Source organism: Podarcis liolepis, assembly GCF_965112155.1.
Source record: "Podarcis liolepis genome assembly, chromosome: 11".
Lineage (NCBI taxonomy): Eukaryota > Metazoa > Chordata > Lepidosauria > Squamata > Lacertidae > Podarcis > Podarcis liolepis.
This window is the reverse complement of record NC_139565.1, coordinates 47,394,219-47,682,576: the sequence shown is the minus strand read 5'-3', so window position 1 is coordinate 47,682,576 and position 288,358 is coordinate 47,394,219. Positions and strand designations below refer to the sequence as shown.

At 44.2% G+C, this 288,358-nt stretch overlaps 2 protein-coding genes and 1 long non-coding RNA gene across 16 annotated transcripts; 2 read left to right on the top strand and 1 right to left on the bottom strand.

Annotated features, from left to right (window-relative positions):
* The first annotated feature begins 61,434 nt into the window (after window positions 1-61,434).
* EGFLAM (EGF like, fibronectin type III and laminin G domains) lies at window positions 61,435-165,274 on the top strand. 2 transcript variants are annotated; one of them, XM_083465794.1, is made up of 23 exons: window positions 61,435-62,295; window positions 95,836-95,945; window positions 97,888-97,971; window positions 101,760-101,786; window positions 104,139-104,256; window positions 104,925-105,060; window positions 113,090-113,256; window positions 121,295-121,410; window positions 124,788-125,130; window positions 125,503-125,603; window positions 129,556-129,656; window positions 131,303-131,447; window positions 133,706-133,895; window positions 141,367-141,492; window positions 142,424-142,667; window positions 147,194-147,305; window positions 147,596-147,712; window positions 149,718-149,898; window positions 158,028-158,106; window positions 159,129-159,272; window positions 161,702-161,785; window positions 163,519-163,622; window positions 164,275-165,274. In XM_083465794.1, exons 1-23 carry the CDS (start codon window positions 62,184-62,186, stop codon window positions 164,427-164,429), a joined length of 3,096 nt encoding a protein of 1,031 aa, XP_083321920.1. In that variant the 5' UTR covers window positions 61,435-62,183; the 3' UTR covers window positions 164,430-165,274. The 2 variants fall into 2 exon arrangements, with proteins under 2 accessions (XP_083321920.1, XP_083321921.1); XM_083465795.1 differs by lacking the exons at window positions 61,435-62,295; window positions 95,836-95,945 and adding an exon at window positions 96,738-96,978.
* Window positions 165,275-166,974: 1,700 nt separating this feature from the next.
* On the bottom strand, window positions 166,975-261,584 carry LIFR (LIF receptor subunit alpha). 13 transcript variants are annotated; one of them, XR_014517228.1, is made up of 21 exons: window positions 261,331-261,584; window positions 218,272-218,434; window positions 211,383-211,506; window positions 207,153-207,298; window positions 204,987-205,150; window positions 204,206-204,380; window positions 203,370-203,633; window positions 201,500-201,632; window positions 199,259-199,422; window positions 196,853-196,989; window positions 195,686-195,866; window positions 190,981-191,051; window positions 188,791-189,004; window positions 184,786-184,962; window positions 182,639-182,740; window positions 180,898-181,065; window positions 177,316-177,474; window positions 176,148-176,241; window positions 174,991-175,066; window positions 169,683-173,945; window positions 166,975-169,645 (listed from the first exon to the last, which is right to left on the bottom strand). XR_014517228.1 is itself a non-coding variant. In XM_083465775.1 (20 exons), the coding sequence occupies exons 2-20, from the start codon at window positions 218,354-218,356 to the stop codon at window positions 173,307-173,309; spliced, it is 3,273 nt and encodes a 1,090-aa protein (XP_083321901.1). In that variant the 5' UTR covers window positions 218,357-218,434; window positions 261,331-261,475; the 3' UTR covers window positions 166,975-173,306. The 13 variants fall into 13 exon arrangements, 6 of the variants coding, with proteins under 6 accessions (XP_083321901.1, XP_083321898.1, XP_083321899.1 ...); XR_014517229.1 differs by lacking the exon at window positions 261,331-261,584 and adding an exon at window positions 253,681-254,132; XR_014517230.1 differs by lacking the exon at window positions 261,331-261,584 and adding an exon at window positions 253,681-254,120 and having other exon boundaries at window positions 166,975-169,659; window positions 169,691-173,945.
* Window positions 261,585-263,107: 1,523 nt separating this feature from the next.
* Window positions 263,108-273,016, top strand: LOC310689136. Its single transcript, XR_014517356.1, has 2 exons — window positions 263,108-263,217; window positions 272,549-273,016. It is a non-coding gene; the product is annotated as an uncharacterized lncRNA (long non-coding RNA).
* Window positions 273,017-288,358: the final 15,342 nt, after the last annotated feature.

Below are 288,358 nucleotides of genomic sequence, written 5' to 3'. Positions count from 1 at the left end.
TCCCAGGACAGGTTACAACAATTATAACCCAATGCTAATATCAATGTTAACAGACTTACAACCCCAGAAATAAGGTAGATTTAGTGCTTTTCTTCTGGCAGTACTCAATGGTACACAGTACTGGCACCTTCCCCCCATCCCCCCAAATCTTGCGGCAGTGGACAAGGCCCAGAGCTTTTGGTGTGTGTGGAAAGAGGGGGAAAGAAGAAAACTGGGATGCAGGGGTGGATGTAGCCTAGCTGCTGTGAGGGGACGGGACAGGGCGTCTGTCTTTCTGGTTTGTCAGGCAGCGGACATTTTTTTGTAGGGGGAGTGTCCTTCTATGTGCCTCCTGTAAATAGCGCAGCAGAAGGCAAATCACCACGAACCTGGTGAGTATAGGCATAGTTTTTTCTAGAAAAAAGTTACATCCTAAAAAATCACATCATGGCTAAGGGTAGGGTGGGTGCGTGGGGGTATATAATGTGAGGTTTAATGTGAGGTCAAGGTGGCACAAACCAGAAGGGCAGCACACATGTCCCCATATCCCCTACATGTGTCTTCCCCCCCCTCACAGCCCCCATGGTGTGCCTGAGGGCCTGGAGAGAGCTATAGATTGTTTTAGGTAAAGGTAAAGGGACCCCTGACCATTAGGTCCAGTTGTGGCCGACTCTGGGGTTGCGGCGCTCATCTCACTTTATTGGCCGAGGGAGCCGGCATACAGCTTCCGGGTCATGTGGCCAGCATGACTAAGCCGCTTCTGGCAAACCAGAGCAGTGCACAGAAACACCATTTAGCTTCCCACCGGAGCAATACCTATTTATCTACTTGCACTTTGACGTGCTTTTGAACTACTAGGTTTGCAGGAGCAGGGACTGAGCAACGGGAGCTCACCCCGTTGCAGGGATTCGAACCACCGACCTTCTGATTGGCAAGTCCTAGGCTCTGTGGTTTAACCCACAGCGCCACCCGCGTCCCCCATGGATGGTTTTAAAAGGGGATTAAATGGCTACCAATGGCCAGGGTCAAAGGTTAGCATGGGTGGATCTGTTGAGAGGTCAGAAATGGTGCAGGGTAAAAGGATTCACCTCAGGCCACCAATACTGACTCTCTCACGCCTTTTATTTTAATGTGTGCATTTTAAAGCTCACACTATCCAATTCTATACAAGCGGTTGGTGTTAATTTTTGGCCCTGCATTTTGGCAGGGCAATTTGTACTCGGGCTTTGCGCAGCTAGGCCTGACTTTGTTTTTGTTTTGTTTTTTGCCCTGCCCATGGGTTTGCTCCACGCTGCACCAGTGGAAACCTATCTGCAGCTGAAGTTTTGTTTCTGCAGAAAGGAGGGAGGTGGGGTTACCCATGTCCTCCTGGCCATAGATTGGGTGAGCTGCTGATGCTGTAAGTGGAGGACAAGCCGTGGGGCTGGCCTTCAAGTAAAGGCATGTTAGTCTCTGGGCCTCCTTGAGTTACAGCTTGCTGAGCAACAGAGGCTGAATAGGTCTGCAGGAAAGTCAGGTAAGCTTATGGGTCTAGCAGGCTGTTAACCTGACCATTTGGATGGAACAATGCAAGAATCCTTAAGGGATGGGTTATTAAAAAAACAAAACCCACAGCAATTCTACATAGGTGGGGGAGTGAAGATTGATTTCACAAACTGGAAGTTGAGGGAGGGCAGATGTGGAGTAGAGCAGAGCAGCTTACTGGGGGGGGGGGAGAGAAGATTGGGATGTTGGCTGGTAGGTCTTAGCCGAATAATTAAAAAAAAGTTGCAGATGTGACTAGGAATGGTGGGACTAACAAAGCAGAAACCATTCAGCAAAGCAACCTGTTTTTGGTGGCATCGTGAGGTGGTGGTGGTGGGAAGGAAAAGATGGACAAGATTTAGTATCTGTATGGCACAAGGTAACTTGCTAAAATGTTGACCCCAGCAAGGGGTGCGGAACAGAGAAATACATTTGACTAGCATTGTATTAAAGGGAATCTTTCTCAAGCCTTAGTTTAGGAACATTGACTTTCACATTTCCTATTGCTGTTGCCCCTCCCTGTTTTCTATCACCTGGGTGTTAAGGCTCCCCATTCACTAGCGTGCTGTGAACTATGAAGCCATTTTAAACCGAGGCAGACCACAAGCACATCAACTGCACCTGGATACAATTCTCCAGGGTCTCAGAAAGAGGCCTTTCACATCTCCCTGAGATTCGGTGGCCATCAAATTTGATCAGCATGCAGGTCAGGGGTTTTACTTCTCAGTTCTGGCCCCTCCTTAAGTTCTTGTGAAGTCCCACGTGCAGCGAGTGTGTATTTACCTCTACCTAAAAGCTAGCAGGTGGCGACCAAGTTAAAATACACTTTGTGGTATAATGTAGCATGCAAAGTTAGTGTTTCCCTATCCCTTGGGGAGTTAGGGAGGAAAAGGGGAAAAAGACAAAATGGACATTTAAAGGAGTAGAAAACAAGCAGAAAAAAAGACAAACTGAGTGTCCCTTTTTGGCTTATGTGGAATAGGCTAAATAATTCTCCAAACTGCATCAATAGTCCAGGTTGACAAGGAAATCATTGCAACTTCAGTTGTCAGAATCAACTGTTGGAATGAGCCGTGCATTTGGCCTCTCGTAAGAGATCCTGTTTCAGGCTGTGTGCAAACTTTGGAAAGCTTTCCCGCGCTGGTTTCCCATCGGCTCAAATTTTCTGGGTACGCAAAAGACTAAATATATTCTTTTGAAATGAAAGCTAGGAATTTGGAGCATGGATTTGGAACCGTCGTTCTGCAGCTAGGATAAAAACCCCAACATCTGAATGTATGTACCACCAGCACTACTACTACTACCACTACTACAATTACACTTAACCCCACTTAGGAAAAATCAACCCAGATTCATTGAACTGATGCGCCTCTCACTACAGTGGAATTGCACTCTTGAAAAACCTGTTTGAGTGACAACGAGATGCAGAGCCTAAGTATAGTTGGGCCTCAAGCCATCTTCTCAGTCATCTAATCTCATAAAATGCATCCAAAGTATGTCTTACTATGAAAACCATCTTGTAACTTTGATCACTGAAAAACAGCTACGTGGAAGTCCCCGAGACTCCTGAAATAAATCTACCCTGTCCCAGATTTTTTTCTGGCTCAGAGTAGGAGCATGAAACCTTTGAACAGGGAGAGTGCTATTTCTTAAAGTTACACCTGCAAACACAGTCCTATCCCAGTTATGTCCGCTCAGCAATATTGAGACTGTATTTGTGCTTTCCTTTACTTCTGAAAACAAGATGCTTCACTCAAGATGCTACCAGTATGTTCTCATGTTAAATTAAGGTAAAGGTAAAGGGACCCCTGACCATTAGGTCCAGTCGTGACCCACTCTGGGGTTGCGGCGCTCATCTTTATTGGCCGAAGGAGCCAGCCTACAGCTTCCGGGTCATGTAGCCAGCATGACTAAGCCGCTTCTGGCGAACCAGAGCAGCGCACGGAAACGCCATTTACCTTCCCACTGGAGCGGTACCTATTTATCTACTTGCACTTTGAAGCGCTTTCAAACTGCTAGGTTGGCAGGAGCAGGGACCGAGCAACGGGAGCTCACCCTGTCACGGGGATTTGAACCGCTGACCTTCTGACTGGCAAGCCCTAGGCTCTGTGGTTTAACCCACAGCGCCACCCACGTTAAAATCCTAAGCATATATAATTGGAAGACGTTTGCACTGTACTCTCAACTATTAAGTTATAAATTTGCATTTATACCCCACTTCTCCAAGTAACTCAAGTGGCAAGCATTTGTTTTTCTCTCCACCCCCCTCCAATAATACAAACTTTCCCCTCACAATAATCCTTTGAGGTGTATCAGACTGAGAGAGAAAACAACTGGCCCAGTGTCACTCTGTGAGCTCAATACAATCAAAGGAAAACATTAGAGGGCAAGTGCCCTCCCTTCCGCACTTAACCAAGAACTGCAAGTAGACACGGTTTTTGTACTAATAATTGCAAACATTAGTAGAATCATTACTGTCTTGCTGGGTTTGAGCTATTAAACCTTGCGGACATGGAAATAACTGATTCTTCTTCTGTGTTGCACTGTTGAGTGACCTCCCTTATCAACCAACAGTAACCTCTGAGCTTTCTAAGGCTAAAGTCACTCAATGCACCTTCTGAGAAAACGTATATAAGATTCCACTGTTGGGCTTTGATCCTGGCACACTTACCTGAGCCGAGTAAGTCCTATTAAGCACACTGGGATTTACAGCTAAGTGCAGATACAGATAGGGTTGCACCCAAAGTTAAGATATTTTATGTATTTTAATTTATGTAGTTTTATTTGAGCACATTAAAAATGGTTTTTGTTAGGTTCATTAATAAGATTTCTGAAGCATTACAAGATTTGCCTGTTTCTGTTCCTCTGAGGAAAAGTTCTCACCTTGATTTGAAATCACCTGTCAAATCTTGAACAGTGGGCTGAAAGAGTACCTTCACTGCCTAAATAACTTCATGCAGATGTAGAATACAAAACTTGTGTCTTTGACTCAAGAATCCTTCAACACTTGCGTGAGAGTCTCCATAAGTTCTGAAGGCACAAACATGCTATTTCCAAAGGGAATAAACATTTCAGACCCGTTGTTGTTGTTTTATTAAAATTTGTATACTGCCCACATCTGAAGATCCCAGGGTGGTTCACAACAAAAAAATACAGAGTGAGAATTCAAAATACCTTTGTCTTTCCCTGGGGGGGGGGGGAGGATTTTTGTAACTTGTAACTTTAAGTGCAATATAGATATATCTAATCAACTAATTAGACAACTTCCAGCTTCAATGTGATTTACGAGACAGCACACACATGGCTTGTCAGAATACAATGGGTTCCCCCCCCCCTTTATCTTGGTCTTAAATTTTGCTTGAACCTGTAAGCATAATAGACACATTTATTTCCAGCTGTTCAGTCGCTGGTTGAACCAATGCTTATCATCTCATCGGATCAGTGACCATGAAAAGAACACACTCCTCATTCAGGGTTTAAGAATAGACAAGCAGGTGCGGGAAAGAACCACACAAACAACCAGAGCTTCGACTGCTCTTTTTCTTTCCAGCAATTTCCACTACCAAAGAGACTAGCCACCTTTGAAGAACATCCCTTATCTCTTCAACACAGGGAACCCAAGCGGCAAGTAGAGTAAGCAAAAGCCCCGGTGTATTTCTGTCGGTTTGGAAGAGGAGTTTAACTCATTCTCTCACACTGCTTTCAGTGTGGATTCCTACAAAATACAGACGAGACAATTTTTGGAGAGGCAAGTTTTGATGGAGTCATGACAAGGAGAGAAAGAGAGAGGGGGACTTAACTATTGACTCCTCAGTCCCCACATTTACAAGGCACGCGGGTGGCGCTGTGGGTTAAACCACAGAGCCTAGGGCTTGCCAATCAGAAGGTCGGCGGTTCGAATCCCTGTGATGGGGTGAGCTCCTGTTGCTTGGTCCCAGCTCCTGCCAACCTAGCAGTTCGAAAGCACGTCAAAGTGCAAGTAGATAAATAGGTACCGCTCTGGCGGGAAGGTAAACAACGTTTCCGTGCACTGCTCTGGTTCTCTAGAAGCGGCTTAGTCATGCTGGCCACATGACCTGGAAGCTGTATGCCGGCTCCCTCGGCCAATAAAGCGAGATGAGAGCCGCAACCCCAGAGTCTGTCACGGCTGGACCTAATGGTCAGCGGTCCGTTTACCATTACCTTATACATTACAAACCAAACATGTTAATTGTGTCCACACAATTAATGTTGTGCCTAGTTTGAACCCATCTCTCAGCTTTTAATCGTGGCCTATCAACATTAGTACCTGGGGCTAGATGGTGGATGGAGAAGACTTTGGTGGTCAGCAACCCAACTTGCACATAACCCCACAGCTAGGTATGAATGCTCCTGCCAATCTAGCAGTTCAAAAGCATGCCCAAAGCTGCAAGTAGATAAACAGGTACCGCTCCGGCGGGAAGGTAAACGGCATTTCCATGCGCTGCTCTGGTTTCGGTATTCCATTGCGCCAGAAGCGGCTTGGTCATGCTGGCCACTTGACACGGAAAAACTGTCTGCCGACAAACACCGGCTTCCTTGGCCTGTAAAGCGAGATGAGCGCCACAACCCCAGAGTCATCCGCGACTGGACCTAACTGTCAGGGGTCACCTTTACCTTTTTAAGTATGAATGAGGAGGTGCACAGGGTGAAAAATCATAGCCCCTTTCCTCCTCCCGTGAACCTGCTGCTGTCACACTACCCAGATTTAAGCCATGGTTTGACTTGGCATTAGATGCTAGCCCAGACTCATTGTCCCTTTTGCTCCTTACAAACCACGAGTCATAAGCCAAGAGCAAAGCTTGGCTATAGCTTATGGTTTGTTTGTTTGTTTGTTTGTTTGTTTGTTTGCTTGCTTGCTTGCTTGCTTGCTTGCTTGCTTGGAGCGAGACAAACCATGAGTCTAGGTTCACATGTAACGGCTTGGCTGTGACATGGCAGTGGCAGGACAAAAGAAAGGGCGAGGCAGTTCCATGGTGCTCAGTGAATAAGGAGTGCCCCTAGGGGGTGGCCAATGAAACCTCTGGCACACAATGGCTTAGCTAACTAATATATGGCAGCTGTTGAGTGCTTGTTTATCATATGTTTGATCCCTTCACCTGTTTCTGTGCCTTCTATGTGAATCCTACTGTGGGAGCAAAAGCTGTGGTGCTGTGGGAAAGAATGGGCTTCTGAATCCACAGAGGCTTAAAACCATTCCCATGCGCTGCTCATGTTTACTGTGGATAATCAGTGCCCTCTAGTGAGCTGGAACAGCAAAGGCAGCATCACCTTTCAAGCGCTGTTGCTTGTTTTATCAAAGTGGCTTAGTTTCACATGGGAAAGGTTTGCAGTTCAGTGGTAGAGTATCTGCTTTGAATACAGCAGGTCTCTTTGCCCTTTGGGGAATGATAACAAGCTTAAGAAAATGTTCAAATGTTTCTTCCCTGAAAAACCTGAAGCCTTCCTGCTAGGAATTATGGGTAATGAAATCCCAAAAAAGTCCAGGAGAGTCTTTATGTATGTTACAGTCGCTGCCAGAATCCTAATCACAAAAGACTGGAAGGGAGAGGATATCCCATCTAAATTAGACTGGCAAAATAAAGTAAGAGAGTACGCTGAACTGGTGAGATTATCAGCAAGGCTAAGAGATGTTACAGATGAAAAATTTACCAGAGAGTGGGAAATATACAGAGTCTATGTAAAAAAACATTGTCAAAAGATCAATCCGTTGGCAGATTTCTATTGAGCTTTGGTGTGTAAATAGGCTAATTTTATAAAATAAAATCTATAGTAAGTTAAATAACATGGAGAAAGTAAAGTTTAAGTGCGTATTTAAGGAATTTAATTTGGGAACACAAGGGGAAGACTGGAGGTCTTGTCAAATCTAATCACAAATGGATGTACAAAGCAAGTATTAGTTAAAGAATGAATAATTTTTTATTTTTTATTTCTCATTTTGCTTTTAACATCTATGATACATTTCTGTTATAAAGTTTTCAACCAATATTCTAAATGTGAAAAAAGAAAAAAAGAATGCAGCAGGTCTCAGGTTCAAAACCCAGTATTCCTGTGTTCCTAATACCAATCCTGTCTCTGCCTGTGCCATGGAAACTTGTGCCAGTTTGCAATTGCCTTTCACCCTCCACTGTTCCCCTCCCGATAATCCCAATAGCTTTATTATTATTATCAATACATATTATAATCATTACATTTTGCAGTAGTCACAGAAATAAATTCAGTTCAAGTTCATAGATGTTGTTACAGATCGATTTTTATTCAAGGGAGGGGTGACATGGGGCCCTCCAGATGTTGTTGGACTCCAACTTTCATCAGCTTTGACCATTGGTCATGCTGGCTGGTCTGCCCCATTTGGAAAGCAGCTCTGCGCACTCACCTTTGCACTAACTAATTCTCTGCATCATGCTTCCGCCAAGAAGAGAGTGTGCAAAGTGTGATCACACGCTTTGTTCACAATCACATTTCTATCTTTACTGGTGTTGATAATATACAGAATAAGCTGCATGTACGTTGTCACAAATTGCTTTCCATTCATGCCCTTCTGTCTTTCAGTTAATTTCACTTTGAGATAACTGTATCTCACTGGCCATTGCTTTCTGCCAAACCATTCCGAAGAAAGCCAGAAGGGCTTTCTCTCAAACCGGGAGACAGCTTGAGTCTCAACACTCCTGGTGTCAGATCATGCCCTGAGCCTTTGCTGTGTCCTGAATCCTGCCCGATCTTGTGGTTTGGGCGCTCTCTGCCCTGCGTTTCTCTGTTCCTCATCCGGTCCAAACTTACATCCCTGGCTCTTGGTCCAGCTATTCGGCTTATGTCCCCATGAGCCCCTGGCACATACATATGTGCTTCCGCAGGATGACGATGGAGGGCGAAATTAATCAGCCTGATTTAGCCTATCATTAAGTTTCTCTGCTGTTTTTCTCTGCTGGCTCCTGTTTGAATCATCTCACTTGATGTACTCTGTGTCGTCCTGTGGAGATTTTCAGGTGCTTTCCCCTTAGGGAACCTTCCTCTGTGAAGGAACCCCCACAGCACATTGTACTGATTCTGGGACATAGTTTAAGGTGTGTGCTCACTTTACACGACACAGCATTAAACAAAAGAGTTGCACACATGCAAGGATTACCACTCTCGCAACAGGACTTTCCTCATCCTGTACGTGCCCTTTCCCATCCCCAAATATGCTCTGGAGCGTTGGCAGAAAACCCCAGAACAGATTTAGAGAGGAAGGGGAGAGAATGTTTTGTTTCGTAAAGATAATTCCTTTCCCTGACAGAACCAGCAACATAGAGTTAATGTTGAATGCAGGTTCTGGCAAGACATGCTTAGACAACACCATTTCTCTTCATGAACTGAGACAGCCTCCACAGAAAACACCCAACATGCTTCTCTATTCCTACTTACTGCAGGGTAGGAACTTTTAGATTCTAAGCCTCTCAGAAGCCAAAGCCCTGTGTTTTTCTACTTAGTAAAGTGCCATGCATGTTGATGGTCCAGTTCATCTGTAAGATCCTGTAGTCAGGCAGCTGCAGTCAGACAGCTTTTCAGAGATTCTCATCTGCTATTGCTGAAAAGCTTCCAAGGAACCCATGTTTCCTTGAACCACACTTGGGGAGCCCCTGTCATACAAGAAATCACATTTTAATTTTGTGTGATACTCCATTACCCTGTTATTGATTTTTCTGTAAGGAATGAACTTGCACGTTCTTGCTGCCTCATTCAAAATTGGTGGATTAGATTACTTGAGGTCTTATGATTCTCCAGGGCTTCCTCCTGATTACCTGTTTATTGAACATTCGTCCAGTTTTTGTTTTTTTTTGCCCAAACTTACCCAGAGGTCATCCAATGTCGGCACTTTACTGAGCATCCATTTTGATTTGTTGATGGGGATTCTACAGCAGTAAGCACTCACCTTGATTTGTTTGCCCATTGGTTATGCATCTTCCCAGTACGTTTCCGAGCACAATTCAAAGTGTTGGTGCTGACCTTTAAAGCCCTAAATGGCCTTGGTCCAGTATACCTGAAGGAGCATCTCCACCCCCATCGTTCTACCCGGACACTGAGGTCCAGCGCCGAGGGCCTTCTGGTGGTTCCCTCACTGCGAGAAGCCAAGTTACAGGGAACCAGGCAGAGGGCCTTCTTGGTAGTGGCGCCTTCCCTGTGGAACGCCCTCCCACCAGATGTCAAAGAGAACAACAACTACCAGACTTTTAGAAGACATCTGAAGGCAGCCCTGTTTAAGGAAGCTTTTAATGTTTGATGTATTATAGTATTTTAATATTTTTTGGGAAGCCACCCAGAATGGCTGGGGAAGCCCAGCCAGATGGGTGGAGTATAAATAAATTATTATTATTATTATTATTATTATTATTATTATTATTATTATTACCATCAATCATCCATTTATTCCACACTTTTTAGTGAACTGAATTTTCCTATCACTGACAACAAAAAGCCTGTGCCCCCCACAAAAGTTGCACCCAATCTCTTTAATTTATTTTAATTGCACAAATCTAAATTTCCAGTATGCAACAGAATCCCTCCCATAAAATACTGACAGTCTGGAGGTGACCCAGGACTGAAAAGGGAACAGGATCCAATTAGTTTTGCATATATGCTACTAGCAGTCCTGAAGGACATGGTTTGTAACTTGAAATGAACATCCTTGAGACCTTTGTACCGAAAGACTCATTTGTATTTAGCAATAGAAATGGTCAGATTGTAAATAAAACCTTAGAAGGTTGTGAAGAGAGGAAGAGGCTGTGTAGTTCAATTCCTCACTGCAAGATGGGACCTTTGACCACAGACTGAGCAGTGTGATCCAGAACACAGCCTTTGGAACTAAATGTGTATCATGCTTGAAGGCTGTGCTTCTCCAGATCTCTCGTGCAAATGAGCCACCTCTCATCCTACAGCAGAAGGTGGGGGGGGGGGAATCATTTTTAAAAGCCTAAGATTATTAGCTAATTTGTGTTGGGCAACAAGAGTCATGCCCAGTCCTAAATATGGCAGTAAGCCTGAACTTGAGCAGAACTCATCCAAGATATTTTATAGGTGTGCTTGTCCAAACCAACTAGCATTATGTAGCTGTGGCTGTTTCTGAAGCCCCAGAGGAAGTAAGCACACATATACTGCAAAAGATAAGTGACATATAATGCAAGGCTAAATCTCAGTTTAATATACCAAGATACGAATGAGCATTTTGCCTGTACATTAAGCTCCTTCATTCCTGGCACAAAACAAGTGCACCAGGAAGTCTCTAATTAACCATAGGTTCTCATTTTGTTGAAGCAAGAAACAATGGTCTAACCAACTTCAAAATGTGGTTTAATATCCTGGCTAGTCTGACGCTAGAATAATAGTTTCTTGGTTTGGATGAAACAGGAAACAGTGGTTAATTAGAGGCTTCCTGGTGTGATTGTTTGTGTTGCAAATGGGCTGCCTCTGCAGCCAAAAGTCCTGTTCATATCTCAGCATCTTAAGCTGAGATGCGATTGTCCGAACTGGGCCAATGACATCGCTTTAACTCAGGAAGTTCAAGATTATCCTCCCATGGCATTTAAGGAACCTAGGCAGGCATTCCTGATTCCAGTTGCCGCATACACGAGATACTTCCAGCAGCTGGCCCTCATACCTTTTATAGGATCGGATTCAGCCTTCCTTGCATGGTGCACAGAATGAAAGTCCGGTCTAGGATTTAACTGTACCTGGTAGGGATCCAGTCTGCAAACAATAACGTCTGTGTGAAGCTCGGCCAGCCTTGCTGGAGCTTGCTGAACACGGTCTGGGTTGCCATTTCTGCAAGCTGTTCACTCTGCACATTGCTCTGCAAATCCCTATCCCTGATCTCAGATTGCATCCCCTAAATAACATAGTGGGGGGTGGGGGCTGAGATCTAGTGGCATGTCCTGAATGCTGTTTTGCTAGAAGAAAGATGACTATCTTATCGGGTAAAGTTTCTTTTTCTCTCTGCATCCTACACTGGGCTGCTTTAAGTGCCTGGATAAATCACTCAGCCAAGCCATTAGTTCCTGGGTGGCAAGAAGACAGATATCATGTGCTTAGCTGTCAGTCTGGAGGTGAGAACATCGGACAACTGTGCGGGCAGGACATCCTCGGCTAAGGACCTTACACTGTGGAACTCACTTCCTCTGGCAGAAGATCAAAGGCAGATCTTTATCCCTCAGGGCATGGCACCGGGTTTATCTTTTGGGCCAAGTCTTTGAATTATTTTAATGTGTTGTTTATTGGTGGCTTGCAATATGTTGCAAGCCCAAAAAAGGTTTCAGATACATCTAACACATTGGGATTATAGCTGAGCCTGGGGTGGAGTTAGGATTTCGCTGAGATAATTTCTGAAAAGATTCCAAGAATGTTAGAAATTGGCCGGGGCGGGCGGGGTGTTTGGTGCATTAGAATGAGCGGTTATTTCATACCGATTTTGGAGGGGAGGGGGCGGAAGGAAGGCGGAGAGTGGAGGAACGTGCTAAAGTAAATACGGTGGGACCTCAGGCACCGGCTGCGTCGACACAAGTAGTTTTCTTCTTCAAAGTATACAGTCTTCTGTGCTCCTTAACTCATTTTTCTGTTCTTACTGGGAAATCACCCAAGAAACACTAATAGCATGCTGAACATTGTGACTTGATGTTATGTAGTTCTGAGTCCTGTGCACAGGGCCACGCGCCTGCCCACATTGTTGTTTCACTACACTCCTCAAAGCGTATTATGGACTAGTACCCCACCATGACAGCAACTTAAAAAGCAGAGACATCACCTTGCCAACAAAGGTCCGTATAGTTAAAGCTATGGTTTTCCCAGTAGTGATGTATGGAAGTGAGAGCTGGACCATAAAGAAGGCTGATCACCAAAGAATTGATGCTTTTGAATTATGGTGCTGGAGGAGACTCTTGAGAGTCCCATGGACTGCAAGAAGATCAAACCTATCCATTCTTAAGGAAATCAGGACTGAGTGCTCACTGGAAGGACAGATCCTGAAGCTGAGGCTCCAATACTTTGGCCACCTCATGAGAAGAGAAGACTCCCTGGAAAAGACCCTGATGTTGGGAAAGATGGAGGGCACAAGGAGAAGGGGATGACAGAGGACGAGATGGTTTGACAGTGTTCTCGAAGCTACCAGCATGAGTTTGACCAAACTGCGGGAGGCAGTGGAAGACAGGAGTGCATGGCATGCTCTGGTCCATGGGGTCATGGAGAGTCGGACATGACGAAACGACTAAACAACAACACCTCACCATGGCTGAGTACTGTGCACGCTTTGCACCTCCAGATGTTGACTAGGGCTAATGGGATGTAGAGTCCAACCATGCATGGGGATCCGTAGTCTAGCCACCCCTGCCGTATGGTGTCTGCATTCATTGCAGGGGCAAAGAAAATTGAACTTTGTTGGCCACGTGGAACAATCACACAGTCTCCTCATTACGTATCCACACTTCTGCCTTGTTGACATTAAGCCATGTTTGAAGATGCTTCTATGATCATGTGTTTCTTTCGTTAGAGAAGAGAGAAGGGGACTGCCAGCACATTAAAGCATCCTGACACACAGAAGGTGTTGCATATGCAGGCTCCTACTGCTTGTTTAAATCCGTCTTGTTAGTTGCTAAAAAGACGGGGCAATTGGGCTATAAAGGCAACTGCTTGTGAATGACTGCTGACTGTCATTGAAAAGCCAGGTCCTTTGCTGTTTTATGAATGGGCAACTGCGTTTGAGGCTGTGAACAGTAGCAAACCAGTGAGGGAAAAGATGAGACTGTAGCTAATCCATGAGACTTGTTTCTCCATTAATCTGCATTTTTTATTTATTTTAAAAATCCACATTTTAATGCTTTTTTCTAAACACTCACCCTCAAAAATACACATCCCTAAATGTATTTTCCACTGATATATTCACAGTCACAAGTTTTTAAGGCTTATAGTTAAATTTTCTTATTCTTTAAATTATTAAATGGAGTTCTTATTACCTTGGATACACATTTTAAGTCTATTTAATTAATATATTGATTGTTAAATTCCACTCTGATCATTTCTATCATTTTTGTAAAGAGCTATGCAGAAATTCTGGTTTTAGTATGCTGGCTGTTTGGCCGTAATAATAAACATTCATTCGCTTCTGAATTTATTTTGTCTTGAAATACACTTTTAAAAATATGGTTTGATAATTTCCTTTTCAGTCAAAAAGTGTCTTGCTGCATTTGGGAGTTGTAAAACCTGGGGGGTAAGTTCCAGTTTGCACATTAAGTCCTGGAGGTGTGGAATGGGTCAGTTCATGTTGCAATTTTTATCTTTTAAGCAGCTCTAGGAAAATATGAAATTTTGGGGAGCTCTTAAAGGAACTTCTTTGGCTCTCAAAAGCATTTTTGGTATATTGTAAACAAAAGTACAGACAATAAAAATGTGCACTAATTAATTACGTAAATGACAATGAATAGCTAAGTATAATATAGTATTGTACACACACTGTATTTTTCCGTGTATAAGACTATATTCCCCCCAAATTTTCAAAGTTTAAAATTGGGGGGCGTCTTATACACAAAATGTTTAAAATATTTATTAATTAATTTGGGGCTCAAAAAATAGGGGTTGTCTTATACATGGGGGCATCTTATACACAGAAGAATACAGTATATCTATATATATCTATAATATATGAATAATATAGTATATAGAATATATAGTATATCAGTCTATATATAGTCTATATATAGTATACTATATATATAGTATATAGTATATAGTATATAGTATATAGTATATAGTATATAGTATATAGTATATAGTATATAGTATATAGGTTTTGGTGTCCTCGGGTGTCTTCCCGTGTAAAAGTTGGGGTGTCTAGGCGACGTTTCGACGAGGTCTCACTCGTCATCTTCAGGCTGGTGCTTTCGGCTTCTTGTTACTGGAACAGAGCGGGATCTCAGTGTTTGAGTTCCTATAAATACTGTAGAGGGGTGTGGTGTATTGCCTCAAAAGTTCTGGGCAGAGGGGAAGTTCCCAGGCTAGTGTTCTTTTCTTCTTTTGTTCCTTAATTACTTGAGGGATATCTTGAGTGATTTCTTGAGTGATATTCTGAGTACCACTTAGGTGGGTCATTAGGTGTGGATTAGTTGCTAAAGCCTTCGTGTCTTGACATCTTGAATTTGTGAAGAGTTTTTCAAAACAAATACAATCCCCCCGAATACATCCTGGACCTGACCAACCACTGCCTAACCAACACGTACTTCATCCACAATGGACAAAGATACAAACAGATAGAAGGAGCACCTATGGGATCACCCCTCTCACCGGTCATCGCAAATCTGTACATGGAACACTTTGAAACCAATGCTTTAGACAAGTCAGAACACAAACCCAAACTTTGGCTCAGATATGTTGACGACACCTTTGTAATTTGGCCACACGGGAAAGAAAAACTAGATAGCTTCCTCACACATCTCAACAGCCTACACCCCAAAATACAATTCACTATGGAAATAGAAACCAACAACCAGCTTCCCTTCCTTGACGTCCTAATCTACAAAAAACCTGATGGCTCCCTAGGACACACTATCTACCGGAAAAAAACACACACCAACCGCTACTTACATGCTCAATCACACCACCACCCTGCACAAATAAACTCCGTAGCCAAGACCCTCATCTCCAGAACCAAACGCCTGGCTGACAAAGACCACTTGACAACTGAGTTACAGAATCTCTCAAATGTGTTAATCGCCAATGGATACCAGCAAAACAGGGTTAAGAAGCTAATCCAAAAAGAAACACCCCCCAAAAACCAAGACACGGAAGAAAACAATGGCATGGCCCTCCTTCCTTATATCAAGGGCACTACAGATAAAATTAGCAAAATCCTCCATAAACACAATATCAAAACAGCCTTTTGCACCAACCAAAAAATAGCCAATATCCTCAGAAACCCCAAAGATAAAATCCAGTTGGAAAACCAAGGGGTCTATGAAATACCCTGCAAAGTCTGCCCAGCCACGTACATTGGACAAACAAACAGACGAATAAATGCACGTATCGCAGAACACAAGAATGCCGTCAAAAAAGAAGAAAAATCTTCCTCTCTTTTCCAACACATGAAAGAAACAGGACACGAAATTAATTTTGCAGATTCCAAATTGCTCTTTAACATGGAACATCACCACAAGAGAATAATCATGGAAGCCATCGAGATAGAGAAACACCCTCACAACATGAACAAGCGTGACGACACGTCCCGCCTGCCAGACATCTGGAAATTAGCCCTCCCCACAAAAACCGACACCAGATCCAGAGGCACACAGAACGCCACCACCAATCAACCACACCAGACCCAAACCCAGACCCTCTCCACAGATAAATTACAGACACCATCCAGTAACCAAACCATAGTGGCACCTCCGGATGCTGCACCCCCCTGCAATCCCTACACAGATCTGGCTGGCACAGGGCACAAAACCACAGCTCGCCCCTATACACGAAGCCAAGCCAAAGCACAACTAAGTGCAGTACAGCCATCTTCCCAGAAAAACTCTTCACAAATTCAAGATGTCAAGACACGAAGGCTTTAGCAACTAATCCACACCTAATGACCCACCTAAGTGGTACTCAGAATATCACTCAAGAAATCACTCAAGATATCCCTCAAGTAATTAAGGAACAAAAGAAGAAAAGAACACTAGCCTGGGAACTTCCCCTCTGCCCAGAACTTTTGAGGCAATACACCACACCCCTCTACAGTATTTATAGGAACTCAAACACTGAGATCCCGCTCTGTTCCAGTAACAAGAAGCCGAAAGCACCAGCCTGAAGATGACGAGTGAGACCTCGTCGAAACGTCGCCTAGACACCCCAACTTTTACACGGGAAGACACCCGAGGACACCAAAACCTGCATTCCTGTACCCGTGAAAATCTACGAAAACAAATATCTCACCTCTACGGGGAGGAAACCTTCCAGCTGACAAGAACCTACGAGAAACTAGAAATCCGAAGAGCCACCATCTTATGTGATCTCTTGTTCCTACGCAACTGCCGAGACAACAACTTAATTCCCACATGCTTCCAACTTAAATTCCACTCTAAAACCCCAGCTACCGAAAGGATCCTGAAACGAACTGAACTATCCCTAATCAGAAACGAACTACATAAGAAAAGATACCTACTAAACCAAACCAACAAAGATCTGCTCACTCTTCACCTCAAACTCTGTAACAAAATCCACCCTGCACTCTGGGACAAATGCAAACAACTAGCCGTCTGGAGAGCTGAAACTGAGACCTCACATAAGACAGACACACACACCAACAAACTCCACAAACTAGAGAGACGCCAGAAGCCCAGCCACCCTCCACAACAACCCATGAAACAAACAGTACATAACATATCAGACAGGATCCTCACCTCAACTGAAACCAAAGTACTCTCCAAAGGTTTCAACTTTGCAGTTACCCCGAGACGCATCCCCACGGAAAACATCATATGCGGAGTCGAAGCTAGCCTAACCAAAATCAACCCAGATGAAGCCAATAAAATCAGACTTGAAGTCACCAACATCCTCTGCTCCAGCAAACCACCCAGAAGCAATTTACACAAAGAAGAACAGAAAGCACTCACCAACCTGAGGAAAGACAACAACATAATCATTCTCCCAGCAGACAAAGGTAATGCCACTGTTGTGATGAACACATCGGACTACCAAGCAAAACTATCAAATCTACTCCAAGACCCTACCTACCAACCTATAAAAACAGATCCCACCACCTATCTGGAAAAAACCACCAAATCCAAAATAAAAGCCTCTCCTATCAGTGAAGAAATCCAGCTAAGAATCATCCCCAGAGAAAAATCATCCAGATGCCCCAAACTCTACGGCCTCCCCAAGATACACAAAGAAGGAACACCACTCAGACCAATAGTCAGCTCCATAGGCTCACCTCTACAAAATCTCGCTAAATTTCTCGCTAAGCAACTTCAGCCCTATGCAGAATCCATCTCTTCACACGTTACAAACTCCTTCCAGTTCATAGAAACAATAAAGAAGCAAAACCTACATCCCGATGACCTACTTGTGAGCTTCGATGTTGTATCTCTCTTCACACAAGTGCCCATTAATGAAGCCTTGACAGCCATTCAAAACAAATACAATCCCCCCGAATACATCCTGGACCTGACCAACCACTGCCTAACCAACACGTACTTCATCCACAATGGACAAAGATACAAACAGATAGAAGGAGCACCTATGGGATCACCCCTCTCACCGGTCATCGCAAATCTGTACATGGAACACTTTGAAACCAATGCTTTAGACAAGTCAGAACACAAACCCAAACTTTGGCTCAGATATGTTGACGACACCTTTGTAATTTGGCCACACGGGAAAGAAAAACTAGATAGCTTCCTCACACATCTCAACAGCCTACACCCCAAAATACAATTCACTATGGAAATAGAAACCAACAACCAGCTTCCCTTCCTTGACGTCCTAATCTACAAAAAACCTGATGGCTCCCTAGGACACACTATCTACCGGAAAAAAACACACACCAACCGCTACTTACATGCTCAATCACACCACCACCCTGCACAAATAAACTCCGTAGCCAAGACCCTCATCTCCAGAACCAAACGCCTGGCTGACAAAGACCACTTGACAACTGAGTTACAGAATCTCTCAAATGTGTTAATCGCCAATGGATACCAGCAAAACAGGGTTAAGAAGCTAATCCAAAAAGAAACACCCCCCAAAAACCAAGACACGGAAGAAAACAATGGCATGGCCCTCCTTCCTTATATCAAGGGCACTACAGATAAAATTAGCAAAATCCTCCATAAACACAATATCAAAACAGCCTTTTGCACCAACCAAAAAATAGCCAATATCCTCAGAAACCCCAAAGATAAAATCCAGTTGGAAAACCAAGGGGTCTATGAAATACCCTGCAAAGTCTGCCCAGCCACGTACATTGGACAAACAAACAGACGAATAAATGCACGTATCGCAGAACACAAGAATGCCGTCAAAAAAGAAGAAAAATCTTCCTCTCTTTTCCAACACATGAAAGAAACAGGACACGAAATTAATTTTGCAGATTCCAAATTGCTCTTTAACATGGAACATCACCACAAGAGAATAATCATGGAAGCCATCGAGATAGAGAAACACCCTCACAACATGAACAAGCGTGACGACACATCCCGCCTGCCAGACATCTGGAAATTAGCCCTCCCCACAAAAACCGACACCAGATCCAGAGGCACACAGAACGCCACCACCAATCAACCACACCAGACCCAAACCCAGACCCTCTCCACAGATAAATTACAGACACCATCCAGTAACCAAACCATAGTGGCACCTCCGGATGCTGCACCCCCCTGCAATCCCTACACAGATCTGGCTGGCACAGGGCACAAAACCACAGCTCGCCCCTATACACGAAGCCAAGCCAAAGCACAACTAAGTGCAGTACAGCCATCTTCCCAGAAAAACTCTTCACAAATTCAAGATGTCAAGACACGAAGGCTTTAGCAACTAATCCACACCTAATGACCCACCTAAGTGGTACTCAGAATATCACTCAAGAAATCACTCAAGATATCCCTCAAGTAATTAAGGAACAAAAGAAGAAAAGAACACTAGCCTGGGAACTTCCCCTCTGCCCAGAACTTTTGAGGCAATACACCACACCCCTCTACAGTATTTATAGGAACTCAAACACTGAGATCCCGCTCTGTTCCAGTAACAAGAAGCCGAAAGCACCAGCCTGAAGATGACGAGTGAGACCTCGTCGAAACGTCGCCTAGACACCCCAACTTTTACACGGGAAGACACCCGAGGACACCAAAACCTGCATTCCTGTACCCGTGAAAATCTACGAAAACATATATAGTATATAGTATATATATACACAGCTCGCCCCTATACACGAAGCCAAGCCAAAGCACAACTAAGTGCAGTACAGCCATCTTCCCAGAAAAACTCTTCACAAATTCAAGAGGTCAAGACACGAAGGCTTTAGCAACTAATCCACACCTAATGACCCACCTAAGTGGTACTCAGAATATCACTCAAGAAATCACTCAAGATATCCCTCAAGTAATTAAGGAACAAAAGAAGAAAAGAACACTAGCCTGGGAACTTCCCCTCTGCCCAGAACTTTTGAGGCAATACACCACACCCCTCTACAGTATTTATAGGAACTCAAACACTGAGATCCCGCTCTGTTCCAGTAACAAGAAGCCGAAAGCACCAGCCTGAAGATGACGAGTGAGACCTCGTCGAAACGTCGCCTAGACACCCCAACTTTTACACGGGAAGACACCCGAGGACACCAAAACCTGCATTCCTATACCCGTGAAAATCTACGAAAACAAATATCTCACCTCTACGGGGAGGAAACCTTCCAGCTGACAAGAACCTACGAGAAACTAGAAATCCGAAGAGCCACCATCTTATGTGATCTCTTGTTCCTACGCAACTGCCGAGACAACAACTTAATTCCCACATGCTTCCAACTTAAATTCCACTCTAAAACCCCAGCTACCGAAAGGATCCTGAAACGAACTGAACTATCCCTAATCAGAAACGAACTACATAAGAAAAGATACCTACTAAACCAAACCAACAAAGATCTGCTCACTCTTCACCTCAAACTCTGTAACAAAATCCACCCTGCACTCTGGGACAAATGCAAACAACTAGCCGTCTGGAGAGCTGAAACTGAGACCTCACATAAGACAGACACACACACCAACAAACTCCACAAACTAGAGAGACGCCAGAAGCCCAGCCACCCTCCACAACAACCCATGAAACAAACAGTACATAACATATCAGACAGGATCCTCACCTCAACTGAAACCAAAGTACTCTCCAAAGGTTTCAACTTTGCAGTTACCCCGAGACGCATCCCCACGGAAAACATCATATGCGGAGTCGAAGCTAGCCTAACCAAAATCAACCCAGATGAAGCCAATAAAATCAGACTTGAAGTCACCAACATCCTCTGCTCCAGCAAACCACCCAGAAGCAATTTACACAAAGAAGAACAGAAAGCACTCACCAACCTGAGGAAAGACAACAACATAATCATTCTCCCAGCAGACAAAGGTAATGCCACTGTTGTGATGAACACATCGGACTACCAAGCAAAACTATCAAATCTACTCCAAGACCCTACCTACCAACCTATAAAAACAGATCCCACCACCTATCTGGAAAAAACCACCAAATCCAAAATAAAAGCCTCGCCTATCAGTGAAGAAATCCAGCTAAGAATCATCCCCAGAGAAAAATCATCCAGATGCCCCAAACTCTACGGCCTCCCCAAGATACACAAAGAAGGAACACCACTCAGACCAATAGTCAGCTCCATAGGCTCACCTCTACAAAATCTCGCTAAATTTCTCGCTAAGCAACTTCAGCCCTATGCAGAATCCATCTCTTCACACGTTACAAACTCCTTCCAGTTCATAGAAACAATAAAGAAGCAAAACCTACATCCCGATGACCTACTTGTGAGCTTCGATGTTGTATCTCTCTTCACACAAGTGCCCATTAATGAAGCCTTGACAGCCATTCAAAACAAATACAATCCCCCCGAATACATCCTGGACCTGACCAACCACTGCCTAACCAACACGTACTTCATCCACAATGGACAAAGATACAAACAGATAGAAGGAGCACCTATGGGATCACCCCTCTCACCGGTCATCGCAAATCTGTACATGGAACACTTTGAAACCAATGCTTTAGACAAGTCAGAACACAAACCCAAACTTTGGCTCAGATATGTTGACGACACCTTTGTAATTTGGCCACACGGGAAAGAAAAACTAGATAGCTTCCTCACACATCTCAACAGCCTACACCCCAAAATACAATTCACTATGGAAATAGAAGCCAACAACCAGCTTCCCTTCCTTGACGTCCTAATCTACAAAAAACCTGATGGCTCCCTAGGACACACTATCTACCGGAAAAAAACACACACCAACCGCTACTTACATGCTCAATCACACCACCACCCTGCACAAATAAACTCCGTAGCCAAGACCCTCATCTCCAGAACCAAACGCCTGGCTGACAAAGACCACTTGACAACTGAGTTACAGAATCTCTCAAATGTGTTAATCGCCAATGGATACCAGCAAAACAGGGTTACGAAGCTAATCCAAAAAGAAACACCCCCCAAAAACCAAGACACAGAAGAAAACAATGGCATGGCCCTCCTTCCTTATATCAAGGGCACTACAGATAAAATTAGCAAAATCCTCCATAAACACAATATCAAAACAGCCTTTTGCACCAACCAAAAAATAGCCAATATCCTCAGAAACCCCAAAGATAAAATCCAGTTGGAAAACCAAGGGGTCTATGAAATACCCTGCAAAGTCTGCCCAGCCACGTACATTGGACAAACAAACAGACGAATAAATGCACGTATCACAGAACACAAGAATGCCGTCAAAAAAGAAGAAAAATCTTCCTCTCTTTTCCAACACATGAAAGAAACAGGACACGAAATTAATTTTGCAGATTCCAAATTGCTCTTTAACATGGAACATCACCACAAGAGAATAATCATGGAAGCCATCGAGATAGAGAAACACCCTCACAACATGAACAAGCGTGACGACACGTCCCGCCTGCCAGACATCTGGAAATTAGCCCTCCCCACAAAAACCGACACCAGATCCAGAGGCACACAGAACGCCACCACCAATCAACCACACCAGACCCAAACCCAGACCCTCTCCACAGATAAATTACAGACACCATCCAGTAACCAAACCATAGTGGCACCTCCGGATGCTGCACCCCCCTGCAATCCCTACACAGATCTGGCTGGCACAGGGCACAAAACCACAGCTCGCCCCTATACACGAAGCCAAGCCAAAGCACAACTAAGTGCAGTACAGCCATCTTCCCAGAAAAACTCTTCACAAATTCAAGAGGTCAAGACACGAAGGCTTTAGCAACTAATCCACACCTAATGACCCACCTAAGTGGTACTCAGAATATCACTCAAGAAATCACTCAAGATATCCCTCAAGTAATTAAGGAACAAAAGAAGAAAAGAACACTAGCCTGGGAACTTCCCCTCTGCCCAGAACTTTTGAGGCAATACACCACACCCCTCTACAGTATTTATAGGAACTCAAACACTGAGATCCCGCTCTGTTCCAGTAACAAGAAGCCGAAAGCACCAGCCTGAAGATGACGAGTGAGACCTCGTCGAAACGTCGCCTAGACACCCCAACTTTTACACGGGAAGACACCCGAGGACACCAAAACCTGCATTCCTATACCCGTGAAAATCTACGAAAACATATATAGTATATAGTATATAGTATGGTATAGTATAGTATAGTATAGTATAGTATAGTATAGTATAGTATAGTATAGTATAGTATAGTATATAGAATATATAGGGTATTCAGTCAATGGGTATAAATATTTATATAATGCTAGACTATTTTTATAATCCAAATAAAGTAAAAAATCACTGGCACTGAATAGGCATTTGCTAATCCTTGTACTTTCTTTTTCCAGTTAGAACTAAACTCCTTTCTTCTATGCAATTGTTATCTTTGTCTGCCTTCTGCCAAAAGCTTGTCAGAAACTTTTGCCATCCAAGAGTCTATGGTTAACATCCAAGATGATGTTAAAGAGCTTTTCCATTATATATTTTTTTACATATCAACACAGCAGGAAAGGCCCATTCTCGTGTTGCCACCCTCCAGACCTCTCGCGGGGGAATCGCATGAAGAAGAGCCTCTGGATGGTTCATATGGGGAGAGGTGGTCCTTGAGGTATTGCGGGCCTGAGCTGGCTTAATCACTCAAAACCAGCAATTTGAATTGAGACCAGAAGCTGTCATCTAGCGATCTCTGATGCCAGTGGTATAAAAGGGATTGTGTTGCATATTTCTGCAGCTGTTGCTACCCTTGGTTATGAAGATGCGAAAAAGAAATAGGATGAGAACAACGTGATATTGATAGCATTGATCACTGCCTCAAGAATGGGGAAACCCAGCCAGATGGGCGGGGTATAAATAATAAAATTATTATTATTATTACTATTATTCCTTCCCTAATATACAGTATGGTTTTTAAAAATAAAAAATAAAAAATCTCATTGTTGGCTAGCTTAGGCTTTTTTTTCTAACTTTATGTATCACGTCCCACAAGAAGTCTCAAAGTAATTTACAACATGATTAAAATACAATAACAAAAATACATAAACATGTTTTTAAAATGCTTTCTCTCTCTTTCTGTTTACAATGTACAATGCATATTCATTACGGCTGTTTCAAATGCAGCAACACAGTACTAATATTGTGTATTAATCTTCGATGAGGCATGGAAGATGTTGGCTTGTGGGAGTGTGAAGTTGGTGGGGAGGCAACAAAATTTTGCAGGAGGAATTTGGTGTTGGTGTTTGGCTTGGGCATGTACACAAACACTGCTGAAGGCCTCTGAGGGCTGGACTCAGTCCACACCTTGCAGGTTACCCACAAGCGATTTAGGATATAGCTATTCCACAGGCATTTAATCTGTTTTCCTTCTTGGGGGACACTGTGAATTGCTTGTCCTGGAAGGAAGCTGGTGATTACTCATTAAAAATTCTCATTAGTTTTCCCAAACTACAGTTCCCAGGTCAGATTCTTTCAGAGAAGCCACGGCTATTAAATTGGTATAAAGCCAAATACAGTGGTACCTCGGGCTAAGAACTTAATTTGTTCCAGAGGTCCATTGTTAACCTGAAACTGTTCTTAACCTGAAATACCACTTTAGCTAATGGGACCGCCACCGTGTGATTTTTGTTCTCATCCTGAAGCAAAGTTCTTAACCCGAGGTATTATTTCTGGGTTAGCAGAGTCTGTAACCTGAAGCGTCTGTAATCTGGAGAGTCTGTAACCCGAGGTACCACTGTATATGTTTATAGAATGGCTCCCCCCTTATTCTCTCTCTCTCTCTCTCTCCCCCTCCCCCCCACACTTCCAGCTATATTTCTCTTACAGTGGTACCTCGGGTTATGAACTTAATTCATTCCAGAGGTCTGTTCTTAACCCGAAGCCGTTCTTAACTTGAGGTGTGCCTTCTCTAATGGGGCCTATCGCTGCTGCTGTGCCGCTGGCGTGCGATTTCTGTTCTCATTCTGGGGCAAAGTTCTCAACCCGAGGTACCACTTCCGGGTTAGTGGAGTTTGTAACCCGAAGTGTTTGTAACCTGAAGCGTTTGTAACCCGAGGTACCACTGTAATGTGATTCTAAAAAGGGGTCAATATTGCAAATGGCTCTAGGGCTACATTTCCATTTATTTATTAAATCTATCAGATTTTCCTTGGAAAGGGAAAACCTGGATAGATGGGACAAAATGTGGGCTGGCATTGTGTGGATGTGGCAAAACACACACACAAAAAAAACACCACACCTGCACATGCGTGAGGAGCATCCATGCCAAAACTGACATTCTTCAGGAAGCACCCTTAGTAGCAGATCCTGCAGGTGATATTTTTTCATTTCTGTCCACTAGATGTCAGACAAAGGCAGCAGATCTCTGCCATTCCCTTGCTTAGACTCTCATTTCATTCATTAGGTCTGTTGATGAATCTTTTTTTAGAAAAATGTTTTTTATTAAGTTTTGCAATTTTATATTCATCACAATAACATTAGATCAAGAAAAAAGAAAACTACAATTCCCAATCTCCCCCACCCCTCTCATGACTTCCCTCAACTTCCTCTTCTGGTTCTTTGCACAATAACTTCTACTGCCTGATTGTGTGTGTGTGTGTGTGTGTGTGTATAAAAATATCGTAATTATTTTCACACTGTCTCTTACACTTAAATTCATATTATTCCATCTTAATCTCTAAGTTTGTTTTGTTAATTCTAAGTGTTTACTCAAACCCTGCTAGTGAGTCCACTTCTTTACAATGCTTTTGAAAGTACAACATAAATGGTTCCCAGTCTTTAAAAAAATCTCTATTGTCCTTATCTCTAAGTTTTCCAGTTAACTTTGCCATTTCAGCATACTCCATCAGTTTTTCTTGCCATTCTTCTTTAGTTGGTATCTTGTGATTTTTCCATTTTTGTGCTATTAATATGCTAGCCACTGTTGTAGCATACATGAATAGTTTCTTCTGCTCTTTTGGCAAGTCTTAACCTGTAATGCCTAACAAAAACACACAAAAGTTATCTTAAACATTCTTTTCATTTCATTATAAATCATTTCCCTTATTTTATTATATTTTACCATTCCACCACATATGAAAAACGTGGCTTCTTTTTCTTTTTCTTTACACTTCCAACACTTATTGGAGCCTGTTTTGTACATTTTTTGCCATTTTTACAGGCGTCATATACCATCGATACATCATTTTCATATAATTCTCTTTCAACAATATGCAGTCAGTAAATTTTAGATTCACTTACCATAATTTCCCCCAGTCCTCCATTAGTATGTTATGTCCTAAGTCTTGTGCCAGGTCTGTTGATACATCTTGCCCAGTGCGATGAGCACGAGTTTCCATCCATCCATATGTAGGCACAACAAACCTGGCATGAAAAAGATGGCAACACCTTTGAATCTGCTTTTTGCAACTGATGTGGTAGAGTTTGTGAACAACTTTGACGAAGGAAAAGAAGCCCCTCCCAATTCTACAATGGCAGAAAGTAGTGTCTATAATAATCAATTCACATGTACAGCAAACAAGTTACTGGTCTTTTTTTGTAGGAACTTGCTAGATAAAGTTTTGCACCAAATCACTCTTGCCCTTGCGACTGAAATAAAACATTGCATTTTTTACTGAAATGATGGAGAGTGGGGGGAAGCTCTGTCAATAGCAATTAACACCTGTGTTCAAAATCGCTTCTTCCTGGTGTGGATTTCGGTTTGTGTTCTTAGCATTTCCATTGACAGAGCTTTCTTCCATTGATAGACTAAACCATTTTACAGTGGTGCCCCGCAAGACGAATGCCTCGCAAGACGAAAAACACGCTAGACGAAAGGGTTTTCCGTTTTTGCGTTGCTTCGCTAGACGAATTTCCCTATGGGCTTGCTTCGCAAGACGAAAATGTCTTGCACTTTTTTTTTAAAGCCGCTTGAAGAGGCGCAGTTGTGACGGACCGTGCTTTGCAAGACGAAAAACATCGCAAGACGAAAAGACCCGCGGAACGAATTCTTTTCGTCTTGCGAGGCACCACTGTATTAAAAAGCCATCTTGCAGTACAATCTTAACCAGCTGTATTCAAAAGTAAGTCCTATTGAATTTAATAGTGCTTACTCCTAGGTAATCAGGATCAGGATTCCAGCCCCTGTTACCTGCTTCTGAGCAGTAGTGCAGTAGGGTGAGTATGGATTCTATGCATTACATGGTTTTATGGTAATGTGCTTGCACTTTGCTTATTCCAAAATGTAGTAAGCCAGTCTTGTTCATGCTTCTGAGAGGGGACCCTGCACTTCTGTCCTGAAGTCCTGCCTCGATGGCACCACTGTCTCTGAATATTCAGATGCCAAGGAGACCTAGCAGGGGTTGGCAGTATCTCATATTCTGCTCGCGAGCTTGAATAGGCACCTAGCTGAATGCTGCTCTGATCCATCAAGTTATTTTGTTTGCTTGCCGTAAGTTAGAATAGGTGATGTTAGAAAGCCATTTTTTGAGAGACGCAACTGTAGCAAGTAACCTTTGACAGATAAACTTCGATATAACCCCGTTGGCATTTTCCAGCCAAAGATGAGGATTTCAGTTTTCCATTGCAGCTATAGGTGTTTCATCAGGCATATGGATAATTATATAATTACATGTTTTTCTCTGTACTCGCTGAGCTGCAAATTGTGACAAAATGTCAGCTTGCTCTATGCCGCATAGCTGGCACTTACAGTAATTGGAACTATCTTGGCTGTGGTGTTGTGGTACGGCCATTTTATCTGTTGGTATTTTTCAGTAATAGGGATGTGGGTGGCGCTGTGGGTAAAATCTCAGTGCCTAGGACTTGTCGATCACATGGCCGGCGGTTCGAATCCCCGCAGCGGGGTGAGCTCCCATCATTCAGTCCCAGCTCCTGCCCACCTAGCAGTTCGAAAGCACTCTTAAGTGCAAGTAGATAAATAGGGACCGCTTTATAGCGGGAAGGTGAACGGCGTTTCCGTGTGCTGCGCTGGTGCTGGCTCGCCAGAGCAGCTTCGTCATGCTGGCCACGTGACCTGGAAGTGTCTTCGTCATGCTGGCTCCCGGCCTCTTGAGCGAGATGAGCGCGCAACCCTAGAGTCAGTCACGACTGGCCCGTACGGGCAGGGGTACCTTTACCTTTTTATTTTTCAGTATTTTCATTTTTTTAGTTCATAGATTCCCCACCCCTTTTGGATCAATTGCCATTTTTCTAGGTTCAAAGTCATGTTGTTGTAGTTTAGTCGTTTAGTCGTGTCCAACTCTTCATGACCCCATGGACCAGAGCACGCCAGGCAATCCTACTGCCTCCCGCAGTTTGGTCAAACCCATGCTTCGAGAACACTGTCCAACCATCTCGTCCTCTGTCATCCCCTTCTCCTTGTGCCCTCCATCTTTCCCAACATCAGGGTCTTTTCCAGGGAGTCTTCTCTTCTCATGAGGTGGCCAAAGTATTGGAGATCTGTCCTTCCAGTGAGCACTCAGGCCTGATTTCCTTCAGAATGGATAGGTTTGATCTTCTTGCAGTCCACGGGACTCTCAAGAGTCTCCTCCAGCACCATAATTCAAAAGCATCAATTCTTCGGTGATCAGCCTTCTTTATTCAAAAGTCATTACACCTCTAAATACCAGCTGCTGGAGAACAACTGAGCGAAAGCTGTTGCCCTTGTGTCCTGCTTGTGGTCTTTCCAAATGCATCCATTTCACCTTTATCAGAAGTAGGAGCTGTGGGCTAGATGTGCAGGAATCTGAACAGGCAGGGATCATCTTATCACTTTTCCAAAAGAAAAGTATAATCTTTACTGGTTTTCAACAAAATAAAACGTAACAACTTTAATAACAACCTCACAGAGTATTTGAACATTTCCTATACAGCTTTATTAACTTTTCTCCCTCCTCTCCAGAACTGTAGCACCAAAGATTTGCCAGAAGCAGCGTCCAATGATGAGATATCAAATCAATAATAATGTTTCCAAAAGGATTTCTGTATGCTCAGAGGCCATCCAGAAATCTGGATCCCCTTTATGATTAAATTCAGAGAATGGAAACCATGTCTTTATAAAGTCATCTTTTTGTTGCTGTTTTTGCAGCCCCTCTGATTGTGGTGCATATTAACCTCTCAAATAGAACTAATTTCCAAACCCACACAACCCCTTCATTGATCGTAGGGCCCAGCTGAGACGCCCAGTGTTGTGAAATTGTAATTCTTGCTGTCAGCACAAGGAACTGCATTACCTCCCTAGTTCTTGTGGTTTTATTAAGTTGCTCCCTGGTAGCTATTTGCATGAACTTTGGCGTCCTTGAGCTCGGTCACAAGTTTTCTCACTCGATAGTTAACGCTGGCCATCTGCCTTTGTCATTTTATCTTTTTTACTTCCATCACAGAACGCATCCTTGCTTATTTGCACTTGACTTGTTTATTTGCAATAAAGCCTGCTGGTTTTCTAATTTTAACACAACTTGCTTTACATGTTGGTAGGCCAAGCTTCTTCTGCTGTTGATGAGATCTATGCATGATTAATACTGAATGTGTTGCTACGTTTGTCCTCAATTCTTGGAGCAGATTTGAATTTTGCTGAGGTTTACTTCAAATGGGAAAGCGCCAAGTTTGCGGAACTCCAATATGTATTGGGAAATATATTCATAACTGGCACCCTCAGTCGGATCACTCTGTTTTTTGATCTCGCTGGGCTTTGAAGTTTTTCATTCCTTTTACACTGGCAAATCTCACTCTCTGTCCACAAAAATGAAATGCTATTATCACTGCATGGTTGATCTGCTGTAAGACAAACGAGCCTTATTTTCTTTTCTGCAGATGTCACGTTGATTTGAGAACATTACCTGCTCATTAAAACTACTGGTTTAATTGCAAACTTGATATTGTTCAGAAATTAACAGAATTAATCAACACACGCTTGGAAACCAAGTTCTTAAGCATCACTAGTGCATAACCCATGATTAGCATGCAGTTCGAAAATAGAATTGGCTCCATTTTAATAGGTTAGCTGCAGGCAAAATACTATGTTTGAGCAATCATCTCCAGACGGACCATTTTGGAAAATGGCAGCTGTTGCCAAATGAAGTCCACTGCAATTTGGTCCTATTTTGACCAGCGTAACAAACATGACATTTCACCCAAAAGGAGCATTTTCCCATAAGCTTAGCTATATGGCACACTTGTTTTGCAGCCACTAGAGTTTAAAGCATATTTCGACAGTAAGGATCCTTCCATAATGTCACAATTTTTGGTTGGGATTCAATTACATACCGGCAATTTCTGATTGCACAATTTGGAGCTTTTGTGCAGCAAATATGCTTCCCCTACCCCCAGGATTATTATTTTTTTTGTATTAAGGAAATCCCCTGGAAAGTATGGGAAGCCACTTGCTTGATGCAACGTAGCTTCCCTGCACATGAATCAGAATGAATGCACAATAAATATCCAGCATTGTCTAACATCCCATTAATCTTTGTGCAAACAAATCAGGGTGAATACTCAATAAGCAGGTTATGTTGAAGCACCCCGATCTAACTTGATTATCTGTGACCCCTAAAAACTCAACCTGTTCAGACTGTAGGCTTTTTGCATAGGTCCTATTAGCAGGTGCAAATATTTTAATATCAAAAAGCTTTCTCTGGCTATCAGTTGTACTTGCTGACCTGCAGAAATGCTGCTTTTAGTTGGCTTTGGGATTCTGTCTCCCTTTTAACTGTGCCAATTCTGTTGTGTTTAGTCAATGAACATATTTTAATATTTTTATTTTCTGCGTGTCCATGAGCGTACTATATGTAGTGTGTGTTTTTGCCATCTTTGTGTATATCCAAAAATTGCTACCTGTCTGGATCTCATTCAGCCCAGGTACAGAAGTTTATTTTGGAGGGCTGGGTTTCAAAACCTTTGCATCTGGCGATCTGCTGCCTGTAGACATAATCTTTTCCATTTCATGACTAGTAAGCCGATGAAGGATATTCTTATCTTCTTCTCATGGGTGGTTATAAATTACTTTTTGTCAGGATTTTTTTCCTTTGTTTTGAAAATTTACACATCTTCCAATCAAGCGATTCTCAAGCCTGCTTGCAAGTGATAGGTCATAAAACAGAATCTGCAAAACTCATTCATACGCACACAACACTCAGCAACCATTAGTCTCTTGATTGATTGATGGATGGTTTGGGTGTCCTTCCCACCTCTCTCTGGTCCTTGAATTCTCTGGTCATTGAGCAACTGGAGGTTGTAGTGAGCATCTTTCTGGCAAGCCTGAGGGAACCAATTTCCTTGGAGCTGCTCCTTCTCTGGCCAACGAATTCCCCTTGCCATGGCATTCATTCTGGGGGAAGCAGAGGCCACGTTTCTAGTGGTGGTGGGGCGCCAGACTCCAGAGGCAAAATGGGCAGAGCAATAAATGCAAATGTTAACTTTGTACAGTAGGCTAGTTTCTGTCAGGAGTAGGACCCTGGCAGAGAGACATGCCTGACTGGCATGTTCTCTCCCTCCTGGTCGATCATTTGGGAGTTTCATAAGTTTTCTTCTGCCCAAACATCACAGCGACCGATGCCAACAGACATTGGCACACTTAGGCCTTCTGTCCCACAGGAAAGGGAGAGGGGAGAGCCAGCATCCCTGCTCTCTTTCCCAAAGTGACTGGAAGGAAGAGATCCCCTCCCCATCTTCTAGCCAGACATCCATCATCCACTCCCTCTCCTCCTCCTCCATCTCCTTCTCCTGCTTTGGAGCCCCTGTTGAGAGCTAGTGTGGTATATGTCAGGAGTTCAGCCTACACTCGAGTAGGACTCTGGCAGACTGGCATGTTCCCTTCCTCCTGGTCAATCGTTCGGGAGCTTCATAAGCTTTCTTCAGCCCAAACATCACAGCGACCGATGCCAACCGACACAGGCACACTTAGGGATCTGCAGAGTCTTCACAGCTTTGCGTAACAGACCGCAGCAACTCAGCATTTTGGCTAATCTATTTTATTTACATATAAATACACACGGAGCACTGCAACATGGCTCCCTCTCTCTCTAGCATCAGACAGCAAAGAGAATGAACAAAGGACAATAGTTCCAGTTCATGGAACACAGTAACACAAACATCCTGTCTCCGTCACTTCCCACTTTGTCGAGTCAAAACATACACCGTCATGTGATACACAACGGTCCTATGACTGTAATCACGGAGCAGGAATTCTAACAGTTTCTTCACATGCTCAAATGTCCGTTTCTTTTCTCCATTCAAGATGAGCAGGAGACACCAGCGTTCACGAATTCATTTGAGCCAGGCAAAAACACCCAATGAGGGCGTGAAGCTGCATCAACTAGGGGTGTGTCTTGGGGAAAGTCCTAAAGGGTGGACAGAGAGACCTTCAGCCACCAGGTTTATTGTACCCCGGAGGCTGCATAGCTGGGTGATTGGGAGGAACCCCCCAAAATCCTGTCTCCTAGGAGGAGGGGACCTGTTGCAGGATTTTGTAGCCCTGCTACTTAAGAAAGGCACATTTTGAAGCTAGTTTATATACTTTGCACTTCAGGGGTAGCAAAATAATGTTGGGGGCATGAAGTACAAATATGTGTTCAGTCGCTCTGCATTGTTACAATGTGAGGTGCTCAATACTACATAGAAAGTTAGCTGAATGTTATTGTCTAGCCAGATGGAACCCTTTGGAATAAAGAAAATAATAAAACGAGGAAAACTGTGGCAGGGGGACAATTACACCACAATATCTTGTATCTCTGGTGGACAGAAGCTTTGCAATGTATAATGTACATCAATTGCTGCAGGATTCTACCAACCTGTAATCACTATAGATGATTATCTTGGCTGCAATATTGCATATTAGAGGGATGGTTGGCAGTATATATGTTGCTTTCCTCCGACTGCTGCATCCTTTTAATTTCCCTTTCCTTTTATTTATCTATGCTTAAATCGTTGTCCCTTTTTGTGCGCTGAAAAGCCCATTGAGATTTGGTTCGCAGGGAAAACGCTAGAAGAAATAAACGTTTTTATCAAATAAAAAAAAAGTGTTGTTTTTAAATGTTAGTCATATTGCCCATTGATTTGATTTTTATTGCTCTCCAAACTCACAAGCCACTTTAATAGCAAATTCTTATATCCTTAACACCAAATAAACAAGAAAGGAATGAATAATATATTTTATTTATGTTGCTTTCCACAAGTTCAGTCTGAGCCCACCGGGCACTGATTTAATTTTCATTGCGCTGTGTTGCTAGCAGTTATACATCTATAATCTCCCACGCAGTGAGATGTTTGTATTGATGCTGGTTCCCTGTCTGCCCCACAGTTCCGTTCTCCCATCATATTCACAGATGTTGATCTGAGTTCGCCCTGACAATAAACTTCTGAAACAATGCCATATTATACACCCATCGCTGTATTTTCACCCGCAGCTCTTGAAATACCTATACATAAATGTGGGAATGGGGTGGAGAGGCTATCCACAGGCCCCCTCAGCTCGTGTGTATATGAGAGGGAATAAATGCCCTGTTGTTCGGCTCCAGCACCTGATCGCCAGAAGCAAGACTCAGCAGACTAGCCACTCAATTCTACAGCCACTGAGCATTCTCGGTTCTTATTGGGCTGCTTTTGTTTGAGGTTCCTCTCTCTGGTTGAGGAAGGGTCTTGGCTTTTTAGCAGAACATCTTCTTTGAATGAGGAGCATGTCAGGAGTTCAGCCTACACTCGAGTAGGACCCTGGCAGAGACACATACGCAATTGGCATGTTGCCTCCCTCCTGGTCGATCGTTCGGGAGCTTCATAAGCTTTCTTCTGCCCGAACATCACAGCGACCGATGCCAACCGACACCGGCATACTTAGGGATCCGCAGAGTTTGCGCAACTTGTGTGACAGACCTCAGCAACTTAGCATTTTGGCTAATCTACTTTATTTACATATACATAGACACGGAGCTCTGCAACATGGCTCCCTCTCTCTCTAGCATCAGACAGCAAAGAGAAAAAGAACAAAGGACAATAGTCCCACTTCACAGAACACAGTAACACAAACATCCTGTCTCCGTCACTTCCCACTCTGTGGAGTCAAAACATATACCATCATGTGATAGACAACAATCCCATGACTGCAATCATGGAGCAGGAATTCTAACAGAGCATTCCTGGTTCAACCACTGGCATCTCCAGGTAAGGCGGTGAGGAACCCTGGGCTGAAATCCCAGGGACCCACTGTCAGCCAGTGTAGACCGTGCTGAGACTAATGGATCAAGAGCTTTGTTATAAGGCAGCTTCCTATGCTCCTGTGTGATTTTTGTTTCTAAAGCCTTGTACTTCAGCAATCCCAGACAGCTGACAGTGTTGAGAGGTGGATGGAATAGAATTGGCTGTATCTTTGAACAGGAGCTCTCTGTAGCACAATGCATGGTTCAGATCCCACTTCTGACTTCCACCCCACCAACACGACAGCTATGGTGGTTTTAGCTGGCTTTTCTACACGGCATCCCATTCGGAGGGGAAGTTGAGTGACAATTTTGTACTTAAGGCAATGGCTCAGTTACTCCCCACCTCCCTCGCTCCCCGTAGCCTTTTATCATATTTTCGGACAAGTTTCAGAGAAGCTGCTGCTGTAAAAGGTTTCATTTCAAATGCCTGCCGCTGATCAGCATAGCTGAGGGGGCTACAATTTATGAGGAGAGCTAATTGCCTTTCACACTGTGCGGGGACGATGTTAATTTAGGAGATGCTGCTGAGACAAAAAGCTGGCTGATCAAGGAGTGAAACTGATCAAGATACTTTAGATCCATACGGTTGGGATTTTAGTCTATCGCTGGGAAGTTTAAAGTTCATCTTTGATAACATTCCGTCTCAGTCACAAGCTGTAGATTATTTTTTTTAAAAAAAGAAAATTAAACTAAACTCGCCATATGATTGCATTATTTAAGCAGGTTAGTTTCTACATAGAAGTCTGTTCAGATTTTGCTTGCATATTTTGCCCCCGTGTGAAACTCCCTTTTGGAGAACGAATGATGGTTAGGACTGAAGCTGAATTTTGCAGTGAGTGGTTCTAGAATGCTACTCCTCTCAGCCTATTGATGGGGTGTCATCCTGCTGGTTCCAGCATCCCACATTTCCTCCTCCAATAATTCCCTGCCCCTGTTTGAGACAAAAACATCAGCCTCTTATATTTCAGTGCAGTCCTAGCCCAAATGAAGCCAATGAATCCCATTAATTTTAATGGACCAGAATGGTATCCTGGCTGCACTAGTATCTCCTTTTTCCGGTTTCTGCCATGTTGTTTTGGGAGTTGCCAAGGTGGTGTTTGTGGGTGCCAAAATGCCTGCCAGGGCCTCCAATGACACCTGTGAAACGGTCTCAGTAAAAAATCCACTCAAAGGTCTACAGTACATAAGATAATGTTTGCTTTTCCTGCTCAGTTTTTGTTTGCACTGGCTCAGCCTATCCTACATTCAACACACAGAGATAATAATAATAATAATAATAATAATAATAATAATAATAATAATAATAATTTATACCCTGCCCATCTGGCTGGGTTACCCCAGCCACTCTGGGCGGCTTCCAACAAAGTATTAAAATACAGTAGTCTGTTAAACATTAAAAGCTTCCCTAAAGAGGGCTGCCTTCAGATGTCTTCTAAAAGTCTGGTAGTTGTTTTTCTCTTTGACATCTGGTGGGAGGGCATTCCACAGAGCAGGTGCCACTACCAATAAGGCCCTCTGCCTGGTTCCCTGTAACTTGGCTTCTCGCAATGAGGGAACCGCCAGAAGGCCCTTGGCGCTAGACCTCAGTGTCTGGGCAGAATGATGGGAGTGGAGACTCTCCTTCAGGTATACTGGACCAAGGCCGTTTAGGGCTTTGAACACACAGAGACTTAAACATGCCAAATTTCATTCGATGTCAGGATTGGACACCCACCTTCCCCTCCATTTTGAACTGAGGAGAGATGCAAAGAACTTCTGTGAGCAAGTGTGGCGTGGGAGCGGGTGTCATTCATTCGGGGATCCTTTTGTGTTCTGCATGCCGCCATGGTGGGCCATTTTTTGACTGATGCCCACGGCACAATCTTAAAATTCCAGATGTTCCCAACTTGCTCCAAAAGCTCAGCAACCCTCTATCTTGATATTATCTCTGTTCTTGACGGGTTGCTATCATTGTTGCCTGTCATGGTGGGCACCCAGATCAGGGCTTTTTCTGTGGTGGCACCCCAGTAGTAGAACACCCTTCATTTGGAGGCACAGCTATCCCAGGCTGGGATAGCTGGGATAGCAGGCTTGTTGGTTTTTGAATGTCTGATGTAGATTTTTTCAATTTTGTTGTTTTGTATGGGACAATGACAATAAAGATTATCGTATCATATTGTATCATAGATGACCATGTCACCGATGGTCATCCATCACATGACTCACTGATTTCCTCAATTCTTTGGAGGTATATTATTATTATTATTATTATTATTATTATTATTATTATTATTATTATTATTTGCTGATTGTTAGCATACCTTAACAAATGTGTTATTCCCATCTGTATTTTATTAGATATTAGGAATATGGAAGCTGTTTTAGACAACCAATGAGTATACCAATCAACAGTTCTACTATACATTATATTCTCCAGTGAAACAGTTTTTTTGCAAAACAATGACTCCTCTCACCACACCAAGCATGTACAGATGCAGAATACAATGTGGGATTGTATTGAAGGGATGCTTAATAGTGCAGTTCTATGTATTTCATCAGCTATATGTGGAAAAGGAGGAGGGGAATGAACTATGAAATTTATACCAAGAACAAGACACGTTTCTCAAATTCAGAAGCTGTTATTAAATAGGGATCAGGGTGCAAAATCCTATTTTATTCAAGGAAATGAGCTCTTGTTGGAAGGAAATAATACAGAAAATACAGCACTATTGTGCAAAATAAAGAGTTACTAAGATGAACATATGGGAATAGCTAGCCAGCTCCTTAACTCTTTAATGGGTAGGCCTTCCGTAAGCCATGCAATGTGATATTGTGGTGTGTTCAGACCTGCCTTTCTGTAATCTGCTAAAATAAAGCATATGAGATCTCTCATTTGCTGCTACTCCTCACTGCTGCACTTCTCAGCTTTAATTTAACGAAATATCTTTTTATTCTCTCAAGAACCCTGTGCATTTTTTTCTTGCTTTTACATTGAGCCGTAGACTTTTACTCTGTTTTTATTGAGATATGATTAGATTACCAAGCCCAGTCAAGCCCTGTTCAGGAGGATAGGAGGCTGTTCCTATAATGTTCATCTGTCTAGGGTACCGATGGAGAACCTGTGACCTTCCAGCATCCTGACTGGGATTGAGGAAAGTTGAGAGACTAACAACATCTGGAAGGCTGTGGGTTCTTCATCCCTGGTGTAGTGGCATGTTTCCTACTTTGGGTGCAAGAGGGCCTGGATTCAAATTCTGAGCGTGCTCATGTGCACTGTGGAAAAGAGAGTCAAATCAGAGTATACAACACTGTTCTTGATGTGCTTCAGAATACATGATATGGAGAAATTGGGGGAAGCTGTGGGTGAAGTCAAGTATTGCTGCACATCCAGTGTAATGCTGCTACTTCATGGTTATTTTTTTTTAAAAAATATATTTTTATTTAATTTTCCAAAAACAGGTACATATATGTATTTGTAACAATAAATAAATAAAAATTTCAAAATAATAGAAAGAAAAAGGGCAATCAATGGCTACCTGTCTCCGAGAAACAATACAGTGGTGCCTCGCAAGACGAAATTAATTCGTTCCGCAAGTTTTTTCTTCTTGCGAGTTTTTCGTCTTGCGAAGCACGGTTTCCCATAGGAATGCATTGAAAATCAATCAATGCGTTCCTATGGAAACTGCCTTCAGACCAGGTCCGGGGACAGTCTGTCCCCCGACCTCTTCTGAAGGCTGGGGGGGGGGACAAGGGCTTTTCTTCCCACCCCCAGAATTTTAAAAAACCCCGGGACAGCGGAGGACGTCTCCGCTGTCTGGGGCGATTTAAAAGCCTCTGGGAAGGCAGGCGGGGGGACAAAGACTTTCGCCCCCCGCCAGCCTTCAGAAGAGGTCCTGGACCTCTTCTGAAGGCGGGCGGGGGGCGAAAGTCTTTGCTCCCCCCCGCCTGCCTTCAAAAGCCGTCCGGGATAGCGGGAAGTGCTTCCCTGCTATCCCTGACTGCTTTTAAAATGCTGGCGGTGGGGAGCAAAGCCTTTCGGCCCCCGCCGGCCTTCCTGGACCTCTTCTGAAGGCCGGAGGGGAGGGGAGGCTTTGCTCCCCACCGCCAGCATTTAAAAGAGGTCCCCGGAGATTTCCCTATGGGCTTTCTTCTTGCGAAGCAAGCCCATAGGGAAATTCGTCTTGCGAAGCAACTCGCAAACGGAAAACCCTTTCGTCTTGCGGGTTTTCCGTCTTGCGAGGCATTCGTCTTGCGGGGCACCACTGTATGCTGTTGCCATGAACTTTTATTCTATTCATCATCAATCATAGAATCACAGAATTGTAGAGTTGGAAGGGACCCTGTGGGTCATCTAGTCCAACCCCCTGCAATGTAGGAGTCTCAGCGAAAGCATCCATGACAGATGGCCATCCAGCCTCTGCTTAAAAATCTGTCACCGCTTGTCCTGAACTGGCAGGATGACAGGGAGGAGGAAGAGGAACCCAGCGAGAGGTGTAGCCATGACTGGGACACACTGGGGTAAGCAGAGGATGGGGAAGGAAATACAGGATGACAGAGGATGGCGATGGGATCAGTGCCCAGGAACTAGAGCAGCAGGACCCAGAGCCAGGGGATCCCTGAGCCCACAACAGGCTCTGAGGCATAGGGGAGGAGTGCTCTAGGGGGCTGAGGCAGGTAAGGGCCCACAGCCAAGCTCATTACCTGGCCAGGTGGGACTCGCTAGCTCTGTGAAATATACTCACAGAGTCGAGAGTGGATTTCATGCTCTTTATTGAGCTCATAGTGGTGAGGAGGAATGGAAGTTCCCCCAGGATGTAGAATCATAGAATAGAATCATAGAATCATAGAGTTGGAAGAGACCACAAGGGCCATCGAGTCCAACCCCCTGCCAAGCAGGAAACACCATCAGAGCACTCCTGACATATGGTTGTCAAGCCTCTGCTTAAAGACCTCCAAAGAAGGAGACTCCACCACACTCCTTGGCAGCAAATTCCACTGTCAAACAGCTCTTACTGTCAGGAAATTCTTCCTAATGTTTAGGTGGAATCTTCTTTCTTCTTCTTTTCTGCTTTACATACATTATTTACACAATGGGCCCGACATGACTGGCTAATTCCGGGATTCTCCTGTAGGCCAATCAGGTTGCGGATTCACTTCCACCTGGAGCTGGATTGGGTGGCTTGTGTGGACCAATCAGACTGCTGCATTCTGAATCCTACTGTTCTAGGACCAATCAGACTGCTGCATTCTGAATCCTATTGTTCTAGGACCAATCAGACTGCTGCATTTTGGGTCCTATTCAACCCAGTACATAACACTCTGGGAAGTGGGTTGTGATTCCTCAGCTAGAGGAGGCTTGGAACAGGTGACGGTCACATACCTCATCAAGCCCAGATGCTGCAATCAGCAGGCAAAGTATAAAGGAAAGCAGAGCTGAGGTGAGGTGCCTGCTCAACTGTTGATGGACCTTGGCTTGGGTGTTCCTGGACCTTTCCGGGACTGTGTTTGGGGTTTGACTCTCGACTGTATCCTGACTGCGAGACTTCAGACTTGGCTACTTGGATTGACCCTGGTCTGTGTTTCCTGTACCTTGGACTGGCCTTTGCTTGGGTGGATTGGCCCCTGGTTTTTGAACTTTGGACTTGGCATACAGACTTGCCACCAGGTAGGCTGGGGTTTCAGGACATTGCTACTCATTGGCAGATATCAAGTGTTCTAAATACTGGCAGATCTTGCTGGGAGAGTTTCTTGTGCCGTCCTTGGAGATGCTGTGGGTTGACCTTGGGTCCTTCTACATGCAAAGGAAGTTGCCACCGAGCTGCAGCCCTTTCCTGACACAACATGCCATGCTCTAGTCTCTCCCATCTCTGGTGTGGCAGCAACAGGAGAAGGGGAGCAGTGGGAACTTTTAAGCACAGCTCTTGCCGCTTTAAGCTGCATCGAACCACGGTTAGTTCTAAACAATGGTTTCGTTTACAGGAGTGAGACATCACCTAAAAACTGCAGCTGCTTGTAGTCAGGCAGAGTTTGAGCGTAATGAGGCACTGGGTTAAGCTTCATTTGCAAATCATCTTCCCATGGCAACTGCAAAGCAGTCCAATTGCCAGTGTCCAGTGCCATTAAGACTGTATACATCTGTGACACTTGACCTCTGCTATTGTGGCCGTAAGAAGTAATCATATGTTCAGAAGCAGTTGGACTTCAAGCAGCTTGCTTCTTAATAACTTACTTGGCTATAAAGGATACCACTTGCTGAAGCTGTAGCCAGCTGCCCTCTGTCCCTCCAGGATTTATTATTTCATCATTTGTGTTGCATTGTTGAGTTTCTGCTGCGGAGGAAACATTATAAAGGGTAGGCTATTACCATCCATGATACGAGGCAAGCAGCTACTACAGCACCTTGCTGGTACCATAGCATCAGACTGACCGTGTTTCTAACTACAGTGTCTTTCAGAGCTTACTTCCATGGGCGTGCCCCAAAATATTCTTTTCAGACCATTCACCGGGGACACAAGTGGAAGTATGACTTCCTTCATGCTTTTTCAGTGATGGCTCCAACCTGGTGGAATGCTCTGTCCCATGAGACTAGGGCCCTGCAGGATTTAACCTCCTTCTGTCGGGCCTGTAAGACAGAGCTATTCTGCCTGGCCTTTAATTTGAATTCAGCCTGATCTTTTATTTCCCTTCAATTCCCTCCCCCTCTCCTTTTATGAAGCTCACCCACTCTGAGACCCCACAGCTAATTCTCCCCTGGCCTCCTCGCTGGCCCAAGTAGGACCAATTCAGCCAGCTGGCCCTGGGGATTATCTAATTGATTTTTGAATTTTATTGTTATTCATGTTTTTATACTGTATTTTATGCTGCTTTTATAATTAAGTGTTTTAAAGTGTTTTAAATTTGTTGTTAGCCGCCCTGAGCCCAGTTTTTGAACTGGGAAGGGTGGGGTATAAATAAAAAATTAATAATAATAATGTTATTAGTGCCAACATGAATGTGTAAACCCCACTTAAATCAGCTCTTTCACTGAGAGCAGCAGTATTAGCTTCAAACAAACACAATTAGTGGATGGTTCTGTGTCAGAATGTATTCATGAAACAGGAGGATCCTGTTCATAATCTGCTCACATTGCTCAAGTTGTGTACTACCTGAAGCAGGGGCAATGCTGATTAAGGGGTGGGGGAAGGGATTGTCATCAATGGGATTCTTTGAAGCCACGGGGGGGACGGGATACCTCCAGCCTGATGTTTCTGACGCTCATGGTGTGAGTGACGTCGCATATGCAGCTAAAACAGCACCAACGATGCAGCTATACCAATTTCAGTTTCTCATTTTTCCAATCGAAATTGGTTCTTCAGATTTTTTCATCATTTTGCGTTATTTCTTAAGCTTTCATGAAAATTCATCAGCCATTGAGCATGAATTTGTATTGTTTTGGAAAGTCTGAATTGGGCAAGTCCACATTTCAATGCAAACTGAATTGAATATCATCCCTCTCACATAACTGAGGCACAAGGAGTTATCAACTGGCTTGGGGAAACCCAAAGGTTTGCAGAAGTTCCAAAAATCCTTTGGGAGAGCTGAAGGACTCTCCCAAACATCCCAGTGAGGACTTAAGTGTGCTCATTGGCCGTGAAATGCTGACAGTTTTTGGGGGGCAGGGTGCTGGCTTAGGGAACAAGCTTGAATTATTCAGGGTCTTCTACTCCCAAGGCACTTTGGTAAGTTCTACTTAACTAGCTTTCTGGATTTAGCAATAGATTGGATAAACTGTGGGAACATCCTTTAGGAAAGAGATGCCTTTGGCTTCCATCACTGTAATCCATTTATTCTTCACACAAATACACAGCTCTATTCTTCTCTCTACATACATGTTACATTTGGGAGCCGAATTCCATATGTCTAAGTTCCAGTGAGAGCTGGACCATCAAGAAGGCTGATCACTGAAGAATTGATGCTTTTGAATTATGGTGCTGGAGGAGACTCTTGAGAGTCCCATGGACTGCAAGAAGATCAAACCTATCCATTCTGAAGGAAATCAGCCCTGAGTGCTCACTGGAAGGACAGATCGTGAAGTTGAAGCTCCAATACTTTGGCCACCTCATGAGAAGAGAAGACTCCCTGGAAAAGACCCTGATGTTGGGAAAGATGGAGGGCACAAGGAGAAGGGGACGACGAGGATGAGATGGTTGGACAGTGTTTTCGAAGCTACCAGCATGAGTTTGACCAAACTGTGGGAGGCAGTGGAAGACAGGCGTGCCTGGTGTGTTCTGGTCCACGGGGTCATGAAGAGTAGGACACGACTAAACAACAACAACAACAAGTTCCTACCTAAAAATTACTGATATGGCTGCACCACTTAGCCACTCAGAGCTCTCTGGCCTTTCGCAGTCCATAAGTCTATTCAGTGCAGATCCTATCTTTTCTTCCTCATTCCATATTTCAGATTCGCTGTGGAATCTGGTATATCAGATGCATCTCAGTAACTATAAAGTAAATACAGGGGAAAGAATGTGGCTCAGTGGGAGAGCATCTGCTTTGCATGCAGAAGGTCTCAGGTTCAATCCCCGGTAATGACCCCTGCTTGAAACCCTGGAGAGCTGCTGCCAGTCAGTGTCGACAAAATTCTGACCTAGATTGATCAATGGCTTGTCTCAGTACAAAGCAGCTTTGAGAGAGGGAGAGGAGATGATTGTTGTATGTGCATCCTCCCTAAAGCAGAAAAAAGGGGTTTCTTACACAGAGAAGCAAAGGAGTGGGGTTGGGAGACAGTAAACAATTACTATTATAACTTGATTTGGCAGTATGTACCACTGAGAAGTTATGACCCTCAGTGACCCCCTTATGGGAAAATGAGAGTGATTTGTTTGCTTGCTTGCTTGCTTACGTTCCTTACAAGGGCTCCCGCAGTGGAGCGCAACATTGCTAACATTAAAAGAATAGAAAACAATTTAAAACCATAGATTAAATGCCTATAGCATAATCAACCGAACCAGCATGTTTTAAATCAAACAGCAACAACAAACCGCCAGGAAACTGTGTGGCTCTCTAACAAGGTCTGACTCTAAATCTAGGATCGGGGAGGCGAGAGGTTCAAATCCCCACTCAGCCATAAAGCACACTGGCAGAACTTGAGCCAATCACAGCCTTCCCCAAAGGTGTTACAATGCTACAATAAAAATAAAAACAACTGACTGAAATTTGTAAGACATTCAGCCATGATTACTTCTCTGGGACTGAGTTTCAAAGGGAGGCTTCTTGGTGTACCACATAGGTTTCTAGTTTAAAGTTCAGGTCTCTACTATTCCATAACAGTTGGCAGTTTGTCTGTTGTTGTTTTTTTTAAAGTTGTTATGAAAATTCACCTGCATTTTAGTGAACATCTCTCTGGGTATACATCTTTTAAAAAGCAATTTTTCCTAATATAATATTTTTTTCTATTATATTTTCACTAAAATGCCCATTGTGAGGCTGGGACAAGGGATAAGATCTACGTTTGATAGATGGCTTTGTATTATTTTTTTTTTATTCCCTTCCACTTTCTCTCTTCGTTTTTTCCCTATTTCCTTTCTTTTTATTTAGATTAGTTTGGTTTTTATTGTACGTCGAAAAGTTTCGAGGCAAACATTATTTTTTTTTAAAAAAGTCCATATGCTTGTGGACATGCCTGGAAAAAATAAGGCCTCAGTCGTAAACAGATTTTTAAAGGAATGATTCCCATTGAACTGGCTGCGAATGACCTCTCAGTTTTAAGATGCATCCGAATATTGTGTACTTCTCCAGGTTAAAAGCCAATGAAGATTTAGGCTGCTGACACAAAGGGGAAAGGGAAAGAGCATCCCACCCTAATAATGACCCTCTGGAAAAGGTAAGCAAGCAAGACACTCTTTTATGTTGCATTTTCGGCTGTAAATGGTGTGTTGGCCATTTCCAGTCTCCAGCAGGGAAGTGTGTTAGAACTCCCTCTGGCTTAACCTCCAGATGATCATATATCTGCACTGACTCTGACCTTCCACAAATCCCCTTGGGATGAAAGGGGATTAATTCTCCCTGCTAACTTCAGTCTCTGAGGCAGTTGCTAGAACGCTAGCGAGCTGTACGAGATGAGGGGCTCCACTCTGACACCAGATACCACTTCTCATCTGTTCTGACACCAGATCACTCTATATATTTGAAATAGCTTTGGGGGATATGACCCCAGCTTATGTGGCTTAGCAATCTGTCTCTGTGAATAATGGATTTCTTTCAAATTATAGTCCTTTAAAAGAAATTAATTGAATGTGCTTTAAGGAAGTTTGGGTGCTTGTGCGGTATGCATGTGTGTTCGAAATCCTGCTGTGCAAAGTTGGGAAAAGTCACTGTGCGAAGCCTACATCGCCCAGTTAATTTCCCCCTACCTGCCTGGGAGCACCCTTATTTATCTTTGAATGTAGGAATACTGGTTTACCTGGTCCAATGAGAAATGGGTTACACAAGAGCACATCAGTTCTGTTCCAAAATGTAAATATCAGCCCACAATAGCCTAACAGGAGACCAGAATGATTGGTGACAGTATTCGCCAGGGTTAGAATAAAGAGTATGGGGGCATTAAAAGGTAAAGGTAAAGGGATTCCTGACCATTAGGTCCAGTTGTGACCAACTCTGGGGTTGCGGCGCTCATCTCACTTTACTGGCCGAGGGAGCCGGTGTACAGATTCCAGGTCATGTGGCCAGCATGGCTAAGCAACTTCTGGTGAACCAGAGCAGCACACGGAAACGCCGTTTACCTTCCCGCCGGAGCGCTACCTATTTATCTACTTGCACTTTGACGTGCTTTTGAACTGCTAGGTTGGCAGGAGCAGGGACCGAGCAACGGGAGCTCACCCCGTCTCGGGGATTCAAACCACCGACCTTCTGATCAGCAAGTCCTAGGCTCTGTGGTTTAACCCACAGCGCCACCCGCGTCCCTATGGGGACATTAGCAGAACTGTAATTTGACGCTCATTTCTCTACACACTGCGCTCAGAAATGTGGCTAGAAAACTATTCTCCTATTCCTGCCTCTTAAGTGCTGCCTTCAATCCAGGGGCGGAGCAAGGTGCGGGCGGCTTGCCCCGGGTGTCATCTCCAAGGGGGGTGACATTCGGTGTGCCAATCCGTGTGGGGAGGGGGGAAGCTGTGGCGTTCCCCCCTTCGTTTTGACAGCCCCGTGCTCCTGGGCTCCTGGAGGCGGCAGGGAGAGGACGCGATGGATGGAGGCAGGAAAGCAAACAAGCGGAGGGAACTCTGGACCCAAACCCTGCAATCGCAAAAAAAAGCACAACAACTTTGGCCAACCTTCCCCTAAAAGAAGCTCAACAACTACTGGCAATGGCAATGTGTAGATCACAGGCAGTCTTTTTATATTGTGAGTAGATTGCAGTCTCTTGGGAATCCAACTAGATTTCAGTGTGTGTGTGTGGGGGGGGGGTGACAAGAAATTTCCCGTACCGGGTACCACCTGACCTTGCTACGCCACTGCTTCAATCCCACCTCACTTGAGTGGCAATGGAAGGGATGTTTCTTATTCCACTTTATGAATCCCATATCCCCCACCACAAACACACTTTTGTTCCTGTTTTGGCTGCTCTTTTTCTCCCCCTGTGCCCTCATTTGCCTGCAGGTTGTTTTGGGAAATGAATTTTTTTTGGAAAGAGTTTTATCATAGTTTATCATTTGCAGCGATCACTTTTATTAGTTATTATGCTAAAATGTACCGTGCGCATATTGAGCTCTCTATAAAACCTCAAGGTCCTAAAATTGTTGTTGTTAACAAACCAACACACACAGTGTATAAGACCTTGAAAGTGAGAAGGCGTTTATATACGTTATATGACAACAATACTTACGGCGTAGTCCTGCAGCACAGCCTGCAAATCTATTCCTTAGAGGGCACGAGGGAGGTTTATAATATGTGTGCTCATTTATGTTTTAGTGTTTTCAACAACAGGACGGCCAAATCGAATTTTAGAATGTTTGTTATTGAGTGGGCCCCTGCAAAAGAACAAGACCATTTTAAGCATTTCTTCCTGTCCCTCTAAAGTTTATTGCCCAAACAAGAAGTTTCAACTCTGTCCATATGTTAGGTCTGTGAAGGGGTAAAGGGTAAAGGGACCCCTGACCATTAGGTCCAGTCGTGACTGACTCTGGGGTTGCAGCACTCATCTTGCTTTATTGGCCAAGGGAGCCAGCGTACAGCTTCCGGGTCATGTGGCCAGCATGATTGAGCCGCTTCTGGCGAACCAGAGCAGTGCACAGAAACATCATTTACCTTCCCGCCGGAGCGGTACCTGTTTATCTACTTGCACTTTGACGTGCTTTCGAACTGCTAGGTTGGCAGGAGCAGGGACCGAGCAGCAGGAGCTCACCCCGTCGCGGGGTTTCGAACTGCCAACCTTCTGATTGGCAAGTCCTAGGCTCTGTGGTTTAACTCACAGCGCCACCCGTGTCCCTTGGCCCATCCAAACAAGAAGTTGCAACTCTGTCCATTTGTTAGGTCTGTGAAGGGGCAACATCCAAGTAAATGGGCTTCAGGTCTCCACTTTCATGATGCCTGGCTTCCCATGGAAACCCACATTTTAGCATGGACTTCTGGGTTGAGAAACCCTATGCTGGCCCAGCCTTCCAGGATCTGGGGATTCCTATGTGCATAGGCTTGTTCTACCTCCACTTTCCACCTGTTAAGTATAATTCACTGACACTGAAATGGAAAATGCCTGTATGTTGCTTTGGTGGGTGCACAGTTCATTAATGCACAAGCAGCATCACTGCAATGGTACCTTTAATAGTTTAAGCATGGGAAGGGGCTACAGCTCAATGGCAGAGCACCTCCTTTGCATTCAGAAGGTCCCAGGTTCAGTCCTTGGCATCGCCTCTTAAAATACAGGTGATGGGAATGACATCTTCCTCAAACTCTGGAGAGCCACTGCTAATCAGAGTAGATAATGCTGGTCTAGATGGATTAATAGTCTGATTCAGCATTACAGGGCAATTTCCTATGTTCCATCTCCCTGTATTTTACAATCCGCAGAGCTTTTCCCATGTCCTTCAGAAATCAATAGTTTCACTAGTTAGTTCACTCTGCAAAACAGCACTTCTTGCATCTCAACAGCATCTAAATGTGTTGCCCTGAGTGCTTGATTATTAGAAACGTGGCTGCATTTGTCAATGCAAAATTCTGCCAGTGGAAACTTGCACCTTGCAAGAGGTAGTACGGCACACACTTCACTTTCTCCCTCTGAGAATGGACAATCGGTTTCAAAAATACACCAGGACATTTTTAACATATGCCCAGCCCCACCATGAACTGTACAAAGACAAAAAAAATTGAGATCATGTCATCTTCTTTATGTTTAATTATAGGTGCCTTCAAGTAACTGTTGTACATCTGTGACATACCACTGTGGTCCTCTCCACCTTAGCACTGGGAGCTTCTCCTGTCCAAGATTAATTTGCCCTCTCTGAAACATAAAATGAATACTGTAGAGTTAATTCCGCCTGTCCCTGGAACTCGATAAAGCCTCCAAGAAGCTTTTGAAATATCATAAAACTGAAAAAGGACCTTTTTTTATTTATAAAAAAGTAGTTTTTCATGTTTGCCTCAAAAGAGTAATAATGCCTTTTTAAAAAGAAATAGTTGGTTGCAAGATCTAATCAATACACCATTAAGTTACTGACAGAACTGAGATAAGATTACATGGTGAAGAAATTGTGAAACCTTTTACTTTTCCCATTTTCAGAAAGGAGAACCTAGGAAAGCATTTACTTTTTTTGCAAAAACTTCATATCAGCAACCCAAGGTAATCTCGCTTCTTTACTCGCATCAGAAGAGTCCATCTGGGGTTCAGGTGGTACAAAAGGACAAGGATTGTAATAGTTTCAGTATATCTGATTTCCCCAACCTGGTGCCCCCCCCCCCAGATAATTTGGACCACAACTCCCATCCACCCCACTGGCCACTGCTATTTGGGATAGGTAAAATCATTTTTTGAGTTTCCCAACTGGCTATGAATTGGTACTTTCAATAAATAAAAGCCAGTCTCAGCCAGTTTACAATTAATTCAAATATTTTAGCAGAGTATTTTGTTTGTTTTCATTTATATCCAACCTTTCCTCCCACCCTGAAACCAAAGGCTGGTTCCCTGGTGGTCACCCATCTTGACACTGGCCAGATGCAGACCTGCTTAGCTTTAACTTAGTGATGTTTGCATGTGCCTTCACACCCAATTGTGGGATGTTTTATGCGTTAGTTCCTTGGCATAACAGAATGAGATGAAGATTTCATTGGGTAATCTAATACTCAAAATGCTAGAAAGAAAACCTTCTGCTTTCACATGCATGCACCTTCAGTTGTGGGCATGGAAAATAGGAAAGGAGAGATTTAATTGGCCACTGTGGGTGTTGGCAGAATGTGGCTCTATTTTCAGAAGAAGAGAAAGGCATACCCACCTTACTCCTCCCCCCCCCAAACTCTGCTGTGGCTTTTTGCAATCTCACCCACAAAGAGGAGCAGAAAGATTACTCAGGAGCATCTCAATTTAGGTTGCTTACTTAGGGACAGATCTGCTGGGAGAACATGCATATGCAGTGTTCACATGGTGTAGGGACAGGGGAGAAATTTGAATGTGTCCACATTTAAAGTCAAATCTACCCAATGCTTTTTTTCTGGGGGTACACATACCCCTAAACATTTTGTGAATCTTTGTACTTTTCTCCATTTACTATACAGTGGTACCTCTGGTTACGTACTTAATTCATTCCGGAGGTCCGTTCTTAACCTGAAACTGTTCTTAACCTGAAGAACCACTTTAGCTAATGGGGCCTCCTCCTGCTGCTGCGTCAATGCCGCACGATTTCTGTTCTCATCCTGAAGCAAAGTTCTTAACCCGAGGTAATATTTCTGGGTTAGGGGAGTCTGTAACCTGAAGCGTATGTAACCTGAAGCATATGTAACCTGACGTACCACTGTATTATTGTTTCCCAATTTGAAGTATAAAATGGTGATTTTCTTGAGTCAAAATGAGAGTACCCCTAAACACATTTTTTTTTTAGAAAAAAGCACTGTACCCACCTAAATCAGTTTCTGAAACAATATAAGAACCAAAACACAACCGTCTTTCAAAATTTGCTTTTCTCTGAATTTTGTAATGCATTCTCACCTCCTGCCAAGTAATATGTTAAAAAAATGCATATGCTAGGGTAAAGTGTGCATAAAAATGCATATGGTATTGAATATGACATACAAAAATTCATTATATGAGGAGAAATTGCTTTGCAAAAAGTTGTATATTAGGCTAAAGTGCATACAAAAAATGTGCATGTTAGAAATTCGCACTAAAATGATGATGAATGTTCAAGAGGACCATTTCTTGGTGGTGGTGGGGAAGAGGACATATCTCAGGAAAATACCTGCAGCATTTGCATGGGCTATGATTATGAATGTCAGCAGACAGTGATTTAGGTTCTGGTTGATATTTGTCACCGACATTTCCATTCTGCTGCAGTTTGGCTTCCTCCCAAAGCCCCATTATTTGCCTTGCTGCCTTCTGTGATGTCATTAATTACATAATTCCACACCATTCATTTCATTGCAAAGGAGATTTCAGAAAAGATGGGGGAGTGGAGTCAATACTTGCATATAATTCACAGATTATTATTATTAAAAAACCAACAGCTAATACAGATCGTGTTTGCTTGACTGACTTCTGTTATTGACTGCCAATCAACAAGCAAACTACAGCTTGTTTCTGCTCCTAAGTCCATTTAGAATGGAGTTTTCTGTCATCCTGAGCTGTGATATTTGTCTTACAAATTGCCTGGCCTTTTTAGAGGAATTGGGTTTCGGGACCCTCCAACTTTTTTTTTACAACCTGCAACCATCACATATAAACTCCAGCACTACTGTGTCTACAGACTGTCATACTGTTATAGTTTTAAGAGTTTTAAGCTACTTTGAGGGTGGAACTGCATTATACCCTAGTAAAAATGTATTTCCAAATTTCATAGCTGCAAAGGTAACATGAATACAGTGCATTTGGTAAATTACAGGGGAGGATTGGCTCTAAGAAACTGTGCCTAACTCTCTTCCATCCACTAGCAATGGTAGGCGATTAGCAGCCATGATGGGTGATGAACAGATGACTGACAGAGGCTATCAGACATGTTAAGTCTTGTGGCAGAAATAGAATACAACTGGTATAAAACCTTCAGGTTATGCTGTGATGTAGGCTGTACAATGGTGGGAACAATCTTCTGAACTGAATTTGCTGTCAACTCTTAGAGCAACGGAGCCAGGAACTCTTGCTGGTACACTAGCCTATTTCTTCAGTTTGAGGAGGGCCAGGAAGAGAATGGAGAGAGAGGAAAGAGGGCTGACCCTTGTCGTCTGTTCAGCATGGGAGAACAGAGCTCTTTCACCAAGCATTCTGGACGTAAGTGACTCCTTACACAGAGACATTTATTTCGGCTTTGCTTAGTGTGAACTCTGGGAAATGGAAATTGGTTTCCAAAGCAAGAAAAGTAAATAACAAAGTTAAAGGTAAAGGGACCCCTGACCATTAGGTCCAGTTGCGGATGACTCTGGGGTTGCGGCGCTCATCTCGCTTTATTGGCCGAGGGAGCCGGCATACAGCTTCCGGGTCATGTGGCCAGCATGACTAAGCCGCTTCTGGCGAACCAGAGCAGCACACAGAAACGCCGTTCACCTTCCCGCTGGAGTGGTACCTATTTATCTACTTGCACTCTGATGTGCTTTCGAACTGCTAGGTTGGCAGGAGAAGGGACCGAGCAACGGGAGCTCACCCCGTCGCAGGAATTCGAACCGCCGACCTTCTGATTGGCAAGCCCTAGGCTCTGTGGTTTAGACCACAGCGCCACCCACGTCCCTAAGTTAAGCTCATCTAAAAAAACAAAACAAAAACCCAAACCCTCAACAACAACAACAAACACTTTGTCAGTTCTTTACAGGTTTCCAAATACAGCTTGAGAAGAAGAAATAACAGACAGAAGCTTGCTTTTTGAGTCACATATCTGAGATACCATGCTGTGCTTTGGATGAAACTAATTTGAAGCTTATTGAACCTTCCTTTTTTCATTGCTGTTGGCATATCCAAGTTCAGGTCCTACAGACACAATATTCTGCATCTACCTAGGAATCGTCATTCTTTGATTTTATTTCTCGCCTTGCCTGGTCCCAGAGCTAAATAGTGGACTTGTACCAGCAGATTTTTTAAAAAATAAATAAAGACAACCTTTTAATGTATGACAGTAGAACTCTAAAGCTTCTCAAGAGACTTACTATTATTAGGGACCTTAAGTTCTGCAAAGACCTCAGTTGCATCTTTTGCTTTCTGCTGAGAGCATTCTCCTACCCCCACCCCATTCTCACATTACACTGGTATGTAAGAAATGCTGCATTGCTGATCACTTGGGTAACATTAGGTGTCCTGGGACACAGGGGAGGGCCTATTTTGCTGCATCTCCCTACACCAACATCTCTCCTCCAGGGTAATGTTGGCATGTGATGGATCTGCAGCTTAGGTTCTACCTACAGAGCCTGGGACTTCTGGCAGAGCAAGGATCAGCCCTGCCATTGTAACATGAGCCCAGTTTGTGTTGTCCTCTCTGTATACCAAGCAACAGCAGCAAGGGAATACAGGAAGGGCTTATCTGTGATAGCTCCCGAGATTGTCTAAGGAAACCTGGGTGTTTTCCAGAAGCACTAAAAGGTTGCTCAGTTTGGCCAAGCATTTAGGTGCAGGAGATTGGCAAGGGATTCCTTTTGATGCAGTGTATTAGAATCTTAGAAATTTATGAAGCTGCTTTCTGCTGAATCAGACCACAGGTCCATCTAGCTCAGTAGTCTGCTCTGGCTGGCAGTAGTTCTCCAGGGTTTCAGGCAACCCTACCTGGAAAAGCCACGGATTGAACCTCAGATCTTGTGCGTACAAGGCTATGCTCTAACACTAAGCTACAGTCCTTCCACTGAAACATCTTGTAATGTTTTCTCTCTATATACAATGTTCTGGTCTTCTATTATTTTTAAGTTGTTACATGCTCTGAACCTTTGAGTTGATTCTTTTTTTAAAAAACAAACAAACAAACTAAATTGTGTGCAGGGGAAATATTATTGCAGAGAGGTGGAGCAACTTGGTATTACTGCAGATCTCTGGAATCAAGTAATTTGTAGGACTCCCTTGTTCTGTCTCTTTGCCCTAGCCCTCTGCAGTGGTGATGGAGGCTGGCTCACATTGCAGGTTTCCCTGTATTAGTCACATTGACGTAATCTTCACCATCATGAGTCCAAGGTTTGTGACAACCCAATGAAAGATGTTCATGCAATGTGCAAGTACACACATATATTGTATTAACACAGACCATAACAGAAGAATAGGGAATAGGAATACGGAATAGGGAGAAGCAGTTAATGAGCCTTCAACCAAACCTCTCGGTTGTGCGTGTCCACCATTCCACTCCACTGTATGCTAAAGTTGTTGCCTGCTAGGGATGCAGACTGTGTCCTGGAGAATACTGGACTTCCTCAGTAAGTAACGTTATAGTGACTTATCTGAAAGACAGCTTGCATTGATGTGTAGAACACATGGTGGGGTTTCTTTTTTGCACTTCAGGCTGACAGAGGCTCTGTCAGGGCAGGGCTCAGGCTGATGTCCAGAGCCCCACTCAGCAGGAGAGCTTTCTGGATCACAACATTATGAGGAAGTGAAGAAATACATGATCATCTGCCCTGCCTCCCCACACAGCTAGTAAGACCATTATCAGCAGACCCTAAAATCACTTAGCTCCACCACTGCACGTGATAAGCAACAGTGGAAGCCAAGCCTAGCCAGGGCAAACCTAAGGCATTTTGGCACCTGAGGCGAACCACTAAATGGCAACTGCTGGGGAAGAAGATGTACATCAGGAGCAAAGAGACTAGCAGCACCTCCCATTTGCCAAGAGGCCACTGTAGAGATGGCATTGGGGCAGCTACCAAAGAACAGCAGGCAGTGTATTTGTGGGATGCCGGATCTGCTGCCCCTGTGGATCTTGCCACCTGAGGCAGTTGCCTCACCTTGCCTCATGGGTGGACTGGCCCTGGGCCTAGCCTACAGTCTGCGTAAACTTTGTGGGATGTGAAACACAAGAGCAGTCAAGTACAACATTCCTAGAGTGAACATGTTTACACATGGGGAGGAATGTTTGTCCAGCCAGCAGGTAAACTTCCTGATTCCTTCTGGGCTGGGACAGACTTCCTCTGCATGTGACTAGAGGTGGGCATGGTCTCACCTGTGCAGGTAATGACAAAAGCACAGGGCAGGGCAGCCATCTCTCTCTCTTTGACTACATGAATAGAAGAAGCAACATCTGCTTAGCCAAAGATGCTCTCTTGGTTTCCAGCCAAGAGAGGACAAAGGGATTGTCTTCTTATGAGATAGTTTCCAGGTTTATGTTACTTTTCTAAGCTAAGTCTGCCTTCTGGGATCTGATTATGAACAGAATGTGAGTAAACTCTTTTTATACTTTTATAGAAGACTGTGTTGTGTCTTATCTTTTATGAGGGAATAAAGGGAAAATACCAGAACAGTTATTATAGAGGCTTTAGCGAGCCTGAGCAAACACTGCCGTTGCAAACTTAAAATAAAGGGGAATGTTTTACTCTGCTGAAATTGGGAAACTTGTTAACACAAGTTGGAAAGGCTTTAATCAAACAATATATCCTCTCCTACATCCCTGAACATTCCCACAAACTTTGTGTGTGATCTCAGGCCTTTTTTGTGGGAATGTTCAGGGATGCAGGAGAGGATATATTGTCTGATTATATCCTTATCCGACTTGTGTTAACAAGTTTCCCAATTTCAGCAGAGTAAAACATTCCCCTTTATTTTAAGTTTGCAACGGCAGTGTTTGCTCAGGCTCGCTAAAGCCTCTATAATAACTATTCTGGTAATTTCCCCTTATTCCCTCATAAAATAGAAGAGACGACATAGTCTTTTACAAAAGTATAAAAAGAGTTTACTCACATTCTGTTCACAATCAGATCCCAGAAGGCAGACTTAAGCTTAATGAAGTAACATACATTTGGAATCTATCTTATAAGAAGGCAGTCCCTTTGTCCTCTCTTGGCTGGGAGCCAAGGGGGCATCTTTCACTCAGTAGATGTTGCTTCTTTGATGCATGTGGTGAAAGAGAGAAGGAAGAGAAATGGAAGAGAGAGATGGCTGCCCTACCCTGTGCTTTTATCATTACCTGCACAGGTGAGGCCACACCCACCTCTAGTCACATGTAGAGGAAGTCTGTCCCAGCCCAGAGGGAAACAGGAAGTTTACCTGCTGGCTGGACAAACATCCCTCCCCATGTCTAAACATGTACACTCTAGGAATGTTGTACTTGACTGCTCTTGTGTTTCACATCCCACATATTTATCTGGCTCCTGGGGCTCTCTCCAGGAGTCTAAACTCAAGCATCCATGACAGGTGGCTACCCAACCTCTGCTTAAAAACCTTCAAGGAAGGAGAGCCCACCACCTCCCAATGAAATCCTTTCCACTGTCAAACGGCTCTTACCACCATAAAGCTCTTCCTGAAGTTTAGCTTTCCTGATGTTTACATGAATCAAATGTGCCTTTGAACCCTGATAATACCTCTTATCTGCATGGATGGAGGATAGAGATGTGTCGGTACAAACTACCATATAAAAGGGGGGGGGCTACATTCGGTGCTCCACCCCCTTTTTTCTGTGGGCCCACCCATCACTGGGTGACACACCTAGCTCTGAAGATTGCCCAGAAGTAAATGCAACCCATGAGCTGAAAAGTGCTCTCCATTCCTTCTCTAGAGCATTCCCCAGAATCCTTTTCAAAATATAGGATATCCATGACAGATACGCAGAGGTTGACAAGTTGGATGTGGAAAGGATTCCCTGAAGCTAGGAAGTTTGAAAACCACTTCCCCATTTTTGTGCCTGAGCACAAGAGTGACTAATTCATTTCATCTAATAGTTTTCTTTACTCTCAGTGCTTTAGTGCAATGAATAGCGTAAGATAAACTCCACCTGTGTTTATAGCACTGACTCAGACGGTTCTTTCACAGAGCTCTTTCCCAAGACAGAGATGTGCCTGTTTTTCCATCCATCACAAAATGAAATTTCTTGTAAGCCTGCTGGACACACTGCTATTCCTTTTAAGCCACAGGCTGCCCACTTAGCCACCCACAGGATAAGACTTCCTGATTTTGCCGGACTGTTTTCAACGAAATATCCTGTTGTGTGGGATTAAAAGCAAGCCCTTCCAGAGCAAACAGTTTCCAAAACGTTGAAGGATAAAACCAGGTGTACAGCGCTGAAATAAAGCAATTAATATGCAGCCGGATAACAGCTCGAGCATTTTTTGTTTTTTTAAAAAATTGCTTTATGAAAAAACATTATTGAACTCTGCAGAATGAAATGGAAATTAGGGGGTTTGGTAATTGGTATCACTCCTCCCCAAACATACAGATCTGGCTTCTTTCTTTCTTTTTCTTTTTAAATATATTTTTGCTGTTTGCTTCTACAAATGCTGGTATTTTAATTGGCACTGTGGAAACGCACTGACTTTTGGAATGGCACTAGCATTTCCTGTGCAATGATTATTGCAGGCCTAATGTAGCCAGACAGAAGGTCGTGCATGCATCAACTTCAGAGGCTATGAGTCAGGTCTGTGAGGCAGGGAGCCTATACCAGTAAGGCTTGGAGAAGCCTATTAACATACATTTTGAGCTGCTGTTTTGCTGTGACTCAGTGGCAGAACACATGCTCTGAATGCAGAAGGTTCCAGGTTCAATCCCTAGCATTTTCAGGGAGCACCAGGAAAGATTTCTGCCTGAAACCCTGCCAGTCAGTGCTGACTAATGCTGTGATTTTTTTCTCCCTGCATTCCCCGCTGCTCCTTCTCCCATCAATTAATAAGGAAATAAATCACATTCAAAAATTATCAAAGGGGGGCAGTCCTCACAGGTGGGGAACAGGGGTTTTGTCATATTTCTGTTGCTTTTGGGGGTGGTTGTGGCTGTCCTTTCTCTCATTCTACAGACATCTCACCAGGCCTGTGGCTCAGTGATAGAGCGTCCATTTTGCAGGCCTAAGGTGCCAGATTCAGTCCCAGGCTAGAAATATGTCACCTGAAACTGCCCCTTGCCCGCTACAGCCTGCAAGAAGGGACTAGCTTTTTAACCATAAATTGATTTACCTGCTTTTGTATTTCCTTTTAGCCTGAATCAGTTTTGTGTACCGAAATGTCTGTCCTACAGTTTAACCTGCTTTTGGAGGTTCCACTCTATGATGTGTAGGGTAGCTTAATGTTTCCCCCATAAATTGTTTATGCAGTAATTTTCTTTATGACGACAACAAAAAGGGGAAACTTTTTAAAAGTTGTGATTAAGGAGCTGTGGTGGTGATGGGTTAGTGACATTACAGGTAGCAGCCAATGGGTACCCGCTTTAACAGTTTCCCCCCAAGCTGTTGGAAACAGGCCAAATCAGGTTTGTTTCTTTGTTTTTGCATTCAACTTGGAGCAGGAAAATATATATCCATTTGCAGAGCAGTAAAATTATCACCCCGTTTACAGCTATACATCTTAAAAGTGAGAGGGGAAGATGGTTAGCTGTTTACTTTGTGGAAAGGGAGTAGCAGGAGACTTCCGCTCCGACACAGCTTTCTGTGCAGTGCAATCACTTCTGCGCTTGCATCTGGCTGCCAGCTGGATTCCCTGCTGGAGCAATGCTGTGAAGATTCCCTAGGAGCCTTGCAAAGTGGCTCCGTGTGCAGCCACCTAGGGAATTGGTGCTTTTCAAACACTGGGAGTGTATTACCACAGGAACCTCAGCAGTAAAATATTTCACCTCTTGTACCATTTGAAAATTGCCACTACGGTAGCGATCAGATGGCTGCTGTCCGTTTCAGCATTTTGCCTACATGCTGAGATGAAAGGCAGCTTTTGTCCTATTGTCAGTGTTGACTGGTGCCCACAGGACCTGGTAGAACCTGCTAGACTGTAATGGTGTGTTTTTGGCCAATGAGGTCATGGACTATGCTCAGGTTGTTCAGTCCTGTCCCCCCCAACATCCTTCCTTGCAAAGATACTGTGGGCACTCAATTTTTACTGGCTTGCAGGCGTGTTTTTAAGAAATGGTTTGGAGGCCCAGACCCTAGCTCTTTCATACCAGACCCCAGATCTCTTGCTCCTCATTCCCTCTTCAAATTTATTTTTACAACTGGGCTTAGAACAATGAACTTGACTATTCCCCATCTCCCTTCCTTTCTGCTACATACATCTGAAATTTGAGCAGGATTATGATGGCATAATTCCACTGGTAGCTTACATTAATTAGCAGAAGGTTAGGGACTGAAGATCCAAAGGTCTTGTCTACTTGATCATCACTTCTGAGGGATGTCAATTTACCGGCATGAAATGTAATGCATCTTCTTAAGGCATTGGATTGAGGTAAGCTTTCTCCTTAAAGAGACATCCCCCCACTCATGTTTTGACAGCACAAACAGCAGATGAGGTGGTTCTTGAGCTGACTGACCACTTCAGAAGGCCCTTGGGAGATCATATTATTGAATTCTGCTCTCATTGTGCTGTCTAAGGGGGATTAACAAATGGCACCTGCTACCTCAAATCAAGGTCAATTTATCTTGGCACCTGAGACACAAAATCCTACAAGCACCTCCCTCTCTCTGGCAATAGAAATATAGCAATAATACAATAAAAACAACAACAATTTGTTCCCTTTTCCTGACACTCCAAATCTGCAACCACTTCACTTTACCTAATAGCAGGGCTGGTCTAAGGGACGCGGGTGGTGCTGTGGTCTAAACTACTGAGCCTAGGGCTTGCCAATTGGAAGGTTGGCAGTTCAAATCCCTGTGATGGGGTGAGCTCCCATTGTTTGGTCCCAGCTCCTGCCAACCTAGCAGTTGGAAAGCAAGTGCAAGTAGATAAATAGGTACCACTCTGGCGGGAAGGTAAATAGTGTTTCTGTGTGCTGCTCTGGTTTCGCCAGAAGTGGCTTAGTCATGCTGGCCACATGACCCAGAAAAACTGTCTGCGGACAAACGTCGGCTCCCTCGGCCAGTAAACCAAGATGAGCGATGCAACCCCAAAGTCGTCTACAACTGGACTTAACGGTCAGGGGTCCCTTTCCCTTTACTTTTAGGGCTGGTCTAGTCTCCTTTTGATACAAACACTCCCCATATAGAAAATTAAATGTCAGGAATGAGTATGCTAATTTTGTATAAACAAAATAAACTTGCAGTTTCAAATCATCCCGCTCATGTACAGCTCTACCACATCTCCAGTTGCACATGTGAGCTTGGTTTGTCTTGCCAACTTTCATTTCCCCCTCTCGCCTTCCCCATCTTGTTCATGCAGCATTGGGGGTCTATTCCTGAACGGCATTCAATTAGGTTTTAGTCGTAGTAAAGGTAAAGGGACCCCTGACCATGAGGTCCAGTCGACGACTCTGGGGTTGTGGCGCTCATCTCGCTTTACTGGCCAAGGGAGCTGGCGTACAGCTTCCGGGTCATGTGGCCAGCATGACTAAGCCACTTCTGGCGAACCAGAGCAGTGCACGGAAATGCCGTTTACCCTCCCACCGGAGCGGTACCTATTTATCTACTTGCACTTTGACGTGCTTTCGAACTGCTAGTTTGGCAGGAGCAGGGACCAAGCAATGGGAGCTCACCCCGTCGCGGGGATTCGAACCGCCAACCTTCTGATCAGCAAGTCCTAGGCTCTGTGGTTTAACCCACAGCGCCACCTGCATCCCCTTTAGTCATAGTAGACCTACTGAAATTAATGGACATAACTTATCGTATTTTGCACCCCATAGGACGCTCCGCCCCATAGGACACACCTAGTTTTTTGGGGGGGAAATAAAGAAAAAAATTTTTATTTCCCCCCCAGGTGCGGGGCTGGAAGAACCAGGTCGGGGAACAGCGGGAAGGCGCGCTCTGCCTCCCCGCTGTCCCCCTAGCTTGTGGGGCTGGCTATGGGGAGAAGTGCGCTGATCCCGGGACTGCAGGCAGCTCTGCGCAGCCATCCGGAGCTGGGCGGGACTTCGCGCCCGGCTCTCGGTGACCGCGCAGAGCTGCGCTGATCCTGGGACTGCAGGCAGCTCTGCGCAGCCATCCGGAGCGGGGCGGGACTTCGCACCCGGCTCCCGGTGGCCGCGCAGAGCTGCCCTGATCCCAGGACTGCAGGCAGCTCTGCGCAACCCTCGGAGCCGGTCTCCCGAGGGTTGCGCAGAGCTTCCTGAAGCCTGGAGAGCGAGAGGGGTCGGTGCGCACCGACCCCCCTCGCTCTCCAGGCTTCAGCGAAAGCCTGCATTCGCCCCATAAGACGCAGGCACATTTCCCCTTCATTTTTGGAGGGGAAAAAGTGTGTCCTATAGGGCAAAAAATACGGGAAGCTGTGTACACACTCCTGCTTATTCTGCATCCAGTGTGCTCTTACCACTGGATTGCAAAGTGGTGTATGCATATGGCTAGCCACAATCCATATCTATTCTGTATCTATCCTGTTGTTTCCCATACTGTATTTTGATGTCTCTCCCCACCCTGCCCCAGGAAACCAGCTTCAAACCGAACTGAAGAACAATCCATCTGTGTTTTAAGCTGGTAATGTGTACGCAACCATAGTCAATGGGTCCGCTCTGAGTTAAAGCTTAACTGAATATCACTCCTGGTTCCCTATGGATTCAGGTTACCTTCCCCCATTCCTATTCTCCAGCTTGTCGTCTTCGTCCTCCTTGCTACTAATCTGTATGGAAGTTACTATATTAGTCTGAGTGGCCAAAGTGGATTCAGCTTCCATCTGGAAAGATTAAACCTCGTTTATCTGCTTAACTCCGCTAGGACACTTAACAACTCAATTCCCTAACCATATTTACTTGGACATCAGACCCATTAATTTCAATGGGACTTATTTGCAAGTATTTGAGCTTACAGTTGCAACCCTAGCCTTCTGTCGCTCATATCCCTGTGCCAAAAGTTAGCAGAATCTCAAATCCAAGATAAACTCAAGTGGTCAAAATTCACTATTAAAAATCCCAGTGGGTTCAGGTCTGGAGCAGAGGTGAGGAACGTCTGCGTCATGGGCTGGATGCAACCCTTGGGGAATTCGCACCTGACCCACAGGACCACTCCTGCTTTACCCTGTTCCTCATCCTCAGCATCCATTTCTTCTCATTCAGCCGGAAAACAACAAATTACAGGTTCCTGGAAAGGATCGGAGAAACAGAAGAACGCTTGAGACAACTTAAAAAATGTAATCCCTTCCTCTCCCATGTGAAGTGATATAGCCCACTCTACTACCACAAGACTCTACCACGTTCTTCAGCTGCAAGCTCAGAACAGGCTTCAAATTAAGCCCAGGAGAGATGGGAGCTGATTGTGCATTCTCTATTTTGCAGGAAGTATTTTATAGCAGATCTTCTGCAGAGAAAGTGGGGGAGGGCGGTGGAACCCAGAGTATGTTACGGATTGAGTGGCAGGTTCACAATTCTAATAATGCCCTTTGGGAAGTGATCTGAGCTTTTCTGAAGGAGTGGCATTGCAGAGCTTCTGGGCAGGAAAAAAAATAGGTAATTTCATTTCAAACAGTGACGGGCTGATACTTCCACAACTAGTAAGTGTCCCTTATTGTGTGGGGCAGTTTCTAATGTGCAATATGGCTCATTGTCCACAAGATTTAGAGTATAAACCTATACATGTCTACTTACAAGTAGGTCCCACTGAGTTCAACAGGGCATATTCCCATATAAATGGGTAATGGACTGCAACCTTGAAAGTGCTATAATTTCAGCTTGTTTAATTCAGCACAATATTTTTCACTTAGGAAGTTTATTTTGTGTTGCCTGCAGCATGAATACTTTATTTTTTTTTATTATTTTAGGCTCGTTTCTGCTTTGTCCCATGCTTGCAGTTATGTAGAAATAGTGCAAGAGAAACTCAAAAACATGTTTTAATATCATGTGTGATGTAGAAAATGCCTACAATTTCCCCTAGGGGGTAGACTATTATGAAAGCCTCTCTGAGAAGTTTGGTTTGGCTCTGGGAGACTGTGGTTTTAAAAAGCCAGGCGCATAAATCCACTTCTGCCACTGGATTCCACAAGTAGCCTTGGGCAAGTCTCATTACCTTTCCGAGTTGCGAGCTGGAAAGAGAGACTAAAAAAAAATATATATTCTGAAGGTAAATGTCATATGGTCCTGAAAATCATTAGCCACCTTGGATTTATTTGTTTATTTTCCTAAGGGGGGGATACATATTTAAATAAAAATAATGAATTAAAATACCCCATGGGCGTAGCCAAGGGGGGCAAGGAGGGGCAGCTCTCCCCCAATCACTAAAAACACGTATCAAACTGAGGTTCTGTCCCCCAGCAAAAAGCCTGCCCCCCACAAAAATCCTGGCTACGCCCATGAACAACCCTTTGAAACTGGAACGTTTCAAATGAAGAGTAGGGAGGGGGTATTAATTTGGCAACTGTTCTAGGGAGCCGACTCCCCAGTTGGAGGAGCGGAGGAGAAATATAAGGGAACGTTTGAGGAGAGGCAGCGTGTTTTTGGAGAAGGGACCCTGCCACGGAAAGGTTGTGGGGGGCTCGGGGAAAGAGCCGGGTGTGGTGGTGGGAAGGGCAGCCAACGGCTCTGGGGTCTGCTCTTACTGCGAGAGGGAACCGGCCGTTTTGCGCGGTGAGCGTTTGGAAATGCGCGCTGCGCTGCGGCGCGCAGTGAGCGACGGATCATCTTCCGCAGGGGGGCGTCGCTGGATCGCTCCTCAGAGGGAGGTGGGCGTCTTGTTGGATCCATCCTCTCAGAGACGATCCCGGGGGCGTAGTGGGGCGCAAGTGTGTGCGGAGAGGCCGTTAAGAGGCGCCTCATCCATTCGTTATAGTCGCTGTGCGCCCTCGCATTACTGGGGATTCTTCTAATCCCATCAAAGGGCAGGTCCCCGCCCTGTTGCGTGCGTAAAAACCGTGCTTCTTGCTTCGTGCCAGACCCACTTAAACCCGTCTGGTTTCTACAGACGCCGGACTCGCGACTGGTCGTCCTCGCCCCCGCTTGCAACCCAGCACAAAACTCCTCCCCGATTACCATAATCTCTAGGATCTTTTGGAGCGTCGTTACCACGGATTGCGAAGCCAGCTCTTCAGCGCGCTCTGTTTAACTTGCTCAAACTTTGCTTAAAATCATAATCATTCCCCCCCACATTGCAGCCGGTGTGTTTTGTTGGAAACAGACCAATCCGATTTGAGCCAAAATGGATTTACACTGCCGGTCTCGCTGCAGCTCCCGCCGCCTGCTTTGGGTCCTGCTGGCTTGTTGCATCGGACCCTTAACCGCAAACAGAAGAAACATCCCAAGGAGGCAAGGTAAGAAAGAAAGAAAAGGAAGAAAGAAGGAGGGGCGCGCCAAACTCTCGCCGACTCCAGTGCCCTCTCTCGTTGCTGAGTCCCTGGGCATCTTTTGGGAAGATCAAAAAAGTGCGAAGGAATCGCAGGCACGCGCCCGCTTGCCCGGCTGCGTGGTGCGCATAGGTGGTGGGTGGACGGGGAAGAGTTAAAAATAAAAACAAATTAAAAATAAAGGGCTCCCCCGCCTTCCCAAAGTAACGCGCGCGCTCTTAAGAGACGCACTTAAGCTCCTTCTATCCCGTATCCTCGCACACCTACTCGCCACCACCAGCTCCCGCTGCGTAAATCTTAGCGGTCTGGGGAAGCCACTGTTTTGGGTTTCGTTTTCATTTTAGCCCCCCGAAGAACGGCTGAGAGTTCAGACAGAGTCCATGTGATCTCAATTACTAGGCACTGGCGAGGGAAGAGAGCAAAGGGTGGGGTGGGGGGTTCCATGCCTTTAAAAGAACCATTATTTAATCCATATTGTCAAAACAGCTTCTCCATTTCCTGTTGGGAAAAGAACAATCGGACGAGTCATCTCTTTCTCCCCACCCACCCCACAAATTCCACCCCCCCCCCGGTTTATTACGCGTAAAACAAATGAAAAAGGAGCCGAGGCAAATTGCAGGAAAGAACATCCATTTGTTTTAGGTCATTCCCCCCCCCCCAAAAAAAAATAAAAAATTCCTGAGTTCATCAGCGACTCCCGGGGGAAGAGTATGTTTATGGTTTTAACTAAAATTCATTAAAAAGAAAAGGCATTAGCAGATGTGTCTTATGGTATTAATGATCTGTGCGAACACTGGGAAAATATGTTGTTAGTTCAGAGTTTACATCGAGCTTTGAGACAGACAGACAGACAAGTCAGGCTTACTCCAATGTGATGTTTTACTAGAAAGAAAAGTTGAAGGGATTTGTAATCTTCCGGTCCTCTGTCTCCCAGTGGTGCTCCTTTGCCTTTTAAAAACAACAACAGCTGAGTCTTTGTAAGGCAGAAATTCAACCAGGTAAGTTTCTCTCCATCAACACCCCTCTTGTGGAAAAAGCTGAACCTGTTGGATTTCTGCCTGACATCAGTTGCTAAAGGAGCAGAAACCCCACTCTGTGGTCTGGTCCGTTTTACTCCAGCTGATTTCTTTCTAGCTAACAAGTTCTGCTTTAAAAGTAAGTGGCTTTTTTGTCAAAAGTTATTTGTCATTTTCTCCTTAATTGGAAGTGAGGATGCTCTGGGTGTTAGAAGCATTAGTACATGGCTGATTAATATTTTAGTGGTTCATGATACTCCATTTAAAAATTAACTTTTCCTCCTGCCCTCTCATTAAAGACAGGCTCATTATACCACCTGCTTTTCCTCTTACTTGTTTCCCTGCTAAACGGAGTCTGTGTAACACAAGCTCTTGGGAGAGATGCCCCTTATTCTGTTTCATTCATTTCAAAAGTGATAGCTGATGTGAATGCCTGCCTGCCTAGTATTAGGTTCTCTGTCATCTTATTGTACAAAATGTCAATGTGTTAATTGGATAGGGCTTCTGTACCCGCCTTCCGTACAATCAGTGTTTCCTTTTGCAGATAGCAACAGAAAGTCTGGGACGATTAGGCAAATAGAAATATTAACAGAAATAGTAGGATTTCGGAAATGTAGATTGTTCCGCTAGAAAGTAAGGTATCTCATGGACGTTGCCTAGCCCAACTCTTTGGAGTTATGCCTCAGTGGTAGAGCAATGCTCTACATAGAAGTTTCAGGTTCAACCCCTGAAATCTGCAGGTAGGTCTAGGAACCAAGCATGGAGAGCTACTGCCAGTCACTGAAACCCCTTTTGGACTTGGCATTGCCAAACCACCCCTATGGTTCAACTTCGACAGGTGTGTGGGGCAACCTTCCTGCCAATCACCAGGTGCCATTCTTGTTCTGTCAGCTGGGTTTTCCCATCCACCTGCCTGTGTGACTTGTGCAACACATCCCAAGCACCTTATAGCCAGCAAGTTGCCAGGTGCTTGAGAACACAAGGGGCTTTGCCAGCCCTATGGAAGCTGCGAATATAGGGTCACACAACTAATCCAGCAGGGTTAACTGTCCGGCAGTTGATGGGTGGTTACCTCAATGCTGCTTTTTGCAGGGATGGGCTGTGCAGTCAAATATCCCATGGCAAGAGTGGTTGCTCAGCCTGTCAGATGTAATTTCAGATGTAGGGCAGATGGGCATTGTTTGGAGTAAACAGCTTTGTGGGCCAAATCGTGCAGTCCCAAATTTGGTCCATGGGCCAGATATTCCACACCCTAGGTGTACACCATGGCTAGCCAACCTAGTGCCTTCTAGATGTTGTTGGCCAACTCTCCCTTCACCCCTCACCATTGGCATGGGAGCTGTAGATTTGTTGAACAACATCTGGAGCCCAGCCATATTGTGCTGAATGGACCAGTGGTCTGACTTAAACTATACCTGGGAAATGTTGAGCTCAGATGAGCTCACAAAGCAGTCTTGCAGATGGCACCAGTATATGCTTATTCTGAAGTGCAGTATTGTTGATGCACCTGTTACTTATTCAGACAGCATCTCCACTTTGGACTCAAATGTGGAGAATTAGGACATCCGTGCTTATAGACCTCCCCCATATGAGGGAGGACCCATACTGGGTCAGGAGCTCAATGCATTCGTGTTGGCATGCAGATAGACACCCTTCTCACATGTGCAAAATGGATGGGGTGTTTATTTGGCCGTTAGGTACATTGTTGGGTGATTGGGACGCGGGTGGCGCTGTGGGTTAAACCACAGAGCCTAGGACTTGCTGATCAGAAGGTCAGCGGTTTGAATCCCCGCGACGGGGTGAGCTCCCATTCCTCGGTCCCAGCTCCTGCCAACCTAGCAGTTCGAAACCATGTCAAAGTGCAAGTAGATAAATAGGTACCTTCTCTGGCGGGAAGGTAAACGGCATTTCCGTGCGCTGCTCTGGTTCACCAGAAGCGACTTGGTCATGCTGGCCACATGACCCGGAAGCTGTACGCCTGCTCCCTTGGCCAATAAAGCGAGATGAGCACCGCAATCCCAGTCAGCCACGACTGGACCTAATGGTCAGGGTTCCCTTTACCTTTACCTTACATTGTTCCCATTACCTTTACCTTACAAAGTTAAGCTGCATGACCTTCATGCATCCTTTAAACACCTGAGGGATAGTCTGAAATCCCTTCACTATGGACAGGAATTCTACCACTTGGTCCATTGCTTACCTGTTACTCTTTCCTGTTATGCAACTTAAAAGCATGCTATGTTGCAACTCGAGATTCACACATTCTTGCTTTTCCATCAGCTTCTTTCAGTAAATATAATGCAAGTTTTCCGTTTTCTTTATGGAGACATTTGAAAACTACTTGTTTGGATACTTTGTAAGCAGCTGCGAAGGGAGGGACACATAATAACTTCTCCACATTTGTTAAGTGATTCAGTACCCCGCTTTCAAAAAATGGTAGTTGATTCCTGCTGCATTCATGGAGTTGGACTTATCGATGACCTTTGGGGTCCCTTCCAGCACTACAGTTCTGTGATTCTATGGAGCCAAACTCTTGTTTGGGGAGGGGGGTCATACTTAACCAAGGATAGCTCAGTTGGTAGAGCACGAGGCTCTGGACCTCAGGGTCGTAGGTTCCAGCCCCACGTTGGGCAGAAGATTCCTGTGTTGGACTATAGATAACCCTTGTGGTCCCTTTCAACACTACAATTCTATGATTCAGTGGTAGAGCACATGTTTTGCATGTAGAAGGTCCTATGCTCAATCTTGAGCATTTCCTGTTAAAAGGATCAAGTAGCCAATGATGGGAAAGTCTTCTTCCTGAGACCCTGGAAGGCTGTTCAACTAATGGTTTGACTCAGTACAGTGGTACCTCCGGTTGCGCATGGGAACCGTTCTGGAGCTCTGGTCAGATCCTGAGGCATTTGCAACTGGAGGTGCCTGTTCCGTGCATGTGCGCGGCATGGTGTGGTAGAGCGCTTCTGGTGAAACTCGGAAAAATACTTCCGGGTTTGCTGAGTATGTAACCCAAAGGATACACAATCAGAGGTGTGCGTATCCAGAGGTACCACTGTATAATTCTTTCCTTACTGTATGTGCTCACATTACAGCCTACGAGGCTTCTAGGCTTTTGCGTCTAGTCCAAACTTTACTGTAATTTCCCTAGAGACCATCAGTTAGCACATCCCATCATGCAGCTGCAATATTAGTATTATTGCTGGTGAAACGCCCACCAGATAACATAAGGCAAGTTTATGTTTTAAAGCTGGAGAATGTCTCTTGACTAACAAGTAGACTTTGCTGTTTGTGCAAAACCTTGGACAATTAATAAGCCTACACACTTAACCCCTTCTCAGGGAATCAGTACTGTACTTATCTACCCTGATTGTTGCCCATTTCCGAAGGACTATGTTCAATCTTAGCCATTTGATTACAGGCCTGTTCAGCGGGGCAGTCATTTCCCCCACTTTTTTAAAGAGTGAACTGTTTTGACATGCAAATAGGTACAGTGGTACCTTGGTTTACAACCACAATCCGTTCCGGAGGTCCGTTTGTAAACCAAAACAGGTTGTAACGCAAGGCGCGCTTTCGCCAATGGGGCCTCCCAAAATTTTTTGTTCGTAATTCCCCCCTCCCAAAGGGTTGTAGTCCCCCCCCCCCAAAAAGTTTGCAAACGGGACACGCACTTCCGGGTTTGACGTGTTTGTAATCCAAAGCGTATGCAAACCAAGACGTATGCAAACCAAGATACCACTGTACTGAGAAGAGGACAAAGATTGGGATAATGGCTGTTGATGCCCTGATGGTTGCCCTAAATCGACTACTTGCTGTAGTGCTTTCATATAAAGTTCCTAAAAAGGGCGTAGGGTTTCAAATGACTCTCATGTGTTGACAAATAGAGAGAGGACTCATGCCTGCTGACCATGCTCCTTGCTGGCTGCTTGTTTGACAGAAGTGTGAAGGCGCCATATGCGCTTCTCCACCTGAGGAGAACCTTGGACCACTTAAGCTCTTTCCCTTTCTTACTGTTTCACAGCTGGTCTTCAGTAGCTTGCTGGATTTGCAATCCATTTAGGAAGACTTGAGGGGGACCACTTGCATGGGATTTATTCAGATGTGCTTAATTTCTTTTCTTTTTAAGTGCTTGGCTTGGAAGTCAGGTCGTACCCCCTGATCCCAGACGTGTGCAGTCTAGCAACAGCCACCTATTGGGATGGAAGAAAGTGTACATTTGTATATATTCAGAAACACTTTATTTTGCCTTGCTGCTTCACACAAATAACGTCTTTTTGAACCCAAGTCCCACGGGACTGAGCTGTGTTGATCCCTGGCACAAATCAAGCCCCGCTTTTAAGCCTCAATACTTGCACATAACACACACATAATCGTATTGATCATCTGAGGGTCCAGACTGGATGACATGATGTGTACACTCTGGTTTAAGTGGCCTGTGCTTTGGTGACTGCAGGATTGAACCCTGGAGCATCTGGGATGCTAAACAATGAGGATTTTCATGTCCATGTACAGCAGCTCCTTTAAAGCATAAAGATGGGGCTTTCATGGACGGGCAGTTTTTGTAAACTTCGTTGGGGCTCTTGAAAGAGACTCTTAAGGATACATAAAAGGCCTTCAGAATCTAATGCTACTTTTGATCTGTAGCAGAATCCCTACTGACGTCAGTGAGTCTTTTGCATAGGGATCAAGGGCACGGGGTTTGGTCCTTGATGTTGAAATAGTAGAGAGCCAGATTAAAATGATCTTTGCACTCGGAATGAATAGATTTGGAGGCAAAATGCAGGCTCTGATCTGAGGAGGATGTTCACTGCATTAGGTCACGGCCAAATTGGGGCCCCACTGCACTGGGCACATCTTTGCAAGCTCAAGTTAAATGCATGAGAGCTGCATAAGAGCACGGTGGTTTAAAGAAATATATACATTAGTTAGTTAGGAAGTATAGGGAAGTTTTAAAAAAATGTTTTATTGTGTTTTTATATATGTTGGAAGCCGCCCAGAGTGTCTGGGGAAACCACCCAGTCAGATGGGTCTCTATTTTTACAAATAATAAAATGATGATGACGATGAACATTTAAAGCTTTGCTTCATGCAGGGATGTCACAGGCTCAGTACAGTGGTACCTCAGGTTACATACGCTTCAGGTTGCAGACTCCGCTAACCCAGAAATAGTACCTTGTGTTAAGAACTTTGCTTCAGGATGAGAACAGAAATTGTGCGGCGGTGGCGTGGTGGCAGCGGGAGGCCCCATTAGCTAAAGTGGTGTCTCAGGTTAAGAACAGTTTCAGAGTAAGAACGGACCTCTGGAATGAATTAAGTTCTGTACACACAAACTGTGGCTTAGTGTGACTGCACAAGCTCTTATATAAAAGATTGAGGCTGCTTCACTCATCCAGTTCTTCCGCTGTGCTGCTGTGAGATAAGCCATGGCTTAGCATGTTGTCTGAACCCAGCCTCCTGTTTCCTCTAGACAGACCATGCTAACCCAAACCGTGGTTTAGTTTATAGCAGCAGCAGGACTAGAAGGGGAGTATAGTGGCTTCTACCTGCTTTTCCGTGAGCCCACATACTCACATGTACATGCTAAGCCTTGGGTTTCCCCCCTTTATACATACATGCTTCCTTCCAGATGAGGTTACATTTCACGCAGAGGGCTTTAGTCCACAAAGGCAGATGCTGCAATAAATTGGTTTGTCTTTAAGGTGCTGCAAGATGATTATTTTTCTGTTACACCATCCCTCTGAAATGTAAAAATTATGGCATTCCGGTCAGTGTGCTGTTTGCTTGTGACTTCTGCTAGTTTCAAATCCTAGGCTCCGTGAAGTGAGCCAAAAGTATTAATGGATCAGTCAGTGTAATTAACTGGGTCATTCGTTAATTTGCAGGATAAAATATGCATTTCAGTTGGATTCTATTTGGGGATTCCTCTGTTGTGAAGGGGTGCTGAGATAACCTATATTCATATTCCTGAATCGAGTGAAGGGATAGAGTGGGCCATGTTCAAATCAACGATACTATGAATTGAAAGATTATAACTTAATGTCTTTAGGATGATTTTCTACATACTAAGCAGTTTGTTTGGGATATTAAGAGAAACTTTGCGGATTTTAAAAAAACATATACTTGACTTTCCTTGAAATAGTTTAATTTTTACTTGGAATAACTAAGTGGTTGATTAAAAAGAAGACAGTTAATCAGTCAGTCATCAGTAGCTGTGATAGCATTGCAATGAGAAAGGAAAGACTCACCTGTTGCATGAAAACAGCATTTTTTTTTAATAGGCTGATGTAACCCAGTGATTAGTTTGTGCAAATTCTACACAAGAACTCTGCAGAAAAGACAGCAATCTCCTGTAATATATTACTATCACACATTATGCTTTTATACATATGCCTGAAACTTTAATATGAAAAAGTGTGAATTAAACAAACACATATTTGCAAACAGGCATATTAAACAGGATTTCTCGGCAGAGAGCCAGGATTCATGGCAGCTCATTGTTGATACACAGCATTGTACTTTTCCCCTTATCTTCAATGCACCAGAGGATTAATCAAAACTTCTACTTCCACTTTTAAATAAGCCACAGTTCCTTGTGATGTGTGAACTCAGAGAACTGTGTTTTGCTTAAATAATGAGTGCCAAAAGCCAAGGGTTTAAGCCGCAGCAAACCAAAGCTCTCTAAGTTGTGAAACCACAGTTTAGTTTAAAACCAGAGGTGGATTCTTCCAGTGCTCTCGTTTGGTGCATCAAAGAGGTGAAGGAAGGAGGGTTTGCTGTGGAAACCATAGAATCTCATAAACATCTAAACTGTGGCAACATGTAAAATGGCCCCAAGTTAACATGGAATGCTGGTGCAAGGACTTAAGGGCTCGGGTGCAGGGAAGTTTTATTGGTAAAGGTAAAAAGGCAAAGGACCCCTGGATGGTTAAGTCCAGTCATAGGCAACTATGGGGTTGTGGTGCTCATCTCGCTTTCAGGCCAAGGGAGCTGGCGTTTGTCCACAGACTTCTTTCCGGGTTATGTGGCCAGCATGACTAAACTGCTTCTGGGGCAGCGGAACACTGTGACAGAAACCAGAGCATATGGAAACGCTGTTTACCTCCCCGCTACAGCAGTACCTATTTATGCCATAGCATGCTTTCGAACTGCTAAGTTGGCAGGAGCTGGGACAGAGCAATGGGAGCTCACTCCGTCGTGGGGATTCAAACTGCCGACCTTCTGATCGGTAAGCCCAAGAGGCTCATGGTTTAGACCACAGCGCCTCCCACACCACGAATTGTATTACCAGGCAAGGATCCATGCAAGGAGATTGGAGTTAGGGTATTAATGATGCAGAGGAACAACACCTCCTAATTGCTGGAGAGCAAAGTTGCTCCATTATGCATTGTCTGTGAGTTTCTCATAGTTGAGTTTCTATAGTTCTCATAGTGAGTTTCTCATAGTTGGCGATTGCTGAATGCCCCAGAGGGGTCCTTGGTCTGATGTTGAAATGCATGGTTTCTGAATTAGAGGTTTCTTCTTCAACCCAGCCACAATGCTTTGCAAAATGTGTACACCTTTTTCAGAGGTCTCAGAATGGGATTAGCTCCATAATGACAGGTCCTTCTCAGTTGTTTTCCCAACAACCTCCTCTCCTCCCGACTGCCACACACCTTGCCCAATGTGAGGTTGTAAAGAGCTGCTACTTACAGTAGTACCTCGGGTTACAGACACTTCAGGTTACAGACACTTAAGGTTACAGACTCCGCTAACCCAGAAATAGTACCTTGGGTTAAGAACTTTGCTTCAGGATGAGAACAGAAATTGTGCGGCAGTGGCAGTGGGAGGCCCCATTAGCTAAAGTGGTACCTCTGGTTAAGAACAGTTTCAGGTTAAGAATGGACCTCCAGAACAAATTAAGTTCTTAACCCGAGGTACCACTGTATTCTTTTTTTCTGACACCTCACAGACTGCACCAAGGAAAATAATGGCAGTTAAAATTGCTTATCGCAAGCTTGAGTAGTCACTCTGAATTCCAGTATTGTGAGATTACGCCAGAGTAAGAGGTTTACAGATTGACAGTTGTATTTCAGTGGAAGTTTGTATTAGTTGAGCTCATCATAATTTGTCTTATCCAGAGTACCAAGCCTTATTCCCAGTCTGGTAAATTTGGCCTATTTTGCTCATTAGGGCATAACTTGCTTGCAAAGTTCAGGTCCTTTAAAAAAAATGTTTTGGTCAAACAACAGTGTAAAGGAAGAAACAAAATTATAAGCTGAGTCATATTGTTGGTCATTTGCTGTTGTGCAAACAGCACAGTTGGAGGCATAATACTTAAGAGCAGGCTGAGCTTAAAGCTTTTATTGGACAGATGGCTAATTTTACTGGCCTGACCTCAAGGATCTAGCTCTGTGATCCCTGGTTAGCTCAATAGATGCCAGTAAATACTAGCATAATTGAGATGGACAGTGTTTGTGAATTAAATGGCCATCAGCTGCAGAGACAGGCAGGAAAATAAAAGGACAAATGAGAAACTGCTTTTAACGTTTCTCTAGCTTCTAATATATTAAAAATATACTTCTTTGGGGAGGAGGGGAAAGGCCCATATTTGAGCATTATCCATTAAAAAAAGATAGGTTAGTTGGTTGATGCCAAAGTGTTGCTGTAGTCAGAGGGATAGTTTGGGGCTGTAATGCAGGCTTGCCTACGGCCACCTGTCAGTTTAAGATGCCCCTGTATCTCTTTTTTTCCTCCATCCTATCTTAGCAGTGAAGTCATTTTGCTGTCAATCACAAGAATGGGTCCCATCTGGCAGGGAGGTGTTGGAATCCAATGGTACTTAGCACTATGATAACCCATCTCCCAACTTCCCAAAGGTGTCAGACCATCAAAACTGCTGTATTACACATGAGGAGACCAATACCCTGTTTGTAGGTCACTGAAATTCATAGAATCATATAGTTGGAAGGGAAGGGACAACTAGCCCAGGCATTTTGCAATGCAGGAATTCTTCCTATAGCTGTCCGTGTATGGGCTTGAACCACTAACCTTCTGGTTAGACCCACTGCACCACAGTAGGATTAAACTGAATGTGTGTGTCTTAAAGTACCATTCTGGTTTTGCATTTCTCCTGCCTTTTGTATTCTAAATAATATTCACACCAAGGGATACTGCCAGACTCATGTGCCTAGATAGTCACGATTCCTGCTATTTCATGGGCATATGAGTGGGATTGGGCAAATAAAATTCAGCCACCTTGGTCTCTGGAGAAAGGTAAGCTGGATGCTCTCTCTGTTTCCCCTTTTAAGATTCCTGGAAAGTTCTCCTGTCCAGGGACAGAGGGAACGTAAAAGGGAGTGGCAACCTATTTGAAAGCACACAACTGGCCTATGCAGACTGGCTGCCATGGAAAGAAGTGAGGAGAAAAGGTCTTCCCCGCTCTGCCACCACTAGAAGGTGGACATCCAGCGTGACCTGACCTAGGGCAGCATCCTTTGTTCTTGGGGTGGTCTGATATTTAAGAGAAGGGGCTTGTGTTGATGTGGACTTATCTGTCTATCTGCTTTATCTGTTCATCATGAATGGGCCACAAAAAGGATGTCTGGAAACACCTTTCCAGACGTCCTTTTTGTGGCATATTCATGATGATTTGTGCCCGCAGTGCTGTCAGGGCTGTCAGACGCAATCCCACTGTCAACACTGTGGGTTATATTCAACTAAGTCATAAGAAGATCCTACTGGATCAGGCCAGTGACCCACTTAGTCCAACGTTCTGTTCTCACAGCGGCCATCCAGATGTCTGTGGAAACGCCTGCAAGCTGCCATGAGTGCGACAACACTTTGCTCACCTCCGATTCCTAGCAACATTGGCTCTGACAGTGGATGCAGAACATAGCTGCCATGGTTAGTAGCCATTGACAGTCTTGTCCACCATGAATTTGTCCAATCCTCTTTTAAAATCATCCAGGTTGGTGGCCATCCTTAGTTTAACTGTGTTTCAGCCCTACTCAGAGTAGACCCATTGCAACTACAGTCATACCTCGGGTTAAATATGCTTCAGGTTGAGCGTTTTCAGGTTACGCTCCGTGGTGACCCGGAAGTAACAGAACGTGTTACTTCCGGGTTTCGTCGCTTGCGCAGATGCTCAAAATGACATCACGTGCATGTGCAGAAGTGGCGAATCGTGGCCTGCGCAGACGCGGGTTGCGTTCGGTTCAGGATGCGAACGGAGCTCCGGAACGGATCCCGTTCGCATCCAGAGGTACCACTGTAATGGACTAAAGTTAGGCTCTACTCTGAGAAGTGTTCACATTGGATGCAACCCTGTTTGTGCCTACAGATGTTTGGGGAGCAGTCTAACTGCTTCATTTCCAATTAGTGTGTGTCCCATAAGATCCTGCTGGAATCCCATAACTTTTCCTACTAGAAATGTTCTGCTTTCATTGCACTGTAGTCCCTCTGGACAACCATAACATGACAGCCCTGGGGAAGCATTGCAGCGCAAACTAAAGCGGAATAAATCCACCACTATGGCACTATTCTGGTGTCAAAAACACGTAGCAGAAAACACCTGCAATAAAACACTAGTCTGGAGGAGCCCATAAAGCAGCTTCTTATAAAAGATTCCTTCCTTGGAGGGGGTTGACTAGATAACCCCCATGGTCTCTTCCAACTGTACAATTGTATGGTTCTGCTATCCATTTCTCCTCAGGCCAGCTTCAATCCAAATTTAGGAAAAGCTGAAGTTTAAACTGGTAATGTGTGCAGACCCAAAGTGTGTGTGTGTTCCTTCTTTGCAGAGGTTTGCTTCATTGCATACTCTGTATATAATACGACAGCACTTATCTACTGGAGCCATTATCCCTTAAGACACCTGTTTTCTCCTATTTGTCTTTAATTTTGTTTCTGCTTTGTTTACCTTCTTGGCTCCGCTTCCAGCGAAGTCCTTATGAGTGGCAGAAAAACATTTAGAAGACTCTTTGCAGATGGGGGCTGCAACCTGCCCTCGTCTCCCCCACTTGCAGCTCAATTTAGGGAAGGCTAAACCCCAGGAGAGAAACTGCAGTCGTGTGCAATTTAAATCCCACCTACACTATTCCAAAGGCTATTGGAACTGTGGGGTTTTCTGAGAAGGCTTCGATTGAGTCCCTGCTGTGAAATATCGTTTTCAATAAGCTGAGTACAGAGATCGTTCAGGTAGCTACGCAGCTCTGTTTCAGTCCTGCTGTTTATCATATGTTGAATGGTTAAAAAAAAAATGAAAGGCACCTATCATTTACCTGGCAGCCCCAGAAAACAGGGGAAAGCAGCAACAAGTGAAGAGGTAGTACCTAATTCTGAAAAATAATAATTGTTGAATGTAAATTGCCCAATGCATTTTATTTCTTCCTCACAAATAACAAATAGGAAGGCGAAAGAGATGTTGAAATGAGTGCAGGTAATTGCTTTTGGGTGTTTTTTTCTTTTTGCATTAGTTTTAAAATCTGCATGTTATTTGTGAGCCTCGGTTTGAGGTTCTGCTTCTACTTTCTTTTAAACAACAACAACAAAAATCTCATGTACAGAGACATCAAAAGGAAGTGGGCGGACGACAGACAAGACAGCAAGGACTGCTTCTTCCCTGGTTTGCTCTTTTAATACTGATAGACAAAGTGAGTTAATGCAGGAATTGCATCTGGAAAAGGTCAAATTGAGAGTGGCAATAAAACTAGTCCCTTTTCAGTAATGAGATTTGACCTTGAAAGGGCGTGATGGAGTAAAAGGAGTAGCCAAGCTCACCTTGTAGTTTTTCTCTCGCTCACCCCCCCCCAAATAAGTTCTTCTGCTCAGAATCTTGCTGGCGTACACAGATCAATTTTGTAACCCCCAAGAAACAAGCGACTGAGAGAGAAATCTATTTCTGAAGGTGGGGGGAGGGGGGAAATCAGCTGTAAAAATAAATGCCACAAATGCAGCTTGCTAAAATTAAACTCCAAGATCAAAAACCCTTGTGGGTCCGATTCGAAACCTCTTGATGACTGCTGGACTCATTCTGAACATTTATTTATAGTCATATTTGAAATGCATTATGGATGAGGAAAAAGGAAGTCAAGCACAATTTTAAAAAGGGCAAAATGAAACTGTAGCTGTCAGGAATCTGGCTATATCAATAAGTGAAATAGACTTTAAGTTCCCCAAAGACTTGAATATTTCTATCCTTATTTCCACCGTGTTTCTATATAATTGCCAGTGGTGTTCATTGCTTAATATTCATGCTGTTCCTTCACTTTAGCTTTGCGCTCGGCTGCCGTTTTGCACATTCTTTCCAAGTCTCATTGGATTGTTTGTTGAAGTAGTTGAAAAACACAGCATTCACCATGTGTAATAATAATCACAATAATCATAATAATGAGGCTTAATAGTGCTGTAATTGTGTGCAGGCAGTAAGAGAACAGTTCCCTTAGGATAACTTAAACTGTACACTGTTCACTTTCTAGCTCATTGCAGTTTTCCCCATAACAAAATATTCTAATGTTAAAACCACAACAGGGCAAGGTAAAGAAAATGCAAACCATATTAAGGCACTCAAGAGCAACTTTGTATTAGAGATAATGGACACACAGCAAAGCCTCAAAATTAACTTCCAAGCTTCTCAGGAATGAATCTCAGTAGCTAAGAAGGAATTGCAACACACCAGGGGAGGATGCTTGCAATCCAGATATGCCCTGATTGTATGTTCACCCCTTTATTTGGGGTGATTGGTACCCAAATCAACAACTAGGTTTGTCTGTGCAGGTACAGTGTGATTCCATGGGGCTATTTTAGCCCCTGTGCAACTTAACTGTTGCTCCTGTCAACACACAGTAGTTGCTTCTTTTCCAGTGATGCTTGAGGAATTCAAGTTCTGTGAATTTCATTGTGAATTGACCTGATATGCACTTCCCAGACTGGTAGGCAGATTGTAAGATACCAACCCTTCAGTTCTCACTTTTTTCTGAATTCTTGTGGTGGAAAAGAAAAAAGTACCAAAATGTCTTTTAAAAACGTGCAATTCAGGACAAACCATGTTTAGAAACGTGTGCATTGGTATTTAAATGTACATTTCCTGATATTTAAGTATGACTTTTTATGCAGATTTCTTTGGGGTTTTTTTTATAATCACGGTTAAACAGGACAGAACAGGCTTAGGAATGAACACTTGTGAAATTGACAGGGCCAGGAAATAGATGGATGAGTCAGTCCCTACTCCTTACTGCAGTTCCATAGGCTAGTTCTCTCCTCTTGTGGGAGTGCGGGTGGTGCTGTAGTCTAAACCACCGAGCCCCTTGGGCTTGCCGATCGGAAGGTCGGCAGTTCAAATCCCCGTAATGGAGTGAGCTCCCGTTTCTCTGTCCCAGCTCCTACCAACCTAGCTGTTCGAAAGCACACCAGTGCAAGTAGATAAATGGCAGGAAGGTAAATGGTGTTTCTGTGCATTCTGGTTGCCGTCACAGTGTCCCATTGTGCCAGAAGCATTTTAGTCATGTTGGCCACATGACCCGGAAAGCTGTCTGTGGACAAAACACCGGCTCCCTCGACCTGAAAGCAAGATGAACGCTGCAACCCCAGTCGCCTTTGACTGGACTTAACCATCTAGGGGTCCTTTACCTCTCCCCTCTTGTGGTTTCCAGCAACTGGTATTCAGAAGCAGCGTTGCCTCTGCCATGGGTACCAACTTGAATAAAATAGCACGGGCAGGTAAGCCCTCCCCCACAAAATCAATCAGAAGAATGCATACCATTTGAATGGCAATGCCCATCAATGTTGGAGGCCCCAGTCCCCTCGGGGGGGGGCGGGTTGCAGGGACCTCAACCCCTAGGAATTAGCTCCTGTGCCTCTGACTGTGGAGGCAGAGCCCGACCATCATGGTTAGTAGCCACTGATAGTCTCACCCTCTGCTGCTTTGCTGTGTCAGGTGGGTTATTAGGTGTTGTAATCCAAGATTCCCGGAGGATAACCCAGTTGGGGAAGGATCCTGTAAGCCCTATTTCAAACTGTTCCTGTACTGCAGGGATGTCCAACCAGTCTATCAGTTGATCGCGGGTTATCCCTGGTCAATCTCGTGATCCTGATTGATATCCCAAAAACAACAACAACAAAACAACTCTGACCAATGCTCCGCAAAAAAGCTCAACAACTTTGGTCCATACATCACTACTGGGAAAACCATAGCATCACCTTTGTCGGTAAGGTGATGTCTCTGCTTTTTAAGATGCTGTCTAGGTTTGCCAGGTTGGTTTTTTTTTTCCAGTGGGAGCAGTTTTCCCAATAGTAATGTATGGAAGTGAGAGCTGGACCATAAAGAAGGCTGATCACTGAAGAATTGATGCTTTTGAATTATGGTGCTGGAGGAGACTCTTGAGAGTCCCATGGACTGCAAGAAGATCAAACCTATCCATTCTGAAGGAAATCAGCCCTGAGTGCTCACTGGAAGGACAGATCCTGAAGCTGAGGCTCCAATACTTTGGCCACCTCATGAGAAGAGACGACTCCCTGGAAAAGACCCTGATGTTGGGAAAGATGGAGGGCACAAGGAGAAGGGGACGACAGAAGACAAGATGGTTGGACAGTGTTCTCGAAGCTACCAGCATGAGTTTGACCAAACTGCGGGAGGCAGTGGAAGACAGAAGTGCCTGGCGTGCTCTGGTCCATGGGGTCACGAAGAGTCAGACACAACTAAATGACTAAACAACAACAGATTACAGTCTCTTGGAAGTTGGACATCCCTGCTTTACTGTATCACTTCATACTACAGGTGAAGGGAGGATGATATGATTTCACGCTCCTCCACATAAAAATACCTTGCACACCCACAAAAAGCAGCTAGGACAAGGGTTATAGCCCTTTTGTCCACCTGGCACACCAGTATTCTATGGCCAATGATTTGCTTTAATGGGGAAGTCTTCCAGTTTAATGGGAGAATGGCTCCACCACCTGCAATTCAAAGCTGTGCTACCAAGGAGTAGTTCACGTACATCAGTCCACAAGCGGGGAGGAGACTTTTAGCAAACTTTGCCGACACGCTGAAGTCACAGCTTCTTCTCTTAAAAATTACATTCGCTTTCTATTCCTTAGGTTTGTAAGTTTCCACCAGCTGTCCTAGTTGACATCTTGAGAGATCTTGGGTAGCAGAGCTGGGAAAGGCCTCTATGCCTGATTCCCCAGAGAGAGAATAAGTTTCACGATGTGCTGCCAATTAGGGCTGACAGTCGTGTCCTAGCTGGAGTCTTGGTCTAACTTTGCTTATGTCACAAATGGCCTTTGTTCCAAAGGGAGTGGGTGACGGGTGGAAGCCACAGGGTTTGGACTGTAAAGCAGCACCTAGTAATACTTCATGGTTAGAACCGTTCTCCGTTCTCAGACGAGTGGCAGGAAATGTGCGCTCATTACGTGGTGAGTGTGAAAAAATGCCACATCAGAGGTGGGCGAGAAAATGGCCTCTGCTGCAGAAATGCTGAAGAACAGCTGGTAGTGGCTGATGTTTGCTTGGGAGTGTCACTCCTTTGTGTCAGCTCAGACTTTGGGTCTGAGGCGAATGCCTGTTAAAAAACAAACAAGACAGACAACTGTCATTCCAGCATTGACTTTGGCATTCAGGTCTGATCCTTTTGGAGTTCTACAACTTATTCTAGTGAGGTTGCAGATTGATTCTTGTTGCTATGTTTGTGTATTCTGCATGCTGACTTTGCTTCCTATCATGTCGATGTTAGAATTCCTGCTCTATGAATGCAGTCATGGGATTTTTGTCTATCACATGACGGTGTATGTTTTGATTCCACAGAGTGGGAAGTGACTATTGTCCTTTGTTCATTCTCTTTGCTGTCTGATGCTAGAGAGAGAGGGAGCCATGTTGCAGTGCTCCGTGTCTGTTTATATGTAAACAGATTAGCCAAAATGCTGAGTTGCTGAGGTCTGTTACCTCAAGCTGCAAAGACTCTGCAGATCCCTAAGTGTGCCAATGTCTGTTGGCATTGGTTGCTGTGATGTTTGGGCAGAAGAAAGCTTTTGAAGCTCCTGAACGATCGACCAGGAGGGAGAGAACATGTCAGTCGGGCATGTGTCTCTACCAGGGTCTTACTCGAGAGTAGGACGAGCTCCTGATAGTCACATGCATGCTACTTATCTGTATACAGTTTGTGGAAAAATAATTTCTTTGTTTTTTATATATAATTTTCACTGTTACAAATTTTTCATGTTTACACTCACCTGAGGCGAAACAGGAATGTGTGCCCCCCCCCGCCGGGGCCCCCTGCAGCCTGAAATTGGTGAGAGGAGGGTGTTTCAGTGGAAGCAGCGGAGCAGGTGGGGCTCCGCCTAAGGGAGCCACTTAACCCCACCTCATGGGTGGGCTGGTGCTGTTCTACACACACACACACACACCCTACACACCCCTCTGCCTCTAGGCAAGCAAGAAGAATGTCCAGAGTTCATGGAAATGGCCCATCCAGATAAAAACACTCAAGGAGGATGCCAACCAGGTGTGTGACTTGGGGAGAGTCCTGAGGTTCATGTAGAGAAGCCAGTGTGGTGTAGTGCTTAAGAGCGGTAGTCTCGTAATCTGGTGAACCGGGTTCGCGTCTCCGCTCCTCCACATGCAGCTGCTGGGTGACCTTGGGCTAGTCACACTTCTCTGAAGTCTCTCAGCCTCACTCACCTCACAGAGTGTTTGTTGTGGAGGAGGAAGGGAAAGGAGAATGTTAGCCGCTTTGAGACTCCTTAAAGGGAGTGAAAGGCGGGTTATCAAATCCAAACTCTTCTTCTTCTTCTTCTTCTGGGTGAGCTGCGCTTGGTTCCTGAGCCTCAGCTTCCCCATCTCAGATTGAGAGGAAGATGAAGAGAAAAGCCCATAAACTTGATAGCCAATGTCAACGTGTGAGGAACTTAATAAGAACGTTTATGAAATGACTTACAGGTTCATCCTTAACCCAAGATAGCTGATTTCTGTATTTACTTATGGGTAGTGCTGAGCTTCAGTCCATGTTCAGGAAGCCGTAATTACGTTTCACAGCGCAACCTCCCTCCCTCATAGCAAGTCGGGCTTTGTAATAAAATCGGCACCTCTAGCAGTGAGGGCTTGGGGGCTGTGGAGTTTTGGCACGGCAGGCAGCATTTTCCAAAAAGAGATGTAACATTTTTAAAGCATGGACTTTCTATATCTCTCATCTTTTTTTTAAAAAAAGTAATTTTCTTTTCATATAGTGAAACCGTGGGCAATATATTTTATGACAACTTAATTAGAGTTTGGCTGAGCCTCTGAGACTAGATGAAATTGCTTTGTAGGCCAGATTTGGCCTTTGGACTGCAAATTAACCATCCCTAGTGTAAAGATTTATTATTATTATTATTATATAGGAAATTACTGAAATCTATTATTTCTTATGTATTGTAGCGGATTAATTATTTAGCACTTCAGTATATAATATGGCATGCTTTACATCCCTTTTCTCAGTCAGGCTGCAATGTTATGTCCACCTATCCAGGAATAGGCACCATTGAACTCAATAGGGCTTACTTTTGAGTATATACACATATGACTGGAAAGGGCTGTTGCTCAGTGGTAGAAATTTGCAGAAGGTTGCAGGTTCAATCCCTGGCAGCTCCCAGGTAGGGCTGAGAATGTTCCCTGAACTAGGCAGATCTGTTTCAGACAGCTTTCTAGGTTGCCTGTGACTGCACTACAAGTATCTTTCTTTGTTTAAGGTTAGGAGTCTAATTCACCAACAGTTAAATCATACCAGTTGTTTGCTGATTGGCTATTTGGAAATATTTGACCATGGTCAAATATTCCATGGAACTAAGACAGGGCTTGCAAGTGATGCAAGTATGTTTTGTTACTATTAGAAACACGTGGATTACACTTGTTGGCTACTTTTCTGCTTTAGAAATGTACGATTCTGAAGGAAATGGCAGCAAGAAAGCCTGGGATTTGTAAACTACTCTGCCTCCTTATTCAGGTTGGGAAACAGTTTTCGTTTTATAGTGGTACCTCGGGTTAAGTACTTAATTCGTTCCGGAGGTCCATTCTTAACCTGAAATGGTTCTTAACCTGAAGCACCACTTTAGCTAATGGGGCCTCCTGCTGCCACCGCACCACCGGAGCACGATTTCTGTTCTCATCCTGAAGCAAAGTTCTTAACCCGAGGTACTATTTCTGGGTTAGCAGAGTCTGTAACCTGAAGCATATGTAACCTGAAGTGTATGTAACCCGAGGTACCACTGTATTTTCATTTCGCTTTTAGTTTGCATACCACCTTTCTATATTACTTGACACAAGGCGATTTACAAGCTGAAGAAACAACGAAGATCACACACCTTATAACAATCTGATGCAATACAAAAAAGGTCATAGTAAAAACATTACTTTGAAATAAACAACTTACATCAAATAAAGTATTATTGAATAATTCATTAGAATAAAACAGTACACAATAAAATTAAATATCAGGAAATAATTAAACAACTTCACTCTCAGCAGTTACAATAAATAATTACGAAACTATAATCAACAAAAACAGCAGCAAGCCGCAATGCATAAAATACCACAATGCATACAAAACCATGTAGAAGGATCAGATTGAGAAACAAAGACACACACATTTATCAAAACAGGAAATTACAGGTGGCTCATTAACAAATGACTCTGGGCAGAGCTTTCCAAACTTTTCCTGCTGGTGGTACACTTCTTAGACATGTATCATTTCACAACACAGTAATTCAGTTTTACTAGCAAACCAGAGGTTAAACTAACCCCTTTCCAGCACCGGGAGGAGTGCAGGGAGTAGTCGCACAACACACCTACACACTGCAGCCGACACACTAACGTGTTGCGATACACAGTTTAGAAAGCTCTGCTCTAGTGAGTAAAGGAGTAAGAAGACACCAATTTCCTTTCTGCCAGGCATTTGTTGAATGCAGTGCTGTTTCCATTTTGCTGCAGTTTGGCTTCTTCTGACAAGAACTGCGTTATTCATCCTGCTTTCCGCAATGGCGACATTTTACGTAATTGATTGCACAGTTAATTTTGTTGTCATTACATTATTCCACACTACTCATTTTAATGTGAAGGAAATGCAGTGCAAATTGGTAATAATAATAATAACAATAATCAGTCACATATTGTTATGTATTGCTTGCAGACTGAAAACAGCAGCAGCGATTACTGATCCTATTTGCTAGATTAGTTTCCATTCTGAACATGAGAGGAACAAGCAAATGCTAGCAATTTGCACAGCTGTTTTCATCAGAATTCCCCAGCATCGCTATTAGTGACCATCCCTTATTATTATTATTATTATTATTATTATTATTATTATTATTAATTATTTGCAAAGGGGTTGAGACTAGAAGGAAGAGCCTTTTAAACCTAGAACTGATTCTAGGGTGGTTTGGTTCCAGTTTGCAATGGGTATGTTCAAATTTTAATTGCAAAGCATTGCATTTGAGGTGAGAGACTGCATCTTCCATTAGGACCGCTTCCTATGCGCAATTAACCACTTGATATTGCAGTAGCCAAGGGAAGAACAGTCATGTGTGAACCAGTCCTAAGAAGCCAGGTCACTCTTTTACCACCAAAGCAGCTCCTTAGCTGCTGCTTCCTCTGTTGAGCTCCCTGTAGCTGCACTCATGTGGAAAAGGGTTTACAGAACTGGAGGCACTGAATGAAGAAATACGTTTTCTGTGATGAATTCATTTCAGTAAAATACTGCTCCGTGGAGCACTGCATCGCTTCTTGCCATGCCTGTGAAGAACTGTTTCTGTCAGCTGGTAATCTTATCTGAGCCCTTTCAGAAACGGGGAGCTTAAAAGATGCATGCACACCGCAGACTCCAATGTTATTATTGCCAGAGGCAACTCTTTCTAGATTTGAAAATCCAGTACCAACTAAGTCAGATATGTACCTCAGAAACATAGTTTACCATGGTCTCCCCAACCCTTCCCATAAAAACAGTTTAAGAGATTAGCCTTTCTGAGGAGCAATGGGCAGTTAAAGGGATAGACATTGGTGTTGTTCCTCTCCTCCATGTTGTTTTGTTTTAGCACTACCCTGTAGTGGCTAGAGGGTTAAATTTGGCTTTGGGACTGAATTCGAATCCCTCTTCAACCACAAAAGCTTGTTTGTTGACCTTGGACAGAGAGGATTGCCAATGCAACACCTACGGGTGCCCGGGTCCCCACCGCTACTTCCTATGGCATGCACAAAGGAGCTTAGCAAATGCCCCCTCAGAAATTCACAATGCATGACAGACGGTTGGCTCTTCCTGTTCCTTTCCTGTTTGCACTGGTTTGGCATCTCTTACACTGAAATCAGCACCTGCTTCCATATGCCCACATTCAGTCTAGCAGAGGGTGGCCGAGTAGTTGAGTTCAGTGCATTGATATATATATTAAATCAAGCCCATTACAACTGGGGGGGGGGGAGTTTACTTGTGAGAGCACCTTACCCCATATATGCCCACTTGACCACTTTGATCCACAAAACTGGCACTGTTGCAGGTGCCACATAATACCCCATCCATGTTTGTAAGAAATCACTTGTTTAGTGGGGTAGCAACTACATGTTTGTAAGAAATCACTTGTTTGTAAGAAATCACTTGTTTAGTGGGGTAGGAACTCCCTTGCCTACAGACATCCTGCTAAAAACCTGTTTCCATCTAAGTCTACTCAGACATGTGGAGAGTGTTTTTTGTTTATTGCTGATCTTAATCTTTTGTATGTTCTAAATAGTTGTTTTGAACTGTTTTTACCCGCAATTTTATTGCTTCACTCATTTGTAAACTGCTTGGAGGGTTGTTGCTTTTTTGTTTGTTTTTACAGTCAAGCAGTGTATAAATTTTGTGAAATGAATACATAAATAATTTTGCTGGATGCCAGGATTGGATGCCAACCCTCCCATCTTTGTTCTAAACAGAGGAGGGACACAAAGAGCTTCACTCTGCCTTCCCAACCCATCCAAGTGATGGCGTGGCTAGTGGAGAGGTGCATGCCCTCACCATTTTTCAGTCCTCTCTCTCTCTCTGCTTCTTTAGGTGCAGTTGTAGTAATAATAATGATGATAGTATAATTTATTTATACCCTATCCATCTGGCTGGGTTTCCCCAGCCACTCTGGGTGGCTTCCAACAAAATATTAACAATACAATAAAACATCAGACATTAAAAACTTCCCTAAACAGGGCTGCCTTCAGATGTCTTCTAAAAGTCAGATAGTTGTTTATTTCCTTGACATTTGATGGGAGGGCATTCCACAGGGTAGGTGCCACTACTGAGAAGGCCCTCTGCCCGGTTCCCTGCAACCTCACTTCATGCAGTGAGGGAACCACCAGAAGGCCCTTGGCGCTGGACCTCAGTGTCTGGGCTGAACAATGGGGGGTGGAGATGCTCCTTCAGGTATACTGGTAGGCTTCTTGTGTAGCCATTTTGTATCATGGACCATCCGTCTGACTTGGCATAAGGCACCTTCCTATATTCCTGCTGGTACTACAAAGAGTAGGCATTCTTCCAAGGGAAAAAAAAGCTCAGCTTATCATAGAATCATAGAGTTGGAAAGGACCGTGAGGGTCATTTAGTCCAACCCCCTGCAATGCAGGAATCTTTTGCCCAACGTGGGACTTGAACCCACAACCTTGCGATCCAGAGCTCTACCAATTGAGCTAGCCAAAAAACAACAGCAACAAAACACCTAGACAAACTTGTGGAAACTGCAAACTTTACATATCTCATGAAGATACACAACTTCTGAAATGAGTTTCAAGTTTTAATTATACCCTATGCTGTTTGAACAAGAAAAATAGGCACTTAAAATTGCTAGCACCTGTTTGTGTGAAATCTCCTGCTACCTAATGTGCATTAGGAACATTAGGGAATTCTGTAGATTGGTGAATATTTTCTCAAAATAGAAGAGGCACTGCGAGTGTACGCAGTGTGTTGTTTTCAAATTCACGAGACGATGGCATGCCAAAAACATTAGTCTAAGTATCTTTTGGTAAAAAAACAGAGCTAGCTTCAACCTCCCAAAACACACTGGAGATGTTCTTAGAACTTACACAGCTAAATATGATCATTAACTGGAAAAGGTTTCAAGTATAGCAGAACTCTGAACTTTACTAGTGCAACAGAGATCATTTCAAGCCATGGAGTTTAGATATTTGAAGAGATTCTCTGTTGCTGGTTGACTGACCAAACCCAAAGAGACCCACTAACCCAAACTCACTCATGGTTCCTCATCATCCTAGGAAATATGAAAAGTGAGGTGCCACAGGGTTCTGTCCGGTTCTTGTTGTTGGTCAACATCTTTATAAACGACTTGGATATTAAGGTATTAAGGAGATGCTCATCCAATTTGCAGGTGACACCAAACCGGGAGGGGTAGCTAATGTCACTGTAGACAGAGTCAGGATTCAAGATGACCTTAACAGATTGGAGAACTGGACCACAGCTAATGAAATAAATTTCAGTAGGGGGGAAATGTTACATTCTGCTCTTAGGCAGGAAGAACCAGCTGCACAAATAGAAGATGGGGGACACCTGACTTGGCAGTAGTACATGTGAAAAGGATCTGGGGGCTTAGTAGACCACAAGCTTTGCATGAGTCAACTGTGTAATGCAGCAGCAAAAAAAAAAGCTAATGCTATTCTAGGATGCATCATCAGAAGTATAGTATTCAGATCAAGAAAAGTCATAATACTGCTCTATTCTGTCTCGGTCAGACCACACTTGAAGTACACTGTGTCCAGGTTCTGGGTGCCACAATTTAAGAAGGACACCAACAAGCTGGAAAGTGTGTAGAGGAAGGCTACCAAGATGGTGAAGGATCTGGAAGCCAAGTGTTATGAGGAACGGTTGAGGGAGTTGGGTATGTTTAGCCTGGACAAGAAGATACCAAGAAGTGATATGATAGCCATCTTCAAATACCTAAAGGGCTGTCACATGGAAGATGGAGCAAGCTGGTTAGATCCTGCTCCAAACCAATGGATTCAAGTTACAAGAAAGGAGAGTCCAACTGAACATCAGGTAGAACTTTATGACGGTAACTGCTGTTCGACAGTGGAATGGTCTCCCTTGGGAGGTTGTGGACTCTACTTCATTGAAGGTTTTCAAGCAGAGGTTGGATGACCATCTGTCATGGATGCTTTAGTTGATATTCCTGCTTTGCAGGGGGTTGGACTAGATGCTCCTTGGGGTCCCTTCCAACTCTGTGATTCTAATAATTTGAAGGTTTGACGCGGCTTCATTCGTTAAGCACTCAACCTCCCTACTGCAACCATTAAAACTAGTCACTGTCTGGATTTAACATGGAGGTTGCCCAGCCTTGCGACATTTCAAGTCTTCCATTAAACAGGCTTTCAAATTATAACAATATGATTAAAGGGGATGGCAGTCATGTAAAAGGTTAAAGCATGTGCTGCCTGTTTTCAAATTGCTCATTTCCTAGCTAAGAATGGAATGATGCAATCATGTTTTTTAAGCTGGTCTATTACAGCTGTCTGGCTGCCATCAACTTACTTTACAGCAGCAGTGTGAGAAATCTTTGAGATTTTATTCTTACTCATTACGGCTGAGCTGTGGTCATTCAAAGACATGCAGGAGAAGAGAACATTTCACATCCCCTGCTCCATATTGGATTTCTTGACCTTAATTTCTGTCCCACCCCTCTATTTTACCTTGGAATCTCCATTTTTGTTTCTTTAACCCAGCCTGATGTGTTTTTACTTTTACATTTTATTGAAATGCTTTCGTCTCCTCTCCATCTCCCTTCCCTCTTTACTTCTATTTTCTACTGTTATTGTTGAAAACTGCTGTGCTGCAGCAGAAGGGTGAGGTGGAAGTTTAACAAGCACAATAAAGAAATCAAACTGTTGTAGCTGTTCATAGTTTTAGGAAGCCACTTTCTATACAGATCAAGCAGATTCCACGGAGACACGTTGTACCAAACTTACCCACTGCCAGAAGTGACTGACTCTAGGGTTGCGGCGCTCATCTTGCTTTACTGGCCAAGGTAGCCGGCATACAACTTCTGAATCATGTGGCCAGCATGACTAAGCCGCTTCTGGCGAACCAGAGCAGCACACGGAAACACCGTTTAGCTTCCCACCTGAGTGGTACCTATTTATCTACTTGCACTTTGAGGTGCTTTCGAACTGCTAGGTTGGCAGGAGCATGGACCGAACAACGGGAGCTCAGCCCATCGCGGGGATTCGAACCACTGACCTTCTGGTCGGCAAGTCCTAGGCTCTGTGGTTTAACCCACAGCGCCACCCGTGTCCCGCTTTAAATGTACACACCTCATTAATCGAGAATATTATTGAGAATATTCTCCAAAAGATTAGTCTCAGGAATTTAACATCACTACCCATGGGGGAGTCTCAAGGGCCAGACAGAGAGGTATGGGGGATCGCATTTGTGCTTGGGCTGTGAGGTTTCCAGCCTCTAAATTGAAGGACCCCCCCCCCCCGGCCCTATTGGCCTGTGAACAAATTTGGGAAAGTTTGAGAAAGCTCGTACTACATTGGTAGCTTGGATTAAGAACTTAATTCGTTCCGGAGGTCTGTTCTTAACCTGAAACTGTCCTTAACCTGAAGCACCACTTTAGCTAATGGGGCCTCCCGCTGCCACCGCGCCGCCGGAGCATGATTTCTGTTCTCATCCTGAAGCAAAGTTCTTAACCTGAGGTAATATTTCTGGGTTAGTGGAGTCTGTAACCTGAAGCGTATGTAACCCGAGGTACCACTGTACGTTTGAGACAGGCACAGCAATCATGTTTTTCCTTGATCCCCTGCTGGAGATCACTTCCATCCCTCTAAGCTCCCTTCCCACAAATTCTCCCATAGCAGTAAACAATCAGATAAATTATTTAAAAGTCCCAAATGTCATCTCTCTGCTTGCTTTCCCTCCCCGTCTCCGAACATCTTGTTGCTGATCAATACCGGTGAGTATTTGTATGGTGTTAAGTTTTGTGTTTAGCTGAAGATCAAATGTTTGTGGAAATGACAAGAGCAAACCTGATGGAAGCCTCATCTCACGTTTTCCAAAGTGACCTTTAAGATAACTTCATTTCACCTGGCATTTTTGTTAGAATTGGTTGAAAAGCCCTCTCTTCGCAGCTTTCCACCTCTGTCACAACAGATAAGGTCGGCAATATCATTAGCTTGCAGAAAATAAAAGTGGTGCTTGTGTACTTATAAAGACCTTTTGCCAAGAAAATTGTTATCTAAGAGGTCTCTATAGAATGTGCTTTTGATTCTGAGACCATATTCTTTGATCACTTTAAGTCCTTTTAAAGAAATTTTGGTTTCAGTTCCTATTAAATCAAAACCTCCAATTCTAAGGGTAAATATTGAAATATTTAAGGAACAGAGAAGACTAGCCTTGACTCTTTAGTTACTTGGTATCCATATCAAGATGCTCATGCTCTAAGATCAGCATATGAGGTGGTGGTCAATATGAGGAAGGTCGGGTAGTAGGGCCTTTTCAGTGGTGCTCCTTGCATGGCAGGCATTTGAAGGCAAAGAGACCTGACTGCCACTGCTGTTCTCAATAATTGTTCTTTACTGACGTGTTATACGTTTTTAAGGATTGTGAATTTTCTATAATCTGTATTCCTGCTGTAAACTGCCCTTATGCAAATGGCAGAATATATATTATGCAATTACATAAAAATCGTATATGAGGGGTGGGAAATCTCAGGGCTTGGGGCCAAAGGTGGCCCTCCAAACTTCTTTATCTGGCCCTCGGGACTCACCCCAGGGACCTCCTCTCACTGCCCTTGGGATGATAAAGTTTTTGGCCCAGTATACCTGAAGGAGTGTCTCCACCCCCATCGTTCAGCCGGGACACTGAGGTCCAGCTCCGATGGCCTTCTGGTGGATCCCTCCCTGCAAGAAGTGGAGCTACAGGGAACCAGGCAGAGGGCCTTCTCAGTGTTGGCGCCCGCCCTGTGGAATGCCCTCCCATCAGATGTCAAGGAAATAAACAACTATCTGACTTTTAGAAGACATCTGAAGGCAGCCCTGTTTAGGGAAGTTTTTAATGTTTGATCTTTTATTGTGTTTTTAATATCCTGTTGGAAGCCGCCCAGAGTGGCTGGGGAGGCCTGGCTGGATGGGTGGGGTATAAGTAATAAATTATTATTATTCCCACCTCAGTAGTAAACAGTAACATGTTGGCCTGAGACCAGTTTTGCTGCTCCAGACATTCTGCTTGCACATTCTAGATCACTTGCAAACTTGCAGAGGCCACATTTGACAATGTGCTGCACCCCTTTTCCTCCCATGAAAAAGAGTGGTTTTTCTTCTTTAGTCTCATGCTATATGTTTGGCTTTCTGAAAATGTTGCCATCCAAGCTTCTTCCATTGCTTTTGCCAGTCTATGCTTGTCCCATGGAAAAAATTAAAAATAAAATCCCCACCCTCTACTACAGCCACCATTCCCACTGCGTATGAGTGACTTCCGTGATCCGTGTGCTCCTGTGCTGATTTTCATAAAAGGAACAATAATGGTTTTTTGTTTTTGCTTTTGTTTTAAAAAGACACTCATAAAACATACAGGAGGAAACGCTAACGTAACCAAAAAAGTGTGCAAGTTCCGTAACAGAAATAATAATGAGCTGGGAAGTAGGGAAAATAGTTCAGGTTATACTGAAGTACTGGAATAGCTGTATGAGTGGCTGGGGCAAGCCAGCCAGATGGGCAGGGAATAATTAAAAAAAAATACTATTATCATTTATAGGAGGTTAGAACATCCAGCCAGAGCCACACATGAAGTCTTGCAATATGACAACAGGTTAAGTGTTTGTTTGCATATGCTATATAAGGATATGGTGAAATTGTCACTATGCAATTACCAGGTGAAGACTTTGAATTTGTGTTTCATTAACAAAGCTAGCATCTGCCAGCCCTGCCCAATATTTGCAGTTGACATCCATTCATTGTTCCTAATAAACTGGTGCAATAGAAGATTTTCCACCCAAAAAATTACGCACTGGAATTTTTTCCACTTTACATCACTGGGGAGGGCTACTGATGATTGCTGTACTATTAAGCTTGATGGGATGATGGTCTTAATTGGTATAAGGCAGCTTCCTCTGTCTTGGAACATTAGCTTCCAGTATTTTAACTTGGTATGAAAGGTAAAGGTAAAGGGACCCCTGACCATTAGGTCCAGTCGTGGCCGACTCTGGGGTTGCGGCACTCATCTCGCTTTATTGGCCGAGGGAGCCGGCATACAGCTTCTGAGTCATGTGGCCAGCATGACTAAGCCGCTTCTGGCGAACCAGAGCAGTGCACGGAAACGCCGTTTACCTTCCTGCCGGAGCGGTACCTATTTATCTACTTGCACTTTGACGTGCTTTCGATTTTCACCCAACAAATTCACAAGGACATTTCTCCTAACCCTGCCATGTTGTTCCTATGTTGAAAGAAGAGGCTGTTGATAGCACTGTTGTAAATAGCACCATTTGTATTCTCAGATTGGTCCAAGATAAATACATTTTAAAATAAAGTATGTAAAACTTGCCTGTACCTGTGACCTACTAGTCACAGGTGGCAAGTAAGAATTGTGCCCTGGCAATCAGGCAGGGAACCATTTGTGTATTGGAAAACAGCTATCAAATAATGGGGATTAGTTTGAGGTCTGATCAATTTACTCCATTGCTGAAGTTATTTTGATGAGAACTGTCCATGTGCTGGATAGATTCTCTACCTTAAACTTTTTAAAAAAACATATTAGCTGCTAAAATCGGACTAATCCAGCACAGCAGTAATTCCAGCAATCATGGAGGGGGCAAAATGGTCAAATTGATAGATGAGGTTTACCACAGAAGCAGATCTAATCTCTTGCTGAAGCGAGAGAACATTGGACTCATTCATTTTATACCAGAAGCACACATTGGATTGGATACCTGCCCCCTGATCCTGCTTGTTCTGTGAAGGGAAGTAGGCGTCACACACTTCTGTGCAGGGGTGTTGTTGTTGTTTAGTCGTTTAGTCACGTTTGACTCTTCGTGACCCCATGGACCAGAGCACGCCAGGCACTCCTGTCTTCCGCTGTCTCCCGCAGTTTGGTCAAACTCATGCTGGTAGCTTTGAGAACACTGTCCAACCATCTCATCCTCTGTCGTCCCCTTCTCCTTGTGCCCTCCATCTTTCCCAACATCAGGGTCTTCTCCAGGGAGTCTTCTCTTCTCATGAGGTGGCCAAAGTACTGGAGCCTCACCTTCAGGATCTGTCTTTCCAGTGAGCACTCAGGGCTGATTTCCTTCAGAATGGAGAGGTTTGATCTTCTTACAGTCCATGGGACTCTCAAGAGTCTCCTCCAGCACCATAATTCAAAAGCATCAATTCTTCGGCGATCAGCCTTCTTTATGGTCCAGCTCTCACTTCCATACACCTCTAATGGGAAAACCATGGCTTTTACTATACGGACCTTTTACTATAGGGCAGGGGTGGAAAGTCTGAATAGAGCCTACACAGGTAGACTGAGCTCCTGCAATTGACCTGAAAAGTTAGGGTGGAACACCCATTAAAAAGCCACCCAGTTTTCTCCATGCATTTCGGATGCTATATGCACGCTATATACCATGCATAGGTATATCAAATGGGTGAGCAGGACAGGCATATTATAATAATAATATTAATATATAGTGCTCTCTCTATATATGTATACACACAAAATAATATTTTCTTAATAATAATTGATATACAGCTTAATACCATGTCTTAGTTCCTAAGCAGTGTACAATATCGATAGAGCACACATCATAAAAGCAGTTCAAATGAACCGTAACATCACAAAAAGATTCCAGTGTGATGGGCAGGATCATCCAATCCAACCTATGATTATATAAAGATCGGAATCTCTCTTGATAATATAAATCTTTTTGATTGATTTTTTAAAAAAGAATTGGTATCTTTTCTCCTTTTGCTCACCTAATATAAACATGTGTGTTGACTAGCAATGCTTTTGATGGGCTACTAATGTTTGAGCGTTTTATTTCCAAGACAGGAAAATAAATAAATACGCAAGTAGATGGAACTTGTGATATGAACAGCTTTAAGCTTTCTTCTAGCCGGAAAATAACTGGACAAGCTCTGCTGATTCTTTAATAGCTGAGGATGTGTGTGTGTGTTGCATAATCTCTCCCTCACCCCTAATATTCATTATTTCTTTGATGGTCTTGCCAAGGATAACCAGCAATTAACCAGGAAGGTCTGTTAGCTTCAGCAACAAAGAGGTCCTATGATAAAAATCATAAAAGATCCATGGCAATGATGAAATGAACACCCATGGCAAACCTTTCAGACTGAAAAAAAGCTGAAGAGTAACTTGAAACACTGGGCAAGCTGCTCCTATAATTGCAGTTGATGTGCATCAGGGATAGCCAACCTGGTGCCCTCCAGATGTTAAAATTACAGCTCCCAAGGCTGCTGACCATTGGTTAAGTTGGCAGTGGCCCCCACCTCTGTGCAGTTGAACTTTATTTATTTTGTTGTTGTTTTTTTAAAAAAATATTTATTAAGCAATCAAAAGCTTCAAAATTTAAACATAAAATACAAAAAGCAGAAAAAAGCTACAAAAATGGGAAAATACAAAACAAAACACATAGAAGTACACAATAAAAAACAGTTAACAGAATAGAAAAGAAGAAAAAACACCAAAAAAGAAAACAGAAAAAAGATTAATATTTTCATATCTTACACCTCATTCACTAGTTTCTTGACCTCCTCACACCTCCCTTTTTTGCATTCCAGTTCAGATATTTAGTTCAGCAAGTCCTTGCCCTCTATCATTCATCCTTACTCAACATCTTAACCTATAATAAATATATATTTTCCACCATTGTCATCCATATTTACATATTCTTATTAATCTTTTAACTAACACCACTTATTTTCAATCCAACATCCCTTTAACATTCATTAATTTTACAGTATTTCTGTAGGTAGTCTTTAATTTTTTTCCATTCTTCTTCCACCGCCTCTTCTCCCTGGTCTCAGATTCTGCCAGTCATTTCTGCCAATTCCATGTACTCTATCACCTTCATCTGCCATTCTTCCAGAGTGGGTAAATCTTGTGTCTTCCTGAACTTTATTTATTTTGGGAATGGGTGGAGCCTGCCCCCTCTCCTTACAAATAATAAGTTTTAAATTATTATTTATTTTATTTTATTGCTTCTCCATGGATCTCTGTGCACAGGGCAAGAAGTAATGTTTTCTGCTTTCCTGGCCAATCTCTGCATCTTGAGAAGGGGAAGGAGGAAGGTCTGTCAGCCCAAGATAGTCCATATGAGTCCACAGAATTCTTACACTGCATGTGTCCCAGCACCAGGTTTGTTTGTGTGCCTGGTGTCCTTGGAGACTTTGAATCCAGTACTCCCTATTTATCTGGATAAGACACTTTCACACTGCTCCCTACCCCCTTTCCCATTCTCTCTCTATCTCTCTCTCACACAAATCTGCTACCAAGACAGGCATTCCTCTCTCCCTGTGACACACAGCAAAAAGAACAAACTTTCTAATGCCTCTTTAAAGGAACACTCTACATTACAAATTGGCAAACCGGTTGCACACACACCGGTTGCAGGTTCTCCCCCCGCGTTTCAGGGTTCATAGTTGTGGCAGGAAATGAAGTGCTTCAGTAGTAAATGGTTGCACCCTGCCAAGGACCTTCAGTTCCAGAGAATGTTGACCCAAGAAATATATATATTTTTTTTAAAAAAGGTGACAGGAGCTTATGGGATCTGGAGTTCAACAAAATCTGAAGGGCACCATGTTGGTTAAGCCTGATGTACAGGGTAGAGTGGCTACATTCTGGAAACATGATGGGCTTTGTGGATGTCTGAGTATGAACAATCTATCTCTCTTCCCAGGGATTTGTAGCTCTGTTAGAGTTGTAGCTCTGTGAAAGGAAAAGGAGCCTCCTAACATCTCTCAGTATCCTTGACAAAACTGCAGCTTGGAGGAAGCTGTGGCTGTTTAAAGTGGTATCATAGGGCTTTAAATGTATGGTGTGAACATGGTCTTCGGCTGTGTACAGATTATTGGCTTGAAACGCAGTGAGGTCACTTTTCCACACAGCATTTCAAGTTGAATTTGCTTGTCACCGTGTGCATCGGAGTGGTATTCAGTGCAGCCTGAACGAGGCTATCATGCTCAAGTTGGATTGGACTGCATCGAAACACAGCATTTCTCCAGAGACTACAGGATAGCTCTGTGTCCCTGGGTAACGCCATGTGTTCACAGATTCAAAAACAAACAGTGGGATCTAAGTACAGTTAGCAGAATAACTCAAATATGGCTCGGGGATATTGGATGGATTCGGTTCATATGATCACTTTGCATCCACTGTGAGATAATTATTACTCAATCACATCTCAAAACTTCATGTAAGCTAAATAGATATCACAGCAAGTGTGTTATGTCTTCAGGCTTCTGTGCATAAGAAAAGGTAATATGTACCTACCCACAGAGTGAGTCCAATATGGTCCTTAGGCAAGGACGATTATTAAATGTAGGGGCCAGATTGAAACTACCAGCCCAGCTGTCCAAGACGCATGGTTCTGCTCTGCTTGTCTTTTTCCATTGACATGCCTCACATGGTGGTTTGGGGTGTGCACGAAAATAAAGCTCAGTTCAGGGTTTTGTCTACTGCACCTCTTGGGTAAGCTGTTAAAATCTGAAACTTCCAGTGTAAAGAAGCAGCACCACTGTACAAGTCTAGGAACACAGGAAGCAACCTTATGCTAAGTCTCAGACTATTGGTCCATCTAGTTCAGTATTGTCTACATGGAGTGGCAGGGTCTCTCTCGAGTTTAAGACAGGACATTCCCAGCCCTTTCCTGGAGATGCTTTGGGTTGAGCCTGGGACTTTCTACATGCAGAGCAGATGATCTGCCACCAAGCTTTGACCTAGTTTGAAAGCTGCTGCTCTACCCCTGAGCTACAGTCTAGTCTATCCCATTGATTTTAGTGGTCCTCCAAGGTAGGTTTAAGGATGCAGTCTGCTGTATCTGCAGCTCCACAGCTTGCAACACGAAGGATGGAGTGGAGTGGAGTGGTTCTTCTTGGGTTGTTGTTGTTTTGCTACAGTAGCTCTCAGACTGGTGCAACAACAGGCCTAGATCAGGCTGCTTGCTGACACTTGCCAGAACCCAGCAACTTTAACCAACCCCCCCAAATTCCCCCTTTGGGTGGTTTACACTAGCTTTCACCCATCCACAGTTTGGGCAGGTGTACCAAGGAGTTCTAGGGTGGCAAAGGCCTTACACTGCCACAGCAGGGCAAGGCTGGATGAAACAGTATTGCCACCTTGTCGACATGCCCCCCAGTCCAGCAGTTCTGGGGTCTGGGTTGCTCTGCCTGCATCTTTAAAAAAAAGTTTCAGGAGGGCTTTCCTAAAAATAGAGGAGATTCAGCTGTTTTCCCCCCACATGCACATTTTGTCCTCAGTATACAAACAACATTTTTATACCCTACAGCTTCTTGTGCTTTGCCATTTCTTTGCCACAGATAGGCTGGGGCCGCCTCTGGATATAACCCTGGATTCACTCAACTGCACGGCATTTAGTATACAATGGAGAATGCCTCGGCAGCATGCAAGTTCCATCACCGGGTATACTGTGAGTACCTTTCTGTTTTGGCTATGCAAGGAGGTATTCCTGTGTCCAGTGTCTCCAGGGCCGGGTTTAGGTTTGATGAGGCCCTAAGCTACTGAAGGTAATGGGGCCCTTTACACGTCCAGCTGTCCTTTGTCAACAACAAATTGTCACTGTTTTTAGTGTTGAATATATGCTATATGGCAATTTATGGACCTAATAGGTATCTAAAGCCATTTGCACATAACAAAATATGTACATCATCAGAGCCTACACAACACAAAACACTGTTGCTGCATGTAGGTTTTATTTTATTTGTTCTTTATCTTATATTTTGGAAATGTACATTCAGTTTTTTTGCCCTTTAAATTTTTTGGGGGCCCCCAAGAGAGTGGGGCCCTAAGCTATAGCTTGTTTAGCTTATACATAAATGTGGCACTGAGTGTCTCAATAGCTCGTGGTGTCACGTTTATGTGACTACAAAATTCTAAGTACCAGTGATACACATTCAGGGAGGAATTCAGCGTCATGTTCTTGTAATCATTCTTTTGGCACAAGTTGCATATACCCTGAACCCTGAGCTTGTTGTGGATGTGCAGCCAGCTTTTTTTAGCTGAATGAGCCCAGGAGCAACCCCATCTTCTCTTTCCAGTAAAAGCTGGCTGTGCCGAATTCTGATTGGCTGGACCTTGTGACCAATCAGAATACCTCTTCTGTGCAGACTGCAGATTGGCTGGCACTCAGAGGAATCACAAAACTGCTTTCCTCACCAGAGCAATGTTTCCAGTTTGGCCAGTGATCAAGGACAGTAGGAACTGTATTCCAACAACATCTGGAAGGCTGCAGGCTCTCCACCCCTAATTTAAACTATTAAATGAAAAAGAGTCCTGTTCCTTGCAGAATTTGGTACTTCAACTGAAGAACTGTGCTTACTTTTAAATAATTATGGTATCATGGGCACAATGTTACTCCTAAAGTGCTCTCCAATAAATAAGAAACAAGACAAACCCTGCCCTCGAGGCTTGCAATAAACATAGGGAAAGGACACACAGGCAAGGTCATGCGAGATTTTGTGTAGGGCTGCCACCTCCAGTTCTGCCTAAAGATCCTGTCACTTTAAAATCTGTAGCGCTAAGAAAAAGCCCAGCAGGTCTGAGTTTCTTTGCTGCTGTATATGCAGCCGAAGTCTTTGGTGGTCCAGCTGTCCAAACTCTCCTGTGCCTGTTTAAGCTGGGTTGGATTTCAAGCAGATGGGATGTAGCACACAGCAGGCAGCATTAATCTGAAAATCTAAGGGCAGGGGAATCCAAAACTACCATACATTTTGCCTTTCAAAGGATGATGGTGCAGTAGTCTAGTAAAGGGTGTGAGAACCCTGATCTTGTTTTGTTAAGTATGGTTTGGTTTCCTGTTCGCTTTCATATTTTATCTGTCTAATAGTTCTTACAGAGCCAGGCAACCACACTCCTCAGTATCTTTAGGCTTAGGTATCCCCCTTTCCCCTCTGACCCTTTCAAAACTAGCACCTCCCCTATATTTTGATGAAATGAGAGAGTTAACTGTTCCCTCTCCCAACTGCAAGTTTTCCTCCGGAAAGGGCCCTCCAGGATCACAATTTGGCTTGAAAAAATGTTGCTGTGATATAAACCCAAATCAGTGTTATTTTTTTAGAAAAACGGTGTTGGAGCTCACCATGAACGTCTCGCCTCCTCTCTTAGAATCTGGAAACCTAAAAGCAACACACTCCTCCACTCCTTTTGCGCCAAGAAGACTATCCCACCACAATTGGACGTGTGTGTGTGTGTGGAGGGGTACTCCTCCTGTCAGAGCCAATAAAAGGCTCCTTTCAAGCCTAATTGCCTTGGGGGTAAAAGCTGAGTTGAACGTCAATATTGCTTATACTCGCAATGCTTCATTTCACTGTCATTCTTACTAGTTTACCTAACCTAACCAATTTATTTTAAAGGTCTATTACACCGAGTTCAAGGCAGATAAACCAATTAAACAGCAGTCCCATGATGTGCCTCTTAGCCTGGACATGCTCAGTATGGTGAGTATTTGATATTAAGCATATGCTGTTCTTGTAGGTCAGTTTATCTGATCAATGGAATTTTATCAACACAGGGGCTCTGCTTAGATCAATAAAGTCTGGAGCAGTGTTTCTCAAACTTGGGTCCCCAGCAGTTTCTGGACTACAACACCCATCATCCCTAGCCAGCAGGAGCAGTAGTGAGGGATGATGGGAGTTGTAGTCCAAAACATATGGAACAACGCCATTTTGTTCCCGTACACTTGAGTATTGAGTATGGCTAAATGACAGCTTTGCATTTGCCCATGGCCTGGCTCACCCATCAAATTAAACCATAGTTTAAAATAAACTGTGCAGCATGCTAGTGCATTCTTTTGAAAAGTTCCTGCTCCTCCACTCCTGCTGCTACCGCTCCACAAGGAAACAAGCCAATGTTTGGCCCTGCTGCGATATCAAAAACTTCCGGAGGAAGAGAGGGGAACCTGCCCCGTTGTATATCGGGGGGGGGGGCTGTGTGGAGAGAGTCTCCTTCTTTAAATTCCTGGGAGTTTACCTTAGTGAGGACCTCACTTCGAAAATCAACATAACTCAGGTGGTCAGAAAGGCCCAACAGAGATTCCATTTCCTCAGGGTCTTGCGAAAGAATAATGTTAAACAACAACTGATGAACTCCTTTTACCGGTCCACAATAGAAAGTGTGCTTTCATATTGTATCACAGTGTGGTATGCTGGCCTGACAGCCACGGACAGAAAGTCTCTACAGTGGGTGGTGAATACAGCACATAATATCATGGGCTGTCCCTTGAGTCCGCTAGATGACATCGCCTGGGATCGTTGCCTTAGGAGAGCGAGAAAAATTCTCAGGGATGACTCACACCCCGGCCATCACCTCTTTAATCTTCTGCCCTCGGGAAGGAGATATAGAAGTATAATCAGCTGTACCAACAGGCTAAAAAATAGCTTCTATCCATGGGCTGTTAGGCTGTTGAACAAAAAATAACAGCAAAATTGACTTGCGAGGTGGTGTGTTGTTTGATAAGAGATTGAGGGTTGGGGGAGGAGTAAGGCTCATTTAATTTCATTGTACACAGATTGTACAATGACAATAAAGGTATTATTAATTATTATTATCATTAGGTCCTGGCTTGTTTCTCTCCAAACAAACCAAGAGTAGTGACCAAGTTTTCTTCTTGGCTTAGTACTTTTGATTTTTTCAGGGAAATGAAATCACAAGCCCAGGTATGTCACAGCAAGAGCGATGTCTCCGTGACACTATGCAGCAGGGCTGCATAGAGAACTTTTAAACAGCATACACAAACACTCCACTTGTTCACTTAAACCATGGTTTAATGTGCCAGGTAAAGTGGGTTTGTTTGCCACTCTAGCCTGTTTCTGTCTCTGTGACAGTGCCTGCAAAGTTAGGGTGACCAAGTGCAAAACAATACCGCCTTTTACATAAAATTGGACTCAGACCCCACACAAGGATACAAAAAAGAACTGAACAAGATTGTTAAGGAGCTACCCCCACACATCCAAGAACAGATCCTCACCAACACACCAACAGAACTTCGACCAGGAACTTTCTATCTTCTACATTGAGCCACAAGTGCAAAACAGGATGCCTGCATCTTTTAATAGATGTGCAAAACAGCATACAGTGGTACCTTGGGTTACATACGCTTCAGGTTAACCTAGAAATAGTGCTTCAGGTTAAGAACTTTGCTTCAAGATGAGAACAGAAATCGTGCTCTGGCTGCGCAGCGGCAGCAGGAGGCCCCATTAGCTAAAGTGGTGCTTCAGGGTAAGAACAGTTTCAGGTTAAGTACAGACCTCTGGAACGAATTAAGTACTTAACCTGAGGTACCACTGTATTCTAGCTTGCATGACAAGCAATACTTGCTGAATTTCCCTTCCATGCACAACTCTCAGAGGTACTGGTGTCTTGTCCTGTTTTGCAGCTGTCCACCCTGTTCAAGGAAGAGTTGCCATCTGCATCTACTCCACTTTTATGACATTCGTTGTTGCATAATATGCAGAAATCCAACAGGTTTCTCTCTCTGTATCCCTCTCTGTTTTGGGAGGAGCTGCGCCTATTGCATCTCTCGGTGCCATGCAACTGTAAAAAAGTCCCAGCAGCCTTTCAGAAAACAGACTTGACGTTACTAGGCCTAATTGTGTGTTCTATAAGAAAACCAATGTCTGACTTTACCATTACCTTCCATTTTTTTTCTATTTTCTAAAAAATATATATATAGTTTCAGAAATTGTAATCTGGGGAACATGGCTGTCTAAATTAAAAACATGTGGTAGCCTTGTTACAATTTGACTTTAAGTATGGCATTTTAATTATGGAGACATCTGCATGTGTGTGGAAAAATATACGAGTAAGTGAACAGCTCTGTTGGTCATTCCCAGTGAACTGTGCCATGTGGGACCGATCAGAGCTCTTCCATGCACAAAAGTCTTTCTAGGGTGTGCTCAGGCCCGTTTTTATGCAGCAGGAATGGAAAAGTAAGTGGGTGAACAAAAGCAAGCTATGAACTGCAATCCTGCTTGCTTTGTGTGCTAACAGGGCTTTGATCCTTGTGGGTGGAATTTTAAAATAGCAGACACCGATGCTCCCGTTTGCTAGTGTATAATTCCTGGCTTATAAGTTTATTATTTGAAGAGAAATTCTCACACCCCTAAAAGTAGTGAGGCCTTTAAAAGAGGATTAGACAAATTCATTCAGGGTAAGTTTGCACTCTGCCTCAGCTGTCAGAGGCAGTATATATCCCTGAATAACAGTTGCTGAGAACCACAAGTGAGAAGAAGAAGAAGAAGAAGAAGAGGAGGAGGAGGAGGAGGAGTTTGGATTTGATATCCCGCCTTATCACTACCCAAAGGAGTCTCAAAGTGGCTAACAATCTCCTTTCCCTTCTTCCTCCCTCACAACAAACACTCTGTGAGGTGAGTGGATCTGAGAGACCAGAGAAGTGTGACTAGCCCAAGGCCACCCAGCAGCTGCATGTGGAGGAGCGGGGAAGCGAACCCGGTTCACCAGATTATGAGTCTACTGCTCTTAACCACTACACCAGTTGTGTTGTTGCAGTTAGGTATTGTTTTGAGGCTTCCCATAGGCACCTGGTTGGCCACACTGAGAACAGGATTCTGGGCTAGATGCCTTATTCTTAGAGACGCCAAGCCTTGCATGAGCATATGTTGCAAAATGCCAAGTGATGGAAATACCCCAGGGAAGACCAGGGCCCAAATTTCTGCATTTCCGCCTCTTGGCACCTTCTTTTCTTTCCACTGTGTTTGCTTGTGTCTTCTTTGGCATCCTGCTCCCTTCTCAGGGTCCCACTTCAGAAGGAAAGGGGGTTTGCTTCACTCTTTTCTGCTGCCTCCTCTTGTTCTGACCTAGGGTTGCCAGCTGGTTGGCTCCTGTGCATTTGCTATGCAGAAATCAGTGGCTGACACTTCAATGGCATGGAGTTAAATATTGCCACTTGCCTGGGAGTTTGGTTCAGCTCACATTTAAAAGTGAGCATATCTAATATTCACTTTCAGGAACCATTCGTGAGCCATCCTTCAATCTTCATTCTTTTCCAACTTTTGCGATACAGTTCTCCAGCCAAGTAATGTGTACAAAAATGCAATTTCTAGGGTAAATATAAATGCATATATTTTTGAAAATAGCATATAACATGTATTATATATGGGAATATTGCTTTGCAAAATGTGCATATTGCACCCAATATGTTTTATCCGATATGTTTATTTAATTATGGTGCTTCATTAAGAAGTTCTTCTTCTTTTCCTTCTACCAGGGTCAAATGGATGGGCAAGCCATTTTTGTAAGTATTATATTTCTGGAGATTGTTTTTTTGCATTTCTGGGCAAAGTGGCCAATTTCCACTTACCTTTTCCAAACACAGGCACAGCATTTATGGCCAGTATTCTCCAGCTCTGGTAAATGACTAGCAGGCAAGATAAAGCGCCTCTGTTATTCTTCCTTCTTCCTCCCTCAAGAGAGATGGATTGTTGTTGCTGGTGGAAAAAAACAAGTGATCTTTCAGTAGCCAGAACATGTGTGCCCGAGAGCTTGGACTCTGGTGTCCAAATCCCAACTTTAGTAGAGAAAGCCATTTTCTTTTCTCCCTACCCTTCATTGACCTGGTGGTGAAAATGAAGAAGCCATGGCAAGGTCTTCATGTGAATCTTTCTGACAAATGCAAAGAGAGAGAGAGTTAAAAGAAGGGGTGTGGAGAGAAGAACACAATGAGATTTGGCAGACAAATCATTAGTTTTCTGCACCTGGAAATAGAATTTCAAGCTGTTCCGAAGTTTTCTGTAATTTTCCATGTACTGTGAGTAAGATTTTAGGTATCTGCAAACAAGAGGGGCAGGGAAGGAGGAGCACTGACAAAGTTTGCAGAAATGATTCTGATGTGTCATAACTGAATTTTCCAAGTGCTCTTACTTCAAGTCATTTTGGCCATCAATATGCACCCGTTAGACTAGTCCTAGACTGTGATTTACCACTGACAGAGACTGGGACACCGGGACTCTCCCTGGCAAGTAGGGGCAGTCGGAGCGTATGACATTCACCTCAGACTTAGCAGTGCTGAGCTCTGTTATCCAAAGGACAGACTAAAACGTACAACTTGGGTTCTGTTTGGTAAAAATGTCAGCACATCTGTTTCCATTGTGTCCTTGTGGGCGTCAGTGAGGTTAGAATTTCTCTTCGCACTGCTGTGGGTTTAAAATTAAACTAGATCGTGTACTTAGTTGCCTTTGATGCTGGAGGAGGATGTGGCGTAACTTTGCTTTGGACAGCAAACCTCTGTCAGCGGCAAATTTACTTCCAGCACAGACGTCTGAACTGTGCTGAGAGATGGGTGTAGGTCAAACAGATACGACTCCCTCAGGAGAGCTTTTCAGGGGAAATCCTTGACCTTACTTGTAGTTGTTTACATGTTCAAAAAGAAAAGAAAAGGCGCACTCTAATTGGAACCCGGAACTGGATGAAGTGCTGATCATGGGATTGCTACCAACAACACCAGTCCTGTGTTGAGTTTCTCTTTCCTTCCTTAATTGGTATCCTCCTGATGTTTTGGATTACAACTCTCATCATCCCTGACTGGGGCTTATGGGAGTTGTAGTTGAAAACAGCAAGAAGGTGCCATATTGGGGAAGGTTGCACTAGCCATCACATAGTTAAGGAAATAATAATGATAACAACAACAACAATTTATTATTTATACCCCGCCCATCTGGCTGGGTTTCCCCAGCTACTCTGGGCGGCTCCCAACAGAATATTAAAAACACGATAAAAGATCAGATATTAAAAACTTCCCTAAACAGGGCTGTCTTCAGGTGTCTTCTAAAAGTCTGGTAGTTGTTTATTTCCTTGATATCGGATGGGAGGGCATTCACAAGGTGGGAGCCACTACCAAGAAGGCCCTCTGCCTGAAATCTAGGATGTGACCTCATCATACACATTTTGGCACTCTGGTCCATATTATTGGCTGCTGCTTGCATTGGGAAGGGAACTGCAGAAACTCACAATGTGATGATATCATGTCTTGCATTTCCTCTACTACCCATTATGGGGAGAAGGTGACTACCTAAAGGACTTGGGGCCTGGTGATCTAAAGGACTGCCTTCTTCCACATGAGCCTTCTTGAACTTTGCAATGGATATTTAAGTCCTACTTCCAGGCCCACTGCCATTTGAGAGAGGCCTTCTTGGTTGTGGCTCTTTACATTTTGGAATGCCCTTTCCTGAGAAGCTGAGATTTTTTTAAAAAGCTTTGCCAGACATTTCCTCAAGTCAGATAGTTACAATTTTTATTGCTGTTTTCGCCTGGGTTTATTCATGGTTGGTGCCGCTACTGTACTTTAATGTTGTTTTATAGTAGAAGACTTCTTATTGGGTAGTTTTATTCTTTTAAGTGTGGAAGTTTTAATTGCTTAGTGTTATTCTTTTAACTGTGTGCTGCCTTGGTTGCTGAAGGATGGCTTAAACATCCCCTTAATAAGAAAATGAACAAATTCAGCCTGAAGTTGCCTTTCTAGCAGAAAGAGGATTTGTCTAACTCTGCTGAACCACATTTTACTTATAATTAAACAGTTATTTGTATTTTTTTAAAAATATATACATACATATATATATATATCTATTTCCCCAATTTATATTTCAAACAGGAAGTTGTCATTGGAGATTTGAAGCCAGGCACTTTCCACCGTGTAAGTGTAGGAGCTTACGGCTGGGCAGGAAAAGGCAGACCCAGCATGCCCAGAAATGTAATGACTCTATCGCAAGGTAAAAGCTGTGCGAATAGCTTGCTATTGTGGATGCCGGTTGGGGCAGAGATAATCCCAGGCATTGTGTTTTGCTGGCAGGCGAATGCATGCTGACAGCGAGAGGGTACAGCGTGCAAATTGCAGCTGGGGATGGAGGGGGATGAAGATTTCAGAAGTACTGCTGGTGAGAGGGCAAGATGTAGATGTATTGGCAAAACAGCCAGGAGTGCTATTAAAGATTTAAAAGGAGAAATGCAGCCTGATGTGGTTTCTTGGCACCTTCGTAAACTTCCTTGAAATGTCTCCACAAGGGCATCGAAGCATTTGCTTTGCTTCATAAAGTTTCTGGTCTGCAAGGCTGCCTCCTTGTCACAGCCAGGCACTTCGTTGACCTGGAGATGCCAGGAGTTGGATCTGGGATCTTTGGAATGAAAAAAACATGCGCTCTATCACTGTCCTGTGGCACTAACTACAGCCACTAGGTCTAGGGGAAAGAAAGTGGGTTGCAGGAGCTGGAGGTAACAGCGAACTAAGGAAGCCAACAAAATATTCTGATGAGATGTCCAGTTCCTTTCAAAATATAGTTGTATAGATGCATTTGCCACAGCAAGAAGTACTTTCTGGGATTCTCCAAAGTGACCGATGAGATGGTATGATTGGCAGACACATACTCTTCTTTCGTTTTAGATAAATGCATGCCTCCAGATCCACCATACCAGCCTCAAGTGCTGGTCGTTTCTGACTCAGAAGTTGCTCTCTCGTGGAAACCAGGACCCAGTGAAGGAAGTTCCCCAATTCAGTACTACACAGTGGAATTCATAAGGTGATTTTGCTTATAGGATTCGCATTTGTGTACACTCTTGGCTCACATGGGTTGAAATCTATTTCAGACTGGTATCTTTATTCTAGGTGGAAGTTGGTTCTCATTTATTCATTCATTCAAATGGCTTGGTCCCAAAGAAAGCTCCTTCCCTTCTTATGTCCTATTGATGCTTTTCATGTGCTCCTCTTTGGACAGCGAGAACATACAGAGGACATAATCAGAGTCCTGCTGGATCACACCAAAGGCTCATCTAGTCCAGCCTTCTGGACTGACCAGCCAGGGGCCTATGGTAAGCCTGCAAGCAAGACCAGAGGCATATTGCCTCTGATAATGGAGGTAATTTATAGCCATCAGGACCAGCAGCCATTTCTGTTGCTCTCTACAACTCCTTTTCCTCTGGAGACTCCTGGAAAACTCAGCATCCTTCCATAGCTTTGCAAAAACCATTTTATTTCTCCCAACTTTCAGTGGCTGTGAGTTTAGGGATATATAACGCCATGTTCTAGTTGTTTGAAATAGGTTTTTCATATTATTGCATTCACCTGTGAGCATCAGCAAGCTCACCTGTTTAGATGTCATGCTGGAAATGAGCAGGAAGTGGAGTCACAGCCCCTTGGCTGCCAAATCTTCTGAGGTCTCAGTTGTCCTTGGCAGCCTTATGCCAGGCAGGTGAGTGGGAACTTAGAAAAGAGTGAATGGGTTCATTTTGTTAAGTTCAATATACAGATGATTGCCTTGACACCTTGTTTATGCAAGTCGGTTGAGCAGGTGTGGAGCCTTTTGGTGAACACAGATGGACAACAGCTGTGCTCTTCATGAATGTGATTTATTTTGTGTATCGTTAACCACCTTCAGGATAGCCATTTTATGTTTGTTTGCAAAGCGTTGTCTGGGTCACGGTGATCTTGCATTTCCAGGAAAATGTGAAATGCTCAAAGCCATCATAATAACGTTTTGCTTAGAAATGCGACTTACGCATTTCATTACATGATTTACCTGAATGCATATGGTGCTAAATACTAGTCAAAGCAGCTTGCCTTCTGCAAGACATATATTTGTGGTCACTGCTGGAGATGTTTCTTCTCCCATTGTGATGATTGTTAAAGGTGTCATGGCCATTGGCTATGAAAAGTAAAAATCTGTTAGACCGATTCTTGAAGGTGTTTGCTGGAAAGGCGCTCCTACGCACTTCCATTATATCTTAGGTGAGACTATCTTGTTTCCAACTCATGTTCCTGGCTGCCACTGCAGATCACCTCCCAGTCTAAGCATCAATCAGCTGTGTGGAACAGGGAACTCCTCCACATATACACCTGTATTCCATTGTATATCTATATTGTCTTGTTCCCTACCAAAGTGCTGGCTGTTATTGTGCATTTGACTATTAGATGCAAAAATATCCAAGGTTCAGACTTACATAGTAATTAGGCAACCTTGGACAAATTTCAGCTTTCTATTCATTTTGGAAATGTCCTAGGCATTTTGCTATATCCATGAGCCACTCATGGTGAAGATAACTATCTATATCTCTCTCTGTGTATTTTATTCTTGGTTTATTTGTGTAAGACAGTGTCACCTTAAAGCAAGTTAAATATTTTCCATTTGAATTAAGATATTTTGTTCTGACTTGTTTTTATTTTTTTAAAATTATGTTTATTATGTGTAACACCCAGAACGCTAGTAAATCTCTTCTAAATGCCAGTCCCCGTTGTGTTCATAAGAGGAGTTTTGGTGCTTTTGCGCAGTTTTCTCTACTATCAACTCAGATATATTCAAGTCAGCTTAATACATTTTAGTTCTGCAAATGACTTTATCTAAGTGATTTCCAAATTCTCCCTGTGTGTATGTAACCCCATTCTGAAACTTGCGTTTTCCCATGACCCAAGATTGCATCCTGATTTGGAAGCCAAGAAACTGTAAATTAAACGTGTTTTACTGCACTAACATTATTCTGTTGTGCAACTCATGGCTCTTGGTGGTCTGTAGGGATTAGACTGGATTTCATGTGGATCCTGTATCTTTGACCCCCCAAATTGTTACCCTGCCATCCAGAAATTCATTGTGTGCTGTAACATTAAATCAGTTTTCCTGAACCCCCCCCCTTTTAAAAACACAAGGCACATAATGGCTGAGACAAAGAAACAGTTAAGTAGCCATAGAATGGGATATGGACAGGATGATGGGAGATGAAGGGTTGTGTGTGTGTGTGTGTGTGTGTGTGTGTGTGAGAGAGAGAGAGAGAGAGGTTCTGAAATTTTCTCTATTAGAATAAGGTCTGGAAACACTTGCATCTTCTGCAGTTTCATGTCCATTCTGAGGTACATATGAAACTCCTAAGCATGCAAGTGCTTCATGTCCATTGATAGGGAGCATATGCAAACAGATCCTTATGCAGAACTGCATGATTTGTAATTTATTTTTATTTCACAAGATTTATATACAGCTTGGTTGTAATGTAGACACATGTTTGAGGATTGGGACATTCGCAGGGAAACCAAAATGCTTGTTTACAAAGCTATTGTACTACCAACCTTACTGTACGCTTGTGAAACATGGACCACTTCTAAATGCCATCTCCAACTCCTTGAAAGATTCCATCAACAGTGTCTCTGAAAATTTTTACACATCACTTGGGAGGACAGGCGAACTAATGCCAGTGTACTGGAAGAAGCAAAGATCACCAGTGTCGAAGCAATGATTCTTCAACATCAACTTCGTTGGACTGGTCATGATGCGCGGATGCCTGATTATCGTCTTCCAAAACAACTCCTCTATTCTGAACTTTAAAATGGAAAGCGTAATGTTGGTGGTCAACAAAAGAGGTTTAAGGACTCTCTCAATGCAAAAAAAAAGTAAAAAAAGAAGTAGCATAAACACCGACAACTGGGAAACACTGGCCTGCGAGCGCTCCAGTTGGAGAACAGCCTTTACCAAAGGTGTCATGGGCTTTGAAGACGCTTGAACTCAGGACGAAAAGGAGAAACATGCTAAGAGGAAGGCATGCTTGGCAAAACTTCACCGTGATGAACTCCCGCCCAGAAACCTATGACCCCACTGTGGAAGGACGTGTGGTTCCAGAATTGGCCTCCACAGTCACTTATGGACTCACTTTCAAAACCGTGTTTATGAAAGACAATTTTACCCAGCTACTAGTGATCGCCAAAGAAGACGACGTAGTAGACATATGCGTATTCATGACCATGATAGTATAGGTGCTTTTTTGCTACATATGAATTTTAGATTTCTTTTATGTGTAGTGCAACCTTATACATGTCTATTGAAGCAAGTCCTGCTGAACTTAATTGGACTTGTAGGTTTAGAACTGTACCCTAGTAAAGCAGCAGAGACAGGATATCATAATTAGGCTTTGGAAGTTTGGGATCACACCCTGTAAAGCCATGATTTTTTCCACTTTTGGTCTTTGTTCAGAAAATACTATACCCTACTGACTGTCTGGGAAGACAAATAAGACGAGGGCTAAAGTGTACATATGTACTCTAAGCTATATGAAGATTGATGAAAACGAAAGGAAACTATAAGATGAGATGGATGCTGACATTGTTAGCATAATTTCCATCTTCTTTGCCCAGCTTTGGAGAAACAGGTCTAATAAAATATGGAAATGTGTAATTTGTAACATTCTGTGAATTACACCATAGGCAGAGTATTTTTCATAATTGTGAATTCACCGTTACTGGCATTCAACTAATTACTAGTATTCATAGAAGTGCAAGAACAGGGCTCTCCCCAAGCTGGGCTTGTTGGTTCAGCTAAGCGTAAGCCCTGCTTTATGGGCTTGAGAATTATATATTTCAGATTGCTAGCAGATGTTTTTACAGGAAAATCATTCCCCCACATTTCCAAAAGGAAGAAGAAAGAAGTCTAAACATTGCACTTTTGCATCAGGGGAAAAAAAGAACCTCTTTCCAAATTCGGTTGGACATTAATCAGAAGGAATAGTTGTAAAGGGAAAAAGCAGATGGTACGTGTAAGATAAAATGGTACGAGATAAAATTCTCCTCCCAGATACACCTGCAGGAGCTTGGTAGGTAGTAGTTCATATATTTGTAGTTGGCGCTTCAACACTGTTACAGAATTTCTATCAAGGCCATTTGAGAACCAAAATTGTTCCTCAAAGCCTTCTGGATGATTTGTTCACTGGGGCGTCTTAAGATGCTATATTATAGTATTTTGGCCTTAAAGCTTTATAGGATGTTTGGTGCATATATATATATATATAGCAAGAGAGAGATCAAACAGCAGCTTAAAATGAGGCTGCATGCACACATTTTATTCTAGAATCAAAGTAAACCACATACAGTGGTACCTTGGTTTACGAACTTAATCCATTCTGGAAGTCCATTCTTAAACCAAAGCATTCTTAAACCAAAGCATGCTTTCCCATAGCAGTGGGGGACTCAATTTAAAAATGGAACACACTCAACAGGAAGAGGAACATGTTCCGCTTCCAAGGCAAAGTTTACAAACCAAAACACCTACTTCCAGGTTTGCAGCGTTCTTAATCCAAGTTGTTCATAAACTAAGCTGTTCTTAAACCAAGGTACCACTGGACTTGTATTTTCCATGTAGTCCGCAGACAATCTAGATCAACTGCATAGTTTTTGCCCCCGAAAAGCACCTTATGAGAAACTGGCTTCATTCCGAAAGCAGAAGCTGGTGGGAGATTGATTTGCAGTACTTCACAGTGTGCCCATTTGAGAACAGATGAAAAATGATATAGGTGTTCCTGGCAATGGGAGTTGTATCCACAGCAGCCCAATGACATGGGTGGCCATATGCCACCATCACTGCTTCCTCTTTCGTGCAGCTGGGGCATTTTCAAGGAGAAATAGGCATGGCTAACCTAATCAAGGGGAGAGTGTTCAAACATGTATCAAGTAACCAGGCCTACTCTTGTGGACAGCTGGATCTAGATTGTAATCAGAAGAAGAAGAGTTTGGATTTGATATCCCGTTTTATCACTACCCGAAGGAGTCTCAAAGCGGCTAACACTCTCCTTTCCCTTCTTCCCCCACAACAAACACTCTGTGAGGTGAGTGGGGCTGAGAGACTTCAAGAAGTGTGACTAGCCCAAGGTCACCCAGCAGCTGCATGTGGAGGAGCGGGGACGCGAACCCGGTTCACCGGATTACAAGTCTGCCGCTCTTAACCACTACACCACACTGGCTCTCAGCACATTGAGGATAAATGTGAATGATTCTGGATTGAGAAAAACTACATTTTTGTGCCCCCAATAGTTTAGTGTGTAAATGACCACAGATTACCTTCAGTTATCTGTTTCCTTCCTGCCCCATGAGCAGTTGGCATTGTATGTAGAATGCCATTTTAAGAAGAATCTGTATTAAAGAGTGGGGGGAAACCATCCACCTATAAAAACGAAGACTGCTGTTAAACAAAGAAAAGTGAACAGATGCTCTTAATTAGTAGAAATGGTGGAGGCCATCACTTTGTATAAAAATTAAAACTTGAGTGTTCAGGTAGGTGCACATCATTAGGCCATCTTTTTCTTCTTAGCATGGGGGAAGCAACATGTCTGGAGAAAATTTATTTTCTTAGAACCGGCGCAGAAGTTTAAGACAAGACAATATTTTAGAGGTGAGTCATCCTTCCTTGGGCTGTTGTGTAGAGGTTTTTCCTTTGGTCTCCTGTGACCAGAGAATTTGGTTTCTCCAGTTCACAGAGTACTGACCAAGCTGAAACAGAACGGTTCCAAATTGTGTCCACCCTTCTTGCTCAACTGAAGTGACCCTCGAGTGATACTGGCCGATAAAAGAATTTTGGCAGCCCTTGCTAGGCTCCAAATAAATAAGGAATACACAGCCTGCCTGCCTTAGACTGTTGTTTTCATTAGAATACTGCCAGAGTTGTTTGCAACTAGTTCTGCATATAAACAATAGTAGATCTGAACCTTGGAGGTTATTTCCTGCCATAAATATTACAAGGATATGGGGTGGACATCAACTTTATTTTTCCTTTAGATGTCATTTCAGTCCTTGTTATTTTCAGGCACTTCAACTGGAAAGACTTCAGTGGGATGATGTGGGGTGTTCTCCTGCTTGCCTCCCTGCCCCATAAAAGTGTGGGAGATGCCCCATAGAAGACAGTATAGCCCCTCCAGCATTGCAGCTGGGTTCCTGACATGCCAGTCCTCCTTCATTTCTCCCATTAACATCTCCCAGCTGCTGCTGCTGCTTTTTTAAATAAAATTTTATTAAAGCTTTTTCACGATACAATAAAAGAAAAGGAACCGATCTAAATGAAAGCAAAAGCAAGGAGAGAAAGAGAAAATAGGCCACCAAAGGAAAATAAAAATACTCAAATCAAAAAGGAAAGTGAAGATCAGAAGAAAAACAAAAAGGGACTTCCAGTTTTCCACCTGGTTGTCACATAAAAGAAATGATTCAAAATATTCACTCTAGAACAGGGGTTGGCAAGGTTTACCTCGCTTGGGCTGGTTCACTCCTGCGGAGATCGCTCAGTGGGCTGGATCATGTCTGTGCAGATACGATTTCCGGTGTCCCGGAAGCGAGTCCCTGCTCTGTGCTGCGTCGGTTTAGCACAGTGCGCGGGGACTCACCGAATGGGAGGCTTGGTTCAGGGACGGCTCGCAGGCCGTTTAAACAACCCCTGTTGGCCACTTGTGGCCCAAGGGCCGCAGGTTGCTGAACCCTGCTCTAGAATGACACCTAGCTGATCTACTTTCTGTTAGGCAATATTTCCCCAGTCTTCAACCTAAATTGATTAATTCATTTTCCTTTTTAAACAAAAAGTCCAAGAGGGCTTCTCTACTTATTATTAATAAATGTCAGCAGTAATTTTCTCTAATCAATCAACTTTGTCTCCAATAACTTCAACAATCATTCCTCCAAGTCTTTCCATCTTTGTCTCTCTGCTGTGATCCTATATTAAAATAATGTTCCACCGTTCTTTACTTAGTATGTATTCATTAGTTCACACCCAGTTCTCTATGTTCCATTCCCATTTCTAATTACACAATTTCTCTGTGTGGTTTCGCTTCTGTTTCTTCCTGGGAATATCCCACATACTGTAGCCTGGTTGGTATTGACCTAGGGCAGGGCCTTCTTAGTGTTGGCTCCCCATTAGTGGCATGCCCTCCCTGGCAAGGTGTGTGCATTCCTCTTTTGCGCACTATTGACATTCAGGAGAAAGTTAAAAGCGTTCCTGTTCACCCAGGCATGTGATGGATGAAAGAGACTCTTCCTGGCACCTCAGCATTCTTAGTTCTAAGGTTATGTGACTGTGAGCTGCACAACTTTGCAATGGCATCCCTTGGAGGTTGTTCTTAATCTTTTTGCCTCCATGGTAGGAATGTGTTCATTTTTAGAGTTCTCTTATTTTGACACTTCTCGTTGGAATGAAGGGTCTGGGAGTTGAGAGAGGTCCCCCTCCTCTGTACACAGCAGCTGGAGGCTGTTTCCAAGTCCCAAGGACCCTAATCCCCATGCTAGCTATCCTCCTTTCTTTGAGAAGAACAGACATTCACTGGCAAGTACAACATTTCTGTTCTGGTAGGCAGAATAGATCAAAGTATATTTCTGTAGATACAGTCATAGCTAAATCAATACTGTACACGCCTGTATCATAAGTCACAGCGGATCATTTTTACATTTTGAACCTGGGTACAAAAAATATCCAATGTTTGATTTCCGTATTTCATATTTGGCATAGGTGGCATGCAATGGTATGCAGTATTTTACCATCATATTTGGTAGCTTATAGGAAATGTTCACTGCTGTCTGGGGTTTTTTTCCTTTTTTGACATGAAATGGCAATGGAATTGCTTGTGGGATTTAATGTGTGATGGTTACTTAAAATCAGAACATCCAGGAGACACCAGCACATTTACGGCAGTCAAATTTCATAGCCGTAATTCCAGATAGAATGACAAGTTCAGTAAATCTCTTAACACTTGCAAATATTTGGCTTCAGCTGATTGACATGGCCGATTTGAATTATACCTTGTGTCTTCTTTGCTCATCCTAATCAGACCTGATCTCGACGCCAATTGGACAGTAATTAGAGAGCAGATCCAAATGGACTCCATGGTTCTGAAGGGTCTCACTCCGAACAACAAGTACCAGTTTGCAGTCCGAGCGGCAAATTCATATGGATCCAGCCTGCCTAGTGCTCCCAGTGATGCTATCAGAATGTTCAGTGAGTAGAATATCCTTCTTTGATTGTTTGGCACTTAAAATATTCACGGTGGCCGAGAACTCTCTTTAGCCACTGATGGTATTTTTTAAACACTCCCTTCTTCCCTGTTCCTTTGCTCCCTGAATCTGGCCTTGCTGACTACCTGGATGTTGGCAGCTTCCAGAATTCTGTAAAAGTCAAGCCATGGGTGCAATTAAAGGAAGCCCCAGGCTAAAAAACAGCCTCGTGCTGCTCCCTTGCAACCACAGAATTCTCATTTTTTTGTTTTATAGCAGCTACATACGGAATTGATAAGCAAGCATCTTAGGGAGAAGAAACACAGACAGCCCTGTTATTCACTTTCTCCTGCAGTTCTTTAAAACGGAATTGTATATATTGCATGCACAATTTAAAAACGACTACAGAAAAAGACCAAAGTAAATCTGTGATGCTGCGATAGAAGGTTGGAGGTGCTTGCACAACTTGGAGCACTGACTGAGGGGCGGGCAATGGGATGAGCCGGTTTGCGTCCGTTTTTGGATCAGATGTTGTGGAGTAAACATTGGACTCTTTTATTGTTGTTGTTGTTGTTGTGTGTGCGTGTGCGAGGGTTGTTGTCTCTTCAGCCTTTGGCTATCCTGCCTGCGTGCCTTGAATTTTGAAAACCCCCACACTCTTTGAGGATGCAAGAGCAGAAATGAAAGCTATGTGAAGTATAACTAACTACCTGCTACCAAAATCAGCAGTCCATTCTTGTACAGCTTACCCCGGGTCCCCCGGATGACTCTATTCTGGTTGTTTCCCTACCCCACTTCACGTCACTGGCTGTCTTTGTTTGGTGTGAGGAAAGTCGACTGTAGTCAGTGGCGTAGCGTGGGGGGTGCAGGGGGGGCTGGCCGCACCGGGCGCAACATCTGGGGGTTAGGGTTAGGGGGCGCAAATCCACGGTTTAGGGGGCACAAATCCATGGGTTAGGGGGCGCAAATTACTTGCCTTGCCCCGGGTGCTGACAACCCACGCTACGCCACTGACTGTAGTGCATGGCCAGCCCTGCCATTAGACAGAGGGACCCAGGCTCTTCAAGTGGCAGATTCTGCAGGCAGGGAGAAGGGTTGGAGAACAGAACGGCGTGTGTCATGTGACTCACCCTGTGCACCGTTAGCTGGTATGCAGTGAAAGATGTTGTCCCATCACCTGTGTAGGAAGTGAGGTCACATCTGCTTCCCGTCTGGCTTCCGAAACGTTCAAAAACCGAGGCGTGGCTTCCCATTGGTTGTAAGAGCTTCTTGCACTCAGAGGAAGCCATGTTGCACGTTTGGGTTCTGAAAAACGTTTGAAAACGGAAGCATTTACTTCCAGGTTTTCGGCGTTCGAGAACTGAAATGTATGACAACAAACCGAGATTCCACTGTACATTTAAAGCACTCTTATACCACTTTAACAGCCATGAAGAAACCTGGGAACTGCAATTTGTTGAGGGTGCCGAGAACTACAGATCTGTGAGGTCATCACCCTTAGCTCCCAGGACTCTTTGGGGGAAGCCATGGCTGTTAACGTGGTGTCAGAGTCCTTTAAATAGTTTACAAATATGGAACCAGGGGAGCCGCCATCTTGTCCTTCATTGTGGGCGGGAAATAGCTAGGGCCAGCCCTGATGTAATGGCATCAAAACACAGAGAAGTTCATGGAGGAGTGGGGAGTTTTGACGGGGGTGCCATTTCTTGTTGAGTTCCATCCTCTGTGTGGGCAAAAATGAAAACTGGCAGCAGGTTAAGGATGAAACTGAGCAGAAGGATTCATTAAAAAACCATGGTGGGTTTGGGAAGGGGAGCAGTATTCTGAATTATCAGTTAAACCTGAATTCTGTTGGGGTGGGTTTTGTTAGCAGTGCTATTTTTTAATCCAAGCTTCCTTTTCATGCCAGCCTCTTTCATCTCCTGTGGTCTTGGCCTTCATTCCTTGGTCCCAGTGGGACAACTTCATTGCAAGTTGTGCAGAATCTTTAGAATTATGATCCTCATTGAAGTTTCTTGGGTTTAAATTTAACTTCTGAACAGAATGTTTATGGAAACCTCTTCCAGGTACAATCTGCTCCATGGAATTTGTAGTCTGGAATTCCTCATGGAAGGTCATCTGTCTTTGTTGCTGGACACACACTCTTCCCACATCCTGTTTATCTTTAGACATAAATTTTCCAAATCCTTCTGTATCCAAAGATAGACATCTTTTCCTCTGCTGCTCTGGGTATGATTGGCTCCTCTTAACACAGAAGCTCAATTATAGCTTATCACAATAACAATAATAATGCTATCTGGATCTGGATGGATCTGGCAACTTCTGTTTCAGTGTATCTGAAGAAGTGTGCATGCACACGAAAGCTCATACCAAGAACTAACTTAGTTGGTCTTTAAGGTGCTACTGGAAGGAATTTTTTTATTTTTAATAATAATGCTGTATAACAGGAATAATATTGATATGTATGATATATAAAAAGCCACTTTCTGTTAGGTGCTCGTATAGTGGTGGCCCATGAACTAGAGCAGGCATCCCCAAACTCAGCCCTCCAGATGTTTTGGGACAACAATTCCGACCATCCCAGACCACTGGTCCTGTTAGCTAGGGATGATGGGAGTTGTAGTTCCCAAACATCTGGAGGGCCGAGTTTGGAGGTGCCTGAACTAGAGGGAACCTGCCAGATCTCTCCCATAAATCTGCAATCTGGGCCCAGAGCTATCTTGAACCATGCAATCCGACTATGCAAGAATATCTAGATTGCTTTGTTGTGTGTGTGGTGGGGGAGAGAATGGAGTGTTGTGGTGTTCTTCACAGGACCACAACCTCTGAGTATTCTCAGTTAAGAAACAGGGTTTGTAGCCACTCTTGGTCTCTGCTCTTGGATCTAAGCCCCCTGATTCATCATGGAGGAAGATTGAGGACAACCTATCGTTCCCTGTCCTTTTCTAAAAGCCAACTAACAATTATTACAATCTTGTTTTTCCAATATATATATATATATATATATATATATATATATATATATATATATATATGTAGGTTTTGGTGTCTTCGGGTGTCTTCCCGTGTAAGAGTTGGGGTGTCTAGGCGACGTTTCGACGAGGTCTCACTCGTCATCTTCAGGCTGGTGCTTTCGGCTTCTTGTTACTGGAACAGAGCAGGATCTCAGTGTTTGAGTTCCTATAAATACTGTTGAGGGGGTGTGGTGTATAGCCTCCAACGTTCTGGGCAGAGAGGAAGTTCCCAGGTTAGTGTGCCTTTTCTTCTTTTGTTCCTTAATTACTTGAGGGATATCTTGAGTGATTTCTTGAGTGATATTCTGAGTACCACTTAGGTGGGTCATTAAGTGTGGATTAGTTGCTAAAGCTTTCGTGTCTTGACCTCTTGAGCTTGTGAAGAGTTTTTCTGAGAAGATGGCTGTACTGCACTTAGTTGTGCTCTGGCTTGGCTTCGTGTATAGGGGCGAGCTGTGGTTTTGTGCCCTGTGCCAGCCAGATCTGTGTAGGGATTGCAGGGGGGTGCAGCATCCGGAGGTGCCACTATGGTTTGGCTACTGGATGGTGTCTGTAATTTATCTGTGGAGAGGGTCTGGGTTTGGGTCTGGTGTGGTTGATTGGTGATGGCGTTCTGTGTGCCTCTGGTTCTGGTGTCGGTTTTTGTGGGGAGGGCTAATTTCCAGATGTCTGGCAGGCGGGACGTGTCGTCACGCTTGTTCATGTTGTGAGGGTGTTTCTCTATCTCGATGGCTTCCATGATTATTCTCTTGTGGTGATGTTCCATGTTAAAGAGCAATTTGGAATCTGCAAAATTAATTTCGTGTCCTGTTTCTTTCATGTCCTGTTTCTTCCAACACATGAAAGAAACAGGACACGAAATTAATTTTGCAGATTCCAAATTGCTCTTTAACATGGAACATCACCACAAGAGAATAATCATGGAAGCCATCGAGATAGAGAAACACCCTCACAACATGAACAAGCGTGACGACACGTCCCGCCTGCCAGACATCTGGAAATTAGCCCTCCCCACAAAAACCGACACCAGAACCAGAGGCACACAGAACGCCATCACCAATCAACCACACCAGACCCAAACCCAGACCCTCTCCACAGATAAATTACAGACACCATCCAGTAGCCAAACCATAGTGGCACCTCCGGATGCTGCACCCCCCTGCAATCCCTACACAGATCTGGCTGGCACAGGGCACAAAACCACAGCTCGCCCCTATACACGAAGCCAAGCCAGAGCACAACTAAGTGCAGTACAGCCATCTTCTCAGAAAAACTCTTCACAAGCTCAAGAGGTCAAGACACGAAAGCTTTAGCAACTAATCCACACTTAATGACCCACCTAAGTGGTACTCAGAATATCACTCAAGAAATCACTCAAGATATCCCTCAAGTAATTAAGGAACAAAAGAAGAAAAGGCACACTAACCTGGGAACTTCCTCTCTGCCCAGAACGTTGGAGGCTATACACCACACCCCCTCAACAGTATTTATAGGAACTCAAACACTGAGATCCTGCTCTGTTCCAGTAACAAGAAGCCGAAAGCACCAGCCTGAAGATGACGAGTGAGACCTCGTCGAAACGTCGCCTAGACACCCCAACTCTTACACGGGAAGACACCCGAAGACACCAAAACCTACATTCCTGTACCCGTGAAAATCTACGAAAGCATATATATATATATATATATAGCTCCTCCTGTTGCACCCAGGCTGTTTCTCTTTGTTTGGCCCTTCCTCAGCTTCTTTTGTTGCTTATGAAGCAGAATCAGCCCGTCATTCCCCTGCTTCTCTAGACTCACATTCCTTCATCACACCTGAGCTTAATTTTAGGCAGCTGCTGTCGGTGGGGAGCCAAAATGCACTGGCATCTCTTGGACGTATCACAGGCATATTTATTCATATATTTATTTCTTCTGTTAGGTATTTATTATTTTCTTCCCAGTTGGGATTCAGGGTGGCTTCCAACATTTAAAAATAGCATTCGAAAACACAAAGTAAGGAAAGCAAACTAGCTTAGAACAATAGCTAAAATACACCAAAACCTGCAAGTAAAATACTTTTTTGTCCTGACAGCAGCCCAGTGATCAACATTGTCTGCTCCTTAGTTTTCAAAGACCTGAACAGGATAGTGAAAGGATAGCAAAAAGGGAGCCAATCTTATTTCTCCTGGGAGAGAATTCCATAATATGAAAGCATCCCCGTTCTCAACTGAGGATCCTAGCACCCGGGCAGGTTTGAACAGGGAGAGGCAGTCTCTCAGGTAGCCTGGACCCAAGTGTTTGAGTGTGTCTTGTGTGTATGTGTTTTGCTACTTTGTATATGCAACCTTCTGACCATTTTACCCTTGCTTGTGTAACTTAGAGATAAGCCACTTGGGGCTAGGGAGAAACAGGTTTTGTTCTCAAAGGCTGGAATCACAAAGTCACGATGTGCAGGAGGGGCATTTAACTCATTCTGAGTCGTATCTCCATGTTCATCCATACATTTCCTTTTTAGAGAGAGGCATAGTTGCCATTCACTCCTATAGGGAATAGTAACAAGCAGCTCATGGAAACTTGCTTATAAGGAAGGAAGAAGCTGCCTTTGGTCGCTGATTCTAGATAGCTTGGCCTTCAGGGACTTTGTGTGTTTGTGCAACATATCTCTGTCCATTGCATTTGCCCAGAGGTCTTTGCAGTGTACAAGCCCCTAGCCTCTGCTTTTGTTTTGGTGGGGTAAGCAGTATTTGGCGGTGGTTGCTTGGTTTTTTGACATTTAAGTTAATCATTACCAGATAGCTCAGTTGCTTCGAGCATGGTGCTGATAATGCCATGGTTGCAGGATTGATCCCCATATGGGACAGCTGCATTGCAGTGAGTTGGACTAGCTGGTCCCTTCCAACAATTCTGTGATTCTATGTCCTCTGAGCAGTTCACATAGAAAGCAAAGCAGGACACCTGGCTTCTTCCCCCCGTCAAGGCCAGTAAATTACCCATCAATTGGAGTAGAAGAGGCTGGTCTTTCTGCTTAAAGGTAAAGGTAAAGGGACCCCTGACCATTAGGTCCAGTCGCGGACGACTCTGGGGTTGCTGTGCTCATCTCACTTTATTGGCCGAGGAAGGCGGTGTACAGCTTCCGGGTCGTGTGGCCAGCAGGTCTAAGCCGCTTCTGGCGAACCAGAGCAGCGCACAGAAACACCGTTTACCTTCCCACCAGAGTGGTACCTATTTATCTACTTGCACTGCGTACTTTTGAACTGCCAGGTTGGCAGGAGCAGGAACCAAGCAATGGGAGCTCACCCCATTGCGGGGATTGGAACCGCCGACCTTCTGATCAGCAAGCCCTAGGCTCAGTGGTTTAACCCACAGCGCCACCCGCGTCCTGGTCTTTCTGCTTAGTTTTAGCCATTAAGCAAAGCTACCTTGTATAGACTTAAAATGCAGTGATTTCCCAGTGGTGTAAGCTTGTGACATTGGCCTCTTCATGAAAAGGCATTGTAAGCTGTTGATCAATACTTAGTTGCCACCTAATTAGCATCAGCACGAGGTTTTTACAGCTCCCTATTTATTTTAACAGGGTTGATTTGCTATAACCTAATCCTTGATTATTTGGAGAGAGGCTTCCTTTCTCAATGTCTCCCCTGCAGGGCTTTCAATTAATTACGGGCGCAGGATTACAAGGATGGTAGAACATCTTAAGTTGGTGTCGGGTCATTGCAAGATCAAGACTTTGTAAATGAAGTACTGCATGCCCTTAACAGCTGTCGCCCACTTTTTTGGGATTTCTGGAATCACCATTACTTTAACAGTTAACCGATCAGTTACCCATTATGATCTAGTGAGCTCTTCCATCAGTTGCATAAAACTTCATCTCATTCTCACTCCAGGAATAATAGTAGAGCCTTTTACCAGTATCCCTGCTTTCTTACAGAGACAGTGCTATTTTGTGGCACTGTTGCGTTGCATGACATGATCCGACAGAGGAAATGAGAGAACACAAAGAGCTGAAAACACTGCGGGGGGTTAGATAGCTTCATCTTCATGTGTGAAGACACCAAAATAGGAGGAGACTGTAAAAACACATGGCCATGACACTTACCAGCTGGATCATTGCTTGCCTTTAAAAAAATATCTCTTCAGCTAACAACATAAAGAGTTGATGTATTCTTTGCAGCTGAAACTTTTTCCGCAGGCTTGGAGAAGTAAGATGAAAACTATTTCTGACTGTGGGTCCATGTTTTCCAACTTACATTGGTCTAAAACAGTATTATTATCATCATTATAATAAAACTGAGTACAGTGGTACCTCTGGTTATGAACTTAATTCGTTCCAGAGGTCCGTTTCTCGTTGTTGTTTTTTAATGTACCGCTTTTCTTAAATGTAATCGAAAGCCCACAAGTAAAAACACAACTGAAAATATAACAGTAAAATAAAGGATCAAAAGGCGGCTAAAGAGATAAAAGTTGTAAAAAGCAGAATTAATGCAGCCATGTGTAAGAGAGAGAAATGTTAACATCTAGAAATGCTTTGTGCACAGGTACTTGGCTATCAAAAAAATGAATGAAAGGAATAAATTTCCTGCTCCTGAAAAAATCATCAGGATTTTGGCTTGCGGAAAGAAATAAGACATTTTAGGCTGTTCTAATGCTCTGTCAATATCCAAAAGTGAAATATTCCCCTGTGAGCTAAGGCTGTCTTGCTGGGCTCTACCCTCACTTGATGTTCTCTTCAAGGAGCAAAGGCCTGATATTTAAGGACATTTGAGTAGAAATTAGGCAGCCTTCAGCAGAGCTGCAACAACTGGGGAGGGGGGTTGTTTGCCCTGAGTGAAACCTCCAGAGGGCGCTATTGAGGCTCCCAGCCTGTGTTTGCGTGTATGCAAATGCAAGGGGTGTGTGTGTGTGTGTGTGCCAAACTGGGTCTTTGACCCGGGTGAAATAAAGCCTAGTTTTGCCCTGTCTTCAGGACCCTTTAACCACACTGTTCTATTTTACGTATACCATGTGACTGACACAATATGTGTATGTGGCTATACCAACTTTATCTTCGCAGACCTTGAAGAGTTAGGGAGTGGAAGCTACGGTCATCGTTACATTACAGAATCTGGACTTGGAGACGACGAAGGAGCTGACCTCGATGATTCAGACTACGATATTTACATCGACGAGGTAAAGCTAAAAGTGCCACTCTGGTGTTTAGGTCCCTCAAAATATTTTTAGGGGAGGTTACAGTGTTTAGGTCTGAAAAATATAGGGTAAAAATGTATAAGCTCATGCACATTCCGATGACGTAATACGTCTTTCTCTGTATGTTGGGGGTGAGGAACCTTTTTCGTCCCGAGGTCCGCATTCTCCCAAGGGACAACCTTCTGTGGGCCACATGCTACAGGTGGGCATGGCCAGAGGCAAAAGTGAGTGGGCCAAAGATTCTTATCTTTGTTCATCGGTTGCTGCATGCTGGCCATGCAAAAGCCAGAGGTTTATAACACACACATAACGGCCTCCATTCTCTATCCAGGCAACAAAATGCATTACAGTGGTACCCCGGCTTACATACGCTTCAGGTTACAGACTCCGCTAACCCAGAAATAGTACCTCGGGTTAAGAACTTTACTTCAGGATGAGAACACAAATCGTGCTCCAGCGGCGTGGCAGCAGCAGGAGGCCCCCATTAGCTAAAGTGGTGCTTCAGGTTAAGAACAGTTTCAGGTTAAGAATGGACCTCCGGAATGAATTAAGTACTTAACCTGAGGTACCACTGTATTACAATGTAGAGGCACATTCCTTCCATGCAAAAGCACTCGAGAAGGGTGCTGTTCAGGGCTGTTAAGGGATTGGGCAGCAGTTCCAAGAGACAGATAAGAGAGACGGTTGTCTCCTGGCCTGAGTTTTCCCACCCCACTGTATGTCTTCATTTGCTTTGGTCTCATTGACTCCTTTTGCTTCCTCGTGTGATCACATGAAGCCATAACCTTTTTCAGACACAATGTGTGTTCACTGGGTGTGTGGAGGAGAGCGTGTTTGAGTGCAGCAGAAGGACTGTGAAGAGCCTACTCTGGAGTTGGGGAGCCTGCTTTTTGCAGGACATATAGAGCTGCCTGGCCATGGATCTTTGTCACAAAATGTAGAGAAAGGGGGAAGTCTGAGGAAGATGCATGGAGGATCCAGTATATAGGATCTGGAGTGGCCCAATTAGTTCTGGTGAAAACATAGGGGAAACATTTTTAAAACTGGAATAGTGAAGTCTTAGCCTTGCAAGGGAATACGGAAAACAAAGAGGAAAGGATTTTTAAAGATAATAAAAGCCTGTATAACTGTATCTAGCCAAAACTGTTCATGGGACCAGTCTTCTGGCTCAAAACAGCAGGCTCAAAATGAAAGAGAGAGAGAGAGAGAGAGAGAGAGAGAGAGAGAGAGAGAGAGAGAGAGAAAGGAAAGCCAGGAACAGCTTCAAAAACTGGAGGTGAAGCATGCTCAAAGCAAGACATCACTTCTTCTCGCAAAGAGAAGGCAAACAGCCAAGCTGAGCTCTAGGAATCCCCAGCACAAACAGAAACCTGCCAGCAAAATCAGAGTGAAGCAATAATAAGTGGAAGAAGAAGAAGAAGAGCTCAAATGCTGAAGGGTAGCCTCATTTTGATCCCCCCAACATATCCAAATGTTATACTGGTTTGCTTCTTCTTGCCCCTTCTTTTTCTCACAGTTCAGTTTTTCTCTGTTAGATTCAGGAGGAAGACACCTGCAGAAACAGTTTTCCATTATTTTGGGGTATCAGGGTATTCTTGAGGCTAATCAGGGTACATGGAGACTCATGAAACTGGCTGAGAGCCGCTAGCCATAATTCTTGTATCTTCTTCACACGGGTAAATGATCTCAGCTCAACCAAGGCTGGGCCAGACTTTCTGCTTCCCACGCTCTAGAACGGCCACCCCAGCACAGCCAGCCATACAACTTAAATAATCTTCACACTGGCACATGATCTCAGTTTCAGATCCTGGCCAGCTTTTCTGCTTCTCATGTATCAATGGGGCAGCAGATGCAATTCTACCCTTAAAGGTAAAGGGACTCCCATCCATTAGGTCCAGTCGCGGACGACTCTGGGGTTGCGGCGCTCATCTCGCTTTATTGGCCGAGGGAGCCGGAATACAGCTTCCGGGTCATGTGGCCAGCATGACTGAGCCGCTTCTGGCGAACCAGAGCAGCGCAGAAAAACGCTGTTTACCTCCCTGCTGGAGTGGTACCTATTTATCTACTTGGACTTTGACATGCTTTCGAACTGCTAGGTTTGCAGGAGCAGGGACCGAGCAACGGGAGCTCGCCCCATCATGAGGATTTGAACCGCCGACCTTCTTATCAGCAAGCTCTAGGCTCTGTGGTTTAGACCACAGTGCCACCCACATCCCAATTCTGCCCTTAAACTTGCTTAAACAAGGGTTTGTGAGCAAACACTGCTCCCATTCCACTCTATGGCTTCCTGGGGCTCTCAACTTCATCTTGCATGCAAACAACAACAAGGTTTTTCAAAGGGATCCTTCTATTCCGGATGGTCAATGTGGTTCTGTGTCAGTCAGTGCAAAGTGATGTGCTCTGGGGCAAAATGTTTTAATTTCACATGTAAACAAATGAGGTCTCAACTGGGCTTGACAAACCAGGAACAAGATGGTGTTGTGGTGGATAGCTCAGTGAAATCATTGTCCATTTTCGAGAGATCCCTTTGGCACTTCCCCTGATCCCTCTTTGTTTATATCAACTGGAATCATTTTGTGTTTTTTGCCTGCTGTACGGCAGCTGTGGTGGTGGGGAAACAACAGATTTCATGCCAGGTATCATTAGGCAAGAGATCAAAATAAAGATGCCAGTATCACAAGGCCTGTGCACAAGTGCAGAAAAGAGATACTAAAGTAATCAAGTCTCTGGAGCAACTTCCCCTCCAAGGAAAGGTTATGACATTTGGAGTTATTTAGTTTAGAAGAAGGTGAGTAAGGAAGGACATTATAATGCTGTATAAAATTATGCACGGTTTGTAGAAAGTGGATATAGAGGGGTAGGAGAGCTGGGGGAGGGGGAATTACATTTGCCAGCCAATACACACTTTTGGTTTCAGATAGGACATGGGTAGACGAGTCTAAAAAGCCTAGGGCACAAATTTTCATGGCCCTCTGGTGGCTATGGTGGCTCATTTACCAGAAGTAATGTATTTAGTATACAGTACTCTGGAAGTGTTTACAGTGGTACCTCGGTTTTCGAATGTCTTGGAAGCCAAACATTTCAGCTTTCAAACACCAAAAATCTGGAAGTAAATGCTTCTGTTTTCGAACGCACCTAGGAAGTCGAACAGCTTTCTCTGTGTGTTTTTCAATTTTCTCAATTGAACTTGCCTCCAGTCCTTTGCGCCTGGGTTTTTGAACGTTTCAGAAGTCAAGAGGTCTTTCAGAATGGATTACGTTCGAGAACCGAGGTACCACTGCACTTGATTGTGACCAAACTAAACCAAAATCTGCAGTTAATTATGCTAAACTTACTTTTACCTTTCTGTCTTTCATCAGCTGAAACCACTTCCTGCTATCAAAGGTGGCAACAGGAAGTTTTTGGTTGAAACCAAGCTCACGCAGGAGTCTAACGCAAGGCTTCTTTCTAGACTGCTTTCATCGACTTCCTCTCCTATTAGTTCCCCTACAACAACTACTCTGCCGCCACGTACCACCACAGCAACCAGCGTTACTGCCAAGGCCACCAGGTGGAACAATGGGGCTTCGGTGGTGCGGCAGTCTGACCTGTCCTGCGATGAAACCATCTGCTCTACTGACAGCTTCTGTGTCAATGATTATGAGCGGAGTGGTTCTCGTTGCCACTGCAACCTTGGCAAAGGAGGAGAGAGTTGCTCAGAAGGTCCGTTTACTTTGGTATTCATGGTGTATGCTCTGCAAGTTGTTTTTACCCGGGGAGATTTGCAAAAGAGCGTCCTGTATGTTTGGTTTAGCACTAGTGGACATACAGGGAACAGTTGAAAAAGGGTTATGGGCAGGTGGTAAGCTACAGAAAAATCTATGGAGAGAGCACACATTTACTCTCTTGGGCGTTAGCTAGTGTGGGTTCTTCAAAACCTAAGGCTGTGAAAGGCTAAAGGGAAGGCAGAGCCAGACTGTCAGATGTGGCTGAGAAAGAAAATTTCAATAGAAAATGCCTTTTCTAATTCTTAAATGTGTTTATTTTATTTGGAGGTGAATTGCTAAGCAATATGTTCTTATTGTTGTCTTCCAGATGTTAGTATTCAGTATCCTCAGTTCTTTGGCTACTCATACATGACCTTTGAACCTCTGAAAAATTCCTACCAGACATTCCAAATTACTCTTGAATTTCGGGTAAGTGTGTATGACCTTGAAACTGCAAAGCCCTTTTAAATAATAGGTTACATTTTGACTCCTGGGAAGAATAGGCAACTGGAAAGTTTTGCAAAGCACCCCTTCTCCTGAAGCAGCAAGGTTTTAAAGAATGAAATATAGGAGAGCTGTGGAACAGTGGCTTGGCGCTCCTCGTGCTTCTTGAGAAATAAATAAATTCTGAAGCTTATTGGAGAAATTGTATCAAACTAGGACCGGTAGAATATTGTGCTGGAAGCCATTTGAGGCCAAGTTAGCATTCTCTCAAGGAGACTCAAAACGTGACTGGGCTGGGGTGTGATGATGCAATTGCTATGATATGATGATGATGATGATGATGATGATTTAATCAGCTTCTTACTTGCCCTTTACCATGGGGTCTCAGGACAGGTTACAACAATATTAAAATACTGTACTAAACTAAAAACAGTTAAAGCATATTGCCATAAAAATAACAAGCGTGAGTTCTTGAATATTTATCACAAGCATCAAATGCCAGGGGTAAAGAGGTGAGTCCTCAGACTCTGACAAAAACTACTTAATGAAAGGGCCAGGTGTATCTCTGTGGAGAGGGAGTTCCTCTCTGAGGCCGCCATCCCTGAACATCTGAAGGCAGTGAAACAACCAAGATGGCCCCTTCTGCGGAATGTAACACCTGAGAAGGGTTTGTAGGGATAGAGATGCACTGCCAGAGATTTCGGTTTGTTTACGATTTTGTTTTAATTGTTTATAATCTTTTTTATTGATTTTCAAAAATATAAACAACATAAAACAATTCAGAATCCAAATATCGACATTACTCTGAATCTCCTGACTTCCCCCCTCCATCCCTTCCATGGGTCCTTTTGATTCTATTTTCAGCTGCATATCAATACTTCTCAATGTTTTCATCTTCCTAGGTTATCTATACGTTCTGTTAGATTACAAGTGTATTTAAAATCCTGCTAATGTTTTGGCCTGCTTACAATGATTTTGTATATACATTACAGTGGTATCTCGGGTTACATATGCTTCAGGTTACATACGCTTCAGGATACATACGCTTCAGGTTACAGACTCTGCTAATCCAGAAATAGTACCTTGGGTTAAGAACTTTGCTTCAGGATGAGAACAGAAATCATCCTCCAGTGGCACGGTGGCAGCAGGAGGCCCCATTAGCTAAAGTGGTGCTTCAGGTTAAGAACAGTTTCAGGTTAAGAACGGACCTCCAGAACAAATTAAGTACTTAACCCGAGGTACCACTGTATAAGCATTTCCCATTCTTTTGCCTGGAGCTTCCCAGTTAATTTTGCCATTTTGCCATAGTCCATCAACTTGATTTGCCATTCCTCTCTGGTCGGGGCTGTCTCTTCCTTCCATCTAATTGTTTAAGACTTTAAACACTTCAATGTGAGCATCTTGAATTGTGCCTGAACAACCTCCTCAGGTCAGGGTGGTGCTGGCAATGCTGGTTCCTCTTGTGCTGGGACTTCCGGGGGGGGGGGAGCTGTTGCCTGAGGCTGTTTCTTTGGTCATATCTCGTCCTAACACATCCTCCAAATCTCCAGACTTGTTGTCTTGAAGATGGGGAATCAGACTCCCCCCCCACCTGTGTATAGATGTTGAAATCAGTCACGGGTCCCAAATATTAGAAACAGTGTTTTAACTTACATATCTGATGAGTCACACTGCTACTTTATTGCTATGGCCCTGGAAACACGTGTTTGTTTGTGTGTGTGTGTACTGATTGAATTATATTTTAAGGGTGTTGCTGTTTTTCCCCCTTTTGTTTTCAGCATTTTTTTGAATCTTACCGGTCCATTACCACATTATTGAATTTTTATGCTTGTATTTTCTCCAGCGCTTTGTCTAGACATCATTCAGAAAGGTGGCTTTTAAACATTTAAATAAATAGAGTAACTTATAATAGGCTAGTAAGAAAAGCAGGGCCAAGGAAACATAAAGGCACAAGCAATCCATGTTGAAGGTCTCTGGTTCAACAGCTTTTGAGGGGCAGTAACCGACTCTTTGAGCTTTAGCAGTTATAGGCAGGAGCACAGTTAACACAGAGACACTGCTTTAGCAACTGTTAAGATTAACCTTTTCACGTGTCATTTTACTCCCAATTTTGTCAGATTATTATTATTATTTTTTGCCCAAAAGTCAGATCATTTATTTGAAGCAGCTTTGGTATTGCTGGTTTTTCTTAAATAGAATATTGAACAGTTATGAATCTAACTTTGCATCTTGTTTGCGTTTGAGGGGAGTTAATGGAAGCAAAACTGAGCTCCTGGTGCAAATCTGAGATGTGCATCTCTGTACATCCCTTGTATAAAGCATGCGGTCCTTTGTTCGGAGAGCATTCCGAGAAGTCATAGCAACTATCAGTCCAATTTTGCTTGGTTCACTACCCATGAGACTCAAACCTGAGTCACCTTAGCTTTGATTGTCTAGTGAGAAGCAGGAAATGGCAGACCCATTCCTTTCAAAACAAAATCACTCCCCATCTCTCATAGTTTTTGTATTTTAGGGCAGTGTTTCCCAACCTTTTTTGGGCAAAGGCACACTTGTTTCATGAAAAAAATCTCGAGGCACACCACCATGCCAGATGGGGAAAGGTCACTTTTTACTTATGTAAAAAAAAATAAAAAAATAGTAACAGCATAGAAGGTAATGGTTAGGCTAGCATCCCTCTTCCAAATATAATAATAATAATAATAATTTATTATTTGTACCCCGCCCATCTGGCTGGGCTTCCCCAGCCACTCTGGGCGGCTTCCACAAAAACCAAAAAAACACTAAAATATCATACATTAAAAACTTCCCTGAACAGGGCTGCCTTAAGATGTCTTCTGAATGTCAGGCAGCCAGGCAGGCAGACGGCGAGAGCCCCACGCTGGGCGGCCTCTCCTCGCCGCCGCCGCCCCGCCTCTCGCCGCCCAACTCGCCCGCCTCCCTCCCATGGCACACCAGGCAACGTCTCGCGGCACACTAGTGTGCCGCGGAACACCGGTTGGGAAACACTGTTTTAGGGCATGTATTTTAGGCTCCTGTGTCTTAGTGGTTTTTGTTTTTATCTGTAAGCCACCTTGAGTCCCATCAAGGAAAACAGTGAAGATATATATATATATATATAAAAATATGGAATATAATAATAACAATCAGTCTGAGCAGGGAGTTGCAATTGCTGCAGCATCGGAAGGGATCCTGGGACATGTTTCCTAGGTCATGTGACCAAGCTGTCACTATGCTGTGGTGGCTAGAAGGACTGAGCTTGTGACCAAGCTCAAATCCTTTCTCAGCTGTGGAATTCCCTTTGATGTTGCCTAACCTACCCTTGCCAACAAAGGTCCGTATTGTTAAAGCTGTGGTTTTCCCAGTAGTGATGTATGGAAGTGAGAGCTGGACCATAAAGAAGGCTGATCGCCAAAGAATTGATGCTTTTGAATTATGGTGTTGGAGGAGACTCTTGAGAGTCCCATGGACTGCAAGAAGATCAGACCTATCCATTCTTAAGGATGGGCCCTGAGTGCTTACTGGAAGGACAGATCCTGAAGATGAGACTCCAATACTTTGGCCACCTTATGAGAAGAGAAGACTCCCTGGAAAAGACCCTGATGTTGGGAAAGATGGAGGGCACAAGGAGAAGGGGACGACAGAGGACGAGATGGCTGGACAGTGTTTTCGAAGCTACCAGCATGAGTTTGACCAAACTGCGGGAGGCAGTGGAAGACAGGAGTGCCTGGGGTGCTCTGGTCCATGGGGTCACGTAGAGTCGTCACGACTAAATGACTAAACAACAACAAACCTACCTCAAGTGGCAGTTGCTAGGATCAAAATAGGGTGCTGTGTGCACTGTTCTGAGCAATTTAGAAGAGTTTTGGAATAAACAACAAATGAAAAGAACAACTTGGGCTGACCTCATTGATATTTTTGCGTGCTTCTGTATTCCCAGGCTGAAGCGGAAGATGGTTTGCTTCTGTACTGCGGAGAGAATGAACATGGGCGTGGGGACTTCATGTCTGTGGCAGTCATCAGACGAAGCATTCAGTTCAGGTAAGAACTACAGAATGATGCCAGTGGAACTTTGGTAGCTTGGCTCCATGTCTGTAATATAAACATTGTCATATCCTTAGTGAAGCTTTGGAGAGAGCTCCTCAGGTGATGCCTTGGCCAAGTTTCTATTTACCGTATTTTTAGCCCCATAGGACGCACTGGCCCATAGGATGCACCTAGTTTTTTGGGGGGGAAATAAAGGGGGGGAAATTATTTTTTCCCCAGGTGCGCTGCGCTAATCCCGAAGCTTGGGGCGTGCGGAGCTCAGCACCCCCAAGCTTCTGGGTGCAGGCAAGCTCTCTGCCAACCCTGGGAGAGCTGGGTCACCCACGGCTAGCGGATAGCTTCCTGAAGCCTGGAGAGTGAGAGGGGTTGGTTCTCACCGACCCCCATCGCTCTCCAGGCTTCAGCAAAAGCCTGCATTCACCCCATAGGACGCACACACATTTCCCCTTCATTTTTGGAGGGGAAAAAGTGCGTCTTATAGGGCGAAAAATACGGCAGCTACTCTCCTGGCTGCCCCTGTTTGGGTACACATTGCCTGGAGGCAACCAAGCAGAGATGTTTTTAATAACTGAGAGGGAGGAAGAGCAAACAGGCTCCCGCTCCCTTTTCAGACTTCCAGAGTGCCACCAATGAGTTGCAATTGGCATGGGCGATGTTGCTGATGTTGCCTGTTTTGAGCATATACAGCTAGATTCTTTTCAGGAGGACGTCTCTGTGAATGAGATATGTTGCAAGGATAAGGGCGCAGGCAGTGATCTCTCAGAAACCTACTTCTTATTTTCTTTTAATCACACCCAAGTGATGGATGCCAAGCAAAGGGGGAAAGAGCACATTTCACACATGTGCATCTTTGTGTTGGCTGGCTGCTGAGGCTTCCTTGTCAGTCAGCTCCACCAGCATCTTGAGTTTCATATAAAGAAAGCCGGTATTATTAATACAGGCCTACCTCTCACCAGGGAGCCAGGAGAATTCCCAAGATAAATTATTGTGATAGCAGTAAGTCAGATTCTAATCCTGTCCATCTCCAAAACCATTTTTGAAATGTGTTGGTTTCTTGTTTATATATGTGATATATTTTCCTGTCTGTAGCCAGAGGATGTGAAAAGCTCAAACTCTTCTCTGTGGGGAAAGGAAAGAGATTAAAGAAAACTCTCTCCCTTTCTCCTTCTCCCTCTCCCTTTTTGTCCATAATAAAAGAAGGTTAGATATAAGAGTCCAGTGAACAGCCTTGGAGTACGAGAGAAGATTGCATCATCAAAGCTAAATAGGTGTGGACCTGTTTACTAATCTGGATGGGAGACCACTTAGTGTGTTGTTTTAAATTAAAATATATGCTTAGTTGTTATAAAGAGATAAATGTGAGCCATGTGTTTGGATCTCATACACTGCTTTTGAATGTTAAAAAGAAGCAGAAGCTGTCTTGAGGGAAGACCCTTTAAGGCAGTGGTTCTCAACCTTGGGTCCCCAGATGTTTTTGGCCTACAACTCCCATGATCCCTAGCTCACAGGGCCATTGGTCAGGGATGATGGGAGTTGTAGGCCAAAAACATCTGGGGACCCAAGAAGGTTGAGAAAGGCTGCTTTCGGGTGAGTTAAGTTTGGTCATTTCCTGAGAGGTTGTCCTGTTGTCCTGTTGTCAGGTTCAACTGTGGTACTGGAATTGCAGTAATTACAAGCGAGAACAAAGTGAAGCTGGGTAATTGGCACAGTGTGACTGTGTTCAGAGATGGACTGGATGGATGGCTTAGGCTGGATAACAACCGTCCAGTTTTTGGTAAATCCCAGGTGAGTCATATACCGCTTATGAAAGGGAATGCTCTTTTTAAAGCGTTTTGGCAGTGGGAGGGTGCTGGAGTGCCAGGGAGTCCCCAGAGTCAGGAATTGCCAACTCACAGTGGCGTAGCGTGGGGGGTGCAGGGGGGGCCCAGCCGCACCGGGCGCAACATCTGGGGGGGGCGCGCTCGCACTCTCAGCTCTCTGCCCCTACCTGGCTCACTCACTCTCTCTCACTGCAGTGCTGGCTGTGCGAATCCGATCCGAGCCGCTGGGTCGCCGCCCACTGTGGAGGGGGTGGGTGCCAGGCATGCGGTGCGGAGAGAGAGTGAGGGACTATCTGGGGGAGGGACAGTGCAGCGGCCGCCCAGCGCAGCGCTGAGCGCGGGAGAGAACCACACCAGACCAGACCAGGCAGCAGCAAGAAGAAGCTGGCCGCGGCGGCAGGTTAGGGGTTAGGGGGCGCAAATTACTTGCCTTACCCCGGGTTAGGGGGCGCAAATTACTTGCCTTGCCCCGGGTGCTGACAACCCATGCTACGCCACTGCCAACTCACCCCATATTCTGGGAACCAGAGCAGCCCAATGTAGTTGTGTCTTGTGACTTCTCTGGGGACGTTTGGAGAGTCCTTAGTGCTCTCCGTCCCCCATCTTCCCACATGTCACTACGTATACCTGTTGCTTCACATTTACCTCTAGGATTAAATCACTCTAAAATATCCCAATATCAAGAGCTGCCCCCACCTACCAAGTTGAAGAGTCTGTCAAATACTATAAATGGTGAAATGTATACAAGGCACCACCTTATAGGTCTGCTGGCTTCCAATGTCTAAATCCGCCGACGACCCTAGAGGGATAAAAAGACTGTTTGCCGTAACTTTGCTGGATAATTGAGATGTTAATGCAGGGGATGAGATAAGCCTGATTTGAATTTGTTTAACAAAAAATAATTAATGATTTATTAAGCAACGCAGAGAATTGCCATCAGGGAGCTAAATTGTGAAAACCTGTTTGGTTCAAGCTTCGAATGCCTTTCCTAGCTGATATTATAGTCAGCTTATTTTATTTAATTCTATTTTATTTTTCATTTCACTTCACTTTATTTTTACTTCACTTCACTTTACATGGCTATGAAGAATCCATAGCAAAAGGCTCAGGGGTTGGACGTGTGGCTCTCCAGCTGCTGTTGGACTTCCATCCACGCCAGCCGCCATGTGCAACGCTCAGAGCTAGTGGAAGTTGTGGTCCATCAACACCTGCAGCCTACAGGTTCCCCACCTGTGCATTAGCTGAAGCAGGGATCAAAGCCCTTCTCTCCAGCTTCCTGGCAGAAGAGGCAGTGTGTCATCCAGAGAGCACACCTTCTCCTCACCCCAAATGAAAACATTTTAACACACTTCATTGTATACATATAGGGTCTTGCTTCCATAACTAATGCAGTGTATTGGACCTGCATGTTTCTTTTCCTTAGAAACAAAACTTCGAGCCATTAAAACTATATCTGGATTACAATTTGCTGGGGCATCTGAGAACCAGGTAAAACTGCTTGGAAGGTTTTCTGTGGTTTGCCATCTCTGCCCCGGACGTGTGACTAGTAAATTGCCTCCCTTCCTCAAATCCTGGAGGTGGGCATGTTTTGAAGCTGTTTCTTATCGCAAGGCACTGAATTCTCTAGTTATGATGTTGCCCAAGGCATGGACTGAAGGCACATGATGCAGCATAATTGCTAAAGCTAAGGAAGTCTGAGTCTGGTCAGGCTAAGAACATAAGACAAGCTCTGCTGGATCAGACCAAAGGCCCATCTGGCCAGCATTCTGTACTCAGAGTGGCCAACGAGAGATACATGGGAAGCACACAACTGGGGTAGAGCACTATCCCACTCTTCTGCTCATGATCTCCACCCAGGAAGTGGTATTCACCATCACAGATGGGGCCAGCCCTATTGTTGGACAGAGTGATGCAGCTGTGGCACATAGTGATGGAGGAAGAGCGGACAGGAGAGTGTGAGCCATGCAGCCTGCCCTGTGCCACCTATGTTTAGCCCCCTGCTCTCAGGTGTAACTCTTGTCTCCAGTGTTAAAATAAGAGCTATTCTGGCCAATTTCTGCACATAGAACGGGGTTTCCATCTTGGTTTCTACCTTAGGAAGCACAATGTCCTGGGCCAGCCCTGGAAGAAAAGTGAGATCTCTAAAAGCTCTAAATAAATTAACAGGTCTATTTATCCTCCTTCAGCCAAATTTCCTATCAGTGTTTCCACCCCACTTTCTAGGGTCAATACAGCAAAATTACTTTCCGGACTCCCTTCTATCTTGGAGGTGCTCCTACCGCCTACTGGCTAGTGAGGTCTGCAGGCATCAATCGTGGTTTTCAAGGCTGTGTCCAGGCACTCACGATCAATGGGAAGATCATGGACATGCGGCCCTGGCCTCTGGGGAAAGCTCTTAGTGGGGCAGATGTCGGTAAGTGCGATCTTATTCTCATCCTTGTCCATGGGAGAGAAATGGGTTGCTTCCTTCCATATAGAAAGGCTAACCATCTCTGTCCAGTCATGGTTTAAGTTTAACCTTGCCCTGCCTTAGAGCTATGTTTTGTTTGCTTTCGTAAACTTTAAAATGGGCACAACAGGAACCCAACAAGAGCCTTGACAAAATGGGAGCTTTCTTAAAAAAGGGGGCTGGCTGTTGCAGGTAACTAATAATATGTTTATTTTATTTTTCTAAGTGCACAAGCTAAAATAAGACGTGAAAAAACCAAAAACCCTATAGACATTTCATGATTGTTATTGCAGCTTAAACGTAACCTAATACTGCATTTGTAAAAATGAATTCTAAATACCATTCAGTTTGTCTATGGCGAGTCTACTTTTGTACGCAACTTGTTCGTGTGTTGCAAGGTTGTACATAACCTCTATCCGTTCGTTGAAGGGAGCTGCAATTTATTTTTCCAGTTCATCAATACCTGACTTTTTGCTGTAGTAAGGGCGCAGAGAGACCCTTTGTTAAGTTACATGTGTTGGATATATAATTCAAATAACAAATAATCTTGACTAAGATAGGCCAGCATGCACACGGCATCCCAAACTCACTTGCTCTCAGGTTCCTTGTGTCCAGTCTGATTTGTACCCCACTCCATGGTAAACCTCACTAGCCTAGACTCCTGCTGACATTTGCCAGCACCTTTTGTGGGCTCTAGCCTGGAATAGAATAGAGAGCCTGTTTCAAGTCCTTGGTGAGCCACAAGTTCCTGTACATGCTGCTTAGGTCTGGTCTGCCCATGAGGCAGACTGACGCATCTGCCTCAGGATGCAGAATCCCATGGGCTGGTGCCCCCACAGGCACCCTGCCCTGACACCACTGGGATCACGTGATCCCATCTTCCCATTTCTCCTCAGCCTGCAGAATGGAATGGGGGCACGCTTGGTGCTTCTAGTCAGGCCGAATGTCTTTCGCCTTAACCTCATGAAACCTGACCTGAGCCATTGGGTTGAGGCAACCAAGAAATATAAATTGACAAAAGCCTCACATTGCTCACCTGACTGAAAGGTTTGCTCAAGTGACTGCACCTTGTTAGTGGGAGAAGTGGCTGAAAATCCTGGTTTCAAGTCTAATGTTTCTTAGGTAACAAGCTCAACCTTCCCCACCCCCTTCTGTATTTTTACAGCTGGTATCAAAAGAGGCCACTGGCCTGCGTCAGACATAATAGCGGTTGCTGCACTACCTTCTGGATAAAAACACCAGAAATCTATGAGATACAAAAATAAAGCTAATAGATTGGCCTGGAAAGGAGGCAGTGAAGAAAACAAGGTCTTGGAGAAGCACAAAGGGTTGACCCTTTTCATGATAGAGTGAGAATCTGTGGAATACATGCAGAGCTTGGAACATATCAAAAGTTCTCTCTGATCTGTATTGGTTCCTAGATTTCAGCTGTTGCAGCCCCCAATACCACAGTTGCTTCAGCAGCTGCTTTCACCTCAAACAAACAACTCTTTTGGGGTGTTTTTATGTGTGGCCATTGGTGACCTGATGCCAAATAACGAAAAGTGTGAACGATGCTACTTGCAGCAGCAATGTGGTGGGGGAGCACATTAGGGTGATCTTGGTGCTTCCCAATGGATGATGCTGAATGTCTCTTTAAAAAGATGCTGAGCACCAACGGTGGCCCTCACCTCCTTCACAGCCATGGCTGCCAAAGGCAATGGCATGCTCCTCAGTCATGTGGCCTTCACTGAGCTATCAATGGCTAGTAGTCATGATGGCTAGCCTCTGCCTCCCTGGTTGGAATACAAGTTGCTGGAAGCCACAGGGGCTCTTGTGCTTGAGGGTTTCCCATGGGCATCTGGTTGGCCACTGTGAGAACAGGATTCTGGCCTAGATGGGCCATTCGCCCAATACAGCCTCCAGCTCCCATGAGCCCCAGCCAGCATGCTCAGTCCTTGGGGATTATGGGGATTGTAGTCCAGCAGCATCAAGAAGGTTGGCAAGCCCTGGGCTAGATGGGCCAAAAGTCTTGACTCATTCGGTGCATATCAGACCCTCACAGCCCACACTGCTAATTAGAAATAACCTGGTGTATCTTCTAGGGCTGGATCTGATCCTCCCAGGGGAATGCACTTGCCCTCCATTTGCCAGGCTCAAAAGTTCTTGCAGAAGGAGTCAAGGGCTTTAGCTATGGGTCTTTGGAAGTGGGGCTGAAGTCAGTGACCCATTCACATCCTTCCCATTGGCCCTCCCTTGAAACTAGTTTTATTTAGTTACTTATTAAAAGGGTATATACAGTCCCATTTTTTTCTCCAGTGTGCTTGGAGTTCAGGGAGGGGGTATTCTTAGGCTGGATACTTAAGGTAAAATGGTAAGACCTGAGAAACCCACCTCTTCAAAGTGACAGTTTTCTTAGATTTGGAAGAATTTCATTCTTTATAGAAAGCACATAGGGCTGCAAAGGTTGTCTTTCAAAATTCAGACAGCCGTTCAGTTTAGCTTCTTGCAGCATTCATTAAATTAAGAATGAGATTGTATACAGCTCATGTTTTGCATTGTCCAAGAAGTCCTGAATGCCCTGGTTTGAAGATTAAAGTGATAATGTTGATTTGAGTGAACAGATGGGAAGAGAAGAGTGATCAATTGATGGCATGTCTCTCGAAAAGGTCTTTGATTGGATTAATGGGCTTTTATTCGTAAACCTTGATAACTCAATTCAGTCCCCTCAACGCTTCCTTTTCAGCAAGTTGTCAAGGCTGTCTTTCAGTCTTTAGAATTTCTTGCTAGTGGCATCTCTATCAACTCATTCATCAGTCTTTAGGGAAGAGATGAGTTGGGATTTTATTAGCATAGAAGTCAAGACAGGTTGGTTGACAGCCTCTGCACACTTACCTGGGATGAAGCCACACTGGAACTCAGTGGAGCTTACTTCTGAGGAGACAGGGCTGGGGTTTCACTGTCAAGTCATTCATTGTTGCCAGAAATGGGTGGGGATCCTGTGGATTATCACCACAAACAGTTTTTTAATAGAGCCCCAGACTGTATTTTGGAGATATTCAAATTCTCTGGTAATGTTAACAGCTGCAGATAGACCTTGAAGCCAAACTCATGGGCTTCTCAGCCCAAGGAGCCTCCAAATGACCTCTCAGGGAGCAGCAGTGGATGGGGCCTGTGACAAACAGCCCCACATGGCTGCAAGACCTCATGCTGGGTGCCTGGGGTCCAAGACTACGCCAGGGTCCACAAAGTGTTTTGTTAGTTGTAACAAAATTCTTCCTTCCTTCTTCTTTTAAATATAGTATAGTCAGAGTGGCCAGCTAAGTGTCTAGAGAGGCTCGTTTATTTTATTTTATTTTAAATAATATATTCTTAGGCTCTACAATGGAACAGTGTTTATTCCCAAGTAAATGCATTCAGCACAAGGGAGGAGGAAGCAAACTCTGCACGATGGTGGAAATCCAGATTGACAAACTTTATTGATTGATTGTCTCTGATATAACAGGAATATAGGAGCAATTAAAAAGCATGGGATGTTGGAGCAGGTGGGAGAAGAGAAGTGTTAATTGTGTGCTGTCTTAAGACACAGCTCTCTGACATTAGGCAGTGAGGACCTTTCTATGCCACACAGCAAAGAGAGAGAGAGAGAGAGCTTTCACTGCTGCCCATGCCAACCCTTGGATGCCCAGTGACTGTGTTGGTTCCTGGAAGGGCGGGCTGGGTGACCAGACCAGATGGAGAACCTGCTTCATTTTGCCTATAAAGCTCTCCAGGGACTGTGGTGCAGCTCATTCCGCTCACTGTCTGGAGGTGTCACACGATGGCATCCACCTAAGCTTAGCAGCCTGGTACTGCTGCATCCCATAGAGTTGCGGTGATTTCCAACTCATGCCTGGACTTCATGTATGGGATGGGAGTCTCCTGAACCACATGGCAGGATTCATGTTGGCCCCAAAGGGCTCTGTTGCCCTGGTAAGGCCCCAAAGTCTAGGGTCTGTGTTTACTTAACTGCACCACTGTCCTATGGGAACCATCTGAGGAGGCATTGCCAAGACTGCTTGTCCTTCCCGCATTTTGGGGAGAGGGGCACTGCAAAAATCCTGAGAGAAGCTCTTCTTCTTCTCCAAAGGTTAAATTGCAGACCCTGCCTCTTGAGAGTTTTGAAAAATCCGGGCAGTGGCTTAGCTTTAAAGTTACTAGCAACTCCCATAGGTGACAAGCCCCAATCCACTTGCGATATAATTATGGAATATTCTTGGGGGGGGGGAACCTTTTCATTGCCCAGAACAGAGTTGCTTCTCTAAGGAATTCAGCCTTGCTTCAGGTTTGTGATCGATCCTGGAAATCAGTTAGGGGAGGGCATGGGCTCTATTGTTGCTGCCACATGTGTGCAAAAGAAATTCAAAAGGGAATTCAAGTCTAGTCCTTATAGTTGCCAGAGCTGGGGCTTAACTCCTGCGGTGGAGAAACAAACTCTCTCTGTATTTTATTTCTCCCATTTTTTATGTTCCCATTCAAGCTATGTCCATGGGTCGTCTATAGCTGGACATAGGCTTCTAATAGATTTTGAGAACCAGTGTGGTGTGATGGTTAGAGTGTTGCAATAGGAGCTGGGGGAGCAGGGTTTGAATCCCCACTCAGCCATGAAGCTGACTGGGTGACCTTGGGCCAGTCACTATCTCTTAGCCTAACCTATCTCACAGGGTTGTTGTGAGGATGAAATGGGGAGCAGGAGAACCTAGGAGATCCTAGGAAGATATAGGTGACGTAATACTACTACTAATAATAATGCCAAGGCAGGTTTGTATAGATGCAGGCAGTTCGCTGTGTGTTAAACCACAGAGTCTAGGGCTTGCCAATTAGAAGGTCGGCAGTTCGAATCCCCACAACGGGGTGAGCTCCCGTTGCTCGGTCCCTGCTCCTGCCAACCTAGCAGTTTGAAAGCACGTCAAAGTGCAAGTAGATAAATAGGTACTGCTCCGGCGGGAAGGTAAACGGCGTTTCTGTGCACTGCTCTGGTTTGCCAGAAGCGGCTTAGTCATGCTGGCCACATGACCCGGAAGCTGTATGCCGGCTCCCTCAGCCAATAAAGGGAGATGAGCACCGCAACCCCAGAGTCGGTCACAACTGGACCTAATGGTTGGGGGTCCCTTTCCCTTTACCATTGGGATACTGGCAAGTCTTAAGATCCAAGCTGCACATGACAAGGGTGGTCCATGATTAGATTGCCTGATAACTTCTACATTCTACATTCACTAAAAGCAGCCATGACTGCTCCACAAACTATTTGGTCTGGGGCTATGGTGCAAGGCAAATTGTTACATGGCTGACAGATTCCCATGACAAAAGTAACTTCCCCTGCGCAGAGAAAACTGGGGGTCAGGGAGAAGGATTCTAGCCTAGACCTGTGCCAAGTTAAGGCTTACTCAAGCTGTTATGGCACCAAGTCTGGTTGTTAAAGATGTAACATACTCCTCCTAGTGTCTCCAGTACTAACTAATAGACATACTTTACTGCAGCTAAATACTTTGTGATGCTAATTATTCTTTTGGAATTGAAATAATGCTGATTCGCGGCAATGGGCTTGAACTGTACCTATGTTTTTTCAAGTGATACCAGGGGTTTGGGCCTCTTCCTTCAATTGGCTTCATATTCTATGTTAGATATTGTCTGAGCCCATGCATTCAGTCATTTTACACTGACACATGGAAGATGCCACTTCCAAGCTATTCTGGTGGTGCCTTTCGAGATTTTCATTTAAGCAGCCTAAATATAGAGACTTAAAAATGAATGGGCTGTAGAAATGCTGCTGTTCTGTTTGTGCAGAATTCCACTTGCACAACAGATGCTCCCGTTCCTGACCTCTCCCCTGCAGCCCCTAGCACGCCCTCAAAATCTGCTCCAGAGCATTGAGGAACTGACTCTCTGGAGCAGATTTTCAGGGCAGACAGGGAGATGAGAGGAAGGAGAAGTCTTGTTGTGCAAACAGAACTCCACCCATGACCCAGTGGTCAACTGGGTGAGCATAAATTGCAGCAGACTATTGTTGGACTAAGGGACGCAGGTGTCGCTGTGGGTTAAACCGCAGAGCCTAGGACTTGCTGATCAGAAGGTCGGTGGTTCGAATCCCCGCGACGGGGTGAGCGCCCGTTGCTCGGTCCCTGCTCCTGCCAACCCAGCAGTTCAAAAGCATGTCAAAGTGCAAGTAGATAAATAGGTACCGCTCTGGCGGGAAGGTAAACGGTGTTTCTGTGTGCTGCTCTGGTTCGCCAAAAGCAGCTTAGACCCGCTGGCCACATGACCCGGAAGCTCCCTCGGCCACTAAAGCGAGATGAATGCCGCAATTCCAGAGTTGGTCACGACTGGACCTAATGGTCAGGGGTCCCTTTACCTTTACCTTTATTGTTGGACTTGTGTTTCTCCTTGTCTATAAAGCTCCCTGTGTGGCTTTGTGCCAGTCACTCTCTGCAGCTGTCATTCAACTTTTCACCACCTCAAGAGTTTTAGGGAAATTATTTGGTTATTACGTTTTAATTCCTCCCTTTTAAAACCCCTTTGAGGCATTATTTATCACAAGGAAACAAATTGCTTACTGTATTCATATTTCTTTTGCTAGGATGTTTATCTGTGGATCTGTGTCTTCTTTAACTCGGCTCTCTACTATGCTGTGGGGAAGAACAGTGTAAATTACTACCGCATTTTTTTTTAAAAAAAGAGAAACACCTTAACTGCACATTTCACAAGATGATGTGTGCTGAAATATTTAAATGCTCCTCAGAAGTATCTTTGAGGCATTCTCATCTGTCAGTCTTCTGACAGTTTCTGTGCTGTTACCTCCAGCCATCTTCCTGTGAGATGGCAAGATGATAGAGATGTTGATTATAAAAGCTCGTATGTTGACAATATGGATTACCTGCCACACAGATGGAACTGTTAACAGTGTAGCAGCAGCTAATAAGCTTAGACCCTGCTGCTTAACACCTCCAGCTCTTACTACAGCTTCCCTCAAATGCAGAAGGAATAAAACAGCACTTAAGATAATTGAGGTTAAACAACAGCAAGAGAGAGAGAGAGAGGGAGAGAGAGAGAGAGAGAGAGAGAGATGGTACTTGCAATGTAAACAGTCTGGCAGTGTGTGGAGATTTGAGCAACCTGTCCAAGAAAAAAAACTAATGAAAAGTGGGAGACACCACCAGTCTGCTTGGCAAGTGATCACTTCTGGAAAGTCAATGCAATTAGTTCCTGTTGCTGCCATTTTGTAAAGCCTCTGGCCTGCAGCTCAGCCACTTAATCCGGCGCTTAGACTTAACGCGTTGCCTGGGAAAAGATGCATTTACGTGGCAGATCTGGCGCAGATCTCTGTGTGCGTAAGTGATTGAAAACAAGTAGCTAAATTAACCCATCCTTTGGGTACCTTGAATGACAAATCAGTGCGTGTGTTGTTTTCTACTTTTAGGTGAATGCAGCAGTGGAATTTGCGATGAGGCTTCCTGCATAAATGGTGGCACTTGCACAGCGAGCAAGGCGGACAGGTACATCTGCCTGTGCCCGCTTGGATTTAAAGGGCGCCACTGCGAAGAAGGTGAGAGGAGGACTTGCTGTTGATCTCTGCAGTTAGATGCCAGCATTTGGTGTGTTTTATGGCAGTGGTGTCTTAAGCGATGCCTCCAGGTGTTGTTGGACTACAAATCCCATCACCCACCTCCGTTGACCCTTTATGTTTTGGCTGATCAGAGAGTTCAACAATGTCTGGAGGTCTTTTCACTGGCTACCCCTGTTACTACAGGCTGTGTCTTTACCCAATTTAATCAGGAACCGTTTGACTGACTTGCACAACTAACATCCCATAGTTGGTTGGCTACACACTGGTTTAATGCTGCTTTGTAGTTTTTTATTGTTTCCAGGCCTAAGCAAGTGATTTCTCTGCTACATTTTCACATCATTTGGTTCTGTATCAATTGGGGGAATGTTCATAAATGCCTGTTTATATCCCTTTGCCTCCCGGTTACGATTGAAGTGGAGCTTGCTTCACTTGTGGTTAAGAAATAAAATATACGGAAACCATATTGACCATAAATGGAGTACCTGATGTCAGTGTGGACAAACCCCGGTTTCCTACATAATGGGTATCAAAGTGCTATAAGTGACATGGCCTTCTCTAGCCTGCTGCCTTTGAGATATTTTGGACTACAACTCCCATAATCCCCGACATGCTGTCTGATACTGATTGGAATTGTAAACATTTGGAGGACACTAGGTTGTGGAAAGCTAGACTACACAGATGTGTGCTATTAAAAATTATTATTAGTTGTATAATAAACCATCTCATTTGTAGGTTTCTCAAACAGCTTTGGGCTGTTTTGTAAGTTACTCATCACTATTTGTGATAGTGTTTCAACTTTATATGTGGTATGGTTTCTAGTATTGCTTTCTACAATGAAGTTTGAAGTTGAAGCAGACTTTGTTTTCTTGAGGGATTTTAAGTAATGTGTTTGCTTGCCCTGGTCTTTCAGCTTTCATTCTCATCATACCTCAGTTCAACGAGACTTTGAAATCCTTTGCCACCATCCCCTGGCCTTTGGAACCCCAGAACTACCTTTCCTTCATGGAGTTTGAGGTCACTTTTCGTCCCGATTCGGCTGATGGTGCCCTTTTGTACAGCTTTGACACAGGCAGCAAAGACTTCCTGTCCATTAGCATGGCAGACGGCTATGTGGAGTTCAGGTTTGACTGTGGTTCAGGAACTGCTGTAATCAGGTAAATGCAATTTACTAATTATTTCTAGAATTAATTAGCCATAATTTTTTTTTGCTGTGAAAAGTATCTGTAATTCTATACTAAAAAATAAAAATATGATGGGTGGAATCCAAAGTAGCGCATGCCCCCGAAATTTTTTCTTTGGCTTACCACAACCCTTTGTAGCAAATTTGGGGAGGAGAGGGGCACAGGTCCCATTGCACAAATGGAAAAACCTGTGCTGATGGGATGGGCTAGACGAATACCTCCCCTGGAATGCAAGTTGTCCACCAATGTCATAAACTGTGGTTATTTTCATGGAAAGAAGCTTCTCCTGGTCTCATGTGCTCCTTCCTCTTCCAGCACAGCAATGATAAGTACCGTATTTTTCGCTCTATAAGATGCACTTTCCTCCTCCTAAAAAGCAAGGGGAAATGTGTGTGCGTCTTATGGAGCGAATGCAGGCGCTCCCTTTAAAGAGTTGTGTGGAGCGTGTGTGTGGCTCTTGGGGGCTTTTCCTAAGGAGGGAGAGGGGCTGCCTTGGGGGAGCCTTAGCTGTGCACAGCCTCTCGCGGGCAGGGGATGAAGGCAAGCAAGAAGCCAGGAGATCAGGAGATCAGGTAGAACCTTGTGCACCTGAGTAATTGGGGCATGGGGATTGCCTTGTTTCCTTCATGAGAAACCAGGTCATCATAAACCATGGATATTCATGGCACCCCCAAAGCATCCAGTTTATTGTGAAGTGGCCTGCCCCTATTCCCTGCTCCTTCCTTTGTGCTAGCAAATATGAAATTATTAAGCGTTCATAACCTGAATTTTCAGCACACACAAACATCCACTAGTGCACTTGACAGAGGACCAGTGGCCCATATGACTCTTCAACTCATAGAACTTCCTACAGAACATTCTGTCTAGTCATTATTTAACTACTAGGTAATACTATGGAAGACCAACGTTTTCTTATTTTTCTCTTCCCTCCCTGTTTCTTTTCATTTTGTATCGCAACTGCTAGTCTTTATTTCGAACTGTAAACTGCCTTGTCAGCAAGGCAGTATATAAATAAAAAAATGCAAATCACCGTAGTGTCATGGTGTGCACAAGTTTTCAACATATTTCACACCACCTGAACCTTTTAACTTGAAGGTGTCAAGGACTGAACACGGGATCTTTTGCATACAAAACATGGTGTGTGGACCTCACCCCCGTCTTAGCTATGGCCTTGGATAATTGTAACACTAATTGCTGAAAGCAGGACACCTTCCGTGACAGAGATCTGTGCTGGAAAGAGGACATAATGTGCATATTGCTCATTATTAAGTAGTCAGCCCCATCTGGCTTTTTAATTACATATCGATCTGAGGTGATTATTACCCTATTATGTATCGATTTATCTTAGGTAATTAAAGCCTAATTGTTATTAAACGTAGACCGCGAGTGGAGAGGCTGCATGACATTGGCAGATGATGATTATTACTTTTTTTCCCAAGAAAAAGAGATGGCGGGAGGATTATTTAGTAAAATGTTTTTCTAGCATTTCCGAGTAGATATTTACTTGAAGAAATGTTAAGAGCTCATCAGTGACAAGGTGTAAAATGTGACATGCATTTGAAATCCAAATTTGTGCGCTGTTAAAATTGACATGACATTTCAGCTTCTTCCGTAAGTCTTTACTGAAAGTAACATGTCTGGCGGGAATTTAATTTGCATTATATAACTATCCATTATATTTCAGCTGTTTTTCTGTTTTCTCAGATTAGTGACAATTTGTAAAGATTACTGCAGTGCTTTTCAAATTTTTCCTTTGGGATGCATGGAAACGCAGTTGCGAATTACGATTCTTTCTCGTGGTCTCTCTTCATAATTAGGCTTATGGTTACAGTTGTGCACCCTCAGAGAACGCCTGATGTATGAAAAACATTGCTTGAAATTTAACCGTAACAGGTTGTGTAAAACATACAGCACGATTCATCTGCAGATCTCCATGGAATGTCCTTGGGTCTTTCAATTCATTATGCTTCCAGCCCACTTGTAGGCAGTCCTCAGCTGGTTCTTCCATGACTCGCATAATTTTTTCCATCTACCCTGCTCTCTGGGCCGACCCACCCATGAGGCAAGGTGAGGTGACTGCCTTGGGTGGCAGGATTCATAGGGGCATCAAATCCCGAGATAGATAATTGTGTCTCCTCTTGTTTCTGATGTAGATCTTCACGCACCCCTTCTTCCTTGTTGGGGGAGCGCCATTTTGTGGTTAGACTTGGGTTCCAAAATGTATTGGATCATCCCTGCCTACTCCTTTCTATGGCTTTTATACATGTGTTACCTTCACAAAGAGATTTTTTTTGTATTATTAACAATTCTATCCTTCCCTTCCCCCCAAAGTAACCTAGAAGGGCCAGCAGCAAAACAATTAAAAAAGAACTTTTAAAAACCATTAAAGTTAAAGGTAAAGGGACCCCTGACCATTAAGTCCAGTCGTGGCCGACTCTGGGGTTGCGGTGCTCATCTCGCTTTATTGGCCGAGGGAGCCGGCGTACAGCTTCCAGGTCATGTGGCCAGCATGACTAAGCCGCTTCTGGAGAACCAGAGCAGCGCACGGAAACACCGTTTACCTTCCCACCGGAGCGGTACCTATTTATCTACTTGCACTTTGATGTGCTTTCAAATGGCTATGTTGGCAGGAGCAGGGACTGAGCAACAGGAGCTCACCCCGTCGCGGGGATTCGAACCGCTGACCTTCTGATCTGCAAGTCCTAGGCTCTGTGGTTTAACCCACATTGCCACCCACATCCCCTAGTGCCACCCGCCGCCAGCAGCAAAACAATAAAAAAACCTTTAAAAACCATTAGAAACATCTAAATACACTTGGAAATATTAAGAGCATCTAAATGATTAAGCATAATTACATACTTTTGGTTTATTCTATACTGATTTGGTGAGTGAGTTGCACAGTAGATTAGATCTCCTTAGAAGTCATGGTTTTGGTGTAAAATGCTAGCCACCATATCTGCTGCTCACTCCAGACACAGTACAGTTGGCATGCTAAACATCTGAGCACCTGAACTTTGGAGAACGACAGTGTCTGCAAAGCAAGCTACCTTCATAGCCCTCTAGATTGTAGAGATGCACCGAGCTGAGATGGGAATTTATTCTAAAGCTGGCTTGGCGAACTGGGAGTCCATGAGCCACATTTGGTGCATGAAGCATTTTCAGCTGGGTCCCAATGGCAACGCCAAGTTTTAATTGTGGTGTGGTAAAGAGTTTACCTGCAATTTCACGGCAAATTTATTTTCAGAAGTTACAAGCAAAATGTATACTCCACATGATAGCATTGACTTCTCTCTTGGTGGTGATGGAAGGAGCTCCATAACTGTGAAATGTGGCTCATGGGCTTACTATTATAGAGCCTGAGTATCTGTGAAGTAGCAAAAAACATTTCTGGCACCTAAATCAGGTAAAGTCCTTGTAATCCTACTTTTGCTAAGTACCGCCAGGAGAGAAAGTACAGTCAACTCTCAGCTTACATGGTGGCACACTCTGGATATAGCATGTAAAGCCAAAATTGTGTATACTCAAAACATATTGGGTTCAATAGCGGGTGGGATTGCCAAAGACTTTTTCCCTGGATGCCTACCTCCTTTCCTGCTCTATGGGTGTCAGGCATCCATGGGGTCAAGGTAGGCTGGTGGTTGCAGCACCATGGATAGCTCCATGGGTTGGAGGTAAACTGAAACCTTATGGGTCTCTCCCTCCTGTCCACCTTTCCTAAGCTCCACCTCTTGGCCTGAGGAATGGGTTCTTAAAAGGCTGACCCACTGGCCTGAATATGTGTTCTTCATCTTTCTGTGGGCTTCTTCCTGGTGCACTCCTTGTGCCATTGGGTAGACAGAATAGGTTAGGAAGCACTTGGTTCCTTTGCTGGCTCAGAGTCAGTGAGGGTTGTCTCATCTGTGAGGGTCGTCTCAGGCTCTGGACCACCAGCCTCAGATTGTATGGGCTTGGCCAGTTCCTCCTCCTCTAATTCCAAGCTTTCCATGGAAGAGTGTAACTGTTTGATTCAAATCTAGGACCCACATACCTACGGGACCGCCTCTCCTGGTATGCCCCGCGGAGGACCTTAAGGTCCACAAATGACAACATTTTGGAGGTCCCAAGTTGCAAGGTGGTTAGATTGATCTCAACTAGGGCTAGAGCCTTTTCAGTACTGGCTCCTACTTGGTGGAATGCTCTGTCACAAGAGACTAGGGCCCTGCGGGACTTGACATCTTTCTGCAGGGCCTGCAAGACAGAGCTGTTCTGCCTGGCCTTTGATTTGGACTCAGTCTGACCCTTATGCTTCCCTCCCCTTATGGTTTTGATCTATGGGCTGCATTTTAAATTGCATTTAAAATTGCATGTAATTTTACTGGTGTTAGCCGCCCTGAGCCCGGCTCTGGCCGGGGAGGGTGGGGTATAAATAATTTTTTTGTATTATTATTATTATTAAATGTAGGAAGGTACAAACATCTTTGGGCCTCTGGCCTATCTGTTCCATTTCCTTTTTTAAATAGGAGTGAAGAACCCATCAGTTTGAACCAGTGGCATGAGCTCAAAGTGTCTCGCACCGCAAAAAATGGCATATTGCAGGTTGATCAGCAAAGACCAGTTGAAGGAATGGCAGAGGTAACAAAAAAGCTTTATTTATATATTTATATGTACATGGAATGGCTCTGTTTTAAACATTTGGCTTATTTGGGTTTTGGATGTTTGGTTTACTTATTTTCTGGTTCACTGCCCAAAAATAAAATAAGTGGTTGAACAGAAATTCAGCTATGTTGTAGCAAAACAAAGCTAGTGGCACTGTCCCCCACGTAGATATAAAATACTTGGGAGGTATAAAAAATGTTTGGGAACATAACCTAAAGCAATCTGACCCCCTGATTAATTCTGATGCATATTTTTTTCCCTGATAGGGAGCTTTCACACAGATTAAGTGCAACCCTGACATATTCATTGGTGGAGTACCAAGTTATGACAGTGTAAAGAAGAACTCTGGCATCCTGAAACCTTTCTCTGGGAGTATTCAAAAGGCATGTGTGTGTTTGTTTGTATTTATATAATCTGTCCTTCCTGCAAAGAATTCAGACCTGTCCTTCAGAGAAGGGGTAGAGCATTCCTCAGTTGTCTCCCATCCACAGGGACTCAGCTAGCCCAAGACTGGATTAACTTCAGAGATGGACCGATAAGAGGTGCCTTCAGATCTTTCTGTGCTATCCGCACTCTCTGTGTGCAAATGCATTCTGGCTGTTGCTCAAGCTGCCTCGGAACATTTATTTTTGGCGCTTGAAATTCTAGCACCCTAACAGAGCAACCCAAAGCCCTTTGAGGCTGAGCTGAGCTTGAAGGGAGCTGAAATTTCCCTTCACTTACCTTTGCTGGTTGAACTACTGCTGGCAGTCAATGGCAGGAGGGAAGCCCACTAGCAGTACTCCCACTGACTGGGGCCAGCAGAAAGCCCTGGGTGTTCAGAAGGAGGGCCTGAGCTGAGCAGCTACTGGATCCCATGTGTCAGCACTGAACCTGATTCAGATATAAGCTAGCACGGGGGTAAGGCCCAGTCATTCTGCCCCTGCCTTCTACCATGACTTCCATGAGCAGCCAAGGTCTAGGTGAGGCAGTGGCTAAGCCTCTCTGGAAAGCCCCATTGTGGAGTGGAGGATTGGACTGCACCTGAAAGTATCTTCTCGATACATTCTTTTAGGATTCAGAAAACAAGTGAACTAATGATGATGGCAGGTTTTATCAGGTTTTAGGTTTCTTTTGCTTTTTCCAAAGTGCATGGAGATAATCCGTATGAAGTGGCTGCAATATTCTGTTTGATTGCAAGTGTCTCTTGAAATGGGGAGTTAAGCACTTGCTTTATATGAAATTCTGAGCTGCCCGTAGGAGCTAAGCTACTTGGAGCACTCCCTTGGGCTTGTAAATTGCCAAATGCTTGATCATCTGGAAGCTTTAGAAAATAGTGAGAGGTTCTGTGGTTGTTGTTTTTCCTTTCAGGCCATCAGATATTGTGATCTCCATACAGCTGAGTGGCATAGCTGCTTTAGGAGGACAAGTATCCCACATAAGAGCAGCCTCTTTTGCATACACCCAATAATAGGTCCATTCCTTTTCTTTCTTTCTTTCTTTCTTTCTTTCTTTCTTTCTTTCTTTCTTTCTTTCTTTCTTTCTTTCTTTCTTTCTTCCTTCCTTCCTTCCTTCCTTCCTTCCTTCCTTCCTTCCTTCCTTCCTTCCCTCCCTCCCTCCCTCCCTCCCCTCCCCTCCCCTCCCCTCCCCTCCCCTCCCCTCCCCTCCCCTCCCCTTCCCTTCCCTTCCCTCTTTTCACAAATTTTAATCCCCGCCTCAACACTCACGTTCACAGTTCACAGTTTTCCCTAAAGTGCACATTTTGTAGTCTTCCCCTCAAGTATTTGTTTTTGTATGCATTTTCCCTAAAATAAAGTTTTATGTGAATGTTTTGAACTAGAATTTGCATTGCTAAATGTGGAGAAGTGTGCCATCTGATTGAAAGCTGTGTTCCAATCCAGGTATAAGTCAGGGAGTGGGGAATTTGGTCAGTTCGCTTTAAAACATAGACTGAGCAAATTTCTCCTTCCTCCTTAATACAAAGCTAACTCAGGAGGAATTCTCCTATTTTAAGGTGAAATTGGTTTCTGCCAAGAAACTTATTTTATATCTCAGATTTGGCTCAGAGCAGAGCCATAAAATGTGCTCTAAAGTTCAGGCACAGTGTTAATAAATCTGACTCAACTTTTTTTTTTTTAAAAAAAGAGGTTAAATAGTTTTGAGCTACATGGCTCAGAGGAACTCATCCTACTTCCCTTTGAGGATAAACAACGGAATCCTCTGGAAGGCCGTTCTCAGGAAAGATACTGTTGAAAATAAACAGATGTTAAAATGATCTCTTCATATAAAATTTACCTGATCCAATTTTGGTTTTTTTTTTAAATAACACTTTTAGCTTATGATACTGAGTAATAGCCTAAAGTATTGAAAAAAAACTCTTCAACTTCTAACCTTGTCTCTTACATAAAGATTGTTCTGAATGACCGGACAATAGATGTGAGGCAGGATTTCGCATCTGGCGTCAACCTGGAGAATACTGTCCATTCCTGTGTGAATTCCCCCTGTGCCAATGGGGGCACCTGCGTGCCCAAAAAAGATGGCTATGAATGTGATTGCCCATTGGGTTTTGATGGACAGCACTGCCAGAAAGGTAAAGCTTTTATTTTGTGTTGGAACTGCAAAATCTCCTTGATTGTAGAGAGTAGTCTTGCTCAGATAATGAACTTGCGGCAGCAAAGCCGACAGGGGAATGTCAGCACAAGGTGATTGTTTCTTGGTTATTTGTGATTATTTCTTGGCTATTATTGCTGTAATTATTTCTTGGTTATTTGCTCTCATAAATGTGCTCTTCTGTAGCAGAGAGAGGAGGCACAGTTGCCACTAATAACAATTGAAAGACACAGTTTGCTTCTTTCTTTATTATCTTACAATCCCACCTTTCCTAAGCAGCTCAGGTGGTGTATATGGTTCTTCCCCCTCACAACACCCTGTGAGGTAGGTTAAGGTAAGAGGGAGTGCCTGGCCTAAGGTCACTCATTGAGTTTCATGGCTGAGTCAAAAGTTGAACCTTGTTCTCCCAGGTCCTTAGGCATAATTCATTCTTGAACTCTTTAAACTGGTTTCCATCACCACATTCTGTAGTAATGTGTTTAAAAATCCCCTTATCCTGTTTGTGATCAAGTATCTTCTTTTATCACTCATTTGCCCACAGTTAGATGAATGGGGTTGACCACAATTTCTAATATTAAGAGAGAGGAAGAAACATTTTCACTACGCCATTATTTTATAAAGCTCTATGATTTGCCATGTCCCTTCCTAGTGGTGCGCCAGGACTGACCTGAGAAGCCTTCTTTCATACATAATAAACATCATAATCATTATTATTATTTATACCCCGCCCATCTGGCTGGGTTTCCCCAGCCACTCTGGGCGGCTTCCAACAAAAGATTAAAAATGCATCAAAACATCAGTCATTAAAAACTTCCCTAAACAGGGCTGCCTTCAGATGTTTTCTAAATGTCATATGGTTGTTTATTTCTTTGACATCTGGTGGGAGGGCGTTCCACAAGGCGGGCGCCACTACCAAGAAGGCCCTCTGCCTGGTTCCCTGTAACTTCGCTTCTCGCAATGAGGGGACCGCCAGAAGGCCCTCGACGCTGGACCTCAGTTTCTGGGCTGAACGATGGGGGTGGAGACACTCCTTCAGGTATACTGGGCCAAGGCCATTTAGGGCTTTAAAGGTCAGCAAGAATTGTACCTGGAAATGTACTGGGAGCTAATGTAGGTCTTTCAAGACTGGTGTTAGGTGGTCTTGGTGGCCACTCCCAGTCACCAGTCTAGCTGCTGCATTCTGGATTAGTTGTAGTTTCTGGGTCACCTTCAAAGGTAGCCCCACATTTAGTTCATTGCAGTAGTCCAAGCGGGAGATAACCAGAGCATGCACCACTCTTGAGAGAAAGTCTGTGGGCAGGTAGGGTCTCAGCCTTTTACAAGGCTTCTATACTCTGTCCTCTCAGATCATGTTGGACTCCAACTCCCATCAGCCCCAGCCAGGATAGCCAACAGTCAGGGATGATGCGAGATGTAGTCCAGCAACATTTGGTGGACATGAGCTACATTTCCATTATAACACGCTAAGTCCCTGACTTGCTCTCTTCTGCAATGATAGTGGTGGTGGTGGGTTGTGTTGAGGTTTGAGTACAGTGGTACCTCGCAAGACGAATGCCTCGCAAGACAAAAAACTCGCTAGACGAAAGGTTTTTCCATTTTCGATTTGCCTCACAAGATGAATTTCCCTATGGGCTTGCTTCGCAAGACGAAAACGTCTCGCGACTTTTTTTTCTTTGTCTAAAAACAAAGACATGTTTTGTTTATAAAGTTAATTTATTTTCCCTTAAATTTTTGAACTGCTCTTTACAGTATGTGTGACTTTAAAGAGCAGTTAATAAACTGTTGTTGTACCAAATTTGCCTTTGTTTGGACTTTTTTTGACCATAGGAACGCATTAATTGATTTTCAATGCATTCCTATGGGATTTCGTGCTTCGCAAGACGAAAAATTCGCTAGACGACAAAAATTGCGGAACGAATTAATTTCGTCTTGCGGGGCACCACTGTACAAGTGAAGCCATCATGCGACGACTTGAACACATGCTTAACTTAATAACAAACTAACTGATTCAGCATCCAGTTTGCATTGTGCGAACTGGCCTTTTGGGGAGGAAATTGCTGTTAACAATTATTAAATACAAATCCTGAACACAAGATTCCAGTGTTGAAGGATTGTTTCCTTGTTTGCTGCTGCTGTTGGGTTTTTTGTTTTTGTTTGCTGCACCCACAGAACTTGCATTTTGCTGTTGGGGTTACAGTGCCATCCACACCCCCAATTTTTTTGTTTCTTTTCTGGGACTGGTTTTGATGGGCACAACTTAACAACAACAAAAAGACGCATGTGATTTCTGCACTTCAGGGGGTTGGACTAGATGACCCTTGGCAAGATAGCCCTTTGACACTTGATAATTACAAATCGCCATGATTAAATGGTTACCGCTCCCTATATACACTAGTGAAGTGCCTGCACTCTTTCATAGCAGTTTGGAGTCTAAAAAGCTTCCATTGCCAGAATTAAAAATCTCTGTTGCCTCACACAAGAGACGGAAGCTCCATCTTGTCTTATTCAGTGGGACTTAGCTCATGCCCTTAAGCAAGGGGATTTATAGGCCTTGTAACTTTATCCTCATTTGTGTTAACCGCCGGTGCTGCAATGCAGCCTATAATCCTCAGCTACACTTTGGCTCCCTTGTAATTTGACAGCAAGAACAAATCCTCCCTCAGTCACACACCAGAGACCACCAAAGAATTCTTTACAAAAGCAAAGGCTCTCCTTTTTGTTGTTGTTCCTCAGAGGAGCTAAGAACCGAGATACTTCAATCCGGTGGGTTTCTTAAACCGGCTGAAATTCTCAGTGACTTAAATCGCATGCAGATTTATTCCACTAGGTGGTAGCATCCTTCTTCCATATCAGCCTGAACAGGAGCGGGAAAATATGTTGCTCTCCAAGTGGTGTCGTGAGTTTAGGGGCACCTGCAAGCGTGAGTTTACTGTCGACTCTGTTCTCATGCATGCAGGTTTTTCACAATATTCATGTGACATTGTTCTCATCCAAGTAGGCTGGACTATGGCACTTTGGCCACAGGCCTCACAGTCCAGTGCCAAACCTGAATGACTACCCAGAGATCACCAGGTGATGAGGTCAGTGGCTAACAGGTCTCATGCTGGCACCTGGGCTGGCTTCTCCTTCCACTGATGCTGCCCCATACAGCATCTTTTAACTGCAACAAAATGGAGCTTATTCTTCAGTAATGTGTTTAGCATCAGAGCAGAAGAAACCAAGGTCCACTATTTTCCTGCAGGTAGGTCTGCCGTAGGTAAAGAAAAAAAATCATTCCAGTAGCATGCACACGAACGCTCATACCAATAACAAACTTAGTTGGTCTCTAAGGTGCTACTGGAAGGAATTTTTTTATTTTCCTGCAGTCACAAGAAGCACTTAATTGAATGCTGCTTTTTAAAACTTGAGCCGGACCCACCCCCTTTTGTCAACTTACTCCGATACCTAATGTCAGGTTCAGTAATTACGAAAAATGCAAAAAAAAAATGCTGAGATTTTGCATAGTTAAAGCTGGGTGCTCCTTTTCGAAGATGGGGAGAGAGGTTATTTTGCTGCTGAAAAGTAAAATCTGAATGTTCCTTCCGTTTTATGCTGCTGCACTGCAGAATGTGGAAATTACTGCTTGAACAGTAAGTAACAACTGTCAGACATGTTCTGTAACTGTGAGTGTATGATCTGTGTGCGTTCCTACCTCCATCAAGCTAATGGTGTGATTTAGGCCGCTTTTTGCAAATGTCTGTAGATAACGGCATAATCTGTAGTCATTTCCTGGATTGCACTGCAATGCTACAGCACTATTACGAGGAAGCTCATAAAGTAGTCTCCTTCCTTGCAAACTGTGACTAGTGAGAATTGCCTCCAGGTCAATATGAGTATATGTAACACCAAGTGGTTTTATAAACATTGATGGAAGTGGTGATTTTGTGGGGTTACTTGCATGGCTGATTTAAAACAAGAACTACAACAACAAGATTTTGAGAGAGAAGAAGAGAGAGAGAGCTAGTTGGACAACCAACCAGAAATCCATTGGCTTGCATTGCAAACATGGGAAATCATTTAATTTGCAAAGGGTGGAAGAAAGCTTGAAACTATGTGTCTCCTATTTCCCAACTTTAATTCCTGCCATTTTCTTCCCAAAGAATTCAAATCATGTGGGGGCAGGAGGCAGAAGGAAGAGTCCCTAATTTGTGTTTCAGAGCCTAGTTGCAGCATTTAAAGTGGATAGAATTTGTCTTTGGCAGAATGGGGAGCTCACTAATTTCTAAAAACTTCCTTCCATAATTAATTTTAAAGTCCTCTTTGTTTTAGAGGGAGAGTTTTAAAAGAATGTATCAATTTCTCCATTGAAATCAATGGAATGTGCTTGTTGATTCAGGACCAAGCCTCACTGCATTCAATGTAACTCTGTAGTCCAGCAAGTATGTTTATGAGAGCAGCCCTCAGAATGCATTATGTTTGGCCGGACTGTGCTCAGACAGAACGAAAGTGTCCTATTCCTTTCTGCTGAATAGTTCTCTTGTATCCATACCACGATAAGTTGATTGAGAAATAGTATCTGAGCTGTGTTTTGCCTCTTGGTCCTAAACCAAGCTTCAGATAATTTCCTGCCTTCATTGCCTTGGCCATATCATCTGTGACAGAGATGGGCAAGCTGTATCTCTCTACAACTCCCTTCATCCTTGACCCCTGGTCATATTACCTGAAGCTGATTGAGGTTGGAGATGAATGCTACTAGTTCTGCAACAGAGGCATCTTTGTGCTGCGTTGGGCTGAAATGGATTACGGGGTTTATATCTAGGGAGGCTGGCATCCTCCATCCTTAGCTCACATTCTTGCTAGTAAACACCATTCAATTCAGTGGTATGTGGTTCCAAGAATTACCATATTTTTCGCTCTATAGGACGTACCCGACCATAGGACGCACCTTGTTTTAGAGGAGGAGAACAAGAAAAAAAAAATCTCCCCCTCTCTGCTCAGCGCCCCTTCAGCAAAGCGACAGGAGAAACGGAGCCCCTTCCATTTCTCCTCCCACTTCGCTGAAGGGGCGCTGTGCAGCTCTCCCTCTCTGCTGAAGCCAGGAGTCTTGCTCTCCTGGCTTCAGCAGGCTCCCATCTCCAAAGGCTTCAGGCGGCTATCCCTGAAGCCTGGAGAGCGAGAGGGGTCGGTGCGCACTGACCCCTCTTGCTCTCCAGGCTTCAGCGAAAGCAACGTGAAGCCTCCGGAGCACAGAGGGAATGCTCCCTCTGCACTTCGGAGGCTTCGTGTTGCTATCACTGAAGCCAAGGAGCCTACATTCGCTCCATAGGACGCACACACATTTCCACTTAATTTTTGGAGGGGAAAAAGTGTGTCCTATAGAGCGAAAAATACGGTATGATGTTCGTAGTTACATAACTGCAGCAGGATTGAATCCAGCAGGTGCAAGGTAGACAAACCTAAGGGTTTGTCTCCATGTTATGCTCACTGACCCTGCTCATATGTAGTGCTAAGGCAAAGCATGGAAGTTGGAGCATATGGATGCTCACAGTCAAAATTAGCGCCTGAGTCACTCCTCCTTCAGTCAACCTGCTGCCAATCTACTACCTATAGCTAAGCCATGGTTTGGATTAGCATTACATCCGAACTCAAGGCTTGTGTTTTGGAGAGAAACAAACCATGAACCCAGGTTTGTACATAATGCTAATCCAAATCTTGTTTTAGCTGCAGGTATCACAGCAGCTGGTTGACTGTGGGAGGTGTCAGGCAGCTGCAATTTTTACTATGAGTGCCTTTGCCTTTACATTTTCATTTAGCCATGATTTGGTCTTGGGTTACTTGCAATCTGGATTGCTGTGTAGAAGCCCCTGAGTCCAGTCCCCACACAGTCTGAAATAGATGGCTCAGGTTATAGGGTTTGTCTTTGAGGCACACCTAATTTTCACTGGATTGCACCCAAGACGTTCATTTGCAGGAACTAGCAGGGTGTTGCTGGGAAATCCTGGCGAGGAATCAAATCAATGTATAAGAGAAACCACTTGGGTGCTTCCCCATGCCTGCCCATGCCAGACCATAGTCTAACAGAGTTTGGCATGTTTAAAGCCTTTCATTTCAGTGGGTTTATATGTGCCGAATGTATTGCTGGACGGTTTGAGGGGAAGGGGAGCATAGGATGCCTTTAGCACACCTAGTGCAAGGCACACCTAGGAAGGTCAGAAAGTGCTTGGCCCAGAGTGTTGCTCTAGATGTAGAAAATGGCTGGCTCCATACAGCCCAGGCCTTCCTTTGAAGCCTGCAAAGAGTGATGCACAGCACTGCTTGTGTCGTGGGTTGCATTGCATTGTGAGCGGCAGGGTGCAAGACTTGGGTTCCTGCTTCAGCCACACTGGACATTTTCCCTAATTTCATTTGCAGATGAAACAGCCATTTGCCTACCAGGTATTTTTCATATTTTGTTACCGTGCCTTTTCTCCCCTGCTTTTCCTCCTTAGCTATTCAGGGAAAGACAGTATTCGCTGTCAAGAGAAAACCAGGAGCAGCTACAGGCAAAAGCCAAAATCAGTGACAACTTGAGGGCCAAAACCATACATGTTGCAGGATTTCAGTTATGGGTCTCCTGTATATTTTTGGGATTTAAAAAAAAAATACAAGTGTAGGGGTGGGTTCCAAACTGGGCCTCATCTGCACTATAGATTTGAAGCAGTGTCATCCCGCTGTAAACATTCATGGCCTCCCTCAAAGAATCCTGAGACATGTAGATTGTAAGGGGTGCTGAAGGCAGTTAGGAGACCTCCTGTTCCTCTCACAGAACTACAAGTCCAAGAATGGGTTAACAGCCAATCTCTTTTCTCAGGGAACTCTCAGAATTCTAGCTCCATAAGGGAAATCAGGGCCTCCTAACAATGGTGAGAAGGATTGAACCTGTGTCCAGGATGTGTGCTTTGCTGCTGAGCTACACAGGCACCGCTTCTGGGTCTGTCTTCTGCTCCCACCATTCAGAGGGACTATTAGCAGCTCTGTGGGCATCAGGGAGGGGGTTTGGAGAGGTTTAGATTGGGGAAATAGCATGGGGGGTAAAGGTAAAGGGAAGGGACACAGGTGGCGCTGTGGGTTAAACCACAGAGCCTAGGACTTGCCGATCAGGAGGTCGGCGGTTCGAATCCCCATGACGGGGTAAGCTCCCATTGCTCTGTCCCAGCTCCTGCCAACCTAGCAGTTCGAAAGCACGTCAAAGTGCAAGTAGATAAATAGGTACCGCTCCGGCGGGAAGGTAAACGGTGTTTCCGTGTGCTGCTCTGGTTCTCCAGAAGCGGCTTAGTCATGCTGGCCACATGACCCGGAAGCTGTACACTAGCTCTCTCAGCCAGTAAAGCGAGATGAGCGCCGCAACCCCAGTGTGAGCCACGACTGGACCTTTAAAAGGTAAAAGGACCCCTGACCGTTAAGTCCAGTCGCGGACGACTCTGGGGTTGCGGCACTCATCTCGCTTTATGGCTGAGGGAGTTGGCGTTTGTCCACTGACAGCTTCCGGGTCATGTGGCCAGCATGACTAAACCGCTTCTGGTGAACCTATTTATGTACTTGCACTTGGGCGTGCTTTCCCGGAGATTTGAACTGTTGACCTTCTGATCGCAAGCCCTAGGCTCAGTGGTTTAGACCACAGTGCCACCCACTGCACACAGCATGGTGGTAGGGGAGGCTTAATATCCACGTACCCTGCTGTTGCTCAAGCAGATTTGGATCAGCCCTCCCACAAAAATGAGGGGAAGCTGTCTTTGAAATATTGAACGGGTCTCATTTTTGGTTCTCCTCCTCTTTACTCATAACTGAGCCTTGCTCAAAGGGCACTATAAGAAATGTATAGGAAATGCTTGCCATGAATTGTGTTAGCTGTCTCGTTGAGAAGCCCGAGGTAAAAAACCAGTGACTCATTCTCAGTATATTGCTAATGGCAGTCAGCCTTGATAGATTGAGGTGGACAAACCCCAATGAGCCATGATAAATACCGGTCTCACGTCAGAGGAAGATTGCATTGGTACTGCATGTCGTTTCACTTTCTTTAATGCTGTTGAAGGGAATATTTTTACATGCAAATCCTGCCATCTCAACATTGGGTTTCCCTTCATTTCCCAGCTGTTATGGAAGCCATTGAAATACCGCAGTTCATCGGCCGCAGCTACCTCACCTATGATAGCCCAGATATTCTTAAAAGGTAAATAAAGTTAAAGGTGGAGTAGTGCTTATTTATAGAGATATGATCTGAGGAACCCTTTGTGTGGGTATCTGGTTGTAGAAAGAAAGCAGTGTCGCTTTGTGTCATGCAGACAAATAGCAGATGCTAAAATGGGACCTTTGGCTAATGGGCAGATTACAAATGGTCATAATGAACAAAAATGAAATAATACATGAATAAAATAAGGCTGCTTACAAGGATGTGGAGGATACAGAACATGCCTTATGGGATCAGACCAAGGTCCATCTAGTACAGCTTTCCTCAACCTGGTTGCCCTCCAGACACTGTTGGACTACAACTCCCATCAGCCCCTGGCAGCATGGCCAATGACTCTGTAATTTTACCCCACCAACCTAATTTGGGAATATAGCAGAAGTATATTCCCATGTAGCTACCTACAGCTACATGCTTGTATATTTAGCAGGGGTGCTGGTCATCTCTGCTGTATTTCTGTACTTTGGTCAGCCAGTAGTTAATATGGTCCCTTTATGTTAGTTGTTTTCCTTTATATTGGTGTTTAATAGGCTCTATCGGAGGGGGGCTTACCTAATTGTTCTGTGCCACTTAAAACATGAATTTCTATTGCATTTTTGTGATGTTTTTAAACATTGCAAACCACTTAGAGACATCTTCAAAGTTTGAAGCAGTATATAAATTACCCAAACAAACCTCATAAATAAATAGATGGTGACAAGAGCTGTACCCAGTCAGACGGGCGAGGTACAAATAATAAATTTAGTATTATTCAAAATCCAAATATTTGGCACTTTTCAAATCAACTGGTACTTCATTGTCCTGGAAGCTAAGCTGATAAATGTGGATTTATAGGGAGAGTAGATTCAGCTAGAATTGTAGCAAAAATATACATTTATGAGTTAGAGTTGGTATGTTCAACTATGTGTGGGAGGGGGGAGATTATTGATCACAGAGCTTCAGAGGTGCATTATTTTCACTGCACCATCCAGATGTCGTTTTGTACAATGTGCCTCTCCCCTAAACAGAGTAGCGGGATCAAGAACAAATGTCTTCATGAGGTTTAAGACTACCCTGATGGATGGCCTCTTGCTGTGGAGGGGAGACAGCCCCATGAGACCAAACAGTGACTTCATCTCTCTAGGTCTTCAAGATGGTGCCTTGGTCTTCAGGTAAGCTGCCTGCATCTTTTTTCCCACCCCTACCCCTTGCTTCAGCAGGGGACTTCTGACTAGGAACAGGATATAAATTTGGTCCAGTTTGCAGACCTCTCTGAATTTTGCGGTGCAGTTCTCCAACCAACAATGTTCACTAAAAAGCATACATTGCAGGAAAGCATGTATAAAAATGAATGCGTCAGTGAAAATTATGTACAAAAATGGATTATATTGGAAGAAATTGCTCGTGAGAATATGTAGTTGGCAAAACTGCCTATGAAAATGTGCTTCTTGAGACTAAAATGTTGCAGAAATGTGGGGAACTGAATTTGAGATTAGAACGATGAGAAGGAGAAGAGTTTGGATTTGATATCCTGCTTTATCACTACCCGAAGGAGTCTCAAAGCGGCTAACAATCTCCTTTCCCCTTCCTTCCCCACAACAAACACTCTGTGAGGTGAGTGGGGCTGAGAGACTTCAGAGAAGTGTGACCTGCCCAAGGTCACCCAGCAGCTGCATGTGGGGGAGCAGGGAAGTGAACCCGGTTCACCAGATTACGAGTCCACCGCTCTTAACCACTACACCACACTGGCTCTAAAATAGATAGGTCCTCCCATCTCTACTTCTGACTCAAGCACACTTACAGCTCTCCTACTTATCAGAAAGCTCCATTTACTTCAACAGAGAAGAGGAGCTCCATGTGCATAAATTCCTTTGCATATACTGAAGCAAATGACAGCAAGTGTCTTGTGAGGACACTTTGCTTAAAGAAGGCTTATCTTCACCAGATCAGAGCACCCAGCATTTGAATAAACCTGGGCATTTAAGATTTGGTTGCTCACTTACTGCAGTGAGAGAAACCAAGGACGCGATTGAAACGCAAGGTTAGGAAAGTGAGCAGACCTGTTTCTCCCTGGGTACAATTTTAGGGGAAGATAATTTGTGATCGGGAGCACAAGAACAAGAATGATTACTTTTAATAGGACAAGAATTTACAATTTGGTTTAGTCCCATGGGAAAGCGGAGGCGAGATCTACCTTGCTCTTTGGGTTTTGTCTTTAAACCACTGACTGTCTCCGTAATGTAGTGGAGCATTTTCTGACTTGTTATTCTCAAAAGCAAATGTTCCGTCTGCCAGAAATGAAATGTAAACCCAGGGAATGATAGACAAAAAAACTAGCTGTTTGTCGTCTGGGGATTACGCCCCTGTACTTCACTGCCTCGGGAAGTTTTCAAATGTACTTCTTCCTCCCCACCCCCACCCCCGGGTCAAATTACGAGTTTGTCAAAGAGCCTGCTGTTTCTTTTTGTTACTTTTCTTTCTTCAGATTAAGTAACCACAGAGCATTTTGAGAAAGCAGTTGTCACTCCTGGTATGATTGTACATGGATATGATGCAGCAAAGTGCTATTTTCACAGTGCAGTAGAACACACAATAGGAGACACCTCAGGCAACATACAAAGACATATTATGAGCAGTTGATATTCCAAATGAGGGTAATTCAAATAGTGTTAGGCTACCCAACAAATGGGACCTGGGTGGCGCTGTGGGTTAAACCACAGAGCCTAGGACTTACCGATCAGAAGGTTGGCGGTTCGAATCCCCACAATGGGGTGAGCTCCCATTGCTCGGTCCCTGCTCCTGCCAACCCAGCAGTTCGAAAGCACATCAAAGTGCAAGTAGAATAAATAGGTACCGCTCCGGCGGGAAGGTAAACAGCGTTTCCGTGTGCTGCTCTGGTTTGCCAGAAGCGGCTTAGTCATGCTGGCCACATGACCCGGAAGCTGTACGCTGGCTCCCTCAGCCAATAAAGTGAGATGAGCGCCGCAACCCCAGAGTCGGTCACGACAGGACCTAATTGTCAGGGGTCCCTTTACCTTTACCTTTACCCAACAAAAGCTTCTTCTTAACAAACCATCCACAACACTTTTTTGAAATCTGCCTGATGCTCGCTTCCATTTGGGCAATCACAATTTGCCCTTCTCACTTTTATCGAGAACTCTTTTGCCCAAAACATTCACACGGTATCCCTTTCTTAAATCCCCGCAGTTGGCTTCCAGTATAAACCCTGTGCCCTTACCTTTATTACCCTTTGACGTCCTTGTCTGCCCCCTCTCCCCATCCCCCATTATATATGGATGGGCTCCAGCTCAGTTCTGGAGCAGGTATTTTATGCAGATAGTCCTGGGTTTAATCCCCAACATCTCCAGTTAGAGCAAGGAGAGTCACTTTACAACTCTCAGAATGGGTTAACAGTCAGTCCCTTTTACAACTCCCAAAGGAGTCAGTGATGATGGGAGCTGTAGTACAACAACATCTGGAAGCCGCCATGTTGGCTACCCCAAACTTTTTGTCCAGCTACACTTGACTAATAAAAACGACTCAGGTGAATCATGATTGTGAACTCTCCAGAACATGATGAGCTTCTCTCCTTTGGTTTCAGCTATAATCTGGGCAGCGGCATTGCTACCATAACAGTGAATGGCTCCTTCAACGATGGCAGGTGGCATAGAGTAAAGGCAGTTCGGTAAGTTGTTTGTTGTTATCGTCAACTTCCGATGTGGAGCTTTGAGGAACATTGGCAAGAAGTCAGGTTCCTTTCCTAAGGGATGGGTAATCTAAATGTTAGTTGCGTAAATACAAAGAAGGGATGAGAGGGACAAGGAAGACACAAGGTGAAAACGACTAAATACAACTCTTAACAATTGGTAGAGCACGAGACTCTTAATCTCAGGGTTGTGGGTTAGAGTTTCACCATCTGAAATGAGCCACAGGAGAACATGTCACCATCTTTGTCACTGCCACATACAGGCTCCTTGAGGGGACTGTGCAACTCGTTGTCTCAAGACCTTTTTGCTGCAGGAGGCATTTGGGAGTGAGACAAATCAATTCGGGTTCCTTGCGAAACTGATGCTGTGATTGTTTTTGTTTTGTTCCTCTATGCTGGCTCTGAAGACTCTCCTAATGTTTTTTGTTTATTGCTCATTTTTATTACAGTTGGAAATGATCGATTTTATTATTGTATGGGTTTTTATCTACTTTTTGTTAATTGCCTTGAGTGCTGGTAAAACAGAAGGCAGGATATTAAACCTTCTAAATGAATAAGTCAATCTGGCATCATATTGATTGGGGCATGTGAACTAAGTGACTGTGCCAAAGTCTTTGCAGAAAAATGGGGTTTGGGCGGAAAGTTGCCAGGGTGGCCAGGTTTCTTGAGAGAGCATCTTATCCCCTGTATATACTCAGTAGGTCACTACATTCTACCAGAGTGTTTCTCCTTCAACACCCCCCCCAAAAAAAACACACACCCAGAAGCCTGCTGCACTGTCACTCATAGCAATACTTTTGGTGTGGCTGCCCATTCTGTGGAAGAACATCTCTGTTGAGATACAACAGGCACCCACAATCTCTACTTTCCAGAGCCAACTGAGGTCATTTTTGTTTCCACAAGCTTTTCCAGCTGGACACCTTAGGTGTCCATTTTGTATTGTATTGAAAGCTATCTTCAGTTGTTGTTTTTAATACTGAATTACTTTTTGATATTTTTATGGCATGTCTGCAAGTTGCCTTGAGACATGAGACAATTCATAAATTTAACAGCAGCAGCAACAAAAACATGAACAAACAAATAATATGAAGCCCATGAATGTTTCTCCAGCTCAGATTAGAATCCAAGCTGGAAAATCCACATTTTACCCATCCATTTCTCAATACACCCCAACTCTTACCCAGCTTCCCACAATCTCCAACCCCCCAACCATTCCATATTAAAGAACACCAGGTATTGGAATGATCAACTTCTATTTAGGCTGTGTACACACCATACATTGAAAGCCTATTATTCCCCCCCTATAATCCCAGGAACTGTTGTTTGTTAATGATACTGGAAATAGTAGCTTTGTGAGGGGTAAACCATAGTTCTGAGGATCATTGTGGGGAAATGATGTGCTTTCAAGGTGCTTTAAATCTAGGGGGCTGGATTCAACTAACTGGTCCTATTTGTGGAAGCCCAATGCAAGGACTTCTGCTAGCACAACAGGGCTTTCCTCCCCACATACCCAGTGGTCAGAATAACCCCCAGATGAAGAGTTCACAGGTGGAAGAGAGGAAGAACGCTTGCACCGATGGGAGCGTTTGTAACAGTGTGACATGGAATTCCTTCCTTGGAGTGTATATTAACATGGTGCAGCTGCACAACTCATATGATGCTACTTACCCATGTTACGATAGTAACAATGTGAAAATGTGCATGTATTTAAGGGATGGGCAGTCCGGGAAAGTAACGGTGGACGACTATGGTGCTAGAACTGGCAAATCACCAGGAATGATGAGACAGTTGAATATCAATGGGGACCTCTTCGTTGGTAAGTTCCTCCTAAATTCTGTTACCTACCTTTCTTAAGAGTTGTAGAGAGGCTGGTTCATGCACACAAGCCATTTGAGACAGTTGTTTACTGTAGGACGAGTAGTGCTCATACATGCAGTTGTTGTTTTTCAGTGTCCACACAGGACTGTTGGGATCAACATGCCAGTCTGCACCGTATCCCCCCCCAAATAATAATAATAATATGGATTTTTACTTTCTGGGGGAAATCCAATTACAGTGCAACCTCGGCTGTCAAACGCTTTGGAAGTCAAATGTTTTGGCTTTCCAATGCCGGCAACCCAGAAGTGAATGCTTTCGTTTCTCCATTTTTTCAATGGATTTTGCTGACCGACAGTCGCGCCTCTGTTGTCTGACGGTCTTCTGGAATGGATTATGTTCAACAACTGAGTTTCCACTGTATTTATCTACCTAACAAAAACAACCTGTGGCCTCTTTACAATGATTGGTTGGCCACCATGGGAAAGAGATGCAAGACAAGGTAGGCCTTTGGCCTGATGGAGAAGGGCTACCCTTTGGTTATCGTGAGCTGCTGAGAGGACCTTTTAAGGTCCCTTAAAAGAAGCATGTAAACCTTTTTAAATAAGCACATCCTTACTTACTTAGTTTCTCCATCTCTCTCTCTCTGGCAGGTGGAATGAAAGAGATCGCGCTGCATACAAACAGACAGTATATGAGGGGCTTGGTGGGTTGCATTTCCCACTTCACGCTTTCTACGGATTACCATATTTCACTGGTTGAAGATGCGGCTGATGGGAAGAACATCAACACTTGCGGGGCGAAGTAACAGGTGGGAAATAGTCAGAGGGAAGAGCCTTTCACCACTGTTCTTGCACACAGAGGACTTGCCTTCTGAGCGAGGCCTGGAAGCAAGAAGCAACCTGAAGCAAAAATCACAGAAGGGGACCATTTGCCACTCTCCTTTGGATAACATGCTCTCTCTCTGTCAGTGCAGGAGCGCCACCCTTTAAACTGCAAATAGTTGTAGAGTCCCGTGCAGCAGAGCACCTATGCTGTTGTCTACGGCCGCTCCCTGCCCATTAACATGCATCCTCTGCAGCAGGGCTGGCTTCAAGCCCACTTGCCTTTGCAGTAGCCGCCTCATGCAGTGAGCAAAAGGTTGGGTAGCAACATGTCCCATTTTGCTGGCAAGTGGAGCTTTTGGCTTTTGTGGCTGGGAACAAGATCTCTGCTTCCTTGCAGAGAGAGAAAGATTGGAAGCCTCCATATTGGTTCCTGCTGTGCCCCTAGGCCCTTCCCTGTAGTAAGAATGTGCAGAATTAAGAGGGTGAAAATGGTAGCAGCGCTTGTTGTGACCACTTCATCGTTTCAGCCACAGAATGTCTACTAGCATTCATGGCTGGAGAATAGTATAGTCTGCTTCCTTGTGCTTTGAAGAACAGATCCGCCTCCCTCTGAATATGCCGTCGCACAGCACGTTGTATCAACCACTATTCTAGTCTCATTCATAGGCCGGGCCCAGGAGAGACAAACAGCAGATCACAGCATCAGAATTGTACTGCTCATCTTCAGGCTGCAAACAGAAAGGCTTTGTTTGCTTGAATCCCCAGAATCTCTGCACCTAGAAAACTAGCGTGGTAAGGATTATAGCTTTCCATCTGCAGGGACTTTTTTTTTTTTAACATAGAAAGAATGATCATTTATGCAATATCCTGCTGACATGTTACAATCCAGGAAGAGCTTTAACCATGCGATACGCTGGTTTTGTACACGAAAGGCTATTGCTTTACTCCCATTTTCTCTCTGCCTGGGGAGCACCACCAGAGCAGGGAGTTCCCTTAGGTCTTTAAGCCTAGTGCCCTGCTACAAATCTGCTAACAGAGAAGGGATGGTATTCAGCATTGGTGTTGACGCTCACATGGACTGTGTTGCTGGCCAACAGTGATGGTTCTGCATCAGTCCAGCTTAACAAACAAGCAAAAAGAGGGGGAGAGAGGATGTAATGAGTTACAGACCATACCCTTGGCTCACACAGTGTGTCTTTATGACCTATGGGTCAGTTCTGAAATTGTGGTAACTTATGCAGCCTTAATGGCACAGCAACTGTATCATCCGCACCACTGAGTGGCATATTTTGAAAGTGCTGTATTTATGCATTCCTTTATCCTATTCCAGCCTCAAAATCAGTTGCAGGTATTTGCAGCTCCAGTCTACCCAGTGTAAATACTCAAAAGAAGTTATATTCCAGAGTTCTGTTGCTTCCCGAAGAGAATCCTCCTTACTATTTTGAAAAAACTACTTTTTTATTACATGCAATTGGGGCGGGGGGGGGGGGGGGACCGGGACCCAAGAACCACATTTTATAGCAGTAATTTTGCACCTGTATTTTTATATAGCAGAGGCAGCGGCAGTGATTGGCTAGTTTTGTAAAAGGATTAGGTGTCTCACAGAGTTTAGCATGCTGCAGATCTTTCCCTAAAGGAATAAGGAGTGCTAAGATTCTTACGTTTGGGGTGGGCAAGGATGTTTTGCTTGTGCTTATTCTACAGTTTTAGTGGGAAATATTTGTGAAATGTAACTGGTTTTACAATCATCGTCTTTGTTTTTGTAAATTTAGACTGCTGAAAATGTACATTAATGAAGCTTTTCTGGCTTGAAGTATTGAAAAGATGTTAAAAGTTCTGTTCTACTATGATATTTGGCCATCGAGTATCATTTATTTTTTAAAAAATTGAGCACCGTAAGCTTAGGTAGAAGTTAAGATTCATGGGGTAACTTCAGAAGGTGCCTGTAATGCGTCATGAATTCATAGTACAAGAAAAAAAAAGGACACGGGTGGCACTGTGGTCTAAACCACTGAGTCTTTTGGGCTTGCTGATCAGGTTGGTGGTTCGAATCCATGCAATGGTGGTGAGCTCCCCGTTGCTCTGTCCCAGCTCCTGCCAACCTAGCAATTCAAAAGCATGCCAGTGCAAGTAGATAAATTGGTACCTCTGTGGCGGGAAAGTAAAAGGCGTTCCCGTGTGTTCTGGCACTTGTCACAAAGTCCCGTTGTGCCAAAAGCAGTTTAGTCATGCTGGCCACATGACCCAGAAAGCAGTCTGTGGACAAATGCTGACTCCCTTGGCCCGAAAAGCGAGATGAGCGCCCCATAATCACCTTAGACTGGACTTAACCATCCAGGGGGCCTTTACCTTTTTACCTTAGTAAAGAAAGTGGAACAATGTCAGGATAAGAGTTTAGATACACATAGCGCAAATTCATGGTGTCTAAAACAGACCATAGTTTATCACAAACTTGCATGAATTGAGAAGATTCTATGTGCAAAAAATGGAAGGAAAACAGGTTTGCAAGGGGAAAGTAGTACAAACTTCTGAAGAGTAAGAAAATACACATTTATTTAACTCCATGACAGTATTCTGCCAAATTCTTAATACATGCATATTACAGGCATAAGCAGTACATTGCCATTTATGTTCATGCTAAAGTCAGTATATCAATACTATATCACTTAAACTTTGCCACTCCCTCCTCCCCAGTTGTGTTCCACAATATTATCCTCCACTAAAGTTGCCTACTTGGGAAATTTCACCAAAGCTAAATATTTAGCTGCTAAAGTACTGTTTCTATCATTTGGATGTTTAGAGGAGGAAACATTGCCCTTTCCCAGGCTTGCTTTGCGCAAATACTCAAGATGTTCATTTACTACAAAGTCCCCCTAACCCCAAGGAGGTTTATTGGCTCTGGAATGGATGCCCTTTTATCACAGGATGGCTGGGTTTTCACTCATGCACTTCAAATTTTGCAGCTTTCCCAAAGTAAGCACGCCCTCCTTTCACTGGTGCGCAATGTTTCTAAATTCCAAGGGCACTGTGTGAGATTGAAAGTAGTCTCAAAAAGACATCCCCGAGATTTAAATATGCACAACATAAGTACATTCATTTGCATACATCACATAGGTTTGCTTAAGAGACACAACAATACCTGAGCTGTTTTGGCTTCAAATCACCAAATTCAGCAATCCAAAGTACAGAGATAGGAAGCAAGGCTAAGTTAGGGCAAACTGGTTGCATAGGAATTAAAACACAGGCAATGAATGGTTCAGTCTTCCAGTCAGTTCAATATTATAATGCTCATTTAATATTTTAAAAAGTATTGAGATTAGCTTCACATCTATTACACATTATCCATTTAATATGCTATGTACACTTTTAATAAAAACCATCATAATGTACTGAACTATAAAAACACAGCATATATCATACAAGTAACGGCTTTACTTACAAAGTCCCTCCCCTAACCCCATTTATGCTCCCACCCAACGCAACTCCCCATCCTTACTTCCTTCGAGTCTATGCTTCATCTCACTGCAGGAGATTTCACATTCACAATGAAGGCCTAAAGGAGACCACACAGCCACGTGGAAAGTTCTCTCCGCCCCCCTACTATACACAGAGGGGACAATTCACAAACCAGCCACAGTGGTGTGGTTCTGTCAAAATCGGTGCAAGTCAGTGGTTTGCAAGCATCCTACCTATTAAGAAACACACTCCACGCCAACAGGTCTGCTGAGCAATCCCGCTGAGCCTGTCAGAGGATCTTGCAGCACATTTTAATGCATGGATGCGCGCTTGGACCATCCAGTGCACAGCACCTGTTTGGCATCGCTCCATGTGAACTAAGAGTGCCCCCTAAAATAACAAAACAACTCTGCATATGCACATCACCTGTAAGATCAGTAGTGGATCTTCAGATAAGATGGGCTGTCACTGCTCATCTTTGAACTGTGGTTTGAACACCACTGCTCCCTCTTCAGACTGTTCTTTTCCAGGTCCCTACATCTTAACTTGCAGCCCAGCTAACCCACAGCCACAATCTATAAACAGCAAGTGTGGGGTCTCTCAGTGAACAGCACAACTGAAATTTGTGCATACAACCTAAGGCCTTTCCTTCCTTTAAATTTGAGGTTTAAAGGGGGGGAAGGACTGAGACAACACTGGGATAGGGAGGACAGGTGGGTGCAACATTTTGCTCGGGTTGGGCCGGACCCCTAGATCACGAGGAGCCCATTAACCTTTAGTGGCTTGAAGCGCTAGAGGCACATTCCTGCTGCTCTTAAGTACAATTGCACAAGCCCTACTGAAATAAATGGAGGCTGCCGAGCAGTGTCTTTTAGGGAAAAATCAAATATTTCAAGCAGGGCTTTTCCAAAACAGCAGGCAGCCCCAAACTCCTGCCCATTCCCCTTCCATACGAGAAAAAGCTTTTCAGAGACAAGTCACGGCGGATCTTTGGGTGTTCCTCTACAGTAGCTTTCACATACTTTGTTTTGCACTTCAGCAATCATGCTGGATTACAGGAAGCATTCTAGAGCAGCAAGACATAAGCGCCTTTTCCCTTCAGACGCTCCCTCCTAGCCAGCAAATACCTAGTTGTCTGCCATGGAAATTGATGGCTTGTGCTAGTCGCCCACAGTGCCCCATGCTACTGACAGGCAGGGGATAGCAGCTTTTTGACACCAGGCATCAGAAACACTAATCCCTTCCCAACTGCTTTGGGCAGTGTACTCTAAAAGACAATAATGGGCACCCAAATGGAGATATAAATACACACTGGTGTTGTCCCTGCTGTTTCCCCTGACAACAGCCGCACTTTGCAAGCATTTTAGGGAAGAATCCACCTGCCCACTCCTCTTGCATAGTCACCACTGGATTGAATTGCCACACAACAAAATTATTCCAAGATCTTCACATAAATTCAGAGGGTGATTCAGAGGGTGAAAAGAAACCACTACTATGTTTTCAGCATTATAGCTTACTCTTATCTGCTAAATCAGGGTTCCTCAACCTGGTGCCCTCCTGAAGGCCTTGCATACAACTCCCATCAATCACTAAGGCTGATGGTAGTTGTTGTGGTGCAAAGCAGCTGGAAAGCAACAGGTTGAGAAAGCCGGCAAAAAATCTTGTTTATGAGGTATATTGTATGCAAAAGTTCTAAAAAAAATGTACATCCTACAACACTTCAAAAGTGCCATCTCTCTCTCTCTCTCTCTCTCTCTCTCTCTCTCACACACACACACACACACACACACACACACACACACACACAGGATTCACAGTCCCTTTCCTCCCATTCAGTCAGCACAAAACAACAAAGATGACTTAAATGCCATGATGCCCTTCAAAAATTCTGCTCTTAAAAACAAAATGACAAAAAAAGTATTAAAAACATATGGCTCAAATTAAAAGCAAAAGGAAGGAACCCTCCGGAAAAAAAATGAACATTATATACTAAACAGGACAAAAAGGTTTAAAATGTTAAAATGAAAAGGGTGCTCAGACGCTTTAATTTTCCCCACCTTCTGAAATAGGTGCCATACTTCCGCCTCAAAAATACTTCCCAGAACTGCTCTAGAAAATATGGTTTAAACATTTTAGTTGAACCTGTATGAAACATACTCCAGACACTCGAAAACCACTCAAGCTAATCTTTCAATTTTTAGGGCAGAAAGCACAAGATGATTAAGGCCTCAGCCTTCACACGAAACACAGAAGCAGACTTCCTAACCTACAGATGCCTATTATAGCACCACAGGACGTAGGGGGCCTTGTGGGGATTGTGGCAGGGAGAGGAAGCGTTATACTTCCCTTTCCCAACTGCTTATTCTTAGACAGCTCAGGTTTCCCCCAGGGCTGCTTGTTACATAACAAACTTCATGCACATTAATGGCATTCACATGACGTGTCACATCTAGTTGAAAGACTATCAGGGTGCAGCATGGGAAAAGGATGCGAGTGAGCAAGGGCAATGGTGCTTGTTTGCCCTAGTGGCAACGCCACATAATAAGCACATCCAATCGGCTATGTAGTGTCCAAACCCTGATAGGCTAGCCTATATGTAGCATCTCACCATGCCAGCTTGCTATCTAAACCCTAATAGACTAGAATGGCATCGTGAGGGGAAACCAAAATGGTACTGGAGAAGCAGCAGAATGGGAAAACAGGGTAGCTTTGCAGATGAAAGCTCAGTGCAAAATTCAGGGACGCCGATTTAAAAAAAAGAAAGAAAACACCACATGCATTATTTACCCAACAATATGTTGTTCCAAAAAGTTTTAGTTCAGTTTGTGGTTTTGCAGTTACTACATGTTTCAGGGCATTTTTCTGATGTGTTTCTGCATTTCAAGATCTCTGATATGCTGCAATGGACTACTTCTTGATATGAGGCAATTACAAAATTGAGGGTGGGACAGGATGTTGGAGGGGGAATACTACCATGATATTCAGCTGGAAAGAAGTCACTCCTATCCGCTTAACGGACCAAAACAAATCCACGTGGTAATCTCACACTGGTGGATAACAGGCTGCCATTGCACCACATGTTTTACCACAGAAATGCAGCAAATGTGTGGTCAAAATTCTCTTGTAACACTTTGCAGGATGATACAAACAACCTCATACAAGACATATTGTTTTACCACATGCCAGGGATCAGAAGAAACCAAATCTAATTCCTGAGGGGAAAGCCTTGAAAAAGCAGCTTAAGAAAATAAAAGGCACTCTGCTAATTTAAAAAAACCCATCAGCGCCACACACCCCCCCGTCTAGATTTTAAGGAATGTTTGGTGTCACGACTAGCCAACGTTACAGCCTATTTACAGTCCTTGAAAATAGGGCGAACAAGACTACTGTGTTTAGCACCTGAGGGACGAGCACTATTGCCACGTGAAAAAAAAGGGATAGTGATTAATAGTAGAAACACCCTTGTGTTTTTGTGTGTATGTGTCGGGGGCGGGGAGAGGTCCCAGTTACCAAAAGTAATAAAGGAAGACTCCTCCATATTGAAAAGGCACTCTACAAGTGTGACTTCCTTCTCACAACAGTGAACCAAACCTATAAAGCCCCTCCACCAAATTTTGCACTTAAAATGGACATTCGAAATATAATAGACCTGAATTATTTCAAATTATTTCAAAGCAGCTGGAAAACTCAGGACCATTCCATGAAAAATCCCCATCAGTCGAGCTAACATGTAGGCTTCAGTAGCTCAGAGCAGGCCTATTACATTGGTCCCTTGACTCGATTTCTAAAGAATTTGCTACATACAAAATGTTCAACAGGCAGTTGCCAATGAGGACATCTGAAATAAGTTTATATACCACAAACATATATATATTCTATGTGTATGTAAATGCCACTTCCATAAGTAGTGTGTAATTATAGACTTGCATGAGCAAGAAATATACTGTAAATGCAAGGATCTGATTTAGCTTTGCTTTAAGGCTGCAACCCAGGGGGGAAATATGTTGTGGTTTGAAAGAAGAGCTTCAATGTGCAAATTCCAGAGTATATGTATACAAAACGAGACATCCTCACCACTTGTTTTCTGGGCAAATGTTTGCAAATAAATTCAGGAGAGGGAAACTCCATTTGCATGGAAACATAACCATGCATGAATTTTTTTTTATTCATGCATGGAATGTATTGCATGGAAATGGATTCATTGCACTACACATGCAAATGTATTCACAGGTGGCCACTCCCCCATGAGTAACAATTTCCCACAGATATGATGGATGGAAAACCGTTCTCGAGTTTGCCCTGATTATGGTTTTGGTGCTCAAGCATGGAAAGAGCTTTGGAAGACTAAAGCTAAAGACTAAAGACCCAGGATGGTAAATCTGCCTCTGCAAAAATGGTGCCTTCACCCTGCACTTCAACAAAGAAACCAAGAAAGTGCCCCCACAGAAAAGAAAAAATAGCATGTCAGGGAGGTGGATTCCTGCCTAGCGTGATTACTTGAGGTCAAGATGATTTTATATTTTAAAAACATTGCTTAAAAAGCTGGAAGCTTCACACATTTATCTATTCCTGACTGAGATTTTAAAATCAGTGTTACACTTTTGTTTTTGCACCCCTGAGTCATCTATTGCAAATTGGTTTATACAGTAGGTACAGGAACTCGCGTCCCGGCTTGTCAAACTCACCCACCCCACAGATCAGCTGTAGCCATGGCTGATCAGCTGTTTGAAGATGGAGCTCTTCCACACAAACCGGTTTAAGTCCCATAGAAGTCAAAGGGAATGCTGTGCCTGAAGCAGTAATGTGCTTCTACAGAGCAGGTTGAGGAATGGAGCCTTCAAACTGCCAGCAACTGCAAGATGGTAGTGTTTGGGTACTGTAGTGTTTGGCTGCTCAGAATCATAGAAAAACGGATTAAAAAAAGAAAAAATATATACCTTTGACGAAGCAGCAAGGCCCTGATCCTGCACATACCTGACGTTCGTCAATGCCTTTAAAAGCCTAACGATCCAAGTGCATGATCTCTGTAATAATTTCTCCCTGCTATTCAAAATGGAAAACCAGGAAAAAAAACAGTCGCAAAAGGAGAGCGCCATGCTCTGTTGACAAGGCAGATTTGAGGAGGGGACTGCCCCTCCCCCAACAGATACAGACCTCCCGCCACTCTTTGGTTTCATGAAGGGTTACCTCAGAGCACCTGTTCCCCCATCGGGGCACAATAAATTAGCATCTCTGTCGCCCGAAACAAATATTGCCACTTCCACTGTTAACTTAAAACAAGGCCAGCGTTCAATTTCAGCGAATGACATTATAAACCCTCCAGTATAGTGTCTCCAAGGCTGATAAGCAATTTCTGTAGCAATTTCTGCTTTCCAGAGCAACTTGTTACCACCTCAAGGCTGCTAAGCATTTGGTTTGTTGTGAAAGAAGTTAGCAAAGGACCAGCCTGTGTTGGTGGCTTTGGGAGAGTCTTCGTCCTCTTTGGGTGGGATCAAAAACTGCCGAGAATTAATGGAGCAAGGGCTCCCAAAGGAGGTGTTTTCATTGTTGCTCCCAGTAGATGCAGGAGAATCTGGGCAGTCTGTATTCCAGGAGGAAGTATTCACTTGAGGTCTGTAGCCTGCAGCCTTGTCCAAGTCCTCTTCGACGGACGACGAGTCCTCCATTTTTATCAAGCTATTCACCGGCAGCTGCATTTGAGGCTTATAGCCTGCTGCCGCCACACAGTCAACTTCTGGTTCTTCCTTCAGCTTCACTGGAGCTGGGTACATAGTCTGGATGTCAATGTAGACAACTTGGGAAGACCCCGTCGATTCATCGATTGGTGGGTTAGAGATCTCCTCCTCGATGATTGGCGGGCAGTAGGAGACGACAATGTGGCTCTCCGTGTCAGAGTCAGCGCCATCTTCCGGAAGCTCATCTGCTACGGGTGATGTAATGGCTGTATCTTCAATCTTCAGGCAAGGGGACTGTGTTTCAACCACTTCAATGTTGTTGGGGGTGCAGGGATTCATCTCCAGGGTTTTGGAATTGGAGTTTCCCTATAAATTGGAAAACAAAGCAAAGAACGTTTAGCATTTGCAAGTTTAAAGGAACTGGATTCTTCTGGGTTAGGGAGGGAAATCACAGAACCTAATTTTGAAAACTCTCTATTTTGTTATTCAAATAACCTGTTCATATACAGATTGTTCCTATGAATATTTCTAATTCATAGCCATCAGCATTAAGAACATAAGCAGAGCTTGCTGGATCAGACAAATGGCTCATTTAATCCTGTATCCTTTTCCCCCAGTGAACGACCAGTGAGAACCAGTCCCCTCCCTGCCTGCCCCTGATTTCAGTCCTGCACAGAAGCTAACTAAATACTGTGAATCTCACATCACCAATTACCAGCCCTGTTCCTTTCTCTCCAAAGGTTGATGGCAGGTGATAAAAACAAAAATAAAAAATGCTACTAAAAACTCTTAAAAGAATAAGAAAGTAAAGTACTTTTAACGTAACCCATACAGTCATAAACTCTGCCACCTCCTCCCTAAAAACAAGCTGCCTAGGCTGTAAATCGAAGGTGTTGCTTCACAATATCTCATAAAAATGAGAGAGACCTTAAAAACAATACAACTTTCTCCAACAATCACTGCCTTTCTATATTTCACACAGGGCAGCCCTAGGCTGGGAGGATCTGGATCCAAACCAGGGATGGGTGAAATCTGTCTATTTTGGTTTCAGTTTAGAATTTCACCAGCCTTCAATTCAGTTTCCACATTTCTGCACCAGTCTGGGTTTTTTTTAAAGTCCTCGTGAAAATTCATCGAACATTTGGGAGAGAATTTCCAGTAACTCTTTGTTAGAACTGGACCCATCTTTTCCAGGTGGGGATGGACTCCCTCAGAAGGTGGTGGACTTTCCTTACTTGGAAGTTTTTAAGCAGAGGTTGGATGACCAATGGTCATGGATGCTTTAGCTGAGATTCTTGCATCACAGGGAGCTGGGACTAAATGTCTCTCTTGGGTTCCCTTCCAACTCAACAATTCTATGAATCTATGTGTCAAACATCTCATCAGTCAATGGTAAAATGTGTAAGGTTACCTCTGGATCCTTCGGGAACTCTAAAGCTTTGCAGTTTTCTGGGTTTGGAATGTCGGGATAGAAGGTTTCTTTAATCCTTTGGAAAGAGGAAAACAGGTGTTAATGTCAGGAATCTCTGAGAAGCTGTTGGGGGAGGGGATGCTTATCAGCTTGAGGGCCACATTCCCACAGGGTAAACATTCTGGAGGCCGTATGCTAGTGCGGGGCCGGGGCATAGAAGCAAAAAGGGGAAGAGTCGGGACACCTGCCTTTTGTACAACAGGCTATATTCCAATCTTGCTGAAATCAGAGGCACACACACACACACACACTGCACAAATCAAGGCAAGCAAGAGGATTCATCATTATCAGAGCATGGCCAGTCAAGAACATGGAGGTCCGCATTTGCTGCGCAAGGCAGAGGTTTTACAGCCCTGTTCTACAGTATTGTGTGGGTCATATTCAAGCAGCGTCTTGGCTTTTATATGCCATAGCATCCAACACCACATTGCAAAAGGAAATAGGAAAAAATCCAGCATATAATTTAGTTATATGTAAGGCGTTTCCTCTGCTCCCACAAACATGGGCTTCAATATGTGTAGAGAGCCACACACACCCTTACATTTTCTTAATTTACTTCAGAGTAGGATGTGGATTCTGCACCCCTCTCTATAGACCGTGTCCCTCAATTGGCCTTTTGCCTCAATCATTATTATTATTATTATTATTGCCTCTTGTTCTGTACATCACTGAAAGAACACCCCTGGAATGAGGCTCTTTGGCTAAAAATGTCCTCCACTCCTGGTGTAGCAGTTTAGCATTAAGGGCTAACAGATCACAGGGCCGTTTACAGTATTTACAGACTAATATTCCACTTATTAAAAAAAGAACCTTTAATTTGAAACTCACTCCCCAAAAATTTGAGGTTTATTAAGAGTGTGGAACATATAGCATCACCCAAACAAAAAAGCAGAACTGCGGCCTATCCTTGTTTGACAAGAAAATAAAGTTTGCTGAATACCAAATATTAATTATTATTGTTGTTATTGTTATTTTAACACATTACCCACACATCACTCTAAGGGCCCAGGGCAGGTCACAAGCCATTTAAAATTACAACATTAAAAACAGATACAAAGCTTTTAATTAAAAAGACGTGATCACAAAAAAAAGGTTACCATTCTCTCTTCCTGTAGCAAAGGATGCTGGTCACCACTCCCAACACAATAACAATAATTACTGGGACAAGGATGGCAATGATTAATCCCACAGCTGAAAAATTAAGAGAGAGAAAAGCTAATACAATCAACTAACAGTCCTGCTGCACCTGAAATAATTTTTGAAAATATATACAGCAGAAGCTTTCATGGACTGCACTTGAGGTGGAGGGGACTAGCAAAGCAGAAATAATTCAAGTAACTAGCAGTGCTTCTTAGTGACCCAGGATCAAGTTACAGGCTTCCGACGGTGGGTGGCTTGTAATATAAGCATGCTTCCAGGAAATGGCTGGCCTCGCATTAGACATTGCTTATTGGAAATAGAAGAGATTGATGAGAAGCTGCACAATTTTGCTCCTGCTGCCTGTGCACTAAAAAAAACCAAACCCACATTGAACTACTGCATTATTCTCAAGGCTCAGCCCCACATCCATTTGCCCTGCCGATTTCCCCCTGGAAAACCCATGGCATAGAGCTGAATCGGAACAAACAGCCACTGGGTTTCCCACGGATTGCTGTTTGTTCTGATTTAGCACCAAAGAGCAGGTTTTCCAGGGGAAAGTTGGTGGGGCAAAGGTAAAATTTCTCAGACCTTTACCTTGAAAGCATGGGAGAAGCAGCAGTATGGGTGACCCTGGAGTCAGGGTTGCAAGACCTTTGCTATTACCAGTTTCTTTTAAACATGTTTCCCTTTGTCCAAGCACCTGTCATTCTATTCTGAATTGCAAACTTGTTGTGCATGTTGTTTTTTGTACACCACCTTAAAAACCCTCAAGAACCTCCTGTTCTGCAGAATTTTGGCTTAATCTTCACCCCCATATGCTGCAGCCAATCATATGCACACTCTGAGCTCTACCCACCCTCCCTCACTGACCATAAACTCAGTAAGGTCCATGGGGCAGGGACCCACCCAACATTTGCTTCTGAAATCCTGCAACGTGTTCTCTACACCAATGGTGCCTGAAAACCACCGCCGATAATCTTTGAGGGTTATTCAGGAATTTGAGAGGTGTTCATTGTGCATTACGCCATTATCCGGCGAGAATTAAATATGCCACCCCAAAACAACCCTCCCCCGCAAAAAAAGACCCCCAACAAAATACACCCTCCTTCACCCCAAAAAACTTACAATTCTCCTTTGTAACCACAGACAAGCTGCTTGGGGGGCCAACTCCACCAGCTGTGTAGGCTCTTAAATTCAGATGGTAGTTTGTTTTCCCTTGAAGGCTTGATATTTTTAAGGTGTTTTGCTTTAAGTCAGTAATATTCATGTAGGTCTCTGAGTGGCCTGGTGTTAGGGGGGAAAGAAAAGAATTAGGGTTGGGGGGAGAATTTTAAGAAAAGCACCAGTTATCACAGGGCAGATTCACACATGCTGTTTTGTAAAATGAACTTTCAAAGGAGAAGGGAGTAAATGCATATAGATTAAAAGGCAATCCAGTCCTATCACCTCACATATATATTTATTCAAATACTACTATCTTGCCCCTTTTCACAATATTCCATTCTATCCCCCCCCTTAAAAAACCCCAAACTCCACATCCATGGCCACTGAGCATGCTCAGACTTCATTAGGCTGTTTTGGGTGTTCCTCCTGCCACAAACAAACAAAGCCCTTTCCTGCACTCCTCTTGCTGCAAGCTGTATGGTTTAAAGCCAAACTTACTCTACCCTCCATTCAGAGGATAGATACCCCTTCTTGTAAAAGGGCAGCAAGAAAAGCCGCATTGTTGTGTTAGGCAACCATAATTGACTTTGAGGATAGATTGGCAAAGACCACTGACTGTAACTGTACTTGAACATTTCCCCCTAGAAAATTCTAAGTAAAGTAGCATGTTAAAAAGGTAGTTAGTTGGGTGCTGCTGTGCATCCAGATTCAGGAGGAGCTCTGAGCACTTCTACCAATAGAAAGTGACAGAGGGACTAAATACTAACAGGAAAATACCCCCCCCCCAAAAAAAGAACCCATCACCAGACACTTCCTGTGCAAAATAGGTTGACCTTGAAATGTGCTGTCAAGCTGCTGTTATCTAGCTCTGTGGGGAATGATTCCTCCCAGCTATATTTTCCAAAACAGAAATAAGTTTATTTCCCATAAGACACCCAGTCACAAAGCAGCTATCAAGGGCAGGGCTAAAAGAATCCCGAAGGTGGCTCTTTCTTGTTCCCAGGCACATCCTGTTCTACAGGAGCTGGGATGGTTGTGGTTGCTTTTCTGTGCTTGCACACCAGAGATGCTTCATTTATCGCATTGGTAGGAATAATTGGGGACGATCATCGATCAAGTATTCAGGGCATCAGCAACACACTCCCAACTGAGTTGCCTTTTCAAGTGGTGTTGGCCATTGTGTGGCTAGAGTCCCATACAACTAAAAAATCTGAATGCTAAAAGATTCAGGACAGACAAAAGAGAGCACTTCTTCACATAGTGCATTCTTTAAAAAAATGCAATCTGCTCTCGCAAGAGGTAGTGATGGTGACCAACGCAGTGCGGTTTTAAAAGAGGATTCGGCAAATTAATGGAGAATATAGCTTTCAGTAAAAAGGGACGCGGGTGGCGCTGTGGGTTAAACCACAGAGCCTGGGACTTGTTGATCAGAAGGTCGACAGTTCAAATCCCCGCAACAGGGTGAACTCCTGTTGCTTGGTCCCTGCTCCTGCCAACCTAGCAGTTCAAAAGCACATCAAAGTGCAAGTAGATAAATAGGTACCGGGAAGGTAAACGGCGTTTCCGTGCGCTGCTCTGGTTTGCCAGAAGCGGCTTAGTCATGCTGGCCACATGACCCAGAAGCTGTATGCTGAATCCCTTGGCCCATAAAGCGAGATGAGCGCCAGAACCCCAGAGTCAGTCACGACTGGACCTAATGGTCAGGGGTCCCTTTACCTTTACCTTTATAGCTTTCAGTGAATCCTAGCCCTAATGGCTACGTTTGAACGCTCCACCCCATACCAAGTTCCAGGGTCACATTTTGGTCAGCAAGGTGTTAAAGAAGGCTGAGCCAAGAAAGTGACTTTCCCAGTAACATAAAATGACTTAAAGTGTGAAGGTCAAAGATCAGTATTTTGCACATCCTTTCAAGGTCTCTGTGATATTGTGTCAGTTGGCGGGGGAGGGGGCATGTTGCCGAGAGCAAAGCTGTGTTTTCAACAAGTATTCCTGGAAAGATGCAATTAAGCTGTCCTGAGGTCCCTTTAAATATTATTCCCGTTGCAAGGCTCCTACTGAGGTATGCAGGCAGACAAGATTATCAGTGAGTGGGAAGTTTTTTTTGGGTGGGTGGCTGTTTCCAGGCAGAATGAGACCAGAGAGCAAGTTCTGGGGAAAATGACAGTGAAACCAGCAGGTTTTATTTTCTATTAACTCTGTAGTTGAGTGCAACATACCACAACAAGCTAGGATTAAGACAGGAAAGAAGTTTCGGGTGTAATGGCAAACCTGGGTTAACACAAGAAAATATTCACTAGCTAATGTCACACCATAGCATCAGAGCATGGTTTGTTGCCCCAAAACAAACCATAGCTAGTTGGCCAGGGCAGGTTCAGATGTATAAAACCAACCAAACCATGGCTTAGTGTTGGGTCTGAACACTGCCAACAGGAATACAGATTTATTAGTGTTTTGATCGCACTCATGAGTTTTTTCTTCCCTCTGCCAAATTATTATTATATTTAAAAACGTTGCTTTTTGTTTGTGAGTGCCATATTATAATCACATCAGAGTTTAGTCAGAGCATGGGGAGCTAACTTATATCAGGCCAGAGTGTTGATCCATCATGCTAGTCCAGCACTATGTACTTTCTAGGGTCTCAGGCAAAGGTCTTTCATTTCATCTATGATCTTCTGACACTGTATCCCTAAGCTACAGGATGCACTCAAAAACTGGTGATTTATAGCCCCCTGAACTAGAACACAAAGACCAGAGTACGAGTTACATTTGGCAGGGTTACGCTGCCAAAGCAAGACATACCCTGCTGAACGCTTATAACTTGATCGTATTGAGCACCATCATCATGTTTGGATTTGGCAGTGCAACTGGCACGGCAACTAAGATAATAAATGTGACAGCACTGCCTCTCACGATAAAGCACTCGCAAACCTTGCAGTGGGGCTAAAATCACAGAATTGTTGAGTTGGAAGGGATCCTGAGGATCATCTAGTCCAACCAAATCTTAACTAGATCATATATGACAGATGGCCATCCAACCTCACAAGGAAGGAGAGTCCACTGCCTCCTGAGGGAGACTAATCCACTGTCGAGCCAGTGTGGTGTAGTGGTTAAGAGCGGTAGACTCGTAATCTGGTGAACCGGGTTCGCTTCACCGCTCCTTCACATGCAGCTGCTGGGTGACCTTGGGCCAGTCACACTTCTTTGAAGTCTCTCAGCCCCACTCACCTCACAGAGTGTTTGTTGTGGGGGAGGAAGGGAAAGGAGAATGTTAGCCGCTTTGAGACTCCTTAAAGGGAGTGAAAGGCAGGATATCAAATCCAAAACTCTTCTTCTCTTCTTCTCTTCTTTCTTCTGTCAGAAAGTTCTTCCTCAGAATCTCCTTTCTTGTAACTTGAACCATGAAAGGGTTTATTGATAGCCAAGCCATTAACATTTTTCTGCCTCCTTATTTTGCCAATGAACTTTGCTGCCTTGCCTGAGATGAGATTTCTAACGAAGGGCATTTGGCCAGTGGTGAGAGACAGTCAAAAACGCATCATTTACCTGGCTCAAAAGCTTTCGGCTTTGTGGTGCTTTCGTCGCCTTTCCCAAAGTGAAGCAGATAACCTTTTAAAAAGCCCCGGCAATCTTCGACAGACATGTTCTCCCATCTTATGACGATGGAATCTGAGGTGGCACGCTCCACTTTGAAAACTGGCGCAGCGCTAGGTTCTAGATGGAAAGCAAGAAGGAAGGGAAAACTTTTTTTTAAACAAACCCGAGATAGGTGTGTTTTGACAAAAAGATGTGTTACATGCAAACATTACTGTAGAGACTTTGTCGAGCCAACGGGTCTACAACCTCTATGTCTGGGACTGGCTGGATGACATTGAGTGGTGTTGAGACGCCAGCCCAAGAACTCCTACCCACCCACCCAAGGGATGGCACAGAGGAGGAAGAAGACTTAGACCCAGGACAGTGGTGGTGGGACACTGAGGACCAGTCTGCAGAAGGGACAAGCTGAGAGGTGACAGAAGCAGCAGGTTTGAGTGAACACAGGGGATCAGAAGAAGAAACCCGTTCCAGGCTAGGTGTCTAGGGTCATGCTGCTTCAGTTGCCCAACAGCTGGGCAGTCCTCCAGCTAGCTCTCCACTGACACTCAAATCACGGAGAGCCTTGCATGCTGCTGAGGAACAAGCCAGATAGGCCCAGAGGGGATTCCTCCATCTTGCCATAGATTATGTCTGCTTGGGAGGAGAAGTCAGAGAGAGAGAGAGAGAGAGAGAGAGACTACTGGAAAGGAGGGGCCAGGTGTCAGTCCCAGCAACATCTTCAACTAGGGCAGATTAGCCTACATGAACTCTGTTGTGTTTTTATTTTTGTGAATAAAAACCGATTCCATTTTTGTGTCTCGAGTCCTTTTCTTGACCTGAGGATGAGCCTGCATTCCTGACAGCCCCTTGACTATCTTCCCTCATCACTGGCCATCCAGGCTGGGGCTGACGAGAGCTGTAGTCCAACTCCTGGAGGCCATGACACTGGCTACCCCGACATAAATGCAAGACTGCTAGATCAAACTACAGGTCCATGTTATCCAGCATCTTGTTCTCCCAGTGGCTAACCAGATGCCAATGGGAAGCCTGAAAGTAGGACCTGGGGTGCAACAGCGCTCTTCCTACTTGTGCTCTAGATAGGAAGATATGCCAGGGAACCATCTTCAGCAGGAGAATCTATCATGTAAGTAACAAAGGGAACAGGAATGCAATCCAGAAATGCAACTGACGTGGTAATGCACACCCAAGGTTATTTCAGACACAGTTGAACCCTGCACATATTAGGGGGAAATGTTCATAGAACTGCATATATTGGAGAAAAATGCGTATTATTAGGGAAATTTGACTGCAAAAATGTGAATAGTAGTCAAAACGAATTACAAAAAGGAGCTGGTTAACAGAAATGTGTACAGATTTTCATTAAGTTTGTGTAATGCAAATTGTTGCAGAAATGTGGAACGTTGCAGAAATTTCAGACGGGGGGGGGGATTAGAAATGGAGAGAGACTGATATTGAAAGTTGCAATCCTGCTGGTGCAACTCACCTTAGGATATATTTACACAATTGACTAACTCATCTCGTTGGTCTTGATCCAAAACTAGGCTATGAACCTTCCTAAGATAATTGCAAAGATAATGCACTTTCAGTCTGTCCCTATTTCCCTCTTTTCTTTTGGTTCAATAAACCCTAGAAGTGTCAACACATTTTCTCTTGCATCTGAATAACCTTTAGCAAAATTAAAGGCACTTACGCAGCTCTTGTGTGTAGCCATTTATATACTTCAGTAGTTGATATCCATTGTCTTTGCAGCCATGGACAGAAAATCTGTACCTGATTCCTGGCTGAAAGAGATCTGTGGGACAAAATAATCATTAAATATCTTATTTTACAGTGCTCTACATTCTGAGAAGAAATAGAGACATTCAATCCTTTACAAGCAGGGAGTTGCTCCTTTATGGCTAAATCTGGTCACAATTCAACTCTTAAAACCATGAAAATAATGTGTCTCAGTTTCCCCAAATCAAATCTGAGAGTTGCTTCTTGTCTTATTTATATTATTTTAACAGGCACTAGCAAGTAAATTATAATTTATTTGCAACAACCCTGCTATGACTTTAATGTTTTGATACATTGCAAAATGTGTCTGTTTCTCAATAAAGTGATTTTCCACCCAGGGATTCAAAGGTAAATCCCAACCCATCATATTCTTCATCCTATCAAGAGTCATGCTCCCAAAGATTCCAACCTTGGGGCAGTTGTAGTAAATATGATCAATATCCACTTCTATGCAACAAGCCTTTAAGTGACTCCAATATTTCCTGGCTGGCCAACTCTACCCAATGTGTCATTTATTCAATGCCTGGGTATCCATCACCATCATAATACCAATTTCACTCACCTAAAGCCTAAAAAGCAAGCCTCAGGTGAATGGATGGCAGCATGATGATAAAATGCTTATTTACAAACTGACCTTGACCTTCAGATACAGGCTCTTAAGATCTCCACAAACAACACACTAAAGTTCAGAAGCAGCTCTAGACACACAGACCATTCGCAAATGCAAAGCCAAACCACAGTTTATAGAATTACATGCATGAGGCTTGCACACACCCAACCTCAGCCTCTGTAGCAGTAACAAGGAGACAGGAAGCTCTGACTTCTGCATTCAAGCTCCAGAGAGTTGCCTGTGATATTTAAACAAAGAGTCGTCGTCATCACCCCCCCAAGTTAGAACTATGATTAGGTTGATCCTGAATTGCTTGAGTTTAAACCAAGCAGAGATCCCAAGCTTTGAACAAGGTGTGGCAGGCCCTGTTCTGTGGAACTGCTTGCCTCCAGAAGTTTGGCAGGAATCATCCCTAATCATTTCTACATCTCTTCTAAAAACTGTACTGCTCAGACAGGGCTTTCAAACCTAATATGCTTTTGCCAACCAGCTTCTACAGATACATCTGGCATTTTAAATTTCTTTTTACCGTGTTTCTTTGATTGCATACCATATGCTGATATTTTTTCATGAAAGCGTGGTTTATCAAGATTTTACATAAATAAGCAAATTTTAAAGAAAAGATAAGAATTGCAGGCAAGGAATAAACTACATTTGGAAAACAAAAATGCTTTCCTGAGACAAATGTGGATAAGTATCCAAACTTTACAAGCAAACTACCATTAAAAGGGTAATTTCTATCTTAACATAGGAATACATAAAACAGAAAATCATGGGGGGGGGGTCAGGAAGAAGCTCTAGCTATGGCAGCTTGAAATGTAAACTCTCCTGCTCAAAAACAGCAGAGTCCCAAACACATGCCCTGTCCATAGCTGTCCACTTACAGATTTGAAAATAAGGGACCAGCAGCCAAAATAAGGGATTTTCCGGGCACAGGTATGTTCAACTTCTGAGCCGCTCCGAGCCAAAGGCAGAAAACCCAGCCAGCAGCCAAACAAAGCCTCAAGTGATGGTTCCCACAGCGCAGCAACCCGGCAAAGGGGATGCAGCAAGGAAAACCACAGTCACCTCTCTGCTGGGAAGCGCTGAGTAAAGGCGAGTCCCCAGGCAACGCGGCCGATTTGATTGGCACAAGGCATGCAAGCTCCACCCCCAGTCGTTCTTAGACTCCTTACTGGGTGAGCAACACAGCCAAGCAACACAGTTGGCGCCTCGCTCCTCCCTGGCCGGCAGGGAGGGAAGGAGAGGAGCTGCTTCCTTTGAAACCCAGGAAATTTAAGGGACATCATCCATAAGGGACAGCAGTGGGACACGGCGCTGGGATAAGGGAGTTTCCCGCCAAATAAGGGACGGTTGACAGCTATGGTCCTGTCCCTAAATCATGGTGATTCTCACTTTCACATGCAAGCACAGTTCTTTGCAGAAACAAATGTTAAGCAGTTATTTCCTACCAGATTTGATCACAGCATCTGACACGCCTGATGGAAACGTTTCCCAACTCACAGCAGCACTGGGCTCAGGCCCCTGACGCCACCTCACAGTATAGCCACAGGTGACGTTGGGGTCAAGCTCCCAAGCAACGTAAATACCATCTCCTTTGGCAACTCCGATCTCTGTTGGGGCATCGCCTGCAACATTGATAATGTCAAAAGTTAGTTCCAGGGGCCTTCTTAATGCATTTCATAATGCCTTCCCTATCCTCCCCCCCAATTTGTTTGAAGGCACATGCAATAAAACTACACATATAAAAATACAGAAGAACCTAATCGGTCCAGAATAAACATACACAAATTTATCATTGGTAACATATAGATAGATAGATAAGTGAAGGATCTTTACAATTTTATAATATGCAGAGAATAACATGTGCTGAAAAAACAGAGAGAGTAGCTGAGGGAAGGCTGGGTGGGGTGGGGTGAGAGGGTGGGTTTTTCTTTTAGGGAGGGGGTGGGTAAAATAGGGGGAAATGAAGATGACATGTTTTTGATAAATTGTTATGTTGAAATTCCTAATAAAAATATTTTTAAAAAAGAACCTAATTGGTCCAACTGCTCTCGTTAAAGAGAAACAAATCCAAACAATGCTTAATTCGGGTCTTCCCAACTTCATTCATCCTTCCTCATAAAGATTATTTATTTCCTTTAACCCATTATTATTATTATTAATATTATTAATATTAATATTATTATTTGTACCCTGCCCATCTTGATTGGGTTGCCCCAGCCACGCTGGGCAGCTTCCAACAAATATAAAGCATAATAAAACATCAAAAACTTCCCTATACAGGGCTGCCCTTCAGATGTCTGCTAAAATTGTATAGTTATTTATCTCCTTGACAATTGATGGGAGGCTGTTCCACAGGGTGGCTGCCACTACCAAGGAGTCCCTTTTGTCTTCTTAGACAACCACAGAAGGAAAGCTGGACACATCTGGCAGTAATGGGAGGTGCAGCATCCAGGCCCTCTTGAAGACAACCAGAATTTAAGAGAGACCAGCTCCTGGGATCTCTGTAATCTCAGTCTAAGCTTTGCTGTTCAGTTTGGAGCACCTCCAATGGACTGATTGACTTGACCAGGAGCCTCAGTTTTGCATGCCAGCACATCCTAGAAAGATTTAAGCTTTATCTTTCCTCACAAAATATCTAATAAAATCTTATGGGGAATATCGTATTGATCTTTGGGTGGCGGTGTAAGAGAGTGTGAGAGAGATAAGCAAGACACTGTTTTTGAGTCTTAAGAGCACACTAGACTGGTAATACATGTCTATCTAAAATCTGTTTACATTGGAGGACCTGCTGATAATTGGATTAAGTTCTGTGAGAAGTTCAATGGGATACAGCAGCGTAAAAACAGGTTCTCCAAATCAGCATGACAAATCAGCCTGGATGAACTGGACTGTGGCTCTCACAATATAAGTGCATGAAACGGAAATCAGGTCCAACGAAATCAATAGATCTTCCATGAAAAACACCTCCGGGTTACATTAACTGTATAATTACATTTTCTCCCCATATAGTAGTGAACGACTGCCAAGTCACGAGCTGCTCAACTTGGAACAGCATCAAATACCAAATATAGAACTGAGCTGGCTTGCTACAGAGAAAAGGGGGGGAGCAGCAGAGGAGAAATACTGCTGAGTGAGAAATGCAATGAATAAATGTTTTACTTTGGCAACAAACTGCCGATTGCAGGTGCACAATTCCAGGTGGAAGCTAAGAAATCTCCCAAGGAGAGAAACTCCCCAAATGTGTGGAACGAGGAGGAGGAAACATGTCTGAAGCAAACGATTTCACCTTCCTCATAATAATGGCCTACGATTGGAATGTTGCCATCTGCAACCCACTGCGATATCAGAGGGTGATGAATGTAAGAGCCTGCACTGAAATGATTTCTGCGGCCTGGATCCCTGGCTTTCTTTACGCAGGTGTGCCAGATCTAGCATCAACTGGCAGATCAACCTGGAGCTGTATGTCTCCTATGTGTAGGAGGAAAAAAATTAGAGAATACTTTGCCTCTTCTCATATTTACAGTTATTTATACCTCTATAAAATGCTATTCACAATAAAGGAGTGAAATGAAAGATATCAGAAAAAAGAAAAAAAGAACAAAGAAAAAATAAAGTAGTAAAAGAAAAGGATCATAAGTGAAAAATTTTAAAGGTAGATAAGTATTCACTATACATAGCCGTTTCCCATCTATATTTATATTCGATTGTATAATTTCATCTTGTCCTTATCTACCTTAAAAAGTGTTACTCTTTTTTAAAAGACCGTTTGCCTCACGCATTTTTAATAATCTGTTCCATCAGATCCTCTGTTCTTCATATTTTCCCTTTGGATTTCCTTAATGTCTCAGTTTGTATTTTTTATATTACGCACATGATTATTCTAAACACAACTAGATTTTTATAGTAAAAATAAATAAATACAAAATCTCTATTAACTTTCTACATGCTATACATAATTTTATAAACCTCTATCATGCCACCTCTTTCTTGACTGTTCTCTAAACTAAGAAATCCCAAATGCTGTATTTTTCCCCCTCAGAGGCGGTTGCTCCACTCCCCCGCCCTGATAATTTTGGCTGCCCTTTTCTGAACCTTTTTCAACTCTACAATATCCTTTTCCAAGGTGAGGAACACACAAATACACTATTATCTCTTCCAGGCATCCAAAGCATTTGCAGAATGTAACGGAGCCCAGGCTGAAAGGACCTGCTTATTATTCCTCGTGCTGCTTTCCGGATGAGTCACCCTCCATGACTACGATCTGTGACTCACAATGCCTCAGAACTGAGTTGTGCTGCGGGTAACGCAAAGCAAGGCATCCAGTCATTCAAAAAGTTCTTTTCTAAGAAGCGTCTGAGGAGGCGTAAGAACTGCCAGCTGCTCGCTTCAGTCAGAGCCACAGAAGTGCATGACCTGGAGCAGCCTACAAGTCTGTATTACTCACCAAGAGTGCTTACATAACTCCATAAAAGTTGCATCAACTTGTTCAGCCAATGAGCGTGAACAACAAAAAAAGTAACCCTGAAATCTTGAACAGCATGAAGACTGTGTATCTTGGATCATATTCAGTTATACCAGCAAGTCCAAACCTTTTCACCCCTACCCTAGAACCAATAAACAAATACAACTAAGGCCCCACCTGCACTATAAATTTAAAGCAGTATTATACCACTTTAAACAGCCATGGCTTTTCCCAAAGACTCCTGGGAACTGTAGTTCAAGAATGCTGAAAGTTGTTTGGAGATCACTATTTCCCTCATGAAGCTGCAAATTTCAGAAGTGACTGTTAAAAACCCCTCTGGGAACTGTGGTTCTGGGAAGGAACTGAGGGGAGCTCCTAGCAGCTTAGCATCCTTAAACTACAGTTCCCAGGCTTCTTCATTGCTTTAAATGTATATTTCAGATGGGGCCTAAGAGCGTACGTTTAAATTTCAACCACATATTCTCCGGCGTATTACCCCATCCCAATTGGCGGCTTCCGACACATATTAAAACACAATAAAAAGATGAAACAGTAGCAGTTTGATCCAATACAAAAAGTCACAATAACTTTAAAACAATTTATATCAAACAAAGCATCGTTCAACAATCCATCAGAACCTAACAGTATACAGTGGTACCTCAGGTTAAGTACTTAATTCGTTCTGGAGGTCCGTTCTTAACCTGAAACTGTTCTTAACCTGAAGCACCACTTTAGTTAATGGGGCCTCCTGCTGCTGCTGTGCCGCCGGAGCACGATTTCTGTTCTCACCCTGAAGCAAAGTTCTTAACCTGAGGTAATATTTCTGGGTTAGCGGAGTCTGTAGCCTGAAGTGTATGCAACCCGAGGTACCACTGTATTAGGAGATAGGTACACAAAGTACACACATTTCATGCATTTCCCCCCCCCAAAAAAAATGGGGCATACATATAGAAACCACAATTGACAAAGAGTTTTATTTCATACTTACTGACTGGAATATCTGCACTGTTTATCTGAGAAGGAGGAGAGTGACCAGCCTTGTTTTTCGCCACCACCGAGAATGCACAATCATTTCCCCCAAGCTTTATTGAGATGTTGCTGGCAGGTGCAGAAACCGACCTGTTGTAAGTGGACCCCTCTGGTAGGGACCAAGACACTTCGTAAGCCTCTATCAACCCATTTGTGTCGGAAACGGGTAGTGGCTGTGTAAAAAGAGAGAGAGAGATAGCAGGTTCAAGGGAAATAGAAAAGGAAGTATGCAAGAAAAGCGTGCTGTCACAAAGCCACTTTCAGAAAGGTACTTAAAACAGCCCTATAAGCTGGGCCTCGTTGCAGTTTACCCGCTGACTGCTGGGCAACCCATTTATATATTTCTAGTAAACCGGCCATCAAAGAAAGGCTCGTAGGAAGCTGCCTCCTACAGAGCCCAGACCATTGGTCCATCCATCTCAGTTTTGTCTGCACTGACTGGCAGAAGCTTTCCAGGGTTTCAGACAGGAGGCATGTCCTGGAGATGTCAGAGATTGAATCTGGACTTTCTGCATGGAAAGCAGATGCTCTAACACTGATCTACGACCCTTCTCCAAATACAATAGCAAGGAGACACGACCAAGAGGGCATTTATCCTGAGAGAGAGAGTTTGGATTTGATATCCCGCTTTATCACTACCCTAAGGAGTCTCTAAGCGGCTAACATTCTCCTTTCCCTTCCTCCCTCACAAGTGGGGCTGAGAGACTTCAGAGAAGTGTGACTGGCCCAAGGTCACCCAGCAGCTGCATGTGAAGGAGCGGCGAAGCGAACCCGGTTCACCAGATTATGAGTCTACCACTCTTAACCACTACACCACACTGGCTCTCCTGAGTCCTACGGCTGGCTCCCAGGCAGTATGCTCAGACATTTGCTAGGGATGGAAGCAATATAACGTGCTGCTATTTTCATGTGCTATATGGAAGGCAAGAGCAGGTAATTTCCAAACTTGGTCACTCCTACAGGTTAAGAGAATGCCTTGCTTAACTTTTCCCCACAGGGCGAGTTGGCATTAACTGATATGGGAGTAGCTAAAAGGGGCACACTTAGAAATGCCGCCACAAGTGGCAACCACAAACTTGCCAAAGCTTGAAAATCAAGTCTGCCCATTTTGCCTGCATAGTCTCTCTCAGGAGACGCTTTCTTGGTCATGCAAAAGTGTGGCAGATTGTTGGGCGAGAGGGAGCAAAACTTTGTTTTGCACATAATCTGTCAAATCCAATGAAAGTGGAAGTACTGCAGCAGCGTGTGTGGCCTGCGGACCTCAAAATGCTGGACACATGCTGTTGGGCTCCCAATCCCCAGAAGCCCCAGCCAGAAGGGCCAAGGTTAAAGGATGATGGGAGCTGTAGTCTAAGACCTGCAAGGTCACAGGTTGGCCACCCAACCAGAAGTGAGGCAGAAAGCAAAACACTGCAGGCAATGCTGTGATTGGAACTGTGTACATGAGTAAGCGTGCTGTATTGGGGTGGGGGATGGCCTTCCAGCATGGCCAACAGACAGGGATCATGGGATTTGTAGTCCCCAACAGCATCTAGAAGGCCACAGGTTCCCCACTCCTGGGCTAAATAAATACACAGAAAAGGGGCAAGCAAGACGGTTGGTCCTGTACTAAATTATTATCCAAAGCTGTCAAGACAGTTCACAAAACAAGAGTAGAATAAAGCTGCTCTTGCAGAAGACATCGCACCACCTTCGCAAAGGTATGCATTATCACAAGATGATGCCTCCCCCTCAGTGATCACCACCACCAACACTGTATTTGTGTGTCCACACACAAAAGACCTAGGCTCCAAGCAACAATTCAACTCAAAAATCAACAACTGCGAGATTTCATAACAGCAGCAATAATAAAAACAGCAGCATATAACAAATTCAAGAGCATACAGATAACAAAATTCCAGTACTATAAATGTAGCAATAATGATACCATAAATTTCCATCTTACCACGTGGATTGTGGGTTGTTGTTTTTTACAAAACCATTTTTCGTGAGACTCGGAGGAAAAAGTTCACCTTATGGCCAATACTGCACTGCAAAATGACTTGTGTGAATTGGCTCAGAAGGAGCAAAGTTTGCAAGCAACAAGCAGTATTGTCTGGGAGCCAGTAATTTAAGGACAAATTAAAAGCAACAGCAGCCGTACACATACCTTCCAAAAGAGGTTTACAGCCTCTCCATCAAGACTTCTCTCTCTCCAGAGATCTAGACTTCTCGTTGGAGCTGGAAGAGGAGAGTTTCGATTATACTCAAGAAAATATCCGTTGCTATCAGCTGACGTATACAGAATTGCCAAATTGTAACAATGACCAAGAGGGACAGCTGCTTAAGAAGAAGACTCATAATTTCCAGCACTCTTACATTGAAGAAACATCTCAAACAGCTGATACTTCTTTATCCCAAAACCTATCCAAGCCTGCACAATGTCTTATCGACTCTTGTAATTATTATAAAGTGCAGAGTGGGGCGTTTTCATCAAGGCAAAAAACCTCTCCTCCCCTCCTCATCCAAACTGGAAAAAAGAGTTATGGCTATATATTTTTTAAAGTGGGTTTTTTCCCCTTCACAATGTTAGGTTAGGAAGAAAAGGGGGAAGAGGGGGAGGGGGAATTGTGAGTGGGGTGGGGTGGCAATGCTTCTATTCTTCTACTTAGTGTATGTGTGGGGTTTTGTGTCAGCATCACTTGGTGTGGGTTTTCTTTACGATTCACTTGTAATTCTTTGGTGGTGAGAGAGGTTGTGGGTGGCCTAGCTCTAGGGTGTGGTCGGTTGTCTTTGATTGGCTTAAGTCATGGGTAGGCAAACTAAGGCCCGGGGGCCGGAGCTAGCCCAATCGCCTTCTAAATCCAGCCCACGAATGGTCCAGGAATCAGCATGTTTTTACACGAGTAGAATGTGTGCTTTTATTTAAAATGCATCTCTGGGTTATTTGTGGGGCATAGGAATTTGTTCATTTATTTTTTTCCAAAATATAGTCTGGCCCCCAAAAAGGTCTGAGGGACAGTGGACCGGCCCCCTGCTGAAAAAGTTTGCTGACCACTGGCTTAAATAAAATTTGTTTTTGTGTGTGAGTGGAGTGTGTGTGTTTTTGGACCAGGTTAGCCATATTGATTTGAATGCTATTGGCGGGTCCTTGTTGTCTTGTTGGGCTATGTATGTGATAAAGGGGAACCATACCGGGGTGAAGGCGTCTTCTTCTATTTCTCCCCGTGTCAGTTTCAGTTTATTGGTTAGTTTTTCCTAATAAGGATGTTTCCCATACTATTTGATACCATTGGTCCATACTAACTTCTGACAGGTCTCTCCAGTGTCTGGCTATGATGCTTCTGGCTGCTGAGAGTAGCTGGGTTATGAGCTCTTTATGATGTGAGTGGGCATTACTACCTTGGAAGATGTTTAGTAGGGCCATCTTCCCTTAGTTCTGGGGTGACTTCTAATACTTTGCTTAGTTATCTTGCATATTTATTGTATGACTGATGTCCAGAAGAGTTGGATTTTAGGACATTCCCACCACATGTGGAGGTATGTACCTGTGGAGGTGCATCCTCTCCACCATTTTGGTGAGGTTCCTGGACATATTAGCATTAGTTTCCATAGTGTTAGGTACCACCTGTGAGTTTCAGAGTGAGTTCTTTTCTTTTCGCCGATATGGATTTAAAGGGAGTTTTAGACCACATTCTAGTCTGTTGGGTGGGGTTAATCTCATAGCCTATTGACATTCCCCCATTGTTTTTTTGATTGCGTCGAGGGGATTTGTGGGGTTTTGTAGTAGTATTTTGTATCTTGTGGATACCATCCCTTTGCCATGTCCCTTTGCTGTTAGGAGGTTTTCAAAGGTTGTCAAGGGCCTAGTTGCTGCTGATTTTACTAATGGATTTTTAAAAGAGGGCATGTAATTGGTGGTATGTTAGCCAGGACATTTGGGTGTCCCCTAGTTTGTCTTGTATTTCTTGCGTCGATATGGGTTTCTTATTTTTTTTAGAAGTCTGCTAGGCAGTATAAGCCTTTGGCTCGCCTGGTTTTATCTGGAAGTTTTGTGCTGCATGGTGAAATAGTGGGTGGTGTGCTGGGGAAATAGTGGGAATGGGGTTGGGGACAGTTTACCTACTTCTTCTTTCCATGCTTTAAGCATGGTCTGTGTGATGTGTTGTGGGGATTTTCCTTAGTTTGGGAGAAATGGATATGCAGAGGTGTGGGTATTTTCAATTGTGTCTCTCTCCAGGTGTACCCATTTTTCCGTCTCGTCTTCTAAGATTTATGGGATTATGTGACGTACTTGGTGGGTGGTGTAGGATGCTTTTATGTTGGGGATTCCCCATCCTCCTTCTGAAGAGGGGAAGTGCAGGTATTTGGGACTTATTCTTGGTTTTTTGTGTGAAAAGACAAATGAGTAATTTTTTCTGCCATTTGCGAAGTTGGGCTGGGGGAATCCAGATTGGGAGGGTGATCATTTTGAGCATGGCTATTGTGTCAGAGTGTGAAGTTGCAGTGTTGTTCCATTTCCTCAAGTCTTCGTTGATTTGTCGTCACAAGGGGTTGTAGTTGTGGAGGTATAATTTGTTGGTTATTTGTACCCCTAGGTATCTGAACATGGTGCAGCAAACTTTTATCTTGGTGATGTTGGTGAATTCCTTTTGGGTATGAAGGGGGGTGCTGAAGCACATAGCCTCAACACTCAACAGGTTGAGTTCCCTGATTAGGGAGGCTGCTGTGTTTATGGGGTCTGGTGTTGTGACCATTAGGTCGTCTGCAAAGAGCCCTGATTTATAGGTTCTGCCTTTTATTTCCACTGCCTTGTCTGTGGCTGCTCAGATTCGGATTGCTAGAGGTTCCAGAGCCAGGATAAATAGGAAGGGAGACAGTGGGCATCCTTGTTTTGTGCCTCTTTGGATTGCTATGGCATTAGAGTCTATACTGCTAGTCCTGCATTTTGCTGAAGCTCAGGAGTATATTTGTTTGTGGGTTTGTAAGAAGTTGGGACCAAATTTCATGTTAGTACTGCTAATAAGTATTTCCACTCTAAGCAATCAAAAGCTTTGAGGATGTCTAGGGACATAATTGCCAGTGGGAGCTTAGTTGCCTTGCTGTGTTCTATCAGATTCAGTAGTTTCCTGGTGGGGTCTGTTATATCGTGACCAGGGACAAAGTCAGTCTGGCCTGGGGCTATAAACTTGTGTAGGGATTTTTTTAGGCAGTTGGCCAAGATTAATGTGAATATCTTGTAGTCTTGGTTTATTAATTAGATTGGGTGGTATGATTCTACTTTGAGGCTGTCTTTGAGTGGTTTTGGGATGGGGACTATATTGGAGGAGGTCCAGATTTTAGGAATGGGGCCCCCTTTTATGATGTCATTGAAAAGGCGGGTCACGTAGGGCATCAGAGCTTCTTTGAATTTCTTATAGAATTCTGCTGTAAAGCCGTCTGGGCCTGGGGCTTTGTGTGGCTTCAGGCTTTTGCGGATCGTATCTATTTCCTCCGGGGTGATAGGACTGTCCATGAATTCCTGTTCCGCATCAGTTAAGGCTGGCATGGTCAGTCCTGCTAGGAATTTTCTGATTTCCTCCTCAGGTGGGTAATGGGAGGTGTGTAGGTTGGAGGTAAAACTCTGAGGGGGAGAATGTTAAGTTGCTGTCTTTTTTGGTGATGCAATGTATTCTTGTTTTGAGTGATTTTTTCCTACACCTGTTTGATAATAGTGTGGAGTTTTTCCCTTCACACTCGTAGAAGCGTTGGTTTGAGTATAGAATGCTGATCATTCTTTTGATGATTTCTAGGGAGTCTAGTTCCCTCCCTTTTTGTTCTATAAGTTTAAGGAGTTTTTTTAGCTCCTGTTTGTAGCATGATGAGAGGGCCATGATGTCTTGTTCTATTTTGCTAATTTTTGAGGTGGTTTGTTTTTTAAGGATTGTTTTCTCTTTTATGCAAGCTCCTCTGGTGACCACTTTCATTGCATCCCATAGCGGGGGGGGGGTGTTATATTGTCGATATCATTTTCTTTGAAGTAGTTTGAGAGTTTTTGTGAGACTTTCTCCAATTTGTTTATTTGTGGTTAGAATGGGACTGAAGGACCATGATGGGGTGGTTTGTGTTTCTTCTCCTATTTTAAGGGTAACTTCTACTGGGGCATGATCTGTGATTTTAATGCTACCTATGTTTGTTGATTCAACCAAGGGTATCAAACCTTGTGTGAGCAGAATACCATCTAATCTGGACACTGTGTCATGGTGCCCAGCCAGGCTGGTGTCTCCTGGATTTTCTTCACCCCAAATGTCATAGAGACCCCTGTTTGTTTGTTTTTTTAGCAACTTGTAAGAGTCCCTAATTGTTTGAGGTTTCCTTCGGAGGAAGGTTGCCCATGGGGTTGTAGGGTGGGTGTAGAAAAAAAGTGTTATGATGAACTCAAAGGCTTGCCCACTGCTTTGTAACATTTTAATTGGTTCCAGTAAGTTTATTACGCAACTGTTAGTTTTGTAATTCTTAGAATGGACCGATGAAGATAGCTTGCAATTTTAGTTTGCACTGGAGCTATGGTTTCAATCTCAGAATTTTATAAGCTATAAAATGTACAAAAAAGAAAAAATGAAGCTCTGGGGGCAGATATTTGTAATCTGAAAATTCACACTTGTATATTCCAGGTGTGTTTTCATTAAGGAATAGATTTTGAACGGTCTTCCCAAAGCTTCTTGCTCACTTTTCCCGACTCATTAAGAGGACTGATGAAGCCTATACTTCAGAATTTTCCATTACTCCAGGGATCCAGATGTTGTTGGACTCCAGCTCTCTCCATCCCTGATGGGACATGTCACTTCCGCAACATCTGGAGGGCCATGGATTCTCCCATTATGCAATAAACTTACGGGCTTGCAGGGTTGTGTGCCGCGTTTTCTCAACCCAGTCGCTCCACTTCCAGAAGAGGGGTGGAGCAGCTGAGCAGCGAACTTTGAAAGTGTAGGTTGTGTAGGGACGCAACTTGCTCACGGAGGTTGTGTAAAAGGAGTTTTCTGCACCATCCAGCAGCACATTCAGGGTCTTTTTTTTCTTAAACAAACAAATGAAATTTCTTTATGACAAAAAGTACTGGGCTGCTATAAATCACTATTAATATTACTGCTACAAGTGATAATAATAATAATAATAATAATAATAATAATAATATTTATTTATACCCCACCCTCCCCAGCCAAGGCCGGGCTCAGGGCAGCTAACATGCAATAATAAAAACAAGTTGAATGAATACAACTTAAAACCAAAATTAAAATACAACAATTAAAATATGGAAACATTAAAATATTAAAATGCAGCCTCATCACAGGAGGAGAAAGGAAAAAGAAAGAAGAAAGAAGAAAGAGGTTGAGCGGATTAAATTGGCTCCAAGCCAAAGGCCAGGCGGAACAACTCTGTCTTACAGGCCCTGCGGAAAGAAATCAGATCCTGGTCTCACGAGGCAGAGCATTCCTCCAGGCCGGAGCCAGTGTTGAAAAGGCCCTGGCTCTGGTTGAAGCTAATCTAACTTCCTTAGGGCTTGGGTCCACTAGGGTGTTGCTATTTATGGACCTTGAGGCAGTTATCATTTCTATACATCGTGCTTTAGATTGAACAAAAAAGGGGAGGGAGGGAGGTTGCAGCAAGACGAGTTCAGAATAGATTCTGGACCCATGAAGCTTATAGGCTTATTTCTTATATAATGCAGCAATGTGGTAAACTGTCTTCCCTCTAGCATTCAATCCCACAATTGTGGGCTTTCTGCAAATGATGAATGCTATTACATGGGCATGGATCGTACACGGGTCTTTCCCAGCCAATAGGTACCCAGTGGTAAGAGGCAACACTGGAACAGGCTGGACTCTAGGTTTTGATTGATTTTAGACTTTCTACTTTATCTCACATTTCACATTGCTGCAGACTGCTTTGACTTGTGTTAGGCTGTGAAGCAGCTTATAAATTTGTAAAAACAACAACAAAACCCCACAACCCAGTTATTATAAAACGCCATTGGTGTACAAGGCAAACCAGAAAACACTTACCTGTTTCTCCCCGCAAATAACTTCAACCTGACACTGCAGCTTGATTTGCTTAAAATTGCCATCCAAGTGCCATGACAAAGTGACATTAGTTGGGCTTTCGTTCCTCACAGTGAACCGAGAAGGTGGTCTTGGATGAACTGGTGAAAAAAAAGATGCAAAGTGTTAAAAACAAATCCTTGTTTTCATTTATTTCATGCCAAACATGTGCTAGGTGCAGTACGGAAAGGTGGGCTAAAGGAGGGCCAGTGTGGTGTAGTGGTTTAGAGTTTTGGATGAGGACTTGGGACACTAGGGTTCAAATCAGGGTGGATAAAATTGAATGATTAAGAAAAAAAAAGTAAAACAAATCAGATTTTTTTTATTTTAATCGGATTTTTTTTTATTTAAATTGGATTTTTAAAATCAAATGCTTTTGGAGGAAAAAAAATCTAAAGATAATTTTCTATTTAAGTTACATTATAGTCCAAAGGCTATACATCAGGAAATAAGGATTTGTTTAAGTTTTTCATGTGTTTAACCACATCAGTCAACAAACATGAATGCATATGCTATAATGTTATTGTTTTGGTTAAATAAATTGTTTAAATTGTTATTAAGGAAATGATTATTTTCTCCTTCCAATAAAGAACAGCAGAAAAACATTGAACCTGTTAAAACTCACAAAAATTCCATAATTATTGGTCTATGCATTTCTAATAGTTTAACCAAATCAGTAATTTTTGATATACAGTAACTGTAAAAACTACTCTGAAAATTTATTATTCCAAAAATGAAACCTTCATCTGGTTGCCAACATTAAGATTATATTAGCAAGAATGAGTCTTTCTATAAAAAATGATTTAAATCAAGTCTTACTGACTAGTGATTTAAATCAAATCCACCCTTGTTCAAATACCCACCGAGTCAGGAAAGTTGCTGGTTGACCTTGAGTCGTTCAGTCTCTCAGCCCAGCCTAATGCACAGGGCTATTGTTGCAATGATGAAACAGGGAACGGGAGAATCACGTAAGCCACTTGGTGCAGTATCGCTTGCCTGACTTCTCCCTGCCTTAGCCACCGCTGGACACCAGGACACAGAAGGGCAGCAGCAAGGGAGCAATGAGGTCAGCAGGATGCAAACATCCTGGCAGCAACCTCAGATAGGTTCTGCTGGTGTGTTTGCCCTGCACTCACCTTGCTCCTCTCCATTCCAGTATTCAGAAGTATGCTCCCAAGGGCAGAACAACCTAACACCAAGTAAAAAATGATCCACAGAAAACATCTGGCTTGGAGTTGGGAGTGTGGCGGAAGGGAGCCACCAATTGCCTGGCCAATATAAAGGTATATAAGGACATAATTTTTGGGACAGGACACGGCTGCCACCAGTGGGTGGGTGCCATTATAGTGAAATGACACTTTGCGATGAGGTCATTTCAGTAATGGCACCTACCAACAGAATTTCACCTCTGATGGTGCCTGAAATGCCCTGATTTTCTGGTCTGCAAATTAGGTTGCCCAATTAGAAGGGCCATTTCAAGGCAGCCTTAGAGAATATATGAATAAGGTAAAAGGTAAAGGACCCCTGGACAGTTAAGTCCAGTCATAGGAGACTATGAGGTTGCGGCGCTCATCTTGCTTCCAGGCCAAGGGAGCTGGCATTTGTCCACAGACAGTTTTCTGGGTCGTGTGGCCAGCTACTGGCACACGGAGGACCATGACGAACAGAAACGCCGTTCCCCTTCTCACCACAGTGGTGCCTATTTATCTACTTGCACTGGTGTGCTTTTGAACTGCTAGGTTGGCAGGAGCTGGGACAGAGCAATGGGAGTTCACCCCGTTACAGGGATTTGAACTGCCGACCTTCTGACTGGCAAGCCCAAGAGGCTCAGTAGTTTGGACCACAGCGCCACCTGCATCCTGAATATATGAATAGGATGCCCCTATAATGATCAGATTAAATCCAGCGGTTAAAACAAACAGTTAAAATAAGCTTTAGTTCTGACTGAGCAGAGAAGAACTACATAATGAACATTGAATACGTACATGGGATATCTCTGTTTTTTTGTACAGTGGTGCCCCGCAAGACGAATGCCTCGCAAGACGAAAAACTCGCTAGACAAAAGGGTTTTGCGGTTTTTGAGTCGTTCCGCAAGACGAATTTCCCTATGGGCTTGCTTCGCAAGACGAAACATCTTGCGAGTTCTTGCGAGTTTGTTTCCTTTTTCTTAACACCGCTAAGCCGCTAATAGCCGTGCTTCGCAAGACGAAAAAAACGCAAGACGAAGAGACTCGGATTAAACCCGCAAGACGAAGAGACTCGGATTAATTTCGTCTTGCGAGGCACCACCGTAAAATGATCATAGGGTTGCACACGGATTACTGAATGGGAACTTCTAAAATACAGTAAGCCCAAGAAACAGATTCTTACCTTTACGATGTATATCAATTAAGAGGGAGGTTGCTGACTGACCAAGATGATTGAAAGCTTGGACTGTGAAATTATAGACTGTCTGGTTGTTCAGAACTTGCATCGTATAGTTATATTCTACGTTGGATTTTGCATGGAAAAGTGAAACATTAATCCCAGATACACTGCAAATTTAAAATTTAAAGGGGGGAAAAGATCAATATCCAAGCAATACCTTTGATAAAAAGTTAATTGTTATTTGCTGAAGATGTATATAGTTAGATTACGTCAGATCAGCTTTAAGAAAATTGGGGAACGTTCATGAAAAGATGTTGGATTTAAGTGTGAAAGAACCTAGAAGTCCTGGGTTCCTCTCAACTAAACCCCCAATTGTAAAAAGTACATCTTTACTTTCATTTTTAAGGATGCAGAATAATTATCTTGGCTCAGCTAATGTACTCACAAAATATTTTTAATATTTACTTCCTCTTCATTTTTCCTTTCCTCCATTCTTACTAAGTAAACCCAAATTAAAAACTTAGCTGAGCCCCAGGGACCTTGTTAGCAGTGGCTAGATTTTGACTACTAAAGGTTTCGTAGAATTCTTCCCAGCATTGCCAAGAGGGCCTTATCTTTTAAACCATTTTTTGGCACAACGATTTTGTTGTTGTTTATATTGTCCTAAGTGCTGTTACCGCACAGCAAAGTTTGACTGACTAGATGTCATCAGGGCATACTTCTGTTCTCTGATGGGGTAGGATCACTCAAGTGAACAAGGCCAGGAAAAAGCAGCAGCTGGGATTGGGGTGGAGAGGTCAACACAGCCAGAAAAGCAGCAGCTATGGGAACATATGAAGCTGCCTTTTGCACACCTAAGAGATGACTTGATGTGCCTCATAGAGGCCAACCTCCAGGGCTGAGCCCCCCTCAATAAAATATTTGAGGGTGCCGTGGTCCCTCAAAGTTGACGGAAGTTGCCTTTCAAATGATTATGCAGGGTAGGCTTACTTGGGCTGCCCCAATTTTTATTCAAGTTGGCACCTCTGATGTGCCTTATTCAGATATGGGAAGACATTCCTTCATTCCCATAGCATTAGTTCAGAAAAGTAGAAAGAAAGAAAGAAAGAAAGAAAGAAAGAAAGAAAGAAAGAAAGAAAGAAAGAAAGAAAGAGAAAATAAATAATAATAAAAAATAATTTATTGCTTATACCCTGCCCATCTGGCGGGCTTCCAACAAAATTTTAAAAACACGATAGAACATCAAACATTAACAACTTCTCTAAACAGGGCTGCTTTCAGATGCCTTCTAAAAGGCCTCTGATGGGAGGGCATTCCAGAGGGAGGGCGCCACTACCGAGAAGGCCCTCTGCCTGGTTCCCTGTAACCTCACTTCCCGCAGGGAGGGAACTGCCAGAAGGCCCTCAGAGCTGGCCCTCAGTGTCTGGGCTGAATGATGGGGGTGGAGACGCTCCTTCAGGTACACTCGGCCAAGGCCATTTACGGCTTTAAAGGTCAGCACCAACACTTTGATTGTGCTCGAAAACAAACTGGGAGCCAGCGTAGGTCTTTCAGGACCGGTGTTACATGGTCTCGGTGGCTACTTCCGTATCTCTATTCATTACTTTGAATATCTACTTTGTGGTGGGAGATGGGGAATGGTGGTAGCCAAAATCTAACCCCCACGGGCAATTCTTATTCCAAGGAGGGGAGGGTGTGTGTGTTTTTGAGAGAGCTGCTGTGTTGGTTTGTGACGATGACTGAATAGCCATCTGCAAGGAAAACTTGGACCAGAGGGCAAACAGCTTCTCCTCTGTGGAGGATCCTTGGGCTAACTGGGTCTCCTTTTGGGGTGGCCACTGGTTCCAACCAATCAGTTCTCCTGTGATTCCCTCCTTAAGTCTTCTCATGATGACAACTTCATCTGAGCTACAGAAGGATTCAGGGGCCTCTCATGTTCGACTCTCCTCTAAGGTGAGCGTTACTAACTCCCTGAGATTTGTTTCTGATCCTGAGCTTAGCAAAAAAAAAAATAAGCACCAATAATTTCCACCTATCATAGTTCAGATATGTGGTACATATAGCACTATGAACTGCACAAGCACACAGTACTGCTGGGATTTTAGATTTCTTGTTTTTAGACAAGCCCCATTCTGTAGACTTAAAAAGCAGTTTAAAACAAATGGCACTTTTTATCCATAAAAGGGTATCTCACAAGACATGTCTGCAAACTGTACCATGTTTAAGGAGACCGTTAACATTCACCTTTCAGAAAATCTGTAACGTGTTCCTCTTGGTGGGCCGAATAACCAAGTGGACCTTCCACGTTTCCAAGAGCAGGTTATTTTTTTCAAGTCCCTGGTTTCGCAACTAAAATTCTGAGGAACATCAGGAGGGTCTATAAGGAAAGAAGAAAGAAGGAGGGGTGTGTGTTAGCAGTTAAAATATACATGCACACACTTGCTGAACCCTTTTCAACATTCAACTTCAGAAGTTAGTGTTTAAGTCAGAAGGTCTCTTCTGAAATTTGCTTATTTATTTATATACTACTATTCACAAAAGATATGAGAGCAGTTTACAACAAGTGCACATAAAATCGTGCAATAAAAAACATATGAAGAAATCAGAAACCAGCTAGCTATCATGGAAATATGTAATAGTAATAGCAGTGGCGTAGCGTGGGGGTGCAGGGGGGGGCCGGCCACACCGGGCGCAACATCTGGGGGTTAGGGTTAGGGGGCGGAAATCCACAGGTTAGGGGGCGCAAATTACTTGCCTTGCCCCGGGTGCTGACAACCCACGCTACGCCACTGAGTAATAGTAATAATAATTTATGCCCCACCCATCTGGCTGGGTTGCCCCAGCCACTCTGGGAGGCTTCCAACACACACAAAAACATATTAAAATGTCCTGATACAGGGCTGCCTTCAGATGCCTTCTAAAATTTGTGTAGTTCTTTGAAGCAGAAAGATTTTCATTGGGTGTTTAAAAGTTGAAACAGAAGGCACTTGCTGAATCTCTATTGGCAAAGCATTCCAGAAAATAACAACTCTAAAGGCCCCGTCTCTTGTTTTTGTTAAACTTGAGCCTCGCCAGCTCAGGGAACGGCTCACAATGCTCTTGCAGATGATCTCAATGATCAAGCTGGAATATCAGGATTCAGGCGGTTCCTGAAGTACCTATGACCAAGGTTGTTTAGAGCTTTGTAGAATAAAACAAGGCCCTTGGAACCTGGCTCAGTAGCAGATGGGCAGCCAGTATGAATGTTTTAGCAATGGCGTCCAATGTTGCCAACCAGATGCCCACCCCGGCAATATGTCTGCCACATTCTGCACCAGCTGGATCTTCTAAACCAAGCCAAGGGCAGCACATTACAGTAATCTAGCCTCAAGGTTGCCAGCGCATGGGCTAGAGTAGCTAGTCTATCCCCATCTAAGCTGGGGAACCAGACAATGCTGGTAAAAAGGAACTGCTAGCCACATGGGGCACTTGGACCTCTAGTCACACAGATACAGGTGAAAGATTAGAAAATGGTGGAAAACTTCCTTTATTTCACTAATTCAACTTCAAAGGGGAAACTAATATATGAGATAGATTCATGACATGCAAAGCGAGATATGTCAAGCCTAGATTTGTTATCATTGTGATGATCATGGCGTACAGCTGATGAAAGCCCCAAATTAACAATCTCAGAAAATTAGAATATTCAATGAAATCAGCAAAACAAGGATTGCAAATTGAGCAAGATTGGACCTCTGAGAAGTAGAAGCACATCTCACTCTGCATGTCATGAGTCGATCTCATATATTAGTTTCACCATTCAAGTTGAATTCCTGAAACCAATGAACCTTCCCACGATATTCTAATTTTTCGAGTTTCACCTGTATATCCAGGAGGATCCCCAAGTTATCCCCATGCTCCTTCAGAGGGAATGAAACCCAATCCAGAACAGCTAAGCTTGCCCATCTCCCAGACACAAGAACCACCCCACCCAAAGAGTCTCCAGGATTCATGCAATTTATTGGGCCTTCTCCAATTCAACCACCAATCCAGAGCTTTCACAGCCTCTCCCAATTCAGATGTTACTTGCAGCTATCACTAGAGAAGCGACCATTCTGAAAGTTTATATACTTACAGCCAGCAAAGAGAACGCTTCCTTCATATTTAATCCCATCCAGTCGACAAACTACATTTTTGCCAGAACCCCCAGGTATGGCGTTTTGGACGTGGCCTGACACGCTCCAGTTGGAGAGTCGAGAGTAATTCAAGACCTGAATGTCATACGTCAGGTAGTCCAGGTGTTCTCCTTTCTTCCACACACAACAGAACGTCATATTGGAACCTACTGGCACCACTCTGTCTTGAGGAAACACTGCTCTGTAAGAGCCCGTATCATTCCCTAAAAACAGAAAGGAACAGGGATGACCACATCCTCTAGGTAATTTAAGTTCAGTTCAGCAACAGCAGCAGAATGACATTTGTAGCCACAATCTCTCAGGAATTGTTCTGAGGTAAGCAGCAGGGACGAGAAGAAAGTGTGCCAGAAGACAGAGGAAGGAATTGTTTCCAATCAGCAGTTTTCAAACAACTGCATTCTTTGTCCTCGTTTTCTCTACAGATTGTGTGTTTGAGGAGTCGTTTCATTTCATCTCAGGAAAAGGGAATGGGTCCTTTGTCAATCAATACAGTAGCAAAAATATGGAGCGCCCCCTCCCCCAGCAAGATGTTCCGAAATACCCGGTCAGGCAAACAAATATTGCTTACCCATTTACATTGTGAAAAAGGAGGGCAATACACTCTCAAATCTGCAAGAGGAGGTCACCAGCCCTCGCCTGAGGGATGCTTGAGGGTTTTCACAGAATCATAGAAACATAACTTATTTTGCAGCACCCTTCATTCATTCAACACACCAATCATCCTGTGCATCGGGATCAGGACTCACAATTTTTGTTCCCATTTTGAGCATCTTACCGGGAATATTTGCGAGCTGGCTCCATTCACTCCACTTCTTGTCCCCAGGATATGTGTCCTCGCGGAAAAAACAGCGGATCTTGACATAGTGTGTGGTGCACTGAAAATCCAGGTCAGATTTCCATCTCCACCGGAGGAGGCTGTCCTCACGAGTTAAGTTGGAGTGATAGGTCTCCTAAAGATGTAAAAGAAATGTCACTGTGTGCCTGTGTGTATAGAAAACCTGCACATTTCAGCTTCCTATTTTTATTTTCAGATTAGGTTTAAGATTCTGGCTAATAAGCTGCAGATATTTACTTATTTATTTAAACAATGTATATACTCAGTTTAATTACAATAACTTCTAAGCAGTGTATGAAAAAAGCTCTCAATTCAATGAAACTGAATTGAGCATGAATCTGACATGCTGTTTGGTGTGTTTCTCCACCCATATAAAGTAGGTTAGGCTGACAGGCCACAATTGTTCCAAGATCACCTAGTGAGTTTCGTGTGTGTGTGTGTGTGTGTGTGTGTGTGTGTGTAGAGAGAGAGAGAGAGAGAGATTTGAATCCAGATCTTCCTAGCCCATATCTGACATTAACCACAATCTCTACATATACAAAGAATGAATTCAAGCAATACAATTGGCACTTCATTTTTTGGAAAGCATTGGAATATAAAGTTGAGAAAAAGAGATAGGCCATCAGACACACACACACACACACACACACACACACACACAGAGAGAGAGAGAGAGAGAGAGAGAGAGAGAGAGAGAGAGAGAGAGAGATGGACCACGTACTAGTGCAACTTCTTCCATGGGATCTTTACGCAGGATCTGAATTTGCCAAGTAGCTTCCATCTCCATTGGAAAGGCTGAGCCGCCATCGTACCACTCCAGAGTCAATATGTCAGTTGAGAAGTTGGCAGTCAGGTTGTGAATCACTGGGGTGGGAGGGACAAAGGCTGTGTGGGGAAGAGAAAGGGACAGGAACCCAATTCAGAACTAATTTAGTGCCAATAACAGTCGCACCACATAATTCCTGCTTCTCCTCCCCAATCTGAGTTTTTAAAAAATTATTTACATGAAACCTTTGTGCTTATTCATAAGGTTGGATTCCCTCAGCTGTTTTTCTACCACAAGGTAGAGTTCCACTTATTGTCCAGTGCGGAAAAACATGAATTCCCCCCCGAAACTGTTTTGTTTTTTTTAAGGTTTCCTCAATGTGTATTTTTTCACAGTGTGCCTGACCCTTTACATGAGCCAGCTTGATGCAACTCTCAGAAGGAATGTATCAGCTGATGAGAGCAACTGAGGATATACCGGTACTTTAAAGGGGGGGGGGGAGAAACCATGCACCAGGTGGATCTTCTGGTATAAAAATAAAGTAGATCTCACTAGTCTGAAGTTGGCCCATCCCTGCCCTACAGTAAGTTTCCTATTAAAAAGGGGCACAATCCAGGAGAAGTTTTAAGGACAGCTAAGTTCCACAGATTCCAACAGAAGGGAGTTAAGCACATGGTTGGCGACTATGGAATTTGCAGGTGCTCAGCTTTGGCCAGACTGCACTCAAAGAACACAATAGCCTCTTTCAGCTTAGATCTGCTATAAGTACCTCAAGGCAGGCAGCAGCGTCCAAGCCATGCTCTTATATAGCAAGACCCTGAAAAACCTGTACTGTTGAACATTACAGCATTGTCAAACATTACTGTTTCAAAAGCTAGAAAGAGCAGTGGCGAAGAGAGAGCGCTTTATGCTCACACAATATTGGGCTGCTTCCAAACATATAATTAGAGGCCAAATTATTATGAAAGATGAGGTGCTTTTGTGGAAGATTACTGCCTGGCTGAATTCCAAGACAGCAAATCGCTTCTAGTTAATCCTACAACCTCTGTATTCTCAACATGGAGAACTCTCCCTTTCAATTTTTAAACAGAAATTGCAATATGGTTTTATGAGGGGCAAAGCCCCAAAGCGGACTATACTTCTGGGGATATGATGATTACATACAAACACACTCAAACACTTTGTGCTACGCATTGAAATCTGAGACCATCAAATTTTAAAACTCCAACATATAACTTTTTATGCAACACCCTAGGTCCTGAGTGAGAGAAAGAGACTGAGAAAAGGAATGGCTGCACACTAATTTTGTATTTATTTATCAGATATGTATACCTGCCCATCAATAAACATTACCCGGGTTGTAACTTAACAAGCTTTGTAGCTTACAAGCAAAATATTACATCCACATCATTAAAAACCAATCTGAAGAAGGTTTTCTGCCATCTGTGTCAGACACAGCATAAAATAATTGTACAGTCTGGATGAATAAAAAGGTTGTCAGCTGGTGCCAAAAATATCACAGAGAAGACACACAGGAGAGCCTATCTGGGGAGGCTGCTCCAAAGCTGAGGCGCCACCACCAATGAGGCCCTCTGCTTGTTAGCCACCCTGCTTCACTTCACATGTGTATGAGTCAGAAGACCAGGAACAGTCACCTTCCATGTGGATAGAGAGGTCCAATGTGTCTGTTACATTTTTATATAGGCTCATGCCTGGTCCACACATCACAGTGAGCCAAAATATGGCTCTCAGAGCTATAACATTATTCATCATATTAACTAGGCCTGATAGAAATAGGGAGTCTAACAACCTATGGATGGCCATAGATCCCCTATCCAAACACTAGGCCTTTAGGTGAAATATAGCTTCTACCTCATTGGTTGACCTACAGGGTGTATTGTAGATTTTCTGTTTAAAGGAAATATGGTTTAAAGGAAACTTCAGTGCTCTAACTTATTATAGGAGCTTGGAGCAAAGAGGAGAGATGCAAAGGCTCTGTGAGCTACTCAAAGGCTTGGATGTATCTTGACTTAATGATGAACTGAGATGTCATCAGCTGAGCCAGCTTGTTAACAGTGTAGAAGAAAGGCCAGACTTTGTATAACAACAGCGTAAGCTTACCAATATCCTTATCAGTCAGCTCAAATGTGTTTTCGGCTATCACTTTTCCAGACTGACTCACGGTGGATATCTTTATTTGATTAGAGGCAAATGAGATCAGTTTATCAATCTGCGCCGTTTTCTCCTTTGTTGTTAAGCAGGAAGTCCTGGAGGGGTGGGGGAAATTAAGATGAAATTAGTCATGTCACAACTCAGGTAGGGACAGGCTGCAATCAAGCATTTTAGAAATATTCATGGAAGACCAGCAAAATCAACAACAGAGTAGTCTGCAGGGCGCCATCCTCCCTCTCTTGGTATCTCCATATCAAAGCCTGCCAAAATAATAAAATAAAATAGTCATACCTCGGGATAAATATGCTTCAGGTTGAATGCGTTCGGGTTGCGCTCCGTGGCGCTGTAAAAATTATGTCACACGCATGCGCGGAAGTGGCGAAACGCAACCCGTGCACTCGCTGTTGCGTCTTACGTTATGTTCAGGATGCGAACGGGGCTCCGGAATGGATCCCGTTCACATCCTGAGGTACCACTGTAAAATAAAATATATTATTCATACCCCACCCATCTGGGCGGCTCCCAACAAGAAGATTAAACAGAATAAAACATCAAACATGTTGCGACAATTTATAATTCAGAATTGAAACTTACTGTGTATGAGCAAACACCTTCGCTACCCAAATTATGCACTTAGCGGTGTTAAAGCGAAAGTTTAAAATGTTAATGTGTGTTGTTGTAAATGTATGAACAAAGCAGAAATTGCATTTACGCGGCAAAATGTTCCAGCTGTCTCCTTCATTTGTTTTGCTTTTAAATCAGAGCAGCTAACGAGGGAAGAAGCCACAGAAAATTTTGCCACAGGAATAAAATCTATGTTTATTTCATCACGGTGATTAACTGAATCCCAAAAGAGATCCAGGGAAAACTCGTGCAAAATGCTGGGTGTGTGCACGTGTGAGTATTAGGACCCCCTAATCCCAAGTTATTCCCCCCCCCCCACCCGTCATTGCTATCCCCATACTAATATCTGGGGATGGGAGCCATAGTTCAGGGTGCACAGCAAGGGATGGGCAAATCTATCTCAGTCTTTACTTGCTTCCACTTGTGGATGTCTTGAAGTGGGCCTTGCAGCCTTCTCATGCAGATTTTTTAAGGATAACTCCAGAGAAGTCCTTTAAAAAATCTGCAGGGGGGGGGCGACTGTTAAGTTGTGGGTGAACATATCAGACGACACAGCAATTCTTCAAACAGCTCTTGTTTATTCACAAGCCAGGACAGATCTGAACTGAAGGGTTCAGTCAGCCTGTTTATATAGAGCTCCAGTACAATGCAACTGTAACAACTTTCTGTAACTATCCAATCACTGAACGTCACTTTCGATCCCTTATTTGCATAACTATCTACGGTATTCCCCTACTGGCCCAGGGTGAGAACTTCAGTACATAACAGCGACACACTAAAAAACAAAACAAATTGAGGTATACGTACAGCACCTTGTTCTCTTTCACTTGCTTGAACAATGCAGCCCTGACACACAATGTAAAAAAACATTTTTAAAATATTTGGAAAAAAGCAAAGGAAGCCATTTCACAGTTTCTTATGTAATTTTACATACAAAGGGCCTATTGTGGGGAGAAAATGTTGTAGTGCTGAAACATATCATTTTTTTTTGTACTGCTGAGCCTTTTTTAAAAGACATACAATTGCCCTTCATATATGTACAATTACACAGGGAGCTTCCTACACATTTTTTCCCCTTTCCCTACACTATTTTTAAAAGCATTTAAACCAAAACCTCCAGGTGCTGTACTTTTGAGCTGCTCTTCAAGCAGTTTTACAGTGTTCCAGGAAGAAAAAAGAGCGAGCAATCCCTCAGTAAATATTTCACCTTGTTCAGCTTGTAAATATTGCACTCGAAAAGTCCTCAGAAAGGGTTTATAGATCCTTTGGACTGAATTGCACACCCTTCCCATGGACTGGTTTGATAGCGTGAATAAAAATAATTGATTTTAAAACATAAATTTAAAAAAAATTGTTTATTTAAATTGACTTTTTTTGGTTTAAATTGGATTTTTAAAATAAAATGCTTTTGAGGAAAAATGTTCCTAAAGATTGTTTTCTATTTAAGTTTCATTATAGTCCAAAGGAAATAAGGATTTGTTTTAAGTTTTTCATGTGTGCTAAAACTCAGTCTAAGTTTTTTTTAATAAAAAAAACCTGTTTAACCACATCAATTAACAAACATGTATACATATGCTATAATGTTATTGTTTTAGTTAAATAAATGGTTTACATTGTTATTAAGGAAATGATTATTTTTCTCCTTCCAGCAGAAAGTACGGAAGAAAAGTCGTCCAAATATAAACACTTAACATATTAAACCTCACAATAATTTCATAATTATCTGTCTATGTATTTCTAATAGTATAACCAAATCAGTAATTTTTTATATAACTGTAAAAGCTACTCTGAAAATTTATTATTCCAAAAATGAAACCTTCATCTGGTTGTAAATATTAAGATTATACCAGCAATAATAAGTCTTTCTGTGAAAAAATTATTTAAATCAAGTCTTACTGACTAGTGATTTAAATCAATTTGATTTAAATCAAATCCACCCTGTTTGATAGGACAAATGAGATGGGGTTTGCAGCAGACTCTGGCCTAGACTTTTCTTGTCATATCTAGGTAAGAGCCCATACATGTGCATGTAAGAAAGTCCCAGATTCACCCCTCAACATGGGCTGCATATAGCCATTCAGCTCCTTGGCTCTCTTTTAGTTATGGCTCTGGTCCCAAAAGGTTCTGAGAACGGCTTACAAAAGATGCTGACAATAAAGTCATATTAAAACATAGGAATGGAAATAACTTGGTGTCCATAAGATGCCAGGAGTACTAAGTATTCCCTATACTTCACACCAAAGTTTCTCTTCCGCTGCTGTGATTGCTCTTCACCGCCATTTCCACCTGCTCAGTGTCATACAGTGGAACGAGTAGCAAGAGATTTAATCAGAACCAAGCCCTTATCTGACAAAGTCGGGCTGCTCGGCAACCGTGCTGTGGCTTGTTTGCTAAACACACTTGACCTCACACTTGACTTGTCTCGACTTGGCCATTTTGTTGATAATGCAGAGGTATCCTCACATTGCCTTATTGCTGTCGCTTGGGTGAGTTTAGCCCGTGGATGGGGATGAAAGTTATGGGAAAGGCCAAATGGATCTGTTCCAATGATCTTTATCTTTGGAAGTTTGCAGTGTTGTTTTTCTAGAAAAAGAGGTCCCAGAACTCACCATGAACACCTCCCTCGTTCTTAGAATGGCAATGGTGCTCACCTGAGAGATGCCAGAACTGGGGGGGGGGGGGAGCCCTGGATGTTTGTTCTTCCTGGTTGGCGCTTGGCCGGTTTTGAGTATGTTTCCCAAGAGAAGGAATGGTCAAAACAGGTATGGGGAAACCCTAGCCTATAGGTCAGACTTGAACCAGCAGGCTATTCCTCACAAGCCATGCCCACCTTTTCCACAACTAACATCGTCTGCAGTAAGTCAAGCCAGCACTGCTTTTCTATACAGTGGTACCTTGGGTTAAGTACTTAATTCATTCAAGAAGTCTGTTGTTAACCTGAAACTGTTCTTAACTTGAAGCACCACTTTAGCCAATGGGGCCTCCTGCTGCCGCCGCGCCGCCGGAGCACAATTTCTGTTCTCATCCTGAAGCAAAGTTCTTAACCTGAAGCACTATTTCTGGGTTAGCAGCGTCTGTAACCTGAAGCGTCTGTAACCTGAAGCGTCTGTAACCTGAAGCGTCTGTAACCTGAAGCGTCTGTAACCTGAGGTACCACTGTATGTTGCAGATTTGGGGGGTTGAGGCCTAAAGCCACCTCCGGGGTTCATGACAGTGATGAGATCCAAGTTGTGGATCTATAGTTCAGCTCTTCTCTACTCCAGCTTAGGAACACTGGAAGCTGCCTTATATTGAGTCAGACCATTAGGTCCATCTAGCTCAGGACTGTCTACACTGACTGGCAGCAGCCCTCCAAAATATCAGGCAAGAGTCTCTTCCAGGCCTACCTGGAAATTTTGGGGATTGAACCTGAGACCTTCTGCTCACAAGGCAGATGTTCCTCCACTGAGCTATGGCTCTTCCACCCTCCAGCTTACTAAACAATGACTACAAATTTCACCCAGGAACATAGCTTATAGGGCATCATGCCCAAGAAGGAAAGGAAATCAGTGTTACCTGCCACTGTGACAGAAAGAATACTCCACTCCATGACTAGCTGTGGAGGCAGTTGTCCATGTGCAGATAACCGTTTTGAAGTCGTGTGTTACACATGTCAAATTCTGAGGCGTGTGTGACGGATCTGGAATTAGAACACAAATGAGGTTGAACATGAATGTTACTGAACAGTATCATTATTATTTCCCCCCCCCTATAGATAATTGAACATTAATGGAACAACAGAAGAAATCCATGCTCTGAAATCCGAAATAAAATCAAACTCAATCCGACATTCCTGTTTTCAAACACATTTCCTAACAGGAGGAAATGAAGGACAGTCTGAAACTTTAAAAAACACTTGCAGCTGTTTAGCAGTCTAGCCAGGATGCTCAAATATTCCAAACACATTTGAAGCATATTTACATCATGGACAAGCTGTTTGGATAGTCGTTCCCTGTCCTGGGGGAAGCCTGCGAGCTGCAACTGTGAGGAGGGTGCTAGTGATCCCTAAGTGATAATACTCAGCCCACTTGCCATATTCTTTTAGCTTCCAGGATTCTTTGGGGAAAGCTGTAATAAAAAACGATTATTGAACAAGTAAACACAGTTCTAATTATTTTAGTGCCTAAAGTCATGGTGCTTTAAAGGAATTTGACTTGGGGGGAAATGGCCACACACATACAGAATTATTCCATGAAGGATTGGGCAATATATGGGTCCCACCCAAATTTCCAGCAACAACTGACTGGCTGTGGTCCAGACCTGGCTTCCTAACTCCCTGTGTCACTGCCATTTACTGAGAAGGAGAGGGGCAAGCCAGTGGGGAACTTGGTGCAGTGCAGGTACAGAGCCTGAGCCAATCCAACCCTCCAGATGCTACGTCAACACCATGCCAAACTCCATTTCCTCTCCCCTTTTCGGTAACTGGCAGCAACATGCACCACTGGGAAGCCTGGAAAGCAACATAGCCCAAACCATTCCTGCTGCTAAATTCAAGTGGATGGGAGGTTGGGGGGGGGGCTGGGGAAATAGGTAGCCAAAAAGAGGGGACGGGGGTGCCCCAATGTAACAAAGCACCCCTGAGAAGATACCTCTGTTTTGGCCTGGAGAAGAGACTCCATCACATTCCTAGCCAGCTGATTTGTAACACCTGGTAGGCCCAGGCGATTGTCTCCTTCCAGTGTAAATCTCTGATCATCCTCTCTTATGTGTAAATTTGAAGTACCGTATTTTTCGCCCCATAGGACGCACTTTCCCCCCTCCAAAAATGAAGGGGAAATGTGTGTGCATCCTATGGGGCGAATGCAGGCTTTCGCTGAAGCCTGGAGAGCGAGAGGGGTCGGTGCGCACTGACCCCTCTCGCTCTCCAGGCTTCAGGAAGCTATCCGCAAGTCTTGCAAGCCCGGCGGGATGTCCCGCGGGCTCGCAAGGCTTGCGGGCAGCAGCCTGCAGCCCACAAGCTCGGGGGATAGCGGGGTGGCGGAGCGCCGCCACCCCGTTATTCCCCGACCTGATCTGGAGGCTGGGGGGGGGGGAGAAGCAAGCTTGCTTCTCCCCCCGCCAGCCCCACAAACTCGGGGGACAGCGGGGCAAGCTGTCCCTGAAGGCAGAAGAGGGAGACGGAGCGCTCCGTCTCCCTCTTCTAGCTTGGGGATGGCTGCGCAAACCTGGGGGGGAAATAAAAAAAAATCCCTTGATTTCCCCCCCCAAAAAAACTAGGTGCATCCTATGGGCCGGTGTGTCCTATAGGGCAAAAAATACGGTAAACAAAAGAACACTGGACTTCTTCTAGAGGTGTTAAGCCATGGTATGAGAACCCTAAATAGCACTCTTTACTTTTTCTCCTCCTTGTAGTTACTAAGCAAGCAGTTCCAGTGGGTGTGAGGCTCCCATCAGAAGAGTTCGAGAGACAGGTGGATTTCTTTCCCCCTTACTCACCTAGAAAGATGCATTTTTAAAACCCATAGTTCAGTTGGTCAGAACATGGGGCTGACAATGCCATGGATGCTGGTTCAATCCCCGTAAGGGACAGCTGCATATTGCAGGGTGTTGGACTAGATCAGCAGTTCTCAACCTGTGGGTCCCCAGTTGTTAACTCCCATCATCCCTAGCTAGCAAGGCCAGAGCTCAGGGATGATGGGAATTGTAGTCCAACAACATCTGGGAACCCACAGGTTGAAAACCACTGGACTAGATGATCCCCAGAGTCCCTTCCAACTCCACGATTTCAATTTAGACAAATTGTTGCTGACTGGCACCATTTTAAACCTTTAATGTCCATCCACTGCCAGGACTGCAAGCTTCTTGAGCATTTAAGGTGGCACTTTTCTCCTTAGAAAAGCTTTGGGCCCCTTTAAAGAGGCCTTACTTTTCCCCTCACATGAACATTTCAATCTCTCTCTTCCACCCTTCGCTTTCTTTCACTCTGCCCCTGAACAGATCTCCATTCTACCACCAACAGTTTCGTAAGACTTCCAAATGTCCCCAGGGCTGAAAAGGGTTCGAAGTTGCTGCTTGGACTCTAAATACCAACCAACACTGGTAACTAATGGGGGGACGGGACAAGTTGCTATATTGTAGCAGAAACCACAAACCACCAAGCCACAAACCGCAACCAAAAAGTAGAATAAAATACAGGAAGTATTTTACTATCTGCTTTATGTGAAATCTCATCTGTGTGCGCCAAAGTTCCTTTAAGTTTATCTAGAACTGAAACTTTCTTCAATTAAAGGAACCAATTGATATTTGTACCTTGTTTAAGAAAAAGTACAGTGGTTAATTCAGCTCCCATTCCACATATAGCTCCAACCCAAATTAGTTCAGTATGGTTTTAATTGTTTTTAGAGTAGAAATGGTTTTGTTTCTAGAATTTGTTTGTGTCTGTATATAGAGATAGATATCATTTTAAGATTCTTGCTGCACATCACTTTGATGGCCTCGGGCTTTGAAGTGGTTTTAAATTTGCAAAATAAAACAGAAATAAAATGCATGTCACTATAGCGAGGAAGGCTTGTGACCTGCTGTCAATCTGATGTCTAAATTCTGACTTTGATCATGTACACTCCATCAGCTTAAAACATAGCTGGGTATGATGGCATGATAAAAGTCTGTAATTTCATCAGGACATGTTATTTGTTGTTTACTGTTGTAATAATTGTGTTCTCAGAATTTATCTTCTGTACCATGAAAATAAATAACAACATTATAATTAATAGATAATTAAAACATAGCTGGGCTGTTCTTTTTCTCCATTGGGACTGAATCTGATTGAGGGGGGAAGCTCATCAAAACACAGTATTCCATATGGATTGTGGCCAACATTGTGTGCCCACTGCTTCCCAAACCAGAAATCAAAGCACAGTGGATGCAAAGTAAACAAGAGAATATTCACAGCCAATCAATGGACCCTTGGCCCTTCCTCCATAAATATCGTTATTTATATTTAAGCCAGGACTGGGACCAGTTAACCCTTCAAATATGGGATGCCTTCACATAGAGAATTGCCTTCTGTAAACTAGGCCACATGGAGACTTCTGACATGAAGCCAGGAAAACCATTTTGTTCAGTTTTGTTTAAGAGCTAAAAAAAGAGTGTCCTTTATACCCATGAGGACAGCTGCCTGATCTTTTCAATATGTTGCTACAGAATGCATTCACCAAGCATCTCAACCCAGGGAAACGGCTGGACAGGAATGTGTTTTGGCTTCTTGCGCCTTGTAAAATGCCTCATTCCTTTTAAACACAGCTAGAAGCTTGACTATAATCCAAGTGGTCAATCTTCAGCTGCACTGAATAAAGTTTCATGGTTTGGGGGGGGGGGGAGGCAGGCTGGGAGTAAAACAACTGAGGATGTACTGAAAGTTCACCTTGCTCCCCACGTAACTCAAAGGCTTTTCCCTTGCAACTTTTAGTTTTTTTAGTACTACAAAACAGAAATAAGATTAAAAAAAAACAGTGTAGTGCAGTGGTACCTCGGGTTAAGAACTTAATTCCTTCCGGAGGTCTGTTCTTAGCCTGAAACTGTTCTTAACCTGAGGTACCACTTTAGCTAATGGGGCCTCCTGCTGCCGCCGTGCCACTGCCACACGATTTCTGTTCTCATCCTGAAGCAAAGTTCTTAACCCGAGGTACTATTTCTGGGTTAGAGGAGTCTGTAACCTGAAGCGTCTGTAACCCAAGGTACCACTGTAGTTGGTTTCCTTTTTCTTGTTTTCTAATGTTGATTATATTTTTAATTCATTACCCAGGTTTTCTTCATCTTCTATTGTACTTAATTATATTGCCTAAGTCTATAAACTAGCTAGGCCAGTGGTTTTCAACCAGTGTGCCATGGCATCCTGGGGTGCCTTGAATGACGGTCAGGGGTGCTGCGGACAACACTGGCCTCTGTCCCTCTTTCCTTCCCTCCCACTTCTGGTGCCCTCTCACATCTCTGCCTCCCAAAGGCTTGCACAGCTGTTTGTTGCAGCAGCCCTGGCTACATACTCCACAGGTGAATGGTGCCTCTGGCCAGGGGGTGCTGGTTGCCAGGAGCTGAGGCGGCCTCAGAGTAAGCAAGCAAGCGGGTGAGGGAGCCCAGCCAGCCAGCCTACAGCCCTTGCTGTTGGGAATGGATAGACAAGTCCAGGGGGAACTTGTCGGTCTCCTGTGGGGCAGTGTGAGGAGACACCTTTCTTTGGAGCAGGCGGAGCAGCTCAGAGATTCAGAGACCCAAGCAGAGTGCAGAGGAGAGGAGGCTGAGGAAACACTCCACAAGGGAGGGTGTTTGAAAAGGGTGAGAGGCCGCCAGCTCTGCAGGCAAGGAGTGACATAACTGGGCTCCCGAGCCCCACAGAGGTGCTGCAGAAAGAAGGTAATTGGTCAAGGGAGCCGTGGACTCAATAAGGTTGAAAACCTCTGAGCTAAGCAGTATCTCCAAGCTTAGAAGGAGCCAGGGCAATCTTAAGCATTTCCGGCACCGTGGTGCAAAGCTTCCCCACGTTTCCCAGTTTTTTAGGGAGGACGGTGTTGCCGATGGGGCTGGAGGAGGCGGGCAGTGGCTGGACGGTGGCTCCTCCAGCAGGGAAGAGGCAGAGGCTGGACCCGGCACCTTCCGGCTCAGCTGGCCGCTTTGCGCCGTGGTGGCCATGGCAGATGGAGGTTCTGGGTGCAGTGCTGCTTCGGCGCGGCATGGCATGGCAGAGGCGGGTGAGGGCTGCGAGCTGATGCCAGGAGGTGCCGTGTCCAGCCTCCGCCTCTCCCCTGGCACCCTCCAGAACTTGGTGCCCTGGTGCCCCACACCACTAGGCTCTATGGGTAAGACGTCCCTGGAAGGAGCACACCTCCAGACTTCGGGTGCTGGAGAAATAGGGGAGGTGAGGGCTGGACAGTATCAGCCAACTAAACATCTCACAGGACAGCATATGCAAACATTTTACATAAAAGGAAAACATGCACATTCCCCAAAAATGTAGGCTTTTCTTGGTTTCTTAAAAAGTCTTCAGACTGGCAAGAGGAAGCACAGCATTACCTCTAATGTACAACTGACCACATCATTAGGTCTTAAAAATAATCCAAGGCACCACAATGAGTCACTACCAATTACATGGCTTCCCCACAATGACTTTTGATGTGCACAGTGCAATCCAAGTAAGGTAGTGAACTCGGTTGAACTCCTTTTCCTCCTGGCATTCAGTTGCTGTTGGTGCCACGAGGGGCACAGCAACCTTGGCAGCTGCCGTCCACTAAACCAGACACACAGAACATGCATGCATGCCCAAAAATCATTCAAGACGGAACTGGGCTTTCTGTAAGGTAAACTACACAAACCACATGAGAAGCCACAGGAGAGGAGGGTGACCTTGTGTTTGAATCATGCTTGCTGGTTTCCCACAAGTATCTGGTCTGCCAGGTTGCTGTCTTAGATGGGCCATTAGCCCAATCCAGCAGCCTTTTCTTAAGCAGATTTAAAGGTAAAGGGACCCCTGACCATTAGGTCCAGTCGCGGACGACTCTGGGGTTGTGGTGCTCATCTTGCTTTATTGGCCGAAGGAGCCGGCGTACAGCCGTCATGTGGCCAGCATGACTAAGCCGCTTCTGGCGAACCAGAGCAGCGCACGGAAACACCGTTTACCTTCCCGCCGGAGTGGTACCTATTTACCTACTTGCACTTTGACGTGCTTTCGAACTGATAGGTTGGCAGGAGCAGGGACCGAGCAACAGGAGCTCACCCCGTCGTGGGGATTCGAAACACCGACCTTCTGATCAGCAAGGCCTAAGGCTCTGTGCTTTAGACCACAGTGCCACCCGCATAGTCTTAAGCAGATTTAGGGGATGGCAGATTTCATCTCAGGAGCTGCTGACTTGGCTGCCCCATTTGATGGGGTGAGGGGAGGGGAGAGGAGATAAGGTGGTAGAGAGAAACCAACATGTCAGGGGAGCCATTCACCTTCTTAGCTTTCTGTACTTCATCTACATATCATTATAAAGTTATTGCAAATCTGCACTAAAAAAAAAAAATCTGGGCAAAGTATATCCAAAACATCTATATCCAAAAAAGATTACATGGAACTTGAAAATTAAGTGGCTTTACATTGATTTTCTTATGCATTTATTTATTCAACTGGTGATACAGATCAAAAAGCTATCAAGGCTATACTGAATCTCTGCCCACCTAAAAGCCTTTCAACCACCTTCCCTACAACTCCCATTAAATTCTTGGCTCGTAGCATTATCCACCCTCTTTCAACATAATCTTTACAGCCTTTTTTCTTTTCTTTTCAAAGATAATCTTTATAGTCTTATGGCCTAGAACCTTGACTTTTGAAAACAAACAAGGAAAACCGAGATTCCTTCAGAACTGCAAACCCTACATTGCAGTGCATGTACAAAATGTAATGAGAGAGTGAGAGAGATCAAATTATACCAACCTGTTTCCTGACACTGGGCCAATTGGTTCAGGACACACAAGTGCACTACTGCCAATAGACAGCAGGGAATTTGGTTAATCCACATTCTTCTGCAATTCACTATGGAGATGGAGAATGGGTCACTTCAAGCAGCAAAGATCATCCTCTTTCACACAGACAGGCTCTAAAAATTGATAAGAGAGAGAATGAATTGTAGATATTCAGGGAATGTCACTAGTTTATATACCTGAAATATACACAATGCCAATGGATTGCACAATGCCTGTACAATTCTGGACAGCAGCCTATGGGGAGAAAAATGTTTAAAAGTAGGTATTGGAGTCTATTTCTGGCTGGAAGCCGCCTCATAGGGAGAAACAACTTTAGACAAAGTCTGTTCCTTATTGTCCGCTCAGGAATTGTTTCTGCAGAAGCAGCAAGGCAAATTAGTACCAATTTAGCACAGGACGATGCTGTGTCAGGGTTATGGAGGTAGCTTCCCCCCCCCAAGTGTTTTCATTTTAATCTTCTGTGATGCCTGATGGTTTGATGCCAAAAAAAAAGCTGAACTGAACAGAAATCACCTGGCATTACCAGAAGAAGTTTCCCATTATAAACCAAAAGCCAAAGCAGGCATAGATCTGGTTACAAGACAGAAATAAATAAATAAAATAAAATAAAATAAAATAAATAAATAATTTCTTATTTGTACCCCGCCCTTCCCGGGATAAAAGCAGCATAAAATACAGTTTAAAAACATGAATAACAATAAAATTCAAAATTCAGCAATCAATTTAGGGGAAATAAGCATTAGATAATCCCCAGGGCTAGCTGGCTGAATTGGTCCTACTTGGGCCAGCGAGGAGGCCAAGGGAGAATTAGCTGTGGGGTCTCAGAGCGTGTAATCTTCATAAAAGGGGAGGGAAGAAAAGGGAAATAAAAGAATATAAATAAAAGAAATGCTGCTAAATTGGTTCAAACAGTTGGTGACCGTATTGAAAAGGCATGACCCTGAAGGAGTCCATTTATTAGAATGGGGAAGCTGGGAACCACAGGGAGGCAGAGCACTCCTGTGCTGGGGTTCTGCTTGCAGGTTTCCTACAGGTTGGCCACTGTGAGAAGCGGATGCTGGAACAAATGGGCCCATTGGCCCATACAGAATCATAGCATCACAAAATTGTAGAATGGGGAGGGACCCTGAGGGCAGTGGCGTAGCGTGGGGGGTGCAGGGGGGGCGGCCGCACCGGGCGCAACATCGGGGGGGGCGCTCGTACTCACAGCTCTCTGTCCCTACCTGGCTCACTCACTCTCTCTCACTGCAGTGCTGGCTGTGCGAATCCGATCCGAGCCGCTGGGTCGCAGCCCACTGTGGAGGGGGTGGGTGCCAGGTGTGCGGTGCGGAGAGAGAGCGAGGGACTATCTGGGGGAGGGACAGTGCAGTGACCGCCCAGCGCAGCGCTGAGCGCGGGAGAGAACCACACCAGACCAGACCAGGCAGCAGCAAGAAGAAGCTGGCAGCGGCGGCAGGTTAGGGGTTAGGGGGCGCAAATTACTTGCCTTGCCCTGGGTTAGGGGGCACAAATTACTTGCATTGCCCCGGGTGCTGACAACCCACGCTACGCCACTGCCTGAGGGTCATCAAGGCCAACCTGCTGCAATGCAGGAATCCCAGCTAAAGCATCCATGCCAGGTGGCCATCTGCTTAAAATCCTCCAAAACACCCAAACACCCACACACAGAGGAAGCTGCATCACTACAGACCAAGGCATAGGTCTGTAAGCCTGGCCCTGTCTCCTCTGACTAGTTTCCTCTTTCCATATTCTCAAGTGGGATCTTTTCCAAGACTTCTTCCCACGGAGCCTCTGGCCTGATTCAGATGAGGCAAGGTGCTCACAAGTATTGTTTTTCTCCCCACATCACCCCCCCCCCCAGTACAACAATTAACCCAGGAAAATTGTCACGCAACCATCCAAACTAGAAACTGGCATTGGCAAGATCAGAACAAGTCAGGATTTTAAAACAAGTTCAAACTGTCTAAGCCAGGCATCTCTCGGAAGAGACCAGGCAGGGACTTTCCTCCAGTGTAGGAAGATGTCTTACACGGATTCAGACAACTGGTCTATCTGTATCCTAGGGCTAGTCTAGTCTAATTAGCAGCACCATAAGGAAAAACAACAGAAGTAAAAGCATTCATTACAAGCATTGGTTGTAGTGGAGGGGCAGCTGGCTGCATCCTAGTTTCTCCACTGTGTTTATTCTATTTTACAGTCATACCTTGGATCTCGAACGCCTTGGCTCCTGATCAAATCGGCTCCCTAACGATCGAAACCCGGAAGAGACTGTTCCGGTTTTCAAACGATCTTTTGGAAGCCAAATGTCCAATGGGGCTTCCGATTGGCTTTAGGAAGCTCCTGCAGCCAATCAGAAGCTGAACTTTGGTTTCCGACCGTTTTGGAAGTTGAACGGACTTCCAGAACAGACTGTGTCCGGCTTCCAAGGTATGACTGTATTTTCGTTTGAACTGAACAACACTTCTAAACCAGCGTTGAAAGAGAGCTAGGGCAAGTCAGCCTTTTGACATATTCAAACACCTCACCAGGCTGTGCCCCTTTTCACAAACACCAAACATAGGGACATGTCTTATTCAAAGCCAGGTCCGGCGAGCTCAGTATTTGTCAACACAGGCTGGTACCATCTTTCCAGAGTTCCAGGCTGGAAGCCTCTCCCAGTGTTTTCTGGAGAGTCCAAGGATTAAAGCTGGGACATTCTGCATGCAAGCTGTACCACTGAGCTACACCCTTCCCCAGAGAGACAACAGTTGGAAGGGGGCAGGAAGAAACCTAGCGCAGAACTGTGGCAGCTCCCTGGACCCATATGGGAACAGGCAATTTCACCAGACAAATTCTTCATGATCCTCCTATTAACACCAAGGGGCAGGGAAGAAGGGTAAACATCTGTTCCAGCCACCCCACTGCCTCAGTCTAAATTCTCCCATGCTCTTGGTTTTAAAAAAGAAAACTAAATGCATCAGGAGATCCAATCCAGTACTTTCCACATCACATCTGTTTTGACCATCCTTTCTAAGACTGCACTACAGTGCATTATAAAATTTTATGCGCAGGGTATATATGTTTACTTTTTTAACACCATTGCCAGCAAAGCAAGTGCACTGTGGTTGGGTCTTCTGGGCCAAAGCATTTCTTTGCAATTAGTTGAATCAGTCTTTGGCTTCAAGGAGAGTCATCTGAGCAGAGGAATGAACATTATGCTATTTTTAAAAAGAACCACAGCTTCATAAAATTCAATTATTTGGCAGCACCTCCCTTTTGACCACACTCATTTTAACCCAATGTCCCCTGCAAATTTTCCAAAAGCAAAGAACCCTGGACCTCCTGTTGCTCCTCAAGAAGACAACAAGAGTCTTTCTAAAGGCTAGAAAAAGGCCGGGGAATGTTTTGTCTTGCAGAGGAAAAAAATTGGTTATCAATATTTTTTACAAAGACTGCAGAAGGCAGCAGAAAGCAGCATTCAGTTGTGCAATTATATATTGCAAGAATGCAACACTCAGGCACATTTTTTGATCAACTTTAGAAAGTTCACTCCTGTTCAAAGTCCATTGGGTATCATCAGCATGAACAAACACATAGCAGTGCCCTGTTGTTCAAAACAAGATTACCAAGGCCAGATGCATGTTTGACATGACCTGGAATTCTCCCTAAATTATGGAGAACTAGAGCTGTGTACACTCAATACCTTTAAAGCACTTTTGAAGCAAATTCTTTTCCTCAAGGAATTCTAGGCACTGTGGTTTACCATCATATCATGCTTCCTCTACATAATGTTAGTTCTCTCAATGGGAAGCAGCTCTCCAACCTATAAAGCAGAGAATTTCCCCCACCCTTGGGGCATGGAGAAACTGGAACCACCTGCACTTTTTTCAACACATGAAGTTGCTATAGCAAGTCAAACCACTGGACCACATAGCCTAGAGCAGTGTTTCCCAACCACTGTTCCGTGGCACACTAGTGTGCCGCGAGATGTTGCCTGGTGTGCCACGGGAATAATTTAAAAATTCGAAAGATTTTTTTTTTAAAAGTCAAATTTTCGATTGGGGCGCCGTCACTAGATGACCCCTGGGGTTCCCTCCCTCCCTCCCGCTCTGCGCCTCCCTCCTCCTCCTCCTCCGGGGAGGCCCTTCCTGGCTCTCGGCCAAGGCTTGGCGGCTGCCACTCACTCACTCACTCGCCCACCCGTCCCTCCATCCCTGCACCCGGCCTCTCCCCCTCCGTCCCCGGCGCGGGGGCTGCCGGGATCCGTAGTCCCCTCGCCCTTGGGCTCCGCGCCCGCGCGGGGTGCGCAAACTACGTTTCCCAGCGTGGCCTGGTGGGCCGGGCATTTTGTTTGAAGCGCTCTTCTCCCGGCCATGGAATGAGCGCAGTGGCGGCGGCCGGGCGGGCAGGGGCTCTTCCGCGCAGACCCCGCGCAGCCTGCCTGCACCCCCGCGGAGATCGGGTGGCAGGATGGAGCCCGGGGATCCCCGCGGAGGCGGAGCGGCGGAGGCGGAGGCTGCCCCCCAGGTAGGGCTGCGTCGGGGGGGTGGTTTATTTTTGCAATGCTGCATCCGTGCCGGAGGGGACGCATCGGACCACGGGGAGACCCCTTGGCGGGCGTGCAAGGCAATGCATGCGTGCAGGCGTTGCATGGAGTGCAGTGCAATGCAATGGCAACGCGGCGCCCTGCATGCAACTTCCACCGGCGCTCCGGACTTGGCAGGTGAGGGGGGTCCCCAGTGGGCGGCAGAGAGAGCCGGGAGGGCGAAGGGGAGCCAGGGGGGAGCAGCGCTGCTCCCCGAGCCGAGCCCGGGGGAAACTTCGGCGTCGTTGCGCCGGGTGTTGGAAGCGGAGGCTGGCGGGGCCCCCTCACCTGCAAAACCTGGTCGCCTCTCATATATTTCGTGCATTGCATTCATCGCCCGCTTTCTCCTCCAAGGAGCTCCCGGGGGCGCGCGTGGTTCTCCCCGTGTTATCCTCGCAACAACAGCCCTGCGAGGTGGGTCAGGCGAGTGGCCCAAGGGAGCACCCAGGGATTGTCCTGGCCAGGTGGGGTGATTTGAACCCTGCTCTCTGCCCGGTCTTCGTCCTCATTTAGCCCCCACATGTGCATGACTGTGCATGACTGAGGTTTTCCCCCCTCGTCTTGGCTATGGTGTGAGTCTGTTCTGTTAATTAATGGGGTTCTGCCTTCGGAGAAGATGAGCCAGCCCTCAAGGAGGTGATTATGTAATTTGCTAGCAATTCATGTCCCTCCCGGCATGACGCTGCGCGCTGACGTCACGGGGCTGTAATGGTGGTGTGCCTCGAGATTTTTTTCAGGAAACAAGTGTGCCTTTGCCCAAAAAAGGTTGGGAAACACTGGCCTAGAGCTGTATTGTTCCAGCTGAGGGTTGACCTTCCAGTTCTTGGGACCAAAAAGCCCTTCCCAGTCCCCAAATTCAAAACTGTTAATGAGAGATGCTGGGGCCTGGGCTTTGGACATTTTGCAGAACATGCGCTCCACCTGTGAGCTACGGCAAGCACTGGCCAGCTGGAGCCCTGAAAACAGAGTCAACAAACACACCACATTGTAAAAGACTTTCCACATGCTCTTAGCTTACCTTAAGGCAGATCACACAATACATTCAAAGCACTAAGAATGCAGCTTAAATAGTAACGGGTTCCCCCAAAGAATTCTGGGAGTTGCAGCTTATTAAGGGTGTTGAGAGTCGTTAGGAAACCCTTAATCCTCTTAATCAGCTACATCTGCCAGAGTTCCCCCATGAATAACTTATTTGGGGCAAACCATGGTGGTTTAAAGTGGTATCGTAGTGCTTTAAATGTAAGGTGCAAATGTGGAGTTAGAAGGGAAAATACTAAGTTGCCACAGGGTGGTGATTAGGTGGCTACCTCCTCAGCAGAGGAAGTAGCAAAAACAGCCTCTCCTAACTCACTGTAAATCAGACAGAATGGAATGCAGTTGTGATGGAGGAAGAAGGTGCAAGCAAGGAGGAAGGAACCTGTAAAAGGAGGGCATGAGTAGTTTCAGACTCGGATACCTTCTTGAGGAAAAAACTATGGATACATACCCCCCCCCCCACTCACACACGTAGCACAACTGATCTGTTATCAGGAATGGATAGATGCCAATAATATTTTCAGAAGCCAGGATGAAACTTAAAGGCGCCCATCACATGGGGTTTTCCAGATCTGTTTCCTGAGCCTTTTGGCTGTGGAACTGATTTGGGAAGGCAGAGCTTGAGCAAGCTGGAAACCTGGATGGCGTGGGCACTTCAAAAGTTACATCATGTCGTTTGTATTTTTTTTTTCTAGCTGATGGCTCCTGCCAAGCCCGATAGTACTAACAGTACATAGCTACAATACATGATACTTCAAGCGGGACATTTTTCTGTTTGCTGAAGCACAGACAAGATGAGGCAAGAGTAAAATAACTCATCAGGTGTGTGCTGTCACTCAATGCAGCAGGTAGGCTTTGAATATATGCTTTTGAATATATATTTGGCCTCAGCACAGCGTGTCTGAACAAGAGCAGTTAGAAAGAGAAATTCAGCAAACCGATAATGAACTTGTGTTGCTATTTACTTGCTTTTTTTAAGTGCTTGCCTACACAAAATCTTAGCATTGGATACAGGGAGCCTGCTTTTTAGCTTGACAGTGATGTGACAAATGCTGGCTTGATTACAAGCGAGGCAATGCGATTAGCAGTCATAAAAACATGAGAAAGTGCCTTATAATGAGTCAGATCATTGGTCTGACAGAGTGCTCTCCCAGTCCTACCTGGCAATGCCAGGGAATGGTTCAGACCTCTTCTCCCTGCAAAGCAAGATCATCTGCCATTGAGCTACTGGGCTTTGTGGTCTTGGGACAGTGGGTGGAAAAGACGACTGTGTAATTTTGCCTCCAACTCACAGATGGTTTATACCCCTCAGGCCAAGGTTGGTTAAATTTCTATGGTCCAAGTTTACAACTATGGGGGGGGATTGCATGTTGCTGGGGGGGGGGAGAGGGTGCAAGGCCAAATCAAAAGTGAGTGAGACCAAATGGACAGGACCACCCCATAATCACCCACACTTTTCCCACATCATCTGCTTGAGCAAGGCTGAGACCTGTATCCTCACTGTTGCACTTGTCTGGTTGAAGTCTATCAATACTGTCAACATGGCTACAGCCAAGGCCTGGTCTTTACCTCCTTTCCTCGGCTCATATCCTTCTTTCCATTCTCTCTCTCTTCTTGTCACACGGGAGCTAAACCATCACCATTAGGATGAGGCGCACCACTGCTGTTCGACAACCACAGCTGGAATTCAAACAACCATTTGCAAACCTTGGTTTCACATGCAGTTTAGTGCCAACCACGGTTAGTGAAAATGGTGGTGCCCAACCGTTGCAACAACACTTTAGTAGGGGAACCGTTGCATGACAGCACATGGGAACCCATGAGGCCACTGGGAGCTCCCATTTCCTTAAGCATACTTCAGCCACCAAGAAACATTACATATTTACTGGGCTCTTGCGTCTAGTCGAGAGGGAGAGCTGCAAAAAGCCCGATTCTCTAAACTGTTGGAAACCCAACTCAGTACAGTTTCTGAGATTTCAGGTGACATGGCTCCTCAACTTTCCTCACGGACTCAGGAGGCATGATGTGGTAGTTAAGTTGAACAAGAGCTGGCAAGACTAGGGTTCAAATCCTGCATAGCTATGAAGCTCACTGAGTGATCGTTCTTCAACTGAGACTACCTCAGAGGGTTATTGCAAGAAAATGAGAGAGAGATGCTCAAGGAGTCCTGCTTTGTGGGGAGGGAAGGATAACATCCACACAACTGCTATCTATTTTCACTGCTATAAGGCAGAGGAGTTTGTTTTTCTTTAAAGAATCCCAACACACACCCCAAAAAACCCAGCCTTTCTTTTTCATAATTCAGCCCACACTTACAACCTTTACTGAGGACATAGAAAAACAGATAAATAGGAAGACACAAGATTTACCCACCCAGGAAGAATGGCAGATGAAGTTGATGGACTATATGGAATTGGCGGAAATGACTGGCAGAATCCGAGACCAGGGAGAAGAGTCGGTGGAAGAAGACTGGAAAAAGTTTAAAGACTATTTACAGAAATACTGCAAAATTAATGAATGCTAGAAGAATGTTGGAATGAAGATATATGGCTTTAGTAGAAATGTTATAAGGAATTAAGTATAAATAGATTAATAGAATATTAAAGGGGAAAAATAAGGTCAGAATGTTAAGATAATTTTAGGATAGAAAACAGAGGAAGATGGAAAGGAATTGCTGAAATAATTAACGGAAGTGGAATACAAAAAGGGAGGTGTGAGGAGGTCGCTGAAATAAGTGAATGAAAGATAAGATATTGACATTATTTGATGTGTTTTAAATTGTTTTTGTTTTGTTTTGTTAGTTTTATGTGTTAGTGTTAGTGTTAGTGTTATGTAGTGTTTTTGCATTGTATTGTATTGTCTATTCTTTTTTGTTGTTGTTTTTTGTAGTGTTTAAATTGTTGGAAAAGCAAAAGCAATAAATATTATTTTTTTTAAAAAAGAAAAGAAAAGAAAAACAGATAGATAAAATATGTAAGCTGTAATGAGCATATGGCACTGCTATCAGCACAACACTACCGGTCAACTCAACACCGACCAGCAGCACATTTATCACAACGGTTCCTGCGCAAGAACAGCCCATGACAGCAAGATGCCGACTGAACACACAGAGCAGTTTCCCACTCAGCTCTGACTCACAAAAGCTGTTGAAGGGTAGCAAGAGACAGATGTGTAAACTATAGAGGAAAGGGATAATGAGCAGCCAGGCCACCAACATACACACAGTGCAAGATACAGAGAGAAAGATCGATGATGGATTGTAATGGGTGGCCAGTCCATCCTCGTGCCTCACTTTGGTCGTGGCTCAGAAATAAGCCAAAGAAAGTTACTGCCAAGACATACCAGAGAATATTTCAGCTTATTTCTAAGCCAAAGTCACACACCCCTCAAAAAAGCTAGGCCTACTTAATCCCTTCCTCTCTTCCCTCTAAGCATCACTTACTGCCCCCGTGCAGTGGCAGCAACACTCCAACCACAGGGGAAAGGGAGATCTCTCTAACACACCTCTATGGTTTCTGGTAAATTGTGCGGTAGTGTGGCATGACAAAAGGCTGTGGTTGCCTTGAGAAATGTCTTACTTTATTGTTTTTATTCATTTGTATCGTCTTTTGTATTATATGTTATGTATATTTGTCTATGTGAAAATTAATAAAGATTTTCTAAAAGAGAGAGAGAGAGAGAGAGAAATGTCATTTCCCACAAAGAGCTGCTGACATTCCGCTAGATCTTGGGAAAACTATGTTTCCTCAAGGCTACTGGACACCTTTCATCCTGGCCCCAGAGAGGGGATACAGAGGAAACTCTTCCTCTCCATACCACTGGTATGTTGTTTTTTTGCCACCTCCAGGCTGGCCAGTAAGCAGAGTTAGGGGGGGGCAGAATTTGGGGTTGGGGGTTCAACTTGGGATAAGCCAGGAATTCTTCTCTGGCTCAGGTTTAAATTCCAAGTTGAAAAATTCAAGGCTTGAAATACATACCTCTCAAACTTATATTGGAGTCCTGGGTTAATGAGTTTCCCCTGACATCTCTCATTTCTGCCAAGCCTTTTAAAGAACTGTGCTGAGTTGGATAAGAAGGTTTACATTTTTGTTGTATCTGTGTTATCTGTTTGGGATTACTAAAAGCAGTACATTCCACAGGCGGATAATTAGGGAGTCGCATACAATAATATTTATCTAAGACTGTGTTGGAAGCAGAGCATTTCTGAGGGAACAGGGCAAATTCACAAGGGAGAAGAGCTCAGACCGAGTGCACATAAACGTCTCTCCCTGCAGGGATTTCTCCCCCTTCAGCAAACCTGCTGCCTGACCCATAATCAGAACCTGCCCTCCAAGTGTGCCAGAATGAGTCAGAAGACTTATAGGGGGCCCCCAGGAGAGAAAGCTGGTGTGCGTCCATCTTTAAAATTACATGCTTGGAAAAATCACCCTCTTCCTTCCCTTTTCCAAGCAGTTCAGCTCAGGGCTGCCAAATCGATCCCACTTGCAAAAAACTTGTGTCAGGAAGCCACGACCCATCGCAGGGAACTACTGCAGCCTTCCCCGGAGGAATAGAAAAAGATAGACTTGAGGCTGAAATGAGGGGTGGTCAGGGAAAGGGTTGGGGCCCATAAAGATTTTCTTGCTGGGAATACCTCAGTCCGATTCCTGAATACACCACAGATATGACATGGGGAACGGTTTCTCCAATCAGCATGGCACAGAGTCAGACCACTGGCATCTAGCTCAGTGTTGCCTACAGCAGTGTTTCTTTAACTTGGATCCCCAGCTGTTGTTGGACTACAACTCCCATCATCCCTGGCCACTGGTCCTGCTAGCTAGGGATGATGGGAGTTGTAGTCCAACAACATAACGATAACAATAATGATAACAATATCTTTATTGTCATTGTCCCATGTGGAACAATGAAATTGAAAAACTACATAAAACTACATAAAAACTACATAAAACTACCACAAAACTACGTAAAAACTACATAAAACATTTAAAAACCCCTAAAAACTCTATAACCCCATTTTAAAATACACTATAATATACAGACCCTTTATGCTGCGTTTAGAACCAGAATTGCATATGCATAGAAACTGTTTCTAAGGTGGCTAGTCCTGGCCTTTATAACCCTATACCTTCTTCCAGAAGGCAGAAGCTGAAAGAGATCATTTCTGGGGTGTGTACTATCCTGCGCTATCTCTGCCGCTTTCTTATGGCACCTGGCAGCATAGATTTGATCTAAGGTGGGAAGAGTGCACCCAATTATTAACCTGAAGACTGCTGATCCACAAACACACACATTTGTCCAACCTGAGCAAGTTCTGAAAAGAAACAGCTCAGTGATAAAATGTATCCATGCTCCCATATTCCTGTAAGAGTTTTGCAATTGTTTTTGAAATGTTGCTGGATTTGTTTCATTTTGTGATTGCAAAAGCCAGAACCTAAAGATCGCCATTTCTCACATTCCTGAAAGGATCTGACCTGGCACCCGATATAAGAAAAGGAAAAATAGGTGCTAAGACCAGAGGTGCTATCAAACCCTTTGAGAAAAGTCTCCCATACGAAAGAGGGTAATATAGAATTGCATGCAGGCGTATGTATCGAGTAGACATTGTTTTAGCAGGAAAAGGAAGGCACTCAAGAGATACAAGTATCATATTACACATCCTGTTATTATTGCCAGCATAAAAAGCTTCCAAAATTTCCCCCTAATTAGAAGTCCACGCCAGAAGTAGCGCACATTTCTGGGAAACTAAAGCAAATTGCCAATTTGGCTGACAGCAACAATAACGATACAGAAATAGAAGAGGAACTTGTTTTCTTAAGAGCAAACTGTGCTGACCTACAGCTTTCAGCCCCTGACTTCCATCACATCAAACTTGGTTTTGTGCTCTAAGTTGTCAGGACAATGCCTTCCCTCTTATCTTTTATAATTAAGAGATTGTGCTACTTCAAAACAAGTCCCCTGGGTAAAAAAAAAAGGAAAAGGAAATTCTACTTTACCACCTACATTTTCCTCCTTTTTTCTGCAACATTGTCATTTGAGACAGAATAAAAGTTAATCAATCAAAAAAACTGAAATAGAATTAATTGCTCCGTAACAACTGGCAACAGAGGTCCGCTAATGTACTGACTCTCAAAGAGGCTCATTGAAAGAGGTTTTAAAAGAAGCTTTGCGTGTGCATGAAAGTACAGTGAAAGTACAATGTGATCATGCTCATCACGTATCATCTACTTTGGTCTTAAGGCTAAAGAGAATCAGGGCCAAGCCCCTGTTTAGTCACGCAACTTACTGAGCAACCTTGAGCCAATTATTGACTGCATACGGACAATCATCTCTCTGCTCCATAAGCCAAGATATGTGTGTGAGCCTTTTTGCACACACACACACACACACACACACACACACACACACACACACACCTAAAGTCTCTTTATGGTGCAAGCAATCAAACCAGAGACGCTAATCATAGTTTCTCTAGCCAGGAAACCATGGTTTGTTTCAGACTTTCTGGGGGTACCAAAAAGGCAGAGATATGATGATCTGAACCAGAATACTCTCCCATATTACCCCCAGTAATACACTTTGCAGTGGTGCTAAAAGAGCAAGACTGCGTACGATGCTGTCAGCTACTTGGAGGAAGGATAGAGAGAGACTGGTAGTCCAGAACTTATTTAACAGGACAAGCTAATATTCCAGAACTTATTTAACAGGGTAAACTATCAGGCCCCATGAAAAAAGTGTGTGGATTTGGCTTGTTCTGTTACCATACTACAAGCCAGACATAAGTCAAACTGGCATACCACTTACCTGTCGTCACAACAACAACCATTTATTACCAACCATGCAGTAAAAGAATCCAAGGGCACATTTTTGGAATGAACTGGCATTCACACAACTTGAGGCCACCGAAACAGACTTCACCAAAGCCGTTCACTTATGACACAAACTCCAAAACATAGCCAGGACAATAAAGCAGCCCGAGTTAAGCAACCGTTTAATATTTTACCCAGCATTTTCTCGCTTTCCTGATTTCCCCCCTTTCTTTCCCCAGTGTTTCCTGTGAGTTAAGATAAACTAATCTGTCACAGGGCTTGTCTCTGAAAGAGGATCGATAACAGCTAATTATAGCCATGATAAGACAATCTGTCTCAGGTCCCCAGGGAAGGGTGATTGACATGCAAACACACAGTTGCTAAGACCAGATGTGGAGGGGGGCAGGGGAATGAGAGCAGATGGCCCTAAACCTTGCACCTGGCTTACATCAATAAGACACCCATGATAGCAGGGCAATAGTTGGCTCTTCTTGTTTTATCTTTAAAACCAAATACCGTAGGTCAGACAAATGAAAGGCATTCAAGGATTTGGCAACCTGGGAGCCTTTTGAGAGTAGCCTGAGGAAACACAGCACACCCCTGTGGTCTTCCTTCCCCAGACTCCTCAATGGACAGGGCATGCCAGGCAATTTCTCTCCTCTAAAGATTACAAGTGGGACGCGGGTGGCGCTGTGGGTTAAACCACAGAGCCTAGGACTTGCCGATCAGAAGGTTGGCGGTTCGAATCCCCATGACGGGGTGAGCTCCCATTGTTCGGTCCCTGCTCCTGCCAACCAAAAGCACATCAATGTGCAAGTAGATAAATAGGTACCACTTTGGCAGGAAGGCAAACGGCGTTTCTGTGCACTGCTCTGATTCACCAGAAGTGGCTTAGTCATGCTGGCCACATGACCCAGAAGCTGTACGCCAGCTCCCTCGGCCCATAAAGCGAGATGAGCGCCACAACCCCAGAGTCGGCCATAACTGGACCTAATGGTCAGGGGTCCCCTTAACTTTAAAGATTACAAACCGCATAGCATGCCAGAGGTGTCCCAATGCACAAAAATACTCTAGAATAGGTCGATTCATAAGCACATGAAAGTAACGGCAGCCTCATCTGAGAGATTGATTTCCAAACTGAAAAGGCAAAGATCCTGATGAAACAAGTCCAGATGGCAGAGATAGCGAACCTCCCACTGGCAGGGAGCACTGGGGGTGGAATGGGGCCCTGCAGATGTCTCTATTGGCCCTCAGAGTTGAGACTCTTCCCAGGTCACACTGCCCTTCCTCAGCCCACCAATTCCTTGAGTGCTTCTGCTGGATGGAATGTGTCTTTGAAACACGTTCATAACTCTTGCTTGCCTGGAGAAGCGTGTTTGCATACATATAAACCTCTGAAATCTACATGGCTGGAATGTGTAGAAATGGTCAGAGTCATATCCATTCGCTCTGAGCATTTTGGCATCTGGCCCCAACCACCATGGATATGCCCCCCCCCCCGAAGGCTGTCTATGAGGGACTGTGTAGCCCTCGGGGTGAAAAGGGTTCCCCCACACCCCTGCCATGTTAGAAGTCCAACAGACCATGGGACATTTTGTTCAAATGGCTAGTGTCCTGCATTAACACATGCCAACCACTTTGAAGGCTAGGAAAGCTAACCCAAAAGAACAGAGACAAGCAAAGGTACTAAGAATAATATGTGCCGAGCTAAAATATCACCTTGGCACAACTCCAAAGCAACATGTTGGGGGGGGGGGAATGGTTTCTTAAAGGACCTTGCAGATTTGTCAAAGGAAAAAATGGGAGGGCAGTGTGCCAGCTCTCCAAGGCTCATTCTCAAATCTAAATTTCTCTATGGTTTTAAAGGTAAAGGTAAAGGGACCCCTGACCATTAGGTCCAGTCATGGCCGACTCTGGGGTTGCGCCACTCATCTTGCTTTATTGGCAGAGGGAGCTGGCGTACAGCTTCTGGGTCATGTGGCCAGCATGACTAAGAGCAGCACACAGAAACTTTGTTTACCTTCCTGTCAGAATGGTACCTATTTATCTACTTACACTTTGACATGCTTTTGAACTGCTAGGTTGGCAGGAGCAGGGACCGAGCAATGGGAGCTCACCCCGCGTGGGGATTCGAACCGCCAACCTTCTGATCGGCAAGTCCTAGGCTTACAGTGCCACCCACGTCCCTTCTATGGTTTTAGTATGATGTTAAAACACAAGCTGTTTTGTTACAGCAGGCTATAACTCAGAACTATGGTTATTTCCATATTTCCACAATGTGTTTCAACCATTTATTATACTTCTGAGTTTTCTGGGAAAGCAAGATTGAGCAGCTCACAATCAAAATCCCTGTGCGTCTCCTATCCAAGCGCTGATGAGCTTTCAACAATGCTAAGCAGAGTTAGAACTTATGAAAACAATATTTTCATTCCAGTCACTCTTCTCCCACTTACTCCAATTTAGATTAACTTCTTCAACAGTTTTCCAAAAATTAAGGGAATGGAAAAAAGAAGAGAGAAATAAAGAGTGTATTCTATTCAAACATGCAGATTATAAAAGAAATGGCTTTCCCCAAGCTTGGCTAACCTAAATAGATCCTAGCCAAGCCTGGAGAATGTTTTACAGTCAATAAATACTACATCTTTTTACAACTGCAAAACTGTTGAACGTGTTCCATCCACACTGCAGTAAACTAGAGGAGATTCAGATTTGATCAAAATATTGTTCTCATAAAGTAACTGCAAAGTGATCTCCTCCAAGGAGGTACATATATGTTCAAAAGATGTCAAGATCAGCTTGATAAGACTCTCACGTGTATCTGCTGTCTTTTTCATCATCCTATTGAATGATGGGACTTTCCTGGTTGTTTTGTTGATTTAAAACATTTTTATCCCAACTTTTCTGCCTCAACGTGGAAGCAGCTCAAGGCAGCTCAAAAGACTTAATCAAAGATACAAAAATTACAAACTAACTCACAAGATTAATCAAATATACAAAAATTACAAACTTTAAGAGATGTAGGAGAATACAATAAAATAAAACCAAAATACAAAAAGGGATCAAGGCAAGACACCAGCAAACAGAATAGGATCATTCCACCAGCAAAAAAGCCTGGTGGAACAAAAAGACTTAAATTTTGTCCAGAACATCAACAGGGAAGGAACCAAAAGGGTGGTTGATATCTAAAGATAAAGAGTAAGAGAAAAATTGTACAGGGTTGGAAGTGAACTAGGACTTACATCTACAGCAAGAGGAGTCCTTTCCATTAGTTGCTTCCAACCACCTGCAAAGATCAGTGGCGTAGCGTGGGGGGTGCAGGGGGGGGCCGGCCGCACCGGGCGCAACATCTGGGGGTTAGGATTAGGGGGCGCAAACCCATGGGTTAGGGGGCGCAAATCCATGGGTTAGGGGGCACAAATTACTTGCCTTGCCCCGGGTGCTGACAACCCACGCTACGCCACTGGCACAGATAAAAAGCCATCCTAGCATAATATGATGTGTGCCCACAAAAATAGTTTGAAGGCTGGCTGTTAGAGGTGTGTCAGGTAAAAACTAAATAGGCCACTTCTCTTCCTCTGAAATGAATAAATGAACAGTGAAATGAGAAGCTATTGAAAACTAAAAAGGAGCTATTATTCAACTTCAGGCAAGAACTGGAAGTTCACAATTTTTATTACTGCTAGGTGAAGCAGATGAGGAAAGGGGAAAGCGTAGAATAATACCAAACAATAAAGCTTTATAAGAGATTACTTCCATAAATAAATCAACTATGAGGTGCTTATGCCCAGTTCAGGACTTCCTCAAACTTCTCTTGAACTCTAGTCTCCTTCTGAATTTACTCTACTCCCTGGGCTTCCCAGTCACTGCCTCTTTCACAGACAAATATTTAGAATTATTGTGCATTGTGAACAATACATAGATATATCAGATTGGGGAACATTCAATCTCCTATCAGTAATTTATTTTCTTTTTTTTGTTGTGCATACATTTTTTTGCTGTTGTTCTGTTTTGATTTTTTACATGGGTATTATTTCTTTTCTTCCTTTCTCTGTGCACTTGCAACTATGTACTTTTTAATCTTTCAATAAAGCATGTATGCAAAAACTCTCTCTCTCTCTCTCTCTCTCTCTCTCTCTCTCTCTCTCTCTCACACACACACACACACACACACACACACACTTCTGGAGGGCCTCAGACTCCAGAGGCCTGAAGCCTGAAATTAAAGTAAGGGTGTTTTTTCTGGGACACTAACCCAACTCTCAAGCTTTAGAAGTAGGACAGGGTATCTCAGCTTGGCTCCTGAAACCAACCAGAAACGGAGTCATGAGAGGGAGGAGCTACTGCAGCCAGAAATTCCAGAACACTCCCTGCTTTCCCCCAGCTTCCAGGTTTAGCAGCACAGTACTATCATAACAATGCATTATATTTCATGTCATCCACTTCAGGCGGAAGCCTTGGGGAATGATGTATAGATAGTAAGCGATAGAACAATCAAAGCATTCAACAAACAGTCTGTAAGAAAGCTAAGCTGGCTCCACTTCAGTTCTGGCACAAACTTATAAAACTAAAAAGAAGAGGAAATTAAGAACAATAATGAGAAAGTGCTTTATACTGAGCCAAGTCTTTGGTCCTTCTTAACAGAAGCTCCAGAGTTCTAGACAGGGTTCCGGGCAACCCTACCTGGAGATGCCAAAGATTGAATGTGCATGCTCAACCACCAAGCTACATCCGTTTCCCTAGCACCATCAGTTTAAGGATAGGATGAAATTTTAAGTGTTGAAACTAAGGTTAAAATGAAGTTAAAAACCTGGCACTGAAACATGATCAAGGGTACCAGGTGAGCCTCTATAGGGAGAACAAGGGACACCTGCTTTCTGAATGCCGTCATGCTAAAACTTTGCTTCTGGGAAGAAAGTATTCCAGCTCTGCCTCATCCAGGAACCTCTCCTTTTCCTAGAACTCTCACTTTTCCTTTCTGCCTACTTTAGAAAAAAAGGGTGTGGCAAAGGTGTATAAATTGTGTGTTGTATGGAGGATGTGAAAGGGGTTTTCTCCCTGTATAATGGAGAACCAGTGAAGCTGAATGTTGGGAGATTCAGAAGAGACAAAAGGAAGTTCTTCAATGATACAAGACCTGTCTCTGCATGCCACCTCCAAGGCATATCCAAAGGGTGGTGATGAGAATCAGAGAAATGGAGAGTTGGAAGGGACCACATGAATCATCTTGTGCTACCCCCTACAATGCAGGGGGGGGGGTTGCCCAAGGTGGGGCTCAAACCCACAACCCTGAGATTAAGAGTCTCATCATCTACCAACTGAGCTATCCCACAGAATGGGCTTTCTCTGTAGTAGCTCCTAATTTATGGAATGCTCTACCCAAAGAGGCCCATGTCTTGTCATCATTTCAGAGCCAAGCAAAGGTGTTTTTGTTTTTCTGGACATTTGGGCAGCACCACTGTACATTGTAATAGGACCTGGGTGGCGCTGTGGGTTAAACCACAGAGCCTAGGGCTTGCAGATCAGAAGGTTGGCGGTTCGAATCCCCACAATGGGGTGAACTCCCATTGCTCGGTCCCTGCTCCTGCCAACCTAGCAGTTCGAAAGCACATCAAAGTACAAGTAGATAAATAGGTACCACTCCAGTGGGAAAGTAAACAGCGTTTCTGTGCACTGCTCTTAGTCATGCTGGCCACATGACCCGGAAGCTGTACGCCGGCTCCCTCGGCCAATAAAGCGAGATGAGCACCGCAACCCCAGAGTCGGCCACGACTGGACCTAATGGTCAGGGGTCCCTTTACCTTTACTAATGATACATTGTACTGCTAAATCTGTTTTGATTATGTTTTATGAAATATTATTGTGGGGTTTTGGTTTTTTTTCTTGCATTGTAAATTATTTCAGGACTTTCTTTTTTACTGTGAAGTGACATGTACATTTAATAAACCATGTTAAACTATGGCATTCACTGCCACAAGATACAGTCACCATTTTAAAGACAGCTTTAAAAAGGGGAGTGTGACAAATTTAAGGAGAATGAGGCACGGTGGCTCCAAGAGGCGCTATACTTCTGAATACCAGTTTACTGGGGATCACGGACAAAAGAGTGCTATTGCCCTGTTTATCGCTTCCTATGGCATCTGGTAGACCATGGTGGGATCCAGTAAGGCTCTCCCTCTGTTCCTCTGTTACTAACATAAATCAATAGCCATAAAAGCATGGTGGTAAAGAAACATGATTGATTTTGTCTAACTTAAACTCCACGCCTTCAAAACATGACAGCAGGTAAGCATAACTTTCAAGCTCTGGGAAGAAACTGAAAAAAAAATCCAACAATATATTAAGCCAGCAGCGATTTACCAGAAAGCATAGACCTATGCTTTCAGGAATCGCAGAATATCAAGAAATCAATTTAAATTACTGTAAATGGCTCTCGTTTCTACTAATAAAACTCTAAAAACCACTTTCAGCTAGAAGGATATTCCATGACCACAATGCCCCGTACACAATAAATTACTTAGAATTTAACACATGCACAAGTTGGGAGTTATCTGTATGGTACACTGACCATGCCAAGGTGCCTTAAAAGTAAGGGACCGACATATTTTTTGAAGTAGGCGTATTCCAAATTGGTATTAAAGTCAGCAAGTGCCCATCAAATTGACCCTATACTACATCTGCTTAAGCTAAGAAGCTCATCTGCCACACGTTCCTGTATGACTTGTTGTTCTGTAAGTACGCATTTGTGCTCTTTTCCACTGGTTTATCCAGTTACCCCTACTGGTGCAGAATCTGCAGCTGACCAGTAGTTACTTGGTGTTAAGGACTCGGCTATGTGTTCTGTAGAACCAGGTAAAAAGTAAATGACCCCTGGATGGTTAAATCCAGTCAAAGGCAACTATGGGGTTATGGCACTTATCTCGCTTTAAGTCTGAAAGAGCCGGCGTTTGTCCACAGACAGCTTTCCGGGTCATGTGACCAGCATGACTAAACCGCTTCTGGCGCAACAGAACACCATGACAGAAACCAGAGTGCATGGAAACGCCGTTTACCTTCCTGCCACAGTGGTACCTATTTATCTACTTGCACTGGTGTGCTTTCGAACTGCTAGGTTGGCAGGAGCTGGGACAACAGGAGCTCACTCCATCATGGGGATTCGAACCACCGACCTTCCAATCAGCAAGCCCAAGAGGCTCAGTGGTTTAGGCCACAGTAGTCATGCTGGCCACATGACCTGGACAGCTGGCTCTAGACAAACACCGGCTCCTTTGGCCTGAAAGCAAGATGAGCGCTGCAACCCCATAGTCGCCTTTGACTGGACTTAACCGTCCATGGGTCCTTTATCTTTACCTCTGTAGAACCTCTTTCCTGGGACTGCACTACTTTAGAATACAGGCTGAGCATCAGAACGGATGCTCTTACACACACACAAACTAGAACATCAAGCAAGGCATTATGTAGTTTACTCATTGCCTCCATAGGCTGCTTTTCAAAGTTTAAGAACTTCTGGTTTATTTTTATATTAAATACTCCCCTGTATACAATTTAACCATGCTATCTGTCCATTGAAATAATGAAGCAATGTAATCTGAGGAGAGTGTTGCTATGAGAGGCAGCAAAATGGTAATATGAACACCAGGTTAACGCACTAGGGATAAAACTGGGAGGAGGGCCACCTCAAGCTCCGCGCAGGAATGGTGGGATATAAATGCAAATGATACCTACTAGAATCATGCGTTATGATGCTATTATCACCCCATGGTTTCAATTTATCTCCTTCATGGAAGCAAGTCAAGCTTCTGAACATATTCCAGTAAAATACAGATGCATACATCACACACCCCACCTGTAATTTGCTTTCATAAACTTTACACATCCAAATTCTCTCTCAACAGTTAGTGAGATTTCCTTTGGTGTGTTTTTTTGCTCTTAAGTCTCCCATGAGCTCAGCTATAATAGACTGTGAAGTGTAATTAGTGAGTTTCCTTTTCCTTTTCCATCCAAATTCATGGCAGCGTTGCATTGTGCCCTATTCCTCCTCTTCATTGCCAGCATTTAACTTTACTTCAAGTGTGTGTGTGTGTGTGTGTGTGTGTGTACACATAAACGTTTTGAGCAAGCATTAATTGGAAATACTTTCGGTATAGAATTAAAGAACATACAGAATCATATTTAGGGTGAATACAAATGCAATACTTAAAAAGACACACCCACACCCGCATGCGAAGACAGGCTCTGAAGGATTGAGCAGATGACACCAACAGTGTGTGATGGCCTGGGACTCAGGCTCAGACTCGGAACCAGTCTGCACTGGATCCTTTGCCTCAGGCATCATCTGAACCAAGTCTGGGGCCTGACCCTGAAGAGTCCCGGTCTGCACAGGTGCCCCTGCAGCAAACACCAGATGGGCTAAGTCAGGGGCCTGAGCCCGCCCTGGCTCCAGATGTGGGGATTGCCTCATTGCCTCCAGCTGGGCCATCACTTACAGCTGCTCCACTACCGGTTTGGTCAGGGGAGATTGAGGCGGCCTCTGGGTCTAGTAACCCACCGATGTCTCCTGAGCTGCAGCGACTAGGGTCTGAGAGAAGGAGAGACCTGAGTACTCGCAGGAGGAGTGCTCGCCTTCGGGCAAAACAGGGAGGGGAGTTGCCGGGGGATCAGGACCCTCAATTACCCCGACAAAGATGAAAGGCTGTCGGACCCCGCCCCAGGTTGCGGGAACAACATTGCTGTATGCCAGATCCTGTACCTATCCTTGCCTGGTTTCCTGCCTTGTGTCCTGCCTTGGCCCCATCAGACTGACTCCCAGCAGAACCTTCAGATTCTGGACCAGACCTGGACCACATTTCTCAGATTACCCCGGGGGCCAGCACACAGGGAGTCCAATGCTCAAGAAGGCGGTGACTGCATGTGTTGTGGAGGGAAGTGAGGGGCAAATGGGGTTCATCCATCTACCTGGGAAAGAAGAAGAAGGAAAACTCTGATCCTAAACTTCTGCTGCCTTGCAGGACATTTTCGGGAAAAGAAAAAGCTAAGGAGTAAACCCACACAAGTCCAGAGTGGAGTCCCTAAGATGGTTGGATGGCGCCTCATACGCCTCCTTCTGACGTCTCCTGCAGCCAAGCTGGTACCAAACATACGGCTGTGCTTTGCTTTGGACCACAACCGTGCCCAGGCTTGTGCCTCAAGGAGGTCACTTTGGTGATGCTAATACAGTGGTTTGACTTCACCAATGGAAGTGTGTGCACTCCATTGTCTCTTGAGACAGACAAATGCCAATAACTTCAAAGAGAAGTCCCAACGGGTTCATTCCCCAGCATCACAATTTGAATGACAGACGAAGCTGCCTTAAGACCACCTCAGATCCATGGGTTGATGTAGCTCAGTATTGTCTATTGCACTGACAGGCAGCAGCCCTCCAGAGTTTCAGACAGGAATTTCTCCCAGCCGTACCTGGAGACACCGGGGTTTCGAACCTGGGGCGTTCTGCATGCAAGGCAGAGCTTCTACCACTGCACCTATGGCCCTTCCCCCAAAACAGGTCTTCTAGCAAATCCAATAATAATCAACTAACCTACCTCACACTGAGCTGTTGTGTGGATTAAATGGAAGGGGAAGGGGGGGGGAGAGAACCATGTGTGCGCAGTAAATAAATAAATAACCACCCATCTGTCCTGCTCCTCCATGCATCAGATGGAAAGGCTAGCCTACCTTCTTTTCTTTTTAAGAAAAAATAGTTTGTATGTGTGTTGAACAATCTTAAGCGATCCACCTGTAACTTACTGAAGAAAACCAGGAAAAAGTTACACAACAGCTTGCATTTTCCAGAACTTGACCCTGCAGGTGGTGTGGTATATTTGTACCAAATCAGAGGGCAATGAGTCCACAGAAGCAGCACTGGCTGGCAAGGGTTGCTATATAAGTTTCCTCATGGATGAAAAGATCTGTAGACTGTGACATGGCAAAAATATGGACCCTAAACGGGATTTAACTACAAACCACTTGATCGGCTAGGATTCCTGTTTGCCAGGCTTTGCCATTAATAGCACTAGGTGGCAATATTTTGACATCTCAGGTACACGTTAACTAAACTGATACTCAAAAACTTTAACCCCCTGAAGTGTTTTGGCATAACCTTCTCTTTGCTGACTAGCTGCCGTGCAAGGTGAATTCAACCTTGGGCCACACCAAGTCTAACAGGATTAAAGAGTTCGTTTCTGTAGCATGAAGGCCTGTAATTATTTTCTTCTTTGAAGCTGAATTTGATGTGGCGATTTTGCAAAAAGGAAAAAGGTGAAAGAAAGCAGGAATGTAACAGCCAGCTGGAAAAGAATGCAGGTTAACAAATGTAGTCTGGAGAAACCTAAGCCTTTGAGTTGCTTCCAAATAAATCAGGACTTGTCCATTGATTTCAGTGAGTCTGCTCACTGACTAAGTTAGGTATAACCGTTCATCATTACCTCCACATTTCAGAAGGCAGTACTATGCTATTAGTTTTATTCTAGCCAGTAATACACTAAAAGACTTCATTTATTTCTTCACTGTTGAAATAGCCAGTGTTGCTCAGGAAATCCGTGTGAAATATTATCTCACATATGGGACAACCAAACAAAAAGTGATATACCAGCTTTGTATTGTTGGTGATTTAAAAATAAAACAAGGGTAACTGTTCAAATCTAACTACTCAGGAAAATGTTTAAAACTGATGCAATTCTGAACTGTTATAATCGACATCAAAATAGGATTAAGAACATTACTGTCCAGTTGACTATAAACCTGATGCCAGTGGCCATATTTCAAGGTGTAGTGAATGATACAAATATGGAGATAAAAGGGCAAGAGTGGTAAAAAGGAACAGTCCTTCTAATGAAACCTCATTAGGTTCCCTAATAATTATTCCATTTATGAAAATATTTGAGTATTTTAGAGCATTCCGCCATTTATTTGAGAGGTTTTTCCTCTGAAATCTATCCTAAGGGGGCGTCTACACCAACTGTTTTTCTCAGAATACATATATAGTGCATTGCGGAGGCTGTTGGTGTAATCACAATCTTAAGAGCTGGTGGCAAGAAATGTCTGCATTCGCATAATCCAAAATCCCATCCTAGCAAACCGGGATATGCACAAACTGTGTGCACAAATGCAGGCCTTCACATGAGTGGCAATAGAAAAACTAGGAAGCCATAACTGGCCATAGTTCTTCATTCACATGTAACAGAAAACCATGATTAACAGCTTCAAAATAAGCCAGGATTCAGAAGCCACATGATGCACCCACCCTAATAGTTTATTTTTTATTTAAGCAGACTGCTCACGGTGATGGCAAATCTGAAAAAGGCCTAATTTTTGGAAATAATAAGGCACGGTATTAAGAAATGCATCAATAGTATACAGAGCTCCTCAACCATCTCACTGCTTCTAAATAACTTTTGCAAGACAGAGTCATTCAATCCAAAGCGTTCCTTTGCAATCTCTGCACGAGTCAGAAGGGGAAAAAAGTTAAGAACTACCGTTAACCTGCTGGCCCATCAGAAAAAGTTTCAAAAGTAACAGTCAAATTCTATCATGTTGTTAATGCTAAAATAAAAGTGAGTAAGCTTTTCAGAGTTTGCTTACCTTTCTGACCTTTTTTGTGGGCTCTAACAAATCCATTACCTTGTTACTTATTATTCAAAGTTGACATTCTGGGAGGATACATCAGTCTAAGGCTTGATTAAAATCTTTACCATAGAAAGTAAGAAAGAAACCAAGATGCAACAGTGGATACAGTCCCAAATGTATCTCACAAGTCTGAATCTGTAGGCGATCGATACCATGTAATACTAACACTTTAGATGTCATACAAAACTTTCAGGACATCAAGGCTGAATACACAAACAAGAAAACTTACAAGGGGCAGTTCTATGTGTACTTACCTAGAAGAAAGTCACGATGAACTCACAGCAGCTTAGTTCCAGGTAAAATGTATAAAATGGACCCAAGAAAGCTGCACAGATCTGAATATATTCACAAGCATTAGGTACAAATTCAGTACATATCACTAAGGTACTCAAAGTCCAGTTACATGAATCGGCACCTTCAACTGACTGTTTGTGTGCCTTATTCCAAGCCAGATATGCAGGGATGAAAAACGAGAGCGCTATGTCTATTAAGACAGACGCTTTACAAAATACACGGCACGGTTCAGTAAGATTAACATCGTTGGCTCGGTTGCCTTTTGAGCATCGGCCGGATTGAAAGCTTTGCTACAGAAGAAGAAAAACACCGTCCTTCATGGGAAGAGCGCTGCTTTCATAATCGGCAGAGCCACATTGCTACAGCAACCCTGTACTCCATGTACCCAAAAATTCTAGGCAGCAAAAATAACAAAGCACTGGAGGCCAAGGGAAAATATTCCCAGGCTCTCAAAATACTACAGTGCTCATTACATGCTACTCTGTATTTTCTGTAGCTTAGAGTTGCCTGCAGACCTCAGAAGGGTGGCTAAGCTTCTTTTCACCATAATTACCATGACCATTCTTAAAATGTACATACTGTATTTTATATAAATATATATGGTACACACAAATCCATTTTTGGCTTTATACCAACTCTAAAAATAATTCTTCTGAGTTTCCTGCATAGAATGCAGCTCATTTTAACGACCACTGTCTATAAGATTGGGCACATCCTCCAAAACAAATGGTTCTCTCCAAACCAGCACTGAGCATTTCCCTAGTTTCTGCCCCCCGGAAACCAACACCAGTGATCTTTCAACTCCATATTTAAGTAGGATCACCGAAGTTAATGAGGCCCATGTGTACACTGTCAAAAACAGCACTCCTGGCCGTGAAAACGTAAGAAAGTTGAAGCTCTGTGCTATAAAGTGCCCAATGTATGGATAGCCATGAAGCAAATAAACACGGCTCCTCCTGGCTTTTTGGGGTGGGGTGGGGAGACTTAACTCACCTTGCTGGGACTTATTTCTGAGTAGACATGACTATGATTGTACTGGAATTCTCTTGAAATTAAGAGGACAGGGTTGTTGCAGTCCTACAACATCCTCTCGACAGCAGGGAAAATGAAAGGACAACACACATACCCTAGTCCTGTTTTATTTACCATCTCACACATTTTGGAATCATTAACTAGTCGCCTTTGTCAGGCCTGCGGTATCATTGCAAACTGAGGGAGAAAGGCTTTTCTGGACTCCCACCTTGCTTACCAGCAGGCAGAGTAAAAATAAGTCATTCTCAGTTTTTTGCCTTGAAAGTTTGGAGAAGGAACAGGGAACCTGTGCCCCCCACTCTGATGTTGTTGGGACTCCCAAACCCTCTGGGTCAGGAACAATGGCAGCTGGAGTCCAGCAGCATTCAGGTTCTCCACTCGTGGTCCAGAGCAGGCTTCCTCAAACTTGGCCCTCCAGATGTTTTTGGGCTACAACTCCTGTGATCCCTAGCTAGCAGGACCAGTGGTCAGGGATGGTGGGAATTGTAGTACAAAACATCTGGAGGGCCGAGTTTGAGGAAGCCTGGTCCAGAGCATAGACCGACTGGTTAGGCAATGCAAGACCCCACCAGATCCCACCTCCAGCGTTCTTCTTCTTTAAAGAATTAAAACAAAAAATTCTTATTTAGATCAGTATAAGAGAGAGGAAGAAAACAGCAAGCTGCTTTAAGAGAAAGAAAACATGTCTAAGGAAGACCTAGTAACTTACAAAACCTCTTCAGCCAACAAAGTGGCATGAGTCACCCCAGGCAAGTTCTACGAAGCATTGATGGAAAATATTGAGAACATTGAAAGCTTAATCCTTTTATCTCAGAGGGTCGGAAATGACCATGTGTGAAGGAGGTCCACCAATCAGGGGAAGCCAGCTCTACTTGGAATCTCTCACCACTAGCATTCGCCAACAGCCCAATCAGGTGGGACAAGAGGTGCAAATGGCGCCAACTTCCTCTTGATGTGTGTGTGTAGGGGGAGAGACATCCCCAATGAGGAAGGAGGGGATGCTTTGAACATAACATGCACTCAGCATGGAGCACCAATAGGAACCCAAAGGTTCTCTGAAAAGGACAGAAATTGTGGGTGGGTGCTGCCTTCTTCTTACTGGACCTCATTCATTACAAAAAGCAATTGCAGGATAAGCAGATGTTCAAAGCACACATTTGATGGCTGGGTTCACTCTGAGCCACTTTATCTTTATGGCCTTACACTGTGCACAGATTAGCAACTTCCAAGAATAGGTCCTCAACCTTGCCAGATTCCTACTACCTCCAGAACTGTCAGATAAGAAAAGAAAAAAGAACACTTTCAAATAGCACAGGATGAGGAACTTATGGGCGGCCAGATGTTGATGGCTGCGCTGGCTGAGGCAGATGGGAGTTGTAGTTCATCTGAAGGGAGGGTGGGCAAAGGTTAGCTGCCTACTCACTCATTATTGGCCACCAGCTTGGGAAAGGGGGAGTACCGCTGTCTTATCTAAGTCCTCCTTAAATATGGAGCTGAAACAGACTCAAATTTTCATGAACACACTATCTGGACTTCGACAAGTCACTTCTCTGCAGTATGGAGATAAAATTACTACTGACCTGTCTTACAGGGCTATTGCAAGGATTACAAATGATACAAAGTGCTTTGAACACTTGCAAGAGCTGCTATATAAATGCCGAGGCCAATTCTCATCACCGAAAGTTGTCCTGAAACTATCGTAATTTTTTCTATGTGTTTATGGAATTCATGCTAGGGCCACCCCCCCCCAAAAAAACATTGTCCCTCTTTGTTTTTGCAGCAACATTCCCCCCCCCAATCAAAATGGTAAAGGGGAGGGAAATTTCAGAAAATTTTGAAGACTGTTACCTTAGTTTTAATTTTTCAAGACAATGTGCAAAAATGGGGGGGCAGGCAGGTGTGTGTGTGTGTGTGTGTGTGTGTGTGTGAGAGAGAGAGAGAGAGAGAGAGAGCACTCATGCACACAAACTTTGTAAACTTTAAAAAGCCTTACAAACTTTAAAACCATTGCCCCTCTCCTACTTTCTCTAAAAACTCCTGAAATTCTCCAAACATTCTCCTGCACCCCTCAGTCTTTGGGGTGCTCTCTTTCCCCCTGTCCTCCTCCTAATTTCTAAATAGGCTGATATTTCTGGTCCAACTCTGTCTCTCATTATCACCCGGCTTCAATTCCTTCCATCAGATATTTGCCTGCTTCAAGAGTTTGATTTGTTTAGACAAGCAGTTAAGCCTTTCCTACTCAAGCAGACATTTGGCCTTTCCTAAACTCTGGAGTGTTTCTCTGGTTTTTGGAATTTCCCTGCAAATGTTTGCTTTTAGATCACATTGTTTCCTTTAAAATCTTAATTTTCTTGGAGGGTTACATTTTACATTAGTTTCTGGTCATTTGGCCCTTTGATAATCAGTAGAAACAGAAAAGAGAGCTTTATACATTTCTAAACAAAAACAATAAAGACTAACAAATTGAGTTCGGCAGTCTAGTAGCTCATCTGATGCAAAAGAAAACAGCAACATACAATCCAGTTGGACAAAAACTAATTTGCGCAATTCTCGTTAGGTTTTCTAAACAAATTATTCCACCATTCATTTTTACAGTACAAGTAGCAATTTGAACGAATGAAAACGAAACAAATTCATTCTTAACCGCTTTGCACGGCAGGCATTGTTTTGCGTTTTAGAAATAGGCTAGAATGGTCACAGAAAGTTCACAGAAAGGTCATGTAAAGGGTGGAGAGGAAAAAGAAGAGATACGTGAAACTGACAGAACAGACGTCTCTAATTTAGTTTAGGTCGGGGTGACCAAACTTCGAGGGCCCAGTGGCCCTTCTGCAAACAAGAGAAACTGCTGTAGGCAGAGCACACAAACCGCATCCCAATGCTATTGGCTACAGCAGATGGCTTTTTTCAAGCCTCATTTCAGCATGGGGGGGGGGCACCACAAAATGCCACTTCAAGCCCTATGTCATTAAATGCCCTTCACTTTGCCATACACAGAACGGCAACCATCAGTTGCTTCACACATTTTGCGCAGGCGTTTTCTGGCCCATAGGATCATTCAAGACCCTGTTTTATGTATCAGAATCCCCCAAATTCTTATTCTATATGCTTTTAACATTGCTGTCTCATTGGCTTTGGGCTGCATTTTTAACTACATTGTATGTGTGTTTTTAAATACAGTACACTGTTGAGTGGTTTATATAAATGCTTTTAAAAAAACAAAATTTGATTTATTTACATAATTAAGGCCACCATGTTGACAACCCCTGGTTTAGACAGCTGTTAGGCTGCATTTGTGCCCTATAAAATTGCGACCTCTGGTCCAATCCATCTGAGATTTAGGAAGTCTGATGTTCAGGGGTGAATCTGATTGGACTGAACATACCAGAGTTAGCCGCAGCAGAAGGATGGCCAAATCTTTCACTGAAATCAACAAGAAAACAAAGTGATATTTGCACTCCCTCATTAATTCCCATAAAACCACATAAAATAGTGGTGCTGGCTGCCACCCAGTTCACCGAATATACTTCTTTAAGATTTATACCAGAAGATTAGAAGATCTAAGTGAAGTGACTGAACATACATTTTGCATGCAGAAGATTCTAACCAGGAAGGGCTAGGAAGACTTGTCCGAGACCCCAATCAGTGTAGACATGTACTGAGCTAGATGGACCAATAATCTGCCTAAAGCAGAGTCCTCTCTTCCTCAGATTCAAGTATACACATGGTTAGAAAACAGACTTGGCTTCTGCTACAACCATTACATGTGCTGCATGTCATTAACATTTCTACTGCAGCCAGTGGCGTAGCGTGGGGGGTGCAGGGGGCGCCGGCCGCACCGGGCGCAACATCTGGGGGGAGCGCGCTCGCAGCTCTCTGCCCCTACTAAAATCCACGGGTTAGGGGGCGCAAATTACTTGCCTTGCCCCGGGTGCTGACAACCCACACTACGCCACTGACTGCAGCAGTCTCCACTGAGAAGTATCACTGAATTTGGTTCACAGAGGTCTGCCTAATGTGCAGACGTATGGTATTAAAAATGTCTGGAGGAATGCATCATGACAGACAAAGGTGCCAAAGAACTTCATAAATTCGAAGGAGAAAATGTTCAATCTGCATATGCTCTTGGAAAAATATGCTCCCCAAACACCAACATTTCTGTTGCACCCATTGCTTTTACCAGTGCACTGGAGTTTTCAGTTACACGTTTAAGAAGCTGAGAAAAATGACTAAACTTTGATTCCATCATCATACATTTTTATAAACAGCCTCATTGCTAAACCCATGTCAGCCTAACCCAAACGGTGTTTCTCTCCAGACACAGAGGCAACTGAACCAGAAAGGGAATGTGGCAACATGGCAAGGTGAGGAAGATGATCACAATTAAGACCCTTGCAACTAGACAACTAGAATGTTGCATCTCCCCGAGAAAGTCATAGAATCAGAATGTAGATATGGAAGGGACAACAGGGGGTGGGGGGTTATCTAGTCCAACTCCCTGCAATGCAGGAATTTTCTGCACAATTTCATATGGGAAGGAATATTCAATACGGAATTGGGACACAAAGAAAGTTTTATTCCTTTTCCTCTCTTCTCCCGTACAAGAGGCATTTAATTTCCGAAGTTAATTTCTGCTGTTGCAGGGTAACAATATGAGGCTTCTGACCCTATTTGGTTGCTTACATTGCCAAGGATGAAAATACAGATTTCTATTTAATCAAGAGGTTTTCTTTTCCTGCAGTAACTGAGAGAAGTATACATACTTCTGACACCGGGACCCAAGGTCACCCAAAAAGGCTCAAGGCACAGAAAAAAAACCTGAATCAAATCCATACCTAACATTCTATCCATTTCAACAGCACAGCAAGCTTCCCTGGAAAAAGTACTAAGCTCCTAGGCAAATTTCAGCACTATATTTAGAGAGCCACGGCTTAATGCAGGGACAAAGCCGGCATCCAAACCGATACACAGCCAGAATCATGTTTCACTTGTTTGCATAGAAACATCTCCAGTCACTATACAGTTACACTATTTTATAACGTTCCTTTCTTTCTCTCTTTTTTTCCCACAATCCAGACGCGGAGCATCCCAGAACCAAAGAATCGACACAGGGTTCGAAGAGAACGAGAACAATTTCATTTCGGACACAATTCTAAGTGCTAGCTGTCACCTCCAAAGCTCTAAAGTTGTGGCCCTCCAGATGTTACAGGTGAACTACAACTCCCCATCACTCCTTACCACTGGTCAAACACTTTGGGAATGGTGAGAGTTGGAGGCCAGGGGTTCCCCATCCCCACCTTCAATTTGCTGAGTTTTCTCAGGAATCACCTAATCCTGCATGAATCAGCCTGGAAATTCCACTCAGCTTCTGGAAGTCCTTCTTCCAGCTCCAGAACTGGCATGAATGGATGCTTTAGTTGAGTTGCTGCTACAATTGACTTTAAACAGATATTAACAACCAAGGCTATTTTCATAAGAAGGATCTCATTGTCTACATTTCCTTCCTCCTAAATTCAAATCTAATACACATTTGTTGGCCAAAAGTGCATACGGTTTCAAAGCCCTTCACTTCTTCAATACCCTACTCTGAACTCTAAACATTCAATACAAGTTCTTAAGGGTTTTCTGTTCCATTTTGTCACAGGCGAGAGGAAAGGCGGGGGAACCTTCCAGAAATTCAAAACACCTCTGCAGTTCCATGGCAATTGCTCACACCTCTACACTAGTATTTTGAGCCAAATAAACCTTGTTGTATTTATCTAAGCAAGACGTAATCAGGGAAAAAAGAAAAGGCTGCATGAGTAATCGTTCTGAATTTCATCTGCAATCAAAACATATCCACAAATATTTCAACTTAAGGTGTCTTCTGTATTCAGAGAGGGAGAAACTCCCCACAGTAAGCCCACACAGATCATGAAATGACCACACGACCAGCTAAATCATTTCCCCTTTCAACGGCCTCTTCTCACATGCAAACCTCAATTTGGTTTCACATTTGCTTATTACATGCATACATATCCTGCCTTTCACCCATACAACTCAGGCAGCAGAGACCCAAACATGCTCTGATTCAGCAAACCTGTTGCATCATGTACCTTCAGGTATGTGTTAGTACAACGGATGAGGGCTGATCAACATAAGCTCAATCCAGACAAGGTGGGAGATCCTGTTGCTGGGTGGTTCATCTCACCAGCTTAGTGACAGTCAATGGAAACGGGAAGGTCTCCAAATTTTGGGAAACAATTTGTTCTGGTTTTTCTTCCAGACCTTCACATCTGTAATGGTCATCCCAGCACTGGAGAGGGTTGCAGGCCCCCTGAAGAAAGACATTCCCAGTCTGGGGGTGCTCTGCTCATTGATCTACCTTTATCACTGGAGGTGCAAGTTACTGCCATAGACTAGACCATTTCCTACCTGGTTATGATGGCATTCCAGCTTCCGCTGATACACCAACCAAGGGCATCCCCAATTGGTTGGCCTCATTATCCAGATTAGACTGCTGCAATTCATTACACATGGGGCTGCCTTCACAGATGGCCTGGAAGCTTCAATCAATGCAAAATGCAGCTGCTAGGATCTTAAATGGAACTACATGTTACAATTGCATTACACCTGGGTTTTGCCAGCTGTACTGGCTCCCAGTAAGATATCCACACTCAACTGAAAGTGCTGTTTTGACATTTAAAGTTCTTCATGGCTTGCAACGAGGGCACCTAAAGGTCTCTCTTTCTCCACACGGGCCTGCTCATATACTAAGGTCTATCTTCAGGTGCCCCTCCATCTAAGATATGATTACAGGGTCCACTTTGTAATGGCATCTCCAGGAGGTTTCCCTGGCTGCCTACCTTAATGCAATTTCAGTACTTAGCAAACCCTTCTAACCTCTGTGCATTGCCATAATGCTGTTCCCTGCTTTGTTTTTAAACCCTTTCAACTGCCACCCCTGATACTGTGTATTTAATGTTGCTTAATGTTCTTGTTTTAAAATGGCAATTGAACCAAATTGCCCGGGGAATGCACTGGAAGGCGAAGTACAAACGAAATAAAGTGCAAATACACAACTTATGCCAGCGAGACTACACGTTCGGTTCTCCTTTCATGAACGTTATTTACATGTGCTCAGTATGCTTTTTTTTACAGCCTGATCCTACACATGCTTACTTTAAGAGTAAGCCCATTTGAGGGGAAGGATCCCAGAATTTCCCTACAAACTTTATTGCTGCCTAGTGCCATTTTAAAAAAACAACATTCCCCATCAATTAACCTTATTAAAAATTAGCAAAAAGGAGAGAAGCTTTTCACAAAGTACTCAGTGCAGGGGCACAGGGGTTTGATGGAAAGTAATATCTTTTGAGGGAGCTTGCAAGTCTCATTTCTTTCACTCAACAAGCCAGTGGTCTAAATTCAGTGGTCTAAATTCTGTAGGCTTCTCAGGGGCCCTGCGCTTCCTGAAAAGTTCATGAAGTCCCATGGGGGCTGGGCTTTCCTGTAGGTGTGGGAACGTGGGGGAGCTACATTTCATGTACTTGGCAGCCTGCTGTTGCTGCTTTTAAGTTAAGACTTTATTCAAAAAGAAACCACTATGGAAAAGGTACCGCATTTTTCGCCCTATAACACGCACCCGACCATAACACGCACGTAGTTTTTAGAGGAGGAAAATCCACCCGTAGGCATTCCCTCCATAACACGCACAGACATTTCCCCTTACTTTCTAGGAGGAAAAAAGTGAGTGTTATGGTGCAAAAAATACGGTATATAAAACAACTTGCTTTAAATAGAAAATCAGCTCACCCACTGCTCTCAGGCACTCTGTACCAACTGTACAGACACTCTGTACCAACTTCCCCCAGGTTTCCAGGCTTCAGTTAAAGCCCAGGGGAAGAGTCCCATGGGGCTTTATCAGGTAAGAATTCTGCAGCCTTCCCAGGGGACCATGCTTCCTGAAAGGCACATGAACTCTGAAGCTAGGGAGGCTATGGAGCACCGGAGAAGCCTTTTCTAGAAAGAAAACATGTACCACCTGCAGCCCTCTCACAATATAAGGTCTGCTCAAGACTGTACACACAGTATGCAAAGTTCAAAACTGCCCCGAGAAGACAGTTTGGCAAATCTGCCAATTTCTCATTCCCTCACTTTTAAGTTCAGTTCTCTGCAGTTCCATTAACCGTTTTCAATTTTTTTGTTTAGGTCCTCATGGAAATCCATCAGCATTTTAGTGCTACTGTCCTTTGCTATTAACGGATGGGTACAACTTTGCTAGATATACCCATTTCCGCAGAGCAAAGCAAATGCATGTTTGCAATTTCATTTAATATCTCCATTTTTACACCCATTACTCGGCTGGGGAGCTGCACTGCAGAATTCAGAAAAGTGTCGATTTTCGAAGGATGCCTTTGGGTTTCAGTTCGCCTATTGTTTTGAAAAGTGAGAATTAGGTTGGTTTGCCTTTAAATGCAAAGTGAATTGAATCCCCCCCCCCAATTTCTAGAAAACCCCAACACCTCTTTTGCAGGGGTGGAATTGGGATGCCTTTTGGGGGCACAGGGCTTAACTGCCTTTTTCTCTTACCTGAAACCCTTCCTGGGCAATTAAAACAAACTGGTTCACTGAAATGTCCAAAAATTGCTTTCAAGCAACTCTGTTGGAGCCAGATACTCCTGGCAATGACCTTGGATTACTTTCACTGGATGTTCTGCCAATACCACCTCCAGATGATCTCTCCAGAGAGGAAAAGAAATAGCTCTGAGTCACTCTTTGCCCTCTCACTCTCTCCAATGTATCACAGGCCATCTGCAATCCGCAACCGTGATAACTCAAAATCCAATATTCCCAAAGGCTTAACTTGGGAAAGAAAGGAAAAAAAGATGGGGGGGGACACCAGGCAAGGGTCTTCAGCAGCCTTTTCCAACTTTGTGTCCCCATATTTTTTAGGACTACAACTTTCATCAACCCTAGCTAGCAGCACCAGTGGTTAGGGATGGTGGGTCCCCAGTTGTCGTTGGACTACAATTCCTATCATATCAAAATAGCAGGTTAGGGATTGATGGGAGTTGTAGTCCAGCAATATCTGGGGACCCAAGGTTGTGAAAGGCTGGTCTACAGGTACAGACAAGAGAGAACACAAATATCTTTCTCTGCATTCGCTGCCATTACACTGAAAACAACTAATCAGAACCGAAACCAACATACTATACTCGCAAACTGAAGTGTTGATTTACTATCCCACGGTCCTAAGCGCTTTTTGAATAAATACAAATTTAAAAGCAACTCTCAGTGGGATCGAGGGTGCTTAGGGAACCGCCGATTGGCGGATCCCGGAATTCAAACGGAGAAATCGATTATCCAGCTGCGACTGTCAATTCTAGACCGCGTCTCTGAGCAGCGTCTCGACTTTTAGGAGAGCCCAGCTTAGACTGGGTCGTCTCTCCGGCTTTGATCCAACAGCTGGGGTGGGCGGAAAATGGGAATCGGTTTCCCTTCTGGGAAAATAATCACAGCTGGGGGCGGGGAAAGGGGGGGGAGAGAAGTCGCTGTTCAGAAAAAAGGGCAAAAAGAGGCAAAAAGGTCTCAGCTGTGAGCAAGCAACTTTGGGAATAGCGTCACAAATAGGGAGAGATGTTGGGAGGGGGGGTGCAATGAAAGAGAGAGATGTGGGGAGGGGGGAGTGTCAAGCTGCGTCTCTAAGCATTCCTCCCGTCCCAGAAGTGGAATCCGAATCAATGGAAGTCGCTGCCCAATAATTTCGGACCGAAGTGTCCTTCCCCACGAACCCAGGTCTCACCAAGCTTCCCTGGACGCAAATCCCATAGGAGTCCTGGGCACTTACTCCCGAGTAAGCCGCTTCAGAACCGAAAGCTGTGCCAGCGCCGGCGAGACCGGGATCTCCCTGCCATTCCCACGGCTTTCCAAGCCCGACACCCTCTTTGAAACACACCCGCCCACCCCAAAGAACTCCCCCGGTTGCGCCCCTCACCTTCTCACGCCGCCTCTCCTCCGCCCCGCCGGCGCGCTTCTCCATAACCCGCGGTGCCAGGCGTGCTGGGCCGGGCCGGCCCCACCTCCGCTGGGCTCGGCTCCTGCGCAGCCCCAACAGGAAGCCGGAGACTGGCGGGGAGGCAGCGGGAGCAGCCCGGCGCCCTCCGAGAGGGATGGGCGCGCGGGGACCGAGGAGACGGTCTGTGCGCTTTGGCGCCGGGCCTCGTGCGCCCTGGAGCTGGGGAGCCTTTTTGGAGAGGTGGCGACGGCGGATGGGTCCGAGCGAGAGGCTCCGAGGCCTGGCAGGCGGCGAGCGCAGTTCAGAAGAGCAGCAGCAGCAGCCTATGGAAAAGGTTCGGCTTGTGGCTCCAGCGGCGGGAGGAGGAGCTGGAGAGGGACAAGCAACAAGCGCCTTCTGTGCGGCTGTCTGCGAGCTGCCAAGTGTCGCGCTGCCCCTGGCCGCCCCTTGATCCCAGTGGTGGGGCCTTCAGGGGCAGGACTTGGAGGGCAGGACCAGTCCAGGGGTCCGCTCAGCAGAAGGCACAGTAGGACCCCCAAACTCAACTGGGCACATTTTGAAGTACAACTAAAGGCTTCCCCTCCTCCGCTGTCAGACCAAGCAGTGCAAAGTCTAAAATTACCACTTAAGCTGCGCCACTGTGGGATAACGCCACAGGGCTAACTAATCCCGTATTTCATATCGGATCATCTTTTTCCGCCGGAGCGCCCACGTGTCTGGATACCTAGGCACGGGCGGCAAGAAAAGCTGCGTTCTTATCATGAGTTGTATTGAGAGTAAGACTCCTTGCATTTATTTTCTGGACTTCTGAGTAAAACTAAAAAAACCCTTTGTGATCATAATGCACGTGCGTGTGAAAAGCACATAATGCCTTACAGTGAACTGGAAACATCATACAATACCTTCCACATTCAGGTGGTGCCCTGCAGTTAAACAGGCAAATTAGATAGGTCTCTGCCCTCAAGGAGTCTACTGGCTAAAATAAGGGACAAAGGAGGAATCAATGTGCTGAAATGCTTTTACATGTACTTAAAAAGTTTCACTGCAACTTTCCAGAGCAGTTACGTTCAATAGGTCTTGCTCCCAGTTACAGTAACTGTGCATACACAGTAACAGGTTTAAGCTCTGCTGAACTGAATGGGTGTTACAAGCAAGCATGGAGATTGCTCCCCCAGCTTTATCCCTTCACACTTTTGTCCCATGATATCTAACTATTTTGTGGCATTTTGGTGGTCCAAATAAAGGTACTGCCTGACTGTGGATTTTCTCCCTTCTGGACTGGCATGCCTTCTTTTGCATTTGTACATTTTCTTCATTTAGGGGGAAGTAGATAATCACAACAGGGACGCAGGTGGCGCTGTGCATTAAACCACAGAGCCTAGGACTTGCCGATCAGAAGGTCAGCGGTTCGAATCCCCGCGATAGGGTGAGCTCCCATTGTTCAGTCCCTGTTCCTGCCAACCTAGCAGTTTGAAAGCACGTCAAAGTGCAAGTAGATAAATAGGTACCGCTCAAGCGGGAAGGTAAATGGCATTTCCGTGCGCTGCTCTGGTTCGCCAGAAGCTGCTTAGTCATGCTGGCCACATGACCCGGAAGCTGTATGCCGGCTCCCTCGGCCAATAAAGTGAGATGAGCACCGCAACACCAGAGTCGGTCACAACTGGACCTAATGGTCAGGGGTCCCTTTACCTTTACCTTTAGATAATCGCAACACAGATCCACAGTTGGAACTTGGAGAAACTTCTTGCTCCATACTGAAATCTCTTGGCCTAGTTAGTTACTCAGAAGTAAGCTCCACCAGTTCAATGGGACTTAATCCTGGGTATGTGAGTGTGACCACCAGTGGAGAGTCAGTGTTGCAAAGTAGCTGAACAGCAGAATATGGGAGGTCTTTAGTTCAAAGGGGTTAACCAGGAACTCCATAGGCAAATTCCTGAGCAAGTGATTCTGCTCCCAGGCTTTGCACTGCAAATATGGGGGGTGATCATAAGAGTGGCCTGACCTGCTGGGTTGTTGTAAATATTGCTGGGATAAGGTACATCAAGCATGGGAAGGGTTGTAGCTCATTAGCTGAGCACAAGCTTTGCATGTCACAGATCTGCAGGTTCGGTTCCCAAAGCAGTCTAACGAAAACAACTGCCAGCCAGTGTCATGTAACACTGAGCTAGATGGATCCATGGTCTGACTTGAGGAAAGACAGCTTCCCATGGGGCTTTCTTGCAGGAGAGTAAGGGATACAGCTCAGTGGTAGGGCACATGCACTGTATGCAGAAGGTAAGGTAAAGGTAAAGGGAACCCCCACCCTTAGGTCCAGTCGTGACCGACTCTGGGGTTGCGGTGCTCATCTCGCTTTACTGGCCAAGGGAGCCGGTGTTTGTCTGCTTCCGCAGACAGTTTTTCCGAGTCATGTGGCCAGCATGACTAAGCCACTTCTGGCGAACCAGAGCAGCACACGGAAACGCTGTTTACCTTCCCGCCGGAGCGGTACCTATTTATCTACTTGCACTTTGACGTGCTTTCAAACTGCTAGGTTAGCAGGAGCAGGGACCGAGCAACGGGAGCTCACCCTGTCGCGGGGATTCGAACCACCGACCTTCTGATCGGCAAGTCCTAGGCTCTGTGGTTTAACCCACAGCGCCACCCGCATGCAGAAGGTACCGGGTTCAATTTCTGGCATCTCCGGACAGGGCTGGGAAAGTCTTCCCTCTCTGAGAAACCCTAGATAATCGTTGCTGATGTTAGATGGATCAATGTCTAAGGCCTCCTTCAGGCTGCCACTATTTTGTGGAAATGATTCAATCACATATCAAAACTGTAGGTTTGGGGCAATTAAAATATATTACAGCTCTGCGTCGTCCAAGCACAACACGACCGCTTTTTTAATACTTTCTGTGGTTTGGGAAAGCAATGGAGAGAGCACTGAAAGTGGGATGAATGAATGACTAATGCGAAGATGAGCAAATACTACCCCCTCCGCAGACCAGGATGGCTGCTCATTGTCATCCAAGAGCCCCATAAAGAAATCAGGAGAAATGCTCAATAAAGATTGGGTGTAATCTAAGCTCCACATAAACCTCGAACAAGCAAATCAGGATGTATTCTCAATAAACAGCTCATCCAGAGGGGCCCCTAAGCAGCTTCATATATTCCTGTTAGGAATACTTGAAATGTGCTATTTACGTTATGTTGGAATCCCTAATATATATTTTTTTAAAAAAAGAAAGAAATGTGCTATTTAAATGTGCTCTGTGTTTTTCTTAGAGCTGAAATGTTCAGTCAGTCAGTCAGTTAGCTTAATCAATTAAAGCAGGAGTAAGCTCTGTTGAACACAGTAGGGTTTACTTCCTAGTAAATATGCACAGGAGAGCACTGTTGGTCATGGGGGGGGGGTGCCCTGGTTAATCAGGCAGTGGATTTTTTAAAAATAAGAAATATAATTTTAATACATGACCTAATCAAAACTGCACATGGTGGGACCCATCTTATAGCCTGCAATGGCACATGTTTGCATTAGCTAAGAACAATAGAAATATTTTTGAGAAATAAGATTTTAACCAGGTGAAATTTTATATATTCAATCCATTAAACCTCTTATGATGAATTGATTAAAACGTATTTACTCGGTTGCAGCCCTTTCTTCTTATTTTTGAACTTTCATAGGTGGAAGAAAATTAAACAGGACCTGAAACTTTAAAATCAAATCCCCACGCAGCTGATCACTGGGTGACCATGAGCCAGCTACTATCTATCACTCGTCTTACCTAATCTGCCTCACAGGGTCGTTTTTAAAGATAAAAATGGAGAAGGGTGTGGGGAGAACCATATATGTTGCCTTGAGCTCCTTGGAAGATAGGTGGGATAGAACTGTAATAAGTACAATAAAACCCTCAGACTGTGACTGAATTAGCCAAGGGTAAATAGATTTGCCCTCTGATAGAAGTGTCCCTTCTCAGTGTATCAGAAGTCTGGTTTGCAACACACATTGCTGCGATAATGGTATTAATGGGCTTCTGGTGCTGAACCAAGAACAGGCAAATAAAAGGGTTTCTTCTTATCACTTATGTCCTGGTCCTCCTGATCTGCAACAAATAAGCTTTCCCTTTATTCTCCCATTTGCATCGTCCAACCTCTCCCATCACAACTGCCGCACTTCCTGCCAAGATGATGTACTGTCGATGTTAGAAGAAAAGAGCCAAAATAATATATTTACTGTTTATTACATTGATATTCCACTGTGGCATTGCATGGCTCTCCTCTCCTGATTTTATCATCTCAACAACCCTCTGAAGTAGGTTATGCTGGGAGAGAATCACTGATCTAAAGTCATCCACTCATGGCTGACTGGGGATTTGAACCCTGGTCTCCTTGCATCAGAGTCCAACACTCTAACCATTACACCACACTGGCTCTCGAAGACAGACAGACATGCTGGGCTGCTGCTGCTGCAGAACAAAGCGATACGTGGGGCTACCTTTGAAGGTGACCCAGAAACTACAACTAATCCAGAATGCAGCAGCTAGACTGGTGACTGGAGGCAGCTGCCGAGACCACATAACACCGGTCTTGAAAGACCAACATTGGCTCCCAGTACGTTTCTGAGCACAATTCAAAATGTTGGCGCTGACCTTTAAAGCCCTAAATAGCCTCGGTCCAGTATACTTGAAGGAGCTTCTCCACCCCCATCGTTCTGCCCGGACGCTAAGGTCCAGTGCCAAGGGCCTTCTGGTGGTTCCCTCATTGCAAGAAGCAAAGCTACAGGGAACCAGGCAGAGGGCCTTCTCAGTGGTGGCGCCCGCCCTGTGGAACGCTCTCCCATCAGATGTCAAAGAGATAAACAACTACCTGACATTTAGAAGACATCTATAATGTGACTATTTTATTTTATTTTTAAACCTGAACTGTGGTTAATCAAAAAATGGAAAGAAAAGCCCAGGGTGAAGGAGGGGAGGTTGCCTAGGCTCATTCCCAAATTGAGCCACCGTGACATCCAAAGAAAGCAGTGATATCAAAGCATTAAAATGGGTTAAAGACCAGTGTTAAAGGTGGGTCCTCCTGGGCCAGAAAAGAAAGTATGGACTTAGCCTGTCCTGCTGGAGCCTGTCCTCACAGTGGCTATAACCAGACTCTCGTGAGAATCGCGAAAGCAGGACTTGAGCTCAACAGCACTCTCCCCCACGTGCGATTCCCAGAAACTGGCAGTCAGAGCCATACTTCCTTAGATAGTGGAGGCAGAACATAGCTAGTAGCCTTCAAGAGCCTCCATGATTTTGTCTAATCCACTTTAAAGGCCACCCAAATCGGTGGCCATCAATACTTCTTGCTGGCTGAAGATTGGTTGCTCTGCTACAGGGGTGGGGAACATGTGGTCCTCCACATATGCCTGGACTACAACTCCCATCATCGCAAACCACTGGCCATGCTAGCTTAAGGTTACCAGATTTTTTTCAAAGAATCCGGGGACCCTTTTTTTTTTGTAAAGAGAAAAAAAAGTTATTTTAAAAAAATTATTTAAAAATATATATTAAGAAGCAATATCTTCTCTTCTGTGGTCTCCTCTGTCGTGCAGCCTTCCTCTGGGCCCACCCTGCTCTCTTGGAGTGCTAGCTGCCATGGAGTAGGCTTGGGTCGGACCTGGGCTCGGCCATGTGTCCTTGCCCTCCCGGTGCTCTCCTACCTCTTCTTCAGTGACAGCGGCAGCAGTGGAGCGACAAGGTCAAGGCTCCCCTCTTTTTTCTCCTTCCTCTTTCTTTCTCTTTCTCTTCCTTCTTCTCCTCCTCTCCTCCTTCTCCCTGCGTCAGCTCCAGGGTTTTCCTGGAGTGCCGCTGGGTGGGTGGCCGGGCGCTCTCGCTCCCAGTTTGATTTGGGTCATGGTGTGTATGTCAGTGGTTTCCCCAGTTGATGCGCCGGGCGTCCCCAGTTCCACCTTGGCAGTGGTGGCGGCAGTGACAGTCTCAGCAGCCCAGAGCCAGCCTGGTAGTGCAGTTGGCTCTGGCTGGCTTCGGGAGCTGCTCGCTGCTGTGGCCCTTGCCATTTTGCCTTGCCGGAAGTCCCCATATGATGTGTCTTGTGCCGTTGAACCAATCACGCAACATTCATTGCTTACTAATAAATCTAATAAACACTTAAAATATGAATCCGGGGACATTAAATGAAATCCGGGGACATCCCAGGGACGGATTTTGTCCGGGGACAGATTTGTAAATCTGGCGTCTGTCCCCGGGAAATGGGGACATCTGGTAACCATATGCTAGCTGGGGCTGATGGGAGTCCCCAATGACATCTGGATGGTCCGAACTTTGCTGTGGTAAGTCAGAGGAACCTTCTCCGTTGTACAGTCATTTCAAAGGAAAGCGAGAAACACAGGGTACTTGGCATTGCAAGAATTCCTCAGAGACATTTTGTCCTGGCTTTTAAAGGCATGTGGATTTCGAGATTTATTTAAAGAGGGGAAGGGGGGGGAGCGGATGCCTTCACAGAGTGTGGGACTCCCCACCTCCCCACTGTAAGTAATTGTTTCCCATTTCCGCAATTTTTACTTGGTACCTCCTTTCCGCGCGATAACGAAGGATATGGGAAGCCTATTCTTCAGCAACACTCCTGTCACAAACTCACTTCTGTGTTTCCTGTTAGCGTTTTCAAGACACAAAGGGCCTGGTTTGCTCAAAAGTCTTTCTGCCCAAGACCCAGATAAATGACTAGGAGATGCAAAACCACACGAATATTTTCATTTCCATAGGGCTTTCACAGGAGAAAGTTCTGGTGGGATGTCATTGGGCTGGGGGTGGGAGTCATAAAACGGTTAAACCTGGAACATCTTGAGCTGGTCAAGAACCCTTTTTCAAAATCTCAACCTTCCAAAAAATAATAATAATGGAGCTGCAGGGTGTTTTTTTGTTTTTAAACAAAATCTATGGCCTTGTTCTTTCTCAGCTCTTGCCTGTACTTTTGCTTTTTGCAACAAGAAGAGCTGCAATCATGTTAATGAGAGCAATGGCCTTATGTGACTTCATTCCTCCTGGGTGCTCTAGATGAAATTCTGGGGTTGGACTAGATGACCCTCGAGGTCCCTTCCAACTCTACAGTTCTATGATTCTATGAATCTGTGTTGGAAAGGAGCAGGGAAATAGTAAATTTAGGAGGGGAGCCACTGGCAGGCACTGTGCCAAAGGCCCTCTCAGGAGATTTGTAAAATCCTATAGCCCCTAGAACATCGTCCCAACTACTTTAGAACTGTCTCCTTTATTAGAATTGCCGTCTAATCCCTGGAAAGGCAAAAGCAGTGGCTAGAGTTTCCTCAAATTCTTTTTCACTTTAATATTTTATCATCCATTTAAATGTTAACACTTTGGTCTTCCTGATTTCTGATTCATCCGTTTTCAACCTTAAACGTTTCCCAATGACTGGCAGTAACGAAAGAAGATGCACGAGTGACATTGAAAACATATATTCCGGAGTCTACATCTGAACAGCTCTGTAAGTAACAAAAAATTTCAAAGTTATATTCTAATACAATTAGGGCATCCCACACAGAAGAAAAATGTATGGTGACGAAATCCTGGCAATGAGACATTAAAATGAATTCTTCACAATGTTATCGGTGGTTGAAGGACAATTTGAAGCCAGACTTACGATTCTGGAGGTTTACAGCTCAGCAAATCCTGCGCTGGATGGACTGCATGTGTTGTGTTTCATTCACAAGGAAACAGCTTTTGCCCAAGGGGGTGCAGAAGTATTGGAAACAACAAGGGTTGTCAGGCTGGGCCCAGAAGGAACCTCTGCAAGATTGCTCTTACCTCCAGGGGATTCTAGCACTGAAGTGAACATTTTTTTCAAGGACCGGGAACAAATTGTACATCAGATGTCACCTTATTCTGCCAAAGATTGTGATACGATTGCCCAGTGCGATTAAAAGGAGCATTCCAGTTCCCTGCCCCACCCCCCATAATTTCCTTCCTTACTAAGTAAAACAATTTCCTTTGGAAATAAATGTGCATGTTCAAGGAAACGGCAACAAGCTCCTTAATTAGAAACCAGGCGGAGTTGGGGGAGCAGAATAGAACTTCTCTTGAAGTTTTATTGTATTATATTTTTAAAATAAATTTACTTATTTGGTTTTTCAATTTAGAATTTTACAATCACATATCCAACCTACAACACAGAAACAAGATTCCCAAGAATCTCCTGGACTTCCCACCTCCCCTTTGTGGGTCCGATAATAATTTCTTCCTGCGTCTTTTATAATAATCCAAATCTTTTACATCTGCATTATATCCAAAATTCAGCATTAAACTACAAGTGTTATTCCAATCCTACTCATGATTTTAACTGTTTACAATGGTTTTTAAGGTAATTTATAAAATTTTGGTCTTCTTGATTTCTGATTCTTCCGGTCATTTTTGCCATTTTGGCATAATCTGCCAACTTAATCTTCCATTTTTCTCTGGTCGGGACTTTGTCTTCTTTCCATCTCTGGGCCAATAACATCCGCTGAAGTTTTATTTTATGTGCTTTTTTATTCATGTTTAGCCCACCCAGTTTCAAGATCTCAGAGGGATTGTTTCTTCCCCACCCCTCTTTATGTGGTGACCCTGCAAGCTGCTCTTTGCAGAGGCAGATTTATGGCAGCACAGCCTAGGGGGCATTGTAGGGCATTGCAACTATGATGTAGTGCAGGGATGTCTAACTGGTTGATCGTGATCTACTGGTTGATCACGGGGTGTCCCTGGTTGATCCTGGTTGATCACGGGACCCTGATCGATCACCCTCCAAAAAAGCTCCACAACTTTGGCTAATCCTCCCCCAAAAAAGCTTAGTAACTTTGATGAAGCTTCTCCCCCCAAAGCTCAGCAACTGTGGTCAATCTAATGGGTAGATCACTGCCAGATTTTTTATAGTGGGAGTAGATCACAGTCTCTTGGAAGTTGGACGTAGTGAATTGAGCAGAACGGAAAGGGGGCAGGGCTCCAAATTTGGGCAGCGCTGAGATTTAAAGACCAAAGTCCACCCTGCTCTTTGCCTGATGTTCTCAAAATGAATCACAGTAGCAATAAATGCTAGGAATACATTCCAAGCCTGATGTTTACAGTACAACAGAAAAGGTTGCCTGACATTTCTCTTACTTGCCTGTTTGCATCCAGCCACCCCCATTATTTCTATAGGCAGGGCTGTCGCATAGGGGTAATAGGGTGCCGTGGCCCCAGGCACACCATTTTTGAGGGGGCCTGGCTGAAAAACTTAAAGCCCGCCACCACTACAGGGGAGATGGATTGAAGAAAAGGAAATATGAATTGCCCCACCCATCACAGCTAGGAGCTAGTGGAGTTATAGTTCTGAAGAAAAGCGTAGACTCGTACATGCCGGCCAGCTTCTGTTTTGTCATAAAATGTTTGTTTTGGGCTTCTCAGAAGTGTGTAAAGGCAAGAAGGGGGCAGGGGGAGTGCTGGCCCGCAACGGCGCCCAACTGAGAGGTGCCAGAACTGCGCTGCAGCATGCTCTGGCTGAAAACAACACTGCATAGTAGAGACTTAAACTCAGGTCCTCCTCAGCCTATTTTGAGTTAAGCATCAACTCTTGTAATAAGTTACTTCAACCGGGTGTGAGGGTGGGGGATAGACAGAAAGGCAACTTGTTCTTCATCCTCACTTGTTCATTCCCTTTTGGTAACTGTTCATTGGTAGAGTAGATTTCTTCCAGGCTTTTACTTACTTCCTGCTTCTTCTCCAAATTTAGTTAATGCAAGTCAGTTAAAGCATGAGTCAACATGCTCTGGTCTTAACTTCTTGGCTCTACCTCGGCCCCGTGTAAAACCTGTACTTAGAATGGCCTTTTTTTGATATGAGTAATGAATCTAAAATTTTCCTTATCCTTTCAATCATCAGCCTTGCCAAACTATTTCTTTCTGCGTACCACTGCGATCCATTTACCAAACTCCAACACATCCAAGTCTTACACATTAACCTGTTTATTAATTTATTCATGCAATCAAATTTACATCCCATCTTTCCATCCGAAGACACCCAGAGTGGCTTAAAATATGAAATCCATTAAGAATAACACATTGGAGCTGCAATCCTATATACACTTGCCTGGGAGTAAGTCCCATTGAACTCGTCAGGTCTTGCTTCTGAGTAGACATGTGTAAGATTGCATTGTTAGCATGTGATCATACTCATGCTTAACTAGAAGGAGGAGTAATTATAATAATAATGATGATGATACTGATAATAATAATAATTTATTTATACCCCGCCCATCTGGCTGGGTTTCCCCAGCCACTGAATATTAAAACACAATACAGCATTAAACATTAAAAACTTCCCTAAACAGGGCTGCCTTCAGATGTCTTTTAAAAGTAAGATAGTTGCTTATTGCCTTGACATCTGATGGGAGGGCGTTCCACAGGGCAGGCGCCACTACCAAGAAGGCCCTCTGCCTGGTTCCCTGTAACCTCACTTCTTACAGTGAGGGAACCGCCAGAAGGCTCTTGGCACTGGACCTTACTTCTGAGAAAACATGCATAAGATTGCAGCATTAGTTTATTAAAGAATACAAAGCTAAAAACTGAGACAAAACAGGCTTTACAGTTTAATGACCCGCAGTGTTACTATTCTCTCAGTTCTAGAACTGCAGACTTTCAGATGAATCTAATTTGTGATTGCTAAGAATCAACACAGTGTTATTTTTCAAGGTGAAAAAGGTTAAAACATGTTCTCTCTTGTGTGAGAAAGCTAGGCACCTCCCATTTCAACAATTCAAGGATGTCATAGTCATAGTATACTTTTCCCCACCCGGTGATCACTCATGTATGGCTGTCAAAGTAGCAGCTCCTTGCTCAAATGCTGAAGAATGCAACATTCCAGTCCTTCCCATGGAGTCCTCTTGATTTATCATCTTCAGATCAGGCCTTCACCTTTCCATTGCTTGACAGCTCTGCCTCTCCCACCAGCTTATCTGTTCTTGCATTGTATCCAGCATTTTCTGCATGTTTGCCAGCAACTCACAGCACCACTTTCCTCACCACTTTCCCAACTGCATGGCATGTCCAATGTGGTTGGCTGACATCCATGCACTTAATTCTTTCCCAGAGGAATGGCCAAGAACGGAAAGCGCTTGGATGGGATCACTCCTTATGAACTGAAATGGGAGGCTGTGGTTTTCTGCTGAAGAAAGTACAGTGGTACCTCGGGTTACATACGCTTCAGGTTACAGACTCCGCTAACCCAGAAATAGTACCTCGGTTTAAGAACTTTGCTTTAGGATGAGAACAGAAATCGTGTTCTGACGGCGCGGCAGCAGCAGCAGGCCCCATTAGGTAAAGTGGTTCCTCAGTGTAATGGGAATTGGGGGTTGCTCGTGCGTAAGTTGCCGCCACTCTCAGCGAGGTTGCCTGGATAAACCTTTCCCTGGCTTGACAGTCCTGATTCCGCGTCTGTCTCAGTCACTGGCAGAATCCGTCAGTGGGCGTTTCCTGAACTTCTTCCAACATAAAAGTTCCTTGACGGATAGTCTCCGCCTAGCCTCCCTGCGCGGAAGTCTTCTGCGCAGGGTGGGTGTGGGCAGTGGAGGACCAATGCTCTCCCCGCTGGTCTCTGGCGAAGAGTCCTGGAGCCATCCCTCCGAAACCCGCCTCTGCCCACCTTTCTCCCTGGTGTAATGCTGATTTCCTTCCCCTGTCACTGAGTCCCCTCTTTTCCTGCTGGGACCTTCTCCGGCATCGCTCGGGAGCCCTTCCACCACTCCTGACTGCGATGGCAGTTCCCTGACACTCAGGTTAAGAACAGTTTCAGGTTAAGAATGGACCTCCGGAACAAATTAAGTACTTAATCCGAGGTACCACTGTATTTCCATTTGCTTCTCCAAGTACAATCATACATTGGATTCCAAATGCCTTGGTACTCTGACGTTTCGGCTCCTGAATGCCACAAACCTGGAAGTGAGTGTTCCAGTTTGTGGATGTTCTTTGGAACCCAAACGTTCAACGGGAAGACACTCTTTGGTTTCCAAACATTCTGGAAGTTGGACAGACTTCCAGAACGGATTCCATTTGACTTCCAAGGTACGACTGTAGTTGGTTTATCCTCCTCCTCCACTGTACACAAGTGAGCGCAAACAGCTGGGCTATACACTCGTTCAGTTATTCACATGTAATGTTCAATGAGTATACAAACTGTGTACACAATAGTTGAGTGCCATGGACTGGCTGGACACAGGAATGGTGGGAGGCACCAGCTGGGGAACCCCCAAGTGATGAAGGCTCAGAGTCTGGGGATTGGTAGTAGAACGACGATGACAGGTCAGAGGGAGAAGAGAGAGCAGAATGGGAGGAGGAGTTGTCAGAAGCTAAAGGGGCAACAGGGTTTAGTGAGCAGGAAGAGGCTGGGGCAGTGATCAGTTCAGGCTGAGAGGCAGAAGAGGAGGTTGGAGAAGAGGAGGGCCAAGAGGCAGAGATGAGGCAGGCTGCTGAAGATGAGGTAGGGAGTCCTCACCTTATGTAGTGACAAGCTCCCTTTTCCCCTGGTCTCCCAGGACCCAAAGAGGCATGAAGAGGGTGGAGCAGAGACAGCTGTGCCGTCAGTGTCTCAGATTGCCTAGGAGAGACTCGGGAGAGGAGGAGGCTTAGGCAGCTATGCGAAGGCTATCAGGAAGAGTTGCTGTGCTCACTAGGCCTGGCACTACTGAGCAGCCTGTTTCTTTGAATAAAGAGTTAATTTCACTTACTCCATGTGATTTATCGCTGACCCACTCCTGACATTGAGCTGCAGTATATACACTTCCACACAATCACTTGTGTGTGTGTAGAGACAGCTTGTACCTGTGTTCAATAGAATATGTGAACAAGTCTAAGGATAATAGAGTTGTGGGTGGGAGGGAACTAATTAGGATTTTCAAGGTCTGGGACCAGCAGAAACACAGCTTTCATCCTTCAAAACCCCATTGTGCAAAAAGATAAATGGAACTGAAATTAGAGAGCTTTACTTTAGAAAAAAGGCAATTGTGTTCTTTCCCACCCAGAGTCATTGCCAGTCCTTCTTGCCGTCTTCCCCATCTCTTTATTGCAATTCAGATAGATCCTAAAAGCCAATTAGTTTGTTTTAAAGATGATGCTTCAACATCTGGTCCTGGAAACACAGTTAATTTATGTAATCTGACACAAACCAAGAGCATACAGACGATGCATTAGCAATTAACACTCAGTTTAGGCAGTCATTAGCTCTGCTATCAATGGCTCATTTTACATTTAATATCATTTACTAGATCAGCAGAATGCTGCCTTCTCTTGAGGAAATATGAAGCCATTTATTTCAGCACAACTTTTATATCCGACGGGAAACTGAGAAAGTCAGACCTAAAGAGGATAAATTGACTCTGAAGATGAAATGAAATAATAATAATAATAATAATAATAACAACAACAATACTCACCATGTTCTCTTGACTGTAATTTGTTTTAACTGATTTTAATATTGCATTTTAAAAATTACTGTAACCTGCTCTGAGAACTCATGGTGCAGGCTGGCTAAGAAATACAACAACAGAAATGTGTAAATGCTGAAAAGTACATACTATATGTGTAGGGACGCAGGCGCCGCTGTGGGTTAAACCACAGAGCCTAGGACTTGCTGATCAGAAGGTCAGTGGTTCGAATCCCCATGACGGGGTGAGCTCCCATTGCTTGGTCCCTGTTCCTGCCAACCTAGCAGTTCGAAACCATGTCAAAGTGCAAGTAGATAAATAGGTACCGCTCTGGCGGGAAGGAAAACGCCGTTTCCGTGTGCTGCTCTGGCTCACCAGAAGCGGCTTAGTCATGCTGGCCACATGACCCGAAAGCTGTACACTGGCTCCCTTGGTCAATAAAGTGAGATGAGCGCCGCAACCCCAGAGTCGGTCACGACTGGACCTAATGGTCAGGGTTCCCTTTACCTTTAAGGCCAACTCTGGATAACATTTTCCCCTGCTATTACTTTGATTTCTCTGAACCCCCTCCTCCCAAAATGTGCTTCCCTTTGTACAAGCCTACCACAAGAGTCTCTTGAGAAATTTGGGCTCAACCTGAACTTCATGTTGAATGAAACCCCGTTGTCAAAGTGCAGACCAGCAAACTTTGCGCCCGTACTTGGGAAGTACCGTAGCTCTGTGCCCCCAGATCTACTGTGTCTGCTACATCCTGTAGCCTTTCACAATTAGCACAACCCCTGATTTAAACAGATAAGATAGTTTTGTGCTTGAAACTGTGTTAATAATTGGAGGCATCTCAGATATTCTCTGGGTAATTTTTAACTTGCACAATTGCTAAGTATGCAGGTGATAAACCCACATCTCCGGTCTTACTTAACATAATGGTAGGACAGTTTCTAGATAACATAGAACCATTTCTCCATTAAACAAGCAACTTTTTGTTGGTTTAGAAGCCATTTTATTGGGAAAGAGAAAAAAAATCCCAGTTAGACCGGCTCATGAACATTTGCCATTGTTGCACTGCAGAAGCAGTTTCCCCACAACATTGTGCAACCCATGTGTGCAATTTTGGCACATAGAGTCCTGTATCAGTATGGGCTGATTTAAAGATGAATGAATCTGTAATTTTGCGCTCTCTCTCTCCCTCCCTCCCTCCCTCCCTCCCTCCCTCCCTCCCTTCCTCTCTCTCATCCTAAATTCAGTTTGCCCCATTTTGGTATGCTGTTGTTGTTGTTTAGTTGTGTCTGACTCTTCCTGACCCCATGGACCAGAGCATGCCAGGCACTCCTGTCTTCCACTGCCTCCCGCAGTTTGGTCAAACTAATGCTGGTAGCTTCGAGAACACTGTCCAACCATCTCATCCTCTGTCGTCCCCTTCTCCTTGTGCCCTCCATCTTTCCCAACACCAGGGTCTTTTCCAGGGAGTCTTCTCTTCTCATGAGGTGGCCAAAGTATTGGAGCCTCAGCTTCACGATCTGTCCTTCCAGTGAGCACTCAGGGCTGATTTCCTTAAGAATGGATAGGTTTGTTCTTCTTGCAGTTCATGAGTCTCCTCCAGCACCATAATTCAAAAGCACCAATTCATCAGCAATCAGCCTTCTTTATGGTCCAGCTCTCACTTCCATACATCACTACTGGGAAAACCATAGCTTTAAGTATACGGACCTTTGTTGGCAAGGTGATGTCTCTACTTTTTAAGATGCTGTATACGTTTTGGTATACGTTGGCTATTTTTTATTTTGGAAATCTGCACGGAAAGTCATCTGCAATTCTGCCCACTTCTCCCAATGCACAAATTAATTTCTCCTCCATCCCTAATTGTTTTGTTTTGAACTGTAAGTTGATTTTGGGTAAGTGATACATTAATTCAATAAATCACTCTCATCATGCCAATTGGATTTGGGGAGAAATGCTGAATTGCTTCGTTGTTGCTTCCCTGTGTGTGCGGTTTTTGGTAAGGACAGAGATATCTTGTTAAAAATTCCTTTTCTAATGGCAGTGTTGGATTGGTGCCACAACATCCCACGCCTCCTTGCAGTCAGTTGCAGCTATGTGTAAGTGTCCTGGTAAGCTTACCAGTGGAAACGGATATCTGGATCCTAGGTGGGGAGATTTCAACCTCCCCCAAGAGTGTTTGTTTTTGTTCAAAGCATAACGGTCCTATCTGCAAATTAAAACATACCAGCAATCTGAGAAATGGCACAGTGTGCATTTCATTGAGTCTTAGTACGCATAAGCATATGTGTCTTGTCTCATCTGCCCTGTCCAAAAAACCCAAACAGTGTTATACCACTTTAAACAACCATGGCTTCCCCAGAAGAACCCTTGGAACTGTTAGCTCAGGGTAAGGAGAGCCAGTGTGGTGTAGTGGCTAAGAGCGGTAGTCTCAAAATCTGGGGAACCGGGTTCGCGTCTCCGCTCCTCCACATGCAGTTGCTGGGTGACCTTGGGCTATTCACACTTCTTTGAAGTCTCTCAGCCCCACTCACCTCACAGAGTGTTTGTTGTGGGGGAGGAAGGGAAAGGAGAATGTTAGCCGCTTTGAGACTCCTTCGGGTAGTGATAAAGTGGGATATCAAATCCAAACAACTCTTCTTCTTCTTCTTCTTCTTCTTCTTCTTCTTCTTCTTCTTCTTCTTCTTCGAAGAACCCTATTCTCTTCACAGAGCTACAATTCCCAGGGTGCTTTAACAATCAATCCCTCTTCCCAGGGAACTCTGGGAAATGTAGCTGCTTTGCATTATCGTTCAACCTGGACACTGAGATCCACCGCCAAGGGCCTTCTGGCAGTTCCCTCATTGCAAGAATGAGGTTACAGGGAACCAGACAGAAGGCCTTCTCGGTAGTGGCAGCTATCTTCTCTTTAAAAGACATCTGAAGGCAGCCCTGTTTAGGGAAGTTTTTAATACTTGATGCTGTATTGTTTTTAACACTTGATTGGAAGCTGCCCAGAGTGGCTGGGGAAACTCAGCCACATGGGCGGGGTATAAATATATTATTATTATTATTATTATTATTATTATTATTATTATTATTATTATTATTTAAGAAAACAATTGGATACCCATAACCCATTGACTCTAAGTGGCATTCACTGCAGTACCAAGGAGATTGTTCTTTCAGCGCAAGTATTTCTGCTTGCTCAGTGGAAACATTTACCCTCTCCTCCCCATGAATGCTGTCGTGTGGTTTTCCCCAACCCTTCAGAGCAGACTGGGGGTGGGGTCAGATGAGGTGAGGGGGGGAAGCCCCATTGTGCTAGCAGGCAGGAGTAGGGCTGTGAGTGCCATGCTGCATGTATGACCCTGGCACGGAAATTAGTGGACGCCCAGCCCCTTGATGGGGAATTTTGTGGGTGCTCGGGCCCCAGGGAGTTGGCACCTATGCTAGCAGGAGTCCTGGCACTGGCTTCCACTAGCAGAATGGCTTAGTTGAATCCAGCACATTTTCAAGGTACAATCCAGTACAAGCCACTTTTAAAACCTTGCTGGATTTCGCTGGACCAGTTTAGCATGTGCTTAAATGTTCCTCCTAAATGGGACCTTAAATGTTTTTAGCATTGATTGGGGCCATGCCCGCCCCGTACAAAACTGTATCATTTATTTTTTCCAATCAATAAGAATTAGATCAACAAACTGATTCTTATCTATGTCATCTGCAGTTGTATAAAATATTAACAAGAGTCCATATCAACAAACCATAAGAGCTTTTACAGGAAAATAGCAAGTTGGCGTTAAAAACATGTTCTGGCAGACAGGACCCTCGACGAAGTGTAAACAATAAATGACTTTTATAAGTAGCTTCTTCCCCTACATTGATTGTCTGACTAGTTCTGTTGGTTCCCTTTGATTTTTTATTTTTGCTTATTTGTGCAATAGGAGAATATGCACCTCGAATTTTGCAATGCATTTACTGTCATTGGAGGAGGAAAACCACCCTGGCAAATTGTTGGTATATATCCACAAAGGGGATAGAATAACTTGTCCTGTTTTCAGATTTGGCTGCCACTGAAAGTCTCCCCTCACCCCCATCACAACAACATAAGACTGTGTCAAAGGTAGGAATGGGCAACCTCCAATTTTCCATTGGAGATACCATCAGGACATGACTTTGATGCAGGGGAGATGGCACCTGAAATGCCAAACAGAAACCTGCCCCATCTGGAGATGTGCCTGGCTGTAGGCAAGGAATCACTGGAAGTCAAGGCCTCCTCAGGAGTAAGATCCTCCTCTTGAGGGCAAAGAGACAAGTGAGGTCAGGGTTCCAGCGGCTCCAGTTAGCCTGGAAAAAGCTGCTGGGACCAGATATGTGTACTGTTATAGAAAAAAACTGCTCCTTTTCCCTTATAGAGTCCTTAAGTGGGTTCCCTATCAGTAGGAGAAAATAACAGAGGCCAACAAGATAATATTGAGAAGCAAAGCAGCTAGTAAGCCTGGTCTTTATTAAATTGTTGCAACAGGGTCCTAACTCACCATATGCAGGAGGGAGAAGGAACCCCGAACAATGGTGCACAAGCCCTTATATAGACTTTTGAAATTGCCCACCCTGTAGCTCAAGACCACCCCCCCAAAACATCATACATACATCACAGAAGGAGGCGGTCTACAGCAGAAATCCTGTTTGCCAGGATAACTGTTAATGGTCACTGATTGCTTTACCTGGGCAGCCTGGCCACTCTTTTGTGATGGTAAATATTTTAATTCCTGAACCTGGGTCACAGGCTCACTCTGTTCATACAAAAATACACTCTTAAGACAGGTGAGCAAAAGACAATGGAGAGGCTTGACCATTTCCTTCCTCCTTGCAGAGAAATATTTGAGGTCAATTTGGGAGAGTCAAAATGGCTTCAGGATTGCTCTCCTGTACTATTTCAGACACATGGTATATATGCTTATGTATGTGTTTGCCTTGTACATTTATGAACGTTTATTTTATATTAGGGACCTTAGAATTCGTATTACAGTGTGTGCGGTGTTTTGTTGAATACAAGTGGCCAGGTCTAAAATTTGACACGGGAAACAACAGACAAAGTGAAGAGTTAAATGGGGAAGGGGTCAGCTCGGAAGCAGCATTTAGTTTTATTTTCAATTACATGTACTTAGGCTCAGTCATGTGTCTTGAACTCAATACACGGCCACGTAGAAAGCTAAGAAATTGCACTGTTATATGCACATTTCACTGCTGCTCATTGGACCTGCTCCTATAGAAGCCTGAACTTTCAAAACCAGTGAAAAATTAAAGGTTTGAGCACTAACATTAAGATTCCTGGGTAGACTCTGCTCATACTTTGTGGCTGCCTTTGATGGGCCACTGACTCACCAGGAGATGTTTTTAAATTCCAGAAATACAGTTTTTAAGCTGCCACTTCATGTTTACATTTCTCATTTCACAGCACAGAGCGACGCTGAGATGGGCAGCAGATGGCTTGAGCTCTGTCCTCATGGAATAGCTGTATGCAGCGGTCTTTCGACCCAGCTTCCGGAATGGATCACAAACCCTACATTTCATGTATCACAGTTCCTGGCCAAATCAGGACCCGCAGAGCCTCTATTTAGCAGCTAAGCATACATTACAGTTGGGGTGAGGAACTTGGGGCTCTCCGGATGTGGTTGGACTCCAGTTCCCATCAGCCAGTGGTCAGGGAAGATGGGAGTTGTAGTCTAGTACATCTGAAGAGCCACAGGTCCCCATCTCTGCTTTCCAGCTGAGCTTGTTGACCTGGACATGCACAAAAAACCTCTCCACCTGGAATGCAGAGCTGTCAAAATGTAGCAGGATCAGACCATGTTGGGCTGCCTAGTTCTGCCCGTGATTATCCTGCTGTTTATAGGGGTAAATAAAATGGCACCCCACAAGCCTCTTCCATGGGTCAGGGTCTTTCCTAAACAATGTGAGTCTGGGGCACAGGGGCTGAAGGGAAAGTAGGGGACAAGAAACTTTCCTACAATGAACTTCCTTTAAGTTGACCTATTTTAGGATCCAAGCCAATGTACTTAAAGTAACCCTTCACTGCATAAGGCTTCCTTTCACACGGTTAATGCTGACTAAGTTGAAGTCTTCGGACAGGTCATTTGAGAAATAAACAAACAAGACCAATTCTTTGGCATCTGTTACGTAGGCCTCCTTCATGGTCTTTGGGAATTTCTGCTGGAAATTCCAAGCTGGAAACTATGATATCAGCTTCTCTGGACAACGGAGCGCACCTCAGAGAGAGTTTCTTGAAGTTTCATATTGGTAAGAGGATGCATGCAAACCCAGGCACATTGCCTTAAGTAGCTTCTAGACAGGCAAACCTTTGCACTTCAAATCTAGAGCAAATAATGGCAAGACATAAGGCTGTTCAAGGTGAGGGGCAAAGTTTAGTCATTGTGGTCAGGTTTATCCATGTTTAGCAGTGGGGCAAGGGCAAGTCTGGGTGAGCCCTCTATTGAATGCCACTCCAAGCGTCTAGTCCTTATGGAATTAAGATTGAAAGGGACCTGGTGAACTATCAGAAACCAGAAGGGGCACATTCCCAGCAGACAGTGGATCGAGCTTCTGTGCCTTGTACGATTTCGGCTACACTCTAGCCAGTGAGTTGAAGCAGTCTTGATCCATGGTTGCATTTATGCCATTACCTATAAGGACTTCATGGGGTTTGGTTCACAAAGTTTATTTAACTGCTGACTGAATTATTCCCTCTCAGGTGAAGTTGTGCTCAATCTGTTTTATTCCTTTTAATGGAAATAAACTATGTGGCAGAATTTAGGAGATAAATCCTCCCCACCTCCTAATTTCTATACACTTAGATCTGTGCTTGAATATGAGTGTGTATGTATTGCAACAATAATCCTACAAATTTTCTTTTTAGGGTCTGGTAAGTAGGTATTATGATTAGAGCTATGAGAGGGACAGTGCATGGATGAAGAGCCTTTCAGCACTGCTGGGTGAAACCCAATGTCACCCTCCAATATAAATCAGGCCCCTTGTCTACATGATAACTGGAATTAGAGACCTCCTTTTTTTCCTGCGGTTTCAGTGTTTGTTTACCAACACAAATTACAGTTGCTCAGATCGTGCTCTTACAAGAAGCTGTCGTGCGCTTTGTAATGTGAATCTTGCAGAAAATATGCAGCGCATGTTTGGCTAATGTTCCTGTCTGGCTTTTGTCATGCTGTGCAAGAAGGGAATTCAATACTGGAACTTTAGGGCAAAGACAAATGTGACATTTTTAGAGCAGCTGAGGACACTTTGAAAGCAACCTCGGTCTGCTCAGATCAAACACAACTTTCCTTTCCCAAGCTGAGCTCTGGAACGAAAGCAAGCTCGGAGCAGAAGCTGGCTGTGCATGGTACATATTGACTGTCCCACTGTGATGCCGAAAGCAATAGAGTAGTGAACCAGGAATGCTGGGAGTGGGTGATATGGGGAAGCGTAGCCGGAGCAAGGACATCATAAACTGGAGTACCAGGATGATTCCTGGTCACACACACACCACCTTGATCTGGCAAGTGAATGAAGTGATAACAAAGCTTTCAAGTTTTGCTATTTACTATTAGCATGGAGGAAATCAGAGAAAGAGGAAAACAAAGAAGCAGGGGCATTTACCGTATTTTTCACTCCATAAGACGCACCTGACCACAACATGCACCTAGTTTTTAGAGGAGGAAAGGGGGAAAGCCCCATTTTTTTTGGGGGGGGATCAGCTCACAGTTGTGCAGCTTCTTTTGCAAAGGGGAAAAGCCCCGGTTTTTTGAGGATCAGCTCAAAGTTGTTGAGCTTACTTTGCAAAGGGAAAAAAATCCTGTTTTTATGGGGTTCAACTCACAGTTCTGCAGCTTCTTTAGGAAAGGAAAGGGAGCCGTTTCTACAATTTCCAGACAGATAATCTAATCAGCCGTCACATGTCACTGTGATTGATGGATTTGACCATCCCTGCTGGTAGATATGCCAGCCATGCATTAGTGATTTATTCATCACCCTGCCCCCCTTTCACCTTAAGTTCACAGGGCAGGTTGCAGCATTAAAACACAATGTTGAAAAGAGTTCAGTTTTTAGCAGGCCCTAAAAATGTACACTGCAAGGGTCAAAATCCAGGTTAAAGAGGTGTGTCTTCAACATTCTTTGGAAGCTGTACAATGAAGGTGCTTGGCACACCTCTGTGGGGAGGGAGTTCCGATTTAATTATAAAACCTGGAGGATTCTGTACTCTCTGTTGTCATATTAATTTTGTCTTCTTCACCCTTAGTTAACCTACTCTATTCATTTACCATTTACCTCCTGTTCTAGCAATTACTTTTTAACCGGGTGTATGTGTGTGTCATACTTCAAACTGAGGAAAAGGGGAAGGGGCCAGCGATGTTAGTTCTATCCACTGGATGGAACCAGTTCTAACCAGGATGGAGTCAAAGTACTTTATACCCCCTTCCTTTCTGGTGTGAGCAACAACTGAGCCTCTCTGGTAAAGCTCTCCCCTTGTGTCACCTCACGTCAAAACGCAGGGCAAGGGGACTTTATCTGGCCCTCCCCTCATGCTAAGAGAACCATAGGCATATAGGAGGCTACTTTCTACCAGGGAAAGCTATCAATGGCTGTTAGCAACAATGTCTACTGTTATGTATTCAGTGGTCTGTGTTTGCCTGAGCTTGAGGCTCAACTAAGGATTCTGAGCCCCTGTGTTCTGATTCGATACATGATATCCAATCACAGAACAATTCGGGATTTGGGCCTCTGCCATTGGCCCCTAAACTCTTGAGTTACGATTCGCAGCTTGGAAGTTTAGATAGCCAAGAACTGAGTGTCATTTGACCCTAAGGCCATGTGAAATATCTAAAATCTTTGGCCTCAAGGGCTATGTGGATGCCAGATCTGAAACCCCTTGAGTCTTAACTGGACCACCCAGCTTCCAGCCGCTTGACTTTAATTCTTGTACATTACTTACATATGTACCAAACTGACAGTCCTCCTAAGAATAAACTTACAGAGCAATTCTATATGCATTTCCTCAAAATCCGTCCCACTGAGTTCACTGGGACTCGCTCCCAGCTAATAATACTAGGGATCATTAGGAAAGAAATTGAAAATAAAACTGTCGACATCCTAATGCCATTGTGATGGCCTGGGATTCAGACTCGGAGGCTGAACCTGAGGAATCCCAGCCTGCACAGGATTCCCCGCCTCCAGAACCAGCTGAGCCAGGTCTGGGGCCTGAGCCTGAAGGGTCCTCACCTGTGCTGGATCCTCAGGTGCAGGCGCCAGCTGAGTCTGCTCTGGCCCCTGAGGTGATGGAGGACCCATTGCCTGCAGGTGCTCCACTCTCAGCCCCGTCAGGGGAAGAGGAGGTTGCCTCTGGGTCCGGTAGCCCTCCAGCCTCTCCTGAGCTGCAGAGGCTCAGGGCAGAGAGGCGGAGGGAACTAAGTTCCCGCAGGAGGAGTGCTCACCTCCAGGCCAGGAGAGGCGAGTCACCTGAGGATTGGGGCCGCCCTATGCCTCGGGGGAGATAAAAGCCAGCCAGCCCCAGTTGTCAGTTCCAGCCTGTTCCCTGACCTGCTTCCCTGCCGGAGCTCCTGACCTCACCCGATGCCCTGCCCTGCACCCAGCTTCGACTTCTACGGACTGCGTTCATTTTGCACCATCAACCTCGGACTGGACTCGGACCTTGCCTCTTGATTAGCCCCCGGAACCAGCACAGTTGGCCACTGTGAGAACAAGTTGCTGGACGAGATGATTCTGTAAACTCATCTTGGATTCTTAATGCGGCATTGAGTTCACAGTTTTTACTGAACTATAATGCACATCAGCTGAAGAAAGAAATGCGAAGAAATGCGACCATTAAAGGGCTTAGAAGGCATGCTTGACTTAACCATACATTTCCAGAGCTTGGGATTTGCAAGTGTTGGGTGCACTGAATCAACAAACCAAACATTCACAAGCTGCAGGGAGACAGTGAAATACCAGCAGCTTATTCCTATGCGTTCAGGTGGACACAGCAATAGCCCAATCAAGCCTTCAGATCCTGGCAGGAAGCAAGAGAGAGGAGAAAAGAGAAGAAAGGGTGGAGAACTTGGCGAAGCCAGAAATAAAGAAGCTGTTGGATGGAGCAAGGGCTTTATCTGCAAAATTCTCAGGTTGCAAGAAACCACATGGTTAAAAAAAGAGAGCAAAGTGTAACTGGGTCAATGGCAAGAACCTTATGCAACTCAAGTAAACAGGATTAGCTATTATGAGATTATCACTTCACTCTGGGTGCAAAAGTAAAACAGGAAAACGGAAGCAGCGGAGATCATGGTTGAATTTCTGGCATCCTGGCAGTTTGAAGCAACCAAACTTTACATATGTAGCACCTCTGGTTGTTTATTTTTCCCTTTCCAGATTCAGAGGAGAAAAATGAATCCCCAGACTGTGCTAAATCAGAGCGCCCAAACTCCTATCCCTTTCCTCTACCCCTGCTCAGATTTTTCCTCTCTCTATCCAACAAGCTTTCTTTGAAGCAGTTTATACAGGGGAACAAATAATACAGCTGTAGTTGAACACAAGAGGTGTTTTATCGACCTTCTGATTACAATTTTGACACAAGGATTAATCTGCAAGAATGACTGTGCAGTCAAATACTTGTGGGCTGCCAGGGTGTCACAATTATGTGAAAGCACAAAAAGTTGCAAAATGTTTCAAGAATCTCAGCTTTCATTTTATTTTTTTAAAACCTGCTTCACAGTCCTTACGGCTGTGAAAATATGCTTGGCAGTGTTTAATCAATGCGTTGTGCATTCTCTGGTGCCAGAAACATTGCTAAATAATATTTATGGCTCGTGGGAAGCTGCTTTATACCACATTGGACCACGAGTCCTTCTAGTTCAGTGATGTCTAACACTGGCTGGCAGCTGCAGGGTTTCAGGCAGAAGTACCTCTGTGTGGAGTTGCCAGAGTTTTGAACCTGGTGCCTTTTGCATGCAACACATGTGCTCTACTAATACAGTCCTTCTCCAGAATCGCTCTTTGCACCTCTGTCTGGCTAGTTAGCAAGCAAAATAAAATATCCAAGACACTAAAAATGCAGAATAAATTATGTGAAATAAATCTAGTCCTGACAATTTGCTTAATTTGCATAAATACATGTTGCATTTTATATGCAGGCTATGAAATTCAACTTGGGCAGTTTGTAGATTATATTTATATCTCATCCCTTCCCCAAGGATCTCAGAGCAGGGTCCATAGACTTTCCTACGCAGACACACATGCCATTTCATGTGAGGAAGGTTGGGCTCAGAGACAATGATAGGCTTAAAGTCACCAATTGAGCTTCCAGCCTTAGGGAGCCGGCGTTTGTCCACAGGCAGCTTTCTGGGTCATGTGGCCAGCATGACTAAACAGCTTCTGAAGCAACGGGACACCATGATGGAAACCAGAGTGCACAGAAATGGTGTTTACCTTCCCGCCACAGCAGTACCTATTATCTACTTGCACTGGTGTGCTTTCGAACTGCTAGGTTGGCAGGAGCTGGGACAGAGCAATGGGAGCTCACCCGTCATGGGGATTCGAACCACCGACCTTCTGATCAGCAAGCCCAAGAGGCTCAGTGGCTTAGATCACAGTGTCACCTGCGTCCTAGAAAGCAAAAGGAAGTAGTCACTGTGGCAGAACTCCACTGTTCAGTAGTGGACAGCAAAAAATAAAGATGTATATATTTCAGGAATAACTTTCTGACAGTAAGAGCTGTTTGACAGTGGAACAGTCTCCCTTTGGAATTTGTGAACTCTCATTCCTTGGAAGTTTTTAAGCAAAGGTTGGATGGTCATCTGTCATGGATGCTTTAGTTGAGATTCCTGCAGGGTCCCAGGGTCCCTTCCAACGCTACAATTCTATGATTCACACACACACACACACACACACACGTTTAACAGGATTTATATACCACTTTATCATCAGTGGTACCTCTGGTTAAGAACTTAATTCATTCTGGAGCTCTGTACTTAACCTGAAACTGTCCTTAACCTGAAGCACCACTTTAGCTAATGGGGCCTCCCGCTGCTGCCACTGCGCTCCTGCCATGCGATTTCTGTTCTCACCCTGAAGCAAAGTTCTTAACCCGAGGTACTATTTCTGGGTTAGCCGAGTCTGTAACCTGAAGCATCTGTAACCTGAAGCGTCTGTATCCCAAGGTACCTGTGTATGTGGTTTTCATAAAATATAATGCCAAACAACATAACTTATTCTGACTGCAGAATTTGAAGTTCCTTGGTGCAAGACTTGGGTGGTATGGTTTTGCAAGGTACATTCAGCCCTGTGCAATAAAGGACATACCACTTAAAGGTAAAGGTAAAGGGACCCCTGACCGTTAGGTCCAGTCGTGACCGACTCTGGGGTTGTGGCACTCATCTCGCTTTATTGGCCGAGGGAGCCAGCATACAGCTTCCAGGTCATGTGGCCAGCATGACTAAGCCGCTTCTGGTGAACCAGAGCAGCGCACGGAAACGCCGTTTGTGGAGGACACAGCAAGGCAAACCTGGATGCCTAGGTTTTAAAAGGCAGTAAAGCAATGAGCGCACGCAAGCCTCCTAAATTTAAAAAGGCAAGCCAGGAACCAGACAGTCTCCACACACACAAACACCCCCGACTCCAAACCTCGTGGCTGAGCTCTTCCCTGTGATGACTCCTAGCTGGCTCCAAGCTGGCCTGCGACAGGAAGGTGGAAAATGAGGCCGCATGGCTGGTGCAGCAGCAAGTTGAGCTGCAAACCCCACCCCCTCCAAGCCACCTGATTGGGGGCTTACCAGTGGGCGAGGTGCGCCAGCCAGGTGAGTGGGGGGAGCAGGGGGCAATGCCCCCTGCATGAAGCAGACATCGGGTCCCGTCCACAACCCCTCCCCTCTTTGCAAGAGGAGAGGCTTTACCTTCCCACCAGAATGGTACCTATTTATCTACTTGCACTTTGACGTGCTTTCGAACTGCTAGGTTGGCAGGAGCAGGGACAGAGCAACGGGAGCTCACCCCGTAGTGGGGGTTCGAACTGCTGACCTTCTGATCGGCAAGTCCTAGGCTCCATGGTTTTACCCACAGCGCCACCCGTGTCCCACTTACATGCCACTTAATCACTGCGACCTAAGGTATTATGCTTTGCAACCTATAGAATTTTTTCTGATTGCAGGATTTCTTTGTGCAATACTTGAGTGGCATGGTTTGCAAGGTACACAGAGGTCTACCTTGATTCTGAGCAGAAGTCAGAATTAGGCAGGCTGTGCACATGCACGGAGTGGGCATGATAATGAGCACGGTGTGATCCAGGCACTTCCACCCACTATGCCGCTTTGCACCTGCCAGCTGCTCATTTTTACCAGCTGCTGAACCTGTTCCCACGGGGCTTTGATTACTTATTTGTGCCTGAGGCTGTGTACTTCAGGCAGTCCAATTACAGAGCACTAAGTGTACACCGTTGTCTTTGCACACTTTCATCAGGCTTGGCTTCTCAGCTGATCCTGAACATTGTGTTTCTTATCAGTCCGATTGCTTATTAGAACAGAGGGAATGGGCTGGTACACACACACACACACACACACACACACACACACACAACTGCCCTGCAACTTAATGCATAAGAAAGCTCTCCACCATAATCTCAGGGGAAGTTGCTTATTTGGTTGGAGTGGAAGTTTCCTGGAGGACACGCAGAAGAAATTCGCTGAAATAATTGCACTTACCTTGCAACCCTATGTGCACTTATCTGGGAGTAAGCACCACTGAACAATAGGGATGGGCGGGGGGAGGGAGAAATTCAGTTTGGTCTGCATTTTAATGTGATTTCCTAGACCACACTTCCTGGGCAAACAAAAACGAAGCAAGCAAAAAATATCACTCAAAATCCACATTTTGCTGAATCTCCAACCAAAATGCATATATGGCAGGGGCATATTCTACAATCACGTTGGTCCTCCCCAGCACTTCAGACAAGTAGGAATCCACAACTAGTGAATGGAGGGGAGTGTTGATTTATTCGCTTTTAAATATGATCTTACTTAATTCACACATTCTGAAACAATACCCAAAGCAAATCACAGCCGTTGTTTAGAATTCGCACTTCTCTGAATTTTGCAATGCAGTTCTCCAGCCAAGTAATGTGTACAAAAATGTGCTTTACTGGGGCAAGGTTTGCCTATGGATGCCTATGCTAATGAAAACAACATACCAAAAATGCAGGACATTAAAGGAAATTGCTTCACAAAGCAAAGTGTTTATTAGACCAAATTGCATGCAAAAATGTCTACACTGGGAGAGGGTTGCACTAATATGCTGATAGGATTTCAAGAAGACTGCAGACTGACGTGGAAATGTGGGGAACCGAAGACTGGAAAAATAAGAAACTGAGATAAACCCAAAGGGATAGATTTGCCTATCCCTACCCACAACGAAATGCAGCTTGGTTTAATAAGAAACACTGTCCTTTTAAGGGTTGGCCACTTAAGGGAAGAGCACTTCAGAAGCTTGCTCTTATTGCTCTGCTTGGCCTCTGCTTGTTCTCCTCCTACTGGCAGCCCTTTGTGTCTCCAGCTCAGAAGAAAGCAGAAATGTTGCATGTGTTTTGAAGAGGTCCTGTGCTTCCCAAGCTGCAGAGAGGTGAAAGTTTGGATATTATAACTAATGCAATGTTGTATATTATGTTTTATATGCTCTGTAAGCTGCCCAGAGTGGCTAGGGGAACCCAGCCAGATGGGCAGGATATAAATAACAAAATGATGACGGTGGTGGTGATGATGCAATGTCTATGTGTTTTCTCTTCAAATGCTTCCAGATGGGTCATCAAGATACAGGCCACTGATGTGTACAGCATGTATTGCACTACTGAAAACAGAGAATGTGCTTGTAAGTAATGACCCTATAGTCTCAATATGATTTTGTGAGTCCCACACTCTGGTCAACTACCCAGTGTAGAAGAATCTCAGCTGTAGGCTGTATCCATTTACCCTTCAACAGCCTATTCTCCCTTGATTTAAATGTTCAAGGGCTAAGTGTTCAGTTGGTTAAGCAAGATACACTAGCAAAGGCAACACACTGTAGGATATTTGTCCTTTATGGCATGGCCAACAGTTCAAAATATATGTTGATGTCAACAGTGTGTGAAATGACAGGTTGTGAGCACTGTATGTAGCCAGTGTATCTATGCATAGCTTTACATACATGGGTGATGAGAGACAGTGTGCTTTCACTCACTCAGAACTTCTGGAGAAATGAACCTTAAAGAATGACACTAGTAGCTTGCAGTCATCACCAAAAGTCTATCAGACAGGCAAAATGGGGTGGGTGATTTACAACTGACAGGTGTCAAAAACCCAAGACTGTACTTGGTTACAGCATGCTGGTGCAACCCTCTTGTTTGTCAGTGTCTCTGTTTTGGTTAGAATCAGGAGGAAGTGATGTCAAAGCACAAGCCTTTGAATCGTTGACGTTATAAGAGACCCAGGAAACTGTTATCAATGCAGGAAATTAGTGAAGGAAACCACCCTGACAGTAGAGAGATTGTGATGTCACTTTAGTTCAATGGAGTGTGATTTCCAGGTGAGGTAAGGACTGATGCTCAGCCAAAGTCTGCTTTTGGACCTTGCTTGGTCAAACATCTGAGAACTACGGCCTAATGCATCTTCCTCCAATCTGGTGTCTTCATGATGTTTTGAACTATAGCTCCCATCCTCCCTAACCAATGGCCAAATGGAGGGCACCAAATTGGGGAAGGCTGGACTGGATGAATCCCAAGCCAGAATTAAGGTTGCTGGAAGAAATATCAACAACATCAGATATGCAGATGACACAACCTTAATGGCAGAAAGTGGTCTGAAGCTCAACATCAAAAAAACCAAGATCATGGCCACTGGTCCCATCACCTCCTGGCAAATAGAAGGGGAAGAAATGGAGGCAGTGAGAGATTTTACTTTCTTGGGTTCCATGATCACTGTAGATGGTGACAGCAGTCACAAAATTAAAAGATGCCTGCTTCTTGGGAGAAAAGCAATGACAAACCTAGACAGCATCTTAAAAAGCAGAGACATCACCTTGCCGACAAAGGTCCACATAGTTAATGCTATGGTTTTCCCAGTAGTGATGTATGGAAGTGAGAGCTGGACCATAAAGAAGGCTGACCGCCAAAGAACTGATGCTTTTGAATTATGGGGCTGGAGGAGACTCTTGAGAGTCCCATGGACTGCAAAAAGATCAAACCTATCCATTCTGAAGGAAATCAGCTCCGAGTGCTCATTGGAAGGACAGATCGTGAAGCTGAGGCTCCAATACTTTGGCCACCTCATGAGAAGAGAAGACTCCCTGGAAAAGACCCTGACGTTGTGAAAGATGGAGGGCACAAGGAGAAGGGGATGACAGAGGACGAGATGGACCGTCTTGAGGGGCTGGGAGCTGGGGGCACTGTCATACAGTGGTTCCACTCCTTCCTCCTGGGCCGTGTTCAGAAAGTGGTGGTGGGGGATGAGTGTTCAGACCCTTGGGCTCTCACTTGTGGGGTGCCTCAGGGTTCTGTCCTCTCCCCCATGCTTTTCAACATTTACATGCAGCCACTGGGAGAGATCATCAGGGGGTTTGGGCTGGGTGTTCATCAGTATGCGGATGATACCCAGCTCTACCTCTCTTTCAAATCAGAACCAGTGAAGGCGGTGACGGTCCTGTGTGAGTGTCTGGAGGCGGTTGGAGGATGGATGGTGGCTAACAGATTGAGATTGAATCCTGACAAGACAGAAGTACTGTTTCTGGGGGACAGGAGGCGGGCAGGTGCGGAGGATTCCCTGGTCCTGAATGGGGTAACTGTGCCCATGAAGGACCAGGTGTGCAGCCTGGGAGTCATTTTGGACTCACAGCTGTCCATGGAGGCACAGGTTAAATCCGTGTCCAGGGCAGCTGTGTACCAGCTCCATCTGGTACGCAGGCTGAGACCCTATCTGCCTGCGGACTGCCTCGCCAGAGTGGTGCATGCTCTGGTTATCTCCCGCTTGGACTACTGCAATGCGCTCTACGTGGGGCTACCTTTGAAGGTGACCCGGAAACTACAATTCATCCAGAACGCAGCAGCCAGACTGGTGACTGGAAGCGGCCGCCGAGACCATATATTGAAAGACCTACATTGGCTCCCAGTACGTTTCCGAGCACAATTCAAAGTGTTGGTGCTGACCTTTAAAGCCCTAAATGGCCTCGGTCCAGTATACCTGAAGGAGCCTCTCCACCCCCATCGTTCTACCTAGACACTGAGGACCAGCACCGAGGGCCTTCTGGCGGTTCCCTCACTGCGAGAAGCCAAGTTACAGGGAACCAGGCAGAGGGCCTTCTCGGTAGTGGCGCCCTCCCTGTGGAACGCCCTCCCACCAGATGTCAAAGAGAACAACAACTACCAGACTTTTAGAAGACATCTGAAGGCAGCCCTGTTTAGGGATGCTTTTAATGTTTGATGTATCACAGTATTTTAATATTCTTTTGGAAGCTGCCCAGAGTGGCTGGGGAGGCCCAGCCAGATGGGCGGGGTATAAATAATAAATTATTATTATTATAAATTATTATTATGGTTGGATAGTGTTCTCGAAGCTATCAGCATGAGTTTGACCTAACTGCGAGAGACAGTGGAAGACAGGAGTGCCTGGCGTGCTGGTCCATGGGGTCACGAAGAGTCGGACACGACTAAACGACTAAACAACAACAAGGCCTTCAAACTGGGGAAGGGCCATAGGTCAGTGGTTGAGCATCTGCTTCATTTGCTGAAGGATCAATTACTGGCACCTCCAGGTAGGACTGGGAACATCCCCCACCTGAAATCCTGGAGAGCCTCTGCCAATCAGTGAAGATGATACTGAGCTAGATGGACCAATGGTCTGACTCAGTATAAGGCAGCTTCCTGTGCTCCATCACGTTTTTTAACCCTTATTATTAAATAAGTGCATTTCATGCCTTAGTGTGTTATTAACTTTAGTGCCATTGACTTCTTAAAGAAAATAGGCAACGGAGTCAGTTTCAAAACAGCTCACTCACATCCCCAGGCAGGAGCTGGAGAAAAGCCAAAGGAAAGCTTAAAGCTATGACTTTGCACACTAAATACAGCTGAGGATTTAGCAACCCTCCACAGCCATTCCAGTTCATCTAGCTACACACTGTTCCCTAAGCCAATGCAAAGATGATACCATCACAAAGATTATATAACTGAGATATCAAGATACAGGATGAGAAAAGGGCTAAATCCTGCCTTCTGCTGTGACTAGGGATGGGGCAGAAATTCAATTCAGTTTGCATTTAAAGGTAAACTTACCTAATGATTTCCTCTATTTCCTCTCCCCACTGCTTTTATGGCACTATTTCACGATGGAAAAATGAAATGAAATCAATTTTAATGAGAGAAAGCTATTCATTGAATCCCTCTCTCTCTGTAGGAACAGAAACTGACACAGGGGCTATGGGCTATTGCAGTGGCAAGCAAGAGGCTGCTTATCAAAGGGAAGAAATAAAACGGGCAAGAATGAGAAAGAGTCCATTTCATTAATTCACAATAGCCCTTAACGGTCTCGATAGTGCAGACTACATTGGGCAGGCTTTGTGCTGCCATTTTCTTACTTAAACATACACACAAACACAAATTCGGTCTGAAAAAGCACAAGAAAAGAACACAGAAACCTGAACTGCAACAATCTGATGATGTAATCTGGATAAAGTAATCTTACATAAAGTAAGTGAGCAAAGAGGAAAAGGTATAGGCGTGTTGCTGAAAGCAACCACAGGGCTTTGCAAACAATTTAAGGTTGTGCATCTAGCCCAAACTACATGGATCCTACCCCGGGGAAGTCCTGTCACCTGCCCTAATAAGCACTTTTCTGGACCCTAAAATCCAAAGCCCAGCATAAGGTCCACTGGCCAATATTTTGCTTGCTTCCATAAATACAAAGGACCAGATCCCCAATGAGCCTTGAGCACTTTCCAATCAGGAAGAAGCAAATGGAAGGTGAGAAAACACAGCTAATCCGTGCTTGCAAAGTTCTAAGCACCTTGCTCAGTGAATTATTTGTCACGAAACAGCGTGGTATAGTGGTTAGAGTGTCAGCCTAGATCCTGGGAGACCAGGGTTCAAATCCCCCCCCCTCAGTCACAATGCTTGCTGGGTAACTTTGGGCTAGTCACTCTCTCACAGCCTAACCTACATTACAGGGTCGTTGTGAGGATAAATTGAGGTGAGGGAGAATGATTTGTGCCATATTTAGTTCAATGGAGGATATGTGAGATATACAGATAATAAATGAATAAAACAACCAAAATATAAATTGCACATTATGGTTCTGATTCCTAGGGGTTCTGTGCTCTCTCGGTCTCCAGAAAAGTCCTCTGTCTCCTTCCTATGATGCCCGTAGACATTGTGGCACCAACAAGGGACTCTCTTGTGGTATTTCCCATTGCTAGTTAAGTATTTATACAATCAAAACAAGTGTTAACTTCCTGTGTGTGTGTGGTTTTTTTAAAGAAAAACAGGCAAAATTAGTAGTTGATTATTATAGGTTTGTTAGAATCCAGCATAACAAAATAACATTATAGCTGAGAACGTCACAATACCTGGAAAATCAGTCCATTTATAACTTGAGCTATTAATTCCTTTCATTCTTTTGGAAACAGCCATCAATATTTATTTATTGCCACAAGGCATGGTCATAAACCACAATCCAGGTTTGTTTGAGTAACCTTGATTTTGATGTTCTAAAATAGAAGCAAATTTCAAATAGCACTCAGGGTGGTATATGACTCTCCTAATCGACTTGCATAACCTCTAATATTAATCAGGTCCAGCTAGAAATGATTCTTCTTCTCCCAGGTTAAGGGAATCGGTGGCAGAATCATGAGCAAGCCGATTTCATAAAATCCAGCACTAGGCAAGAATTATGCTATCCCCTTAGAGTTGCTAATCAAACAGCATTTGATTTCCTCAGCTTATAAATCTGATATGGGAAGCCTATCGCCCTGTACTGCTGGAGCAGAACTCGCAACATCCCCAACCATTGGCTGACTAGGCCTGATGGGAGCTGGGTGCAGTACAGAAAATCCAGCAAAATGCAGATTCTGGTTGGGAATTCTGTAACAAAGGAGATAATCCCTTACATTTCCTTCTGCCTCTGAGGAGACCCTCTCTTTCCACCACACCTCCAAGCTGACCAGGCATGCATGGCCTATAGCTTCTGCTTACAGTCATGTTAGCTAAGAATACCAACTTTTATTTTACTGTAACTTAGATCTACTTTTTTCTTCACACTCCCTTGTAGCATTTGCTGCCTGCATTGAAATGTAAGTAAACCTGGGGTGGCAGCAGTAGGGGGTAATGCATTCCTTGGAGGCCTGATTTGCTGTGCCTGTGGATCCTGCTACCTGATGTGGTAGCCTCATCTTGTCTCATGGGTGAGCTGGCCCTGACGGCAGCTATTGACCCCTCATTGCCTCAATTTTTCATTGTATATTGTTGTTGTAAATTCTGTTGAAATCCTGTTAGGTGTTTCTGTGTATCTACGGACACTCAAGTGGATTAGAACACCAAACACTGTGTTTCCAAAATGCAGAATTCTTAACAGATCATGCGAAAGCCTACCTGTTTGTGCAGAGGCCTCTTCATTACAGGTGACCATGCTGAATCAGGGATGTCTGTAAGGATAGCCAGGCAGCAGGACTCACACCAGATGCAGGACCAGAAGTGCTGCCCCAGTAATCAGAATCACTCAAGTAATGTGTGAATGGTGCCTACATTGTAGGAAAATCTGTATTTAAAAGATTTTTCAGAATTGTGTAGACCTTAAGAGACATCCTTTGATCTGGGAAGAAGTGGAGGAATAGGCAGACTCATCCATCCCACTCCATTTAGACAAGTCAGAGGAATCATCAGAGTTCAAGGATCCCTTTCAGCTTGGAAAAAACACACTCTCAAGGAGGATATGGAGCTAGCAGGTGTGGCCTGGGAGAGCCCCCAGGGTTCTTATCTATAGAATCAACTCATTAAATGCAATGTGTGCAGTTACTATCTCCCCAGTACCGTGGAAGCTGCAGATCAGTTAACCTCAGATTAATCAGATTAATGCTCAGGTATAAAGCACAATGTATTATTACACTCTCTGTCACTGTAGCAAGTGCATGGAAAGAGAAAGGACTTGTCTCCACCCCTTGCTAACACCTGGTGAGTGGTGTGGCCCAGTAGGAACATTAATAAATCTAAATACTCTGGCAC

Excerpts from the sequence above, each read along its gene's own strand:
- EGFLAM (XM_083465794.1), top strand. The coding sequence starts at position 62,184 with ATGGATTTACACTGCCGGTCTCGCTGCAGCTCCCGCCGCCTGCTTTGG. Across the intron at positions 131,448-133,705 it reads CAGTTTTTGGTAAATCCCAG|GGTCAATACAGCAAAATTAC; the intron begins GTGAGTCATATA and ends CCCACTTTCTAG. Across the intron at positions 147,306-147,595 it reads CAGTTGAAGGAATGGCAGAG|GGAGCTTTCACACAGATTAA; the intron begins GTAACAAAAAAG and ends TTTCCCTGATAG.
- LIFR (XM_083465775.1), bottom strand. The coding sequence starts at position 218,356 with ATGTGGATTAACCAAATTCCCTGCTGTCTATTGGCAGTAGTGCACTTG. Across the intron at positions 201,633-203,369 it reads AAGCGTTCTCTTTGCTGGCT|ACCCTCCTGATGTTCCTCAG; the intron begins GTAAGTATATAA and ends CTTTCCTTATAG. Across the intron at positions 182,741-184,785 it reads AGATGCTGTGATCAAATCTG|ATCTCTTTCAGCCAGGAATC; the intron begins GTAGGAAATAAC and ends TTTGTCCCACAG.